General features: G+C 47.8%; 5 protein-coding genes across 12 annotated transcripts; 2 read left to right on the forward strand and 3 right to left on the reverse strand.

The window, feature by feature from the left end:
* Nucleotides 1–1,331: 1,331 nt before the first annotated feature.
* Nucleotides 1,332–11,857, forward strand: XKR8 (XK related 8). Its single transcript, XM_073317494.2, has 3 exons — nt 1,332–1,780; nt 4,161–4,351; nt 5,925–11,857. The coding sequence occupies exons 1-3, from the start codon at nt 1,464–1,466 to the stop codon at nt 6,614–6,616; spliced, it is 1,200 nt and encodes a 399-aa protein (XP_073173595.2). The 5' UTR covers nt 1,332–1,463; the 3' UTR covers nt 6,617–11,857.
* Nucleotides 11,858–14,103: 2,246 nt separating this feature from the next.
* Nucleotides 14,104–155,078, reverse strand: EYA3 (EYA transcriptional coactivator and phosphatase 3). 6 transcript variants are annotated; one of them, XM_073317485.2, is made up of 18 exons: nt 154,843–155,078; nt 96,209–96,306; nt 90,271–90,314; nt 88,543–88,622; nt 79,242–79,308; nt 72,619–72,761; nt 55,280–55,417; nt 47,509–47,594; nt 45,324–45,507; nt 41,076–41,215; nt 38,896–38,979; nt 34,722–34,811; nt 30,856–30,914; nt 27,971–28,131; nt 26,075–26,189; nt 25,041–25,162; nt 23,523–23,623; nt 14,104–18,755 (listed from the first exon to the last, which is right to left on the reverse strand). In XM_073317485.2, the coding sequence occupies exons 2-18, from the start codon at nt 96,239–96,241 to the stop codon at nt 18,675–18,677; spliced, it is 1,728 nt and encodes a 575-aa protein (XP_073173586.2). In that variant the 5' UTR covers nt 96,242–96,306; nt 154,843–155,078; the 3' UTR covers nt 14,104–18,674. The 6 variants fall into 6 exon arrangements, with proteins under 6 accessions (XP_073173586.2, XP_073173587.2, XP_073173589.2 ...); XM_073317486.2 differs by lacking the exon at nt 154,843–155,078 and adding an exon at nt 115,524–116,030; XM_073317488.2 differs by lacking the exon at nt 154,843–155,078 and adding an exon at nt 101,430–101,567.
* Nucleotides 155,079–166,287: 11,209 nt separating this feature from the next.
* On the reverse strand, nt 166,288–200,416 carry PTAFR (platelet activating factor receptor). 2 transcript variants are annotated; one of them, XM_073317787.1, is made up of 2 exons: nt 200,343–200,416; nt 166,288–170,939 (listed from the first exon to the last, which is right to left on the reverse strand). In XM_073317787.1, exon 2 carries the CDS (start codon nt 170,875–170,877, stop codon nt 169,768–169,770), a length of 1,110 nt encoding a protein of 369 aa, XP_073173888.1. In that variant the 5' UTR covers nt 170,878–170,939; nt 200,343–200,416; the 3' UTR covers nt 166,288–169,767. The 2 variants fall into 2 exon arrangements, with proteins under 2 accessions (XP_073173888.1, XP_073173887.1); XM_073317786.1 differs by lacking the exon at nt 200,343–200,416 and adding an exon at nt 179,491–179,583.
* Nucleotides 200,417–216,716: 16,300 nt separating this feature from the next.
* Nucleotides 216,717–235,944, reverse strand: DNAJC8 (DnaJ heat shock protein family (Hsp40) member C8). Of its 2 annotated transcripts, XM_073318099.1 has the most exons (9): nt 235,832–235,944; nt 233,715–233,816; nt 232,200–232,256; nt 231,085–231,151; nt 226,393–226,487; nt 225,614–225,685; nt 222,740–222,831; nt 222,076–222,151; nt 216,717–217,498 (listed from the first exon to the last, which is right to left on the reverse strand). In XM_073318099.1, the coding sequence occupies exons 1-9, from the start codon at nt 235,898–235,900 to the stop codon at nt 217,376–217,378; spliced, it is 753 nt and encodes a 250-aa protein (XP_073174200.1). In that variant the 5' UTR covers nt 235,901–235,944; the 3' UTR covers nt 216,717–217,375. The 2 variants fall into 2 exon arrangements, with proteins under 2 accessions (XP_073174200.1, XP_073174201.1); XM_073318100.1 differs by lacking the exon at nt 232,200–232,256.
* Nucleotides 235,945–260,922: 24,978 nt separating this feature from the next.
* Nucleotides 260,923–262,985, forward strand: ATP5IF1 (ATP synthase inhibitory factor subunit 1). The gene is made up of 3 exons (XM_073317730.2): nt 260,923–261,056; nt 261,188–261,300; nt 262,703–262,985. Exons 1-3 carry the CDS (start codon nt 260,961–260,963, stop codon nt 262,842–262,844), a joined length of 351 nt encoding a protein of 116 aa, XP_073173831.1. The 5' UTR covers nt 260,923–260,960; the 3' UTR covers nt 262,845–262,985.
* Nucleotides 262,986–282,456: the final 19,471 nt, after the last annotated feature.

Genomic DNA, 282,456 nt, shown 5'->3' on the forward strand with positions numbered 1-282,456 from the left:
CACCTTATTTCCAGTCTCTCTAGCTTCAACGTCCAGCCCTTGGACTGGGTTAAGCTTCCTCTGCTAGACCGAAGAGCCTCGGGAGACAGTCCGGTGGGGTTCAGGGGAGCACCCAGCCCGGGGAGGGGTTGTCACCACTTGGGCTCGAGGACCCAGCCGGGGCCACTCGCCCCGGCCGACGAGCGGGGCCGACTGCCTGTGCGGTTCGGCCGCGCTGCTCCGGCGGCTCTGAGCCCAGCTGTGCGGCTAGGGCCCCGCGCCGGCCTCCGTCAGCCTGGGTTACGCTCAGCACGGCGACCCCAACGCCCCCCAGGCCCCACCTTCCCCCAGAGCCGCGGCCCGCACGGGCCAGGCCTCAGCGGGACCCTGGAGCCAAATAATGTGGGGGGCGGGGCCTGTCGGGGGGCGGAGCCCTGGGGGCGGGGCTCGGGGGCCTGGGGGGGTGTTGGAGGTCCGGGGGGCGGGGCCTGTCGGGGGGCTGGGCTGGGGGGGTCCCGGGGGGGCCCCGGGGCCAGGCTGCGGGGTGGGGGGGGGCAGAGCCTTCCCGACCCGGCCTCCGGCCTCCGGCCTCCCAGCGAGGCCGCTTCCCGCGCGCTGGGGGCCGCGGGCCGAGCCGCCGCCTCTGCCCCGCCCCCGGCCGGGAGCGTCTCTCGGGCGGCGCCGCGGGGCCGGGAGCGGTCGGAGCGAGGGGGCAGCCGGAGCCGGGGGAGCCGGGGGAGGGGTCCTCAGGGGCCGGGGGGGAGCCTGGCGTGGGGGGAAGGTTTCAAGGGGCGGGGGTGAGCCCGGGGGGGGAGAGTTTCAAGGGGCAGTCCCGGGGGGGAGGAGGGGTCCCCAGGGGCCGGGGGGGAGCCCGGGGGGGGAGGGTTTCAAGGGGCAGGGGGGAGCCCGGGGGGAGGAGGGGTCCCCAGGGGCCGGGGGGCAGCCCGGGGGGAGGAGGGGTCCCCAGGGGCCGGGGGGAGCCCGGGGGGAGGAGGGGTCCCCAGGGGCCGGGGGGCAGCCCGGGGGGAGGAGGGGTCCCCAGGGGCCGGGGGGAGCCCGGGGGGAGGAGGGGTCCCCAGGGGCGGGGGGGAGGGGGGGAGGGGTCCCCAGGGGCCGGGGGGGAGCCCGGGGGGAGGAGGGGTCCCCAGGGGCCGGGGGGAGCCCGGGGGGGGAGGGGTCCCCAGGGGCAGGGGGGAGCCCGGGGGGGGGAGGGGTCCCCAGGGGCAGGGGGGAGCCCGGGGGGGGAGGGGTCCTCAGGGGCAGGGGGGAGCCCGGGGGGGGAGGGGTCCTCAGGGGCAGGGGGGAGCCCGGGGGGGGAGGGGTCCCCAGGGGCAGGGGGGAGCCCGGGGGGGGGGATTAGCCAGGGCAGGGAGGGTCCCGGGAGGGTTTGGTGGGAGCCGGCCCCTCCGGCACGGGGCACAGCGGGCAGAGAGCAGGGCTGTGCAGGGCGAGCAGGGCGGCGACATCTGTGGCCCCTTTGTGCCATGGCAGGGTCAGGCCATGGCTCTGGTAGCCCCCCCGCCCCATCCCCTCGGTACCGGTACCTGGACCTGCTCTTCGCCCTGCTGGGCACTGCTGCCTTCTTGGTAGACCTGGTCGCTGATCTGTGGGTGGCCGCCAGCTACATGCAGGCTGGGCACTGTCTCTGGGGGGGGCTGGTGCTGGCGCTGTTGGGCCTCTCCTCCCTGGCCATGCAGTGCTTCAGCTGGGCCTGGTACCGGACGGACAACGTCGAACTGGAACTTCCCAGTGGCCGCTGCCTGGCTGCGCTGCACCTCCTCCAGCTGGGCTATCTCTACAGGTAAGGAGGCTGCCCAGTAACTCCCCCTCTGCTGAGATCTTGCAGCCCAGGGCCACCTGTCCTCACCCTGACCTCAGCTGGAGAGGGGTCCAGGAGGTCCCTGCAGGCCCTGCGGCTGAGCGTTATAATTTACAAATAAAAACTACACTACACTGCAGTCAGTAACCGAAGGGTTAAAATATCACAGAGTGGCTGTAATTATCCCCCTACCAGCTGTTACAAACCCAGGAAATTCAGGGTTAAGGTTCAACTGGAATCCAAAGAGCAGGGGTCTGGAAGTGCGCAGTCAAGGCCCCTGTATTCGTGCCGGGAACAGTGAGGCCCCTCAGTCATTCTTAGTGCACGGTCGGGTTGTGCTCCCGGGTCCCAGATGAAGCTGATTTTGAAAGACAATGTAATTTTTTTCATTTCCCCTCCTTGGTGCCCCTCCATTATACAAACAGTAACTTGCTGGCCAGGGACTCATTTGGTGGGCGGCAGGGCTTGGCTGGGGTGGGGCAGCTGCAGTAGGTGACCGCATGAGGAAACGTCAGAACTGTGCAACTCCCTGGTGCTAACGCATACGAAACAGTGCGTGGTTTTGTCTTTGTTCCCAGCGTGCACAAGGAGGCCAGGTCTGCAGTAAGGCTTGGTCTACGCTGCCAACTTATACTGGTATAACGACGTCCCTCAGGGTATGGCTCTCCCGCGCCCGAGAGCGACCTCGCCCTCAGTGTGGCTAGTGCTTTCGAGGGAAGAGCCTCTCCTCTTGCCATAGTCACCGGCTCTGGGACAGGGGGCATTCCTGTGCCAGTGGGGAAAGCTCGCCTCGGTGTCTTCACCCTGCGCTGTTGCAGCACTTAGGTGTAGACAGGCCCATATGCTTCTGCTGGCGTAGCAGCGTCCGTCAGAGGTGGATTTGTTTGCAGCGTTGCTGTCCCGGCAAATCCCCGAGTAGAGACATGGCTGGAAGCGCGTCAGCCAGCATGGGTGACTTCGCTTGTGCAACGGGTCTCAGCAGAAGCTCTACCTCCAGGAGGGGGGTTTGCCCGTCCAGCAGCACCGGTGCAGTTGTATTAGCAAACCTTTTCTGCTGTTACGAGTGTGAGACACGCTCAGCTGCCTCAGGCCTCGCCCGCGCGGCCTCCGGTCTGGGGCTGGCTGCACGGCACAGTCCAGCGGCAAGCACGGAGAGCCATGGGTCAGCTAACCTGGTTGTTGACGCTCTGCTGTTTTCTGGTGCAGAGGAGACCTAAGCTACTGCAGCTGCCTTGTCAGTTCCAGCCATTTCCCCTAAAACGTCCCACCTTTTCCACCTGGGTTTTCCCTGCTGGGAGTAGTAGCACCAGGAAGGCTAGTGTAGACAGGACTCAGAGGCCACCATCCCGTTGCCTAGACCTGCTTAGGTGTTCTGCTGGCAGCCCCCACGCACGCGTTGAGAAAAGGCTGATGCAGACAGCCTCAGTGCTGCGCCGGGCTCACGGGGGCCTGTCCCTCTCCAGCACCGCCTCTGGAAGTGCCCCATGTTCTTCTCGGGGTGGAGGGTTTCATTCATTCTCTGCCCAGGGCACAGAAACAAACTGCTGAAGCTCCCAGGGTTTCCTGCACACTGGGGCTGTGTTTCAGGCTGCCACTGGAAGGTTCAGTATCTTGTGTGTAAAAAGCAATGTCATTTCCTGCATTTGAACCTATGGTTGTTAAAACTGGGCAGACTGTTTGCTGTTCACCACTTGAGCTGATTGCCCGGGGTTGTGCTTTGTTCAGCTCGGACAAGGAAAGTAAGTCACTTTCTCTTTTGGTTCTGGTCTGCTTCTAGTGGATTTCAGGTCAGTCTGTGGAGTGCTCCGTGCTGCAGTGTTTGGGTTGCAAATACTGCAGGGGAATGTTAAACTCAAACCAAAAGTCATTTTTACTGGAACTGGGGGAAAAATGACCCCCTGGATTTCTTTTTTTTTGATGGTGGATTATTAATACAGCCTAAACTTTGGGCGTAAAGTGACTTGACAGGTGAGTGGGAGATCTCAGCCTGTCAAACACAGCCCAAAGCGCCCAAATGAGTGACACTCTGAAGTTATTCATGCAGGAAATGTAACCTGATTTGGGACCCTGGTGTCAGCATACGCTCTGCATCATCCATATGATGAATGCTGACTGGTGACATAGATAGGTGTCCGTGAGAGAAGTCAGGGCAAGGCAGGTACTAGGGATTCACATGAGATCTCCCTTGATGTGAAGGGCATGAATGAGTGTCCCATTCACTTTGACCCGCACGGATTTAGAGCTGTCTTGAGGGGCAGGCTGGCTCTGGAATCCCACGGACAGCCAGAGCTGTATTTGTGGCATAGAGGTGCTGCCCTGGTGTAGAGCAGCCTCTCATGGCAGGGCCGTGATGTCTGCGCAGGTGTCTCCGTGTGCTGAGAGCGGGCTGGCGAGCATGCAGGGTGGAGACTGCACAGGAGCGAGACTACGCTGTCTTCCTGTCCCACGACATCAGCATGCTGCGCCTCTTTGAGACCTTCCTGGAGGGCACCCCCCAGCTCACGCTTGTGCTCTCCATCGTTCTGCATACAAACAAGTTGGAGCCTTTCCAGGGTGAGTGGCACAGCTCCTGGGCGTGGTGGGGGCAGGGCACGGCACGGCACGGGGTATTCCTTATCACAGAGCCACCTGGTGAGGAGTGGGTGAGTGAGATAAGGGAACGATCCCCTGAGCTGCTTCAGCTCCAGCCTCTAAGGGATATGAGAGCTGGGCCTCGTTCTGGAGCCCGTCGGTCAGACTGGGGAGGTGCTGGTTCTCCCTGGTTGACCCCTCCTGCCCACAGTGTCTTGTGGTCCCAGCCCTGGGGGATTTCTCGCTAGCACATTAGCTCAGAGCTGGGGTTGGGCGTTGTGCAGTGCAGGGCTCCAGTTAGAGCTGCCCAGTGTAGCGGGGAGATGAATCCCTAGAGGCTCGGTGCCGTCTGAGTGCACTGGCTCTGCGCCCAGGACACCCTCTGGCCAGACTCTGCAGGGTTGGGATGCGGTATGCTGCAAGGAAGGGGGTTCCGGCTGCTGGGAGACCGGACCGTTGCCTAGTCGCAAGTGTTTCCCCTTTGTGCTGATGTGCCCATCTCAGACGCTGCAAAGCAGCTTGCTGAGAAGAGGGGAGGGGTTGGGATTTTGGTGCCCATGGGGAGGGATCCTCTCTGGGAGGTGGCAGAACACTCTGAACAAGGGGGGGCAAAAGCAAGGCCCTGCATTGAGCCCAGAGCTTGCTTCAGCCGGGAAAGGGATGTGTTGGGACCACAGAGCTGTGTGCTTAGCCAGGTGCAGGCATGGCACTCCCTGCATCTGGGCACGTGGGGTGGGCACCGGGGCAGTGCCCTCGGAGATCGATTGGCTCTCAGAGCTTCCCAGTGGGACACAAAACTGGGCCAACCCTGAGCCCCCCGCTCAGCTGAGGGCCAGATGCTATTCCATTGACTCCAGCGGGTCAGGATTACACCCCCCCCCCCTTTAGTGCTTAGCTGCAGGGGGCGGCACAGACCAGGTTAATGGGAGGAGCTTGGTCCAGTCCCCCCCTCCAGGCTGGGCTGCCTCAGTCAGGAAGTAGCAGGGTGCCTCCGGCCTTAACCTCAGGCCCGGTCCTGTGGCTACACCCCACTCAGTCCTAAATGGCAATGGCTGAGTCACCTCCCAGCCCCACGGTGTCCCGCCTCCCCTGGCTGTTGGCATCCAGGCCAAGGAGGGCTTCCCCTGAGCCCTGCAGTTCTCCTCTGGTGCTGCCCCGTGGGGGTGGGGCACTCCCGTTCCAGGCATCTCACAGGGAGCAGGGCATGGAATAAGGGCTGGCCTGTGGCCAGGCACTTCCTAAGCATTTCTGGGGCTCCCTGAAGCAGGAAGTGGCATGTTTCAGCGCAGGCCTATGGGGTGAGTGAGCGAGGGAGGTGTGCAAGGGAACGTGAGAGCAGCTGTGACACAGAGCCCTCTGGCTGGGGGGCCCTTGAGAGCCGTGGGCTTTGTTCGTTGATCCAGGGTCTGGTTGCAGTGATGCCTCGTTGGGGTGAAGCCGGCACCTCTTCCTGCCGGTCACTGGTGCCCAGGGCCTGAGCTGTTGCCTGATGCACCATGCAGCTGCCCCCACTGCCTGTGGTCCCCGGTGATCCTTTCTCCCGCTGTTGTCATAGGGCTCGGGATTTTCACTGCCTCCCTATGCGTGGCGTGGTCGCTGCTGGATTATCACCAGTCCCTCCGCTGCTTCCTCTTGGACAAGCATGAGCTGGGCCCGCTCTCCTCCACCATCTACTTCCTGTGGAACTTCCTCCTCATCTGCCCCCGCGTCCTGGCAGTCGCGCTCTTCGCCACGCTCTTCCCGTGCTACGTCGGCCTGCACTTCCTGGGCATCTGGGCTGCAATGCTCCTCTGGGTCTGGCTGCAGGGCACTGACTTCATGGAGTGCCCCAGGTGGGAGTGGTTCTACAGGGCCACGGTGGCCGTGATTCTATATTTCTGCTGGTTCAACGTGTCCAAGGGGCAGACGCGGCAGCGCAGCACGATCTATCATGGCTTCATCCTGGTGGACAGCGTGCTCCTCGCTGGCTCCTGGCTCTGGCACAATGCCCCTCTGCATGAGCGCTCTTTTCTGCTCCCTGTGCTTCTCGCTGCCCTGGTCTGCTTCGTGCTCGGGCTGCTGCTGAGAATCGCCTACTACAAATGGTTCCACCCCACGCTGCAGGTCCAGTGCCAGGCAAGCTATGATGAAGTAGACACTGCAGAAGGACTAGCCGGTTTCCGAGCTGGCCCAGTGCCGGCCCCTGTGAACAGACGGATGTACCAGCTGTCCCAGAACCACTTCTTGGTCTCTTTGCAGGCCGGGTGAAACTGGGGGAATGGGGACCTGGACAACGTGCCTCTCTGAGCGCAGCTGTCCCTGCTCCAGGCAGAGGGATTTACACCTCAGGGATCTGTGCTGCGGGATCCCAGGCCGGACCTGGCTCCAGCCATCTCGGTGCCTGCAGTGTGTTCCCAGGGACTGGGCACCACACCTCTGGAATGGGCAGCTGTCGCAGGGAGAGGAGATTGGAGCGAGCTAGGCGGGCTGAGGGCACTGGCATGTAGGGCCCAACAGCTGGCATCCAGCACGGGCAGCTGTGAAGCCTGTTCTGGTCTGGCACTCTTCTAATGGGATAGGCACTGCAGCGAGTGTCATGGGAGAACCCACTGTAAGAGTGCTGGACGCATTAACCCTTTATCGTTGGGCCCCTGGCCCAGGATCCGCTCTATTACAGGAACTTCCCACTTGTTCCTGCTGGTTGCTGTGGCCTCCCGGCTTCTGCTCTGCACATTGCCCTGTTCAGCCCCATCCCCATTTCCCTGCCAGGCTCTCCACTGCTCTGTTTCAACAGAGTTCAATGGGAAACCGTGTGCTCTGTTCTTGGCAGGACCTGCCAGGTTTTCCATTTGTCTGGAATTTCTCTGCACCTGTGTTTTGTTGCTAATTTCAAAGCTTCCCTGTAGTAGTGGGTGACCGACGGCACCACACTGGGCGAGGCTTGGAGCCTCTAGGGATGACTTGGCCACTGCAGGGGGTGTTAGTTTGTTGACGTTTATAAAGGGAAGGGTATAAATATATGGTGTTATAATAATGTGCCTTCGACAGAGACCTAGTCTCTAGCTCCGCACTTTCAGGAGGGAACAGCAGCATGTTCCTGTTGGAGAGATGGGGGTAAGCATGTGAAGAATTCAGGGCGGTGGAGGGGAGGTGAATGGTGTGGAGGATTCAGGAGGGTGGGGGGGCAATGGTGTGGAGCGTTCGGGGGTGGGAGGGAACGGCGTGGAGCAGTGGTTTTCAAACGGCAGGTCGCGGCATGGAAGGCGCTGGGTCGCAGCGGCTCCAGTCAGCACCGCAGCCTGGGCCGTTAGAAGTCTGGTTGGCGGCGCTGCCCGGCTAAGGCAGGCTAGTCCCTGTCTGCTCTGACCCCGCGCTGCGCCCTGGAAGGGGCCAGCAGCAGGTCCTGCTCCGGGTGGGGTCGTCGGGCTCCGCACGCTGCCCCTGCCCTGAGCACCAGCTCCGCACTCCCACTGCCCCAGCCCAGAGCCCCCTCCTACACCCCGAGCCCCGCAGCCCTCTGCCCCGGCCCAGAGCCCCCTCCTACACCCCGAGCCCCGCAGCCCTCTGCCCTGGCCCAGAGCCCCCTCGCACACCCCGCAGCCCTCTGCCCCGGCCCAGAGCCCCCTCCTACACCCCGAGCCCCGCAGCCCTCTGCCCCAGCCCAGAGCCCCCTCCTACACCCCGCAGCCCTCTGCCCCGGCCCGGAGCCCCCTCGCACACCCTGAGCCCCGCAGCCCTCTGCCCTGGCCCGGAGCCCCCTCGCACACCCCGAGCTCCGCAGCCCTCTGCCCCGGCCCGGAGCCCCCTCGCACACCCCGAGCCCCGCAGCCCTCTGCCCCGGCCCGGAGCCCCCTCGCACACCCCGAGCCCCGCAGCCCTCTGCCCCGGCCCGGAGCCCCCTCGCACACCCCGAGCCCCGCAGCCCTCTGCCCCGGCCCGGAGCCCCCTCGCACACCCCGAGCCCCGCAGCCCTCTGCCCCGGCCCGGAGCCCCCTCGCACACCCCGAGCTCCGCAGCCCTCTGCCCCGGCCCGGAGCCCCCTCGCACACCCCGAGCCCCGCAGCCCTCTGCCCCGGCCCGGAGCCCCCTCGCACACCCCGAGCCCCGCAGCCCTCTGCCCCGGCCCGGAGCCCCCTCGCACACCCCGAGCCCCGCAGCCCTCTGCCCCGGCCCGGAGCCCCCTCGCACACCCCGAGCCCCGCAGCCCTCTGCCCCGGCCCGGAGCCCCCTCGCACACCCCGAGCCCCGCAGCCCTCTGCCCCGGCCCGGAGCCCCCTCGCACACCCCGAGCCCCGCAGCCCTCTGCCCCGGCCCGGAGCCCCCTCGCACACCCCGAGCCCCGCAGCCCTCTGCCCCGGCCCGGAGCCCCCTCGCACACCCCGAGCCCCGCAGCCCTCTGCCCCGGCCCGGAGCCCCCTCGCACACCCCGAGCTCCGCAGTCCTCTGCCCCGGCCCGGAGCCCCCTCGCACACCCCGAGCTCCGCAGTCCTCTGCCCCGGCCCGGAGCCCCCTCGCACACCCCGAGCTCCGCAGTCCTCTGCCCCGGCCCGGAGCCCCCTCGCACACCCCGAGCTCCGCAGTCCTCTGCCCCGGCCCGGAGCCCCCTCGCACACCCCGAGCTCCGCAGTCCTCTGCCCCGGCCCGGAGCCCCCTCGCACACCCCGAGCTCCGCAGTCCTCTGCCCCGGCCCGGAGCCCCCTCGCACACCCCGAGCCCCGCAGCCCTCTGCCCCGGCCCGGAGCCCCCTCGCACACCCCGAGCTCCGCAGTCCTCTGCCCCGGCCCGGAGCCCCCTCCTACACCCTGAGCCCCGCAGCCCTCTCAGAGCCCTCTCCCACACCCTGAACTCCGCAGCCCTCTGCCGCAGCCCTCTGCCCCAGCTCTGCTGGGTCATGGGCAACAACAATTTCCTTCAGCTGGGTCTCCAGAAAAAAAGTTTGAGAACCACTGGTGTGGAGAATGGTGGGGTGGGGGGAGGGGAATGGCTTGGAGAATTCGGGGGATGGGGGGTGAATGCTCTGAGCTGAGTAAACCTTTTGCTCTTTTTCAAAACAAAGTTAAAATGTTGAAGTTTTTCCAGTGTTGGTTCTTTGTTGCAAAGATAATTGGTGTGTTCCTGCATGAATCCCAGCCCCGATCGTGGCCCCTTTCCCCCCCCAGCCCTCTGCCCTGGCCCTTTGCTCACCCTCTGCTCATCTTGGTGGGGTAGTGAGGAGTTGCTTTCCCAGCATTAGGAAATAGCTGCTGGAAGTCAAGAGCTTGGTGTGGGAGTTGTCACGCTTGTTTCCTGCAGGGACCCACACACTGGCTGTGGTTGGCCCTGGTGGGAGCGGGGCTGCTGATTGATTGCAGTTTCCAGTGTGGTGTAGCTAAGTTGCTTAGTTTCCAGTTTGTGGGAAGCATCTGAGCCTGGCCTCCTGCCATTTCTTGGCCTGGCTCTTGGGGCTTTAGGCACTTTCCAAGGTGCCCAGCTGGAGAGGTGTGTTTCCGTGTAACAGTCCTAAAGCTGCCCCAGCTGGGCAGGAGAGGGGCTGAGGTTTGTGGCGGGCGAGTATCAGCCCTGGCACTGGGTTTGGCTGGATGGCCAGCTCTGCAGGACCCTGGGCCTCAGTCCACCCCCTCCCTTCCCTCCAGCACCAGGGCAGGAGTCTGGGAGCATGCAGGCCTTGCCTAAGGTCAGGAGCTGCACTGGTTGATTCAGCTTCCAAGATGCTCCAAAATCCCATCACAACTGGCTGCTCTTGGCTTAGCATCAGTCACTCCCTTCCCACTGATGCTGGACTGCTGAGAGCCAGTTAGGTATTGCAGGGGTTAAAGGTGGCAGCTTCAGGAGGCCCAGGCCTGCCTGTGAGAGACAAGAACCCTCCAGCTGCACAGGAAGGGTGTATCCAAGCCTGGCAGGGCCAAGGGGCCCAGCTCTCGCTGACGGGCCCTTCCCATCTCTGTTTCCATGAGCGCCCAGTGTCCTTTAAGAGGGGATTGGGGATGGGCCATGTTCCAGTATTGGCCAGGGTTAGCAAGGCCCTGCAGACACCTCCTCCTGACCTCTCTGAATTTATTGTTAGAAGTTCTCAGCAGAAAGTGTCGGCACTGGGTGGAGTACCCAGCAGCTTGGTAAAGCCCAACTGCACAGGCCCTTGTGTAATTTTCAGAACAAAATAATGACCCCCCCCTCCCCCCCAGGCACCAATAAATCTGCTGCACGGCACCTTCCCATCGGGGCCACGCTGCTGTGTGACTGGAGCTGCTCTTAGTGTGCTCAGAGCCGAGCTGACAGCCGCCCTACGTGCTCTTCAAGCACAGTCTGTTAGACGAATGGCCACTAGGCCAGGCCTAGCGCAGGCCAACACAGGACTGGGCTGGGCCAGGCCACCACTGGGCTTCTTCTGTTTGTACAGCACCAATCGTGATAAAAAGGATTGGGCCCATAATGCTTTGTGCTCCCCAAGCACCCTGGAACACCAGCCAGAATCCAGTAGTGCAGACCCAGGGCTGGCCTGTAAATGCAGACTGGGATCAGGCCCTATGGAAACCTGGCTTCCACAGTGAGGCCATTCACAAGGGAAACGAGTTGCAGTTTCAGGGTGAGGGGACAGTTGTCCTTATCACATCTCACGGGCTGCCGGCTTTGTGTCAGGGCTGTTCTGCACTGAACTTCAGCTTGAAACATCCTTCCCATTGCGGATTTAACAGGCTGCGTAGAGCAGCTCCCAGCAGGATTTGATGCCTTAGAGACTTGGGCTCCTGAACAAGACAGGTGAGCAGGTCCCTGGGGCATGCATCAGCAAGCTGGGAGGGACCCCACATGTGGAGATGGCAGGGTCCCCCAGGGCCATTCCCACACAGCCCGCAGGGAAGGAGAATGCAGTCCCAGCAATTTAGGTGATGGGCCAGGAGCATCAGCGTGTGGGGCTCTGCCTGGCCTCAGCCCATTGGGGAGAGCCCACTGCTGGTGAGTCGGGAAGAGGAATGACAGCTCTGGACTCTGGGGAGGATGTAGGAGGTGGCTGAGTGAGGGAGGGAGTGGTAGGGGAGACCAGGACCTGTCCAGATGTAGTTTAAGGTAACTCCAGCAGAAGGCAGCAGGTGATTTCTCTGCGCCAGCTCTAAGAAAGATACAGCCAACAAACCACTGTTTAGTACCATCTCCCTTGGGCACCAGCCATTCAGTGGCCAGGGCCTCTGCCCTAAACAAGATGCTCCAGGCCTAGCCAGAGCCAAACTCTTTCTGCCCTCTAGCCCTTTCCTCCCAGCCAGGCCTGTGCTGGGGCCAGGGTGGCTCTAGTTCCTGACCCCCCCAGGAGCAGAGAGGATACGTTCTAGGATCTGACTGGGGCCCTGGCTCCTACACCCCTCATGCTCTGCCTAATGTCTCTGCTGTGGTCCCTGCATGTTCATCAAGGCCTTCCACATCCCTGGGATGGAACCTGGGGCAAGGCCCAGAGCTCAGGAACAGCAGCAGAGATGGGACCCTCTCGCTGCTGGAGGGCTTTCCAGCCAGCTGCGAAAGGTCAGCACCAGCTGAAACAATGGGGTGGGAGGGAGCTGGGGGCCAGGATGGTCGACTTATCAGTGCCACCTGCCCCTTATGCCCAAGCACTACAGGATAACCCTGAGCGCCCACCCCTAGTAGCCACCCATCTGGTGACACGGGGGACTGTTGGAAATCAGATCAAAAGCTTTCCCAACAGCCTCAACCCTATCCCCACCCCTGCCAATCTCACACCACCCCAAGAGGTGGGGCATAGAGCTGCGGGCCTACACATGAGATGTGCCTTGTGAGGCAAAGGGAGGGAACCCTTTCCCCCACATGGCCCATACGGGTGAAACATCCCCTCCACCTGGGGGGACTTTCCCCACCCACCCTGCATGGCCCATGGTATTTCCACACCATCCTTCAGGCCCACGTGTGGGAGAGGAGTGGAGGCGTTGCCCTGTTATTCACAGGAGAGATGGGGTGCTGCCTTTGGCTGTGGAGTAATTTGTTTCCTCACCTCCTGTGAGAATGGCTGAGAGTTGCTAAAGCCCTAGAAGGTGGGCAAGAGTCAGGCAGACACACAGAAGGGGTTTTTCCCCAGGCAGCGCTCAAGAGGGCTGGAGCATCTTGTGTCACTGCCAGGTAGCTGCAGCCCAAAGCACATGACTGGGAAAACATCATGAACTGACAGACTAGGCCCCCCCAGCTGGGGATGTGGCACCCTTTTCAGGGGGGTAACTGCACACTAGACTGGGACGAGTACTGCTCCCAGCTGGCCTGTGCAAAGCAGGGTGGATTGATTTAAGTTATTGATTTTAGTCAACTTCTCCATTTGTACTTCTGCACCTTCCTTTAGAAAATGACTGTCTCATTAAGTGAGATGAACATGTTGATTTACAACCACATAGAGCCTTGACACAAGATTTTGAACACTTTTGCTACCTCGGAGAGTTCACTACAACAATATACATTTATGTAAGCAATATACAGCTTAATATTTTCAGATTCTTAACTGTACATTTTTAGTAGATTAGAAAATGGTGAATGATATATTGCTATTTACTAGATAACTTTTTGCTCATTAGGATGGTAACTGGAATTTAAACAAACAAAACAATAAAATTTATTTTTATTAAACAAAGCTACCTTAAAAGTTATGTTTTGATAAGACATGTATGTAAAACACGTTTCACATTTATAACAATGATTTATCAGAGAGAGGGGATTAACTGTGGTCAGTGAATTAAACTGATTATTTCAGATGTTCTGTTAATTAGTCTAAAACTTTGCCGCCTTTGGAATTTACATGGAAAGCAGGTCAAGTTATTTTCAATAAAGAAAGCATGTTATAAACAGGTGCAAGAGAACCAGACAGAGTAAAGCAAAAAGGCCATTCTGATATAATCCAGAACCTGTTGAAATTATGCTAGTTAAAAACAGATTATGGGGCCAGAAGTTAATGTACCAAAATTGGTGTGCCTTGCATCTTTTCGGTGCATTGTTTACATTCAGCACTTGTTCCTTTTTTATCCAGAGGTACAGGAATCTCTCAAAAATATTCCAATAGGGTCTTTTTTATGACCTGCAGCCATGGTGGATATTTCCCTGCCGTTTCCAGGTGTTGAAATTAGCACTAAGGCTGCACTCTGAAGAACGCTGTCCCTTCTTCCCAGTGCCGTTTTGATACTGGTGTTGCTCCTTTCCGGTTGCACAATCTGCTCCTTCTCCCCCTTACATAACTTCCCTGCCTCCCCCCCCCCCAGAAAAAGAAGAACTAACAGCAATCCAAGACTTCTGCTTGTGTAACTCACAGGCCTGTTGCACTGCAGTATTGTACTTGTTTAGAGACAGAGAGGGAGGCAGTTCAAAAGTTAGTGGATGTCTGTGCACACATGCAAGGGGACAGAGCAAGGCCATTTACTGGAACTGCCCAGCCCCAGCCAGAAGCAAGGGCTGGGAGTTACTGGGCAGATCACTTTTTTCATGAGCTCGAGAATAAGTTTCCATGGCAGGTGGAGTCATAAATATTCATAATTTGAGAACTGAGGCCATCAGGGCTCATGTAGGGACAAGCTATAAAATAGGAGTATGAGACCCCCACCCCGAGGTGGGCTCAATGGATGATCCTGACGAGATACATGATGGTGTCTCCTAGCGTCAGAGGCCGGGTCCCAGTGCCTGTGATGACAGTCTTTTGCACCCAATAGCACATCCCCAGGTCCCCCACAGGATGAAACCATTAACGTGGCTCCCGATCGTGCCATTTTTATAAAGCTTAGCCTCAGAAGTTAGAAAGAATCAGAGGGAAACATCTTTCTATAGAAAAACAGCTTTTAACCCAAAGGTTTTGCTAGAGGCTCATGGATTCAGCAGTTATTTTTTATTTAAATGTTTAAGAGATTATAATAAGTTTTGGCCATAACAGATCTTGTATTAAATTCAGATTTAGTTTTAAACAGGTTTATTTTTAAAAATAAAAACTTATAATTTAAACAACACAATCAAAAAACTTCCATGCAAGTCACAGAACTGATCAATGTTTCTCCCCACGGTGCAGCATGAGCTTGTGGTTCTCCGTCCAGCCCACGCAGCAAGCACAAACTACCCCATGTTGGCAGCCACAGCACAGAGGCAAAAGTCTGGCATGAGCCATGAAGAGCATGCTCCTCATTCGCCCTGAGAGATGGCCCTTCCAGGAGAGGGTTCAGAATTTTCCCCTGCCCATAATCAGCTGCAGGGCTGTCGCACTGAATTTTAAAGCCAGCAAGTGGCTTTAGTGCCATTTACACTAAACGTAAGAACGGCCAGGCTGGGTCAGACCAAAGGTCCATCTACCCAGTGTCCTGTCGTCCGACAGTGGCCAATGCCAGGTGCCCCAGAGGGAATGAACAGAACAGATAATGATCAAGTGATCCATTCCCAGCTTCTGGCAAATAGAGGCTAGGGACACCATCCGTGCCAGGGCACAATTGCTGCTGGGCGGAGATGTGACAGGTTTTCAGAGAACAGACCATAGCAATTATTACAGAAAATAGACTTTATTTTTCCAGTTTATAGGACAGTTCCCATCACACAGAACATGACTGGTCACGGAATCCACAGCCATTAATGCCCTCAGTCATATACATACACTGCAACCAACACCTAGTTCTGTGTAAGGCATCTGGCGGGTCCAGGGGGAACCACCTGCTTGCTAATATACTCGAGTACAAAGGGGTAATGCAGCCCTGCCAGGGCACTGGGAACCAGTAAGCGTCAACAGGCTGGTTTTTAAAGTAACAGGGCTACAGCAAAGCTGAGGACACAGACTTTACCGACTCCGCCAGGAGGGCATAGGAATGCTCAGAGGGAGCATTTTAGGGCTGTGCAGCTTTTCCAGCTTTAGAATTTGACAAGTTGCTGGTTAAATTACAATCAAATTGAAAATAATCAAAAAGCAACAAAGCAGCAGGCAGCAGAAATGGTTTTCAAACAATCCTCTTCTGAAGAGAATCCCACGCCTGCCAACTCATTAGAGAAGGGACAAGTCTCACAAATGCAGCCAGCCGAGGAAAGAATAAAACAGCCAGGTTAACCTTTATTAATGTAACACAGAAATGTACCGACAACCTCCTGGTAGAAAAGTATTTTACATACGTTGGAGGGGACATCGTATAAATATCGCTAGGAAAGGTCAATGGCTGCAATAGTTTCACACTCAGCCTAAATTTTGCTGAGGTCTTAAAGGTTCCTTAAAATAATCTGAAGTAAACAAACACAAAGCAAAGCCTGCCAGCTATCTGACTGCTCAGCACCTTGGCTTTTACACTCACTGCAAGCACCGGAGCGTCCCCCCAAGGCAGAGCTCCCCTGCAGTTCTACATTGTACAGTGACTGAAGGGGGGGAGGGGGGGTCCCGAGGTTAAGGCACAGATTTCAATACCCAAATTAAGCTCACTGAAGCATGAGAGACGTGTTCCAAACAGGCTCAGTTTCACAGGACAAAGTGCCTCAAGCATGTTTACAAAAGAGCTTCTGGCTAGTGACCCTCACCAGCAAGAGATGCTTCTGGAAACCAGAACGGATTCTCCTTTGATCATCCAAAGTAGACTTTCTCATCTTCAGACGCACGCAGCATCTGTGTCTTTGGAAACTGCATTTTCACGTGGTTAATTTCCTGCTGGCTGCTCCCCACTCTCAGTGGTTAATGTAGTAGCTAACCCTTCTATGGGCTTTATTTTACAAATAGGTGCTTTAAGGAGCTGAGAACAAGGCAACTCCAGTACTTCCTGTCACATATAGGACATCCCTCGCTGCACTCCTCTAGCGTCTCCAAACACACGGGCACCTCCATATACAGTGCATGCCTTCCCTGCCCCACGTCCTCCTCCCCCAGCACACAACATGTTAGGGAGAGCAGAGACAATGGGGTCTCCTCCCAATGCCAGTGTGTAAACCTCACTGGGGTAATGGCAGCAACATGAGCGAGACACACTGCTGTGTCTGAACACTACATGACCAGGCAGCCTCCCTCCAGCCACCAATGCAGGGAACAGAGCAGCAGTTACAAATACAGATGTAGTTCCAGACATTAGGACAATTCCCATATAATGAGCCATTAAGTAACTACTCACTGTTGAAACTGGCATCACAGATTCTCTACCAGGGAAGTTGCTTCCCAGACTGAATGGTTTCTATGTACATGCCACTAAACACATGGAAGAAGTTTCTTGGGGAGTCAGCTACAAATGCACCCAGCTCTGGAGTATATCAGTTTAAGGTCAGAGTGCAAAACTAGTGCCTAGTGAGTGGATAGAACAAGAAAGGCAGGCTCCTAGTGCCAGGGCTCCCTTTGGCCGTCGGGAGGAGACGACATTCCTTATTTGTTGTTTTATCAAGGAGGTCAAAGATATAAATACACCTGAAATCCAGAGACCCCTATGATTCCCCAGTTCTCACCACTCCGGCTCTGCCTAGATTAGCAAACCCATCCAGCTGTCCCAAGGTTCAGAGCTGACAGTGCTTAGAACAGTGGCAGCAGCCAGCAGGCTCCAGCACTGCCTACACCCATGCAGCTGAGCTGGTGCTAGCCATAACGCCAAATTCTCAGACTGTCTCTGGCACAGACAGGGCTCACTGCCAGTGGATTTCCTTAGAAATGCATGAGCTTGCTGCGATGGGGGAGTAGGTCAGGCACTTTGGTAGCTGTGGCCAAAATATGCAGCAGCTCAATGTCCCTCTCAGTGTGTAGCTCTTTGGAGTGAAGTGCTGAGCTTCCCAGACCATCCCCTCTACAGGTTCCAGATCACAGATCAAGGGCTGTCTCGGGAGCTCAGGATGTCTAAAGATGGGATCCTTCGGGTACATCAAACCTTTCGTAACCCAGCTGAGCACGAACAGCAGAGAGGACGTGCTGCTGCTGGACATGAGAGGCTCCTACACTGTACACAGGAACCTCCCAGTCGACATGTTCAGGTGCTACCATGGCACATGCTTAGGAAAGAGGCAGAAGCGTTTCACATGGGATGGGGAGAGCTATGCACAACAAAGCCCTGCAGCTAACACTGGAACTGCCCTCTGGCAATCTCCAAGGTCTAACACATGGCCAGTACCGAGCAGGGTGGTGCTAAGATACAGGTCTTCTCACTGGGAGCTGCTGTCACTTACGCCCTAGCAGAAAGGCCAATGTAGCTACAATCCATGTCTGGGTGCAGTGGGGGAGGGGGTTGGTGTCTCCACTCATTGCTAGTGGCTCTGGGTCTCAGTTGTCCTAGAAAACAGAATTCCACTGACAAAGGGATTTTTGTTGGGTGTAACGGGGTCTGTAGTGTAGTGGGAAGAGGAATCCAAGCAACTGAACCTGATTCTGCCAACAGGAACTTACTGGACCCAGACAGAACTGGGAGAAACAGCCCAGAAAGCTCATTGACATTTCCTTTCCTAATATAATTTATGAGGATAATTGTGCCTCAAATCACTGGTGGCCAAGTGAAGAACCTCCCATCACATCAGCAGTGCTGAATGAAATACAGCACATGTTCCTATAGTGCCCATCACTCTGTAGTCCAGATCACTGGCCATTGGCGAGGCTAGAATTTGGTAATTCTTAGCTGGGAGATAGGGCCCAGAGGAAGGGGTCTGTGGTGACTGAATAGAGATGCAAGCGTTCACTAGGAAAGCAGACCTTTTCCTATAGGGGGAACTACAAGTCCTGGATACATGCCCTTCTTCCTCGTTACTATGCAGTGAAGCTGTCTTGGAACAAAATCTAAAGAAATGGCACTAAATTAACTTCTCTGAACAGATGGGGCGGGGCTCATTTTCACAGTGACAGAGGTATTTTTAAAAAGAAAAGGAGTACTTGTGGCACCTTTTTGACATTTTCATTAATATTTCAAAATTAACAGACTTTTTGGCCTTGCAAGACGGGGAAAATTCAACCCTGCCCCAGATGCTGGACTCTTTTCTATAAAAATAATGTCTATACATTCACTGTGGGTTCTATAACTAAGTTGGTTAGAATAGGAGAGGGATCTTACAAAATCTGTTGCTATTATATTACCACAAGGATAAGCACAGTGAATCTCTGGCGATTACCAGCTAGAGCTCCTTAGCCCCAGTCATTCCCTTCTTTAGAAAACAGAGAACAATTAAAGACTGCAGCTATACTGTGTCTGCTGCTTTGGGTAAACCCCTTTGTACCTGGCAGTACCCGTGCTCCTGAGGAAGTGACCGGATGTCACCTCCTACTGTACAGTTTGCATTAGCTACATTTCTTCATCAAGGTGAAAAGAAAGCTCCCAGACAGACAAGATTTCTGCCCCTCCTGGAGAGGGGCTTGAAAGGAGCTACATTTGCTCCTCTCAGCTTCTTACAGGAAGTCTAACTCGAGGGCCTGGTGAAGGGACACAAGGTCTGCATGGTTCGTGATCCTCCAGAAGGGCATGTTGTGCTGCAACAGAGAGTTACAAAAACACGGTTACAGAACGGCTATCCATCTCCACATAGTCACATCAAAGTGCATAGGTCGAGTTTGACAATGCAGTCCCAAAGCTGACAGGCCCTAGCATACACTGGGCCACCAGGATTCCGCTGGCCTGTTCATGCCTGTGCTACCCACACCTCTATGTTCAGGATGAACAAGGCTGCAGTCAGCTGAATTACAGAAGGTGCTGACCTCAGGCTGCTGCTCTCAGAGGACAGTTCGCTGCCTAGTTTACAGGAGGAGCATGCTTAGATGAGAAAGCAGCCGCATGGCACATGCATGAGAGTCAAGTCTGCATAAAGACTGTACAGACAGTGACTTAGTGCACTTGGCAGTTAGCAGGATTGGATTGAACAACCCTGAACAGCTTGCTTAACCAAACTGTCAATACCCACTGTTAGTCTAATTTATAAAACTGAGAGGGGATAACCAGGAGCAATCTAGTGATCTAACGACTGTTAGGAATGGAGTCCTCACTCATTTCAGAGACCTTGCACCTCACCAATCAATGTAATACGGTAACATTCTCTGCGATTATCTAATGAGGATGGTATTGTACTAACAGGCTATGAATGCAAGTTAAATGCAACCAAAAAAGGAAGCACCCAAGGGAGACATTAAGGCTGAGAAATCAAGCCCTCAAGAGTCAAGTAATTCTCCAAATTAAAGGATCTCCCACCATGTTAACTCTGTCAGGCTCCACATCATCCTGTACGTACACCCACTGTTAAACAGCATGCCTTGGGGGAGAGGAAAGTAGGGTTACAGTCCCCCCAGCAACTGTGGTTCTTTGAGATGATGTGGTCAGCGTGGATCCCACGGTAGGTTTGCATGCACCGCTGGTGTCAGATTGGGGTCTTTTGAGAAGCATCCATCGAGGCTGTGCATGTGCCCCATGCCTCCTCATGCTCCCATACGAGGGCATAAAAGGAAGGACAGCCATGACCCTCCTTCAGTTCCCTCGTAATTCTCCCTGGATAGCGGGATGAGGAGTCTTGGCTGTATCAGTCAAACAGGAATTGAATTGAAGCACTGCTGTCCCGAACCTGTGAAATGTTTCACAGAGGTCAGTGGGTTGCTCCACGTGGCTGCCCTACAACGGTCAGTGCAGTTCTGCAGCAGGCCAGAGATGTTGCCAGTTCCTGCTGGAGCGAGCCTTGATGTTTGGAGGGGCAGACGCAGCAGCCAACCGATAGCAAGTGGAAACGCACTGTGTGCTCTCCGTCGAGATTTGCAGGAAGGAGATGGCTTGGCCTTTCAACACATCACATGTGGCCACGAAGAGGCAGGGAGGAGGTCTGAGAGGCTTAGCCTTGTTGATGTAACAAAGCAGGCTCTTGGAACAGTCAGAGTATGAAGCTTCGGGAAGAGGACTGGTAATGATAGAGACTGGTTCAGGTGGAGTTCTGAACTCAGGGTGATTTCATCACCACTGCTCCCTGTCGAAGAAGGTACATGGCAGTCCAGCCATGAGAGCTTGTGCTTCAGCGACTCTGTGCTGATGTGATGGCCATGAGAAAGGCAGTCTCAATGGTGAGATGGCACAGTGAGCATTCTGCTAATTATTCTCAGGGGGGCTCCATGAAATAAAGGAGAACCACATGAACCTTCCATGTGAGAGTAGAGTCTCTTACTGGAGGCAGGTCTGGAGAAGGCCCTTGAGAAATCTTGACTCTGTCTGGTGTGAAAAAACAGAGTGTAACTGCGTTGGAGTGTGGCACACTGATACTACTGCCAGATGGCCTTTAAGGGAGCTAAGGCCTAGTCCTTCCTGCTTCAAGGACCAGTATGTAGTCCAGAATTTTTGGTATCAGGGCCTTAGCTGGGTTTACATCATTTTGAGTTGTCTACATGGAAAATCTTTTCCACTTCGAGGAGCAAGTCTTCCCACAGGAGGGTTTCTGACTCTGCAGAAGGGTCTCCTGGACCTGCAGGGAGCAGTCTCCATCAGTCCTGTTGAACCTTCCAACATCCAGGCCATCAGATGCAGCAACTACAGGTCCAGGTGCAATACCAGCCCCTGGTTCTGCAACTGCATGTCCAGGTAGGTGGAAAGGTGTATTAATGGAGATGTCTGCAGGAGACCTGACAGCCAAACTTGCCTCAGCCAGGAAGAGGCTATCATTATGACCATAGCTTGGTCCCATCTGATCTTGGATATGATCCTGGGGATCGACAGAAAGGGAAGTAGTCCTTGAGACCACTGAAGAAGAAAGGTGTCTGTAAGCGAGCGGGACTAAAACCTCCCATGGAGCAGAAGTCCTTGCATGTGGCATTGTTCACCATGCAAACCGGCCTATGGTGGGAATAGCCCACCAGCAAAACACTGGATCTAGGGATGGATTTCCACAGTGACCACTTGTGGTTGGTTGCCACGTTCCTGCTCAGGAAGGTGCTAGGTTGTTGCTAACGCCTGTTCAGTGCAGAGCTAGTGGAGTCACTGTGCGTCAGTGGCACCATTTCCAGAACACAATCGCCTCCAGGCAGGAAGGAGATGATTGAGTACCTCCCTGCCTGTTCATGTAGTGCATCACCAGAGTGTTGTCCATAAGGATCTGCACTGTGGCATTCCAGAGGGCAGATAAGAATGCTATGGAAGCCAGCCTGATGGCTCTTAGTTCCAAGACATTCACATGGAGTTTTAGATCATCCTGAAGCCAGAAAGCTTGCATCTGCAGGTGGTTCAGGTGGACACTCCAGCCTGTGACCAGCATCATCATCAGGGAGGGGATTAAAAAAGGTACCCCTTTTCTTATGTACAGTGGGTCTAGCCACCATTCGAGGTACCACAGGACATGGGGTAGGTCTGAGACTTATTTGGTCATAAGGTGCCTAGATGGGGAATAGACTGTCCTCAGCCAGTGCTGCAGGAGGCTCAGGTGAAGTCTGGTAAGTGGTGTCACATATGTGAGCCCAGACTTAAGGCCAAGGGTCTCAGACATGGACACACTGTGGTTGTTGGCCTTGTCTGTGGGTCACACACTACAACTGCAGGGACTGGAACTTGTCCTCAGTTTGGCAAAAGCTTTCCTCAAAGGAGTTGAGCAGAGCTCCTTTGAACTCTAACATCTGTGCTGGTACAAAAGACAACATCTCATGGTTTACCAGGAGTCCCAAGTGGGAGAACGGAGCGAGGATATGAGCGGCTTTGATCTCCCCTTCGGATCTGCCTCTGACCTGCCAGTTGTCTAGATACGGGGCGACATAGATTCCTTGTTTCCTTAGATGCTCGGCCACCATGGACAGACACTTGGTGAACACTCTTCGCTCCGTAGAGTGTCCAGAGAACAGAACCCTGTACAGATGACAGTCGGGCCCCACTGCAAATGCTTAATACTTCCTGTGGGCCAAGTGGATGGCGATTTGGAAGTATGTATCCTGAAAATCAAGAGCCACAAACCAGTGGAGCTTGGAGTTCATGGAGGCAAATATTACCATCCTGAATCTGAGATGGCATATGTATTTGCTGAGTCTCTTCAGGTCTAGGATAGGTGAAGACCTCTTTTCTTCTTTGGGACAGGGAAATATCAGGTTTAGAAGCCTCTTCTCCTGCACTCCTGAGGTACCTCTTCTATGGTTCCTAGGCAAAGCAATGGGGTCCACTTCTGTTCGTTATAGGCTCTTGTTAAAAAGGTCCCTGAAAAGGGATGGGGTGGGGGTGGGTGGATATCAGGTAGGGAATGGAACTGGATAGAGTCTGCTTTTCTGAAGTCCAGGGTCCGTATTCTGCTGCTCTCCTTTATTCCTTGTCTCAGGATCCTGAATTTGACCATCTCATGGTCACTGCCTCCCACGTTCCCATCCACTTTTGCTTCCCCTACTAATTCTTCCTGCTTTGTGAGCAGCAGGTCAAGAAGAGCTCTGCCCCTAGTTGGTTCCTCCAGCACATATCCATCCATGACAGTACTCCAGTCATGTGAGTTATCCCACCAAGCCTCTGTTATTCCAATCACATCATAATTCCTTGACTGTGCCAGGACTTCCAGTTCTCCCTGCTTGTTTCCCAGCCTTCTTGCATTTGTAGAAGGCATAGAAGGCAGCATGTTTGGAGTCCGCCATTCTAAGTTCCTGTACAGGTGGGCTGTCTCTATGGGCAGGTTGTACAGGGGATCTGCAAGCAGCTGTTGGTTTGACAAGTGCTAAGAACAGAATAGGCCAATAAAAATAAAGAATGAAGGTGGTTCTGAAGAATCTCAGAAGGAGTTTTTTGATAAGTTTAGCTGGAGTGAAAGACTAGATGGTCAGACACCATCTAGGCTCAGTCTCGCTGCCATGGCTGGTAAGAGGGAACTGAGGGAGGGTTGTTGCTGCCTGTCCTTTCTGCCCTGGCAGGGGCCAAAAGGAGACACAGGGCACATGCTCGGTCCTGCCAGGTACTGCAATTCAAAATAATCCAATCTCATGCATGTGAGACACATGCATACCTACAGTGGATCCTCACTGACGTACACAAGGGAGAACACTAGAGGAGCACAATGTGACAGAGTTTATGCTGGCAACGGCACCAGGAGATGAAGAGGCCAAGATGAACAGCTACACAGAGGCAAGAGGGGAAGAGCTGGGATGGAGTGCACGTCACAGGAGGATCGGGGAGGAGCTCCACACCACTGGGGAGCAGCCAGGGAAGAAGAGCCAAGCCCCAGGAGCAGAGTCTGTGGAAAAGAAGAGCAGTGCAAGCTCAGCCCCCCAGTTCGCACCAGCCCCACAACCTGAGCTGCAGTCCCAGACACTCACCTGTTTAGCTGCTATCTCTTCATCGCGCCCATCTCCGATCACCACATAAGTTACTTTCTTTCCAAATCGTGACACAATCCTCTCAAAACAGCTCTCTTTACCTGCCAAAACACACCCCAATGGTGAATGCTTGTGGGAGCAGCACTACTCACCCCAGCACAGGCCCACCCTGCCAGGCCAAGGACAGACTCTCGTTTGGTTCCTTTCACAAGGCTACCATCTCCTCGGCAAGGACAGAACACCTGCTTTGGACTCTACTGGTACAAGCTGTTCCCTTTCACACGAGCAGCTGGAGAGAGCCAGGCAGCAGAGATTTCTCATTTACACAGTGCTCTTATTTCCATCCCAGGATAGAGAGAGGGTCATTTTCAAAGCACACAATACAAATGCTGGCTCCTTCTCTGATGCGGGAGCCCAAGTCCATGTCTTTTTCAAATCCAGTACTGAGCTGTCTAGAAGGATGAGCTCACAGCCACTGCATACTACGGGAGTTGGGCACCAGGGAGAGATTTGTCTGTGCCTGCCACTCCCTTCCCAAGGACTGGCTGGAAACGCTTTGCAACTACAGATCTAGCTCCAGTGACTAGATGGGCCAATGTGCCATATCCAGGCCATTTGAGGGGTGCAAGCCAAGGAGTTCCCCAGCAGGACTGTTAGTCAATTCAGACATCACACAGCAGCTACACCATTCCCGAGAGGGTGCAGTACAGCCCTGCCCCCCTCCACCCAACTGGCTCTGCTGTCCGGTGCTGAGGAGGGTAAAGTCATGGCCCTGCCCTCTCGCTCTGTCAGGCATCTAGCTCCCAGAGGCTTGCCAGCAGGGCCTGTGCTCTCCCTGGAATTCTGGCCAGCACCAGGGCCCTCCCTTCTCCTGCACATCCCAACACAGGGCCTGACCAAAACTGGGCCTTGAGAGGGACAGTGAGACTCTGCCAATTGAGCAACGCCTCTGTCAAGTCCCTTTAGCAATGGCTGTGTCTGCTGCAGGAGGCTGGGTCCCTGCACTGTATGCCAGGTGGCTGCGGACTCTCTATTTCCTGAAGAGATTTTACTGAAGAGGCTTAAATCTCAAATATCTACTGATAAGAATGTGTTAAAACAATTTGAATACTTCAGGAGCTGTACTGAAGCCATATTCAGTATACTCTCTGTGAAGTGCCCGATGACAAGGATGAGGGCAGAAGCCCACAATTGGCAGTCTTGGGCAGTGCTGTTCAAACTTAGCTGTGTTACTGGGGCCTCGTCTACATTAGGGTTTTTTGCACCAGGACAGCTACCCGAGTGCCAAACTGGCATGAATGTTCTGCACCTGTGTTAAGTGGGGTTTATCCCAGGATAAACTGTGAAGGTACAAACCATGCATTATGCCAGTGCAGTCCATCCACACTGGTGATGTAGCAACAGTGCTAAAATCCCTGACATAGTTGAGCTCTGGCTCTCCCTCTAGAGGTCCCAGCCAGTACTCCGAAACAGGCACCCCTGGCAACAACAAAGAGCTATTTGGAGCAATAACCGTACCTATTTTTGTAGCACTATAAATATTTTCAATGGGGAACACTTCTCCCAAGCCGTACAAGAGAACTTTGGCAAGAGCTGGCACCAGCTGCGTCGTCGTGATCAGGACATTCACACAATTTTTTCTAAAGGGTAAAAGAATTAACAATGAAAAACACAGCCATGGCAGAGGGTGCAGGGGCTGGCTCTGGACAGCTGGCTTAGGCAACCATAGCAGGGGCCACATGCTTTGCTGGACACTGCTGTACTTTTCAAAGCAGATTGTAATTTAGCCTCTCTCTTTTTGCCTACTGAAAAAGTCTCCTCCTTGCTCTCCCCCTCATCCTTCTCTTACATTTAGTGCTTTTTGTACATCCCTCCTCTTCTTTAAACTGCATTCAGTGCCTTTAACAGTAGCTGGGCTCTGTCCATCTCTATTGCTTTCTGTTCCAAGTCACTGACATGAGCACGCAAGTCAGTTTGAGTCGGAGCTAAGAACACAGCAATGTGCTGTCATGCAGAAGTCTGTCCCTCACTCCCCTGGGGTGAGGGAAGCAGCACCTTTGGCCACTGGGAAAGGAGCACTCAGTTTCAGTTCTGAGCACTTCCTTTGACTGATGCTTATGTAGACAGTAACAAACACCTGCCGAAGCCAGGCCCAGCCTACTTTAGCCAAACAGAGGGCTGCTGTATCTCAGGTCTCTGGGGGGGAAGAAACACAAAGTGGGAGGGAACAGAGAGAGCCCAAGGGATCCCCTCCAAAAATTATATCAAATGTTCTAAGGAATAGGCAGCTAGAGAAAGTTGTGCACGGGTACTACAAGCATTAGCTGCTTCGAGGGGCTGCTGATCACACAGCCTTTTGCTCTGCTTTTCGGCACAGGTGTGTCATTGTAACGCTGGGCAAGCAGCAGGGTGAGAGGGTCACTCTGCCCCTCCACAAGTTCTGCTGAGTTACTTCCTGTTCTGACAGAGGAATGGGCGCTGCAGCGGGGCCTGGGCAGCTGGTCACGGACAGTTACTGTTGGAGTGACATGTACTTGGCCCCAGTTCCATACCTGGATTGTATGAGAAGTAGGGATTTTAATGCAGTTCCCAGCCAGGAATCCGTTAACACTTCTATATCAGCCCGTAGTCTCTGCAAAGCTTCTCTCTTCTGTGGGCTGAGGAGGCCTACAGGAGGTGCAGACAAACAAAAAGCTCCTTAGAAAACCATATTTCCCCAAGTAGAGGTATTGTCCAGTGCAGAGAACTGCCCCATTCGGGCCTCAAGGTAGCAGCAGTGCTTTCTGGTCTGACTGGCTGGAAAAGGCATGTGAGGAGGGTTGTTTTCAAACCTGGCTATGAGATTAGGAAAACAACAGCTGGTAAATCAGTTTCCAGGCACACAGGTGACATGGTTGGGAAGTCAGGATTGTAACTGGTGTTTGAATTCTAAGGAGTGTGGGGAGAGGGAACAGGGCAGGGCATTTCACGATACTTTGACATGATTGCATAAGACTAGCCCTTAGAGTACTGACAGTATCATCTGTTCCGTTTTGTTCCATTCCAAAGTGCACTGAGTGAAGGGCAAGGAGCTAGGTAGGAACTCCTGGGTTCTATTCCCAGTCTTGACACAGACTTACTGTGTGGCCTTGGGCAAGTCTATAACCTCTCTGTATCTGAACTTCTCCACCTGTAAGAAAGGAAAAATGCTGACCAAACACCCTTGACACTGGGGTGGAGCACACTGAAGCAGTAAAGCACTATATTTATAGATTCATAGGGCCTGAAGGGACAATTCTGATCATCCCGTCTGACCTCCTCCATAGCACAGGCCAGAGAATTCCACCCAGTAAATCCTGAACCAAGCCCAGAATGTAGGTTTGAGAGCTAGAGTACAGATCTTTTAGAAAGAGACTTCCAATTTTAGTTAAAAGACTTAAATACAAGGGGTAGCAGGGCTGTCACCAGTACATTTGCACATCCCACTACTGCTCCTGGGTTAGTGTGGGCAATGCAGAGTTTTGGGGTTGTTAGGAGAACACTTTGTGGGAGGAGGGGAAGAGAAGAAACTGGATAAGGAATTCAAAGAACTTTGCCGACAGATTTTAAAAAAGGCGCATCAGACTGTGGGCCCAGCAGTCTGAAGAGTGCACACAGTGCACATTTCAGGAAAACTCACGGCGGTTAAGGATGAATCCAGTGAACCTAGGGAGATGTAGGTAGCGTGAAAACGTGCAACATTTCACACCCCTCAGCAGCTAACATTGTGCCAATTCACCTCAGTCCTGACCTCCAGCAACTCTAGTCCAGCCCCACACCAACACAAGCTAAACCTGGCCAATGCAAACAAGGCCTAACGCGCTACACTTCCAGTTGTGGGATTCTCCATCTCACATCACAAACCAGTCTCATTCTGCACTCTGTACTGCTGAACAACCTTTTGAATGTCTCTCTTTTTCACACGGGAAACAAATCAAGGTTTGTGAAAATAAATGTTGTGAAGTGCAGAATGGTTTATTTCAAGCGATTTAAGGTGAGCAATATGCAGCTATTTGTACAAAAGCAGCAGCAATGGGACATTTTACATTTAATGGAAAGATTATAACCTGCTAAAGGCACTGGAAACTGATCAATGCAACCTACATAGCTAGCAAATTGCATCAGATTGCCTTTCAGTTCTGGCTAATGCATTTTCAACACATGAAAATGATGCAACATGTCACGGGGGAGTGGCCATGCCCCTGAAGCTAGGAAATGGAAAGAATGGATGGTCTGGGTTCTCCCAAAGGGTGGATCCCATATGCTGCCTTAGGGGGTGGCGGCTTTGCTAATGCCCAAGCACCAGGATGAGTAAAAATTACTGTATGTGGAACAGCTTCCAGCAAGAACCCCGCTTTGTGCATGGTGCTCAAACTTCACCTGTGGTCAAGGTTCCAGCACCTGTGCACACGTGCGTGGCCTGCACTCACCTCCAACATTGCTTTTGTGCTTGTCATAGATCTCTCGCACTTTGCGGTAGCGGAAAGCCAGTTTTCTCATCCAGTCCACTCCTCCCTGTGCCCCCACTGCGGAGCTGTGATTGGCATTGTTTCCTGAGCCACTGAAGCCATCCGTGGAGAAACTGTAGTTACTAGAGCAGAAAAACAAACCTGTTACACAAGCTGCAGCAGCAGGCTGGCTGACATCCTCCTAACTGGTGGTTTTCTAGTTTCACACTCTGCCCATGGCTGATCAAGCCTCTGGGACCACCAGTCCTTCCCCCCATTGCAGACCGGTCCTCTCTACATAATGGGCCTGTTCCTCAGCACCAGTGAAGATGGGAACTGTGTGTGCTCACTGGGCAATTTACCTCAATGCTCAACAGGTCTCACCACTGCACCTGAACCACTGCATTCAAAGTGTGAGACTATTCCTCTTGCACTCCCTCAACTACAGAAACCATCTTCTTCTCCCTTGGCTAACACCTCCCAGTTATATAGCATTATATATAACAGAGCAGAGGGATAGCTCAGTGGTTTGAGCACTGGCCTGCTAAACCTAGGGTTGTGAGTTCAATCCTTGAGGGGGCCATTTCGGGATCTGGGGCAAAAATTGGGGATTGGTCCTGCTTTGAGCAGGGGGTTGGGCTAGATGATCTTCCAACCCTGATATTCTATGATTCCCCTTTAATCACCAGGCCTCAGTAATCAAATGTAATCACTCTCTTTTCATAGGTCTCACCCTTCTCAACCCTCCACTGGGGAGACAGGCAGCACTCCACGCAGCGTCCCCAGTACAGTCTCAACCGGTCAAGAGGGGGCAGTACTATTACCCTCTTTGCTTTACTGGAAATGCCTCTCCACACACACACACTGGCACTTGTGTTTGCACCAAGGCTTTCTAAATAAGTCACTTTCCCTTTTTTCACTGCTGAGCTTGCCACATTTCTTTGAGACATTGGGGTTGTTGTTTTTTAAAGTGAAAAGTTCTAATAAAGTTGTTTAAATTCACAGACATGTATCTAGAACCTAAACTACATAAAAGCTATGTCTGAGAATCCCTCCTGGGTTTAGGGCATCTCACTAACCTCACTTTGCACTTCAGATCATATTGTATTGAGATGCACAAGCCAGAGACTGCCTATAGTAGCCCATTAGCTACCTCCCTCATTTGGTGACTCCCCATTAAGACCTTGCTACCTCTCAGCCAATGTGTTCCAGTTTTCTTTGCAGCTGCTTTCTGACTTCCTTGCTTTCATTGGCTTCAATACAAAAAGGTTTCACTGAAATCTAGTTAAGTTTCATTTACTGTGTTACCGGTCTCCCTCCGGCCAGCAGATTTGTCAACTGCAGTCTAGGTTTACTGAGTCCATGCTGCTTACTACACATAATTCTTTCTTCTAGGTATTTAGACAATTTTTTTCATTATTCAGTCCAAGATTGTCTGGTACTGTTTTACACCCAGACTAACGTGTCAGTAGGGTTCCAAGTCTCCCATTAAATAGACTGTCATTTCTACTGTCAGGTGATAGGGTACAATTTCCAAGGTAAGGACATGCCATTATAAATACCGTCAGTGGTATTCTCTAGCCTGTTTCATGACACTTCACACCTTGTTTGTTTTTTTTGCACCGAGTCGATGCACTCACAGACATGACCACAACCATAGCCTGGTCTCTTTTTCTGAAGGCTTAATTTGGAAGCCAAAGTAGTTCAAATTATTCCTTTCAATGTGCTTTTCCCTGAACTTGTCAATACCGAAGTTCATCTGCCAGCATGTTCCTCAGTCACCTAGTTGTGTTAGGTTGCTCTGAAGTTCCTTGCAGTCTTCTGTGACTGTTTTAACTTAATTATATTGGTGTCACTTATTTAATGGTCCAACTGTAGTTACAGCTCAGACCGACTCCTGTGTGTTACATGAGCCCAGATCACAAAAAGCCTCTCCTCTTGTGTGCTCTACAGCTAGCTACACCCAGAAGCCTTTGTGTAAGGAGTCAAGAGGCTGCTTTGCTAAACTCTATCCCAGCTGACCAGTTTCCATGTGAGTAGCTGAAATTTTAGCAATTTGTCTTTGGTTTCTCTCAGCATTGTGCACTTGCTCTCATTACCCTAAATTTGGGTAAACTGGGAGAGAGGGGGAAAACACTTTCTGAACCCTCTATGGCTGCTTCATCTCTTTGTGGACAGTTTCTTTGGCGTAAATTCAATCAAGACAATTTGCAAAGACCATCATGTATGGAGGGGCAGCAGCCAGCCCAAAACCGGACTGCAGAGTGGCCTGGCGAGAGGAGAGCTGCCTGTATGGGGGGAGATTCAGGCCTAGCAAGTGTGAAGGACACTCCCGCCAGGTAGAAGAAATGAGATGCCAGGCCCCCCCGCCTCCATCCCCCAAGGAGAAGCACAGATATCACCCAGACTGCTGCACCCATCTTGTCTCCTCAATACTGTCCTAATATTGCTTTACTGTGAATCAAGGTGTAGAGTTGGCCCAGGGAAAGCAGGAAGCTTAGATTAGGAGATGGCCCCTCTATGATAAAATGTAAGAACCACCAACAACGGAGTAAGCCTGTGCTGGCCAAAATGATCTAGAAGGTCTTTCTAGCTTGTATCAACCATTCACCCTAGGTCACAGCTGCACGGCATCATGTCAAAGACTCTGGCAGGACTTTCAGAGGGCAAGATCTCAGACTTGGAGCCTGCTCCTCAAGTTTACCCAGTTTCAACCACCAGATAGTACAACAGAGTACACAAGTGGTTATGTTGGATTGTTTGGCTAAGTAGCTTCCCCTTCCCTCACAGCTTTTCTTGTAGTAAATCTCTCATACAGAGAAGCACTAAACCAGTTGCTCACTCCACACACTTCTTGAATATACCACCTTAAGTCTTGTCCATTGTCATCTGATGCAACATCTTCTACATGCACCTGGTCACACTCCTGTTCAAGACAAAAGACCCACAGATTGCTGAAGCTGAGGAATGCACTGATAGAACAGAAATTGGCTGGTTGTATGTGTACAAATCTTAGATTACCCAACAGGATTAGCAAACTGGTTTAGATGAAAGATGAAATCTTCCATCCTGTCTCCCAAAACAAACCTTTTTGAGGTTCAAAGAACTTCAGTTATCTTTGCCTCTCACATTTAAGATTTCATTCCTCAGCATCTCTGCACTTGCAAGTTCTGCCCAAGACTGGAACTTGAAGTACCAGAAATGTCTGGGCAGAGTTTGCTTCCATGACATTTCAGCTCAGGTTTGCGACTCAAAGGTTCAGAACATTTGAACAAATAACTGGAAATTGTTGGAGTTTACCCTAACTGAACTTCTGATGCTCATTTAGAGTGACAAAGTGGGTGAGGTGGAACAAATGTGAGTCCCACGCAGCATGTCCACGCTGCTGTTAGAAACCCACGACTGGCCCATGCCAGCTGACTCAGGCTCATGGGATTCAGGCTGTGGTGCTGTTTAACTGCAGTGTAGACTTCTGGGCTTGGGCCAGAGCACAGGCTCTAGGATCCTGTGAGGTAGGAGGGTCCCAGAGCTTGGGCTGCAGCCTGAGCCTGGAAGTCTACACTGCAATTAAACTCCCCCACAGCACCAGCCCAAGCCAGCTGGCACAGGCCAGCTGCAGGTGTCTGGCTGCAGTGTGGACATACCCACAGAGCTCTTCTTCAGGGTCTGGGAGAGGTACTCCAGCATCATAGCTAAATGCAAGGTGGAACAGATTGTACATATTGTAAGGGATAATTCAAGGTAGAGTGGCCCGTCACACCTCTGCAGTCACAGGACACAAAGAGGGGGTTAGTGGGTTACAGATTGTTATAAACAGCCATAAATCCAGCATCTTTGTTCCGTCCATGATTTTTACTGCCTAGCAGAGTTATGAATTTAAGCTCCAGAGGTGTTAATGTGCCACTCTTCCTTGAATGGTCCCTTAGAGTATGTACTACCTACTTATGCTAAAAAATCTGTTCAACCTTGAATTTAGCTGTGACAGTGGGAGTATCTTTCCCAGACCTGAAGAAGAGCTCTGTGTAAGCTTGAAAGCATGTCTCTCTCACCAACAGAAGTTGGTCCAATAAAAGACATTACCTCTCCCACCTTGTCTCTCTGATATCCTGGGCTGTATCAACATCTGCAGCTATACTGCATGAAGCTCATCTGTGACTTTCACCTTGGCTACCAAATCCACACTGTATTTTACAGTATCTTTGTGCAATGTTGAAACATCATCTGATCAATGATTATCCAAATCCAAATTAATTCCATCCCAATAAACCAGCCATGGAGACATGCCATCAACCTGTAATGTAGTGGCGATATTGCAAACAGCGCAGTGCTCAGTAGAGCAAAGAGCCCGTGCAGAATCATATCCCTAAATGCCCTTTTTCTTGAAAATTTTTCCCTTGCTGCTACCACTGGAGGTGATGGTAAGACCACGAGTATCAAAAAGTTCACTGGCCACTGTTGGCATTTTAACTACCTTGTGTAGACCTGAGCAGGCGAGGTCATGGGGCAGTTAAAACTACAGCTCAGTGCAATTTTTGGGGCAAATAGTAAATTGGCCAATAAATGCATTTTTCGGGGCACCAAACCCATTCGCAAATTTGGGTTGAATTTGGCAAACAGTTTCAGCCAAAAAAAAAGCAACCCCAAACCTGAAAACAAATTTTGAAAATGTCAAAATACATTGATTTGACAAAAAGAAAAGGAGTACTTGTGGCACCTTAGAGACTAACCAATTTATTTGAGCATGAGCTTTCGTGAGCTACAGCTCACTTCATTTGACATTATTTCAAATGAAATGTTGGTTCGAATTGACGTTCAAAACCTTTGATTGAGCCAAATGAAATTTTTTCATTTTTTTTGTTTCGTCAAGTAAAACAGAGAAAATTCAGTTTTGGTTTGAAACTAACCTTTTTATTTTGTGTTTATAATGTTTCTCTTTGGACACCAAAAAAACTAGTCAGTCATTGGCTCGGTCTAATTAAAACACTGGTGGCTGCTTGCAGCCCAGTCTAAACTACTGATCCCAACATCGCTCCCCCATTTGAGCTGAACCAGTCGTAGCAAACATGAGGAATTGGAGGAAAGAGCCTAGTAGAGTCACCACCAGGAACCAGGGGAAATGCTGAATGTAGTGCAGGATACAAACCTAAGTGCAGAGTTCTCGTTGTTGTTGATGGGAATTGGGACCCACGGACCCCTTGGTGCCAACTGGCAGAGCGCACAGGGAGTGCAGGGTTTTACAGGGATCCCCTGGATCAGAGATCTGTACAATAGTTCACCAGAGGGTGGGATGTGAGATCTCTGCCAAGAGCCAGTAGTCCACTATGATTCCTAATAATCATAGTGAAATGTGTGTACAGATAATATTTAAGGCATTATGTATCTATGCTAAAAATTATGTTCTCAAAGTCTTGAAGTTAAGGAAGGTCACCAGGATGTGAGAGAGCTGGGACATGCTACTTTCAGGCAGGAGGTAACAGATCTATCTCCCTGTCTGGCCATTTGAGTATTGTAGGTGAGTTGCTGATTGTTTTTAAGATATGTTTTTTCTGTAATACTTTTGTTCTGAATAAATAATACTTTATTTATTGCTGCTGCTGGGACAACCACAGTGAACTACAGGAGAAATTGCAGCTGAAATCCCCAGTCTAGAGGGAAAGACTCACAGGACTCTGCCCTGAGAAATGTCTCAGACCTTTAGCCATCAGCTAAGTGGGATGCCAGCAAAGAGGCTACAAAAGGGTCAGAAGTGCAGTAACGTCAGAAACTGTGACAGGTGGCAATAGGGAGATTATAGTCAATTCAAAATCCTCACTTCAATGTCTTTAATTAGCCCAAAGTGCATTTCCTACAGTAGTAACATCACAGAACATGTTTACACTTGTATCAAATTCATGTTAATGCAGCCAAGGTTACGCAATCTCTTATAAATGTCAAGGCAAAATCATTTATGTAGCTCTTTCTACCTTGGAACACTGAGTTGTTCCAAGAGAGGCTGTATTTTGGGCTTTACCATCTCAGACCATCCAGACTGAACTGTGCGGAGACCTGACAAGCATTATGAGCTGGAATGGTGACATAACTTGATTGCTTTCTTTGTAAAGCTCAAAGCCAAACAGGGCCAGTAGGAAATTAACAAAAAAATTACATTTTTGAAAACACTAATGAAAATTTTTGGCAGTTTTTCTAATATTTGCATTTTTAAAAGCAATTGTGGAGTACACCGAGATGCTCACACATGTAATAGCTCCTGGTTCCTGATCTAAACCCAGCAGCTATAGTGTTACCTTTTAAAAACAGAACTGTGTACTCAGGGGCAATGTAGACTAGTGTTTACAGTAAGAGACTAAATGTCAGTAAGATCAGATTTCTATTCCCAACCATTTATTTGCATAATCTGAAGTACTTCCATACCTCCTTGGGTAAGCCATATTTATTATATATAATATTCTAATTTATAATGAATTATTATGATTGGCTGGGCGAAGCGAGGCCTTACACACCTCAACAGCATTTCTGTATTTGTCAATTAGAGCAGGCTGATTGACTGAGTGCATTCCATTTTGTATGATCTTGGCTCACACACCAGCTTTGTTCCTGTACAACTTTAGTTCTGGTAGATGCTATTAGATTTTCATATTAAGTTCTGCTTCACACTTGTGTTTGTCATTAGAAATAGTACTCTCATCCAGAAGTTTCTGATGTTTAGGTTCCTGAACAAACAACTGGCACATACCTCTAAGTCATTGAAAAATAAGTGTGTGTCGGCCACTTCGAAAATCATCTCCTCCATTGTCAGACCTGAGCCAATCACTAGAGTTGGGTCCTGGAAAACAGGACAGAGAAAGAAAATTTTGCCCTGGTTCTGTACTAAGTAGAAATAAACCTCTTGCCAAAGAAGTTTCACAGGATTCCCACTGGATCCTAAGGCTAGAATGTGCTAGCATGGGTTTTTTTTCATACCATTCAATTGTATGGATTGTAATATCCAAATATTGTGGGCACTTGAAGAAAAGCCAGATTCTAGTAAAGTATCAAAGCAAAACAAATCAAACTCCAGTGCTGTGCAGTTTGGACAGATACACTTCCAGCAGCACAACAGAAAAATTATTTGTGATTGTTTAGTATGTTTCAGAGAGGCTCTATTTACCTTCACTCTATATTGGAAACACACTGATTCATACTAATGACAGGGACATGTTTTGTTAGTTACAATGAAGTGACCACACAATAAAAAAAGCAAGCTTAATGTGCTTTATATTTTGAAAATTATATAGCAGCTGTAATACTGACGTATTTTTAAAATGTAAAACAAAACAGTTATTTTTAGTTTACATTTAAGCACTTAAAATATTCGACAAATGAAACCTCCAAATGATGAAAGTTATTAAATGATCTCAGTGGAAAGGGGCTGAAATTACAGAGTGCATGATCCTTAACTTCTGCCAACATCTGCACTTCAAAAATACATCAATTCATAGCCTTGTACTTAATTAAAATGAATGTGTTTGCAGTCTTTACCTCCTAGCTCTGTAGGTACTTGATCCAGTATTCTCTTCTTTGAAGTGGTTACCCCTTTGTTCAAATAAAAGGGGAGGTCACTTACCTGTAACTGGAGGTTCTTCAAGATGCGAGGTCCCTATTGTGTATTCCCCTGAGGGTTACGTGCATGTGCCCAGAGCCAGAGCTTTTCAAAATAGTGTTCGTCAGTCTGTGCTCGTGCCTTTGCATTGCCTCGTGGTTTTGCCTGAGGCGACAAAGGGTAGGGTGGACCAACTGCATCTCAAGTTCCTTCTCTACCGCAGAGGGGAAAGAGGGTGGGATTGGAATACAGACAGGAACCATGCATCTCAAAGAACATCCACTTACAGGTACGTAACCTCCACTACTATTACTTCTTCTTGTGACGGTCGTTACTGCATTCCACTGAGGGTGATGAACAAGCAGTTCCTATATAGGAGGAGGGTGCGAGGAAGATGACAGAGAACCGGGGAATGGAGGACTACTGCATTGAATGAGGTGTCCATTGCAGAATCGTGCAGTAAAGCATAATGAGAAGAAAAGGTGTGTTCCAAACTCCATGTGGCCGCCTTACGTATGTCTGCAAGGGGCACATTGTGGAGTATGGAGGTAGTTGATGCTTGCACACTATGGTATGGGCCCATATCCCAGCTGGTGGGGACCGTTCCGATAACTGATAGCAGAGCGTAACACATCCTGAGACCCACTTTGAGATTCTCTGGGTGGAGATGGTCTGGCCTTTAATTGTCTCCACTATGGCAACTAATAGTCTAGGAGACTTCCAGAAGGGCTTCGTTCTCTGTAGGTAAGAGGCCAGGGTCCTATGGACATTGAGGGAGTGAAGCTGCCATTCCTCATTTGAAGTGTGTGGTTTGGGAAGGAAGGTTGGCAAATGTATAGGTTGACTGAAGTGGACGCAGGAAACCACTTTTGGTAGAAATTTAGGATGCAAGCGCAGCAAAACTATATCCTTATGAAAAGTGGTGAAAGAGGGGTTACCATCATGGCTCCCAGTTTGCCAACTCTTCTTGCAGAGGTGATCGCCACCAGGCAAGTGACCTTCATAGAAAGAAGAGAAAGTGGCGGACCATAGGTAGCATACGAATCCTCAGACTCAGAGGAACGGGGATGGGAGGGGGGGATGGAATGGGGAATGTTGTAGGAACATGACCAGAAGGAGGCAGATCTGATGTAGGAGAGGGGGTCCTCTTAGCAGGCGAATGGACCCAGGGGTGAAAGTAAGTTAGAGGACTTACCGGTACGCCAGAGTCCTAAGCAGGGGGCGTGGCCTCAACTGGAAGAGGTGTGGACTTAAATCCCCGGGCCCTTTAAATCTTGATTTAAAGGGCCAGGGCTCCAGCTGCAGTAGTGGCGGCTGGGAGCCCGTGGCCCTTTAAATCACCCCCGAGCTACCAGCTGCAGAGGCAGCTGGGAGCCCCGGGGCTCAGGGGTGATTTAAAGGGCCCAGAGCTCCAGCTGCTGCTACCGCAGCGGAGCCCTGGGCCCTTTAAATCACTGAGGAGCCCTAGGGACTCCCGGCTGCCACTGCTACCCCAGGGCTCTGGGCTCTGGCAGAGCTTTAAAGGGCCTGGGGTTCCGCTGTGGTAGCAGCTGCCGGAGCCCCGAGTCCTTTAAATCCCCGCCTGAGCCCTGCTGCCCGAGCCCCGGGGTAGGGGTGGGGGGGCTCTGGCAGGGATTTAAAGGGCCCCAGGGCTCCAGCCGCCACTACCGCCCTGGCCCTTTAAATCCCCTCTGGAGCCCCACCACCACTACCCCAGGGCTTCGGCAGCAGGGCTCCAGCGGGGATTTAAAGGGCCGGGGCAGTAGCGGTGGCTGGAGCTCCGGGGCTCTTTAAATCCCTGCCAGAGCCCCCCCACCCCTACCTCAGGACTCGGGCAGCAGGGCTCAGGCGGGGATTTAAAGGACTTTGGGTCTCCAGCCGGCGCTACCGCCCCGGCCCTTTAAATCCCCTCCGGAGCCCCACCGCCGCTACCCCAGGGCTCTGGCAGCAGGGCTCAGGCAGGGATTTAAAGGGCCCCGGGAGGGTATCGGTGGCTGGAGCTCCAGGGCCCTTTAAATCCCCGCCTGAGCCCTGCTGCCCGAGCCCCGGGGTAGCGGCGGCGGGGCTCTGGTGGGGATTTAAAGGGCCCTGGGGGGGCAGGGGGTAGCAGCGGCTCGAGCTCCAGGGCCCTTTAAATCCCCGCCACAGCCCTACCGCTGCTACCCCAGGGCTTTAAATTGCCCTCTCAGAAAGTCGGTCCTGGTACGGCGCACTGGCTCTTACCGGTACACCGTACCGGGGCGTACCGGCTTACTTTCACCGCTGAATGGACCAGAACATGCAGAGACCTTATCCATTCTAGGGCACACAGTTTGCGAGGCCCAAGAGCACATCCATTTCTCCCTGGCTTCAACGGCACCTGGTCCATGGACGGAAGCAGGGCCATAAGGTGAAAGGGGGGTTACCATCATGGCTCCCAGTTTGCCAGCTCTTCTTGCAGAGGTGATTGCCACCAGGCAAGTGACCTTCATAGAAAGAAGAGAAAGTGGCGGACCATAGGTAGCATATGAATCCTCAGACTCAGAGGAACATGGGGGTGGTTGGGGGGGAGGTGGTGGTGGTGGATGGAATGGGGAATGTTGTAGGAACATGACCAGAAGGAGGCAGATCTGATGTAGTAGAGGGGGTCCTCTTAGCAGGCGAATGGACCAGAACATGCGGAAACCTTATCCATTCTAGGGCACACAGTTTGTGAAGCCCAAGAGCACATCCAATTCTCCCTGGCTTCAACGGCACCTGGTCCACGGACGGAAGCAGGGCCGTAAGGGGGCCTGCCTCAGTATGGACAATTCACACTGTACCAGCAAAGCCATTGCAGGAGGAAATGCCTGGTTCAGGAACCGGGACTGGTGGATCTGGCGAACGATGCAACTTCTTGTCACTCTTGTGGGCTCCACCATGGCTGGAACTCATGGCAGTGTAGTCTTTTTCTTGGATCTGGAGGAAGACTTACTGCCATGCTTGTGTGTTTCATGGCCAGGCCCCAGCATGGGGTTCATAGTGCTGGTACAGGTGAAACCGGACTGGGACTCTGCAGCAGGGGGTGCACTCCTGGATTGCTCAGGCCGATGTACGGGGGCAAGGGAGGGTCCGACTGCGGTCCCATGGCAACCTCCATGAGGTGCTTCTTAGGGCACAGAGAAGTCTGGCCTTCCTGGGTGCGGGCAGGGAAGGAGAAGCATGCACATAACCCTCAGTGGAATAACAACAGGACCATCACTCCGAGAAGAAGCAGTATGCATTTTCTATTTCTTTCACCTACAATTAATGTATACTTATTGATAACATTTATGATCTTACCTCTGAGAAAGAGGTAAGACAATATTACCTTTCCATATTTCTGGGCGTACGACCCTGTGAGAAGGGAATGGAAAATGATGATGGTCTCATCCAAGTCCCATAGAAAGACTCGCTGGGAAAGGAATTACAAAAGGAGGTTAATCTTGGAATATTCCAAGTGCCATGCTGCAGCAAACAGCAAAATCATAGAAATGTAGGGCTGGAAAGGACCTCAAGAAGTCATCAAGTCCAACCCCCTGCACTGAGGCAGGACCAAGTAAACCAAGACCATCCCTGACAGGTGTTTGTCTGATTTGTTCTTAAAAACCTCCAATGACAGGGATTCCACAACGTCCCTTGGAAGCCTATTCCAGAGCTTAACTACCCTTATAGTTAAAAAGTTTTCCCTAATATCTAACCTAAATCCCCCTTGCTGCAGATTAAGCCCATTACTTCTTGTTCTACCTCCACTGGACATAGAGAATAATTGGTCCTCATCCTTATTACACCAGCTCTTAACATATTTGAAGACTTATCAGTTCTCCCTCAGTCTTCTTCTCTCAAGACTAAACATGTCCAGATTTTCCTCACGGTCAGCTTTTTCATAATTTTTATTGCTCTCCTCTTGGACTCTCTTCAATTTATCCACATCTTCCTTAAAGTGTGGCACCCAGAACTGGACACAGCACTCCAGCTGAGGCCTCACCTGTACCAAGTAGAGCGGGACAATTACTTCCTGTGTCCGATGATATGTCTACACGTAAAAAGCCACATGGCGCAGCTGAGCTGCTGTAGCGCTTCTGTGCGGACACACACTACAGCGAAGTAGTTAATCTACCTCCCTGACAGGCAGTAGCAAGGTTGATGAAAGAATTCTTCTGTTGACCTAGCAGTGTTTACGCCAGGGATTAGGTTGACATAGCTTCATCTCTCAGGGGTGTGGATTTTTCACACCCTTGAAAGTAGCAGCTATGCAGAGGTATGTTTGTAGCGTAGACCAGCCCTGACATATAACACTTTTTTTTAACAGTCCCTAGCATAATACCAACTGCCCCACATTGTTGACTCATATTCAATTTATGATCCACTAAAACTCCTAGATCCTTTTTAGCAGTTATTCCCCATTTTGAGCTGTGCATTTGATTTTTGCTTTCTTACTTTGCACTAGTCTTTACTGAATTTCACCTTGTTGATTTCAGACCAGTTCTGAAATATTGTATTGAATTCTAACCCTGTCCTTTAAAGTGCTTGGAACCCCTCCCAACTTGGCATTGTCAGCAAATTTTATACGCATACTCTCCATTATCCAAGTCATTAATGAAATATTGAACAGTACCACACCCAGGACTGATCCCCGCGGGACCTCACTTGAAACACCCTACCAGTTTTACAGTGAACCACTGATACATACTCTGACTAGTCTTTCAATCATTTGGGCACCCACCTTATAGGAATTTCATCGTGACTACATTTTCTGAGTTTGCTTATGAGAATGTCATGTGGGACTGTGTCAAAAGCTTTACTAAAGATCAAGATATATCTATTGCTTCCTCCTTAATCACGAGACCAGTAACCCTAACAAAGAGAGAAATTAGGTTGGACTGGCATAATTGTTCTTGAAAAATCCATGCTGGCCATTCCTCATAACCTTATTATCCTCTAGGTGCTTACAAAAGGATTGCTTAATAATTTGTTCCAATATTTTCCCGGGTACCAAAGTTAGTCTGACTGGTCTATAATTCACCACATCCTCTTTGCTTCCCTTTTTAAAGTTAGGTACTAAGGTTTGCCCTTCTCCAGTCCTCTGGGACCTCACCTGTCCTCCAGGAGTTCTCAAAGATAATTGAAACAGTTCCAAGATTCACAAAAAGAAAAGGAGTACTTGTGGCACCTTACAGACTAACCAATTTATTCCAAGATTGCTTCAGCTAGTTCCTTAGGTACCTTAGGATGAAGTTCATCAGGCCATGCCTGCTGTGTCACCCACTTTGTGGTTAGGTGGAGTGTCCCCTATAGGAATGGCCCACTGCTCTTTTATCAAGCTCCATCAACAGTGTGTCTTAGTTTTGTGCCTCTGGTTAGAGAGACGCATTTCTGGACTTCCAGTGTTCCTCCCGTTTTTTACCCAATTATCCCAGCCCCTTTCCCCCGCCAGAAAGGGGAAGCGAGACACGCTGGCCTGACTGCTCTTCCAAAGTGACTATTCAGGAAACCAGACTGTTCACTTACTTCCAGTTCACTGTCCTGAGGGGAGGAGGTATCTGCTTTCCTCTTGCCCCTGTTTTTCCCAGCCATGTTTTTCCTAGTCTGCTCATCTAACTCTTTACTGGCTGTTGCTCTTGGCAAAGATGGACTTGTGGATGGATCTCCTAGAAGAAACACACAACACTGTTCCCATCTCATGATCATACAAAACGAGCACCCAGTCCCAACACATCTCTCCTCCTGACAGCTCTTGGCCATATACTAGAGTCAGAAAACAGGAGATGTTATTGCACCTCATTGAGGCACCAGGAGTTGAACACTACATAGAGCAAATGCAAAGTTTCTCTGTCCAGTCATGTCAATACACACCCATCTCCCCAGTCAATTCAGTAGTAAGCCATGATGGGGGTGAAGTCAGACGGTACGTCTACACTGCGGGCCCAGGTCAGGTGTCTCAGGCTTGTGGGGCTTGAGCTATGGGGCTAAAAACTGAATGTAGACACTTGGGCTGGAGCCCAGGCTCTGAGACCTCACAAGGAGAGGGCCTCAGAGCCTGGGCTCCAGTCTGAAAGTCAACACTGCAATTTTTACCCCCACAGCCCAAGCCCTGCAAGCCTGAGCCAATTGCCCTGGACTCTGAGACTCTGTGCTGTAAGTTTTTTATCACAGTGTAGACATACCCAGGAATGAATGCTGCAGGGTGGGTACCAGGTACAAGATCAATGACAGAGTTCCTCCAGCCACTTAAGAATTGTACAAAGAACACAACCCCTCCTCTGCCTTGCTGCTATTAGAGCTACTTCAATTTAAGTTTCATTTTAAAAATTGTAACTCAATATTTTTAGAAGGTTCCTGCAAGAAAGAGTTCTCTCGGAAAGATTCGGACCCATTTTAGAGTACACTTATTATTAAGTTAGTTCATTTAACATCTCGTTTCCCCCAGGTTCCCGGGCTAGTTGGGTGCCTTTCCTAACTGCCCGTCCCCCAGAACCCAGCTGCCACTCAGCAGCGGTTAGTACTTTGTACTACTTTCGATGCAGTGTGAAATAGGAGAGACTCAACAGGGAGTATTAAACCACCACTGTTTAATTAACTGTTGCTGGAGGGCCAACAGACCTTGCTGAAAAGGCAGCAGGTCTAACAGGTGAGGAGCAATGGCAAGCATTAATTTCCCTCTTTAAGGTATTTTAAGCTACTGAACTCGGAGCCCTAAATCTAAAATCAGATTTTTTTAAGCAGCAGCTAGTTAAACTCAGCCCCACAATTGCTCAGCCTTTGCCAAGCAGCCTAGCCAGGCTCTGGCCTAACGCTCCTCCCACAGTGGCACTTCCAAAGGGAAGCCACCACTGCCCTCTCAATCCTTCTGTGAGCGGCTCAGGAAGCAACAGAACCATCTCTACCCCTGTAGGAGAGGGACGTGGGCTTTTTGGTGATGAGGTCCCAGTCATGCACTATTGTGAGTTGAATCATGACATGACATCAGCAGAAAAGGTCATCCAGCCAACAGGAAAACAGCTTTGGACCAACAGTTAAACCCTTCTTGGTTACATTTTCTGCTTCTTTTAACTGACAAAAGCCTGCGGATAATTAACAGGACGCACAAAGACATTTATATATGAAATGCTTTCTGGAAATTCCCTTTTCCTGGTTTCTACCTTAGATCAGTGAGGAAATTTCACCCAATAATTCCAGCATGAAGGCCAATGAGTTGTAGTTAAATTAAGGCATTTCTTTTAGAAGGACATCTGATCTTGATTTAAAGATTCCAAATGATGGAGAATTTACTACATTGCTTGGCAATCTGTTTCAATGGTTAATTACACTCACTGTTAAAAAGAAATGTACATCTTAGTTCCAGTTTGAACTTTGCTGACCAACCCCCCTGCCACTGGATCTTGTTATGCCTTTCAATGTTAGATTAAAGAGCCTGCTACAATCAGAAATCTTGTCCCTGTAAATATTTATAGACAAGTGACAAGATGAACAGGTTGAGCTCCTTCACTCACTAACTGCAAGGCAGGTTTTCTAGGCCTTGAATCATTCTTACAGCTTTTCTCTGTTTTTAAAACATCCTTCCCCTCTTGGTGCCTCATTTTCCCAGCTCTACAATGTGAGTTTTGAAAAGTGCTTTCACATCCTCTGACAAGGCTGCCAATTTCGGTTGGACATATTCCTGAAGGTTTCATCAAATGACAATCTTTAATTAAAGATTGATCTTTAATTCCTGGAGATTCCAGGACAATCTTATCCCTCTGATGAGAGGATTTCTACATATGAAATCTCTGTGTGTGACTATGACACATACTAGGGGATAGGACACTTCATAGCTCATGAAGGCTGAGTCCATTACACCCACCAGGGGCTCACTGTATCCCTCCATCAGCTCCCTGTGGGCCACCCTCCCACCCCCCTCTACTTTAAGGACTCCCAGCAACTCTCCCACACACCCCTCATGCCAGGGGCTCTGTGTGCCCCCATTTCCTCCTCCCTCTATACCAGGGTCCCCCATTAACCCCCAAGTCAGGGGCTGTGTGCACACCCTCCCCCTTCTACCCCACGTCAGGGGCTGTGTGCGCCACCATTTCTTCCTCCCTCCATTCCAGGATCCCCCATTCTGTCTCTTATGTCAGTAGTTTTGCCCTGTGTGTACCCCCATTTTCCTTCATACCAAGGTCCCCCTCCCAGCTGGGGTCCCCCAATCCCAAGGTGTTCACACCCCCCTTACTCCCATACCAATGTCCCCTATTCTTTTCCCCACTGGGATTTTCTGCTATCCCCTTCTTCCCCTCATATCAGGGGCGCTGTGTGTGCCCCCATTCTTCTCATCCCCAACCATGGCTCTGTATAACCCCCCACCTTTCCTCATCATTATTGTTTCTCTTCTTTATGTCTGGGAGCAAAGTCATTCAGGGTGTTAACACATTACACTCTATTGGGAGGGTGGGCAGAGATTAGATGTGGGGTACTGTTATGCTGGAAGATGCTCATCGGTATAATCTGCCAGTTCTTTGATCTACAGACAACTGCACAGGTGCATGAAGCTGTGGCTGTGCTAAACACACGGTAGGGGCTCCATGTATCCCCCATTTTCCCCTTCCCCCCAGCACAACAGGGCACACACTAATACCTAGAACATTTGCTGAAATTTGGAATTAATTGGACAGGGCATTCAGAAGTTATCCCGTGACAGACAGACAGACAAATGCCATCAAATTGAGCATAAGGCCTCAAGCTCAGCCAATAAAAATAAGTGCAAAGTGAGTGTTTCTTTTTTCCTCAGGATCCCTCCTCACAACCTTCCCAGACCCTAGCTTTCACCAGCTCATCCTACCATAGCCAAGGGAAGTGGTCATCATGGGGAAGCTGGGTCTATCAGAGTTAGAGAGAGGCAAAACATCTGCTAATTTAGAAATGAAAATGTCAGCTCCCCTTCCCCTGCAGAGCCTGGTTTAACTTTCATTTCCCTTCACTGAAGGGCCTTAGAAACAACTGATGGGAACACTCTGGGTATCGCTAAGAGCTAGAGGAACTGTCTGACACTTGGTCCACTGGGAAAGGAGTCTCTACTTAGCGCATGTTGGTTTCCCCTCACTAGAAGAAGAAAGTTGCTTCAGAAGCACTGGGAAACAAACGGACGTCACCATGGGGGGAAAAAGGCAACAAGCAGAGCTGCCTTCATCAGTGCCAGTTAATATGACAAAGGGGATTGGAGGAAGGAAAGGGAAGAATTTCATGTGGAATGCTGGGAAATAACTTGTTCTCATGCAGGTGACTTTCAGAGCTAAGGAATCCCAAAGTGCTTTGCACAACAGTGAGTTAGATGCCCGCAGTGCAGTGACACAGCTGCACTAGCCCATACATGAGAGCGGGAATGTTGGCCATCACCCCAAAGTTATCTTTAACTTTTATTTGAAGTGTTCCAAGGGATCTTTAATACCCACCTGACAGCAGCCACCAGAGACAGGCAGAAAGTTCTTTAGTTTAACGCAGATGGCACCTATAACCATATGACCTCCACAGTCTTCCGCATCATACTGAAGGGTGTGTAGTGGGAGAATAGGTTGCAGAATGGGTCAGAAAACCAGATATTTTAGGCCCAAAGGAGAAACAAAATGGCAAACATCCTTCTTTGAAAATGGATGGAGTGTGCTCTGCACACATCAACACACGATGCCCCTCGTTATACTTCTGAATTTCACTCCCCCAGGCCTGCCAGCATGCTGTATAACCGAGGGGGTCTGAAATCCACCCTACTAAAGCTGCAGCACTTACCAGAGAAAAGTCTCTGCTCCGTCCGCGTAGGCACCATGGCATTTGCTTTTTCAATTGGATATGTGGTGGTTGCTAACGTGGGACTCTCCATGCTGCTGTCTGCTGGTGCTATAACCCCGAAGCCAGAACTCGGATAGCATGGCTGGTACTGGCTTTGGCCGAGAATTGTGTAGGTAGGGTATTCCTATTCAAAGAAAGGATCAAATAAGGTAGGAAAAGGCTGTTCCTCAGAAAACACTGAAAACCAAATGGGCTGCTGGCCTAGAATGCCTTTGGGACGGAGACGCGCAAGCAAAAGCTCAGGCTCTCCCCCTTTTTGGCCCCCAGCACCATGAGAGCTCTATGGCAGAAAGAACTGGTCCCCAAAGGGGAAGGAGCAAGTAGGCAGACAGGATCACCCACTCCAGACTTATGGAGGGAGAAGAAACGGTGCTGCCTGCTAATGAATGGCTTTTAAATTCCAGCTATATCAGAAGGGTTCTCTCTCTCTGCTCACCATCTTGTCAGACTCTTTGGATGCATCACCTTCCCCTTTCCTTGCTGAGGGAGACTGAGAAGGGTTTAAAAAGCTGTGTGACTATATTCTTCACTGTAGAAGCTACACTTGAAAATTAGGTTGTCAATTAACTACATTGATCAGGGCTATAAAAAATCCACACCCCTGAGCAAAGTCGTTCAGCTGACCTAAGTCACTGTGTAGACAGAAGAATTCTTCCATCGACCTAGCTACTCCCACTTGGGGAGGTGGATTCCCTACATTACCAGAAGACCTCCTCTCAGTGGTGCAGGTAGCATCTACGCTGAAGCGCTCAAGTGGCATAGCTGTGCTGTTGTAGCGTTATAAGTGTAGACAAGCCATAAGCTAATCATAGTTATGCTACTTACACTTCTGTAATGCCTGCCACACAGGGATTTCAAATTAGAGGATTGGGCCAAAAGAAATCTGATGAGGTTCAACAAGGACAAGTGCAGAGTCCTGAACTTAGAATGGAAGAATCCCATGCACTGCTACAGACCAGGGACCGAATGGCTAGGCAGCAGTTCTGCAGAAAAGGACCTAGGGGTTAGAGTGGACAAGAAGCTGAATATGAGTCATCAATGTGCCCTTGTTGCCAAGAAGGCTAAAGGCATTTTGGGCAGTATAAGTAGGAGCATTGCCAGCAGATCGAGGGACGTGATCATTCCCCTCTACTCGGCACTGGTGAGGCCTCATCTGGAGTACTGCGTCCAATTTTGGGCCCCACACTACAAGAAGGATGTGGAAAAATTGGAAAGAGTCCAGCAGAGGGCAAGAAAAATGATTAGGGGGCTGGAACACATGACTTATGAGGAGAGGCTGAGGGAACTGGGATTGTTTAATCTGCGGAAGAGAAGAATGAGGGGGGATCTGATAGCTGCTTTCAACTACCTGAAAGGGGGTTCCAAAGAGGATGGCTCTAGACTGTTCTCAGTGGTAACAGATGACAGAACAGGGAATAATGGTCACAAGTTGCAGTGGGGGAGGCTTAAGTTGGATAGTAGGAAAAACGTTTTCACAAGGAGGGTGGTGAAGCTCTGGAATGGGTTATCTAGGGAGGTGGTGGAATCTCCTTCCTTTGAGGTTTTTAAGGTCAGGTTTCACAAAGCCCTGGCTGGGATGATTTAGTTGGGGATGATTTAGCTTTGAGCAGGGGGTTGGACTAGAGGACCTCCTGAGGTTCCTCCCAACCCTGATATTCTATGATTTGATCTCCAAGTGCTTTATGGTTACTGACCCTCACTTCTCTTTAAATTGACAGGGTGGGAAACTGAGGTACAGAGAAGTGAAGTGACTTGCTCAAGGTCCCAAAGGAAATCTGTGGTGGTCAGGAGAAGAATAGCTCTACTGACTCCCAGTCCTGTACTTTAACCACAAAACTAATTCTCCACACACAGTGAACTTGCTCTCTGTAAATCCAGTGCCCAAACAACAGAATTTTGAATTTACTTCATGCCCCAACTAGTCCCCATTGGCAAGAAAATGCTGTAGTGAACAAGGTCTGGGGACCATTTAAGGTGGGTTACAAATATTTAGCCTTAAAATACTCAGGAACTCTCAAGAAAATGAATAAATAGTTACACTCCAACTACTATGATGTCAGAATATTTGAAAACAAAAGCTACACCAGATGTGCCCAAGAGAAGAAAAGCTAGCAAGATGTTTTACCTGGTGTGAGATGCTGGCTACAGCTGGTGTTGAAATATTGACAACAGTCGAGGACGTGGAGACTGGGCTAGCACTGGTAGTTGATGCTGTAAAAAGGTAAATAAATCGTATTGTTAATACATTTTAATAATGTAAAAGGGAGAAGACCTATTGTAACCGTGAAGCTGTCACATTTCTAGCCCCAACTACACTCTAACTAACAGCTTCAACAGGGTTTGCCAGGACAATAGGGACGGAGCGTAATGTTTTAAAACTATGTTTTTATAATTCGCTATAGAACACTTTTCAAAAGGCCTTGCCTCCTCCATTCCTGTCACATAAAATAGTTCAAATTAGGTTAACTTGACATGTTTTTCTATTAATTTTTATTTCAAATTTTGGGACAACAAAGACCAGAACACAAGATGTATTTGTCTGTATTTGTTACAACAGATAAAAACAAATATATCTATACTAACAGTAAGAGATCTGAATAGCATTTAAATTAGCTCTGCTAACATTTTTATCCAACATTGTGGATGAGACCTTAAAATATTTGATCCTACTGAATTCAACAACTTCAGGAAATATTAAAACCCATTTAAGTCATTACATATAAAGCTACTTCATACTGAGAAACTGTTGGTATTTAACGTTTGAAATCCGTGTTAAATTATAAGTATTTTCTGGAAGAGGTCCCTTGAGATCACTGTTGACTGCAGCTCTGTGAGACAGACCATGCACTCACAGACACAGATTTACTAGTACGAATATTTTGAGGTGCTTAAGATTCTTAAGTTTTTCCCACAGCAACCAGTGTCCATAGAAGGGTTGCATTTTCAGACAATTTTAGTTCACCTGAATCCCTGGAGTCCCTCTGTGCCTCCCTTTGGGGACAGATGTAAATTAGCAGCACTTATGGTTTTCAAGTAGTAGAATAGTCAGATTAGACTGCGGCCTGCTTTGGGTCTCAGGAGGCCGAAACACAAAATGACAAGCCCAGTGAAATCCAAGTGTACACATTAGGTGCAATCAGAGAATGCTATTATGCCTCCGTCATGCTTGCCCAAACTCCATAAAAAACAAAGGTTCATGGCAGCACAGATTGTAAAGAGATCTTTGTGGAAACTGCACAGTATCACCCATCTTATCTCCTGCCATAAAAAAAATAAGAATTTTCTACAGATACCACCTGTGATGGAATCTCAGCACGAGACCAAAAAACAACCCAGGCTCTTCAATGGTTTGGTGTTTTCCCATCCTTGAGGGAGGCAGCAGAAGGGAAGAGCTCACACCAGGCCCTTCCTGGTCATCGCTTGCTGCCTGGTGAGTCTAGATGCTGCCCTTTGAGGATTCCAGTCAGTTCCTTCAATTTAGTAGGAGGTGAATCTCCCAGAAAGAAAAACTGATCCAAGATGTGCCTCAGAGAAAAAGGAAAACCCCGGTGCAAGAAAAAAATACCCAAGAAAGGAGACTTTCCCTCAGAGAGGTGAGTGAGAACCCTCCAAGATGACATCTCAAGAAACACAGAATGACAGTGAGGTAATTCTCTCTTCTCTAAAGACACCATTGGTGCAGGAATGCCACTCTGAAGAGGAAGCCCCAAGGAAAGAGGTGTTTAGCACATTTAGAAGACACCCTTTCTCAGAACAACGCACACAGCGCAGCTGTCTGGAAATGCTCCTCACCAACCCAGAAGCAGAACTCTGCAATGGATCCTGTGGATGCCTCAGAGGAATTTCATCACCTTGGGATTCCTGTGCCCAGACAGAAACCTTAGCAAGGAAAGGGGAAGATGGGGAACAACTGCACAAGGCGATGTGTTCTTGGAGAAAGAGAACCAACTATTTATAGTGAGCTCCACTCAGGTGGAATCTCTCAATGGAAAACACCTAGTGCCCTACCCTACCTCTGCTACACCCACACTGGCAGAGCCATTGGCCCCTTGCAGAATCCATTAAGACCTACAGAAACTCCTTCAAAAAGTCGGTGGGGAGGAAAATCTGATTCCTGCTCCCAGTATGGAACTAGAAGAAGCCTGAGAGCCTGCGAAGTGGGGGCAGATGGTTGGGGAAGCTGGTCAGGAAACCAGGCAACCAGGACATCTGTAGGATCCTCTGGGGAAACCTGCAAAGCTTAAGAGCTCTGAAGGGCTACAGGAGTCACTAGGGCCAAGGTAAGGCGGAGTCCTTGGGCTGCTGCTGCGCCCCTGCTGTTCACGGGTCCCCATGGGGCACACTGCAAATCCCTCACCTTGGTGAACAGTACAGAACAGGTCTGTAACACTAGGCATACCAGGATGTTCTATCTTTATCTCGAGTCCCAGGACTTGCCCTTGCCTACCTCATGGGATCAAAGAAGCATCTCGGATTTGAGCAAGAAATTGTCTAATGGCCACAGGCCACACACACACTTTCCGAAGTTGAAATAAAGATTTTTGAGGAGTTACAGGGGAGGCCAAGATCAGGCTTACAACGGAAAGCAAGTCTCAGCCTTAACCAGGGACAGGAGGCTGCTGCTCCATTAAAATGGATCAAAGAAACTATAGAAAGGAAAAAAACATATTTGGATTCTGGTAGCAACACAGACAATCTCCCCTTCATGCGTTCTCTTGTTACCCAACACCCTGAGGATATCGCCTGGTCACGGCCCACCTGTTTACACGTTGTAATGTACCAGGTCTCTAAACAGGGTTATACTCAATTGCATCAGCAATACTCTTTCAGCAACCGCCGGACACAGGTTACCCTGAGGGTCAACAACTCTTCTGTGTGTGCCACAAATACAGCAACATCGTTCTGCCATGCTGACGTGCCAAAAGGAACTATCCCCAGGTCCCATGTTTAAATGGAGTCACAGAGGTTTGTGTCTTCCTTTTGTTACCCTTCCCCTCCACCCCCGGTTTTCTTTACTTCTCCCTCCTGTTTCCAGATTGCTTCTCCAGACCCTGAATCTTCACCGTCCCCCTCACTGCTCCATTCACCCCAGAATGCTCTGCTTCAACCATCCTAAAATGCCCTATCCTGCTCTGCTTCACATGCTAGTAACAGAGAGCAGAGCAGGGAAGTGGAATTGACAAATTTTGTAAGTTTGACTTGGCTGCTTTGCTCCTACATGGAGTGAAGCAGTGGGGGAGGCAAGGAGCAGTAATTCCTTCTACATCTGACCACAGTGGTTCGTGCCCACTCTGGCATGCAGGGTAGGAGTTGTGGGTTCCCGGGTTAGATCTAAAGGATACACATTAGCAAAATTAGCTCAAAGAAAATCATCTGCTTTTCAGCTCCAGGGGGAGCTTTTATGTTCACCTGAGTACACTACCCAAGTCTGCGAAGTCAGTAAGTGCACCCGGGCATTCACCAGAGTCCTGAGCCATGGCATTACTTAGGCAGAAGTCTGAAGACCAAAACATACAGAATTTGGACTACAATACATATCAACTGGGCCAATAATACAGCATAACCACATACCACTGAATACATATTCTCCTGTGAGTTCAGTCAGGTTTTTAGGGTTTGTTTTAAAGAACATTTATTCTAAATAAATTATGCTTAAGTAACATTAAGACTCTAGCTGCCACCTTATCTTCCTCAGACCCTTTGACTCTGAAGTCATCAAACAGTCTGTTCTACTAATGTGTTTTCCCATTCCTCCAGCTCTGCCCTTGATCCTTTCCAGTTTGGATTCTGCTCTTTCCACTATATTAACGGCCTCCCCAGGATCACCACTACTGGCTTTCTAATAGCTACATCTACAGGGATCTGCCCTCATCTTTCTTGCTTTCTCTTACTTTTGACACAGCTGATCATGTTCTCTTCCAATCTCATCTATTGTGTCTGTCTGAGATCTCTGGCATCTCCTCTTCCCTGGCTGACTGCATCTTATTCTGCAGCATGTCCTTTAATAGGGTAGGAGCAGCTGTCTCTTAGTGTCCCAAATAGACCTGTTCTCAGCATCTGCCTCTTCTCCTCTCCCAGTGACCGTAACTTCTTGATACTTTCGACAATCATCTCTATGGTGAGGTTACCAAATCTACCGCATTCACTCCAAAAACTGACCTGATCTTTCCTCCTAACCCCACCATTCAGTCTCCCTTCCTTTTCTGTCTACACTGACAACTTCTCCCTCCCTCTCTTCCAGGCTCATATCTCAGTGCTCCCTCCAACTCCCAGCATCCAGTGCCTTGTTAAATTCTAAAGTTTTTCTTCCTAATATCTCCCAAATTCACCCTTCCATCACTGTCCCCAAGGCAAAGACTTTTCTCATCTTTCACTTTAACCATCTCCCGACTAGCCAAATGCTGCTGCTAAAATTGTACCTCCCCTGCTAAGACCACACCAGCCTTTTCATCTCATTCAGACTTCCTGTCCTCATCAACAAGCCCTATCTAAGCTTGCCCTTGGCTAAATCCAGTGTGGCCACTCACACAGTCACAGAACACCAGACATTCCAGTACTTCCGGGAATGATGTGGGCCCACCCGCACTTGTGTGATTCCGCCCCTGCCAGCATGATCTCACAAGCACCATGCCACATGATGGACACCATTTTGAAAAGCATGTTGCCACACCCCCACACAGCATGACCTCACATGCACTATTGTGCAAGATCATGCCAGCGGGCAGGGGACTCTTCAAAATGTCATTCCCCATCCAATATCTGGTGAAACCACATCCAGTTTGGTCTCAGTTCCCGATGGGGGACAAACCTTAGAAAAGCAAGGCTGTCTGGCTTAAAACTAGATGGAGAGCCCGCCTAGCTACATCCCAACTCACTCCTCTCTCCCTTCCCTGTCCTCTTGCCAGCCTATCTCCTTTTGCCCCCTCTAGCTTTGCCCTGTTTATCATGCTGCCCTAAATCCAGAACATTCTCCCTCTCCTCATCAAGTGCCTTCTCTCTCTTTCAGCCTCTCCTCTTAACCTCCTCCTCCCGCAACTCCAGTCACCATGGATGAACTTACCATCCTTCGTGTCACTCAAGCCCATCCCTGGGGGTTATCTTCAACCCAGCCTTCTTCCTAGATACTCACAACGAGGCAGTGCCTAAACCCTGCCAATTTTTCCTGAGTACATCCTTTCCTCTCCATCCACAACTCCCATCTAGATTCCCATCACCTCATGTCTTGACTGCTGCACCCTCCTCCTTTCCAGCCTTGACAAATCCCATCCTGCCCCATTTGTATCCATTCCAAGTGCTGCTGCAGAGATCGTTTTCCTAGCTCATGGCTTCGAGTACGTCACTCCTCTCTGCATCCCTCCACTGGGTCCCCTTCTCCACTGCACCAAACACAAACTACTGTCTTCACTTCCAAGGCCCTCCAAGCCCTACCCCCACCCATCTATTCTCTGTCACGCGATGGCGGTGCTGCTCTGCCCACGATACTGCCCTTCAGTGCCCACTGGGTAACCTTTCAAACACACTTTTGGGCTGTCCCCCCGGCTGCCCCTTACACTTGGGAGGAGCTGCCAGAACCATCCGCAAAGCACCTCAGTATCTTCCTTTCGATCCCTCCTGAAAACTCCCCTTTGCCCTGGTGCTTACAACGGTTAGGCAGGTGGTGACCACTGCCCATCATGGTGAGCTGTGCTGTACGATTGTTTCTTGCTTCTCTCCCATCTGCCTGTTCTATCCACCTGTTCTCTCATCTGAGACTTCAATTAGAAGATCTTTGGGACAGAGACTGTCTTTTTGTTATACATGTACCGTGCCTACCACAATGGGGTCACAATCACTGGCTGAGGCTCCTAGGTGCTACTGCAATACAAATAAATAAATAATCCCTCCTTCCTTCTCCTCACTACTAATCTCCACTTCTCCTTCTCCTGAATTGCCGTCTCATGTCTCATCTTTCTGTCTCATTCTGATGGTGGTGATGTGGGGTGTGACAGAAGAAAGGAATAGCTCTTATTGGAGGTTGCGAAACTCTCTAGAAAACGTCACTATCTCTATATGACGAAATGATCACAGTGACCATGAAAAAAGCTGGACAATTCAAAGGGAAGGCTGACACGTTTTAGAAAGCACAACTATGCTCCGAACGGCGGTTCCATTCACACGATAGCATGGGGCTCCAGATTTATACTCTCTCTGCGTATCAAACGCGTGCAGTTTGTAAGTGAAGAGCCTCCAACTCCAAGGATCTGATGGTCAAGCTGGGTCTCTTCTACCTCTCACATCACCCCGGTGCATCTGTATTCTGCACTTGGAACTTAGCTGGCAATTCAAGTGATGGTGCACGATGCAGGACAGCATCCAGCAACCTCTTCCCTATCTTCTTATTTTTGTGGCAATTTCCAAAGAAGTGAAAATTTATTTTTTTGTCAGCAAAGGTACACACAGAGCAGCTTCACTGAAAGGTGCCATTTCTAGACAGACAGTCACTTTTCCAATTTTAATTCACAACAAATCCTGCATCTTGGCAGGGGGTTAGACTAGATGTTTCCTGCAGTCCCTTCTAACCCTATGATAGGAAATGAGTTCAGGATAAATGTATCCTTGGGCCTTTCCTGCTCACAATGCAGTGAGCTGAGAAAGCATCAGTCGTAATGATGCACTTCATCAGCTGTACAATTTAAGTCATGTTAAAACCCACACAAATGAGAAACTAGCACGTCTTGAAATTCCTTTCTGAAAAGACAGTTCTGGGAGGTTCTCAAAACTCTGAAAAAAGAAAAGGAGTACTTGTGGCACCTTAGAGACTAACCAATTTATTTGAGCATAAGCTTTCGTGAGCTACAGCTCACTTCATCAGATGCATATCGTGGAAACTGCAGCAGACTTTATATATACACAGAGAATATGAAACAATACCTCCTCCCACCCCACTGTCCTGCTGGTAATAGCTTATCTAAAGTGATCATCAGGTGGGCCATTTCTCAGAATCAGGGCCCACCTGATGATCACTTTAGATAAGCTATTACCAGCAGGAGAGTGGGGTGGGAGGAGGTATTGTTTCATATTCTCTGTGTGTATATAAAGTCTGCTGCAGTTTCCACGATATGCATCTGATGAAGTGAGCTGTAGCTCACGAAAGCTTATGCTCAAATAAATTGGTTAGTCTCTAAGGTGCCACAAGTACTCCTTTTCTTTTTGCAAATACAGACTAACACGGCTGTTACTCTGAAACCTGTCAAAACTCTGAGAAATTTGTCAAAGGATGAATTTTCATCAGAAAACATTTTCACTAATAAAATGGCAAAAATCCAACCTGAAACAAGTAACTTTGTAGCACTTTTACTTCCCAATATTAAAATGTGAGTCGCTGGAGGGGGTGGGTGGATATTTGTATCCAGCTCCAGTGTCTACAGCTTCACTTTCTAGCTCACCTTGTATAGTGAAGCAAGCACACACACTGGTACCCAGTGCAGACCATCTCTGCCACCCTAGCTGGCACACAGAAAAGAACACCCTTTGCCTCAAGAAGCAACACTTGAATCTTAGTGCAACTCACGCCCAGGACTGCTAAGAAACAGCTTGAGCTACAAGAGCATTCTGAGGAGCGGCATGCAAGTGAATAACATTCAGTCTCCCCTTTCCCACCGTGCCTTTGCTCTTCACCATGTTAGGATTCATCAGCATGGCATAAGCCAGCTGGGTGCAGGCAGAGCTCTATATAGAGTACAAACCACACACACACACAACACATAGGGTCTGGAGCATACAAGAAGAGAAAAATATGGCTTGCAAGGCACAGAGAAGCATGCACAAACCAAGAGCAAACATGCTGGCCTCTTCATTTGTGGTATCTGGACACGAATAGGTGGAGAGAGATGTATATAAAAACCATGCCAAGTTACCTTGAATAGGATAAGAATAATGTGCTGGGCAGGGCTGGCTTGTGGTTAACCCTGTAGTGCAGGTAAGAACATTGTGCTGACTTGGAGATGGAGTCTGAATTAAACCACTTTCAGGTTTCATACCTGGCCACAGTGCACCTGAATCGGATAAATTGGACCAGTTACAAACAAATACGCTGGGACCAAACAGCATGTTTACTACCCGAGAACAGTTTGTCTGTTTGTCTGTGAGAAAGTCACATATAAAAAACAATATTGCTTTTATTTTGCAATAGCAAATTCCTGATTCTCGGGTTGGATTTGAGCTGCTGAGATAAAGCTAGCTGTAAAAAAACAGCTTAGAGACCAGCAAGGCTAGTTTCTAAACCTTTCAATGGAAAATTCTTTGATCCAACAATAGGAGCTATTGCAATGCTGACACCAAGGAGCCACTCATCACTCTCTGGGACTTGGACTGCTACAAAGTGTTCTCAGTAGCCCAGACTGCTACTCAGTAAGATAATGATCCAGCACTCATTTAGTCAATGGCAGTCCTTCCATTGGCTTCAGTGGACACTTGGTGGCTCCTACAGCATTAAAGGGACATTCAACTTCCTATCTAGTACTTAATTTTTATATTTTTTTTTAAGTAGCATCAGATTCTGCATCTGCCCCTGAATCTCCTGCTGATTCATGTGGTTTTACAATTACACTTGACTATTTGTTTTTAAAAAAATCTTTCCCTTGCTTCTGTGCAAAAACTGACACAAATGGGAAAATGACTGACTGCCTTCAGGGGAAAACAGTGAATTGACTGTATAGGCAGGGCTCACAAATGCCCAAAGTAAACAAACTGCAAACAGAGGAGAATAAGCTTTTCCTCAAATCTCTTACAATTCCAGTGATCTTAAGCAATATCCGTAACAACAGTGGCACACATATAGTATGACTTCTCAATCCATGTGCCCCTTTAAGGCTCTGCCTACTGCACTCAGGCTGGAACTGAATCAGCAAGAGCAACATCTCAACAAGGCAGCCTAGTCTGGAGCAGGGTTCTGCAGACTGGTCAAGCTCCTGATTTCAGCTGCTTTCTGAACTAATTCCAACATCAGCAAAAACAAAAAAATGTGGAAATGGCAGAAGTGCTAAATGACTTTTTTGTTTCACTTTTCACCAAAAAGGTTAGTAGCGACTGGATATCTAACGTAGTGAATGCCAGTGAAAATGAGGTAAGATCAGAAGCTAAAATAGGGAAAGAACAAGTGTAACAATGCTGCCTCTGGCAGGACACTACTGAGAGTATCAATTCAGGACAAATTGCTTAGAGCAGGGCAGTTACAGCCCAAGGCTGGGTTTCCTTTACCATTAAGGCACACCAAACCAGCCAAACAGAGAGGACTTCAGTCTCACCCCCTGGCTAATCATAAGTCATATAAACAATTCCCTTAGACACCCCAGTTTCCCAGTACCACCACCAGTGCCACTCATTATGGGGACAAATGGTTATGAAAACCAATACCCCAGTAAAAGAAAAAAGGTTCTCTCAATCCCAAAGGACCAAGCCCCAGACCCAGGTCAATATACAAGTCAGATCTTACCCACAAATCATGCTGTTGCCAATCCTTTAGAATCTAAAATCTAAAGGTTTATTCATAAAAAGAAAAATATAGATGAGAGCTAAAATTGGTTAAATGGAATCAATTACATACAGGTAATGGCAAAGTTCTTGGTTCAGGCTTCAAGCAGTGATGGAATAAACTTCAGGCTCAAATCAAGTCTCTGGAGTACCTCCACAGCTTGGATGGGTCATTCAGTCCTTTGTTCATAGCTTCAGTTTGTAGCAAGGTTCCTCCAGAGGTAAGAAGCAGGATTGAAGACTAGATGGAGGGGCTCCCAGGGCCTTCTATATTCTCTGCCATATGGAAGGACACCCCTTTGTTCTTACTGTGGAAAATCACAGCAGCAAGCTGGAGTCTGGAATCACATGGGCAAGTCACATGTCCATGCATGACTCAGTTTTCTTACGGGGGGGAACAGCCATTGCTCACATGCTACCTTGAACGTTCCCAGTAAGACTTCTCATGTGGTTTGGAGTCTCCCAAGGTCCATTGTCAGTTAAGTGTTTCTTGATTGGGCACTTAATCTGCAAATTCTGTTCTCAAGAAGCTGACCAAATGCTTCACTAATGCTACTCAAACACATTGAGATACAAATACATAGCCAATATTCATAACTTCAACTACAAAATGATACACATATACAGATAGCATAATCATAACCTTTTTATAGACATCTCACACGACAACCTTTGTACAGTATTTGCTGCAAATATATAACAGTGGTTGCAACAATGATCTATACGGTCACAGTTTATGTCAATAACATCACAAGTAGTTAAAAATTACTTAGACAAGTTAGATGTATTCAGGTCACCAGGGCCTGATGAAATACATCCTAGAATACTCAAGATACCGACTGAGGAGATATCTAAGCCACTAGCAATTATTTTTGAAAAGTTATGGAAAACGGAAGAGATTCCAGAAGACTGGAAAAGGGCAAGCATAATGCCCATCTATAAAAAAGGGAATAAAAACAATCCAGGAAATTACAGACCAGTCAGTTTAACTTCTGTACCCAGAAAGATAATGGAGTAAATAATTAAGCAATCAATTTGCAAACATCTAGAAGATAATAAGGTGATAAGTAACAGGATGGATTTGCACAAGGGCCAAGTGGCTGAGATAGAACTGCTAAAGAGACTCTTCATTTTCTGAAAAAAGAAAAGGAGGACTTGTGGCACCTTAGAGACTAACCAATTTATTAGAGCATAAGCTTTCGTGAGCTACAGCTCACTTCCTCAGAGGAAGTGAGCTGTAGCTCACGAAAGCTTATGCTCTAATAAATTGGTTAGTCTCTAAGGTGCCACAAGTCCTCCTTTTCTTTTTGCGAATACAGACTAACACGGCTGCTACTCTGAAACCTTTCATTTTCTGAGAGCCTCTTCCACATTTTAACTGAGAAATTTTACAAGTAGGATTACTTTTATTTCTTTGTATTTAATTTCCAAGTTCTACTTGAAGGAAGAGGACAGAGGAAAGCAAAATAGTCTCATTTGTCTGGCTCAAGTGCAGATGTCAGCTTCTAGAAGTTTCCTTTACTTTTTTTTTTTTATTAAATAGCCTTCTTGTGCCAATGTTGGTGCATAGGGCAGAAGCCAGCTTTTTCCATTCCTCTATCATTTGCTGCTGCTTCCATTTGTTCTGTGGTGTTCAGATCAACTCTTTGGCCCTCCCTGCTAAGGGTTCTTCTTAAGGTTTCTTTTAGGCACCCTCATTTTCTCACAGCAGTTGGTTTCCACTTGACAGCTTCATGTGGGAGTCTGTGTGTTGGAGTACTGCAGAAAGGGATCGGGAGGTCTTAGTGGATCACAAGCTAAATACGAGTGAACAGTGAAACACTGGTGTAAAAAAAGCTAACGTCATTCTGGGATGTATTAGCAGGAGTGTTATAAGCAAGAAACAAGAAGCAATTCTTCCACTCTACTCCATGCTGATTGGGTGTCAACTGGAGTATTGTGTCCAGTTCTAGGCACCACATTTCAGGAAAGATGTGGACAAATCGGAAAAAGTCCAGAGAAGAGCAACAAAAATGATTAAAGGTCTAAAAATATGACCTATGAGGGAAGACTGAAACAAATGAAAAGGAGTACTTGTATTCAAGAATATAAAAGGATGTTACAAAAAGGAAGGAGAAAAATTGTTCTCTTTAACCTCTAAGGATAGGACAAGAAGTAATAGGTTTAAATTGCAGCAAAGGCGGTTTAGGTTGGACATTAGGAAAAACTTCCTGTCAGGGTGGTTAAGCACTGGAATAAATTGCCTAGGGAGGATGTGAAATCTCCGTCATTGGAGATCTTTAAGAACAGATTAGACAAACACCTGTCCTACAATTCTAGGATTATACATGCCCCAGATATGTCCAGCATTTCCTTCTGATTCTGATGGAAACAAGCTGCTGGCTGATTATTTCTCAGATCTTTTAACTGCTGAAGAAGTCTTTCCAATCAATGTCCAGAATCTTTCATAGGCACTTATTTTTTAAGGTGTCTAATTTTCTGTCTAATGTTTTAATAGACCTCCAGCTTTCGCAGCTGTATGTTCACACCAAAATTATGTTTGAACTGAAAATTCAGAGTTTTGTTCTGGTGACATATATATTTGATTTCCATACATTGTTGAGTTTAGTAAATGTTGTGGATGCCTTTCCTACCCTTGATGTCATTTCCTTCTTGAGGTCTCCATTGGCTAACATGGTGCTGCCCAGGTAGATGAACCGTTCTACTTTCTTGATATTTCTGCCTTTTAATGTGATGTTAATGATTGACGTTTGGGTTTCAAGGATGTTTGTTTTAGCATAACTAACTTTAAGCCCAGCATGGTCTGCTTTTTTTGCCAGGTTGTCTGTCTTTGTAACTTTTCAGGGATGTTGTTCAGTAGCACAATATTATTAAACTTCAGTACTTCTAGGCATTTGCCACCTATTCATGCTGTGCTGGTATTTGTGTTGCTAATACACTTCATTATCCAGTATATGGTAATGCCAATCAAGAGTGCAGATAAAATGCAGCCCTGTTTCATGCCACTGTCCACACCGAACCACTCTGTTGCTCGGTTGTTCATCCTTACAGACCACTTCACATCTTTGTATGTGGCCTTGATGAATTTACGTAATACTGATGGAAACTGCACAGTAATGTGTGCATCCGTGAGAAGTCCATGACAGAACCTTCACAGCTCAGCTGGGTTTGAGTCATCACAGTGAAAGAAACTAGTTTTTAAAAGTAGGAAGTAGTGTATTGTGCCAATTTGATATAATTCAAAGATGGCTGAACAGAACTGGCTCAAATTTGCCAAAGAAAACCCTTCATTTTTGGGCTGAGACCATACATGAAAAGAGGGGTTCAGAAGGAAACTCCTTTTTCAACCCTAACTACAGTACTCACTAAGCACAACTGCTATAAAAATACCTACATATGTTAATGTGATGTAACATATCATCTTACAAAGCCATTCTCATTATTGTTATAGACAGCAGGATAATGCCAAACTCAAAATCATAGACTCATAAAATATCAGTGTTGGAAGGGACCTCAGAAGGTCATCTAGTCCAACCCCCTGCTCAAAGCAGGACCAATCCCCAACTAAATTATCCCAGCCAGGGCTTTGTCAAGCCTGACCTTAAAAACCTCAAAGGAAGGAGATTCCACCACCGCCCCAGGTAAAGCATTCCAGTGCTTCACCACCCTCCTAGTGAAATAGTTTTTCCTAATATCCAACCTAAACCTCCCCCACTGCAATTGGAGACCATTAGTCCTTGTTCTGTCATCTGCCACCACTGAGAACAGTCTAGATCCATCCTCTTTGGAACCCCTGTCATAAATATAAAGAGAAGGATAAACACTTTTAAAATCCCTCCTGGCCAGAGGAAAAATCCTCTCACCTGTAAAGGGTTAAGAAGCTAGGATAACCTCGCTGGCACCTGACCACAATGACCAATGAGACAAGATACTTTAAAAAGCTGGGAGGAGGGAGAAAAACAAAGGGTCTGTGTCTGTCTGTGTGATGCTTTTGCGGGGACAGAACAGGAATGGAGTCTTAGAACTTAGTAAGTAATCTAGCTAGATATGCGTTAGATTATGATTTCTTTAAATGGCTGAGAAATTACGCTGTGCTGAATAGAATGGATATTCCTGTCTGTGTGTCTTTTTGTAACTTAAGGTTTTGCCGAGAGGGATTCTCTATGTTTTGAATCTAATTACCCTGTAAGGTATTTACCATCCTGATTTTACAGAGGTGATTTTTTTTTTTTACTTTTTACTTCTATTAAAATCCTTCTTTTCAGAAACTGAATGCTTTTTCATTGTTCTTAAGATCCAAGGGTTTGGGTCTGTGGTCACCTATGCAAATTGGTGAGGATTTTTACCAAACCTTCCCCAGGAAGTGGGGTGCAAGGGTTGGGAGGATTTTTGGGGGGAAAGATGTTTCCAAACGCTTTCCTAATAAATAAACCCAGATAAACGTTTGGTGGTGGCAGTGGAAGTCCAAGGGCAAAGGGTAAAATAGTTTGTACCTTGGGGAAGTTTTAACCTAAGCTGGTAAAAGTAAGCTTAGGAGGTTTTCATGCAGGTCCCCACATCTGTACCCTAGAGTTCAGAGTGGGGAAGGAACCTTGACATGGTGGCAGAGCGGTGGAATTAACTTGAAATCATTTTGAGATCAATCTGAGATTTTTTGAACCAGAAAAACAGATTTTAAAAGGAAATTTTTAAAATCCTTTGGGCTGCTAGAAAGCAGGTCTCCAACTGGAAATAGTTGCAAGTTTTTTTTGCTTTGCTTTGGGGCCAGAGCAGAGACAAAAGGGAATTATCTTTTGTGAATTGCAATTTTCTCTACCTAAAGGCAGAGTAGTTAACCTCCTGCAGGGAAATTCACAAGTCTTCACAGACCTGAAGGTTTTTGTTTTTTTTTTACACCTAAAAGTAACTAGAGGGGTTTTCTGCCTATTTGCCTGGAGACAAAGGTGTTAGGGTTTTGGGGTTTTTTTTTTAATTTTTTTTATTGTTGTTTGTTGTTGGGTTTTTTTCTTTTTTTGGATTTTTCTGTTGGCTGACAATCACTATCAGAGAATATAGGTATCCTATTACAGCACAACAAAATTTTACAAGCCAAGTTTTGTTTGTTTTATGTCTAACCCTCGGGTGTAAAGTTAGTTAAAAACAGAGAGGTAAAGATGACAGACACCAAGGCACTACACAAATTGGAGTTAGCCAAACTGGAGGCAGTGAAAGAAGCCGAAAAAGCCCTAGAAGCTGCTCACAGGAGAGCAATGGAGGCAAAGGACAAAGAAAGGGAGGCAGTGAAAGAGGCAGAACACCACCAAGTGGCTGCTCACAGAACAGCTATGGAGGCAAAGGCCAAAGAACTGGAGGAGAAGGAAAAAGAGAGAAAGCATGTGGAGGAAGAGAAGGAAAAAGAGAGGAAGCATGAACTGGAGATGGAGAAGGCAAGGGCTCAGCAGAATATACCAACAAACCCTAGCAATCCTTCTCCAGGTACCACTTCCCATCCCAGAAAGTTCCCCACCTACAAGGCAGGCGATGATACCGAGGCCTTCTTAGAAAACTTCGAAAGGGCCTGCCTTGGGTACAGCATCTCTACAGACCAATACATGGTAGAGCGGAGGCCGCAGCTCAGTGGACCCTTAGCTGAGGTGGCGGCTGAAATGCCTAAGGCACAAATGAACCAGTAAGAACTGTTTAAAACCAAGGCGAGAATCAGAATAGGGCTAACACCCGAGCATTCCCATCAGCGATTCAGAGCCCTAAGGTGGAAACCAGACATCTCATTTACCCGACATGCCTACCACACTGTGAAACATTGGGATGCCTGGATATCAGGAGCAAGTGTTGAATCTCCAGTAGATTTGCCCTTCCTAATGCAAGTGGAACAGTTCTTAGAGGGTGTTCCTGAGGAAATAGAAAGATACATCCTAGATGGGAAACCCAAAACTGTAATCGAGGCGGGGGAGATTGGAGCCAAATGGGTGGAGGTGGCAGAGAAGAAAAGAACTGGTCGCAGTTGGAGCAGATACCAGAAGAGACAACCTCAGACCACACCCTATTACCGGGGGCTGCCCAAGGCTCCACCTACCCCCCAAGGAACCCTCCAGCCACCTTATCGTCCCACCACACCGTTCTCCAGCAACCCACCTCGCCCCAGTGACCCGTCAGCTGGACGATGTTTTAAATGTAACGAGCCGGGGCATGTAAAGGCCAACTACCCCAAGAACCCCCCGCGCCCCTTTCAGGTAGTTGAAAGCAGCTATCAAATCCCCCTTCACTCTTCTCTTCCGCAGACTAAACAATCCCAGTTCCCTCAGCCTCTCTTCAAAAGTCATGTGTTACAGTCCCCTAATCATTTTTGTTGCCCTCCCCTGGACGCTTTCCAATTTTTTCACATCCTTCTTGTAGTGTGGGGCCCAAAACTGGACAACATACTCCAGATGAGGCCTCACCAATGTCGAATAGAAGGGAACGATCACGTCCCTCGATCTGCTGGCAATGCCCCTACTTATACAGCCCAAAATGCCATTGGCCTTCTTGGCAACAAGGGCATACTGTTGACTCATATCCAGCTTCTCGTCCACTGTAACCCCTAGGTCCTTTTCCGCAGAACTGCTGCCTAGCCATTCGGTCCCTAGTCTGTAGTGGTGCATGGGATTCTTCCGTCCTAAGTGCAGGACTCTGCACTTGTCCTTGTTGAACCTCATCAGATTTCTTTTGGCTCAATCCTCCAATTTGTCTAGGTCCCTCTGGATCCTATCCCTACCCTCCAGCGTATCTATCTCTCCTCCCAGTTTAGTGTCATCTGCAAACTTGCTGAGGGTGCAATCCACACCATCCTCCAGATCATTAATGAAGATATTGAAGAAAACCGGCACCAGGACCGACCCTTGGGGCACTCCGCTTGATACCGGCTGCCAACTAGACATTAAGCCATTGATCACTACCCGTCGAGCCCGACAATCTAGCCAGTTTTCTATCCACCTTATAGTCCATTCATCCAGCCCATACTTCTTTAACTTGCTGACAAGAATACTGTGGGAGACCACACCAAAAGCTTTGCTAAAGTCAAGGAATAACATGTCCACCGCTTTCCCCTCATCCACAGAGCCAGTTATCTCATCATAGAAGGCAATTAGTTTAGTCAGGCATGACTTGCCCTTGGTGAATCCATGCTGACTGTTCCTGATCACGTTCCTCTCCTCTAAGTGCTTCAGAATTGATTCCTTGAGGACCTGCTCCATGATTTTTCCAGGGACTGAGGTGAGGCTGACTGGCCAGTAATTCCCCGGATCCCCCTCCTTCCCTTTTTTAAAGATGGGCACTACATTTGCCTTTTTCCAGTCATCTGGGACTTCCCCCGATTGCCATGAGTTTTCAAAGATAATGGCCAATAGCTCTGCAATCACATCCGCCAACTGCTTTAGCACTCTCGGATGCAACGCATCCGACCCCATGGACTTGTGCTCATCCAGCTTTTCTAAATAGTCCTGAACCACTTCTTTCTCCACAGAGGGCTGGTCACCTCCTCCCCAAGCTGTGCTGCCCAGTGCAGTAGTCTGGGAGCTGACCATGTTCGTGAAGACAGAGGCAAAAAAAGCATTGAGTACATTAGCTTTTTCCACATCCTCTGTCACTAGGTTGCCTCCCTCATTCAGTAAGGGGCCCACACTTTCCTTGACTTTCTTCTTGTTGCTAACATAGCTGAAGAAACCCTTCCTGTTATTATTAACATCTCTTGCTAGCTGCAACTCCAAGTGTGATTTGGCCTTCCTGATTTCACTCCTGCATGACTGAGCAATATCTTTATACTGCTCCCTGGACATTTGTCCAAGCTTCCACTTCTTGTAAGATTCTTTTTTTGTATTTAAGATGAGCAAGGATTTCACTGTTAAGCTAAGCAGGTCGCCTGCCATATTTACTATTCTACCTACACATCGGGATGGTTTGTCCTTGTAATCTCAATAAGGATTCTTTAAAATACAGCCAGCTGTCCTGGACTCCTTTTCCCCTCATGTTATTCTCCCAGGGGATCCTGCCCATCAGATCCCTGAGGGAGTCAAAGTCTGCTTTTCTGAAGTCCAGGGTCCGTATTCTGCTGCTCTCCTTTCTTCCTTGTCTCAGGATCCTGAACTCGACCATCTCATGGTCACTGCCTCCCAGGTTCCCATCCACTTTAGTTTCCCCTACTAATTCTTCCCGCTTTGTGAGCAGCAGGTCAAGAAGAGCTCTGCCCCTAGTTGGTTCCTCCATCATTTGCACCAGGAAATTGTCCCCTACACTTTCCAAAAACTTCCTGGATTGTCTATGCACCGCTGTATTGCTCTCCCAGCAGATATCAGGGTGATTGAAGTCTCCCATGAGAACCAGGGCCTGCGATCTAGTAACTTCCGTGAGTTGCCGGAAGAAAGCCTCGTCCACCTCATCCCCCTGGTCCGGTGGTCTATAGCAGACTCCCACCACGACATCACCCTTGTTGCTCACACTTCTAAGCTTAATCCAGAGACTCTCAGGTTTTTCTGCAGTTTCACACCAGAGCTCTGAGCAGTCATACTGCTCCCTTATATACAGTGCAACTCCCCCACCTTTTCTGCCCTGCCTGTCCTTCCTGAACAGTTTATATCCATCCATGACAGTACTCCAGTCATGTGAGTTATCCCACCAAGTCTCTGATATTCCAATCACATCATAATTCCTTCACTGTACCAGGACTTCCAGTTCTCCCTGCTTGTTTCCCAGGCTTCTTGCATTTGTGTCTAGACATTCAAGATAACTCACTGATTGTCCTGCTTTCTCAGGATGAGGCAGGAGCCCTCCCCTCTTGCGCGCTCCTGCTCGTGCTTCCTCCCGGTATCCCACTTCCCCACTTACCTGAGGGCTTTGGTCTCCTTCCCCCGGTGAACCTAGTTTAAAGCCCTCCTCACTAGGTTAGCCAGTCTGCATGCGAAGATGCTATTCCCTCTCTTCGTTAGGTGGAGCCCATCTCTGCCTAGCACTCCTCCTTCTTGGAACACCATCCCATGGTCAACGAATCCAAAGCCTTCTCTCTGACACCACCTGCGTAGCCATTCATTGACTTCCACGATTCAACGGTCTCTACCCAGGCCTTTTCCTTCCACGGGGAGGATGGACGAGAAGACCACTTGCGCCTCAAACTCCTTTATCCTTCTTCCCAGAGCCACGTAGTCTACAGTGATCCACACAAGGTCATTCTTGGCAGTATCATTGGTGCCCACGTGGAGAAGTAGGAAGGGGTAGCGATCCGAGGGCTTGATGAGTCTCGGCAGTCTCTCCGTCACATCGTGAATTCTAGCTCCTGGCAAGCAGCAGACTTCTCGGTTTTCCCAGTCGGGGCGGCAGACAGATGGCTCAGTCCCCCTGAGGATGGAGTCCCCAACCACCATCACCCTCCTCCTTCTCTTGGGAGCAGTGGTCGTGGAACTCCCTTCCCTACGACAGTGCATCTCATGCTTTCCAATCGGCGGAGTCTCCTTCTGCTCCCTTCCCTCAGATGTATCATCTAGTCCACTCTCTGCATTCGTACCTGTGGAGAGAACATAAAAACGGTTGCTTACCTGAATCTGCATTGCTCGTACATGGACGTTCTCCTTTCTTCTTCTGGAGGTCACGTGCTGCCAAATTTCTTCACCGTCCTTCTGTCCCCGCTGCGCAGCATGCTCTGAATCTTCAGAATGTTGTGCCAGTAGAAGCAAATCCTGATGTCTGGCCAGGAAATCTTCAGTTTCTCTTATGCAATGCAGGGTCGATACTTGTTTCTCCAGATCTTGAACCTTCTCTTCCAATATGGAAACCAGCTTTCACTTAAACCTCTTGGGCTGAAATTTTCCATGTTGGGTATCTACCTCAGATGGAATTTATTTATTTATGAAAGTTTCAGCAAAAGTGGTTTAGCTGTCCATTATGGGGAAGTACATAGACTCACAGGACTGGAAGGGATCTCGAGATGTCATCTCGTCCAGTCTCCTGCACTCACGGCAGGACTAAATATTATCTAGACCATTCCTGACAGGTATTTGTCTAAACCTGCTCTTAAAAATCTCCAATGATGGAGATTCCACAACCTCCCTAGGCAATTGATTCCAGTGCTTAACCACCCTGACATTTAGGAAGTTTTTCCTAATGTCCAAACTAAACTGCCCTTGCTCCAATTTAAGTCCATTGCTTCTTGTCCTGTCCTTTGGGGTTAAGGAGAACAATTTTTCTCCCTCCTCCTTGTAACAACCTTTTATATACTTGAAACTGTTATCATGTCCCCTCTCAGACTTCTCTTTTCCAGACTAAACAAACCCAATTTTTTCAATCTTCCCTCATAGGTCATGTTTTCTAGACCTCTAATCATTTTTGTTGCTCTTCTCTGGACTTTCTCCAATTTGTCCACATCTTTCCTGAAATGTGGTGCCCAGAACTGGACACAATACTCCAGGTGAGGCCTAATCAGCGCAGAGTAGAGTGGAAGAATTACTTCTCACGTCTTGCTTACAACACTCCTGCTAATACAGCCCAGAATGATGTTTGCTTTTTTTGCAACAGTGTTACACTGTTGACTCATATTTACCTTGTGGTCCACTATGATACCCTTCCTAGGCAGTCATTTCCCATTTTGTGTGTGTGCAACTGATTGTTCCTTCCTAAGTGGAGTACTTTGCATTTGTCCTTGTTGAATTTCATCCTATTTACTTCAGACCATTTCTCCAGTTTGTCCAGATCATTTTGAATTATAATCCTATCCCCCAAAGCACTTGCAACCCCTCCCAGCTTGGTATTGTCCACAAACTTTATCAGTATACTCTCTATGCCATTATCTAAATCACCGATGAAGATATTGAGCAGAACTGGACCCCGAACTGATCCCTGTTGGACCCCACTCATTATGCCCTTCCAGCATGACTCTGAACCACTGATAACTACTCTCTGGGAATGGTATTCCCATCAGTTATGCACTCACCTCTTAGTAGCTCCATCTAGGTGGCATTTCCCTAGTTTGTTTATGAGGTTATGCGAGACAATATCAAAAAGCTTTACTAAAGTCAAGATATACCACATCTACTACTTCCCCCCCATCCACAAGGCTTGTTACCCTGTCAAAGAAAGCGATCAGGCTGGTTTGACACAATTTGTTCTTGACAAATCCATGCTGTTACTTATCACCTTATTATCGTCTAGATGTTTGAAAATTCATTGCTTAATTATTTGCTCCATTATCTTTCTGGGTACAGAAGTTAAGCTGACTGGTCTGTAATTCCCTGTTTTGTCCTTATTTCCCTTTTCATAGATTGGCACTATATTTGCCCTTTTCCGGTCTTCTAGAATCTCTCCCGTCTTCCATGACTTTTCAAAGATAATCGCTAATGGTTGAGATATCTCCTCAGTCAGCTCCTTGAGTATTCTAGGATGCATTTCATCAGACACTGGTGACTTGAAGACATCTAACTTGTCTAAGTAATTTTTAACTTGTTCTTTCCCTATTTTAGCCTCTGATCTTACCTCATTTTCACTGGCACTCAGTATGTTAGACGTTCAACCAGCATCAACCTTTTTGGTGAAAACCAAAACAAAGAAGTCATTAAGCACCTCTGCCATTTCCACATTTTCTGTTATTGTTTCCCCTCCTCCTACAATGCTCTCCTTAAAAAAATGTAATAACCACTTTACTGAGAAGCTCTAGTGCCATCACGCATTTGGGTCAGAAATGTATTTTTTCCCATCTGTCTGAAAATCTGCTCAAATTTAGCCAAGTTTACACATGCTTAGTAGAGTTCTGTTAGAGTCTACCAGAGTTATCCTCCATCCATCCACATGGAGTATGCTCAGTCCCCTAGCTCCTACCTGTTGACCAGACTCAGCATGTGCCATCCCCACAGAGTGAGATCATCCTGGGGCTATTACTAAATTTGTTAAGACAATACATCTTTCAGTGCCGACCTCACATTTGGTTAAGGACAAAATTTTAAAAAATAGGAACCTACCATTAGGCTCCTAAATCCATACTCAGACAACTGGTCAGGTTTTAAATGGTGCTGAGAATACAAAGCTCCTACTAAAGGCTACTCCTGGGGGAATTCTGCACCAAAAAATTAAAAATTCTCTGCATTATATTTTAAAATTCTGCATATTTTGTCAAAATAACAATATAATTAAGCCAGTTTCAATTATTTTGATAATTTATTTCAAAATACCTGTCAGCAAACATGTCTGTAACAATACAGACAAAAAAAAGATTCGGGTATTGTTTTTTTTTTACAAATACATTCCTTACTAGGCACATTAATATAGAACTTTGAATAATTCATTCAAACTGCAAAACAGAAACTTATTTCCTCCACCCATAAGAAGCAATGCAAACGTTTGAGGGAGTTAGTGTTAACAGAGAAACTGAGGGAGAGGAAAGGAGCCTGGAGTGAACCTGGTGGGTTATTGGGTGTGGGTGGGAGAGGTATGGAACAAATTTTTTCGGGGAGGAAGGGAGGGATTGCTAGGGAGTTGGGGAGCCTCCTCCATGCAGACCCTGGTTGACCCCAAGCCTCTCCCATTCAGTCAGGCACATCTGCCCCTATCCCCACATCCCCATGTGGCTCTGCAGCCCTCCTCTCCCATCCCCTTGTGGCCTTGCACCCCCACTCTCATGCAGTCTCTGGCTCAATGCTGTCATCCCACTAGCTCCTGAGCCCATACCCCAGTCTATCCAGCTCACTAGCCATTCTGAACCCCAGGCTGTGGAGACACACACACACACACACACACCCCGCAACCCTGTGCGCCCCACTTTGTCTGTTCTAACCTGGCTCCACGGGCAGGGTGCTGGGATGAACTTCTACTCCTGGGGGAATTCTGTGCCACTGTGCACAATTTTTTTCCCCGCACAGAAAATACATTCTGCCCCAGAAGAGCTGCAGTTCTGTCTTTTGCCCACCCGAGGCTGCTCTGGTGCCAGAACAGCCCGTAACTGGCTGCATGCATGCTGCTGGCGGTTCTGACACCATAGCAGCCTCTGGTGGATGAAAGTCAGAACTGCAGCACTTCTCAGGCAGAATGTATTTTCTGTGGAAAAAAATTCTGTGGCCAGACATGAATTCTGCACATGCCCAGTAGCGCAGAATTCTCCAGAAGCATTAATGGCAATGGGAGCTGCAGGGCTCTTAGTGCTTTGGGAAATCAGACCAATTCTTTAGATGCCTAAATATGGACTTAGATTGAGTGTCTAAGTGCCATTGTTTAAAATCTTGGCCTAAACACTTTCACAAAAACAAACAAAAAAAACCCAACCAAATCCACACACTGTTAGGATAATCAATGAAACACATGTAGGAAGACAAGAGAACACACAGAGCAATGCATATTCTTCATGTTTCCAGTAAATGAACTATCAGTTCACAGGTCATCTATGGTAGCAACTGAATGAACCTCTAAACAAATGCTCAGATTAACACAAAACTATATGTGACTCAAACAACATCCTGAAATCACAGACCAGATACACAGCGAGGCAGACACACATGAACTCAAGACTATAGAGATTGACATTCTTGTTTCATTTTGCTCAGTACAGCGTGATTGTTCTATGTATTCCTACAGCGAACAGAGTGTTCACGAACAGTACATGTGAGTGAAGACCTAGATATCAAGAGAGCTGCAGCACTGTAAGTTTCTCTGTGCTGACCCCCCGCTTCACATGAAAGGAATCACCCCTTTGGGTGAAATGGGAATGCAGTCTCCACCATCCACACAGATCTCAGGATCTAACAAGATGGACACCGGGGGCCAAATGCAATGTAGGTACCCACTAGGGACTCTGCTGACACCACCAATTCAGTTGACCTCTTTCCATGAACATACCCAAAATGGTAATAAATCTTGGTCATTACTGACACAGACTTGGCTGAAAGTGCTGAAGCACAAAGTCCTCAAAGTCACCCAATTCCCCGCCTCCAAAGAGCCAGAATTTCTAACAGACACCCCCACACACATACATCACCGAAGACTCCTAGTTCTATAGCTTTCATCCAGCTAGTGTCATGAATCTGTCACTGCAGGTTTTTAAGAACAGGTTAGACACACACTTGTCAGGGATGAACTAGATAATACTTAGTCCTGCCTGAGCGCAAGGGGCTGGACTGGATGACCTCTCGAGGTCCCTTCTAGTACTACTATTCTATGATTCTATCAAAGGGCAAATATCTGAACACTAGTGCAGAAAAGAAGATGGTACGGAGGAGTCAGACCCTCAATATATAAGTAATTAGAAGAGGAATCATTCCCACTATCTTTTTTTTTTTTTAAACATGCCTATTTTGACCCCAAGAAACACCATCGTTCTCCGATTTCACAAATGAGATAACAAAGCTTGCACCATTTCAGCAGCCAGAGCTGGGGATAGAACCCAGGTCTCTAATAAAATTGAGCCAAATCTCTTCCACTTTGTGAAATTTTCAGAAGCAATATGGCAAATTGGACAGTGTTGCCAACTCTCTCAGGTTTACAGTGAGAGGCGCAATTTTGACCCCTACTGTAGGAGCTCTGGTGAAAGGAAGAGCATGTTACTCTCTGTCGACTAGCCCATACAAGGAGACGTGACATACACACATTTCAGTGGGTTACACAAGTATTGTAAGACAAGAGTGAGATGCTGGGCACCAGAATTGGTTAAACAGCATAGCGTCTCTTGGGGTCATCTGTGGGGACTGATCCCTGGACTGTGGATATAAAATCATGAGCCACTACCACTTAAGATGAAGAACTAGATCTCTTCAAATGGACGCAGCTGCAGAGTATTATGTGGTCCAGCTGCTAACGGGTGATAAAGCCATACTGTTTTCATGTAAGTTACGGAAGCAAACTGCCACCCACACACTAGAGAGGAGGCAGGGGGAGTTCAGAAATTGGAACACAGTCCAAAAGACAGGATTGATTTCTGTTTCTCTCATTACTTTTGCGGCAATCTTACGATTTCTTGGCGTCTGACTCATAATTTTTTTAATTTGGGGGTTCACAATATTAGAAAATGAGAAAATCCAAAGGAAAATTCAGTGGTACAATCACTCATGACACCCTGAAATGGCTAATGCAGAACTTAAATGTTACTGTAATGTAACCATCTGTTTCAGTGGCTTAATACATAACAGGAACTACGGAGCTAAATACTATTATTAGCTAAGTAATCTCAAAGACAGTGTAACAGGCAATCTACATGCAGTGAAATGTGAGGTGAGGCAACAGGTCTTTTAATACAAGCCAATAGGCCAGTACTAATGTACCAGCAAAAAGGAAAGAAAGAGGATACCTAGTGCAGAGATGTTACACTGGGCAACACTGGAGAGGTGCTTTGTCCCATTTCACCTGCTACATAAATCAGCACTGAAGCAGTCAAGTAATAATTTGGGAAAACTGTAATCCCCAAGCATCAAACATCCCTGCAGTCAGCTTGCCAGTCCACCAGAATTAACTGAGAGTACATCAGATTTTTTACAAGATCTATTTAACACGACATTCCCACCACAGAGACAATGCACTTTAAACCTGAACAGCTGTCAACTAAACACATTATTCCCTCATTTCCAACTGTTCTATTATTGAAAGCCAAGCCTGTGGTCTTCTGTAAGTTCTTCCCTCTAAAATGCCTGGGAAGTTTGCTGGAAAAGCAATGGGCATGGGAAGTACAATTATATACATTGTTTGAAGAGAATTTAAAACCTTTAAAACAACTTTTCTGTTGACGTTTTACCAAAAGGAGGTAGTCCATAGGTCTGGGTTGTCTGTGGGTAGATGGCATAAGGTTGAGTCTGCTGTAGAGCTTGATACTGAGTCTGACCAGGATAAGGGGTCATCGTTTCGGATATAGGTACAGAAAGGATATGTGCATATGGCCTATAAAAAAAAGAATTAAAATGTTCATATTATGCAGCTCTCATCATGCACAAGAACATCCTGAAAGGGTGCTTTAGAAACATGTGCTAATTATAAATACAGAGATATTTGCTTTTTAAGGAACTCAGGAGGAGAATATACCAGCTGATAGACGCTCTTAGGCCTCATTTTCCGTGATGCCAAGCACCCACATCTCCAAATGAAGTCTTAAAGAGCTGTGGGTACCCAGCATTTCAGGGAAGTCAGGGTGCTTTCCCACAGTTTTAGTAGTTTCAGAAGAGTCTAAACGAGTTAGTGACAAGCTCCACCAGTTTCAGTAGGATTTGAGCACAGAGTTCCCTTAGAAATCCCAGCCAGTATCATTAATATCAATTAATCAAAGGGATATACAGTTACAAATGTTTAACTGTTAAAAAAGTAAAAAACGTTGCAAGCCAATTAAAGCCATCCCATCTGTTTGGCAACAAAGCAATGCCTTAGGACTTGTCCATACTACAATTTGTAAGTGCTTTAACACATTAACACACAACTGCAGCATGAGGCTCTGAGACTGCATGAAGGCAAATATGGGGAATTAAGATATCTAGAAATTATTGTGCAATGGGAGAAAATACTAAAATCTACAAGTATAGAAGAAGGCTGGGGCATCCTAAGACGAAAATCAAGGTGATGATGGCGATTTGTCTTAAAACAAGATAAAGAACAAGCAGATGACAATGTGGCTTGAAGCTCTGAGCTGAGGTTTAAAAAACTATACTGAAGTGACAGAGCAGGGAGCAACTGAACAAGACTAATCAATCAATAAAGGCATTCCAGTACCACAGTGAAAGGCACAGAATCTGGAAAGAATACCTGATAGGGAAAGAAAATAGCAGAATGAGCTAATAATAGCCAATAAGGTTAACAATATGAGAAGGGTTTTATAATAAAAACAACAAGGAGTCCTTGTGGCACCTTAGAGACTACCCAATTTATTTAGGCATAAGCTTTCGTGGGCTAGAACCCACTTCATCAGATGCATGGAGTGGAAAATACAGGAGCAGGTATCCAGGAAAAATAAACTAACATGAAAGTAAAGCCATTCATAAATGAGGAGGGTGAAATAGCAGTAACATCTCTTAAATGGCTTAATAAATGTTTTTTTAAAATCTAACTTCATCAAGAGAAATAAAGGAGATGTTTGGACAATTAGGAAGTAATGAAGACCTAATATTAATAAGAAGCAGGCAAGGGAACATTTAGGATTTCTGTGAGATCCATTTTTCTACAGTCCGGATGACACACATCCTAAGTTTGTAAGCTTACCAAACCATTATTTATGAAAAGTCATGGAGTACTGGGGAGGTACCAGAGGATGGCTGGCAGGGGAGAGAAGGCGGTATCAATCCTCAAAAAAGGAAAGACAAGTGATCCTAGAAATGACCAACAGGAAACTACATTCAACCGCTAATAAAACGGAACAAAATATGTAAAGTAAATGGTAAACATCTAGGCTGGGGTTTTCAAAGGAGGCTAAAAGGACCTCGAGTCCCAGTGACTAGGATTGGAATACCTAGCTCCCTTTTGAGAAAATGTTAAACAATGTATGAAGAGAACACTGGAGATGTAACATCTGATTATTCCCATTTCCTTTACATTTGATGCTGACAGCTCCTTTTCCCAGGTATGCAAGTGCTTAGATGTCATCAGTGCCTAAATAAAGAGGGACAGTTGACGCTAAATATTGGTGAGATGGAAGGCATGTTGATGGGAAGAGGGAAATATCTGTAGGAAGTAGCAAACACCATAACATCTTCCATCAAGGGCATCTATTCTCAAATCATCGAGATGATATGCAGCATAGTGCCCAGAGCCCCTGACTGAGATCAGGGCCCATTGTGCTAGGTGCTGTACATGTATACAGTAAAAAACAGTTGCTGCCTTGAAGAGCTTCCAATCTTAGACCCAGTCTTACAAACTCATGCAAATGGTTAATTTTACATAAGCGAAACCACAGATTTCAGCAAAATTTCTCACACGGCTAAAGTCAAGCATGTACATGTTTACAGAACAGGGGCTAAACCAACAAGACATACACCAGGTAGAAGAAAGGGAGTATTATCCCCATTTCACAGATGGAGAACTGAGGCAAAGATAAATTGAGTGACTTGCCGAGGGTCACACAGGAAATCTGTGGCAGAGTGAGGAACTGAACCCAGATCTTCTGAGTCCCACAGGGGCCTTCCTAGATACCTCACTGCTACCAGATATCCAGGTAACCACAGCTGGTAAAGATATCTTTTTTCATCTGTGGCAAATCAGATAGAGGAGGACCTGGCATTGAGATCTGTACACTCACCACCTTCAAGCTAGATACTACAATGCACTGCCACCTGGGAATGAAGGCTCAAGACTGAAAAGGCTCATTATGGTTCAGAAGGCAGCAGTTTGCCTGCCCATCAACATAAACTGCCAGGTGTTCTACTTTTGACCCTCACAACTGTCCTTACTTTTTCCTGTTGTCTCCCGTAATTATTTGAGTCCCAGGCTCAGTGGATCCTCGCCATAGGCTGGGGGAGAGCCCTTTAGCCATAGGCGGGCTTGCACCTGCCCACCTCCTAGAAACCAATAGGAGGACACTCTTGCTGGCATGGAGCTGCTACTACTGGGCCCAGAGCACCCGCTTCAGCTTCGTCTGGGCCGGATTCCCGCCCCCCCCAACCTCACCAGCTGGTGCTCTCCCTGGGCTACTGTTGCTCCTTGGGAGACCCTGCTGGCCTGCTCCCCAGAGGGGGAGTGAGGACCTCGCCACTGTTTTGCTACCACCTGTGGGGTCCCTCCTGCCTGTCTGCTGGTTGCTGCTGTCTGAAAGCCTGCTGCTGCCTTGGGGAAGAAGAGGAGGACCTTTGCTGCTGGGAGAGCTCGCAGGACCACTGCAGGACACTGTGGAGGGGGCTTACTGCAGGACTGAGCGACTTTTTCCATCTTTGCTCTTGTGGTGGTGGTAGTTACTGTTGCTGTGGGTGCAGGGGGAGCAGCGCAGAGCCCTCCCCCGGTCCATCTTTCTCCCCTCAATCACCACCACCACTCCTGCCCCCTCTATCACCCCCCCACCTACCACCTGGACCTGTTCCTCACCCACCACCTGGACCTGTTCCTCACCCCTCCGCTCAGCCGCTTGCCTTGCCCCTTTTTTCCACCATTTGGGACTGCAGCAGCACCAAGCAAGGCCAGTGCTATGCAAGTACACGTGGGCACAAATGTCTTTCCCCTCCCTTTGGACTTGCCCTCCCCTCCTCTGCTACTTTCAGCTGGTGCATCTCCCAACCCTCTGCTTTGCCCACCGGCCTTCCCACAGCAGTTTGCCCTCTTTCCCCTTGCTGCCCATATTTGCCCCCACTCCCGCTCAGATCTCACAGCAGTGGTTCTGCTTGTTTGCCTGCCCCGCTCCAGTCCCTGGGAGTTTGCCTGCCCCGCCCTGGCCCCTGCAGTTTTCCTGCCCTGGCCTGCTTCCAGCCCGTTCCTTTCTCCATTGCCCTCCCCTCCCATCCCCTCCCCCATCGTCCAGTCCCCTCGTTAAGTGTGCCCAGGTCCCACCCCTACGGGCTTGTGCCCCTTCCCCTTTTATGTTGAGCTCCTTTGTTCACTGCACCCCCCAATGATATTATAGTCCTTCCCCTTCCCAGTGCAGCAGGAGGCACCGGTATTTCCAACATGTGTTGGTAATTGCGCCCCTTCCCCTCCCCTGCCTTGACTGGTGTCCCTGAGATCCCCCCACCCATCCCCCTTGGCGCCCTCCTCCCCTACTTGCAGCCAATTGTGGAGGAGTAGTTGGCCTTTTCTCCTCCCCTTTTCTCTCCTTTCCCCCCCTCTTTCTGGTGTGCGTCCCTGTCCCTTCTGAGAATGGCATGGGAAATAGCGGATGAGGACCCCGGGTTGACCCTGCTGCCCCCTATCAACCTCTTCCCCCATCCATCCCAAAAATAACAAACTACCAGGAACATATCAACGCAGTGTTCCAGACACAGCACTGTTTCCCCAAACACCCGGTCAAACTCAGAGCCCCAGTCCTGATGTTCACCTCCCTTACTCCAGAGCCCTACACCATGACAATTTCACTCCTCAGGGACAAGGGAACTGTCAAGAATAATTCAGGGTGCTAAAAGGAGCAGAACTAGAAGCAATAGAATAAAATTAAGGGAAGGAACAATAAAGCTGAATATGAGAGGACACATCCAGTTACTGTTAGACTGTGAAACAGACTCCAAAGAGAAGTGGGGGAAGCTCATTCACTTGGAATATTTATGACTAGAGAAAACAAAGCACTGGAGACAACAGGGAACCCTTCCACACTCATCTACGTGAATTAGATCATGGGTACAATTTTCAAAAGGACCTAAGTGACACAGGAGCCTAAATCCCACTGAAAGTCAGTGGGGTTTGGGCTCCTAGATCAGTTAGATTCATTTGGAAATTTTAGCCCTTTCCTTTTTCTCTCTCTCCAGTGTGTCTGGATTTTATACATAAGGAAACGATTTCATTTTCACTCATGTCCAGTTTGTTTATTCACTGACTACCTTGGGCTTGAGTCTATAATACATTATGTTCTCAGTCATTGCTAAGGTATCATGTCACTTAGTAATCACTAAAGGCCCAATCCAACCCCCACTGAAACCAATGGCAGTCTTTCCATTGGCTTCACCGTGTGCTGGTCTGGGTCACATATGCAGCAATGCTAATTTGTTGTCTCTAAATATACCATTCTGCAATGTGAAATGTTCTACTAAATGCAGGTTGAGATGGTAGGAGGGGAAGGTTAATATAAGAATGGACATAGTGGATCAGACCAATGTTCCGTCTAGCCCAGTATCCTGTCTTTCAGCAGTGGCCGACGCCAGATACTTCAGAGGGAATGAACAGAACAGGGCAATTATCGAGTGATTCAACCCTTGTTGTCCACTCCCAGGTTCTGCAATCAGAGACTAAGGACACCCAGAACATGGGATTGCATCCCTGACCATCTTGGCTAATTAATTGCCATTGATGGACCTACACTCCATGAACGTATCTAGTTCCTTTTTGAAACCAGTTATAGTTCTGGCCTTCACAACATTCCCTGGTAGAGAGTACCACAGTTTGACTGTGCATTGTGTGAAGAAATACTTCCCTTTCTTTGTTTTAAACCTTCTGCCTATTAATTTCATTGGGTGACACCTGTTTCTTGTGTTATGAGGAGTAAATAACACTTCCTTATTCACTTTCTCCACACCACTCACAATTTTATAGACCTCTATCATATCCTCCCTTAGTCATTTCTTCTCCAAGCTGAAAGTCCCCATCTTTTTAATCTCTCCTCATATGGAAGCTGTCCCATACCCTTACCATTTTTGTTGCCCTTTTCTGAACCTTTTCCAATTTCTATATATCTTTTTTGAGATGGGGCGACCACATCTGCACACAGTCTTCAAGATGTGGGCGTACCATGGATTTATATAAAGGCATTATTGTAGTTACTGCCTTGTTATCTATCTCTTTCCTAATGGTTCCTAATATTCTGTTAGCTTTTTTGATTGCTACTGCACATTGAGCAAATGTTTCATAGAACTGTCCACAATGACTCCAAGATCTCTTTCTTGAGTGGTAACAGCTAATTTAAACCCCTTCGTTTTGTATGTATAGTTGGGACTGTTTTCCAATGTGCATTACTTTGCAATTATCGACATTGCATTTTATCTGCCATTTTGTTGCCCAGTCACTCAGTTTCGTGAGATCCTTTTGGAACTCCTCACAGTTTGCTTTGGACTTCACTATCCTGAGTATCATCTGAAAACTTTGCCAACTCGCTGTTTACCGCTTTTTCCAGAACATTTATTAATATGTTGGTCCCAGTACAGATCCCTGGGTGACTCTGCTATTTACCTCTCTGCATTCTGAAAACTGATAATTTATTCCTACCCTTTGTTTCCTATCTTTTAACCAGTTACTCATCCATGAGAGGACCTTCCCTCTTATCCCATGACTGCTTACTTTGCTTAAGAGCCTTTGGTGAGGGACCTTGTCAAAGGCTTTCTGTAAGTCCATGCATACTATATCCACTGAATCACTCTTGTTGACATGTTTGTTGACTCCCCTCAAAGAATTTTAATAGATTGGTGAGACATGATTTTCCTTTACAAAACCATGTTGACTCTTCCCCAATAAATCATGTTCATCTATGTGTCTGATCATTCTATTTTTTACTGTAGTTTCAATTTCCCTGGTACTGAAGTCAGTACCAGCTTGTAATTGCTGGGATCGCCTCTGGAGCCTTTTTTTAAAAACTGGTGTCACATTAGCCATCCTCCAGTCATCTGGTGCAGAAGCTGATTAAACTGATAGGTTATGTACCACAGTTAATAGTTCTGCAATTTCATATTTGAATTCTTTCAGAACTAAATCAAAAGTTTTAAGAGTTTAGAGAAAAATGCAGTTATAAAATTTAGAACCAATTGTTCAACTTACTTTGCAGAATATAGCTGTGAGGTATAGTCATTTGGTGACCTTGGGATGTAATCAGTGCATGTCAGAACTGAAAAAGAAACATTTTATACAACAGAATTGTAAAGAAAGGATTTTTTTTAAATTACACAATTTACAAAAAAGTAACAAAACGTAACGAATCACAGTGAAACATTAGCACATCTCACAATGTGTTCTAATCTGACAAACAATGTAAGTTTTTGGAGTGCTTTAGATATGTGGCTTAAAAAATATTTACAAACGTGCTGTTTAAACAGGGTGAAAAATGTAACTTCCTGCCCCTGTAAATAAGTGCAACATTCAAAGCAGCAAGTTGTCCCTTCAGAGATGATAACACCAGAATCTGTGGCTTTCACTGTACACCTTGATTTTGGGAGTGTGACAAATCCCCTGAACATTCTAAAGTTCTGCACATGCACCGATGCCTCACTTCAGCACGCGCTGCACTGAAAACCCCATGGAACCCAGCTGTTACCAGAGCAGCTATGGTGGCTAAGGGATAGAGAGACTGCGAGGTCAAGTTGAGCCAGGCTCTGCCCCCGGACCCCTCTCCTCTGCCCCCAAAATACATGGGCCCAGCAGCCCATCTTCTCCTTCTGGTGGCACTACATTAGGCAGGATCCCCCCAACCCATCTCTTGGGGACAGGACAAGAACTCATGGAGCAGAGAAACAGCCTGGCTGCTGCCAGAACAGCTGTAGCAGCAAGGGAGAGAGTACCAAGCGTTACCACCTGCTCTGGATCCTGCACATGGCCCTGGCAGCCCACTTCACCCTTGGGGATACCACATGAGACAAGAGTTCACCTATCTTCCATGGGCAGCATAACAGGGCCAGTCTGAAAACACGTCCACTTAGCCTCAGCGCCTGTTCAGAAGAGCCTGCCATATCTTGTCCTTGGCTATACTGTCTGTAAAAGGGGGCTACTTAGTCAAGTCATTGCTTCTGTGGTTATCCATCCTCCTCTAGTGGCTTGTTCATATACAGTAACAGCCTTCTGCTTCCAGCTAATGTACTTAGCCCTGTAGCTCAAGTAGTACATCTGAGGTGCAGTTCAAACACTAATAATGTGAAGTTCATTACAGTTGTTCAAGCCAATGTTTTTACTTTTTTCTGTTTAAAAACGCAAATGGAAATTTAAAAAGTTATCCGGGTTGCAAAGGTAAGCACTCAAAAGTGCACGAATGTCATATTTAATGTTGTGCGTGTGCCTTATGATACACTCTATAATTACATGGTCACACACTGTTTTTTCCACAAGACCTCTGCCTCATTCAGTGCACAGGGCAGTCGGTGTTCAGGGAATGAATCAGGGCTGTGCAGTAAATAAGGTCACTCTAGTCTGTGGGCTCTCTGCCTCGTTTGCTCTAGAAGTTGGACGGCACACAGAGAATGAGGAAGGGAACTGCTGGAAGAAAAAGGGTGGTCCTGGGGTAAAGGCATTTAAATGCCACTTAGAACTGGCTTCTAGCCTGGCTCTCCCACACACTTCCCATGCTTCCTCAACCAGTGCTGTGGGCAACTGGCCACTGGCTGCATGTCCCTCACTTGCTGGTTGCCCAATGTGACAACCCAGGGGCTGGATACACAGAAGTGCTGAGTGCTCAGAACAGTGAGGCAAGTCAATGGGAGCTCAGTGGGAGCTCACTCACCACCTCTGGCAGCAAGGCAGTGAGATGTGGAGTTGTAGGCACAGGAGTTGGCAGTCAGGAGGATCTGAGTTCAGATCCTGGCCCTCGCACTGATTCAGCCTGCATCCATAAAGCTCTTTCTTTGTCTCAGTTTTCACGGTTTTGAAATTGGGATGATAAATACTCTCCTACCTCACAGGAAAGTTGTGAATATAAACTCATTAGTGTCTGTGAGGCTTTCATACTATATCAATGAGAGCCACAGAAGAGCCAATGAGCATATTACTAATTCTGTATTCAGCGCAGGGCTTGGATGGGGCACGATAAATAAGGCAAAGGCCACACACTGAATGATGAGCATAAGAGCTGCCTCATTCCCTGAGTGCTGTCTGCCCTGTGCATTGAATGAGGCTGAGGTTCTATGGAAATAATAGGGTGTGATTATGTAATTAAAGAATTGTATGCACTGGGGGGCTAAATTACAGTTGCACAGGCAACCTTCAATTGACATTTTGACTTTGCAACCAAAATAACTTTCTTTTAATTTAGTGTTTTGGGATGTAGTTTAATTATACAATGTAATCCAGTATGATATTAGAATCCTGAAAACATACAGTCTGAACCTTACAGAAGCTGCTTAGTATTAACCATTGCATGTTGTGGGTTATGAGTAGAGATGACAAAGAAAGTCTCAGGGCTTGTCTATACAAAGGGCTAGTGCATGGCAAGATGGGATGTAAATCTACGGCGCACTAGCTTGCCGCATACTAACTAGCCATGTGGGCCCTGCAATTTTAAACTAAATGTTCCCTAATGTGCTTTGCCCTTCTACTGAACAGCAGCAGGTCAAAGTGCACAAGGGGAGAGGAGGTTATTTTCCTGTAATTGGGCATTCTTTGAAATGTGGCCCCTTTCTGTATTACACTGCGGGTTACGCATGCACACCATGCGACTGGAGTCAGAATTTGAAAGTAGAGTCCATTGGTCCTGACTCGCCTTGTGCTGCCGTCCAAGGAGATAAAGGGCAGGGCAGACAGACTGCGTCTCCGGTTCCTTCTCCACTGTGAATCAGACAAATACAAAACACAGGGGAAGGGTGGGTAGTGGAATATAGATAGCGATCACACATCTCGAAGAACCTGCAGTTAAAGGGAAGTAATCTCCTCCTCTTCTTTGAGTGATGGTTCCTATTGTATTCCACTGTGGACGATTGGCAAGCAGTACCTTAGTTGGAGGAGGATGCAAGGATGAGGGTGGAAGGCTCATGCAAAGAACCACCATGCCGAAGGATGCATCTGCCACCGAGTCCTGCACAAAGGTATAGTGTGTTGCAAAGGTGTGGACAGAACCCCATGTGGCTACTTTACAGATCTATGAGAGGCACAACCTGAAATAATGCTGTGGTCATAGCTTGGAGTGAGCCCATACCTCTATTGGGGGAGGTTTGACAGCTGGTAGCAGAGTATAATGCAGCTAGAAATCCATTTGAAAGATTCTCTGGGTGGAGATGGCCTATCCCAAGTCTCTCTGCTACCTCAGTAAATAGACTTTCTGATTGGTTTCATTCTCTGCAGGCAGAAGGCCAGAGCTCATTGAACGTTGAGGGAATGGAGAAGATGTTCTTCTGCAGATGCATGTAGTTTCGGGAAGAAAACAGGTAAGTGAATGGACTGGTTAATGTGAACCCTTAGATAAGAATTTCGGGTATAGGCGTAAGGAAACCTTACTTTTGTGGAAGACTGTAAATGGCGCATCTGCCATTATAGCTCTGAGTTCCTGTATCCTCGCCGAAGTGATAGCAACAAGAAAGGCGACCTTCATGGAGAGGAGGGACATAGAGCAAGATGATATTGTCTCAAAGTGGGGCTTCACTAATACAGAGAGTACCAGATTCAGGTCCCATTGAGATGCAATTGTTTGGAGAGATAGGAAGGTTCTGAGGAGGCCTTTCAAAAATCTATCAGTTAGTGGGTGTGTAAAAATAGAGTAACCTTCCACAGGAGGATGGAATGTGCTGATCACCGGTAGGTGGACTCTCAAAGTGCCAAGAGCAAGGTCCAATGCGTACAAGGACAGAATGTGGTCCAGGATTAGGAAATATCAGTTGCTTCTGGTAAAACTCCTTTATGTTGTGCCCAAGACGAAAACCATCTCTACTTAGCTCAGTAATATTGTCTACTGGAATTTTTCCTGCTGTTTAGAGAGAATGTCTTGTACCACTGAGGAACATGCCTGTTCTATAGTTGATGCCCATCCAAGTATCATGCACTGAGGTGGAGTGGACATGGATTGGGGTGCTTGATCTCACCATTGCACTGTGTCAAAAGGTTGGGAAGTACGAGATGGGGATCGGTGGGTGGGACGACATGAGCAGAAGATTGGGGAAGCAGAACTGTCTGGGTCAGAAGGGGGCAATCAGAATGACTGTTGCCTTGTCTTGATGGATTTTGTGGAGCACTTGAGGTAGGAGCGGTACAGGAAGGAAGGTATAGGTTAGCTGGTGTGACCAGAAGAGAAGAGGGCCAAAAGAGGGCCTCGTCCTGAGAGCAGTAACCGAAGGCTCTCCTGGAGCAGTACGTGATGTTTGTCTAAGAAGCAAATAGGTCCTTGGTTGTGGTCCCCCATTGCGCGAAGATGTCACATAGCACTGCATTGTGAAGTTCCCACTCGTGATTGATCGCAAAATGTCTGCTGAGTGACGTTGTGAGCACATTCCGCATCCCCGGAAGATAGGCTGCGGATAGGCTGATCTGATTGCTGATGAACCAGTTCCAGAATTTGACCACTTTTGTGCATAGAGAGGCGGATCTCACTCCTCCTTGTTTGTTGTGGTAAAAAAAGAGACTGTGGTGGTGTTGTCCAACATGATCAGAACATGATGACAGCAAATGAGTGAAAGAAAGGATTCACATGCTTTTCTTACCGCTCAAAAGTTCTAGGACATTGATGTGCATTCTGAATTCTTGAAGTGTCCATGTCCCTTGTGTGGTATGGTCATCCATATGTGCTCCCTAGCCTAATAGTGACATGTCAGTGATGATAGTTCTGTCCAGGGAAGAGGGAAAAAATGGGGACTCCCATACATATGCAATGTGGGCCTGTCCACCATAGGAGGGATGATAGTATCTTGGGTGGGACTGTCAGCATGAGGTTCATAGACTGAAGGTTCAGTGAGTACACAGACTGAGGCCATATCTGCAGGCAGACAAGGTGAAGTCTAACAAAGGGGGCACGTAGGCACATGAAACCCATAGCCACGTAGAGAGAGGCACATCTTGGCTGGTACAAAAAGGTTGTTCGTGATGCGAGCTATGACAACATTCATTGCTTGAACACTGTCTGTAGGCAGGTATTCCTGTGCCATGATAGAGTTTATGCTAGCTCCAATGAAGTCCAATGACTATGTGGGGTTAAGGATTGACTTCTTGATGTTGATGCTGACTTCTAGTGAAGCAAGGAGGCTGAGTAACATGAAGGTAGATGAGTGGGCTTCTTGGCAGGACCTGGCGGCTAGGAGCCAGTCGTCGAGGTATAGAAAACCAAGGAGACCATAAAGCCTGAGAACTGCTACTACAGAAAATATTTTGGTGAAGACTCAGAACAGTAGCTATCCCAAAAGGCAGTACTCTGTATTGGAAATGGTTGGAGCGCACCATAAATCTGAGAAAATGTCTATGGGCAGGGTGGTTGTTGATGTGGAAGAAGCATCCTTCATAATGGAGAGCTGGGAACCAGATGCCTTTTTCTAAGGATGGAATTATTGTTGCCAACGCCACTACGCGAAACTTCAGTTTGTGGATGAAGCAATTGAGGTGGCAGAGATTGAGGTTTGGTCTCCAGCCACCCCTCTTCTTGGGTATGAGGAAGTAGGTCGAATAGAACCCGTTCCTTGATATGCTAGAGAAACGTGTTTTATTCCTTCTCGTTGTAATAAAGAGTTCACCTTTTGGGTAAGAATACTGTTGTAAGAGTGGTCCCCGAAGGGGGGGTCTTTGAGCATTACAAACTCGATTGTATAGCCACAGCTGATGACATTCAGCACCCACGTGTCCATTGTTATCACACTCAAAGCATGGGAAAAGAGTGCTAAAGGACCCCCAAATGGAGCGGAAGGGTCATGAGTCTCTCAGTGATTATCGGCTCTCAAGCTTGTGTCAAAAATACCTCTTGGCTTGAGGATGGGGGTTGAGACATTGAAGCCTGTGGGGGGGCCTGGATAATTTGGACCTCTGGACCTTTTGTTGCTTTCATGGAAGTTCATATGGTCTCTGTGGGTGATAATGAAGAGACCTGTACCTTTGGGTAGACAACAGGTGGTGGGATTTTCATTTTGAGGCAGGAGTATAGATGCCTAACGAGCGAAGAGTAGCCCTGGAGTCTTTTAGTGTATACAAAGACTCATCTTTCTTCCGATTGAAGAGATTTATCTATGGTATTCTGGACTTCCCTAGGAAAACAAGAAGCATGAAGCCTAGACTTTCTGTGCATCAAAATAGCTGTAGCCATGGCCCCGGAAGAGGTATCAGCCATATCCACTGCAGACTGGAGGGTAGTTTTGGCTATGAGTTTGCCTTCTTCAGTGAGGGCCTGAAAGCAGACATGAACTTGTTGTGGGAGACTATTTGTGAATTCCTTGAATTTAGCGTAATTCAGGAAGTCCTATTTAGCCAACAATGCTTGATAACTGGCTATCCTGAACTGTAAACTAGAGGAAGAGGAAGAGAAGACTTTCCTCTGTAGAAGATCTAGACACTTCCCTTCCTTGTCCACTAATGTGGATTGAGGGTGTTGTTGTTTAGCTCTCTCAGCAGCAGCCTGAACTACCAGTGAGTTTGGAGCTGGGTGGGAAAAGAAGAATTCTGAGCCTTTGACCAGGACACTGTACCATCACTCCTCTCCTTTAGGAGTGGCGGTGCATGTGGCAGCATATGCCACACGGTCTTGGCTGGCTCCAGTATGGTTTCATTGATTCTCAGAGCTATTCTCTCTGGTCCTAAAGACTGAAGAATGTCCAGAATCTTTTCCAGTGGGATTTGGAGTTCCCCTGCAACTCTCTGTAGATCTTGAAATTGTCTGAAGTCATCAAGTGGGGAAGGGGATGATGCAGTCACAGCTTTGTCCAGCGACGAGGATGGGGGTCTAGCCGGTTCTGGAGGGACCATCAGAACCAGGGTATAAAATTCTTCCTCCTCCGCTACTGGATTTGTGGGCCTGCTTGAGGGATCCCTAGTGGGTGAAACAGGTGGCAACACTCTCACAGACCAGGCAAGCTCCGAATGAGGATGCTGCAATATCCTAATGGTCCCCAATATGGCCAGTAAGACAAATGCATAGGAGGTTGTTCCCATTGGTGTGTCAGTCTCCATGATGGTGTATAGGAGCAGTACCATACAGGTGGTTCTGCCCCTGGTTACAATTCACTGGAAGAGAAAAAGGCAGATTCCAGTTCCAATAGTGGTACTGTCAGAACTGATGGAATGGTGTACAAACATATGCAAAGAAGGCGAGAGACCCTGTACCATAAGCATATCCATAGCAGGGACTTACGTTCTCCGGAAGTGGAGGGGCCTAATAGAAATGACAATTCTGCATCCAGCAAGGTGAAGACTTCTTTGGGTGCAGCCATGGCTCCAGATTTACCTGGTGTAAGAAGCACTCTCTCTTTCCTGGTCGCCAGTACCGATGCTGATGTCTGTCCCAGTGCAGGAGGTTCTCTCTTCTTGTGAGGGGCTGGAGATGGCGGTACCGACAGTTCGCCACCTGGAACCATTGGATCCCATTGTTTATGGGTCTTCTTCTCAGGCCAGTGGGACTTAAAATGTGCTGTGGCCCCTGGGGCTGAGCTGTCCAGTTTCCTGAACTTGGAGGAAGACTTAGTCCCAGGCTTATTGGAGTGCTTTCTAATCTCCCAACTAGACCCCATCATGGGGTCTGTGGAGGTGCTTCTGCTGGCATCAGAGTTTGACGTAGCACCAGGAGGTGCACTCCTCACAGAATCAGGCCGATGTACAGTGGGGAGGGAGGGGTGTTCCCTGGCATGTATCTGACTGCAGTCTCATGACCATCTCCATGAGATACTTGTGGAGATGAAGTGCACAGCCCTCTCAGGTACAGTTGGGGAAGGACTACACAAAGCTGTGATGTGAGCTTCTCCCAAGCAGTAGAGGCAGCACTGAATTGGTTGTCACTTACTGAGAGGGATAGTGGTCAAGAGATTCAGAGTTTGAAACCCAAAGTCCTCATCATAGTCTGATATCCGAAGAGGGGTATGAATGGGGGCAGGAAATCCCTGAAGTCTTCACTAAACTGTTAAAACTATTAATTATTAAAACTAGAAATAAAACTAGGTAAACTGCCTTAAAAACCGATAAAGCTATTTACAACTGCAATTAGAACAGCATGAGAGAGGAGGACACAAAGTTCTGACCCAGACCATGTGGTGGTGAGAAGGAACTGGAGATGCAGTCGGTCCACCCCACCCTTTATATCACCTTGGACAGAAGCACGAGGAGAGTCAGGGCACATGCACGGACCAATGGACACTACTTTCAAATTCTCTGAGCGCATGATGTGCATGCATAACCATAGTGGAATACAATAGGGACCATCACTTGAAGAACTTGTAGTGTGGTAGCAAGGTCCACACAGCCAGTTAGTGCACAGCAAGCGGAGTGCACTATAGATTTATACCTCAGCTTGCTATGCACTAATTCTTCATGTACACAAGCCCTCAGTGGATTGTAGACAGTATGCACCATGGAAGTCCTCAAACGGGGACCCTCACAGAGTTCTATTCTGTCACCTCTTGTTCATCTGTATTAAAAGGCACTCGGGGACATTTTTAGGCATTCTGAAAATCCAGGGCTATCAGTATGCTGATGACACTAAGCTCCACATCAAGTACAGAGGATGTACTCCCCTTCCCACCTCTGCCACTGTCTCACTGTGTGACCTTCTGCGAGTTGTTTATTCTGCATCTCAGTTTCCCATCTGCAAAATGAAACTACTTACCCTCACAGTGGTTTTGAGAAACTTTTTCTGTAAAGCTCGGAGAGCTTCAGATTAACTGTGCTTTAGCAGTGCAAATGATTGTAACAGACTCCACTCAGTGTTCGTGTTGAGGTAGTGACAATTTATGAGAGATGGTTCCCACTCATTTGTCATTACCAAACAACAATCCCTGCCCAAAGGAAATCACAATCTAGGATTTAGACAATGCACAAAGAGGAATGAACAGGCAAATAGGGGAATGGGGAAGACACAGTAATGACAGAGGCAGGAATGTTGCATTAGTAGTCACAACCAAGGCCAGGCAGTAGCGATATGTAGGCATCGCAGCAAAGGTGGGTTTTAAAGAGGGATTTAAGAGGTTGCGATAATGGCTTTGTGAATTTTGACGAGGAATTCTTCTCGAGAACAGGGATATGCGTGGGAGAGGTCAGGAAGGTGTCTATGAGAGAAAGTGACAGGAGGGAGATGGAGATTGGCATCATTAGTAGAACAAAAGCAGGGGATGGCCTCTGATAAGTAATTAGATTTGAAAGATAAGGTGAGGTAAACGGTGAAGGACCAAGAAGTTTTTGCTTGGTGAAGAGGACCCTGAGGAACCAATGGACACAAAGAAGGGAGTGAGGGGGTCAGAACGAGCCTTACTTTCACTTGACATGGGAAGGTTTGGGCCAAGGTTTGAAGATTCAGATTTCTGATCACTGACTTCTGTGGTGCTCACTTGACTGAAAGGATAAAAGCACACATTAGCCACCAACATCACCAATCTGTGCACTAACAGCACTGGAAATTTTAAGCAATTGCTTTTGACCTTCCTAGCTAACATTGGCCACAGGCTGCTAGGGAAACATTCTGCATTCTGCACTATTTCACATATACCAACACACAGTAGAATCTGGAAGATATCCTTGCATTTCTTTGTACAAACCTCAAATCCTCACGTCCTTCAGAGTATTAACTCACTAATTTTCTCAAAATAATAAACTTTTAATAGAACACAGAAATCTAATACAACCTTTGTTGCAACGTGTAAATGTTCCCAAAGGGACAAAAACAATCCATGTCACAGCTGGGTCGTGGGTGGCCAAATTTAGTAGTCAGAGCCAGAGTCCACAGTCACAAGATAGGGTTTAGGAGTCAGCTGGGTCAGGATACCAGGAGCTAGGGGTTAAAGTAACGCTAAGGACTTACCGGTACGGAGGGCCGGGGTCCTGAGCAAGGTGGGGTGAGGCCTCGGAAGAAAGGGCCGAGGCCTTTAAATCCCCAGACCCTTTAAATCGCTGCCGGAGCTGGAGGGCTCCCAGCCGCTGCCGCTACCCCAGGGCTCCAGCAGCAGGGCTCTGGCGGCGATTTAAAGGGCCTGGGGCTCCGGCTGCTGCCAGGAGCCCAGGGCCCTTTTAAACTGTCGGCCTAGGGAAGCTGCTCCCTGTCGGTACAGTCGGCTGTTTACCGGCTCTTGCCAGTATACCATACTGGACCATACCGGCTTACTTTCACCTCTGCCAGGAGACAAACTGGGGCTCAGAACAACAAATCAGGAACCAGAGTCAGGCCGGATCAGGACACTGAGAGGTCAGAACCACAAATCAGATGCCACGAAATCAAGCAGCAGGAGCAGGAAGCACAAGGCACGCAGTCCAGAATGGGATGGAGCCCAGTTGTTTGGACAGCTTCCTGTTCCTACTGCTGGCTTAAGTAGGACCAACCAGCAAAGCCTCAAACTGGAGCTGGTCTTCTCTGGTCCCAGGCAGGCAAGCATCAGCAGACTGCCAAATGGAGGGCTGGAGTATGGCTGCTCCTGGAAATCGTGCAGACCCAGGTTTGAGACTCATGGGTCACGACAATCCAATTAAAGACAGAAAAACAATCAGAAAAGACAATGCTGTCCCACTCATTTTCTCATACAATTTGATATGCATAGCACGCTTCTCTCTAAATGTAGTAATAGTGATTAATATTATCAAAGTAAAAGATGTACTTAAAAAGAGCTACTAAGTAAAAATTATGTACCATTGAATTAATTCCAAAATAAAAGATCCTATCAATCAGAGAATTCCTTACACAGTGAATGGTTGTCTCACCTGACTGCTCCAGGGAATGTATTAAATAGAGCACTACAACGCAACATTAAAAGCAAGATGTAAGTTGATGCTATTTGAATTCTATGCAGTCATTCACAGAAAATGCTTTTGGCAAGATTTAGCATTCTTATAAAAGCTCATAGTGTCTCAAAGAATATAAATGAAGATGAATGATAAAAGCCCATGTCTTGTGAAAAATGCACAAAGCAACCTGCTTTCTCAACTGAAGCATACAATGAAAACAAGAACCTGACAATTGGTGAAAACTAACATCAAAATCAGTACTACACACCTTAAATTTTGTTCTCCAGATTCCTGCATCTTGGCCTTTTTCACCTGCAAAGATGAAAATGTTCAAAGACACCATGAGTGAGATCTGTCCTTGACAATCTCTGTACACAAGTGACAGGCTGCAGTTAGAAGCTAATCATTGTTTGCAACACAGTTACTATTAGTAGTTGTTTGAATTCAAGTAGCCTTGTGGTTGAGTCCTGGAGTTAAATAGTGAAACCTGTAGGTTCTCTCATTTAAACAGCTACTGCTACCCCAGAATTTGTTTGCAAGGTTGCTTTTTCCCTGTCTCCCTCCTGCCCCAGCCACTCCCCGCCCACTTTTTTGCACTGGGATACTGAACTCCCAAGGTTTGATAGGGACCTTTCTTTGTAACCCAAGGAACTTCATTAATTCTAAAACAATCCTATTCTGAACAGATCTAGCACTCAGACTGCACCCAGTGCTCAGCTGCCATGAACTAGGATCCCTTACCCTCTCCCTAGCTAAATAATGCTTGAGGCAAGAAGTTTAAATCATTTCTTTGTTCACAACAGTAGCAAATCGGAAGTCCCAACTTGCATTTTTGAGAAAGAGAAATTAAACTAGTATTTAATACTGCATTTGTGGATGGCTCAGTAGTCTAATGGTAGCATGATGTACTATTCTAGGGGGATCAATTTAAACAAAGATTTGGTCAGTCACTTCTGGTCCAAAATGGATTGGGATTCTATCATAGAATATCAGGGTTGGAAGGGACCTCAGGAGATCATCTAGTCCAACCCTCTGCTCAAAGCAGGACCAATCCCCAGTTTTTGCCCCAGATTCCTAAATGGCCCCCTCAAGGATTGAACGCAACTCTTGGGTTTAGCAGGCCAATGCTCAAACCACTGAGATAACCCTCCCCCCAATTGTTTTCAATTTTGAATTTTTATAACTCAGCTTCCAGTCCCCAGATCTTGCAGTACTTCTCAAACAAGCCATTTAAATTCTCTTAATCTTTCTCAGGTGAGAAAACCTGGATTTGTGCTGGAAATGGCCCACCTTGATTTTCATAGACATTGTAAGGAGAGTGGTCACTTTGGATAAGCTATTACCAGCAAGAGAGTGAGTTTGTGTGTGTGGTTTTTGGGGAAAAAAAGGGGGGGGGGTGAGAAAACCTGGATTTGTGCTGGAAATGGCCCACCTTGATTTTCATACACATTGTAAGGAGAGTGGTCACTTTGGATAAGCTACTACCAGCAGGAGAGTGAGTTTGTGTGTGTGGTTTTTGGAGAAAAAAAAAGGGGGGGTGTGTGAGAAAACCTGGATTTGTGCTGGAAATGGCCCAAGTTGATTATCATACACATTGTAAGGAGAGTGATCACTTTAGATAAGCTATTACCAGCAGGAGAGTGGGGTGGGAGGAGGTATTGTTTCATGGTCTCTGTGTATATAAGGACTTCTGCAGTTTCCACAGTATGCATCCGATGAAGTGAGCTGTAGCTCACGAAAGCTTATGCTCAGATAAATTGGTTAGTCTCTAAGGTGCCACAAGTCCTCCTTTTCTTTTTGCGAATACAGACTAACACGGCTGTTACTCTGAAACCTGTCATTTATAAAAAGCAATTCATGTAAAGTTCAAGCAGACATTACAGTTATTCCGTATTTGAATAATACTTACTGAAATAAGAAATAATAAATTGTCTGGAATTACTCCTTTTTCCCCATTCTTCCAAATATTTTGGAAACACATATCACATAAGTAGTCAATAATATGTAACAGATTATCTTTTGTACTAGTAATCAGTAGTTTTGTAATAGATTAGATTTTCAAAGTAACTGTTGCCGTAATTAATCAAAGGGGGGAAAAACTGGGAATCCAGATACATAAAATATCAATCAAGTGCTGATGAGCTAGTAGCATTTTGCAAGGATTAATTCATTCCTTTCCTTATTTTTAAATGTAAACAATAGGTTTCAACAATGCTCTCTCTGTGAAAAATAATGTTAGCTACATTCATTAGTTCCCTTCTTTACTATGTACAGGTGACAAACAAATATTTACAGGCAATACAAATCAGTATTGACCATCAGTGCAGTGGTCAATCTATTCCACTGTTCCATCTCTGACAGTGGTAGGAGACTAAGAGGAAATTGCAAGGAAATTCATAGTGGGTAGTTTTGGAATAACCTGTCCATAGAGTAAGTTTCCTCCTAACTCCTGTCAGAGGCTGGCTTATAACTGAAGCATGAGTAATCACAGACCTATGTTTTCCTTACCTATGGATGCTATTATGGATGTTTTCATGACCTATATAAATGTCTGATCTTCTTTGAATCATACAGAGCTCTGAATCTTAATGGAATCTTCTTGCAGCAGTTTTCATAGAACATCAGGGTTGGAAGGGACCACAGGAGGTCATCTAGTACAACCCCTTGCTCAAAGCAGGACCAATCCCCAATTTTTGCCCCAGATCTCTAAATAGCTCCCTCAAGGATTGAACTCACAACCCTGGTTTAGCAGGCCAATGCTCAAATCACTGAGCTATCCCTCCCCCCACTCATATGTGTTTAGTATAGGAGAGTGGCAAAGAGTCCTGTGGCACCTTATAGACTAACAGATTTATTGGAGCATAAGCTTTCGTGGGTGAATACCCACTTTGTCGGATGCATGTAGTGGAAATTTCCAGAGGCAGGTAGGTATAAATATACAAGCAAGAATCAGGCTAGGGATAACGAGGTTAGTTCAATCAGGGAGGATGAGGCCCTCTTCTAGCAGTTGAGGTGTGAACACCAAGGAAGGAGAAACTGCTTTGGAGTTGGCGAGCCAGTCACAGTCTGTTTAATCCTGAGCGGATGGTGTCAAATTTGCAAATGAACTGAAGCTCAGCAGTTTCTCTTTGAAGTCTGGTCCTGAAGTTTTTTTGCTGCAGGATGGCTACCTTTAAATCTGCTAGTGTGTGTCCAGGGAGATTGAAATGTTCTCCTACAGGTTTTTGTGTATTGCCATTCCTAATATCTGATGTGTGTCCATATATCTGTTTATGTAGGGACTGTCCAGTTTGGCCGATGTATATAGCAGAGGGGCATTGCTGGCACATGATGGTATAGTATAGGAGAGTATTTCTTTGATTAGTTTTAAATTTCCTGCCTTTCACTGAATGTCCCCATGTCAGTTTATCTATTCTTGTGATACATAAAGAGTTACAAAATATTAACTAAAAAGAAAAGGAGTACTTGTGGCACCTTAGAGACTAACCAATTTATTTGAGCATGAGCTTTCGTGAGCTATAGCTCACTTCATCAGATGCATGCCGTGGAAACTGCAGCAGACTTTATATATACACAGAGAATATGAAAAATTACCTCCTCCCACCCCATTGTCCAGCTGGTAATAGCTTATCTAAAGTGATCATCAGGTGGGCCATTTCCAGCACAAATCCAGATTTTCTCACCCTCCACCCCCCCACACAAATTCACTCTCCTGATGGTGATAGCCCATCCAAAGTGACAACTCTTTACACAATGTGCATGATAATAAAGTTGGGCCATTTCCTGCACAAATCCAGGTTCTCTCACCCCCTCACCCCCCTCCCAAAAACCACACACACAAACTCACTATCCTGCTGGTAATAGCTCATCCAAAGTGACCATTCTCCCTACAATGTGCATAATTAAGGTGGGCCATTTCCAGCACAAATCCAGGTTTTCTCACATCCCCCCCAACCCCATACACACACAAACTCACTCTCCTGCTGGTAATAGCTCATCCAAACTGACCACTCTCCAAGTTTAAATCCAAGTTAAACCAGAACATCTGGGGGGGGGGGGGTATCATGTGCCAGCAATGCCCCTCTGCCATGTACATTGGTCAAACTGGACAGTCTCTACGTAAAAGAATAAATGGACACAAATCAGATGTCAAGAATTATAACATTCATAAACCAGTCGGAGAACACTTCAATCTCTCTGGTCACGCAATCACAGACATGAAGGTCGCTATCTTAAAACAAAAAAACTTCAAATCCAGACTCCAGCGAGAAACTGCTGAATTGGAATTCATTTGCAAATTGGATACTATTAATTTAGGCTTAAATAGAGACTGGGAGTGGCTAAGTCATTATGCAAGGTAGCCTATTTCCTCTTGTTTTTTCCTACACCCCCCCCCCCCCAGATGTTCTGGTTTAACTTGGATTTAAACTTGGAGAGTGGTCAGTTTGGATGAGCTATTACCAGCAGGAGAGTGAGTTTGTGTGTGTATGTGGGTGGGGGGGATGTGAGAAAACCTGGATTTGTGCTGGAAATGGCCCACCTTAATTATGCACATTGTAGGGAGAATGGTCACTTTAGATGAGCTATTACCAGCAAGTTAGTGAGTTTGTGTGTGTGGTTTTTGGGAGGGGGGTGAGGGGGTGAGAGAACCTGGATTTGTGCAGGAAATGGCCCAACTTTATTATCATGCACATTGTGTAAAGAGTTGTCACTTTGGATGGGCTATCACCAGCAGGAGAGTGAATTTGTGTGAGGGGGGTGGAGGGTGAGAAAACCTGGATTTGTGCTGGAAATGGCCCACCTGATGATCACTTTAGATAAGCTATTACCAGCTGGACAATGGGGTGGGAGGAGGTAATTTTTCATATTCTCTGTGTATATATAAAGTCTGCTGCAGTTTCCACGGCATGCATCTGATGAAGTGAGCTGTAGCTCACGAAAGCTCATGCTCAAATAAATTGGTTAGTCTCTAAGATGCCACAAGTACTCCTTTTCTTTTTGCGAATACAGACTAACACGGCTGTTACTCTGAAAAATATTAACTAGATTTTTCAGACTAGTTAACTGGAAGAGATGCAGTTCTTCAGTCTGAACATCCCCAAAATATTTCCTATGCCAAGATTATTAAATCTACATTCCTCCCCAAAATATCCCCATGTTTTCTAGTACATTTGATAACTTCAGTATAAAAAGTAGCCACAGCCTACCATAAAAATGAAGTAATGTTTTCTCATTTTGTTTGCATCAAGCTTGACTGAATTCTAAATATAACATTGTCACTCATTTTTTGTCTGTAAAGTAATGTGTTTAATTATTACACTGTTGCATTTACTTTAAAGTTAGATGTAGGACTTTATATCAAATATGCTGACTATTATCCTGCATTCACATTTTCTCTTCCAGAACTGACAACAACATTCCATCTAAGTAATTTAAAAAACAAATATGCACTAACATTTCAAATATCTTTAAGAACTTTGTTGACAAATTTTCTATCAAGAAGAGCATGATCAGTGATAAGAAGCACCTCAGTAATTTTGAAACTGTAAATATAAATAGTAAAAATTAAAATTTCTTGTTTTTGTTACAGTAGTTAAAAATTAGTTATTCACCCTAAAATCTTTATTAGCAGAACTTTGGATTTAGGATGCAGCAAACAGGATTTAAAAACATATATCACTCCAACCATACGTCTTACCTACAGACACAGTTAAATTAAATTAAATTAAACTAAATTAAAGGGGACAATACTGCTCTCCTGCAACAGCTGCTCACAATGTACTAAGGAATAGGGAACTTCTCTAAGCTCTCCAGGGTACCAGAAGAAATTAAAGAGCGTAGAGTTTACAGTAACTATTTTACAAGTGCTATCTTAAGTAGTAATTTTTCAATTTCTATATATGGTTTGAAACCATATATTTCATTGTACAGGTTCTGAACAAAGCAAATATTTATTATCCATGATTTTAATCTAAGATATTAAAAACTTCAAATGTACCTATTTACTTGTTTTATTACTGTAGTTTGTATAACCCCAGTGAGGCTAATGGACAATATATTTTACCAACAGCAAGAATGATCCCCACTTCTAGAAACAATAAATGTAAGACATATTTCCTGTTATCCTTTAGAATAATCACAATTGACTTTTTTTAGACTACTGATTTATTTTCCAATAATTTATAATATTTTACAAATATACTTACTGGTTGTTCTGGTAAGTCTTGTGCCTCTTCCATGAGTATTAATTTTTAAATATTCTTAAATGATTAGAATGGGTGTCTTCATCTGCAGTCTTCAAAGCCTGTTAAAAAAGGTGTTCATAGCTTTATATACTTTGTGAAGTGCTTATCATTTAGGCTATCAGAGAATATTCATTTCTATATTTTCTGCTCTCAAGCTTTCTAAAGTCATGTTGCCATCTCTAAAATAAGAGACCAAACTCACATATGGAGGTTTTCTATAACAAAGATTTATCAGTAAGCCCCAAAGACATAAACAATGGTGGTGGGGGGGGGGGGGGGGGGTTAAACGCACGTGGCACATTTCTACTGCATTTCCCTTGTAACATACTCACTATAGAAGCCAATATATTAAACATTTCAATCATACACGTGTGCTGTGATTGTAAAAAACACTTTAGGATTACCAGAGTTAATTTAAGTGATCAACTGCAGGCTACAATGTCAGTAAACAGAATGATAAAATCTAACCTGTTTTAATTTAGGACATTTACATAACTGTCACACAAAAAATCAGGACAAGACTCACAACTAAATGTTTCTACAAGCAAGACTGATTATTAGCAATTACTGTTTAAATTACACACTTAAGAAAGAGTAGTCTGACCTTTTATTTTGAAAGAAAAAGTTAATTTCAAAGAAAGTAAAGCTTTTAGTACTAAATGCTATCTGTATTAAGGGCCGACGGCAACAAGCAAGAGTCAAGACCCACTGGAATTACCACAGAAAAGTGAGCATTCTGAAGGAGACTACTTTCAGAATTGTTTTACTGATTTCCTATTGTCTGCTACTCAAAAAAATTAAATAAAAACATTACTTCCCCAGTGTTTTTTTCATTTGCTGGCTTTTTGGCATTTAAAAAAATAAAATCCACTAGACTTATGTCAATAAACAGTACCAACAGGACGCAAAATGTAAGTGGTTAAATAGTGACAGCCAACTTTGAATATGAACTATTACAGTTTAAAGTTTAATTTCTCTTCGATCACCTCTTTATCTCCAAACCACTGACGTAAAACCCATCAGCCAAACTCTGCTCACAACGCTGAAATCAATGAGTGTTTCAAGAACTGATTTACCTTCAATATGCATTCAATGGAGTAAGACACTTCTCCCACGATGTACACTAAGTTATAAACAATTTCATACCCTCCCTAGAAATCAGTCTTCCCCACAAAAAGACACATATAGCACACAAAAGAGGTACAAAACCATTTTACAGCTAGGTAAAAGCAACCACAAAAAGCACTGAAAGAATACATAATAAGTTAGGAATACATGAACAACAGCAATGTGCATAATTTACTGACTGTGTTAGACTCTGATCCTGTCACATTGCCATGGGCTTCAATGGAAACAGGATTGGCCCTATATTCATATCATATAGCAGCTGTTCTCTCACCATTTAGGTTCTTATATTTTGCCCATCACTGTGGTATCTGAGTACCTTCCATATAATGAAATCATCCCAATTAAAAATAAATAGGTTGAGAGGTATGACCGTATACAATATATTCAAACTGAGCCCAAAAATCCAGTTCAGTTCAAACCAAAACTAATTTTTTAAAAATTTTCTCAAAAAAAAAAAAATCACTTTGGGTCAAACAAAACCTGTTTGTCCTGAAATTTCTCAGTTCTCCATTTTGGGGTTGTGGGTGGGAGGATTATTGTGTACACACACACACACACACATATACACACACACACACACACACACACACACCTTTTTAATTAGCTAAACTTCAAAGCAAAACACTTTCAAAACAAAAAGACAAAAGGTTTAATTTTGAAATGGCCAAAACAAACCACTTGACTTTTTTGTTTTTTTCCCCATTTTTGTTTCAGTAACCTGAAAAATGCATTTATCTGTGAATTTACTATTCGCTGAAAATTTTTTGCTCAGATCTACTTATAACCACTCTGGTCCTTAACTCATGCTGGTTATTGAAAAGCATCACAGTCTCTGAGCACTGGCAGGAGATCTTGTGTGGCACGTACAATTTCATATTGACACAGGAGCAAAACGCACAAAAGGTTTCTGTTCCCAAATCAGTGGGAAGCACTGCAGGGTCTGTAACAAGGGTGATCTTATACACTGTGGCCAAAATTTTCAAAAGGGCTTAAAAGTCCCATTTTCAAAAGTTACTTTAGGCACTTAGGCTCTTAAGCATCGTCTTTCACTGAGATTAAGACTCTTAAGTGACAGACACTTCTAAAAAATTTACTCTGTATATACTGCACAGCAGATGAAGGAGTGGGCAGTAGTCTGAATTTGTGGTTTGTCTGTTTAAATTCATAGCCTCATTTTACATATAAAAAGTTAATTTCCTTTTTAATTAAATTTTTGTAATTTACTCCTTTTAATAAATAAAGACTAAAAAGAAAAATTGTGGAATTTAAAGATTCTTGAAATAGTTTCAGAACTACAGAGTAAATTCTGTGAAAGTTTAAAGCTGAAACAAAAAAGAAGATGATTACTTTATAAATAAAATTTTGATTCAAATCCTATCTGACATTTTGACCTAATGCTTCCACAACGTTTTTTTATTCAGTTTGGTTTTGCATAGAAAGCAAGAGTGAAAACTACCTTAGTTTTCTGATCTGGATTTATAATTTTTTTTTCAAATGAATCAAAAGGGCAAATTTGTTCTCACAAACACTGGAATTAGCTTTGAACAACTTAAGCCAAACTCACATCTAGTTTATAAACAGAGTTACAATTACAATCAGAAGATCCTCCTTCTCAAACAAATAGGACATCTTGCTACCACGAATGCAGAAAGCCAGGACCAGTGCAATCACTAGGCGAACTCGGCGATCGCCTAGGGCGCCAAGTGGTTGGGGGCGGTGGTGGAGCGGAGGTGAGCTGGGGCAGGGGGGCAAAGGGAGGGCCACCTGCAGCAAGCAACGGGGGCGGGGGGGGCAGCACACAGGGGAACCGCTCCCTGCCCCAGCTCACCTCGGCTCCGCCTCCTCCCCTGAGCCCCGCCCCACTCTGCTTCTCTCCCTCCCAGGCTTGCGCGCCGAACAGCTGATTGGCGCCGCAAGCCTGGGAGGTGGTGGAAGCGGCGGCGTGCTCCGGGAGCAGGCGGAGCAGAGGTGAGCTGGGGCGGGGGGCTCCCCAGGCCTAGGGGAGGGGGCGGCGGGGAGCTGCCGCAGGGAGGGCGGGGGGGGCAGCGCAAGGTGGAAGTTTCGTCTAGGGCGTGAAACCTCCTTGCACCGGCCCTGCAGAAAGCTTCTCCAAATCAAACCATTTATTACACCTGTCATAAATATAAAGGGAAGGGTAAACTCCTTTGAAATCCCTCCTGGCCAGGGGAAAGCTCCTCTCACCTGTAAAGGGTTAAGAAGCTAAAGGTAACCTCGCTGGCACCTGACCAAAATGACCAATGAGGAGACGAGATACTTTCAAAAGCTGGGAGGAGGGAGAGAAACAAAGGGTCTGTGTCTGTCTGTATGCTGTTTTCTGCCAGGGATAGACCAGGAATGGAGTCTTAGAACTTTTATAATGACAGGTTTCAGAGTAACAGCCGTGTTAGTCTGTATTCGCAAAAAGAAAAGGAGGACTTGTGGCACCTTAGAGACTAACCAATTTATTTGAGCATAAGCTTTCGTGAGCTACAGCTCACTTCATCGGATGCATACCGTGGAAACTGCAGCAGACTTTATATATACACAGAGAATATGAAACAATACCTCCTCCCACCCCACTGTCCTGCTGGTAATAGCTTGTGCTGGAAATGGCCCACCTGATGATCACTTTAGATAAGCTATTACCAGCAGGACAGTGGGGTGGGAGGAGGTATTGTTTCATATTCTCTGTGTATATATAAAGTCTGCTGCAGTTTCCACGGTATGCATCCGATGAAGTGAGCTGTAGCTCACGAAAGCTCATGCTCAAATAAATTGGTTAGTCTCTAAGGTGCCACAAGTACTCCTTTTCTTTTTAGAACTTTTAGTAAGTAATCTAGCTAGGTATGTGTTAGATTATGATTTCTTAAAATGGCTGAGAAAAGAATTGTGCTGAATAGAATAACTATTTCTGTCTGTGTATCTTTTTTGTAACTTAAGGTTTTGCCTAGAGGGGTTCTCTATGTTTTTGAATCTAATTACCCTGTAAGATATCTACCATCCTGATTTTACAGGGGGGATTTCTTCATTTCTATTTACTTCTATTTTTATTAAAAGTCTTCTTGTAAGAAACTGAATGCTTTTTTCATTGTTCTCAGATCCAAGGGTTTGGGTCTGTGGTCACCTATGCAAATCGGTGAGGCTTTTTATCCAACATTTCCCAGGAAAAGGGGAGTGCAAGTGTTGGGAGGATTGTTCATTGTTCTTAAGATCCAAGGGTCTGGGTCTGTAGTCACCTAGGCAAATTGGTGAGGCTTTTTACCAAACCTTGTCCAGGAAGTGGGGTGCAAGGTTTTGGGAAGTATTTTGGGGGGAAGGATGCGTCCAAACAGCTCTTCCCCAGTAACCAGTATTAGTTTGGTGGTGGTAGCGGCCAGTCCAAGGACAACGGGTGGAATATTTTGTACCTTGGGGAAGTTTTGACCTAAGCTGGTAAAGATAAGCTTAGGAGGTTTTTCATGCAGGTCCCCACATCTGTACCCTAGAGTTCAGAGTGGGGGAGGAACCTTCACAACACCAAAATCAAAATGGAGAAACTTCTCGTCCAGGTGACAACTGAACTTGAGCCAAGACTGTTTCCCAGAGGAAAGGAGAGTGTGAAACATTTGCTACAATGAATAGCCATTTATACGGAGGACATCCTATAGAGAGCAATCCAAGTTGCAGCTAGAGTTACAGAGAAGCAGACAGAACACAACCAGCAGAAGAGAAAGCATGCCTTACAGATATTGGGATAACTATAGTGCAGTTGGATAGAGGACTAGGAGTTCTCTAAGCAACATAGCTTTTTAGTTTAGAGTGTCTGTTTAATGTTTTATTCACCTTTTGTAAGGACACAAGGTGGGTGGCATATGCCATATTATTTAGCAAACACACGCCTTGGCTGGCAGAAAGTTGTTAAAAAGTTAGAGAAAATGAATTCTAATTTTTATTACAAACTAATTTAAAAAGCAGATTTTTTAACTCATGAAAAATTAAGGTAACCATGCTTTGATTAGTGTATCTACACACTTTCCGCTAGATAATCTTTAAAACCAGTACAATCATATTTTACCAAACACACGCCCAAGCATCCTTAGGTCCCCTACATAGTCTGAACTGTTGTACTCTTTCCTTTAGTCCACATACTTGGGTCTTCAAAACTTCCAAATGATGGCCAACCTTGTAAAAAACATGAAGTCACAGCAAGAGGAAAGTAACTGGTACCCAGGAATATAAACCTGTATACAAAACATGAATAATTCAAAAACCTACAGCAAGCCACTGAATGACAGGAGGCAGTCTGGAGTTTCAAGATTCTGAATAAGACTTGTGAAACAGTACATTTCTTTTTTAATTGTGAAAAATAACTTGCGTCCTTTAATAAAACAGTTCAGTGTTTAACTGCTGAACTGTCTTCAAGAAACAAGACTCTACTAAAAATAAATAGCAATTTTCATCAGCTACAAAATAGAATGACAGAGACCCACTGAAATCTGAATCAAATTAATAAAGTTTTAGTGCTGATATTTTATTTAAACCTGATTTGTAATTTTATTAATTAATTTAAGCTATTTTATTATCATTGCGGGCAAGTAGTTGTTTGCTAGAGTCAGTATTATTAAAAAATAATAAAAAAAAATATTCCAAAAAGACAGATGCTTTACACATCATTTCTTTAGTTTGTTCAATTTACTGAAAAATCATTCTCCTAAACTTCAAAATAAAAGACACAAAAAGCAAGAAGCATGGACTATAACATTTCATATATCAATTTCTCTGGCTTCTGTTCCTATAGCAAAATTCTGACACTGTATCTCCATGCCAAACCTGTGTTAAAAGTATTGACAAGTAAAAAGGAGTCATGTTGCATTAAATCCTATTTTAAAAATCTTAAACAGGCAAGTTTGGAATGTTAAACCTCAGTGAGGATGTAGATAATTCCCTCAGAAACCCAGATTGATATTAGTAGCAAATACTCCTTTTCCGGAACCATCTGCTTTGGCTTTGAGTCTTTAAAATTTCAGCTGGAACTAAGTACGTCTCTCAAATTGCAAATGATTAAAGTTAAAGATACTGTGATATGAATACCAACAAATAATTAAAATATCAGTGAAAAGATACTTTTTTCCCTCAAACTGTATTTGCTTGAATGTATACTTTTCAGATTCTATACAATTTTAAATAATGAAATTAAAGATACTGAATAGAAAACTATAATGAAATATTTCACGATGATACACCTTGAGGTTTTAAAATGTACAATATTTAACACATTTATTTCAATCCCTTATCCACCCAAGGGCCACTAATATATTGTTTCTGCATGTGGTAGCAGTTAATTCTGGAATGAAGGGGTTAAAATAATGCTAAGGTTCTAAGCTACGATGGAAAAAGAGACATTTCATGATGATCTGCCCCATTTCTCTACCCTATAGGCGTATGAAATTAGACATTAGACAGCAGACAGCTCTGTTAGGTCACCTAGTGCATCATCCAACCAATGCAAGATTATGCCTTAAAATATACTTCAACACTTCAAAATGTACGGTATTGCAGATTGCTCGGTGTTCAGAGACTCTGCAGTATCTAGGTACAATGAGATGTGGAAGATCCCCAAGATCACTTTTCTGTATTTAGATTCTGTATTTGATTTCCCTTCGGGTTTCACTGAATTAAAAAATACAGCAGAGGGAGATGAGGACAAGAACACTAAATTAGTATTACGTACTGTATTGTTACCAGGTTGTCTTACACTGACATTGTGGAAGATCCAAAAAGCGAGTGCTAGTTTTACTACTGTAACAATGATTCTGTGCCATACTGTCACTGTGCATAGACACACTAATGCAGTAGTCATAACACGGAGTTAAAGACTCCATATGGGGACCACAAAACAAAAAAGAAACTGTAGTTATTTAAAATTAAGTCCAATTGCGATCCATAGGTTTGTATACAAAGTTTTAAGACATTGTAAAAAAGAAAAGAATTGGAAAGTGACTTATTTATTTATAGTTGATATCAAAAGCTGCTTCTGTGAAATAGCTACTGCCCCCTAATTTTTAGTTTACAGAAAACCACACATTTTAGGGATACTATACAAACTCCACTGATTTCTTTATGATGCATTGGATCTGTTTTATTACTGTCACTTTTGCTCTAGGTGTTTAATTTCCTTCTCTCCATACGATGACTATTGTACAATACATACAGCGCCTACTAGATTAGCATGTCTTTGAGCAGTGATAATATAGCACAGAATCTAGCAAATTATTCAAGCATTTGTGGCCTTCTGGACCATCTACAATGTCAATAAGAAAAATTCTGTTCACATTCACTTTGTACTATACTCAAAAGATCTACTAGAAACACTATTAATATAAAAATTCAATATTCCCACAAGTGCCTTTTTAATACCATAAACCAACAAAGGGGAAAAAAAGACAGAAACTTAATGCAGTAAAGGAACCTTAAAGGGTCTGCCTTTAAAACAAACAATCTAAAGCAAATAAATGTAGAGTGAAGGCTGCTGCTTCCTACAACCCAGGCAATACTGGTGTGCAGTGGGCTGTAGATACTAGGCACAAACAGAATCTGAAGCTGTTAAAATGAAAATTTTCCACATTAATACAGAGGGACAAAATTTCCTATTAAAACACAGGGGGATAAAAAATCCTATTTGCCAAATGGAAAAGGGCTCCCTAGGGGGAAAATGCTGTCAAGATGATAGACTACAAATAAAGTAACCAGGAAAACTTAAAATAAACTGTAAAACACTGAAGCCTTTTAAGCCATTTCTTAGCAAACTCTACCTCTAAAGTCCGTTTACAGTATTTGTACACATTACTCTATCACATCTCCTTTTTGCAGAATGAATATGCCCAGTTTTACAGTGACAATGCTGACTACAGAAAAAACTGTCTAGTGCTATCTATGTTATAGTTAACAGAAAAAAAGTAAATATAATTGAGCTAGTCTAGCCTAATTGGCATTTTGAGATAAGAGGCCAAGGACACTCAACTTCCTCTCTTATCCTAAAAAGAGCTGGACCCTTCAGGACAGGGTTGAGGCAGCTTACTTAGCGAGATTGCACTGTTACAGCCTCACTATGTCTACACAGTATTGGAGGCCCTCACCCTCCAGGACTGTCAATCCAATACCTTTTGTCAGCAGCAAATTCAGTCAAAAATTGTACTGTCATGATGAGAAAAAGCTAATGGAAACTATTCAAACAAGGTCTATGCAAACTGCTTTCAATTTAGTTTGACACTAAAGGATGCAGTGGAGTAGGCTAGACCCAAAAATTCACCTCTGGATTGGTGTATTTTTCAATTCACCACTCTCACACCGTAAAGCAAAGGAACAAGTTTGAATAAGGGTATGTCTACACAGCCGATGTTGAAGCGCTGCTGCGGCAGAGCTTTAAACATGGCTGTGTTTTCGTGGCTCCAGAGCTGGGAGAGAGGTCGCCCAGCGCTGTAAAAAAACCCACCTCCGTGAAGGGAATAGTTACCAGCATTGTAGCACTGTCTACACTGCCAATTTACAGCGCTGAAACTTGCATCGCTCAGGGGTGTTTTTTCACATCCCTGAGCAAGGGAAGTTTCAGCACTGTAAGTGGTAGTGTAGACAAGGAGGTAGTTAAATCATTGTTAAATCATTAAATTGTTAGATCCCAGAAGGTTGATGATTGCACTGAATCTATTGTACAAATACCACAAGGAGGTTTACATGTTTCCGCCCCAACATATATTGTCCTGTAACTTTTTTGTGGAATCAGGAAGTAGAACCACTTAAATAGGTAAAAAGAAAAGGAGGACTTGTGGCACCTTAGAGACTAACCAATTTATTAGAGCATAAGCTTTCGTGAGCTACAGCTCACTTCTTCAGATGCATATCGTGGAAACTGCAGCAGGCTTTATATATACACAGAGAATATGAAACAATACCTATTCCCACCCCACTGTCCTGCTGGTAATAGCTTATCTAAAGTGATTTCCAGCACAAATCCAGGTTTTCTCACCCTCCACCCCCCCACACAAATTCACTCTCCTGCTGGTGATAGCCCATCCAAAGTGATAACTCTTTACACAATGTGCATGACAATTAAGCTGGGCTATTTCCTGCATAAATCCAGGTTCTCACATCCCCCCCACCCCCATACACACACAAACTCACTCTCCTGCTGGTAATAGCTCATCCAAACTGACCACTCTTCAAGTTAAAATCCAAGTTAAACCAGAACATCTGGGGGGGGGGGGGTAGGAAAAAACAAGAGGAAACAGGCTACCTTGCATAATGACTTAGCCACTCCAAGTCTCTATTTAAGCCTAAATTAATAGTATCCAATTTGCAAATGAATTCCAATTCAGCAGTTTCTCGCTGGAGTCTGGATTTGAAGTTTTTTTGTTTTAAGATAGCGACCTTCATGTCTGTGATCGCGTGACCAGAGAGATTGAAGTGTTCTCCGACTGGTTTATGAATGTTATAATTCTTGACATCTGATTTGTGTCCATTTATTCTTTTACGTAGAGACTGTCCAGTTTGACCAATGTACATGGCAGAGGGGCATTGCTGGCACATGATGGCATATATCACATTGGTGGATGTGCAGATGAACGAGCCTCTGATAGTGTGGCTGATGTTATTAGGCCCTGTGATGGTGTCCCCTGAATAGATATGTGGGCACAGTTGGCAACGGGCTTTGTTGCAAGGATAAGTTCCTGGGTTAGTGGTTCTGTTGTGTGGTATGTGGTTGTTGGTGAGTATTTGCTTCAGGTTGCGGGGCTGTCTGTAGGCAAGGACTGGCCTGTCTCCCAAGATTTGTGAGAGTGTTGGGTCATCCTTTAGGATAGGTTGTAGATCCTTAATAATGCGTTGGAGGGGTTTTAGTTGGGGGCTGAAGGTGACGGCTAGTGGCGTTCTGTTATTTTCTTTGTTAGGCCTGTCCTGTAGTAGGTAACTTCTGGGAACTCTTCTGGCTCTATCAATCTGTTTCTTTACTTCTGCAGGTGGGTATTGTAGTTGTAAGAAAGCTTGACAGAGATCTTGTAGGTGTTTGTCTCTGTCTGAGGGGTTGGAGCAAATGCGGTTGTATCGCAGAGCTTGGCTGTAGACGATGGATCGTGTGGTGTGGTCAGGGTGAAAGCTGGAGGCATGCAGGTAGGAATAGCGGTCAGTAGGTTTCCGGTATAGGGTGGTGTTTATGTGACCATTGTTTATTAGCACTGTAGTGTCCAGGAAGTGGATCTCTTGTGTGGACTGGACCAGGCTGAGGTTGGTGGTGGGATGGAAATTGTTGAAATCATGGTGGAATTCCTCAAGGGCTTCTTTTCCATGGGTCCAGATGATGAAGATGTCATCAATATAGCGCAAGTAGAGTAGGGGCTTTAGGGGACGAGAGCTGAGGAAGCGTTGTTCTAAATCAGCCATAAAAATGTTGGCATACTGTGGGGCCATGCGGGTACCCATAGCAGTGCCGCTGATCTGAAGGTATACATTGTCCCCAAATGTGAAGTAGTTATGGGTAAGGACAAAGTCACAAAGTTCAGCCACCAGGTTAGCCGTGACATTATCGGGGATAGTGTTCTTGACGGCTTGTAGTCCATCTTTGTGTGGAATGTTGGTGTCGAGGGCTTCTACATCCATAGCGGCCAAGATGGTGTTATCAGAAAGATCACTGATGGATTGTAGTTTCCTCAGGAAGTCAGTGGTGTCTCGAAGGTAGCTGGGAGTGCTGGTAGCGTAGGGCCTGAGGAGGGAGTCTACATAGCCAGACAATCCTGCTGTCAGGGTGCCAATGCCTGAGATGATGGGGCGCCCAGGATTTCCAGGTTTATGGATCTTGGGTAGTAGATAGAATATCCCAGGTCGGGGTTCAAATCCGCACAGACACACCCCTGGAACCCCGACCTGGGATATTCTATCTACTACCCAAGATCCATAAACCTGGAAATCCTGGGCGCCCCATCATCTCAGGCATTGGCACCCTGACAGCAGGATTGTCTGGCTATGTAGACTCCCTCCTCAGGCCCTACGCTACCAGCACTCCCAGCTACCTTCGAGACACCACTGACTTCCTGAGGAAACTACAATCCATCGGTGATCTTCCTGATAACACCATCCTGGCCACTATGGATGTAGAAGCCCTCTACACCAACATTCCACACAAAGATGGACTACAAGCCGTCAAGAACACTATCCCCGATAATGTCACGGCTAACCTGGTGGCTGAACTTTGTGACTTTGTCCTTACCCATAACTACTTCACATTTGGGGACAATGTATACCTTCAGATCAGCGGCACTGCTATGGGTACCCGCATGGCCCCACAGTATGCCAACATTTTTATGGCTGATTTAGAACAACGCTTCCTCAGCTCTCGTCCCCTAAAGCCCCTACTCTACTTGCGCTATATTGATGACATCTTCATCATCTGGACCCATGGAAAAGAAGCCCTTGAGGAATTCCACCATGATTTCAACAATTTCCATCCCACCACCAACCTCAGCCTGGTCCAGTCCACACAAGAGATCCACTTCCTGGACACTACAGTGCTAATAAACAATGGTCACATAAACACCACCCTATACCGGAAACCTACTGACCGCTATTCCTACCTGCATGCCTCCAGCTTTCACCCTGACCACACCACACGATCCATCGTCTACAGCCAAGCTCTGCGATACAACCGCATTTGCTCCAACCCCTCAGACAGAGACAAACACCTACAAGATCTCTGTCAAGCTTTCTTACAACTACAATACCCACCTGCAGAAGTAAAGAAACAGATTGATAGAGCCAGAAGAGTTCCCAGAAGTCACCTACTACAGGACAGGCCTAACAAAGAAAATAACAGAACGCCACTAGCCGTCACCTTCAGCCCCCAACTAAAACCCCTCCAATGCATTATTAAGGATCTACAACCTATCCTGAAGGATGACCCAACACTCTCTCAAATCTTGGGAGACAGGCCAGTCCTTGCCTACAGACAGCCCCCCAACCTGAAGCAAATACTCACCAACAACCACATACCACACAACAGAACCACTAACCCAGGAACCTATCCTTGCAACAAAGCCCGTTGCCAACTGTGCCCACATATCTATTCAGGGGACACCATCAAAGGGCCTAATAACATCAGCCACACTATCAGAGGCTCGTTCACCTGCACATCCACCAATGTGATATATGCCATCATGTGCCAGCAATGCCCCTCTGCCATGTACATTGGTCAAACTGGACAGTCTCTACGTAAAAGAATAAATGAACACAAATCAGATGTCAAGAATTATAACATTCATAAACCAGTCGGAGAACACTTCAGTCTCTCTGGTCACGCAATCACAGACATGAAGGTCGCTATCTTAAAACAAAAAAACTTCAAATCCAGACTCCAGCGAGAAACTGCTGAATTGGAATTCATTTGCAAATTGGATACTATTAATTTAGGCTTAAATAGAGACTGGGAGTGGCTAAGTCATTATGCAAGGTAGCCTATTTCCCCTTGTTTTTTTCGACCTCCCCCCCCGACGTTCTGGTTAAACTTGGATTTATGCTGGAAATGGCCCACCTTGATTATCATACACATTGTAAGGAGAGTGGTCGCTTTGGATGAGCTATCACCAGCAGGAGAGTGAGTTTGTGGGGGAGGGGGGAGCGTGAGAAAACCTGGATTTGTGCTGGAAATGGCCCAACTTGATGATCACTTTAGATAAGCTATTACCAGCAGGAGAGTGGGGTGGAAGGAGGTATTGTTTCATGGTCTCTGTGTATATATAATGTCTTCTGCAGTTTCCACAGTATGCATCCGATGAAGTGACCTGTAGCTCACGAAAGCTCATGCTCAAATAAATTGGTTAGTCTCTAAGGTGCCACAAGTACTCCTTTTCTTTTTGCGAATACAGACTAACACGGCTGTTGCTCTGAAACTCTAGAAAAGGTAGTGTTTTTTAATAGAACCATAATTGCAGAGGACTCCTTAAGAGTTCTAGAAAAGTCTTTTAATTAAAATTAGTCCTTTTATATTAAAAGAAGCCATCTCTGCCCTCTAAATTAGCATTTTTAGATTTTATCAGAAGATTAACTTTTCTTCACAATAGCTTTTTTGGGGAATTGTGTCGATCTTTATCTGTTATTAAAACTTCAAAGTTATGGAATCTATGTTTTACTATTTCACATGAAATTTTAGTTCTGTTCTAGTATGAAAATCATTTTATTCTGAAGGCAGAAAAACACAAAGTAAAATGCATCTCTTGGTAAGTCTGGAATATTTCTGATTCCTTAGGAACATCTATAAAGATTTGTCAATATTCATAAGATCTCGTACACTGCCCGGTAAATAACCAAAGAAATGCTTATGGCTTTTCAGTATTTTGGAGCAATATAGCCAATATAATATGATTTAGTTGGTGTTGGTCCTGCTGTGAGCAGGGGGTTGGACAAGATGACTTCCTGAGGTCTCTTCCAGCCCTAATCTTCTATGATTCTATAATCCAGGTCAGCTGAAGTGTAGCTTCGCTGAATCACTGGTTTTTATTAAGAAACCCCTGAAAGTAAATAATCTAAATTCTCAAAGCATTTAAAATGAAATAGACTGTAGTTCCCCTTAAGCATTAAATATAAAAATAACCCCTAACCTGAATGAAGCATTATTTTAAAATGGTTTATGAAAATAAGTTACAAGCTAGGAGGAGACATGAATGAGTGAGCAGACATTAGTAGCACTACTGGTAAGGGCAATCTTGTTTTCTTATGTTTACACATTATGTTAAGAAGGAAAACAGTATCTACCTGCAACATTATGGCACAAACAAAAATGATTAAGTCATATTAGGATATAGGGTTAACCTAAAAGAGTAATATGTAAACAGCAGTTATCACAGCAGCTTTAAGTCTTTACATCCTAAACTTTATTCTAATACGAAAAGCTTCCTACTGTCTGAAAAAAATCTGAGACACTACAAACCTAACAGCCTGCAGCTTTCCTATGAGAAGTGAATTATTCGCCATTCTTCATAACATGAGGGGGAAAGGAGTCCAGGAGAGCTGGCTGTATTTCAAAGAATCCCTATTGAGGTTACAGGGACAAACCATCCCGACGTGTCGAAAGAATAGTAAATATGGCAGGCGACCAGCTTGGCATTGGAAGAATCCAATGCACCGCTACAGACTAGGGACCGAATGGCTAGACAGCAGTTCTGCGGAAAAGGACCTAGGGGTAACAGTGGACGAGAAGCTGGATATGAGTCAACAGTGTGCTCTTGTTGCCAAGAAGGCCAGTGGCATTTTGGGATGTATAAGTAGGGGCATAGCCAGCAGATCGAGGGACGTGATCGTTCCCCTCTATTCAACATTGGTGAGGCCTCATCTCGAGTACCGTGTCCAGTTTTGGGCCCCACACTACAAGAAGGATGTGGAAAAATTGGAGAGAGTCCAGCGAAGGGCAACAAAAATGATTAGGGGTCTGGAATACATGACTTATGAGGAGAGGCTGAGGGAACTGGGATTGTTTAGTCTGCAGAAGAGAAGAATGAGGGGGGATTTGATTGCTGCTTTCAACTACCTGAAAGGGGGTTCCAAAGAGGATGGTTCTAGACTATTCTCAGTGGTAGAAGATGACAGGACAAGGAGTAATGGTCTCAAGTTGCTGTGGGGGAGGTTTAGGTTGGATATTAGGAAAAACTTTTTCACTAGGAGGGTAGTGAAACACTGGAATGTGTTACCTAGGGAGGTGGTAGAATCTCCTTCCTTAGAAGTTTTTAAGGTCAGGCTTGACAAAGCCCTGGCTGGGATGATTTAATTGGGGATTGGTCCTGCTTTGAGCAGGGGGTTGGACTAGATGACCTCCTGAGGTCCCTTCCAACCCTGATATTCTATGATTCTTACTCCAACTCGTTTCTTAAATTTAAGTACATGAGAAATTCCATAAACATGTAGCCCAGCAATGCAGATTGAGTCAAAGATCATGAAAAATGCTATTTGGCAGCCCCAGACAATTATGAAGGACATGAAACAACCAGACCATAAAGCAGCTCAATGGGCTAACAAAATTTGAGGGCATTAAATTACGTGTTATTTAATGTGCCTTCCTACACTTACATAGATGTGTCCGGGAAGAATGTCTCTGATGAGAAAAAAAAAAACATTGGACGCCCAGCTGGGAGGTAAATTTAACTCTTGTTTATGATTTAGTACGAACTGGAGAACCACAATACGTTATGTATTAATTTGACTAATATTATTTTTAAAAGACAAAAAAGAACAAAGATACCAGGGCAATAGCAGAGCTTTCTTGAGGGCTGTTTCAAGACTGGAATGAATTCTCTGAGGAACTAAGGACCATCATAAATCTTATCACCTTCCACTCCAAGAACAAATGTGACACATGTTAATACAACTAAGCAATGTGACTATTTAGAATGTGTATTACCATAACACCTAGCACTAGTGGAAGGCACTCAGATACTGTGGTGATGAGCACGGTATACTAATCTATACAGAACAGACACCAGGCAGGAAATAAACCAAGCTACAAACAAACCAAAAGGCTGCGTATGCCAAGATCTTTTTTTTTTTTTTAAGTAGTACAATTGACTAAGTCAGCTCAGGGGAAAACACACACTAATCTTTCACTTCTTCATGCACAGAAGTGCTCTGTAACAATGTTCCTGAGCCCCATTCATGAATAAATCCACTCAATTTGCTTTATTAAAAATATAATTTAAAAATTTCCACACACAGAGTCCCTCCACCCACCTTTAATTCCCTGAGCACTTAGGACTGGGGTCGGCAACCTGTGGCTCCAGAGCCACTTGCGGGCAGCTGTTTTTTGAGGGGGTACGAAGTGCAGGCTTTGGCCAGGAGGCGATTACCACAGGCGGCTTCCAGCCGGCAGTGCAGCAGGGCTCTGGCCCCACATCACTCCCGGAAGCGGTGGCTGCTGGCACATCTCCGCGCACTGCCCCCATCCTCACAGCTCCCATTGGCTGGTAACCGGCCAATGGGAGCTGCAGTGGCGGTGCTTGCGGGGGCGGGCAGCGCACAGAGACCCGCTGTTCCTCCCTCCCCGCAAGGGGCGTTCAAAGACTTGCCAGTAGGCAGCCGCTTCTGGGAGCAGCATGGGGCCACAGGATGCAGCTCGCCTGAGCCCTGCTGGCTGGGAGCCGCCTGTGATAAGCGCCTCCCGGCCAGAGACTGCACTTCACATCCCCTCCTGCACCCCAACCCCCTGCCCCAGGTCAGAACCCGTCCTGCACCCGCACCCCCTCCTGCACCCCAATCCCCTGCCCCCTCCTGTTTATATTCAAATTCAAATGGCAGAAGTCGCATTAAAAGTATTGATGAGTAGTAATAACTTTAATATGTTCAATTATTATTAGTTGATAAATTCTAATTCAACAAGTAGCTTTGCATGTAGCTTTGCTCCCAAAATATTTTGGTCAAAGATAAAAAACAAAAAAATGGCTCTTCTTCTTTGAAAGTCTGCACACCTCCAGCTGAGGAGAGCGAGCTCTCCACAGCCAGTTAAATACCCCTCGTAGGTTGCACAAAGGTTGTTTGAATAAAACATACAGCTAATGAAGCTAAGGGCTACACTGACTTGCCTGATAGCATTCCCAGACAAGGAATAAAGAATCAAGTTTGAGACGCAAACTCTGATCTCCTTAATTGCTCCTTAAAATAGCAGTCATGTTATATGCACCATCTATTTTATTTCGGAAAGGAAAATTACCCAGGCTGAAAACCCTACAGGGCTATAATGGAATTATGGATTACAAATATTAAAGCATTTAGTTCGCACACTTGTGTAAAAATGTAAAGAAAGAATGAAATCCTTTGTAGAATTTTTTACTAGAAGAAAGCTATTTAAATAATAGAATCATAGAACTGGAAGGGACCTTGAGACGTCATCTAGTCCAGTCCCCTGCACAAAAGTCAGGGTTCAAAACTTTACTGCTAGTTAACATATCCATCACGTCCCAAGAATTAACTTCAGATGAAATATACTGTAGCAGAGGTCTGATTGCAGGTCAAGAATTCCTGATTATTAACCCCATCTGACACTACCAACCTCTGTTAGCAAGTCATTTAACCTCTCTGACTCAACTCAGTCTGTTACACAGGTACAATAGATAGCTACCTCACAAGGATGTTGTGAAAAGCAAAGTAATTTGAAGATGAAGTTCATTATACCTATAATAAACTAGTCACATTGTTAAAAGATGGAACATAGGCTAGATATTTTTGGCAGATAGTTTAGTGCAAAGAGAAATGAAGATTATGGAAGATATGTAAATGTAAGCAAAAATCAATCACTTTATTTGGAAACCTTAAAGAGCAGTTTGACATGTGGACACATTACCGGATAGCATCACATCAACAAATGGTTTCATTAGGTGGACAAATTGAATCACAAGATCAGTATTTTAAAGTGATCATTTTAAAATTTCAATTCACTTATCACAACAAATACTTTCCAGTGTACACTTAGCTGGAACAAAGAATATGTTGGTCAGTTTTGTTGTTTTTAGTTCTCTTCCACTCATACAGTGCTCTAATGTTTGGATTGCAAACACAGCTGGGAAATTTTAAATAGAAAATCTTGTTTTCACTGGAATTTCAAAAACATAATAAGTGAAAGCAAATCCATTTTCATCTTAAGTTATGTAAAATATTTTTTCTTTAAACAAAACATTACATTTTGAGCCTAACACATCCCAAATATCCCTTCAAACTAATCTAGAGAGAACAGAAGTAGATCACAAACATAAAATGATCTACTCTTACAACATTTTCATTTTAGCTACCTGATAGAATGCTCTTGATCACAGAAACATAACATAGTAAGTGACAGCGAGATTTCCTGTTTTGGTAACAACTGAATTTACACCTTGATCAAAAACATACTTTCTAAATTCACAATCCAGTTACAACTATGCTGAATAAATCGGATGACCAGCGTATAATTGTTTTCAGTCAACATGCAATGATGGGGTCCTTAAACACTGCCCTGCGAAACTAAATTATGCACATGTGCTATACACATATCTACTCATGCAAGCAAGCCATGTCTCTGTGGTTTGCATGTACTTTTATACATACACAGAAAATCTATACAATTGCTAGAATTGCACCTTCTGAGGAAAAATCTACCCTAAATAAAGTTTACAATACTCTTCTAAATGCATTTTTAAAAACCACCACCACCACCCTCTACAGGCCACTGCTAAACTTTTCTTGTAGCTAACCTTCTTCACAGACTATTAAAACACAATAGGTAAACAGCTTTCCAGAAAAAAAGCCTCACACAGCCACAGCATATTAATCACCAAGAGTGACCTGTATTTATTTACCTTAGGCTGCCCTCAATTTTATTTTCAACAAGAATCAATAAATATTTTGCAAATGCATGTCTTGACTTCATATGTTGACTATTAAAGGGCTGCCAGGATCCAGCACATTTGAAGATTAATCTCTAAATAGATCTTTCATCATTTCCCCAAATCTGTTTAAGTGCTCAGCCATAAGCCACACCCATATTTAAAACACTGTAACTATGGCAAACAATGATTTCTCATTATTATTTTGCTTTAGGAGTGGCCATGATACTTATCATGGTGCAAGCAGTTCTAGGACATCTGTAGCAATTTGCATCTTAGCAACCATAGATTGCCAAAGTAACCCACTCAAAAATTTAAAGAAGGAATGAATTCTTGGGTAGTTTAGTATTTTTACTAAAAGAAAATTGTTTCAACATCAAATTTCAAAGCTTTGCTGCCAGTTAACACATCCATCATGTTCCCAAAATTTACTTCAGAAGAAAGATACTATGGAAGTAGTGGTCTGACCACAGGACTAGAGGGCAAGGCCTCATTAGTACTAGTGCCATCCGACACTATCTCCCTCTGTTAGTATGTCGCTTAACCTCTCTAACTCACTCAATCTGTTAAACAGGTGTAATATTTAGCCACCTCACAAGGATGTTGCAGAAAGCATAGTCATTTGAAAATTAAGCACAAGTTATGTGTAAGTATAATTACACAAAAAAGTACTTTAAAAGAACATTAGTGAGGTTGCAAAGCTAAGCACTCCATAGTTAGGAATTCCAGAATTAAGGTTGTCTATGCATATACATAATGATACAGTCTTTAATTATGTGATCACATACTGTTTTTTCCATAGTTGCCCTTCCGTCCTTCAGTGCACAAGATTGATGGTGCTCAGAGAATGAATCAGTGTTGTGTTGGGAAGGAGACTGTTGGACCTGGCCTCATTTGTTGCAGAAGCTGGAAGGAGTGTGTGATGGTCTATACTGTTATGTTCACCACTTTTACAAGACGATGATAAATTTGGTACAAAGCGTGCCTTGTGAGGTATCACTTGAAATGTCAATCTGCTGAATATAATTATCCTGTTGGAATATGTATAGCAACACTATATGTGTAGTTATAATACTCTATTGTATGATTGTTACAAAAATATGCTGTAATTCTGGGTAACACACACAGACCAGTTTTTCAGTGACAAGGATACACTGGTCCCAGCGAGGTGTTAAAGAGCTTAAGGTGCCATTCTGCAGGGGAAAGGTATAAACAAGAAATTTTCATTTCATCATGGAGACAGTCCAGACCTTATGTCAACAAGAGACTGCTTGTCACCTGCACCCCAGCTGTGGGTAATCCTCAAAGAGGGGAGAGTGGTATAAGAATGAGAGACTGTGGCCTCCAATTTACCTCTCTCCTCCTTTATCTCTGCTCATGACATCGACTCCCAAAAAACTGAACCCAGGCTGAAAGGAAACTGAGCCTGTGAAATTTTCTGCAGAATATGGTAAGACAAAACCTTTTGTTTTTCATAGAATATCAGGGTTGGAAGGGACCTCAGGAGGTCATCTAGTCCAACCCTCTGCTCAAAGTAGGACCAATCCCCAATTTTTGCCCCAGACCCCTATATGGCCCCCTTAAGGATTGAACTCACAACTCTGGGTTTAGCAGGCCAATGCTCAAACTACTGAGCTATCCTTACCCCAAAGTTTTTAAGTTCACTTAGCTTGTTACATTAGGTATTAGCTTGCGTTTTACCCTTTTATTTTCTTTTGTAACCAGACTTGACTTTTATGTATCAGTTGCAATCATTTAAAACTATCTTTCTGTAGTTAATAAATTTATCTTAGTGTTTTAACTTAAACACTATGTTTGGATTAGTGTGTGTGGGAAACTCCAGTTGGGATAACAAGGCTGGTGCGTTATTATTTCCCTTTGATGAAATGAGACTGTCTATGAGCCTGTACTGTTCAGAAGGGTACTGAGCAGTACAAGATGCACATTACTGGGTAATATCAGAGTGCAGTGAATGAGGAGGCGGGGTGAAAGTAACTTAAAGGACTTACTGGTACACAGGGCCAGGGTCCTGAGCAGGGGGATGGGGCCCCACCAGAAGGGGGCGGGTCCTCAACTGTAAGAGGCGGGGCCTTTAAATCACGCTTTAAAGGGCCCGGGGCTCCAGCAGCAGCGGCTGGGAGCCCCGGGCCCTTTAAATCGCCACCAGAATCCCAGGGCTCCAGCAGTGGGGCTCTGGTGGGGATTTAAAGGGCCCAGGGCTCCCGGCAAGCAGCCAAAACCCCAGCCCTTTTAAATTGCTGGCCTGGGGAAGCTGCCCCCTGCTGGTATGGTTGGCTGTGTACCGGCTTACTTTCACCACTGCGAGGTCTAATAATTAAGGCACTTGAAAGCTGTCCTAGAGAATTGGATTCTGTACATTGTCTCTGCCCCATCGTTCCCGTATGATGCTGGGCAAGCCATTTAAAACAAACTTTTCACAGCTGGCCATTAATTTTATGTTCCTCATTTTCTCGTTGCCTGACTTGAGATAGTTGGTCTGCTTTGCAGACATGCTGAACACTCACAGCTGCAACTGAATTCAGCGGGAGCTGTGATCTGAACATACAGAGTGCTATATAATCAAGGTTACAAGAAAACCATGCGCTCCAATTTTATTGCAGAAACCACACTTCTAACACATACCACAACATTCTGTGACTACTGCAAATTTGAATGGCATTGTGACCCTATGTGCCAGTTTGCCACACCACTCCCTCACAATGTCACAACACCGTTCACTCAAATTTGAACCAGCTTCCCCTTCCACCATGATAGAAGGGCAGCCAGGCCAAATTTCAGTGACTGGTATTGTGACCTGGTGCCCTCAAATTTGTCCTCACACCAAAACCACAACTTTAACCAACTACGGTCACAACTTTTGAAACAAACAAATCACAACTTTCTTATAGCCTTAAATAACATGTTAAATATTCTGAAAAATCAGGCCCTAGGTTTCTCAAATTGTGTTCCAAATATTATTGGATACTTTCAACCATAACATCAGGTGCCCATCTATAAAATAGGAATTATAGCACCCGGGGATGGGGGACACTCAACTCTCGTGAGCACCTCCTGTTGGCCAGGTGTGAACCTGCACTCACTCTCTCTTTTCGCAGTACCCCGTTGGCCATTGCCTCATCAGGCAGGTCTTCACTGGCTCAGCCCTCCAACTAAGTCACACAGTTAATATTCATGAATGAACAAACCCCTTCCAGGGTAACAAAGTCCAACAAATGGCTGGTCCTCTGCAGGGTCTTCAGCCCCATCTCTGGGCCTGTTTAAATTCTAGCCCCATTCTCAGGCTCCAAAATGAAATGTATCCCCTTCTCGAGGCTTTGGCCACTCTGCTAGCGGGGGGGACCCAGGCCTGCCCACTACTCTATGTCCCAACACAGGGACACCCAACATGCTGCTTTCTTTACTAGTTGCTATTGCTGCATTCCCTCAGCTGCTTCCCACTCTGTCCCATCACTTTCTTGGGCTCTCCATCTGTTGTTCCCTGTTTAAGAGGGGTCTCTCTACCAGGCCTCCAAATTGTTTCTTAATCTCTGTCTGATTTCTCAGACTCTTCTCTCATACCTCTTTGCCTGGAGAGCTTGTAACCGTCTCTGCCACCATTTAGTTAGGATTTTCTCTCCCAGGCCTCTGCACCTGGAGAGCTTCACAGTCCTATCCCAACTTGAGCAGGGTTTATCCCCAGTCTCTTTATCTGTGGAGTCTCTCAGCCTTCCACTCCTTCCTCACCCTTCCGGTCCCAGCTAGCAACTGACCCTGCTCAGGCCCTGCAGCTCCTTTTAACTGAGCCGGCTGGGAAATGATTGGCTGCTTCCCGTAACCTTTCTAGGTAGGCCTGGAGGAACCCACCTTCACTGCTCCTTTCTGGGTTGGGTCAGGGTGTGGTAGGATCAGGGGGCCTCAAAGAGCCCAGAACAGCCCATCACACACCCATTTACCTCAGGGGCATTCTGAAAATAAACTCATTAATATTTGTGAAGCATTCAGATATTGTAGTGATGAGCATCAGTGAAAACCCTGTGAGGAAATTAATAATTCTGCCTTCAGAGCAGGGTTTGAATAGTGTGGAGTAAATAATGCCTGGGGCCGCACATTAAACAATAAGAAGAAAACAAAATTTTGAATAGCTGCTCATTCAGTGAACCCTGTCCATTCTGTGCTCTGAAAGAGGTAGGGATCCTGAGGGAAAAATGGTATGTGACTGTGTAATTGAAGACTGTACCATATGCATATGCACAAGCGAGCTGAATTAAGGTTGCACAAGTAACTTTAATTCTAGCAATTCCTAACTTTGGAATGCTTGACTTTGCAATCTTAACAGTGTTCTTTTAATGTAATTGTGTGTGGGAGCTCTTCTAGGTTTTTAAAAAAGCAAACTGAAAAAAAAAATTGAAATTCCATCACGCAGCATTATACTGACCCCCACATGATTCATCAAAAGGGTTGGAACCACACAGACTTCTGTCACTTGAGCTAACGGAGTAAATGATAGCAAGAGTAAGTTGCTACCCTCTGTGTACACCAGCACTAGTAAGGCCTGGGACACTTTGCCAATGGGTTTCACAGATATTTGCTGACAGCAGAGGAATAGTGAGACTCAGGGATCTTGGGTTCCATCCCAGGCTTTGGAGGGGACTGTGTTTAGTGGGCACAGACCCTTCTGCCCATTTCTCCCAAGCTTGACCTCGCCCCATTCCCTGCAACCTGTCCCCTTTCTTCCCCACCACTAGTTCCTCATCCCAGTCTCCACTCCTCAGGCTTCTGACCCCAGTCTGCCTTCTGCAGAAGCCTTCCTCTCACCCCTTTAGTCTCCCCATCCCAGTCCTCCTGCCCAACCCTTCCCAGTCCCCACTTCAAACTCCCCAGCCTCCTTGCACTTCCCTTCCCTGATCCGTTTCCCCACCCCCATCTCCTCATCCAATCTCAGTGCCCTCTCCTTACCTGGCTCCTTGTCTCTGTGCAGCCAGTGCCAGTTCTTCCTCCACACCCTGCCTTCCTGTCAGTTCTGTCTCCCCCCACCCACATTGGTTCCTAGTTCCAGTATCCCTCTCGGCTCCTCATTCAATCTCAGTTCCTCCCCCACCTACTGGTTCCCTGTGCCCCTTCCTGGCTCCCAGACATCGCCTCCTTGCCCAGCCAGTGCCAGCCTCCACCCCCCAGGCTCTCCATCCCAATCTACCCCCTGATCCTCCCCAGGAATGCTCCAGGTCCAGCTCTTGTCCTTTCTGCATTTAAATCAGACAGCTTCTTCCTTCCTCCTATACACAGCCTGGGTGGAAGCAGGAGCATCATTGAGAGCACAAGAGAGCCAGGCTCCCTGCTCTCAGTTCCCGTGCCCAACCCCACCTCAACCCCTATCAGCCATTACCTGCACAATCCAGCTTCACCCTTGTAGCCTGGGGCTAGAGGGAATATGCTCAGTCACTCTGCAGGGATAGCGCATGCAGAGTCTGATCAGCACTAGATGCAAAGCGAGGCTTGACTTGAGCATGCTCAGTGAGGACAACAGAAAAGTTACCTACCTTTACAGTAACTGGAGTTCTTTGAGATGTGTTTTCCATAAAAATTGTATGGAAAAAAAAATGTCATACAACTCTTGACATGCATGCACCCCTTGCACTCGAGATCAGAATATTTTAGCCAGCAGTGTCCACTAGGACGGTATGATCTCATACCAAGAGCACAAAGGGTGCTGCATGACCAACCACTGCTCAGTTTCTCGTTCATAACCCTTCCCCGCAGAATCCAATCCAACAGAACTCCAAAACTAAGGGGAGACAGGAGGTTGGTACCACTGAGGCAGTGGGCCTGCATGCTGGTGGAATGTGGAGCTCTACCAATAGCAAAGGAGATTCAGATTCTTCCATAATCTACAGGTTTCAGAGTAGCAGCCGTGTTAGTCTGTATTCGCAGAAAGAAAAGGAGTACTTGTGGCACCTTAGAGACTAACCAATTTATTTGAGCATAAGCTTTTGTGAGCTACAGCTCACTTCACTGGATGCATGTAGTGGAAAATACAGTGGGGAGATTTATATACATAGAGAACATGAAACAATGGGTGTTACCATACACACTGTAACGAGAGTGATCACTTAAGGTGAGCTCTTACCAGTAGGAGAGCTGGGGGCGGGGGGGTGTAGTAAGGACCCTTTTGTAGTGATAATCAAGGTGGGCCATTTCCAGCACTTGACAAGAACGTCTGAGGAACAGTGGGGGGTGGGAAGAATAAACATGGGGAAATAGTTTTACTTTGTGTAATGACCCATCCACTCCCAGTCTTTATTCAACCCTAAGTTAATGGTGTCCAGTTTGCAAATTAATCCCAATTCAGCAGTCTCTCGTTGGAGTCTGTTTTTGAAGTTTTTTTTGTTGAAGAATTGCAACTTTTAGGTCTGTAATCGAGTGTACAAAGAGATTGAAGCGTTCTCCAACTGGTTTATGAATGTTATAATTCTTGACATCTGATTTGTGTCCATTTATTCTTTTACGTAGAGACTGTCCAGTTTGACCAATGTACATGGCAGAGGGGCATTGCTGGCACATGACGGCATATATCACATTGGTAGGTGTGCAGGTAAACGAGCCTCTGATAGGGTGGCTGACATGATTAGGCCCTATGATGGTGTCCCTTGAATAGATATGTGGACACAGCTGTCAACGGGCTTTGTTGCAAGGATAGGTTCCTGGGTTAGTGGTTCTGTTGTGTGGTGTGTGGTTGCTGGTGAGTATTTGCTTCAGGTTGGGGGGCTGTCCGTAAGCAAGGACTGGCCTGTCTCCCAAGATCTGTGAGACTGATGGGTCGTCCCTCAGGATAGGTTGTAGATCCTTGATGATGTGTTGGAGAGGTTTTAGTTGGGGGCTGAAGGTGATGGCTAGTGGCGTTCTGTTATTTTCTTTGTTGGGCCTGTCCTGTAGTAGGTGACTTCTGGGTACTCTTCTGGCTCTGTCAATCGGTTTCTTCAGTTCAGCAGGTGGGTATTGTAGTTGTAAGAATGCTTGATAGAGATCTTAGAATCATAGAATATCAGGGTTGGAAGGGACCTCAGGAGGTCATTTAGTCCAACCCCCTGCTCAAAGCAGGACCAATCCCCAACTAAATCATCCCAGCCAGGGATGTCAAGCCTGACCTTAAAAACCTCTAAGGAAGGAGATTCCACCACCTCCCTAGGTAACGCATTCCAGTGTTTCACCACCCTCATTGTGAAAAAGTTTTTCCTAATATTCAACCTAAACCTCCCCCACTGCAACTTGAGACCATTACTCCTTGTTCTGTCATCAGCTACCACTGAGAACAGTCTAGATCCATCTTCTTTGGAAGCCCCTTTCAGGTAGTTGAAAGCAGCTATCAAATCCCCCCTCATTCTTCTCTTCCGCAGACTAAACAATCCCAGTTCCCTCAGCCTCTCCTCATAAGTCATGTGTTCCAGTCCCCTATTCATTTTTGTTGCCCTCCGCTGGATTCTTTCCAATTTTTCCACATCCTTCTTGTAGTATGGGGCCCAAAACTGGATGCAGTACTCCAGATGAGGCCTCACCAATGTTGAATAGAGGGGAACGATCACGTCCCTCGATCTGCTGGCAATGCCCCTTCTTACACATCCCAAAATGCCACTGGCCTTCTTGGCAACAAGGGCACACTGTTGACTCACATCCAGCTTCTCGTCCACTGTAACCCCTAGGTCCTTTTCTGCAGAACTGCTGCTGAGCCATTCGGTCCCTAGTCTGTAGCGGTGCATGGGATTCTTCCTTCCTAAGTGCAGGACTCTGCACTTGTCCTCGTTGAACCTCATCAGATTTCTTTTGGCCCAATCCTCCAATTTGTCTAGGGCCCTCTGTATCCTATCTCTACCCTCCAGCGTATCTACCTCTCCTCCCAGTTTAGTGTCATCTGCAAACTTGCTGAGGGTGCAATCCACACCATCCTCCAGATCATTTATGAAGATATTGAACAAAACCGGCCACAGGACTGACCCTTGGGGCACTCCACTTGATACCGGTTGCCAACTAGACATGGAGCCATTGATCACTACCCATTGAGCCCGACAATCTAGCCAACTTTCTATCCACCTTATAGTCCATTCATCCAGCCCATACTTCTTTAACTTGCTGGCAAGAGCAACAGGGGACTGATCACTTGATGATTACCTGTTCTGTTCATTCCCTCTGAGGCACATGGCACTGGTCACTGTCAGAAGGCAGGATACTGGGCTAGATGGACCTTTGGTCTGACCCAGTAGGGCCATTCATAGAATCACAGAATTCTATGGGAGGTCATCTAGTCCAACTCCCTGCTCAAAGCAGGAAAACATTCTTATGTTCTTATTCTTATGTTCTTACTTTAGCTGGCTGGAAACCCTGAAGAACAATTTGAGATGTGGACATGTTACCCGATGTCCTCCTAATGAAGCCCTCTGTTGATGTGAAGCTAAATTGAATCACAAGATCAGTTTTACCTCAGCTCCTCCATTACCTCCTCTTCACAGGACCTCGGCACTTGCACCTTAGTTGTGATATAAAACTCTGTTCTCAAAGTATTTACCAGCAGTAATTAGGAACCTAAATCAACACTAAACAAGTGAAAGAAATAAGTTTTTCTTTCTTTCCCACAATAACTTTTGCAGGTCTACAGGCTGTTGAAATGAAAAGTCACAGAAAAGGATATGCAGTATGTGTCCAACAAAACCCAACAGGACAGAAACACTTCAGACACTTCTGCATAGGTCAAACATGTGAAAAATAAACAGAAAAATATTCCAAACCCAAGTCTCTGAGACTTAGATCTCCACTATAATAAAAGGACAAAAGCAATCAAAGAGGAAAACAATTCTATAGACAGACCAGTCAATTTTTACCTGGACCAATTTTAGAAAGGAAATTGTAAAACCTTCCAGGAATGATGGACGCTTGAATTTTAAAAAATGTTCCATGCACAAATGAAAGAATTAATTTTGCGCTCTGACTTTTCATCAGCAGTTTCCTGTTAAACTCTGATCAGGAAAAACGAAATGTACTTATGTGATGGCTATGGTGCTGCTCGGGTGTGCACCTGGATTCCCAGAAATCTAAAGAGCAAGTTTTCAGATAGTGGTGAAATTGTCTCTGAGCTAGAACTTTCCAATATCTTGTTACCTAATTTGTAGGCAGGGTGACTTTAGGTTCCCCACCCCCTTATTAAATAGTGTTATGTCATAAGAGAAATACATTATTATATATTAAATATATTAGTAATTTTATGTTAGGTGATTCACCTCAGAGCATTAGAATTATTACCACACTATTATGATAAAAGGTCTAGAAAACTTCACCTGTGAGGAAAGGTTAAAAAACTGGGCATGTTTAGTCTTGAGAAAAGACGACTGAGGGGGAACCTGATAACAGTCTTCAAATATGTTAATGGCTGTTATAAAAAGGATGGTGCTTAATTGTTTTCCATGTCCACTGAAGGAAGGACAAGTAGTAATCTGCACCAACAGAGATTTAGGTAGATATTAGGAAAAACTTTAACTATAAAAGGACAAAAAGAAAAGGAGTACTTGTGGCACCTTAGAGACTAACAGTTTTTCCACTGAATGCATCCGATGAAGTGAGCTGTAACTCACGAAAGCTTATGATCAAATAAATTTGTTAGTCTCTAAGGTGCCACAAGTCCTCCTTTTCTTTTTGTGAATACAGACTAACACGGCTGCTACTCTGAAACCTATAAAAGGACAGTTATGCACTGGAACAGGTTACCAAGGGATGTGGTGAAATCCCCATCACTGGAGGCTTTTTCAGAACAGGGTAGACAAACATCTGTGAGGGTTGGTCTAGGTATACTTGGTCCTGCCTCAGCATGGAGGCAATGGACCAGCTAACCTCTCAAGGTTCTTTCCAAACATACATTTCTATGATTTTTGTCTGAATGTTGGCCTTTTGTCCCTAGAGATTTAACTTAAATTATATAACCAGTATTACAAATATTTTCTTGGAGAAGTCGGATTTTCTCTCTTTGCAGTGATACTGAAGCCTAAAGTAGTACTTTATTATAGACGGGAAAACGTTCTATTGATCATTGTTATATTTAATGATACATGGATTTTTTTTATATATTTTAGCCTTTGAAATTAGAAATAGGAAGAAAATTACAGTAAGAAGAAAAGGCAACCCAAGGTTTTAACTTCAAAACAAGTAATCTCAAAACAACTGGGATTCTAACACTAACAATTACTGAATCTCCTCCTCATTCAAAATGCCTCACAAGAAATTTATGAAGGCTTCTTTGCAAAGTCCCATATTATTAACATTATCATGCACACTATATATAAACGTTGATAGGTGCAAAGCAATGTACACTGTAAAAAATAATCCCAATTATTCATATAAAATGATGGGTTCTAAATTAGTTGTTATCAATCAAGAAAGATCATGAAGTTATCGTGGATAGTGCTCTGAAAATATCTGCTCAATGTGCAACAGCAGTCAAAAAAGCTAACAATGTTAGGAACCACTAGGAAAGGGATAGATGATAAAACAGAAAATATCATAACGCCACAATATAAATCTATTGGACACCCACACCTTGAATATTCTGAGCAGTTCTGATCACTCCATCTCAGAAAAGACACATTAGAATTGGAAAAGGTACAGAGACAAAAATGATTATGATGGTTATGGAATAGCTTCCAAAGAAAATAGACTGGGACTATTCAGCTCAGAAACGAAATAACTAAAGAGGGATACGATAGAGGCCTATAAAATCATGAATGGCAGGGAGAAAGAGAATAGGGAAGTGTTATTTACGCCTTCACATAATGCAAGAACCAGCACGTCACCATATGAAACTAATAGGCAGCAGGCTTAAAACAAACAAAAGGAAGTACTTCTTCACACAATGCACAGTCAACCATCAACCTGTGCAACTTATTGCCAGGGGATGTTGTAAAGGCCAAAAGCGTAAGTGGCTTCAAAAAGGAATTAGATAAATTCATGGAGGATAGGTCCGTCAATGGTTATTATTAACCAAGATGGTCAAGGATGCAACCCTATGCTCTGGGATGCCTTAAACCTCTGACTGCCAGAAGCCTGGACAAGATGACAGGGGATGGATCACTCAATAAGTTGTCCTGTTACGTTCATTGGTCAGTTTTGTTGTTTTTAGTTCTTTTCCACTCATACAGTGCTCTAATAGTTGGATTGCAAACACTGGAGAATTTTAAATAGAAAATCTTGTTTTCACCGGAATTTCAAAAACATAACATGTGAAAGCAAAAATTCTATTTTTATCTTAAGTTACGTAAAATAATTTTTTCTTTAACCAAAACCTTGGGATGTTTTAGGCTCAAAATGTAAGTGTCCCTTCAAACCAATCTAGAGTGAACAAAATTAGATCATAAACATAAAATGATCTACCTTTATAACATTTTCATTTTTAGCTTCCTGATAGAAGACTTGATCACTGAAACATAACATCATAAACAACAGCGAGATTAATTATTTCCTGTTTTGGTGGTAACTGAATTTACACCTTGATCAAAAACATACTTTCTAAATTCACAATCCAGTTACACTTGTGCTGAATAAATTGGATGTCCAGAGTATAATTGTTGTTTTCAGTCAACATGCAATGATGGGGTCCTTAAACACTGCCCTGTGAAACTAAATTATGCACATGTGCTATACACATATCTATGCATGCAAGCAAGCTATGTCTCTGTGGTTTGCTTGTACTTTTATATATCACATTATGACAATTGCTAGAACTGCACCTTCTTAGGGAAAATCTATCCTAAATAAAGTTTACAATACTCTTTTAAGTACATTTTAAAAAACACCACCACCCTCTACAGGCCACTGCTAAACTTTTCCTGTAGCTAACCTACACAGACTGCAGTGCATGTTAAAACACAATAGGTAAGTAACCTTCCAGAACACTGGGTAGACTCAAGCCTCTTCAGCACTCAAGCAGGTCAGCTTACACAGCCACAGCACATCAGTCACTAAGAGCGACCTGTATTTATTTACCTCAGGCTGCCCTCAATTTTATTTTCAACATGAAGTGATAAATATGTTGCAAATGCATGTCTTGACTTCATATATTGACTATTAAAGGCTGCCAGGATCCAGCATATTTGAAGATTAATCTCTAAATAGATCTTTCATCATTTCCCCAAATCTGTTTCCATGCTCAGCAGTAAGCCACGACTGTAGATAAAATGTTGTATCTGTGACCAATTTAGTGATATATTATTTCTCTTTAGAATCAGCCATGATATTATCATGGTGCAAGCAGTTTTAGGCATCTGTTGCAATTTGTGTCTTAGCAACAACAGGCTGCCACAGTAACCGGTTCCAAAATCTTTTTTTTAATGAAGGTTCCTCTGAACTAGGTGAGCCTTTACCCCACCCCACCCCTCAATGCTCCATGAGCAGTAATGCTCATTTTCATTTCACTTTTTATGATAAAAACTAAACGGGTACATTAAATAGCTCCTAATTTACATGTGTGGACTTGAAATAAAAACGGTGAGCGTAAGTGGTCCCAGAACCACAAACTTCTAAACACAATTTGGGAAGCTTCCCTTGACAAATGGGGGCGGAGCTACTCGAATATGTTCTGCAGAACATAAGATTCCACTTTTTTCTTTAAATTAAGTTGTTGCCCTTATGGCTGCAAAAAAACAAATTTTTTTTATGTCCAACAAGTAACTAAAAGTTTTGTCTCCATGAGTCTGCAGACAGACAGCTCCAACATGCCTGCTGAGGCTCACTGAGGCTGTTTGAAAAAGCAGAACAAAATTAACATAACTCTTATCAGTTTTATTGATGCTGTTCAGGAGCTGGTGAGTAGGATTTAAACCCAAGTATCATGTTAGTTTATTACCTCTTCTACTTCGCAAGGCTATGAACTGCATTGGAAAAAGGACCTAAAGCTATTCACAAGGTAAGACCATCTCTCCCTCTCTATCTCACACACACCCCCCACCGACCCCCAAGAGGGATCTCTCTCCCCCTATTCAGGATCCACAACACTGGGAAAAGCATATAGTAGGAATCCCTGCCTCCCCTGCAGCCAGGAAACTCTAGGATGGAGAAGAATCAGAAAACTCCTCCCTACCAGCACATGGGGAAGGGGAGTAGCTGTAGATTTATTAGACACCATTGAGACAGACTAATGCAAAAAGGTAGAGACTCCAATCAGGGTCTAGCGACAGCACCCTAAGACAATCCTGAGCTCCCTCATCCTTCTCAGCCACTATTGGCAGGTAAACCCAAGCTTCTCACCCGGACCTTACAGACTGAGGCCCCCATCCCCATATCTTTTGTATCTTCCCCTCAGACAAGCAGCTGTCTGAGAAATTTTTTAAGCCCTGCCTAAAGGGGCTTCCGGGTTCACTGGGGAAGAAGAATAAACTTAAAACTCCTATTTTTCTCCATCCCTCTCTCCACAGCTAGCCCAACTGCCTTTCTGGCAGAGAGCTGGGATCTTTTCAAGTATTAATCATAGTTAGGCTTGGAAGGCTTAGATTTTTTTCAACAAATGTCAATGAACGTTGATTTCACCAGACACACAAACCGGTGAAAACTGATATTTCCATTGATAATAATGGAAATTTACAGAGAGGCAAAGAAAGAAAAGTACTGCTTGAGAATTTATTAGAGTAATTTAAGACTATTTACTTCATATATTTTGACATGTGATGTTGAAAAATTAGGCTTTAATTGTTTTAAAGATTTAACTTTTTTAATTTCAACATCTACTGTCATTAAAAAATTATTCTCTGATCCCCCTCCATGATTTCCCACAATTTTGAAAATTTAAATAAAAAATAAAAATACAATGCTTAAAATTGAACATATTTATTGTCCATTGCAATTATAAAAAAGTAAAAATTGAATTCTGGCAAGCCTAACCATAGTTAGCATAAAGTTGTTACTGCTGACAGTCTCAGACGTAACCCGGAGACTTTTCTGAATATAAAGTCCAGAGCAGGTTAGTACCACTTCAACCAAACAGAAATAGAGGGATATGGTTCTTTATTGAGAGTGCATCAAGTTCACTTACTGTCCTGGCTAAGATAATCAGTATCAAAAAGGTTACCTTGACGCATAAAATAATGGCAAGGCATCTACAAGGATTCAAGAGGTTTAGTGAGGTCTTGCAGCTATGGTAACCAGATTTTCACAGTGAACAACAGACACCTATTTCTCCTCTCTCTCTTTCCCCTTGTCCTTCAGTCTACTCCCCCCATTTCTTTTTCCTTGTCCTTCAATTCTATTATTTATTTTAATTATTTAAGTGCCATCTGGCTACTTTATAAAACAAACAGTTTTTCAAAAAGAACCATTTCTAAAAGCTTACATCACACGCAGTCTATTCAATTGCTGCATGAACAAGAGATTAACCCCTTAGATAATAAGAAAAGGAGTACTTGTGGCACCTTAGAGACTAACCAATTTATTTGAGCATGAGCTTTCGTGAGCTACAGCTCACTTCATCGGATGCATACCATGGAAACTGCAGCAGACTTTATATACACACAGAGAATATGAAACAATACCTCCTCCCACCCCACTGTCCTGCTGGTAATAGCTTATCTAAAGTGATCATCAGGTTGGGCCATTTCCAGCACAAATCCAGGTTTTCTCACCCTCCACCCCCCACACAAATTCACTCTCCTGCTGGTGATAGCCCATCCAAAGTGACAACTCTTTACACAATGTGCATGATAATCAAGTTGGGCCATTTCCTGCACAAATCCAGGTTCTCTCACCCCCGGTGAGAGAAATGGCCCAACTTGATTATCATGCACATTGTGTAAAGTGTTGTCACTTTGGATGGGCTATCACCAGCAGGAGAGTGAATTTGTGTGGGGGGTGGAGGGTGAGAAAACCTGGATTTGTGCTGGAAATGGCCCAACCTGATGATCACTTTAGATAAGCTATTACCAGCAGGACAGTGGGGTGGGAGGAGGTATTGTTTCATATTCTCTGTGTGTATATAAAGTCTGCTGCAGTTTCCACGGTATGCATCCGATGAAGTGAGCTGTAGCTCACGAAAGCTCATGCTCAAATAAATTGGTTAGTCTCTAAGGTGCCACAAGTACTCCTTTTCTTTTTGCGAATACAGACTAACACGGCTGTTACTCTGAACCCTTAGATAATAAACACCTTCCACAACTCATTTTGTTCACATAAAGAACAGGAGGACTTGTGGCACCTTAGAGACTAACCAATTTATTTGAGCTTAAGCTTTCTTGAGCTACAGCTCACTTCATCGGATGCATTCAGTGGAAAATACAGTGGGGAGATTTATATACACAGAGAACATGAAACAATGGGTGTTACCATACACACTGTAACAGAGAGTGATCAGGTAAGGTGAGCTATTATCAGCAGGAGGGGGCGGGGGGAGAAAACCTTTTGTAGTGATAATCAAGGTGGGCCATTTCCAGCAGTTAACAAGAACGTCTGACAAACAGTGGGGGGGGGGGGATAAACAAGGGGAAATAGTCTTACTTTGTGTAATGACTCAACCACTCCCAGTCTCTATTCAAGCCTAAGTTAATTGTATCCAATTTGCAAATTAATTTCAATTCAGCAGTCTCTCATTGGAGTCTGTTTTTGAAGGTTTTTTTGGTTGAAGAATAGCCACTTTTAGGTCAGAAATCGAGTGACCAGAGAGATTGAAGTGTTCTCCGACTGGTTTATGAATGTTAAAATTCTTGACATCTGATTTGTGTCCATTTATTCTTTTACGTAGAGACTGTCCAGTTTGACCAATGTACATGGCAGAGGAGCATTGCTGGCACATGACGGCATATATCACATTGGTAGATGTGCCGGTGAACGAGCCTCTGATAGTGTGGCAAATGTGATTAGGCCCTATGATGGTGTCCCCTGAACAGATATGTGGACACAGTTGGCAACGGGCTTTGTTGCAAGGATAGGTTCCTGGGTTAGTGGTTCTATTGTGTGGAGTGTGGCTGCTGGAGAGTATTTGCTTCAGGTTGGCGGGCTGTCTGTAGGCAAGGACTGGCCTGTCTCCCAAGATTTGTGAGAGCCGTCAGGAACACTATCCCCGATAATGTCATGGCAAACCTGGTGGCTAAACTTTGGGACTTTGTCCTCACCCATAACTATTTCACATTTGGGGACAATGTATACCTTCAAGTCAGCGGCACTGCTATGGGTACCCGCATGGCCCCACAGTATGCCAACATTTTTATGGCTGACTTAGAACAACGCTTCCTCAACTCTCGTTCCCTAATGCCGCTACTCTACTTGCACTATATTGATGACATCTTCATCATCTGCACCCATGGAAAAGAAGACCTTGAGGAATTCCACCAGGATTTCAACAATTTCCATCCCACCATCAACCTCAGCCTGGTCCAGTCTACACAAGAGATCCACTTCCTGGACACGACGGTGCTAATAAGCGATGGTCACATAAACACCACCCTATACCGGAAACCTACTGACCGCTATTCCTACCTACATGCCTCCAGCTTTCATCCAGACCACACCACATGATCCATTGTCTACAGCCAAGCTCTACGATACAACCGCATTTGCTCCAACCCCTCAGACAGAGACAAACACCTACAAGATCTCTATCAAGCATTCTTACAACTACAATACCCACCTGCTGAAGTGAAGAAACAGATTGACAAAGCCAGAAGAGTACCCAGAAGTCACCCACTACAGGACAGGCCCAACAAAGAAAATAACAGAACGCCACTAGCCGTCACCTTCAACCCCCAACTAAAACCTCTCCAACACATCATCAAGGATCTACAACCTATGCTGAAGGACGAGCCATCGCTCTCACAAATCTTGGGAGACAGGCCAGTCCTTGCATACAGACAGCCCCCCAACCTGAAGCAAATACTCACCAGCAACCACACACCACACAACAGAACCACTAACCCAGGAACCTATCCTTGCAACAAAGCCCGTTGCCAACTGTGTCCACATATCTATTCAGGGGACACCATCATAGGGCCTAATCACATCAGCCACACTATCAGAGGCTCGTTCACCGGCACATCTACCAATGTGATATATGCCGTCATGTGCCAGCAATGCCCCTCTGCCATTTACATTGGGCAAACTGGACAGTCTCTACGTAAAAGAATAAATGGACACAAATCAGATGTCAAGAATTTTAACATTCATAAACCAGTCGGAGAACACTTCAATCTCTCTGGTCACTCGATTTCTGACCTAAAAGTGGCTATTCTTCAACCAAAAAAACCTTCAAAAACAGACTCCAACGAGAGACTGCTGAATTGAAATTAATTTGCAAATTGGATACAATTAACTTAGGCTTGAATAGAGACTGGGAGTGGTTGAGTCATTACACAAAGTAAAACTATTTCCCCTTGTTTAGTTCTCCCCTCCCCCCCCCACTGTTCGTCAGACGTTCTTGTTAACTGCTGGAAATGGCCCACCTTGATTATCACTACAAAAGGTTTCCCTCCCCCGCCCCCACTCTCCTGCTGGTAATAGCTCATCTTAAGTGATGGTTAGTCTCTAAGGTGCCACAAGTCCTCCTTTTCTTTTTACTCTCCTTACAGTGTGCATGATAAACACCCATTTTTTCTTGTTCTGTGTGTATATAAATCTCCTCACTGTATTTTCCACTGAATGCGTTCGATGAAATGAGCTGCAGCTCACGAAAGCTTATGCTCAAATAAATTGGTTAGTCTCTAAGGTGCCACAAGTACTCCTTTTCTTTTTGCAAAGACAGACTAACACGGCTGTTACTCTGAAATTTGTTCACATAAATGCCTCTTCTCCAAATGCCAGAGGAGACAAAAATGGACTTTACAGAACTTCTTTTGGCCACACATCTGCTCTTAGTCCTTTGCTCTCCCTTCTCCTGCATTCCACAGACAGATACCCTTTTGTCTCCCCAGACCTGACACCCACAATCCCTTCCCCCACCAAGAGCAGAGCCACAGGACACCCCCCACCCCAAACACAAGCCCCTCCCCCACCCTCGCCACAGAGCCCAGCTGTGTAGCACCCCCCAGAAACCAGCCAACACTCCCGACAGAGTCCAGCTGCAGGGCAGCCCCTCAGACACCAATCCCTACTCCCTACAAAGCCCAGTGGCAGGGAAGCCCCACAGACACCAGCCCCCACCAGACCCATGCGGTGGGGCAGCCCCCAGCGCCCCGCCTCCCCACAGAGCCCAGCCGTTGGGCAGCTCTCTGACACCAGCCCACCCTCCACAAAGACCCCAGCCAAGCGGCAGACACCAGACACCCCATGCCCTGAGAACCCAGCCCCAGGGCAGCCCCCAGACATCAGCCCACCCAACTCCCCACAGAGCCCAGTTGTGGGGCAACCCCCTGACACAAGCTCCCCTTCCCCAAAGCCCAGCAGGAGGTCAGTCCCTTGACTCCAGCCCCACCTCCCCGCAGAGCCCAGCCCCGGGGCAGCCCCTGGCCCAAACACCTGCACCCCTAGATCCCAGCCGCGGGGCAGCCCCTGGCCCAAACACCTGCACCCCCAGAGCCCAGCCGCCCTCCCTCCCCCGCCTGCAGAGGCCAGTCATGGGGCCGCCCCCAGACTCCAGTGCCCCCTCCCCCCAAAGCCCAGCAGCAGGGCAGCCCCCAGACACACACACCCCCATGGAGCACAGCCACAGGGCATCCCCCTCACACCAGACCCCCTTCCCCACAGAGCCCAGCCCCCTGAAAAGCCCAGCAGTGGGGCAGCCCCCAGACACCAGCCCCACCTCCCCACAGAGCCCAGCCACAGGACAGCCCCTTGACACCAGCCCCTGCCAGGCCCAGCCATGGGGCACCTCATGACAGCAGCCCCCGCTCCCCGCAGAGCCCAGCCGCGGGACAGCCCCCTTACACCAGGCCCCCCTTTCCCCACAGAGCCCAGCTACAGGGCAGCTCCCTGACACCAGCCCCTGCATAGCCCAGCCATGGGGTAGCCCCTGGCCCAGACGCCACCACCCCCAGAGCCCAGCCGCGGGGCAGCCCCCTGACACCAGCTCCCCCTACCCCCAGAGCCCAGCCGCGGGGCAGCCCCCTGACACCAGCTCCCCCTACCCCCAGAGCCCAGCCGCGGGGCAGCCCCCTGACACCAGCTCCCCCTACCCCCAGAGCCCAGCCGCGGGGCAGCCCCCTGACACCAGCTCCCCCTACCCCCAGAGCCCAGCCGCGGGGCAGCCCCCTACCCCCAGAGCCCAGCCGCGGGGCAGCCCCCTACCCCCAGAGCCCAGCCGCGGGGCAGCCCCCTACCCACAGAGCCCAGCCGCGGGGCAGCCCCCTACCCACAGAGCCCAGCCGCGGGGCAGCCCCCTACCCACAGAGCCCAGCCGCGGGGCAGCCCCCTACCCACAGAGCCCAGCCGCGGGGCAGCCCCCTACCCACAGAGCCCAGCCGCGGGGCAGCCCCCTACCCACAGAGCCCAGCCGCGGGGCAGCCCCCTACCCACAGAGCCCAGCCGCGGGGCAGCCCCCTACCCACAGAGCCCAGCCGCGGGGCAGCCCCCTACCCACAGAGCCCAGCCGCGGGGCAGCCCCCTGACACCAGCTCCCCCTACTCACAGAGCCCAGCCGCGGGGCAGCCCCCTGACACCAGCTCCCCTACCCACAGAGCCCAGCTGCGGGGCAGCCCCCTGACACCAGCTCCCCCTACTCACAGAGCCCAGCCGCGGGGCAGCCCCCTGACACCAGCTCCCCCTACTCACAGAGCCCAGCCGCGGGGCAGCCCCCTGACACCAGCTTCCCCTACTCACAGAGCCCAGCCACAGAGCAGTCCCTTGCCCAGATGCCAGCCCCCACTGCCCACAAAGCCCAACTGCGGGGCAGACAGGGCCCTGCACCCCCAACTTCCTGCGATTCACCGTGACTCTCAGCCAGCCAGTAAAACAGAAGGTTTATTAGACGACAGGAACACAGTCCAAAACAGAGCTTGTAGTTATAGAAAACAGGACCCCTCAGTCAGGTCCATCTTGGGCACCAGGGAGGCCAGACCCCGGTTCTGGGCCTTCCACTCTGAAACCCCCTCCAGCAATCTCACCCAGCCACACACCCTGGCTCCTCCTCCAGCCTTTGTCCAGTTTCCCGGGCAGAAGGTGTCACCTGGCCCCAACCCCCTCCCGGGCTCAGGTTATGTGCTCAGGTATCATCGCTCAAGAGAAGTCACACCCTGATATCCCACCACCATCCAGCACCAATGCAGACAGTACCAGTAAAACGCCCATGCAATATTCCCAGGTCAAAACTCCCCATTGCCTACACTCCATCACACTCCCTCCCCACAGAGCTGAGCTGTGGGGCAGCCTCAGACACCAGTCCCCAATCCCCACAGAGCCCAGCCGGGGGGCAGCCTCTGGCCAGACACCAACACCCCCAGAGCATTTACTACCCCCACCCCAACTTCTTCACTGTCCCGCCGGGAGAATGAGGATCAAAGAACATGCAACCTCCAGCCACGCCAGGCTGGGCGCTCCGCTCATTGTGAACTGGGCTCTGCAGTGCCCAGCGGCCCCTAGTGCAGCCAGAAATTCTGCAGGGGAAACAGGGAATTCTGCAAAATTCTGCATTCCGCAGTATTGCAGAATTCCCCCAGTAGTAACTTCAGAAGTGCAGCCAGTAGCCTGGGTTGGGTCAGCTGCTGCCTTCAGATGGCAGCAGTGGAGTTGATCGGCCTCAAGGCTCACCACTAACCCCAGTCAGTGAGTCTCCAAATCCAAGTTAATCTGAGTCTATGCACAGGGAAGAGAGACAGCTGAAGGATTTATGCAAGAGCGTGTGGGGGCTTTCTGAGAGGACAGCAGTAAAGAAAGTAGAGTGGAGAGGATTTCAGTTGTAGTCACATGACAGGTAGGGCATGGGCTAGTCCCTGACTATGCTTCAGCCGGACTGCCAATTTTACTGGCATAGCTAGCCAGTGTGCAGGGTTTACAAAGTGGGACAAAATACTGTTTTTGTAAAGCTGATGGGGGCAATATGACAAGCCCTGACAGCCACACTTGCAGAACTAATGCTCTAATAAATTGGTTAGTCTCTAAGGTGCCACAAGTCCTCCTTTTCTTTTTACGGATACAGACTAACACAGCTGCTACTCTGAGAACTAAGTTTGTGTCCCAGTGGGTTTTTTTGACCTAACATTTTCCCCAAGCTACAACTTTTAAAGAAGTGAGAAACACGTGAGCGGAAAAGACTGGAGTTTGGCCAGGTGTACCGGAAAAGCCCCAGGAACTTTTGACCCAATAGCCAGAGTCAATACAGTGGTCCTTGAGTTCAGGGCACCTTAGATCAGTGACCAGAGTGAATACAGTAGCCCGAATTCAGGGCAGCGTGGCCTAGTGGCCAGTGTCAATACTGCCGCCCTTGAGTGCCGGGTAGCGTTGCCTAATGGCTAGAGTCAATATGGCAGTCCTCAGATATGAGGCAGGGTAGCATAGCAGCCCTCAGGTACAGGGCAGTGATGCCTAATGGCCAAGACCTGAGAGCCCACCTCCAGGGGGGCAGCCCGGGTAGGGGGTCCTGGGCCCACCTGACTCTACTGGGCCCCAACAGTGGTGGAGTGGTCTGCCACTGGGTCAGCGGAGAATCCCACCAAAACACACTGACCTCACACACGTGGGAGATAACACTTGCTCACCCTCTCTAGGTCACTTCCTATCACACTTTGTGAAGCTGCAGTCCATGGGGAATCAGGGTCTCTGGGCTCCTCAGCACAGGTAATTCCCTGGGGCTCCGTTGGCCACAGATCTCCAATCCAGATCTCGGCATCTCCGGCTCCCGGAAGCAAGGGCTGTGACAGCTCCTCAGCTGGAGCCTCCACCAAAGGTCCTTTCTCTCCGAAAGTCAGCCCAGACTGAGCTGGGCTGCTCCCTTTTATATTAGCATAGCACCTGGTGCATGCCCAGTAGAGCGTGGGGTATGCACACCCCATCACACAGACCTAATTCTCAATTGCTCAGTAACAGGTCTCTGTGACTGTGCCAATTAGCTCGAAGGTTCATTTTGCCCTGTATGTAGGTAGCTTTCATCAACAGGCCTTGACCAGCAGGGATAAGATCCTGATGGCTACTTCAGTTCAGGACCTGCTCTTATTCCTCCATGCCAGTCTATGTAAGCCCTTTTTGTTTGTCACTGTCATGAATCTGTATGTGGTAGTGTGCTCCCCTGTAATGACAGCTACCAGCACAGTATCTGTGATTTAGTATTTTCCATAGTCTGGAAGCTACCAGATATACTCCACTTCAGATCTCATGAAAGGTTACTGGCAAAAACGATTGATGCCAGAATCCAGGAAGACAACTCCACCTAACTCACCGTGGTCTGTGACTGGAGAAAAGGGGTTTCCCAACAAATAATACCATAAGGAGTAAACAGCCCATTTTACTGCGAGTGCTTTCTTCTCTATGATGGACTATATCTTTTCTCGAGGGAAAAGCTTCTGGCTTATATAAAGTAATGGGTGTTCTTCTCCCTCAATCTCCTTCAAAAGGACTGCCCTTAGGACACGTCTGAAGCATCAGTTTGCAGGATAAATCCTTTTGAAAAGCCTGGATTAAAAAGGACCAGCTCCTGCAATGTCTTGAAAGCCTTATTATCAGACCACTCGAACCTTCCTTTCTTTATGAGGTCTGGGAGGGAGGCTGCAATTGTGGGAAATCCTGGCATAAAGTGCAAATAGTATCCGCCAGACCCACTAAGCACTGGATTTGTTTTTTTGTGTGGGCACTGGACAGCTGTCAACACTTGGATGTTACTAACTAATGGCTGCAGACAGCCCCCTCCCATGGTGTACCCCAAAGAGGTGACTTTGTGGTTCCCTATTTTACGTTTTTCTTGGGTAGTTTTTAGGCCACCATGTGCGAGGGCCTGAAGCACTGCTCTGAACTGCTTTATGTGGCTGTCCCACTCTGGACTATAAAGGATGATGTCATCCAGGTGAGTGGCTGCATACTGCCCATTCCAGCTGTAGTACTGAGTCCATTAGCCACTGGTGTGTCTCCTGTGTGATATACAAGTAGCTGAGGACGGTGGCCTTAATTCTGGGGTAATCCTGAGTAGTCACCAGGTTGATCTCCTAGTAGGCCATCTGGGAACATTTGGTCAGATGAGGGGGGCCAACAAGATGACCCACTACTCTGGGGCCACTATGTTGCTACCACCACGCACTCTAATGTCATAAGGAATGCCTCAGGGTCATCACCAGGGCCCATTTTCATACACTTCACCAGGATCGATGCAGTCGATGTGGTTGGGTTTCAGGTCCCTGCTGTTGGATTCCCTGTTGCCCCCGCAGACTGGAAAAAGAACAGCATTTATTGCACTAGGCATTGCTGCGGATGCTGTTGCTGGGCCACTAGATCACTAATCAATTGTTGCTGCTATTGTGCCATCTGCTGTTGCTGCTGAGTGGCCAACTGTTGCAGCAACTGCTGCTGTTCCCGCTGGGCAAGCTGAGGGTTCTCCACAACCCATGTTAATAATCTGTCCATTATTTTTTAAGCAACATCGTTTTCCCTTATCCCAAGGGCTATCAACATGCCCATATTCTCCACCAACTGTCACGAATGTGAACATGATAGAGGTTCCCCTTTAGGAAATACATGCGGTATGCACACATGTGAGAGTCTAATTACTCCCATCCCAGCGGGTGCCGCAGAGTGGGTCTCTCTAGACAGCCAGTGCTCAAACCTTCAGCCGAAGCCTCTTGGCTGTTTCAGCCCCTCTCTCAGGGTCTCAGGTGAAACAACAAACAATCTACAGTCAATAAACAAAGTTAAACCAAAGAATGAAAAAGAAACACCTGTAGACAGCTCCTTTCAGGGATACGGGCCCCTCTTCTTTCAAAGGGCCCTGGGAATTTCACAGCATACTCCAAAGTTCACTGGGGCTCTAGTTTACATCTCTCTTTTTTCCTCCTTTTTGTTAGGGGAATCTGCTCCCATGTTCTGTGAGAGCAGGGGCTCTGCAGGCTGCCAGCCCTCTCTTCAGGGTTGAAGAACTTTACAGCCTGTTCTCTTCCCAGGGTTGTCCTCATCTGAGCAGAGTTTCCTCCTGTTAACTCCTTTAGACCTGGCCTGATCCATAGATGCACAGGGGCAGGGCCACTCCAGCTCAAAACAGCTCCTTAACCTCATCCATGCTAGCGCGGAGTGTGTATGCCCCATCACAGACACGTTTGATATGCCAGGCTGAGACACTGTGGAATTCCGTGAAGTAAGGACTCTACACTATTTACGACCATCATTAGTTCCAACAAACTGATATTGTGATGAGTTTCCCCAACAGGATCATTTTTCTTGATTTTGACTCTACTCCAAACAGAAGAGTCGGCCAGGAATTTTCCCTGAGCTGGTTCACTTTTTATTTCCACCATTGCTGGGAGAAACAGTATGAGACATATTGGTCCTGAAAGTTCCAATGTTTAAAAAGGCACATTTGCAGGGATCCCCAAAAGGTGTGAGACCTATATTATGGCATTCACACAAAATCCCCTCATGCTGGTCGGGGCAGACACAGCAGGGCCAATACAATTAGAGATTGGATCAATGGGTTGAGCATATTAAGGATCTTGATTAACTTCTCTTGAGAAAACAGGAGTCTTCTATGTCTTAGAGAACTATCAGATTAATAACATTTTTCAAAAAGGAACAAGGGAACTCTTTTGCAGGTCGATAATGAAATCATGACATAATCACTAAGGACTCATCCTGACTGTGTGGAATACTGCACAACAGTACCTTTATCTTTACCTTTGCTGGCTCAAACAGATCATTGGAATGACCACTAGATTTGATCACAGCAGAGACGACAGACAAAACAGTACTGCTAATCTTGTAACCACGTGAAACACAGGCCGAATCAATTGTGCTGATCCTTTTACTTCAAAATGGAGGAAGTGTTGGTGTCATTGTCATAAGAGCACATGGAAACAGGCTTCCTTCAGGTCAGCTGTGGTTCAGGGCAATTACTTTCTGGACCAGAACCAGTTTTTCCCATATCCAACTAGGCCTTCATCACCAATAGGGTTAGTGTGGATAGGTCAAGCATTAAGGAGAAACCTCAATGTCTTTTGGATACTATAGAAAACTGGAGTAAAACCTTTAGAATCTCTTTTTTGGACCTACCAGAATTAAAGGCCCCCCCCACAAGTGCAGAAGTACTGCATCCACTATTACCTTTATATCTTTTACATTATCTAGGAAGGCTTGGCTTATTCCCCGCCCAGATCGTGTGGGGAGCAGAAGTTTGAGAAGCTAGGAAAATCAAGGTAAGGGGCTCCTGAAATTTTAAGAACTCCTATAATTTCAAGAGCTCACATATTAGATGTTGTGCCAGAAATTAAAAAAAAAAAATCAATCTCAGCCTTCTCCTTAAATCCTTGAAGTTCCTGGGGTAACAACAATTCTTTGTTTGGGAGTGTTCTCCCAAGAGCTACTCAGGGAGAGCTGTGCTGACTTGAACTAGGGAAGTAATTTTTGGTAAATTTTAGTGAAAGAACTGGTGATTAAGTCTAGGTCAAAAGCTTATGCTGCTTTGGAGCAGTGGTTCCCAAACTTGTTCCATTGCTTGCGCAGAGAAAGCCCCTGGCAGGCTGGGCCGGTTTGTTTACCTGCCGCGTCTGCAGGTTCGGCCGATCGCAACTCCCAGTGGCCGCGGTTCCCTACTCCAGGCCAATGGGAGCTGCTGGAAGCGGCGCGGGCCAAGGGACGTACTGGGGAAGGGAAGGTCATGCCTGACTAATCTAATCGAGATTCACCAAGGGAAGGTCATGCCTGACTAATCTAATCGCCTTCTATGATGAGATTACTGGTTCTGTGGATGAAGGGAAAGCAGTGGATGTATTGTTTCTTGACTTTAGCAAAGCTTTTGACACGGTCTCCCACAGTATTCTTGTCAGCAAGTTAAGGACGTATGGGCTGGATGAATGCACTATAAGGTGGGGAGAAAGCTGGCTAGATTGTCGGGCTCAACGGGTAGTGATCAATGGCTCCATGTCTAGTTGGCAGCCGGTGTCAAGTGGAGTGCCCCAGGGGTCGGTCCTGGGGCCGGTTTTGTTCAATATCTTCATAAATGATCTGGAGGATGGTGTAGATTGCACTCTCAGCAAATTTGCGGATGATACTAAACTGGGAGGAGTGGTAGATACGCTGGAGGGGAGGGATAAGATACAGAAGGACCTAGACAAATTGGAGGATTGGGCCAAAAGAAATCTGATGAGGTTCAATAAGGATAAGTGCAGGGTCCTGCACTTAGGACGGAAGAACCCAATGCACAGCTACAGACTAGGGGCCGAATGGCTAGGCAGCAGTTCTGCGGACAAGGACCTAGGGGTGACAGTGGACGAGAAGCTGGATATGAGTCAGCATCGTGCCCTTGTTGCCAAGAAGGCCAATGGCATTTTGGGATGTATAAGTAGGGGCATAGCGAGCAGATCGAGGGACGTGATCGTTCCCCTCTATTCGACATTGGTGAGGCCTCATCTGGAGTACTGTGTCCAGTTTTGGGCCCCACACTACAAGAAGGATGTGGATAAATTGGAGAGAGTCCAGCGAAGGGCAACAAAAATGATTAGGGGTCTAGAACACATGACTTATGAGGAGAGGCTGAGGGAGCTGGGATTGTTTAGTCTGCAGAAGAGAAGAATGAGGGGGGATTTGATAGCTGCTTTCAACTACCTGAAAGGGGGTTCCAAAGAGGATGGATCTAGACTGTTCTCAATGGTAGCAGATGACAGAACGAGGAGTAATGGTCTCAAGTTGCAGTGGGGGAGGTTTAGATTGGATATTAGGAAAACCTTTTTCACTAAGAGGGTGGTGAAACACTGGAATGCGTTACCTAGGGAGGTGGTAGAATCTCCTTCCTTAGAGGTTTTTAAGGTCAGGCTTGACAAAGCCCTGGCTGGGATGATTTAACTGGGAATTGGTCCTGCTTCGAGCAGGGGGTTGGACTACATGACCTTCTGGGGTCCCTTCCAACCCTGATATTCTATGATTCTATGATCCCACTTGGTTAAGGAGGAGAGTGTCTCAATCTCTCTCAAGCAGATTAAGTCAGCAGTGAAAAGACCAGTATAATCCAACTCAGATGATTATACTGGAGAATTTTCAGAGAGGAATTCCTTGTGATGATATGGCATCTAGACTGATAAGAATGATCTTCTAAGGACAAAGCGGTACTGAGTTTTGACCTGATTTTGTGTTTCAGATTATGGTTCTTGAAGGAGAAAGATCTGTGATAGCCTCAGGTATGAGGAACACTGATTCAAGACTTGGCAAGGGGCGGCTTTTGGAAAGTAAATATAGCCGCCTAGCCAAAGAGCAATTTGAGAGCTGTAGTTTACAGCTCCAAGGGTATGGAGAGGCCATCTTCTGTACCCATGTGTTATATCTAGTTTGGGACATCCCCAAGAAAGGATGTAGGCCTGTGCACAATCATTCAAGTCTTCTTTTGAGTTAAAGTTTAAACTATTGAGGTAAAAGATGATGGCTGATCTGAGAAATGGAAAGCCATAATACCGGGTAACCTTTTGGATGTACAGCCTGTAGCTTAGTTACATGGCCGAGCCAGAGAGGCTGATGAGTGAAGACCTTGAGGAGAAGACAAGAGAGCTGGGGAATGAGAACAGGAGTGGAGCACAGCAACTAGACCTCACCCATATTAGCAGTTTGTTACGGCATTGGTGGACATTTTCTTCCCACAGCAGTAACCTTGGCATCAGTCTTGAGTGACAAACTAGTAGGTCTGTGAGTAAGCAATCTGCCGAGTTTGTACAAGTAGCACTGCTTCATGAAGACCTTTCAGCACCTACATTTGGAACAAGGAGATAGATCAGCCACTCAAGGTACCAGAATGGTAAAATGGCATCCCTCTGAAATACTACTGAGATGTACTTCAAAGAAAGGAGCTGCTGGAAGAAGCAAAGACTCCCCTGGCTGCCTCCTAATAAATTAGACCATAACTCCTCCAATAAATTACAAAAAGGGAGAGAGAATTCACAGCAAGACGGAAAGAAAGTGAAAAAAAGGCTCTCCTTAACCTCCTAGTCATAGGGCCCACCAGCAAATGCTATAGATAATGCTCTGGTAAGAAGACCAGTCCTCACTTGCAGCTGCTCAGATTCTTGTCAGAGTGCTGTTCCTGAACATTGCTGGGAAGGTCACTTTTATATATAGGTCTCTAGCTAGTTGGCTTCTGATAATGTCGCTTTTCAAACTTGAATAACACAGGTAATGCATCCGATGAAGTGAGCTGTAGCTCACAAAAGCTTATGCTCAAATAAATTTGTTAGTCTCTTAGGTGCCACAAGTCCTCCTTTTCTTTTTGCGAATACAGACTAACACGACTGCTACTCTGAAACAGGTTTTTAGAAGACCTAATCACTGGATGGGTGTAGCACATGGTATGTACCAGCCTGCCAAGTCTCAGTTTTAACTAAAATTCAGTTTGTTTTTTAGTTGAAAGTAGCAAAGAGGATCACTGAGCTTTAAAAAAAATATTGTTTCTGTCAACTAAAAAAAGACATTTAAGGTGACTTAGGCCTGGTCTACACTAAAAAGTTTTACTGGTAAAACATGCTTTTATTTGGCACATCCTTGTGAGCATCCACACTCAATTTTGAGTCCTACCAGTAAAACCATGACTTTCTGATCAAAGTAAGCCACCTCCCCAAATGACAAAAGCCACCTACCTACCAGCGCTGTTCCACCAATAAAATGCCTGTGTCGACACCGCACTCGTAAAAACAGACTTCCAGCCCTGTCCCACAGTGCCCCTGCCCCACAACAGTGACTGTTCTGGACACAGTTCTGTTCTTTGCTGCTCACTGACTGGAAGCCTTTGCAAATCCCAGTGTTTTTTTAAAATCTTTCTCTTCCTGATAGCCCACCTGGCTCCAACTGAAGATGCAGGAAAGCCGTGTGCTGCTGCCTAATCCAGGAAAGAAATCTTGGTTTCTGTCTGCCTGTGGGGAGAAGAGGCAGTACAAGCCCAGCTGAGGAATACCCTAAGAAATAATCTGGACATTGCAGAGATGATGTCGCAGTTGGGATACAAGAGGGAAAAGCAGTGTGACAGACTGAAAATTTCCTGCAATATCCTGAATGAACTTTATTGAATTAAATTAATCCTTACTGAATTTGTTTTAAACATCTTGGAAGTTCACTGTATTCAAATACAGTTCTGTATGCATTATTGTATGTACTTCCATGTGACAAGTAAATAGGAGAACAACAGGGGCATTTCATTTCAGAAAGGGGAACTACACAAAAATGAGGAAGCTAGTTAAACAGAAATTAAAAGGTACAGTCCCAAAAATGAAATGTATGCAAGCTGCATGGAAACTTTTTAAAAACACCATAACAGAAGCTCAAATTAAATGTATACCCCTTAAAAACATAGTAAGAGGACTAAAAAAGTGCCACCATGGTTAAACCACAAAGTAAAGGAAGCAGTTAGAGGTAAAAGGGCTTCTTTCCTACTGAGGAAAATAGAAAGGAGTATAAACTCTGGCAAGTCAAGTGTAAAGAACAATTAGGTAGGCCACATACAGCAACTAGCCAAAGACTCAAAAAATAACAACAAATTTTTTTTTTTAAATACATCAGAAGCAGGAAGCTTGCTAAACAATCTGTGGGGCCACTGGATGATTGAGGTGCTTAAGGAGCACTCAAGGAAGATAAAGCCACTATGGAGAAATTAAATGAATTATTTGCATCAGTATTCACTGCAGAAGATGGGAGGGAGATTCCTACACCTGAGCCACTCTTTTTAGGTGACAAATCTGAGGAACTGTCCCAGATTGAGTTGTCATTAGGAGGCAGTGTTGGAACAAATTGATAAACAAAACAGTAATAAATCACCAGGACCAGAAGGTATTCATCCAAGAGTTATGAAGGAACTCAAATATGAAATTGTACAACTACTCAATGTGGTATGTAATCTATCATTTAAATCAGCTTCTGTACCAGATGACTGGAGGATAGAATGTGACACCAATTTTTAAAATAACTCTAAAGGCAATCCTGGGAATTACAGGTTGGTAAACCTAATTTCAGTATCAGGCAAATTGGTTGCAACTATAGTAAAGAACAGAATTATCAGAGACACAGATGAACACAATTTGTCAGAGAAGAGTCAACATAGCTATTGTAAAGGGAAATCATGCCTGAGGGTGTCTTTGAGGGTGTCAGTAAACATGTGGACAAGGGTGCTCCAGTGGATATAGCGTACTTGGACTTTCAGAAAGCCTTTGACAGGGTCCCTCACCAAAGGCTCTTAAGCAAAATAAGCAGTCATGGGATAAGAGGGAAGGTCCTCTCCTGGATCAGTAACTGGTTAAAAGATAGAAAACAAAGGGTAGGAATAAATAGCCTGTTTCCAGAAAGGAGAGAGGTAAACAGTGGTGTCCCCCAGGGGTCTGTACTGGTACCAGTGCTGTTCAACATATTCAAAAACAAACAAGATAAATTAATGGAGGACAGGTCCTTCAATGGCTATTAGCCAGGATGGACAGGGATGGTGTCCCTAGTCTCTGTTTGCCAGAAGCTGGGAATGGGCAACAGGGGATGGATCACTTGGTGATTACCAGTTCTGTTCATTCCCTCTGGGGCACCTGGCTTTGGCCACTGTCGGAAGACAGGATACTGAGCTAGATGGACCTTTGGTCTGACCCAGTATGGCCATTCTTATATTCTTATAAACAGTGAGGAAGCAAAGGTTGCAGATGACACAAAATTACTCACGATAGTTAAATCCAAAGCAGAATGCGAAGAGTTACAACGGAATCTCACAAAATTGGATGACTGGGCAACACAATGGCAGATATAATTTAATGCTGATAAATGCAAAACAATGCACATTGAAAAACATAATCCCAAATAGACATACAAAATGATAGAGTCTAAATTAGCTATTACTACTCAAGAAAGAGATCTTGGAATCACTGTGAATAGTTCTCTGAAAACATCTGCTCAATGAGCAGCAGCAGCTAAAAAAGCTAACAGAATGTAAGAAACCATTAGGAAAGGGATAGATAATAACAGGGTGGATAAAAATCAATTATCTTAAAAAAAAATTAAAAATCGGATTTTTTTTAATTTAAATTGGATTTTTTTGATAAAATGCTTGTAGAGGAAAGAACCTATCTAAAAGATAGTTTTAATTAAGATACATTATAGCTCAAAGATCTCATCATGGAATAGGGATGATAAATTCTAATTCTATAGTATGAGACAATATATTCATGTAATGTTTGAGAAAAGTTTTGTAGATGAATTCCAATAGTTCATGGATTAAGGATCGAATCTTATGGGGTTCCAGGGGCTTCTGTATAGATTATTTAGGTTAATCTTTCTATCTACCCAATGGGACTCAGTGCTAAGTTTGGAACAGGGGTGGGCAAACCTTTTGGCCAGAGGGCCACATCTGAGTGGGGAAATTGCATGCAGGGCTATGCATGCAGGGCTGGAGCAGGGGGCTGGGGTGCGGGAGGGAGTGCAGAGGGTGGGAGGGGGTGTGGTGTGCAGGAAGGGGCTCAGGGCAGGGGGTTGAGGTGCAGGAAGGGTGCGGAGTGCGGGAGGGGGCTCAGGGCAGAGGCGCGGGGAGGAGTACCGGTTTGGCCAATGTACATGGCAGAGGGGCATTGGTGGCATATATAACATTAGTAGACATACAGGTGAATGAGCCTCTGATGGTGTGGCTTGTGTGGCTGGTTCTCTGGTAGTGTCACTAGAGTACATATGGGGACAGAGTAGGCAACAACGTTTGCTACAGGGATTGGTTCCTGGGTTAGTGTTTCTGTGGTGTGGTGTGTACTTGCTGGTGAGTATTTGCTTCAGGTTGGGGGGCTGTCTGTCTACTAATGTGATATATGCCATCATGTGCCAGCAATGCCCCACTGCCATGTACATTGGCCAAACTGGACAGTCCCTACCTCAAAGAATAAATGGACACAAATCGGACATCAGGAATGGTAACATACAAAAGCCAGTGGGAGAAAAACTTCAATCTTCCTGGACATTCTATAACAGATTTGAAAGTAGCTATCCTTGAACAAAAAAACTTCAGAAACAGACTTCAAAGAGAAACCGCAAAACTAAAATTCATTTGCAAATTTAACACCATTAATTTGGGCTTGAATAGGGACTGGGAGTGGTTGGCTCATTACAGAAGCAGCTTTGCCTCTCCTGGAATTGACACCGCCTCATCTACATCCACCCTGATCAAATTGGCCCTGTCAACACTGGTTCTCCACTTGTGAAGTAACTCCCTTCTCTTCATGTGTCAGTATATTTACGTCTTGCATCTGTAACTTTCACTCCATGCATGTGAAGAAGTGAGGGTTTTACCCTCAAAAACTTATGCTCAAATAAATCTGTTAGTCTTTAAGGTGCCACCGGACTCCTTGTTGTTTTTGTGGATACAGACTAATATGGCTACCCCCTGATACTTGACAATATGCTGTAAGTTTCTGTATTAAAAATGGATTGCTGCATTGTAGGTGGTGTCAGGAGGTGGATGGAAAAGAAGTTTACGTAAGGATAATGCAGTAGTCAAACTGGCCATCACCTCCTTGTGCAGTCTCCTTGCCTCTAGACTCTCCAAACCATCAAAATGCTACTGTTAAAAAAAGAGAGAGGAAAAAAAAGGTACCTTGCCTGATGCTCTGACCAGATCTCGTATATCTAGCTCTGGCTTCCCCATGCCTTTATATCTTTTAAATTTGAGCTCCTGACCTGACCTTTATCTTCAAAGCCCCTCACAATTCAGCACTTCCCACTCAACTGATTTTACCCCTCAAAGCACACAATGAGCCACCTTCCCAGGGTCATCTCCTGGCCTTTTTCCTTGCTGCTGTTCACACCCAGATCACCATGCCTCATCTTCTTTCTCAAGACTCTCCTGCTTAAAACAAACCCCTTCAGTGAGGTCTATAAAACCTTACTCTTGCTCTTATAGTAGAAGTATCCAAGTTACAAACCCCACGAGGAACATGTATGTCTTACTAGCAAAAGTAGATCTTGCTGTAATATTTGTCCTCTTTTTTTCCCCCATCTCCTTATTTATCACCATAATGCATCATCACATTATGTAGTAACCTGGATCGTGATACTACAAGCTGATCTCTAGTGATAGATCTTTATGCTCATTTAGAGCCCCACTGACCTCATCCATCCACATGGACACATGAGTCTGTATGGATTAGCTAGTGGGATCAGGGCTTCAGACTGTTAGTTCCTTGGGCAGGAACATTGTCATTTGTCCAGACGTGCACTAACCACAGTGGTACTAAATAAAAATTAGCAGTCTCTGCCACTAACCCTAGAGTTTATGGGCTTAGGAGAAGAGAGTTCCCTTAAGCAGTCTCTCCCCACCATAAAGATCTGTTATAGCAAAGCTTGACACTATCTCAAACCATCTCATGTATCTCTGACTTCCTAATATTGTAACCTTACACCCTGATTTGGGATATTAAAGAGGCAGTCATCTTAAGTATCATTTTTACAAGTTTGCAAAGATTAAAACTGAAAATGTTAAAAATCTAATTAGCTTTACACCTTTAATGTCATTTACTTTTTCCATTTCTCTCAGGTGGGAGACTGAAAGTAGTTTTTAGTCAATTTCACATTCAAATTCTCCTGCACTAGCCTAGCACTGCAAAGCATGGGGAAAAAAATCTATTGGTATCAGGTTGAATTTTTCCAAATATTAATTCAGGGGCAATTTTGACTTGCCAATATCTATGTACTGTATACATTTCTAGCACACCTCAATACCCAAGGAGAACAACATTTTGGGACCACTTTATTTTAATGATTAGATTTGTCTACCAAATGAAAACCTTCCAATCTGCTTTACCCAGCCTTCTTGTCTGTCTTTGGATCCTGACCCAGATCAAGCTCACCATAAATCCAGGACAGTCATCAGCTGTTTGTGGGGCCCGCTATTTACACCAACAAGCTCAGTCTGTGGCACATGAAAGCTAATAAACAGTATGTTAGCTTATCATGGAGATCCTTCCACAAATCCTATTAACACACATTCTGTAAAATACGGATACTTTTTTATATACAGCCCAATTCAAAGTTATCCTATAATTAGACACTTAAAGGTTTAAAATGCTTACAAATGGTAAATGAATGAGGACTGAGAATTATGGTCAGCCAATATCTAGGACTTGCTACAGTCAGTACCACAAAGTGCAAAACAGACAATTCTAGGCTGATGGGCCAGTGACCACTTCGAAGTCCAATTTCACATAAAGTTTAAACCATCTAAGCCACAAATGAGTGCTCACTCCTAAGATTTTAAGTGATAAGAAGCATTAAAGTTTAATTAAAAATTTGTGAAAATATACTAAGCAATCAGACTCACATCACAAGTAGCACAACGGGTATTCACAATTACATGATTTTAAGGAAAGGAAAGGCCACAGCTACATGATGTCAGCAGAACAGCAAACTTTTCTCCCCTAGCCAAAATTAGGATTCCTGTGCAGCTACAGAAAGAAGTCACCACCCTAAACCTGGAAATCCTGGGCGGCCCATCATTTCAGGCGTTGGCACCCTGACATCAGGATTCTCTGGCTATGTAGACTCCCTCCTCAGGCCCTACGCTACCAGCACTCCCAGCTATCTTCGAGACACAACTGACTTCCTGAGGAAACTACAATCCATCAGTGATCTTCCTGATAACACCATCCTGGCCACTATGGATGTAGAAGCCCTCTACACCAACATTCCACACAAAGATGGACTACAAGCCATCAAGAACACTATCCCCGATAATATCCCCGATAATCAGTAGGTTATCTCAAGTGCTTATATACAAATGCACAAAGCCTTGGAAACAAGCAGGGAGAACTGGAGGTCCCGGTGATGTCAAGGAATTATGACGTGATTGGAATAACAGAGACTTGGTGGGATAACTCACATGACTGGAGTACAGTCATGGATGGTTATAAACTGTTCAGGAAGGACAGGTAGGGCAGAAAAGGTGGGGGAGTAGCACTGTATGTAAGGGAGCAGTATGACTGCTCAGAGCTCTGGTAAGAAACTGCAGAAAAACCTGAGTGTCTCTGGATTAAGTTTAGAAGTGTGAGCAACAGGAGTGATGTAGTGGTGGGAGTCTGCTATAGACCACTGGACCAGGGGGATGAGTGGATGAGGCTTTCTTCCGGCAACTCGCAGAAGCTACTAAATCGCACGCCCTGGTTCTCATGGGTGACTTTAATTTTCCTGATATCTGCTGGGAGAGCAATACAGCGGTGCATAGACAATCAAGGAAGTTTTTGGAAAACGTAGGGGACAATTTCCTGGTGCAAGTGCTAGAGGAGCCAACTAGGGGGGGAACTTTTCTTGACCTGCTGCTCACAAACCGGGAAGAATTAGTGGGGGAAGCAAACGTGGATGGGAATTTGGGAGGCAGTGACCATGAGTTGGCTGAGTTCAGGATCCTGACACAGGGAAGAAAGGTAAGCAGCAGGACACGGACCATGGACTTCAGGAAAGCAGACTTCGACTCCCTCAGGGAACAGATGGGTAGGATCCCCTGGGGGACTAACATGAAGGGGAAAGGAGTCCGGGAGAGCTGGCTGTATTTCAAGGAATCCCTGTTGAGGTTACAGGGACAAACCATCCCGATGTGTCGAAAGAATAGTAAATATGGCAGGCGACCAGCTTGGCTTAACGGTGAAATCCTAGCGGATCTTAAACATAAAAAAGAAGCTTACAAGAAGTGGAAGGTTGGACATATGACCAGGGAAGAGTATAAAAATATTGCTCAGGCATGTAGGAATGAAATCAGGAGGGCCAAATCGCACCTGGAGCTGCAGCTAGCAAGAGATGTCAAGAGTAACAAGAAGGGTTTCTTCAGGTATGTTGGCAACAAGAAGAAAGTCAAGGAAAGTGTGGGCCCCTTACTGAATGAGGGAGGCAACCTCGTGACAGAGGATGTGGAAAAAGCTAATGTACTCAATGCTTTTTTTGCCTCTGTCTTCACTAACAAGGTCAGCTCCCAGACTGCTGCGCTGGGCATCACAGCATGGGGAGTAGATGGCCAGCCCTCTGTGGAGAAAGAGGTGGTTAGGGACTATTTAGAAAAGCTGGACGTGCACAAGTCCATGGGGCCGGACAAGTTGCATCCGAGAGTGCTAAAGGAATTGGCGGTTGTGACTGCAGAGCCATTGGCCATTATCTTTGAAAACTCGTGGCGAATGGGGGAAGTCCCAGATGACTGGAAAAAGGCTAATGTAGTGCCAATCTTTAAAAAAGGGAAGGAGGAGGATCCTGGGAACTACAGGCCAGTCAGCCTCACTTCAGTCCCCGGAAACATCATGGAGCAGGTCCTCAAAGAATCAATCCTGAAGCACTTACATGAGAGGAAAGTGATCAGGAACAGTCAGCATGGATTCACCAAGGGAAGGTCATGCCTGACTAATCTAATCGCCTTCTATGATGAGATTACTGGTTCTGTGGATGAAGGGAAAGCAGTGGATGTATTGTTTCTTGACTTTAGCAAAGCTTTTGACACGGTCTCCCACAGTATTCTTGTCAGCAAGTTAAAGAAGTATGGGCTGGATGAATGCACTATAAGGTGGGGAGAAAGTTGGCTAGATTGTCGGGCTCAACGGGTAGTGATCAATGGCTCCACGTCTAGTTGGCAGCCGGTGTCAAGTGGAGTGCCCCAGGGGTCGGTCCTGGGGCCGGTTTTGTTCAATATCTTCATAAATGATCTGGAGGATGGTGTGGATTGCACTCTCAGCAAATTTGCGGATGATACTAAACTAGGAGGAGTGGTAGATACGCTGGAGGGGAGGGATAAGATACAGAAGGACCTAGACAAATTGGAGGATTGGGCCAAAAGAAATCTGATGAGGTTCAATAAGGATAAGTGCAGAGTCCTGCACTTAAGATGGAAGAACCCAATGCACCGCTACAGACTAGGGACCGAATGGCTAGGCAGCAGTTCTGCAGAAAAGGACCTAGGGGTTACAGTGGACAAGAAGCTGGATATGAGTCAACAGCGTGCCCTTGTTGACAAGAAGGCCAATGGCATTTTGGGATGTATAAGTAGGGGCATAGCTAGCAGATCAAGGGACGTGATCGTCCCCCTCTATTCGACATTGGTGAGGCCTCATCTACAGTACTGTGTCCAGTTTTGGGCCCCACATTATAAGAAGGATGTGGATAAATTGGAGAGAGTCCAGCAAAGGGCAACAAAAATGATTAGGGGTCTGGAACACATGACTTATGAGGAGAGGCTGAGGGAACTGGGATTGTTTAGTCTGCAGAAGAGAAGAATGAGGGGGGATTTGATAGCTGCTTTCAACTACCTGAGAGGTGGTTCCAGAGAGGATGGTTCTAGACTATTCTCAGTGGTAGAAGAGGACAGGACAAGGAGTAATGGTCTCAAGTTGCAGTGGGGGAGGTTTAGGTTGGATATTAGGAAAAACTTTTTCACTAGGAGGGTGGTAAAACACTGGAATGTGTTACCTAGGTAGGTGGTAGAATCTCCTTCCTTAGAAGTTTTTAAGGTCAGGCTTGACAAAGCCCTGGCTGGGATGATTTAATTGGGGATTGGTCCTGCTTTGAGCAGGGGGGTTGGACTAAATGACCTCCTGAGGTCCCTTCCAACCCTGATATTCTATGATTCTATGAATGTCACGGCTAACCTGGTGCCTGAACTTTGTCCTTACCCATAACTATTTTACATTTGGGGACAATGTATAGCTTCAAATCAGCGGCACTGCTATGGGTACCCACATGGCCCCACAGTATGCCAACATTTTTATGGCTGACTTAGAACAACGCTTCCTCAGCTCTCGTCCCCTAACGCCCCTACTCTACTTGCACTATATTGATGACATCTTCATCATCTGCACCCATGGAAAAGAAGACGTCGAGGAATTCCACCATGATTTCAGCAATTTCCATCCCACCATCAACCTCAGCCTGGTCCAGTCCACACAAGAGATCCACTTCCTGGACATTACAGTGCTAATAAACGATGGTCACATAAACACCACCCTATACCGGAAACATACTGACCGCTATTCCTACCTACATGCCTCCAGCTTTCACCCTGACCACACCACACGATCCATCGTCTACAGCCAACCTCTGCGATACAACCGCATTTGCTCCAACCCCTCAGACAGAGACACCTACAAGATCTCTATCAAGCACTCTTACAACTACAATACCCACCTGTGGAAGTGAAGAAACAGATTGATAGAGCCAGAAGAGTTTCCAGAAGCCACTTACTACAGGACAGGCCCAACAAAGAAAATAACAGAACGCCACTAGCCGTCACCTTAGCCCCCAACTAAAACCCCTCCAACGCATTATTAAGGATCTACAACTTATCTTGAAGGATGACACAACACTCTCTCAAATCTTGGGAGACAGGCCAGTCTTTGCCTACAGACAGCCCCCCAACCTGAAGCAAATGCTTCCCAGCAAGCACACACCACACAACAGAACCACTAACCCAGGAACTTATCCTTGCAACAAAGACCGTTGCCAACTGTGCCCACATATCTATTCAGGGGACACCATCACAAGGCCTAATAACATCAGCCACACTATCAGAGGCTCGTTCACCTGCACATCCACCAATGTGATATATGCCATCATGTGCCAGCAATGCCCCTCTGCCATGTACATTGGTCAAACTGGACAGTCTCTACGTAAAAGAATAAATGGACATAAATCAGCTGTCAAGAATTATAACATTCATAAACCAGTCGAAGAACACTTCAGTCTCTCTGGTCACGCGATTACAGACATGAAAGTTGCGATATTACAACAGAAAAACCTCAAATCCAGACTCCAGCGAGAGACTGTTGAATTGGAATTCATTTGCAAATTGGATACTATTAACTTAGGCTTGAATAGAGACTGGGAGTTTCTAACTCATTATGAATGGCAACCTATTTCCCCTTGTTTTTTCCTACCCGCCCCCCCCCCCGCCCCAGACGTTCTTCTTAAACCCTGGATTTGTGCTGGAAATGGCCCGCCTTGATTATCATACACATTGTAAGGAGAGTGATCACTTTAAATAAGCTATTACCAACAGGAGAGTGGGTTTGTGGGGGGAGAGAAAACCTTTTGTAGTGGTAAACACCCATTTTTTCATGGTTTGTGTATAAAAAGATCTTCAGTACTTTCCACAGGATGCATCCAATGAAGTGAGCTGTAGCTCACGAAAGCTCATGCTCAAATAAATTGGTTAGTCTCTAAGGTGCCACAAGTACTCCTTTTCTTTTTGCAAAGACAGACTAACACAGCTGTTACTCTGAAACCTGTCATAATGGGAGGTGGTGGAATCTCCTTCCTTAGAAGTTTTTAAGATCAGGCTTGACAAAGCCCTGGCTGGGATGATTTAATTGGGGATGGGTCCTGCTTTTGAGCAGGGGGTTGGACTAGATGACCTCCTGAGGTCCCTTCCAACCCTGATATTCTATGATTCAGAAGAGAAGAGTGAATTAAAACCCCTCTAATTTTACAACATTCTTTTTGAGGCGGCCTGGCCAGCACAGCACAGCGAAGGTGCAGCTCTCATTTGTATCATAGCATTGCGCTTTGTCTTGAGGACTCCCTCCCATTCTTATGTGCCCGAACATCTCGCTGTTCCTTTCTCCGCTCGCTGCACACAGAGAAGAGGGGCTCGCTGAGCGGCCCCCCAGGACGCGCTGTCTTGCTCGGAACCACCGGGAACGGGCTCTGCGCGGAGCCCCGACCACGCGTCGCCCCACGGCTCACGCTCGGCAGCCTTCCACGCGGCAGGAGCCGCGCTCGCCGCTCGGGCGCAAGCGAGGTCGCGGTTTCCAGAGGCGACTGGGGCTGGGCGGAAGGACTCAGCAGGGAGACGGCTCGGCCGCCCGGCGCGCTCGGGGGCTGCGCCCTCCCCAGCCAGCCCTGAGGCAGCCCAGGGGCCGCAAGCCCGCAGCCGCCACGCCCGCCCCGGCGCGGCCCCAGGAGCCCCACCCCCGGGCCCCGCAGCCGAGGCCGGGCGGGGCCCCGCGGGGGGGCCGGGCGCGCGTGGGCCTCTCCCGGCGGGGCCCTGGGTCTCGCGGGAAGGCGCTTGCAGGGGCCAGCGGAGCAGCCTCTCACCGTGGGGCGGCAGCTCGGGAGCCGGCAGCGGCAGCGCGTCCCGCGGGGGGCATGGCAGCGGCAGCGGGTCGAGACAAGCCGCCCTCAGCTCGGAGCCCAGTCAGGGCGGCGTGACCCGGAAGCAGAACCCCGATCGGCCGGAAGTGACGCTGGGGCGGCCGGCTCGGCTGTCCCGCTGGTTCGCTCCTCGTCCTGGGCTCGGGCGCGGGCCGGGCCCGGCCCCTGCGTTCCCCTCGGCGGCGCCGGGCGCTGGGGAGCGCGGGCAGCCGGGTCGGTTGAGCCCCGCCCGCCGCAGGTGCCGCCCGGCCACGAGGGGTCACCCGGGAGCTGCTCGGCCCCGGCTCTCGCTGCCAGGGCCCGGCCGGGGGCCCCGCCTGGGACAGACCGTGCCGCGGGGGGTCGCTCTGGGCTGGGGCCTGGGCCGCGGCTCCGGGGTGCAGGCCCCAGGCGGCGCTTACCTCAGGTGGCTGCCGGGAGCCGCGGCATGTCCCTTACAGCGAGCCGGAGAAGGGGCCCCAGGCACTGCCCCTGGAGCTCCCATTGGCTGCGGGTGCCGGCCAATGGGGCGCCGCTTGTGGTGGGGGCAGTGTGCAGCGCGGAGCCCCCTGGTTGTCCCTCCACGTAGGAGCCGGACGGGGACCACGTTGCTGCTCCCAGGAGCGCTTGGAGCGGCCCCGGCCCTGTTCCCCAGGCGCAATGCCAGAGCCGGGCAAGGCCCAGACCCTGCTCCGCAGCAGGAGACTGAGGCAGGGGTGAAATAGCTGGCGGGCCGAATGCGGCCCGCGGGCTGTAGTCTGCCCACCCCTGCTCTGGCGTGTCCTGAAGTGCAGTGAAACAGCCAGGACGCGTGGAGGAGGCCTGCGATTGCCAAGGTGGCGAGCACCGCGGCTGCCTGACGCGAAGGTTCGCTTACTCTACTGGTAGCTGAGCACCCAAGCTAGGCATGACACAGGAACAAGTGAAGGTGTGACCCATGCCTGCGGGAGTTTACAGGGTGAGATCCTGATCGTGCAATGGGATCGCCAAGGGCTGGTGTTCGACTTTCTGGGGTCAGCAGCCGAAGCCCAAGACCAAGCCTCACCGTCTGGAGCTGAAGACTGTGCCCCATTGTATGAGGCCAAAGCTGAGGCCTGAGTCTCACCAGACGGGTCCGAAACCTAAGGACTTCATCCCTTAGTGGCAGGGCTCAGGTCACAGGCCCCCTGCCGGGGGCTGAAAGCCCTTTGGCTTTGGTTCCCCCGCCCAGAGCAGTGGAGCTTGGGCTTTGCTGCCGCCGCCACCCCCACCAGCACCACCCCCGTTTTGTCAGAAAGGGGTCAGGTGAAGGGGTAGAGTTTGAGAATCCCTGAACTAGAGTAATAAAAAGGAGTTTGCAGTGCTGTTGTTGCTATGTTGGTCCCAGGGTAAGAGAAACAAGGTGAGAGAGGAAATATATTTTATTGGACCAGCTTCTGTTGGTGGAAGGGACAGGCCTTCAAACAACACAGAGCTGCACTGACCTGAGGAAGAGCTGTGTGTAGCTTGAAAGCTTCTTCCCACCAACAGAAGTTGGTCCAATAAAAGATCACCCACCTTGTCTCTAATTAAAAAGGGGGTGGCAGAGGGAGAGAAGGGAAAATAGGTAGGACAATGGTTGCAGTAATAAGATCATACAGGTACTCTGCTATTTTACCTTTTTTTTTTCTTTTTTTTTTAAACTTGTACTCTCAAGCCAAAGTGAATGTTAGGAGGGATGTGAAGGAAGGGGAGAGAGATGGCATGGCAGTTAGGTTTGGAAACTAATTACAGGTGTAATGAGCAGCATATAAGAAAGTCCAGAGGAGGGGAAGGAGGAAATTAAACGAAGATGAGAAATTCTCCATTTATTTTTCATATTGCTCCTGAATGCATTGCTATATTTTCAGCTTTTGATTATCATCCAAAAAAGTTCTGCATATAATTAAACTTTCTAAATAATTTTCTCTGCTTCAAAAAAGCAAAACATATCTCAGAAGTGTTGTGAGGCCTGTTTATAAAACACTTTGAGAACCATGGATGGAAGGCACCATAGAAGAGTAGAGTATTTTATTTTCATGATGTGTGGCATTCAAGTGGACTTTGTTAGAAATTAGAGAACATACTTGATAGCCTTAATACTTGTCAGGCTTTTTTTAAATTTCACATTACAATATTCACTGTGTTTATATTGCATTTAGGAACCCTTCAAATTTTTTAATACCTGTACATTCCCTTTGACTTGACTATATAACCAAGTTGCAAGTCTCTAAAGCATACTAGATTTTGCAGACTGTTCAACTTTTTAAGACTATTCAGGTTGCCTGTTCTACTGAGTGAAAGTATCCACAGATCTTAAGGGAAGGTGCACTGAGTTGGGAACTTTACAGACTGCTGTTTGTATTTCTGTGCACTTCATAGCCCAGATGACAGACCAAGACTTCAATCCTAGAAGGTAGTCAAGTGGTAGCCACCCCATTTTACAAATCGCCAGAGAGGTTGCAGTTGGGAATAGAACTCTAGGAATAGGTTTCTAACATGATAGACCCTATCTTTATCTGCTGATCTACACTGCCTGTCAGACTAAATGTGCCAAACCTATGTGTTTTCTTTATCCTATTGCTAGCGACTAGATCACACTTCCTTCCCAGAGCCAGGGATAGAACTGCAGTTCTAACTGCCAATATTCTGCCTAGCAAATAGGTCTGTGAATTACTCTCTGTATGTGTCAAGACTCCCTCTACGGCAGGGGTTCCCAAATGGTGGTACGTGTACTCCTGGGAGTATGTGAGACATATCTGGGGGCTATGTGGGAGAAATTGTGTAATGGTGGATTTTATTTATTAATTTTATTTATTGTATTTTCATAATAAACTACACAGATGAAACTTTAAAACTCCATGGGAATTTGTTATATAAATATGGTAGCTAATTTACTTCAAGCTTTACCAATGAGATTATAGAGATGCTGAGGTACAGAGCCATTGCCTCCAGTCACTGTACAGCACGGATTCAATTGTCCAGCAACTGTCCAGTCTAACTGAGCTCAGAAACAGGGTTTTTTTTTCTCAGTTGTGTACATTGCACTATAACTATATCTGTACGTAACAGTGAAATATGGACAGATGGCTAAAGACAGGTAGTGTTAAGAAGAACACACAAAGTCTCAGTGATGAGGCAGGCAGCTGAATGTGGAAGGGGGTACATGGGGAGCTGGTAGATCTCAAAGGGAGTACGCAATAAGAAAAGTTTGGGAACCTCTCCTCTAGAGTCCGGTCCACAGAAAAGGTAGTAATGTTCCTATGGCTCAAATACTTCAGATCTGTGCTAGGAATCTGAAGTTGCTGGGTGGAGGGGTCTTTATGAAAAGGGAAATAAGGACAACCCGGGGAATTACAGACAGTCAGTTTAACTTCTGTACCCAGAAAGATAATGGAGCAAATAAATAAGCAATCTATTTGCAGACACCTAGAAGATAATAAGGTGATAAGTAACAGTCAGCATGGATTTGTCAAGAACAAATTGTGTCAAACCAACCGGATAGCTTTCTTTGACAGGGGGTAACAAGCCTTGTGGATGGGGGGAAGTGGAAAATGTAGTATATCTTGACTTTACTAAGGCTTTTGATACTGTTTCACATGACCTTCTTATAAACAAACTAGGGAAATACAACCTAGATGGAGCTGCTATAAGGTGGATGCATAACTGGTTGCAAAATCATTCCCAGAGAGTAGTTATCAGTGGTTCACAGTCATACGGGAAGGGAATAACGAGTGGGGTCCTGCAGGGATCGGTTCGGGGTCCAGTTCTGTTCAATATCTTCATAAATGATTTAGATAAATGGCAAACTTATAAAGTTTGTGGACATTACCAAGCTGGGAGGGGTTGCAAGTGCTTTGGAGGATAGGATTAAAATTAAAAATGATCTGGACAAACTGGAGAAATGGGCTGAAGTAAATAGGATGAAGTTCAGTAAGGACAAATACAAAGTACTCCACTTAGGAGGGAACAATCACTTGCATACATACAAAATGGGAAATGTCTACCTAGGAAGGAGTACTGCGGAAAGGGATCTGGGGGTCATAGTGGATCACAATCTAAATATGAGTCAACAGTGTAATGCTGTTGCAAAAAAAGCAAACATCATTCTGGGATGTATTAGCAGGAGTATTGTAAGCAAGACACGAGACGTAATTCTTCCGCTCTACTCCGCACTGATTGGATCTCACCTGGAGTATTGTGTCCAGTTCTGGGCACCACATTTCAGGAAAGATGTGGACAAATTGGAGAAAGTCCAGAGAAGAGCAACAAAAATGATTAAAGGTCTGGAAAACATGACCTATGAGGGAAGATTGAAAAATTGGGTTTGTTTAGTCTGGAGAAGAGATGACTGAGAGGGGACATGATAACAGTTTTCAAGTACATAAAAGGTTGTTACAAGGAGGAGGGAGAAAAATTGTTCTTCTTAACCTCTGCGGATAGGACAAGAAGCAATGGGCTTAAATTGCAGTAAGGGCGGTTTAGTTTGGACTTTAGGAAAAACATTCTAACTGTCAGGGTGTTTAAGCACTGGAATAAATTGCCTAGGGAGGTTGTGGAATCTTCATCATTGGGGATTTTTAAGAGCAGGTTGGACAAACTCCTGTCAGGATGGTCTAGATAATACTTAGTCCTGCCTTGAGTGCAGGGGACTGGACTAGATGACCCTTCGAGGTCCCTTCCAGTTCTATGATTCTATGATTGCCTAGGAGATTATTTGGAATTTTTTTGTTTTTTGTTTTTTTAATGATATTCACACAATGAGAACACAGCCTTTAAAATGGTTAAACATAGTCTGTCAGTTATGGTTTTAGAGAGACACCGTGGATGAGATAATATCTTTTATTGAACCAACTTCTACAGTAGAAGCTCAGAGTTACAAACAACTTGTGAATGGGATGAACGGACATTTTTGTAACTCTGAACAAAACTTTCAAAAGTTTAACGTGCAGCAGCAGAAAACAAACTAACACCCCCACCCTCCATTTCTCTGAGATGATCGCTTTACCCCTCCCCCCACCGCGTGGCTGGTATCAGGGAAGATCCCTGCTAGCCAAACGCAAACAGCTCAGCGCCGATGCTCCCACCCCGCCACTGCGTGGCTAACTGCGGGGAGGATTTCTTTTCAGCCACAGGCAAACAGCCCAGTAGGAATGGCCACCTCTGAATGTCCCCTTAATTAAATTCCCCTATTTCAACCAGGTTGCCATGAACCATATCACTCTCCTGAGGATAACACAGAGAGATAAAGAACGGATGTTGCTTGAATGCCAGCAAACACCGAGACCATACGCTGTCAGGCTTTGTCATGCAATGATAGCAGATTACTTGCTACTAGCATGGTGTGGTAAAGTGTCCTACCATGGAGGACGGAATAAGGTTGCTCTCCCCAGAAACCTTCTGCAAAGGCTTTTAGAGTACCTCCAGGAGAGCTTCATGGAGATGTCCCTGGAGGATTTCAGCTCCATCCCCAGATATGTTAACCGAATTTTCCAGTAGCTGTACTGGCCACGAATGCATCACAAGTCCTCGGGGCTACTTAATCATTAAAAAACGCTTGCTTTTATAACATATATTTTAAAAGGTACACTCACCAGAGGTCCCTTCTCCGGCTTCATTGGGTTGGGAGGGTATTTCAGTCAGGGTGATAAAAAGATCCTGGCTGTCAGGGAGAATGGTGTGTTGTGTGCTCTCCTCAAGCTCGTCATGCTCCTCCTCCTCATCTTCCCCATCCGCAAAATCCTCAGGCATGGCGGAGAGTATCCCATCCTCGGAGTCCATGGACAGGAGTGGGGTAGTGGTGGCGGCCCCCCCTAGAATTGCATGCAGCTCAGCGTAGAAGCAGCATGTCTGGGGCTCTGTCCCGGAGCGTCCGTTTGAGTCTTTGGTTTTCTGGTACTCTTTTCTGAGCTTAAATTTCACACAGCACTGTGTTGTGTCCCTGCTATAGCCTCTGTCCCTCATGGCCTTGGAGATTTTTTGAAATGTTTTGGCATTTCGTCTTTTGGAACGTAGTTCTGATAGTATGGATTCCTCTCCCCATACAGTGATCAGATCCAGTACCGCCCATTCGGTCCATGCTGGAGCTGTTTTTTGATTCTGGGACTGCATGGTCACCTGTGCTGATGAGCTCGCCTGTCCAAACAGGAAATGAGATTCAAAAGTTCCCGGGGCTTTTCCTGTACACGTGGCCAGTGAATCCGAGTTCAGAGTGCTGTCCAGAGTGGTAACAATGGTGCACTGTGGGATAGCTCCCAGAGGCCAATACCTTTGAATTGTGTCTACACTAACCCTAATTCAAAATCGCGATGTCAATTTCAGGGCTAATCCCCTCATTGGGGAGGAGTACAGAAATCTGTTTTAAGAGCCCTTTATATCGAAAAAAATGGCTTCGTTTTGTGGACGGGTGCAGGGTTAATTCGATTTAACTACGAATCGTATTAATCGTAATAATTAACTACGAATTATTACCTGCTGCTAAATCCAACATAAACTCGTAGTGTAGACCAGGCCTTGGAGTTATTTGGAGAAGGATTGGATAATACCGGTACATTCCTTGGTAAATTGTGATATGGGGTCTTCTTTGAATTCTTTATAGTAGGTGGTGTCAGAGAGTTGTCAGTTGGCTTTGTTAACGTAGTCGTCACGGTTGAGGACTACAATGGCACCCCCTTTGTCTACTGATTTAATCACTATTTGGTGTTTGCACTTCAGGGACTGTATTGCTGTCCTTTCAGCGGTGAAGAGATTGTGCTGATGTGATGTGATAAGGATTTCGCAGTAATAGAATCATAGAATATCAGGGTTGGAAGGGACCTCAGGAGGTCATCTAGTCCAACCCCCTGCTCGAAGCAGGACCAATCCCCAATTAAATCATCCCAGCCAGGGCTTTGTCAAGCCTGACCTTAAAAACTTCTAAGAAAGGAGATTCTACCACCTCTCTAGGTAACGCATTCCAGTGTTTCACCACCCTCCTAGTGAAAAAGTTTTTCCTAATATCCAACCTAAACCTCCCCCACTGCAACTTGAGACCATTACTCCTTGTCCTGTCATCTTCTACCACTGAGAATAGTCTAGAACCATCCTCTTTGGAACCATCTCTCAGGTAGTTGAAAGCAGCTATCAAATCCCCCCTCATTCTCCTCTTCTGCAGACTAAACAATCCCAGTTCCCTCAGCCTCTCCTCATAAATCATGTGTTCCAGACCCCTAATCATTTTTGTTGCCCTTCGCTGGACTCTCTCCAATTTTTCCACATCCTTCTTGTAGAGTGGGGGCCAAAGCTGGACACAGTACTCCAGATGAGGCCTCACCAATGTCGAATAGAGGGGAATGATCACGTCCCTCGATCTGCTGGCTATGCCCCTACTTATACATCCCAAAATGCCATTGGCCTTCTTGTCAACAAGGGCATACTGTTGACTCATATCCAGCTTCTCGTCCTCTGTAACCCCTAGGTCCTTTTCCGCAGAACTGCTGCCTAGCCATTCGGTCCCTAGTCTGTAGCGGTGCATTGGATTCTTCCATCCTAAGTGCAGGACTCTGCACTTGTCCTTGTTGAACCTCATCAGATTTCTTTTGGCCCAATCGTCCAATTTGTCTAGGTCCCTCCGTATCCTATCCCTACCTGCCACCGTATCTACCACTCCTCCTAGTTTAGTATCATCCACAAATTTGTGGAGAGTGCAATCCACACCATCCTCCAGATCATTTATGAAGATATTGACCAAAACCGGCCCCAGGACTGACCTTGGGGCACTCCACTTGGGACCAGCTGCCATCTAGACATGGAGCCATTGATCACTACCCATTGAGCCCGACAATCTAGCCAACTTTCTCCCCACCTTATAGTGCATTCATCCAGCCCATACTTCTTTAACTTGCTGACAAGAATACTGTGGGAGACCGTGTCGAAAGCTTTGCTAGAGTCAAGAATCAACACGTCCACTGCTTTCCCTTCATCCACAGAACCAGTAATCTCATCACAGAAGGCGATTAGATTAGTCTGGCATGACCTTCCCTTGGTGAATCCATGCTGACTGTTCTTGATCGCTTTCCTCAATTTTTTCCTGAGACAATCAATGTAATTATTAAGATTGTGGTTTCAACCATTGTGGCTGTCCAGTCAGATGATTATTTTTTCTTATGACCGTATATGAGGACGTGGTAACTGTGGGTGGTGTTATCATTCTTGTGCAAGAATTCTTTGAGGCGGAGTTTGTGGAAGAATTCTTCTAATTCTCCACATTAGTGTGGTATCAGGTATGATGCTGTATGGAATATGCGGGTCACTTTACAAGAGTGTTGATACCAATATTGGTAAAATAGCATATCTGGTCAGATTCCTTGCAATGTAAGGTATAGGTATCTGAAAATGTTATGATTTGAAGAGTATGATAATCTTGTTTATATGTTTGTATCACGTTTATATTACAGATATATTGCTGAACTTGTGCTGTGTTTCTGGCTGACACCTCCTGACAAAATGGCATCAGCACTAAGCCTGCCTGATGGCCCATTAAGGGACATCAACTGTACAATGAACTGATTGAAAGGGCCAGCGACTACATCTTATGACTTAGCAAGGCATCCCTAAGGCCTTTCAATGCCATGTCCTATGAGTTTGTGTTTGGAACAAAGGAAGTACCAGCCACATGTCAAAAGGACTATGAAGTGCAGCTGCATCATCTCCATTTTCTCTTTATTCCTGCTTCTTACCCATGAAGGAACTTTGCTACAAGCTGAAGCTCTGAACAAAGGACTGAATGACCCATCCAAGCTGTGGATATATTTCAGAGGGACTTTCAAGCCAGCAAACTGACCATTACCGCTAAAAACCTGATACTTGGACTTTGAATCTTTGTATGTATGTGACCACTTTACCATTTAACAACGGTCTTCTTGTTCTTTCTTTTTGCTTTATAATAAACCTTTCATTTTAGATGCTAAAGGATTCGCTGGCAATGTGGTATTTTGGGTAAGATCCAACCTAATACTGACCTGGCAATGTGGGGCTTTGGGGTCAGAAGAACATTTTGTATAGCGAGCAGAGTTTTAAAATAACTTCTCACTGTACTGGACCTAGATGCTGACTGGGAGCCAGAGAACTGGAATGCACTAAGGGGGCTGTGTGATTCCTTTTCTGTTGCTTCTTGATAACCAGTGTAGGGATCAGAAGCACAGTTTGTGACTGGTTGGGGAGTTTAACTTCAGTGTTACTCACAAGACTGGTGGGTATCTGCTCTTCCTTTTGCAGCCTGCCCTGACTTTGGCATTTCTAGTAAGGGTTGCCCCAGGCACACTGGGTCACATCGGGTTTTGTGGTGTAGCAGAAGTTCAGTCCTTTGGGGAGTACAAATAATTCAGCTCCAATTACCAGTAGTTATGACATTCCCCAGGGTATAAGCTGGACTGTTGGACAGCTGTGTCTCCTCAACTCTCCAACTGGGGTGCCTTTTACAGTGCTTCGCTGTGAGAACCACTCCTAGTCTGTATACACACAGCCTCTAGTATGCAAAATCACTCCCAGCTGAATTATGAGTGCTTTTAGCCATCCACTCCTGAATTATATTGCAGTGACACCAGCAAATTTCCAGTTCCAGATATGCCCTGCCCAGCTCTTGCCTTCTGTGCAGTGCAAGCTCATAGAAAGTCTGTCACTTCGTTATAAAAAATCATATGCACAAACCCTGTGATCTTAAACAGAGGTTCCAGACGCTTCAATCCAAACACACCCTGGTTTAGATTAAAAAAAATAAAAGGAGTTTACTAATTACAGAAAGATCGCTTTTAAGTGATTAGAAGTAATGAGGCATAAAAGTCAGAATTGGTTACAAAGAAATAAAAGGTAAAAAATATCTAAACTAACAAGCTGAGTGAACTTAAAGCAAAAAGGTTTTTCTCACCACATCACCACAGCAGCCTGGCTGGATTTTGTCCATGTGGTGGGTCCTGGTACTACACGTAACAACACAGGTGTTCCACATTTTGGTCTTTAGTCACACCTTATCTTCCACTGCATGCATCCCATGCAGTGAGCTGCAGCTCAGGAAAGCTTCTGCTCAAATAAATGGGTTAGTCTCTAAGGTGCCACAAGTCCTCCTTTTCTTTTTGCGGATACAGACTAACACGGCTGCTACTCTGAAACCTGACCTTTTGAATGATTGTGTCACCCTGGCAGGTTTGAAGGTTGAGAGGTATACTTAGTAAACCAGTGTTTGCTTTATTTTTAAAACCCAGTTTTGTACTACTAATAGTAATTTTTACTAACATTTACGGCCATCAGTGTAATTATCGATTGCTTACCAAAAGACTCTGTTGAAAGAAAGTGAAGCAAAATCAAGCACTCAGAAATTAGGAAATGCCAGAATTACTGTTGCCCTGGCAACCCTAATTCACCTGCCCAATGCATATCCATGTGATAGTCTTTAAATACATAATCACATTTTATTTTTCTCCAGGACCCCTGCCTCATTCTGTGCCGAGACTGGATGATGCTCAGGGAATGGTTACTTAGGTCTTTTTCCTTAACTTAATTCAGTGTGTGGTCTCTGGCCTTATTCACTGCACTCCACCCAAACCTTGCACTGAATACAGAATGGGCTTTTTTATAGATGATATCTCATGGTAGTGAGTTCCACAAGCTAATTGTGCAGTGTGAACAAATATTTCCTTTGATCAGTTTTAAATGTGCCCTTGTTCTTGATATCAGGGAGGAAACAATCTAGTTACTCATTGCTGATTTGGGGTTTTTCCCCTAAGCAGCTTGCAGTATCCTAACACTAAAAGAAGTGTGGTCCATTCCTACAATTAACTTCCTGTGAGTAAATCCCACTGTAAAACAAGGATAATAATACTTCCTAACACAGAGGAGTGCTGTGAGACTTAACGCATTGTTTGGAAAGTGCTTTGGGATTCCCACATGGAATGACTGGTAGTTTGAGTATCACAGTTACTGACTTTGCTGAGGTCATACAGTCACCTTTAACAGAAATGGGCCCAAACTTGAAAACCAGAGTTTTGGTTCAGGTTAATCTTTAAAACTCTTTGCCAGTAAAGAGGAGGGGAACTTGAATTGTCCCTGATGTTAAGTCTCAACCTGTTGCCTGGGAATGGCTAGCGATACAGGAATTTGGGCACAATGTAATGGATCATGTGATGAAGATGTGTGGATGAACATACTCTTTAATTCCATCCTCCATATCCTTGCAAGCAGCCCAAAGAATAAATGCAAGATAAACTTTGCCAATCTGGCACATCTTTTTGACTACATGTAGAATTCCTTGGCATTGGGAAACCAGCACCTCCCTAGCTAAATGCAACTGGAGAAAGGACAAGCACATCCAAACCAAAATTCCTCTAGTAAAAAACTGTCACTCAGCTGAGAAATGAAAACCAGGTTGAATGAGTGTGAAAGTGGTTTATTGAGAATGCTACTTGTTTAATAATTATAACATGTTCAGTGCAATACGAGACAACTAAAAAGAGAGTCCTGGCCCCTAGTATTTTATAATCTGGCCCTCAAGCTGATACTCTTAACACTGATTTGTACATTATCTCTCATATAATCCCATTGGTTTCAGTAGGACTACTCAATGTGAATGGGGTATGGCAGTCGGCCCTGAGAGAGAATATTTATGCTCATGGAATACAGCTACCATCAATCCTCTCAGCAGGCAAGATGGTGATTCGGTCTTGACTTCACCTACCAGAAATCACAATGTAAAATTTAATCTGAAAAAAAAAAAAAATTGAAATGCTCTTCACCATACTGATTCTTCGTATGACTGTTAGTCACTTTATGGGTCTCCACAACCATTTGTCCTCTGTACTGTCCACTACCTTCACTTCATTATTGTAATGGATGGAACCACCTTTTCTTCTCTCTGTTTTGTTCTGTTACAGAAAGTTTCTGAAAATAATTGGTTTTTGGCCATTTAAATCATTTCAGTCTGACTGTTCAAGCCCATCATATTTCATGCCCACCTTTCTAAGCAAAGTCCAAAGCTCTTCCCTTTCCCAGTCTTTTGGAAAGTGCTCCTTGTTATTGGCCTATTACTGGCTACTGGCTCAAGCCAATGTTTCAGAAGTTCGTTTCCGACTGAAACCTCATTTCTTTCCCTTTTTTCTTAACTGGGTTAGATTGTGTTTTATTCTTCTCTTTCATCGTCCCGGCTGGCCTACTTGCTGTGGTTTAAAAAAAGAAAAATCGCTGCCAGTGAACACATGGCAACCTGGCTTTGGAGGGCTGTAGACCTTAGTTGTACTTTCCTCTGCACCAGAGGAAATAAATGAAGGTTAAATTCAATATCAGTTGCCTTTGAATTCTACCCCAACTTCTATTCATTATTATAGAAATATTCCTCTGGAGTTTTCTCACCTTCTGTTGCAACGTGGGCATTGGTTTAAATTAGAATAAATGGTGGATTTTCTGTCTTTAAATCATTGTTTGAGGACTTCAGTAACTCAGCCAGAGGTTATGGATCTATTGCAAGAGTGAGTAGGTGAGGTTCTGTGGCCTGCAATTGTGCAGGAGATCAGACTGGATGATCATGATTGTCCATTCTGGTCTTTATGTCTGAGTCCTCATCCCCTGATTCTGTTCATCATTACAGATGTTATGCTTAAAAATATGTAACTTGATTCACCACAAGCATCCAGCTTGGCTTGATTTATGAATTTCTACCCTTTGGGCTGAGTGAGAACGTCACTTTTTTCTCCCCCATTTCTCTTCACTTCCCCTTTCAGCCCCCCATTTATTGGTGAATGTAGAAAAAAATATCAGAGGATTGAGCACAAGGGGGAAAAGTTTTAAATTTATTTAAGACTCTTCTGGAGGATCCATTTTGCTAAGTCAGGTCAGGTCATCCTTGTCCTGCATGCAGTTTAACAATTTCCCATTAGTATAATCCTGTTCCTCCTCTAAAATTTAAACGATCATCCCAGAAGCAGAAGTGAAAAATCTCAGCAATATTTTTAAACAGATATATTTTAAGTGATTTGGTTAAGTTTAAAAAAAAAAAATCCAGTTGGAGTGCATTGTCTGTCCTGTGCAAATATCTTTGTCTTTGCCCTTTGATAATAAATGCAAACATCTAACATCAACATGGTTTGCTCTAATAACCAAGTGGATGCCATATCTGCACTAGAAGAAGCCCCTGCGTAGTCTTTGTGGGCAGCCCTCAGCAGAGACCATTGCAGTAGTCTAGCCTACAGGAGGCAAAGGCACATGCAGTTCTGATTGGGTTCTTATCCATGTCCTGCACTGTAGCATCTGAATGCATAGGTGACCATTGTGAGGTCCACAGTAGAAAGGAAAAGTGAACTTTTTGCCCACTCACAGATATCAAAGTTTCAGTGGTCCACCAGTGATGTCTGGGGATTGAAGAGTTGGGAATCCTCTCAGTGAAATATGGGCATAATATAATACCATTGTTGGTCGGATGATTGGAGAGGTTTGAAGTTTGCCACACAAACAATCCTAGCAGTTCTCTGGCTGGAATCACCAGGCTGCTGCTAACTGGTATAAATAACCTTTTCCAATGTTGACAAATAAACATTTGTTTATTTGTCAACATTTGCTCAAATAAATTGGTTAGTCTCTAAGGTGCCACAAGTACTCCTTTTCTTTTTGCGAATACAGACTAACACGGCTGTTCCTCTGAAACCTGAATGTTGACATGGTAGATGAGTTTTTCCAATCACTAGCTGGGAAATTTTTCTAGAAGAGTTTAGGAACCAAAAACTCATGTAAGTAAGTTCCCCACCCTGTTCCACTTCCTGTGCTTGAAGGAAGTTTAATATTGAGCAACTCAGGGTTAGACAAGGAGCCTTAAGTGTCTTCTGATCCGTAATCAAGCCTAGCACCCTCAGGATAACCAGCTTTCTGTGGGCCCATATTGTCTGCAGCCAGCACTGTTTAGAGCAGGGTCCCTTTCACCCTGGACTGAATGCCTGAGCTTAAAACCCTTGATATTTTTGCACTGGACTTAACATGACAGTAGCAGTTGAGTGGCTTGGAGGTTGCCCTGGGGTGTGGCCACAACCTGTTAGTTTTTTAATGATAAAATATTAGAAAACAGTCTTCAAATAAGCAACCAGCTACATTTCTTTGTTTCCAGCAGTACAAGTACAAGCAGGGATAATAGCCACTCCCTCTTAAAAATCCCCATCTATAATAAATAAAAGCAATGAGAATGAAGCATTAAAAACCCATTCATTTGCTATCTTAACTCCTATGCTGGCAATCACCTTCTGTCACTTGGAGCTTTCAGTTTATATTTGGTCTCTTTCTGAAAGATATGTGCTAGCTCAACCAGAAGTTATTGGCCTGGGTCCAGGAATAGGTGACATTCTCTAGCTGGTGATGTGCAGGAGGTCAGGCTAGATAATGGTCCCTGGTGACCTTAAAAATCTATACATACAGATCCCAGAGATTGGGAGATCTATGGCAGAGATTTCCAGCACATCACCAATACCCATCAACTTTCACAGACCACCCCCTTATCCCCAGGCTGGTTACTTGGATCAGATCCCATAGAATCTCTGTCATTCATAAGGGTGAGCTCTCTGCATGGCAATCCCTTGCCCTCCCATGTTAAAGTGCTGACAGATCACATAAGGAGATAGGAGGAGTGGGAAGGGCACAAGGTCAACAGAAAAGAAAACCAACTGAGCTGTGATTAGTGTCCCATGAAGCATCAGTATGTGGCAGAAGTTGCTCCTTTGCAGCCCCTGCAGGGTCCCTATTCCTCTGGTTGCATTTGTGGGTATGGGGATTGAATGCTCATATTTCCTCTTCCTGATGGAAATGCAGAGATCTGGCCCACTGATGTGTCCCTCTCGGGCCTGGCTTAGTGAGAGGAAGCTGATGACACAAGTGGCCCAGCCCTGCTCAGTAGGAGACAGGGCTGTATTCGTTTCTCATGGGGTTGGTGGGGAGGTCATTGATGGGCACCATGCCCTCAGTCACTGTTTCAGTGGTTGGCCTGGAACACTTGCGACTCCCTTTCATGTTTTTAAGATTCTCTGAAAGGTGCTTCCTGAACTTCTTGGTTAGGAAGCAGTAGATGACAGGGTCCAGCATGCAGTTGGTGCTCAAGAGGCATAGAGTAACCTGATGGGCATCGTTGATCTGCCGGCGCAACAGACAGTTTTCTTTCTGCCACCACTCTAGGACTGTTAGGGTCCAGGGGAGGTCAATGAAATGGTGAGGTACAAAGCATATGATGAATACAGCCAGGACAGTACACACCATCCTGAGTGCCCTCTGCTTGACATGGGTGCTCTTCTGCAGCTGTACTGGCTTGGTCAGCAGTGTCCTGATAATGAACAAGTTACACACCAGTATAAACAGGAAAATTAAGACAAAAATGACAAATATGACAACATGGGTGGCGAGGATGTGCACAGTGTTGCCAGAGGTGTCATAGCGCTCAAAACACCGCATGACGGTGCCTTGGTTAATCTTCTCCTCATTAGTGCCATCGCCAATGAGGTAGTACAAAGCACTGCTCACTATCACCACCCAAATAGCTGCGGAGAGGAAGATACCCCTTCTCCGGGTGGGGAACTGAGCGGCTGTGATGGGCTTGGTCACTGCCTGGAATCGGTTGTATGTAATGACTGTCAAGAAGGCTATGGAGCAGTAGGTGTTAACGAAGAACAAGTAGCCGGCGACGTTACACAGGAATGTAGGCATAATCCAGTCTCCTTGGTGGTGATAGTAAACAATCCACAGGGGCAGCGTGATCAGGAACAGCAGGTCAGCCACTATCAGGTTCACCATGAATATCTTGATTTCGTTTAGTTTCCTCCAAGCATAAACCTGGCAGAAAATCCACAGCACATAGCAATTGGCAATGAAGCCCAGAATGAAGATGAAGCTGTACAAGATGGTGAAAAGGGGGTATCTGAACTCAGAGTCCACCCTGCATGAGGTGTTAGTGGGCAGGGTGGAGACACTCAGAGGTGAAAGAGTGCTATCTCCCCACTTCGTGGACATTGTGTCACTGACCCGACTCTTCCAAGGCAGAAAATTTTCTGTCCACTTCTTTTCTTCTTATTCTAAGAACACAAAACATATGAACTAGGATTACAGGGTGTAGGGTCACTGCCAAGCCCCAAAGCCACCTGTCTGTTCTCAAAAAAGGAAAGGAGGACTTGTGGCACCTTAGAGACTAAAAAAATTTATTTGAGCATAAGCTTTCGTGAGCAACAGCTCACTTCATCAAATGCATCCGATGAAGTGAGCTGTAGCTCACGAAAGCTCATGCTCAGATAAATTTGTTAGTCTCTAAGGTACCACAAGTCCTCCTTTTCTTTTTGTGGATACAGACTAACAGGGCCGCTACTCTGAAACTTATCTGTTCTCAGTTCATATCCCCTCTGACTGCATAGCCCGCATTCCTCTGTGCCCACTCACCCCTCTGAGCGCTCCTCTCACTCTCCAACCTCCGACACCCACCCTGCTGTCTGCCCCCCACCCACTCTGCTCCTTCCTCTTCTCAGTATTACTCCAGTTTCATACCCACCTACATCCTATGCCCGCTTGCTCTGTGGTCCAGCCTCCCTTACTTCTCTAGTTCCACAGCCAGCTACTCCCCACCCATTCTACCACTTTCCCTACCCTGCCTCTCCAGGGATTTGAAGGAGCCAACTGTAAAGTATGGGACAGAGCTCATCCTGAAATTGTTTTACTCGCGATACAAAGTCTGTGTTGGTATCACAGGGCCTGAGCATTTCCATGGTTATAACTGGAAAGCTGATGTGCTTCCTAATGTCTACTTCTTGGACACTGGTCATATCACAGGGCATTAGGCACCACATAAGCCATGTTCTTTAAAATACAGAATGGCCAGTCACCCTACAAGCTCATATCTGCCTACGCCGCCTGCCCCTCCAATCTCAGCCTCTTTCCCGGAGTTGTGTGGTGGGGAAGTTGCTCTTTAATTGCTGCTGGCCCGTCTGACTTGCACTGAACATAAGAACGGCCCTATCAGGTCAGGCCGAAGGTCCAGCTAGCCCCGTGTCCTGCCTCCCAACAGTGGCCAGAGCCAGGTGCCGCAGAGGGAATGAACAGAGCAGGGAATCAAGTGATCCATCCCCTGTTGCTCATTCCCAGCTTCTGGCAAACAGAGGCTAGGGACACCATTCCTGCCCATCCTGGCTAATAGCCATTGATGGACCTATCCTCCATGAATTTATCTAGTTCTTTCTTTGAACCCTGTTATGGTCTTGGCCTTCACAACATCCCCTGACAAAGAGTTCCAAAGGTTAATTGTGCCTCACTGTCCCTTCTCACATAGGTTACTGCCTCTCTTTTCTCCTTTACTGTTGACCAAGCAACAACCTATTGCCACATAAACACAGAGAAACCAGAATCATTAGTTAACCCCATAGAGTATATGGGGCAGCAGGCCCAGTGAGCTCTGTTAGCTCCACCTCTAAGAGCTCACCCATTTCTTTGAGGGCGGGATGTGTTTGTATAGGGATAGATGCTGAGTTTCTTGTAACATGACTTTACTGTATAAATATATCCCCCATGCTGTGAGCTACAATGCCTGCTGAAGCAACCAATGCATAATCAAAGCCCCTGGTGGTGGTGCCCAGCCCTTCCCCTCCCTTTGGTCCCCCCAGGGTGCAGTGTGGTGTGCATGCATGCCCCATGAAATAGATCCATTCCATTGGAGGTTTACAAACAAGCAGCCCTTGGCAGTGGGTGTGTTCAGAGACTTTCTACAGCAGCACTTGGAGTTTGGGCACAGTCACACTCTGGAAAGGCCCCATGGAGTCTCTGCTGACTTATCAGTGGAAGAGAACATACAGGAAACTAATCCGCCCCTAACACCCTGCCAGGAGTTGAGTAGAAAACACAAACACATGCCCCTGTTTTCCTCACTAGGTCACCTTGCGCATAGAGCACCTCTTGAGAGCAACTTGCCTGTCTTCGAGAGAAGAGCCCTGGCCAGGGAGCAGGAGTGCCCCAAAAGGGAAAGAGGTAATTCTTAGTCGTGCAAGTTGAGGAAGAGAGTCTGTAGGCTGGGAGACTGGGACCTGCTGAGGGAACGGCAGAGAGAAGCTCTTGCTCAGTCAGGCTGCTCACTCAGCAGCATCACTGAAGCAGCCCGTATATTGACTGCTGTGAGAAGATACTGCCCTGGCTGCATCACCCCCAGCAGCACAGAGGGGAGTGTTGCTAAGAGAGAGCTAGAGGTTTGCTCCAAATTCACCGGTTGCTACCTGTGGGGTCCATCAGCTTTGACAGCCAGCACAGTGTTCCTGCCCTGGCATGTGCAGAGGGCTCTGGATTGAGGTGATGCTGTTCAATGGTGGTTAACCTCTGAGCCTGGTCCTCCCCACCCTGTTCAGTAAAGAAGTCTTTTTGTGGCTTTGTTCCAATCCAACCTGTCTGCTGTACCTGGAGATTCACTCATGTGGCTGCTACACTATATTTAGTAGCCTGGAGATGTCCAGACAGAGCCTCCATGTGCTAATTTAGATCAGATCCAGGAATCATTCCAAGCAAGGCCACCTCCTGGCCGGCCTTCCTTCCTCAGTGCAGTGGGGTAGGAGTCACTATTCAAGCAAGGGGCAAGAGTCGTCGTCTGGAATTTGCACTTTGGGGAAATACAATCAAATTTCTGCACCAACCAGGGGCTTTGAAGGTGCTTCTCTCTGTCCGTCCATCCATCCATCCAACCTGGGATTGGATTGTGGAGACTGAATTGTACTCTCTCCTGGAATGGTGACAGGTTTCAGAATGGTAGCTGTGTTAGGCTGTATCAGCAAAAGGAACAAGGAGTTATGCCCAAATAAAATTTGTTAGTCTCTAAAGTGCCACAAGTACTCTTCATTCTCTTTCGTGGAAGTTGTTAGGAGATAGATATTCAGGCCTGTCTGTAAAGGCCTATACTCTAAGAATTTAGGTGTATTCTTATCACTTGGCTAGTTCTAGAGGTATAAAAGAAAGAATCAAAATCACTGTCTGCCACTGTAAGGGCCTTCTCTCACTGTGACAGTCTGAGGCCCTGTGCTTAGGTTAAGGCCTTTGGCTAAGCAGCAGAGGCAGCCATAAGCTGGGAAGCGACCGGTCACATCCTCACATTCCAAACTAGTCACATTGAAATAAGGTGCTATGGGGCTGTTAGGAATACAATCCTGTCCAGATAATGCCTATCGCCTCCAGAGAAAGGGAAGTGCCTCGAAGATGTAAAAGGAAACTTAGTTTAGTAGCATCCTGTCTGGCAAGTTTCAGGGTAACAGCCGTGTTAGTCTGTATTCGCAAAAAGAAAAGGAGTACTTGTGGCACCTTAGAGACTAACCAATTTATTTGAGCATGAGCTTTCGTGAGCTACAGCTCACTTCATCGGATGCATACCGTGGAAACTGCAGCAAGGACTCACTTATCAATAGCTGGGATGTGAAATCCTCACTTCTGTGTTGTTTTGTCATTATAGTTCCCACTTTGCTATTGTTTGTCTGTATAATCTTGGTCTGGTTCCGTGATTGTTCCTGTCTGCTGTATAATTAATTTTGCTGGGTGTAAACTAATTAAGGTGGTGGGATATAATTGATTACATAATCATGTTACAATATGTTAGGAATGGTTAGTTAAATTTCAGGAAAATGATTGGTTAAGGTACAGCTAAGCAGAACTCAAGTTTTACTATATAGTCTGCAGTCAATCAGAAAGTGGGTGGGTATGTGGGGGGATAGGAACAGGGAATGGGGGTGGGGAAATTGGAATCCTGTTTGGCTAAGGGCAGGAATAGGAACAGGGACACAGGTAAGGCTCTGTGGTGTCAGAGCTGGGAAGGGGGACACTAAGGAAGGAAACTGGAATCATGCTTGCTGGAAGTTCACCCCAATAAACTATCAAATTGTTTGCACCTTTGGACTTTGGGTATTGTTGCTCTCTGTTCATGTGAGAAGGACCAGGGAAGTAAGTGGGTGAAGGAATAAGCCCCCTAACAGAAGTGACCCCTCTAGGTCAGTGTGTGCATGAAGCTACCCATGCTGTGCCTGAGAGAGGGGACTTTAGGCTCCTGGCTGTCAAACCAGCAACATCTTCCCAATTAACAGTGAATGGAGGCTGATGCTGAATGTACAACAAACCCTTTGTATTAATTATACACAGTGCCAGGGAAGCCAGCTTTATGCACTGAAGTACAGAATATATAGCAGAGGACAGCCAACAAAGGAATTCAGTTACCAAGTTGCTAGAGGCTTCCTGCTCCTAGTGCGTCACACTTGCCCTAACAGAAAGGATTTCTCTGCCTATTTAATGCAATAACCATGTTGCCGGCACCCAGTGCCGAGAGGCTGAACAACAGCTTGAGTTGGTTCGTTACCCGGTGTGCTACACCCAATAATCACAAAGGGGTAGAGAAGCAGAAAAGTTTATTTGCCGCTGCAAAAAGGTACAGGGAGAATAAAATCTCAAATCCTGCACCCAGAGCAGGAAGTTATACAGGCTTTTATACATCCTTTTTCCCAGCATACTTATCCAATAGCAAGCTGCCCCAAGTATCCATATAGCCAGCCAATCCAGTTCCCAGCTAGTTCCCTGATTCTCTGTATCATTTGTTAAACTATACATAAAGCTGCTTTATTCAGCATTGTTCTTCCATATCTCCCCTGTTTGGCCTTGCTTAGTTTCAGGCAGTCTGACTCTGCAACAATATGTTGCAGATTCTCAGCATAACTGCTGGGTGTGCCTCCAGGTGGGCCCCCCCCCCCCCAAGGACACTTGGCCCCAGTACGCAGAGCTGCTGCGAGTGCCTCCAGGCGGGAGGGAGGGCCAAAGACACCTGGACCTAGTGCGAGGGGGCTTCATCGACACTCGTGGTCTTCCAGCCCCTTGGGTTACCTAGTGGCCATGCCCCAGTGTCCCCAACAACCATGTTCCCGTCTCCCCCCACATCCTGTAGGTCTAGCCCAGGGAGTGAGCATTGCAGCCCAGTGAGTGCCGCACATTCAGGATATCCTGGCACACCAAGTGTGCATCCCAGCACAAATGGAAAGATCCTCGGTTGCAACCAAGGCATTTAGTTCACCTTAGGAAGTCAGGTTAAGAAAGTAGCTTTAAATTATCTTTGTGTTCCCCTTATCCAGGAGCCATCCTGGTCCCAGTCCCAACTTGAGCCTGAAGGCTGCTCTAAGTTAGAACAGCTGCCACTATCTCCAATATTGCCCAGCAGTCAGGGATCCAGTTGGGCAAGAGGGAACCCTGGGGATACACCCTTTGCCAGGAGGGGTTTGTGCCATTGTAACCTTTGCACCAGCATGACACAGAGCTGTCATAGGGCACTGGACGGTCTGGCCACATCAGGCTGGGTCCCAGATTGACCAGGTGTATCCAGCTCATCACATGCCTGTCTCCACTCAGTAGGATCTAGACTTGGATTGGGCACCAGGGTGGGAGTGGAAACTGGGGTTCCATTCCCAGCTCTGCCCTGACTCACTGTGTGATGCAGGAAAAGTCACTGCATCTCTGTCTGTTAGTTTCCCCATCCATAAAGCATGGAGAGTGCTACACATACTTGTGTCCTGGGGAAATAAGCCTCACGTATTCCAGCCCCAGGAGTACCTGCCTGATGGAACTTGTCCAGCACTCCCATCCCAACGATAGCTGGGCCAGGGGATCTCAGCCTGGGTGTGTGTCCTGGCTCAGTGAAGAGGTGTCCCAGCACAATGTGTCCAGTGCATCCCAGCTGCATACTCATTGCTCAGCACAACGTGTTCTGCAGGTCCTGGTACAATGTGCTGAAAGTGACCCAGCTGAGGTACACATCGTCCACTCAGTCCCTCTGGCCTGCTGAGCAGAGCTGGGAAGGGGTGACAGTACCCAGAGGTCAGACTTGTCTGTCTGCACCCATGGCAGAGGATGGTGTTAGGAGCACTCTTCTGCTGAGGGCCTGATGTTAGAATGAGATGTAACATGAAGCACTAATTGCTTCTGATCATTAAAGATCCCATGGTACTTTTCAATCGGGGTCTGAATTCCAGTGTTGTGGTGAAGCTGAGAAATTGCCAGCCAGAACAGCAGGGGTTAAGGAGAGCCCTTGGGCCCAGCTAGCCCTGCCCTGCTATTCCTGCAGACAGTGCCAGGCCTGGAGAGGGGAGGAAAGGACAGAGCCTGGCCCAGTTCAGGGCTGACTGGCGGAAAGGCAGGAGCTAGCTGCCTTCCTACCCATAGGCACCGACTCCGTAGGCGTTCAGCCCTGGAGCTCGCACGGGGAAAAATCATCAGCTGCTTATCACTGGCTGACAGCCTGCTCCCCCTTCCCTCCCAGTGCCTCGCAGCCAGGTGCTCAGTTGTTCCATGGCATACAGGAGGCACGGTGGGAGGGGGACAAGTGGGGGGAGGGTGTGCTTGGGGCACCTCTGTCCCTAGGAGGAGGGGAAGAAGTGCTAGCCTACTAGCCAAGGCTGCCACCTGGGGACATGGTCTTCCCAGCCAAGGGGACCTACGTACCCAGCACCCCAAGAAACTGAGGGAACGGCCCCACAGATGTTGTGGGGCTTGCCCTAACCACCTTGTGGCTGGCCCCCCAAGGAGTTGCCCAGGACCCAAGAGAGGTCAGCAAGCTGCCAAGCAAACTGGACTAGGGGGCCACACCCCAGTCTGGTAGGACATGCCAAGGTCAGTATGTTTTGATGCCCTGCTTGGGGCCACCCTTCCCTCCCTCTGTCCGTCCATCTCCCCATCCCTCAGTTCAGAGCTTGACTTGCACAGGGCTCTGGGCTGGGCCCTGGTGGAGAGGGAGGGCTTGGGTCCCCCTTACCCCACTGGCTTTAAAGACTCAGGCTCCTAAACCAAGTAGGAGGCTGAGAGCTCTGACCACTAGGCTACCCAACTCTCCAAGCCACCTGTTACAGATGTCTTGGCTAGATTCCAACCTGGGTACTCTGTTCTGTTTACCAAGAACTCCCCCAGCAGCTTTAGTGGGGTACATTGTTCTCTCTGCTTCTTCTTGTAAACTCTTAAGTAATGCTGATGCTAAGGGCTCAGGTCAGAGGTGACTGCATTTCAGCAATAGATTAAGTGATTCCTGTGGATGTGGTTTATAAAATGCTCTGGGATCCAGTGGGATGAAAGGTGCTCTGGCAGGCTCCCCCTGCCCATCGGCTACAGATTGATAGAGCCAGAAGAGTTCCCAGAAGTCACCTATTACAGGAAAGGCCTAACAAAAAAAAAAAAAAAAAAAAACACAGAACACCACTAGCCATCACCTTCAGCCCCCAACTAAAACCTCTCCAATGCATCATCAAGAATCTACAACCTATCCTGAAGGACGACCCATCACTCACAAATCTTGGGAGACAGGCCAGTACTTGTATACAGACAGCCCCCCCAAGCTGAAGCGAATACTCGCCAGCAACCACATACCACACAACAGAACCACTAACCCAGGAACCTATCCTTGCAACAAAGCCTGTTGTGAACTGTGCCCACATATCTATTCAGGGGACACCATCACAGGGCCTAATAACATCAGTCACACTATCAAAGGCTCGTTCACCTGCACATCCACCAATGTGGTATATACCATCATTTGCCAGCAATGCCCCTCTGCCATGTACATTGGGCAAACTGGACAGTCTCTACGTAAAAGACTAAACGGACACAAATCAGATGTCAAGAATGATAACGTTCTCCGACTGGTTTTTGAATACTTCAATCTCTCTGGTCACTCTATTTCTGATCTCAAAGTGACTATCCTTCAACAAAAAAAACTTCGAAAACAGACTCCAACGAGAGACTGCTGAATTGGAATTAATTTGCAAATTGGATACAATTAGCTTAGGCTTGAATAGAGACTGGGAATGGTTGCGTCTTTATAAAAAGAAATCTATTTTCCCCTTGTTTATTCCTCTCCCCCCCCCCCCGCCCACTGTTCCTCAGACATTCTTGTTAAACCCTGGATTTGTGCTGGAAGTGGCCCACCTTGGTTATCATACACATTGTAAGGAGAGTGATCACTTTAGATAAGCTATTACCAGCAGGAGAGTAGGGTGGGGGAAGAGAAAACCTTCTGTAGTGATAACACCCATTTTTTCATGGTTTGTGTATAAAAACCATCTTCTGTATTTTCCACAGTATGCATCCGATGAAGTGAGCTGTAGCTCACGAAAGCTTATGCTCAAATAAATTGGTTAGTCTCCAAGGTGCCACAAGTACTCCTTTTCAATATGGGAAGGGTCACCACTTCATCAGTATGTTATACTCTGAAATCAGAAAGTCCATGGCCAAAGCCAGGAATGAAGGCAATACACACTGTCTCCAAGATAAAGATACTTCATGTTCATCCAGCGAGCTCCAATCACTTGAAAAACAAGGGTGAGCATCATTAGTTCCATTTTATACTAGGGGAACTTAGAGACAGCAGGGAAGTCGCTTGCCCAATATCAGCCAGTGAGGCTGTGGCAAAGCTAGGAACAGAGCCCCGGTCCCTTGATTCCCAGTCCACTGGGCCATGTTGTCCCAATACATGACAGACAACAGCATCGCAGCTTGGCACAGCAATCCAACGCAGATAAACCATTCTAAGACATTCAGGATAGAATGTGAATTCCATATGACTAGCACTAGTGGAAGCTAGTCCCTGCTTACCAGAGTCACATGGATGCAGAGTGATCTCTCCAATGCCAGCCTTCGAAGAGCAGCGGCGTATTCAGCTTGCTGGGTCTGCTTCCAGGTCCTGTCCCTCCCAGCTTGTGGCTACAGCCTTCCCTCCACCCACAGTTCTATTGATCAGAATTGCAGAACTGAAAGGATTGCAAAAGCTTCCTGCCAAGTCATTAGAGAAGAGGAAATGTCATGTGATAGCAGGGTGAAGGAAAAGAGAAATAAACTAAGACATGGGGGGAAAACCAAATTGACAGCAAAGACTGGGTGTCCCTGAAAAGCCATTAGCAGTAGCATTTCAAAGGAACTCTACTTCTAATGGCTGTGTTCCTGAAAGAGATAGAGACAGGGACATCACAATTAGCCTTTGGAGGCCAAGGAGGAATCCGGTCCCTTGCCTGTGGTGAGGTCAGGAAGGAAACTGCACTTGAATGGCATCTTTCCCAGCAGCAGGGCTGGCCTGTGCACAGAGTACTTTTTCCTTTACAAATCCAAGAAAATTAATTGCTTGAGATCAGGCCACTCCACAGAGGCTGGGATTTTTGATGCACAAAAGCCACAGGAGCAGATTCTCCAGTAAATAGTCAGCTCTGCATCTTTACGCCAGAACTAAACAGACTTAAACCCAGGGAATCCAGCCACACTAGGACTCCTGTTTTGCAAGGGGATCCTCAGGGATTGCTGAGCCACCTAGTAGTTCCTACCCTCCCCTCTACCAGGCACTGGTGCAGGGGTTAAGACTGGAAGAAAGAAGACATGGCCTGGGGTATCCTTGTGCCTGAATCCCTAGCTCCCAGAACAGCCCAGGGGGCATTGGCTGCTGGTGCAACTTAAAGCAGCATTGGGCCACTGTGTTGCTCCTGAGAACTGGCTTAGTGCTTGACAGCCCCAAGATCAGGGCACCAAAGATGATTTACGGAACAGCCCAGGATCTGGGCCAGCAAATGCAAAGTTCTGGTTCCCACAGCCATTGTAACTGGGCAGCAATCATAGGGTTAGAAGGCACCACAAAGGTCATGTAGTGAGTCTAAGCTCCCTGACAAGATGCAGGATTTGTTGTGTCTAAACCATCCAAGACAGATGGCTCCAGCCTCTGTTTGAAAACCTCCAGTGAAGGAGGTTCTACAGCCTCCCGAGGCGTCTGTTCCATTGTCCTACTGTTCTTGCAGTTAGGAAGTTTATCCTGAGATTTAATCTGCTATGCTGTAGTTTGAACCGACTGCCTCTTGTCCTGCACTCTGTGGACAGAGAACACATGACTTATGAGGAGAGGTTGAGGGAACTGGGATTGTTTAGTCTGTGGAAGAGAAGAATGAGGGGGGATTTGATAGCTGCTTTCAACTACCTGAGAGGGGGTTCCAAAGAGGATGGTTCTAGACTGTTCTCAGTGGTAGAAGAGGACAGGACAAGGAGTAATGGTCTCAAGTTGCAGTGGGGGAGGTTTAGGTTGGATATTAGGAAAAACTTTTTTACTAGGAGGGTGGTGAAACACTGGAATGCGTTACCTAGCGAGGTGGTAGAATCTCCTTCCTTAGAAGTTTTTAAGGTCAGGCTTGACAAAGCCCTGGCTGGGATGATTTAATTGGGGATTGGTCCTGCTTTGAGCAGGGGGTTGGACTAGATGACCTCCTGGGAAGGGACCTCAAGAGGTCATCTAGTCCAACCCCCTGCTCAAAGCAGGACCAGTCCCCAATTTTTGCCCCAGATCCCTAAATGGCCCCCTCAAGGATTGAACTCACAACCCTGGTTTAGCAGGCTAATGTCCAAACCACTGAGCTATCCCTCCCCAAGTCAACTGAGCAAATGCTGAAGGAACTGGTATGTTTAGTTTGCTATCATGTGCCTCTTCAGTCTTTCAAGTATTTGAAAGACTGCCATGAAAAAGATGGAGAATGGTTGTTAGAATCATAGAATATCAGGGTTGGAAGGGACCTGAGATGTTGGTCATCTAGTCCAACCCCCTGATCAATGCAGGACCAATTTTCCAGGGACTGAGGTGAAGCTGACTGGCCTGTAGTTCCCAGGATCCTCCTTCTTCCCTTTTCGAAAGATTGGCACTACATTAGCCTTTTTCCAGTCATCCAGGACTTCCCCTGTTCGCCACGAATTTTCAAAGATCCTTCTCAGCAGTGCTGCTGCTGCCGCCAAGCCAGTTTCCCCCCATTCTGTATTTGTGCATTTGGTTTCTCTTCCCTAAGGGTAGCAGCTTCCATTTGTCTTTGCTGAATTTCATTGTGTCATCTACAGTCCAGTTCTCCAGTTTATCAAGAGCCCTTTGAATTTTAGCTCTATCCTCCAAAGTGTTGGCAACCTCCTGCCCAGTGTCATCTGCAAAGGTGATCAGTGTTCTCTCTACTCCCACATCCAGGTCATTAACAGATATTTTTAACAATACTGGACCCAGAACAGATCCCTGGGGAACCCCCCTGAGTCCTCCCTCCAATCTGACATTGTTCCATTAATAGTTACTCTTTGTTTGTGGTTGTTTAACCAATTGTGTCCACTTAATTGTGGTTCTGTCTGTAGTAGAAAGAGCCGGAGACAGAAGGCCTTGTATCAGAGACCCGGCCTGTGGCCTGAACTAAAGTAGTGGTCAAGCCTTGCTAATAAGAAGGAAAGTTAGCAAGAGACAGGCTGTGAGCAGAGTCAGGCTCTGCCTGCATGCAGGCTCACAGAACCTGGCAAGAACAGGGCTGGTATTGCAAACACACACACGCTCCTGAGAAGTGCTGGGCACAGGACACTCACGCAGACACATGCCAGAAGGATGGTACCGGAACACCCTAATATCAAGTGTGGTACAAACACATGCCCTATGGATGATACAAAAATACACTGACCCCCTTTCTGAGGGGGGTCAGGCTGACAGTGGGATGGATAGGTACTTTTTGATTGAACTAACATGTACAAGGTAATGGGTGGTAACTAACCTCAAAAGAGGGTGGAAATGGACCATGTCAGAGGGGTAATACAGAACTTGTTTGTATCAGTGTATAAAATGGAGTCTCAGACGAGGAGTGTCTTTGGCTGGCCAGGGGGCAGTGGAAAGTCCTGCTACTGATTGGGCTGGTCCATTGTGATGGGCATACTGGTGTCCATGATCCTGTGGACTGTGGATACTAGGACCATGCTTTGTTAACAATAAATCTGGCCGGATGCCTTTGCTGCTAAACAGGTCTGTAGTTATTGGGCAGTTTGATAGGAACCTGCTGTATAGGCTATCTGGCCAGAGCCAGTGCAGCACGCAGAGACACACACAGCCAACATCTGTTGACACTGTTTAAGCCCACATTTCTCCAGCTTACTTATCAGCCTGTCAAGTGAGACAGTTTCAAAAGCTTTCCTGAAATCCAGTATATTATGTCCACGGTGTTTCCCCTTAGCCTCCAAACCAATTACCCTGTGAAAGAAGGTAATCAAGGGATGCGATTGTTCCCCTCTATTTGGCATTGGTGAGGCCTCATCTGGAGTACTGTGTCCAGTTTTGGGCCCCACACTACAAGAAGGATGTCCAGCGGAGGGCAGCAAAAATGATTAGGGGACTGGAACACATGATTTATGAGGAGAGACTGAGGGGACTGGGATTATTTAGTCGGCAGAAGAGAAGAATGAGGGGGGATTTGATAGCTGCTTTCAACTACCTGAAAGGGGGTTCCAAAGAGGATGGCTCTAGACTGTTCTCAATGGTAGCAGATGACAGAACGAGGAGTAATGGTCTCAAGTTGCAGTGGGGGAGGTTTAGGCTGGATATTAGGAAAAACTTTCACTAGGAGGGTGGTGAAGCACTGGAATGGGTTACATAGGGAGGTGGTGGAATCTCCTTCCTTAGAGGTTTTTTAGGTCAGGATTGACCAAGCCCTGGCTGGGATGATTTAGTTGGGGATTGGTCCTGCTTTGAGCAGGGGGTTGGACTAGATGACCTCCTGAGGTCCCTTCCAACCTTGAGATTCTATGATTGTTCTTGGTAAATCCAGGCTGGCTGCTAGTGATCACCCCTTCATCCTCCTGGCACTTGCCAGTTCCCAAGCAAACTCTGTGTTTGCTTCTCCTCTGTTCACTGCTGTAATGCATACACACAATGTGGTGTTAAAGTCTCCTCTAGAGGACAGTGGGCCAACTCATTGCCCAAGAGCTCACTGTGACTAAAGGTCACTATGGGTATGTTTACACAGCATTTTGGAGCAAGCCTCCCACCTTGAGTCAGACTTGAGCTTGCAAGGCTCATGCTAGTACTCTAAAAATAGTAGATAGACAGCACCCCCCATCCCCCACACACGCTCCCTTGGCTTTAGGGTCTGAGCACCAGCCCGAGGCCCAACTTCAAAGAGCTGCCTAGACAGGTATTTTTAGAGTGTTATTGCGAGCCCTGCGAGTGCAAATCTGCATGTACCTGCTGGCTTTTCCCCCAGGAGAATCACAGAGACAGCAGCCTGCCAACAGGGGGGCACAGTGAGAACAGCCAGCTTCAGCAGATTATACTGAGCGTGCTCAGTAACAGACAAGCAGCAAATCTGGGGGAGGGCATATTACCCTGTGTGCCCTCCCACTAGGGTTGCCAGGTGTTCAGTTTTCAACTGAGATGTGCACAGGGACCCTGGTGGCTCCAGTCAGCATCCCTGACCAGGCCTTTAAGAGTTCAGTTGTGGCACAGCGGGGCTGGCAGGCTCCCTGCCAGGCTCCATGCAGCTCCCTGTCTCTGCAGCTCCTAGGCAGAGGGACAGCCAGGGTGGCAGGGGCAGTGCGTGGAGCTTCAAGTACTGGCTCCGCAGCTCCCATTAGCCAGGAACTGCGGCCAGTGGGAGTTGCAGGGGTGGCAGTGCATGGAGCCTCCTTAATCGTCCCTCTGCCTAGGAGCCACGTGGAGGGACATGCCGGCTGCCTCCCAAGAGCTGCCGGAGGTAAGCGCTCACCCTGAACCTCCTCCCACACCTGCACCAGCCCCTTCCCACATCCTGAACCCCTCATTTCTGTCCCCACCTTGGTGCCTGCACCCCCAGCCCAGAGCCCATACCTCATTCCCCTGCCTTAGCCCAGAGCCCCCTCCCACACTCTGAACCCCTTGGTCCCACCCCCCTGCTTGGAGCCCTCTCCTGTACCCCAAACCCCTCATTCCTGGCCCCAGTCCAGAGCCCGCCCCCACAGCTGAAGTCCTCACCCCCTCCTGCACCCCAACCCCCTGCCCCAGCCCAGTGAAAGTGAGCAAGCGAGCAAGGGTGGGGGATAGCGAGTGACAGAGGGAGAGGGGATGGAGTGAGTGGGGGCAGGGCCCCAAAGAAGCAGGGTTGGGGGAGGCCTCGGGGAAGGGGCGGGACAGGGTGTTCGGTTGTCCGCAATTAGAAAGTTGGCAACCCTAACGTCCCCTCTGGTCAGAATCAGCCTGCAGGGGGCGCTTGGGGCTGCTGCGGGGAGAGGCTGTACTGGAAAGAACGAAAAGCCTGCAGGGGGCAGGGCTGTGGGGAAGGGGACCTCTGCAGGTTCGAGAGCGTTCTCTGATCATCAGTGTCCAAATGTCTGTCTGGCCGGCCGCTTAGCGGAGCTGGGAGCAGTGGCGTAGCTGGGGGGAGCGGGGCAGCAGCTGCTCCCCCACTGAGCGCAAGTGGCTCCTTGTCACTGTTCCCCCGTTGAGGGAAGAGGGGGAGCGATCCCAAAGACAGGCACCACCCAGGGTGGCACTCCTACACCCCCAGGGCGCTCCGGGTCTTTGGCGGCGGGGCCTTCACCCGCTCCGGGTCTTCGGCAGCGGGGCCTTGGCAGCGGGGCCTTCAGTGCCACCGAAGACCAGAGCGGGTGAAGGTCCTGCCGCCGAAGACCCGGAGCGGGTGAAGGCCGGATGCTGGAGCGCTGCCAGGTGAGTAAAAGTGCTGCAGCGGGTGGCACCTTCCTTTGGGCTCGCGCCCCCTGTTCCCTCCACCTGGCTACGCGGCTGGCTGGGAGTCCCTGAGCCTCTTCTCCACTATCAAGGAGAGAGGCTCAGCTGCCTGCTCCGGCCATGGCTGCACAAACAAAAGCAGCAATCTTGGGGAACCTGAGTGCTGGGCCCTATTGGTGGGCTCAGGAAAAGGCCAGAAAATGCCAAGACCATCTGCCCCACAACCATGGAATATCAGGGTTGGAAGGGACCTCAGGAGGTCATCTAGTCCAACCCCCTGCTCAAAGCAGGACCAATCCCCAACTAATTCATCCCAGCCAGGGCTTTGTCAAGCTGGGCCTTAAAAACCTCAAAGGAAGGAGATTCCACCACCTCCCTAGGTAACGCATTCAGTGCTTCACCACCCTCCTAGTGGAAAAGTTTTTCCTAATATCCAAACTAAACCTCCCCCACTGCCACTTGAGACCATTACTCCTTGTTCTGTCATCTGCCACCACTGAGAACAGTCTAGAGCCATCCTCTTTGGAACCCCCTTTCAGGTAGTTGAAAGCAGCTATCAAATCCCCCCTCATTCTTCTCTTCTGCAGGCTAAACAATCCCAGCTCCCTCAGCCTCTCCTCATAAGTCATGTGTTCCAGACCCCTAATCATTTTTGTTGCCCTCCGCTGGACTCTCCAATTTTTCCACATCCTTCTTGTAGTGTGGAGCCCAAAACTGGACACTGTACTCCAGATGAGGCCTCACCAATGTTGAATAGAGGGGAACGATCACGTCCCTTGATCTGCTGGCAATGCTCCTACTTATACAGCCCAAAATGCCATTGGCCTTCTTGGCAAGAAGGGCACACTGTTGACTCATATCCAGCTTCTCGTCCACTGTCACCCCCTAGGTCCTTTTCTGCAGAACTGCTGCCGAGCCATTCGGTCCCTAGTCTGTAGCAGGGCATGGGATTCTTCTGTCCTAAGTGGCCCAACTTGATGATCACTTTAGATAAGCTATTACCAGCAGGACAGTGGGGTGGGAGGAGGTATTGTTTCATGGTCTCTGTGCGTATATAATGTCTTCTGCAGTTTCCAGGGTATGCATCCGATGAAGTGAGCTGTAGCTCACGAAAGCTCATGCTCAAATAAATTGGTTAGTCTCTAAGGTGCCACAAGTACTCCTTTTCTTTTTGCAAAGACAGACTAACACGGCTGTTACTCTGAAACCTGCCATTTTAGGAAGCATTAGGCAAGGGATTTTCAGTAGAGACAGCAAAGATACCATTACAGAAGGCACTGGTGAGACCTCATCTGGAATACTGTGTGCAGTTCTAGTCTCCCATGTTCAAGAAAGATGAATTCAGACAGGAACAGGTGCAGAGAAGGGCTATGAGGATGATCAGAAGAATGGAAAACCTACCTTTCAAGAGGAGACTTAAGGAGCTTGCCTGCTTTAGCCTAATCAAACAAAGGCTGAGGGGAGATATGATTGCTCTCTATAAATAGACCAGAGGGATAAATACCAGCATAGGCCCCGACTCTGTGGGTGCTCCACAGCTGGACCACCCATGGGAAAAAGTTAGTGGGTGCTCTGCACCCACTGGCAGCCAAGCTCCCTTCTCCTCACCTCCTTCTTCCCAGCCCCAAGCGTACCATGTCCCCGCTCCTCCCCCTCCCAGCGCTTCCCATCCCCCCAGTTATCTAACAGCTGTTTGGCAGCGCTTAGGACTTTCTGGGAGGGAGGGGGAGGAGCAGGGACATGGAGCGCTCAGGCGAGGAGGCAGAGACGAGGCGGAGCAGGGGCAGGGACTTGGGGGAAAGGGTGCAATGGGGGTGGGGCCAGGGTGGGAAGAGGCAGGGCCAGGGGGATCAAGCACCCACCAGGCAGAGGGGAAGTTGGCGCCTATGAATACTGGGGAAGGGAAGTTGAATTTCCATACCAGTAGTGCACAAGAACAAATGGATAGAAACTGGCCATCAATAAATTTTGGCTTGAAGTTAGACAAAGGAGTCTAACCATCAGAGGAGTGAAGTTCTGAAGCAGCCTTCCAAGGGGAGCAGTGGGACCACAAAAAAAAAAAAACTAACTGGCTTCAAGACTGAGCTTGATAAGTCTATGGAGGGGATGTTACGCTGAGACAGTAGCATGTGGCCTATCTGCCACTGCTGGTAGCAAGTGTCTCCAGCCGTCAGTGGAAGAGCTGGGGTAGGAGTGGTCTTTGGGCTTGCAGGTCATTATCCCTTCCCCTTGGTGCCAGGGCACTGTTTCTCATTTGGCTTCCCAGTCTCGTGTGCAGTATTGTGAGCATGCCTGCAGCAAGGGCCAAAAATCATGTTATGATAAATTTGCAAGAGTGAGTAAACTGTTGTTCCTCTAGGCCAGCAGTTCTCAAACTGTGGGTTGGGACCCTAAAGTGGGTCATGACCCTATTTTAATGTCATTGCCAGGGCTGGCATTAGACTTGCTGGGGCCTGGGGTGGAAGCTGAAGTCAGAGATCTTCAGTCCTTGGTGGCTGGGCTCAGGTTACAGGCCCCCTGCCCAGGGCTGAAGCCCGTGGGCTTCACCTTTGGCCGGCTTGCCCACCTGGGCTGGTTGGGCTTGGGCCCACATGCTTGGGTGGACTCAAGCTTCAGTAACTCCTCCTTGGGTCACAGTTATTTTTGTTACCTGAAGAGGGTTGCGGTGCAATGAAGTTTGAGAACTGCTGCTCTAGGCCATGCTGCCTTAGCATATGATCCAAGGGCCACAGATTAGTTGGGCAGTCACATCCAGAGATAGAAGAGACAAGACAACACATCACATGCACTGACCAACAGAGCACATAGGATTCCAAAGCCACCCCCTTGGAGCTGGGGCTGGGAATGCCTGTGTGTCCCTGACTCCCTTGCGTCACTGCCTCAGTGGTCAGTTTCTGTTAGAGAGACAGACACAGAGCACCAAATGTTCATGTTATTTTGTGGGGAGGAGGATTATTTGCTGGCAATGAAGGGACAATTTCTCATTTTTGCTGAATAGTGATTTATACTGAGACAATTCAAGACATAGAAACAGTCCAAAGTGTTTAATTCTTTAAAAGAACCAAATCATTTCCAGAGCCCAGCCAGACATTCCATGCACAGGAAATGAGGTCAGTTCTCACTATAAGCAGAAAGCAAGTGATTTCACAAAACCACTGCTTCATTAGTTTCACCTTCATTAATTAACAGAGAATTGGAGGAGCTGCCAGAAGTGGCTCAGACTAGGGGCCCTCTAGCTCAGAATCCTGTCTCGGATAATGGCCATCGCCAGCTGCTCTGGAGGAAGGAGCCAGGGGCCTGCAGTAGCAGTTACATAGAATATCAGGGTTGGAAGGGACCCCAGAAAGTCATCTAGTCCAACCCCCTGCTCGAAGCAGGGCCAATTCCCAGTTAAATCATCCCAGCCAGGGCTTTGTCAAGCCCGACCTTAAAAACCTCTAAGGAAGGAGATTCTACCACCTCCCTAGGTAACGCATTCCAGTGTTTCACCACCCTCTTAGTGAAAAAGTTTTTCCTAATATCCAATCTAAACCTCCCCCACTGCAACTTGAGACGATTACTCCTCGTTCTGTCATCTGCTACCATTGAGCACAGTCTAGAGCCATCCTCTTTGGAACCCCCTTTCAGGTAGTTGAAAGCAGCTATCAAATCCCCCCTCATTCTTCTCTTCTGCAGGCTAAACAATCCCAGCTCCCTCAGCCTCTCCTCATAACTCATGTGTTCCAGTCCCCTAATCATTTTTGTTGCCCTTCGCTGGACTCTCCCCAATTTATCCACATCCTTCTTGAAGTGGGACCCAAAACTGGACACAGTACTCCAGATGAGGCCTCACCAATGTCGAATAGAGGGGAACGATCACGTCCCTCGATCTGCTCGCTATGCCCCTACTTATACATCCCAAAATGCCATTGGCCTTCTTGGCAAGAAGGGCACACTGCTGACTCATATCCAGCTTCTCGTCCACTGTCACCCCAGGTCCTTTTCCGCAGAACTGCTGCCTAGCCATTCGGTCCCTAGTCTGTAGCTGTGCATTGGGTTCTTCCGTCCTAAGTGCAGGACCCTGCACTTATCCTTATTGAACCTCATCAGATTTCTTTTGGCCCAATCCTCCAATTTGTCTAGGTCCTTCTGTATCCTATCCCTCCCCTCCAGCGTATCTACCACTCCTCCCAGTTTAGTATCATCCGCAAATTTGCTGAGAGTGCAATCCACACCATCCTCCAGATCATTTATGAAGATATTGAACAAAACCGGCCCCAGGACCGACCCTTGGGGCACTCCACTTGATACCAGCTGCCAACTAGACATGGAGCCATTGATCACTACCCGTTGAGCCCGACAATCTAGCCAGCTTTCTACCCACCTTCTAGTGCATTCATCCAGCCCATACTTCCTTAACTTGCTGACAAGAATACTGTGGGAGACTGTGTCAAAAGCTTTGCTAAAGTCAAGAAACAATACATCCACTGCTTTCCCTTCATCCACAGAACCAGTAATCTCATCATAAAAGGCGATTAGATTAGTCAGGCATGACCTTCCCTTGGTGAATCCATGCTGGCTGTTCCTGATCACTTTCCTCTCATGCAAGTGCTTCAGGATTGATTCTTTGAGGACCTGCTCCATGATTTTTCCAGGGACTGAGGGGAGGTTGACTGGCCTGTAGTTCCCAGGATCCTCCTTCTTCCCTTTTTTAAAAATTGGCACTACATTAGCCTTGGCTCATGGCTCATTACAGGCTCATGCGGTTTCTTTTACTTAGAGGTTGGCCCAGAACAATCTCAAACCAAGATCTATTGACACAGTGCAGCGAAGAGGATCTGAGCACAATCATTGCCAGGAGGCGTTGGAGATGGATCGGTCATGTGATTCCATCACCAGAGTAGCAATAAGATGGACACCTGAAGGCAAGTGAAAATGAGGCCGAAAACATGGTGAAGAGCTGTGGAAGCCAAGCTGAGAAACCTGGGGCACAGCTGGGGAACCCGAAACACTCGCCAGAAACAGACAGGAGTGGAGGAGCTTTGTCACTGCCCTAAACCCCAGAGGCGTAATAGGAACATGATGAGGACAATAAATGGTGATTGCCAGATGCTAGCTTTGCAGATGCTATTTTCTTGTATGAATCAGGCAGCAAAAAACAATATTCTAAAAGAAAGTCCAGAGAGCTGTCAATGAGCACAAATAATTTTAATGCATTTATTTGAGAATAATGCAATGCTTCCTCAGCTCTCGTCCCCTAATGCCCTTACTCTACTTGTACTATATTGATGACATCATCTGGACCCATGGGAAAGAAGCCCTTGAGGAATTCCACCAGGATTTCAGCAATTTCTACCCCACCCTCAACCTCAGCCTAGACCAGTCCACCCAAGAGATCTACTTCCTGGGCACTATAGTTCAAATAAGTGATGGTCACATAAACACCACCCTATACCGGAAACCTACTGACCACTATACTTACCTGCATGCCTCCAGCTTTCATCCAGACCACACCACACGATCCACTGTCTACAGCCAAGCTCTAAGATACAACCAAATTTGCTCCAATCCCTCAGACAGAGACAAACACCTACAAGATCTCTATTAAGCATTCTTAAAACTATAATACCCACCTGCTGAAGTGAAGAAACAGATTGACAGAGCCAGAAAAGTACCCAGAAGTCACCTACTACAGGACAGGCCCAACAAAGAAAACAACAGAACACCACTAGCCATCACCTTCAGTCCCCAACTAAAACCTCTCCAACACATCATCAAGGATCTACATCCTATCCTGAAGGACAACCCATCAATCTCACAGATCTTGGGAGACAGGCCAGTCCTTGCCTACAGACAGCCCCCCAACCTGAAGCAAATGCTTACCAGCAAGCACACACCACACAACAGAACCACTAACCCAGGAACTTATCCTTGCAACAAAGCCTGTTGCCAACTGTGGCCACATATCTATTCAGGGGACACCATCATAGGGCCTAATCACATCAGCCAGCCTATCAGAGGCTCATTCACCTGCACATCTACCAATGTGATAATGCCATCATGTGCCAGCAATGCCCCTCTGCTAGGTACATTGGCCAAACTGGACAGTCTCTACATAAAAGACTAAATGGACACAAATCAGACATCAAGAACTATATCATTCAAAAACCAGTCAGAACACTTCAATCTCTTTGGTCACTCGATTACAGACCTAAAAGTTGCAATTCTTCAACAACAACAAAAAACTTTAAAAACAGACTCCAGTGAGACTGCTGAATTGGAATTAATTTGCAAACTGGATACAATTAACTTAGACTTGAATAGAGACTAGGAGTGGATGGGTCACTACAAAAACTAATTTCCCCATACTAATTTCCCCCTACTGTTTCTCACACCTTCTTGTCAACTGTTTGAAATGGGCCACCCTGATTACCACTACAAAAATGATTTTTCCCTCCTGTTGATAATAGCGCACTTTAATTGAATTGTCTCATTAGACCTGACCCTCCATGTGATAAGGCAACTCCAATCTTTTCATGTACATATACATCTTCCTACTGTATTTTCCATTCCATGCATGTGATAAAGTGGGTTTTAGCCCACAAAAGCTTATGCCCAAATAAATTTCTCAGTCTCTAGAATGCCACAAGGACTCCTCTGTTTTTGCTGACACAGACTAACATGGCTGCTACTCTGAAATAAAGAATGAGGCAGGCAGATTCTGTACTCCTGCCTGTAGTCAGACATGTGGTTATTAATTAGGAGTGTCTGACATGCATTGCCATCATGCCCAGAGGGACCAGTCAGGATCAGGATGTTGCTGTACTGGGCACTGCATAAACACACAGGTAGTGCTGGTCACTGTCCCAGCAAGGTATAATGACAAGTCTGTTACAGTTTTACTGACTAGCAGCTGTGGCAGAGCTCTAACCTTGTCCCCATAGGTCCTGTGCTTCCAGGCAGTTTATGCTAGCCTCAGAGGCTCACTGCGACCCTCCACATAGCCCTTCTCTCTCTAGGGCCAGGGAAGGGTCTCCTGAGCCCTTTTTATCATAAGCCAGCAAGGAGTTTGGTTAGAGAACTCCCACAGTCTCTGTTGTCCCTACAGGCTTATTCAAGAACAGTTTAGCCTCCTGTCCTGACAGGGGCCTGTCTTCCCCTCCCAGGAGGTGTTTCTGTAGTGTTGGGGGAACCCAGGTCCACCCTCTACTCTTGGTTCCAGCCCAGGGACCCTAATAGCAGCAGCTGACCTTTCATTGCCAGAGTTGCTACATTTCCCTGGGCCACTTCCCCACAGCTCCCCCGCTTCTCTCTCTTAATGCCTTCTTCACCCTTACCTTAGGACTCCCTTTCCAGTGGTTTGAAGGCATCTTCAGTACCCAGACCATCAGCCACACTTCCTCAGCCTGATGGGAGTGAGCCCTTTTATAGTATCAGAGGGGCCTTAATTAGAGTCAGGTGTTCTCATTAGCCTGACAGCTTCAACTGACTCTTTGCAGGCTAATTGGAGTCAGGTGTCCACCCTAGCCTGGCGCAGCCCCTGCTGTGGTCACTCAGGGAACAGAAAACTGCTTATCCAGTGGCCAGTATATCTGCCTTCGACTACTCTGCTGTACCCTGGATTCCCAATAGGACTACTCTGCTGTACCCAACTGGCCTGGATCTAGCACACAGCTAATGAGTCAATGCGAAATGCTGTGGTCTGTGTATTTCCATTAAGCAGCTGCTGAATGTTAAGGGCACTCATTTCTGAAACCCGAGGAATTCAGCATTCTCACAGGAAAGGCAGAAATTAAGGGCCTGGCTCTGCCTGGTGCTTTCACTTAGGGCTGTGCAGAGTGGTTGTAATGCACTATCCTGCTGTTTGGTAGCAGATGAGACCCCGTTGCACAGGTGCAAATAGCAACATCAGATACAAGACATTAGGAATCAGGACCTCATTCTGGACCACATATAACTCGGGGACATGTAGTTATGTAGCTGTTATGGTTTTGTGTACCGTACCTTTATGTGTCTAGGCGTCTTCAGGCTGCAGAGACAGCTGCCATTTCATGCCGCAGAGTAGCTGCAGCATGTTACAGAGGAGGCACACGCTGTCATCTTGAAAGTCATTGTCACTAAAAGTATCCTGCTGCTTTTTCTGTTGGGAAAGAGACATGAAGACAGCCCCTGACTGTGCTATCGTTCTGCTCTGGCCACAGCAGTACTGGAAAGTCTCTCAGAGACCTCCCTGTCATTCCAATAACAGCAGGATCTGGGGTCAGGACAGACCTGTACTTCCACCACTCAGTAGCGACTGAGCCGGGGGACGTGTGACTCAGCCACATAAGATGCTCATTCTAAATCGACTGCACTTGGCAATAACAGAGAGCGATTCTCTGAACTCTTGGCCTTACAATTCCAGGGGTGCCCCAGACACACAGCTCATGTGCAGCCCGGCCACATTTCGTCTATTTTGTTATTTTAATTCATGGTCACACAGATACTGGCACTGTCCAACCTGATTGCTTCAGCAGTGCAGCGTGGGGTCTCCTGCAGCAGAGCACGAGGGACAGCTCAAAGCACTGCTCTGTGAGCTGCTGCATAATCTGGTTTCTTGGGGCTCAGGTGGGAGGCAACACAGCTCAGTGTTTCTGCCTTTGCTAGAAGCGTCAGTGCTGAGTTAGATTCTCAAAGCATACCACAGTGGGGAGCAGTCCTGAGATGGGCCTTGATGTGAACTCATTTGCCTGGTTAATTTCGCCAATGGCTTGAGTATGTCAACTCCCATCTCAGCCACATTCCAGGGAGCAGGAGTCAGCAAAGTGGCTCAAGCTTCCATGGCCCTAAGCAGTATTTTCTTTTACTCATTCCAGTAAAAAAATATTAAATCAGCACCTGTAGCTTTCCACCTTGTTAGCACTCCATAGACTAGCAGGAAACAGGCTTGCCTTGCTGGCCATTTCCAAACCAGAGGGTTTCAAATACACAGCAGGAAGTTATGCAACACGAAATGAAATGTGTACCGTGTAAAGCTCTGTGAAGCAGAGTAATAGCCGCTCAAATGAAATGTTACCTGTGACCCCAAATTTAACTACATAGTGAGAGGGCCAAAAAAGCGTCCCCGTGGCTAAACAACAGAGTAAAAAGAGTCAGAGGCAAAAAGGCAGCCTTTACAAATTGGAAGTCAAATCCTGCTGAGGAAAAGAGAAAGGTGCATGAGCTCAGAGCCAGTGGAATGTGCTCCCAGGCTGATATAGCAGCATTTCACATCCATTTTCTCTCATCTGGGTTCTTGCACTGGGCCCATCACTGCAGTATCTGAGCATCTCCCAGCAGAAAATAATGGCATCCAGGGCCTCTCTGTCTTTCTTCCCTGCTTGCCGTAGGCAGGCTCCAGCTGCTCCTGAATGCAGAAGAGCAGGAGTGTGGTGCTGGCCATAGTGATGGGGTTTGCATTAGCTTTAAAGGCAGCCAGGCTGCCCATCCTGGTTTCCTCTGCCAGCGAGCTGCGTCGTCTGGGTCTGGTTCCCATGAGGACTCTGTCAAACCCGATTGTTGGTCTCCCCCTCAGTTAGCAGCTGTTGTGGGAAGTCATGGCGGAGGGGGAAGAAAGCCGGTATCTCAGGCAGGTGGAGCCAGTGTCAGGCAAAGCTTTGAAACCGAGGGCAAGGAGCCTAAACGCGGTGTTCAGTGGGGAGCCAGAGCAAAGAGCAAAGACCCGGGCAACGTGTCCCTGGGAGCCCGTAGGGCTGGGCAGACGCTGCCGCACTGTGAACCACGTGGCGCATTCTCAGAGCTTGAGCCTCCATTTCCTGAAGACAGGAAACTGCAGCAGCCTTATCAGGGCCTTTACCTAACTCGTGGCCAGCTCAGCAGGTGATAAGATCAGCTGTGACCTGCTGGCCGGATGCAGACAGATGGGAGGGTGTTCTGCTGGGGGAGTGTGCAGGAGCAGGGCAGAATCAGTCTGGCCTGCGCAGAGGCAGACGGTTCAGCTAAACGGGATGCCTAGTGGTGATGCAGGTATTTTGCTGCAGGTCTGTGTGGATGGTCTGACTCTGGAACAAACCTGGCTCAGGGTGGAGTCAGTGATGGCTGGTAACAAACCCAATTTAGCTAACTCTGTTCTAGCCACGTTGCTTCCCAGAGAGGAGTGTCCACACAGCCTGGCACAGGAATACCCGCTCCAGGTAAGCCAGCATAGGAGGTGCCCAAGGCCAGGGGCCCCTCGAGCTGTCTAGGGCCAAGGGAAGGGGTTGCTCTGGCAGAGTTCTCCAGAGTACTCCCCTCTCACTGCCAGAATCAGCTCCGCCTCGTGTGGGGTGGCTACTGCCGCTCCTCTCACCCCACTGCTGATGTTGGCCAGGTAGCGAGAGGCCTAGGAGACAGGGCAGGTAACATTGGCCATGAAGCCAGAGCAAAGCTAGGTGTGGTCTGTGCCCTGCTGGTTCCTCAGCCTGGGTATCTTGGCAGCTCACCTGTTGGTTTTCTGCAGCTGATGAATAGGGAGGGCGGGGGATGAGCCCCAGGAGATGGGAGTCCTGGAGGTTGAGGAGTCGTTGCCCAGAATGACCTTGGGCTTCAGTCAGAGATGAAAGGCCGGAGCCATTTCAGGGCCTTGCTTGTCCTCCTTTGCAGGCAAGTAGCACAGCACAGTGGCAAACGCTGCAGAGACCTGCCACAGGAGCAGAGCGGCCGCACCCCTAGCCTGTGGGCAGGAGCCCATCGCTCAGAGCCCAAGTGCTGGAGCCTGGTAGGGACAGGGCAGGAGCTGCTTGCAAAGTGGGGAAGCATTCAGTTTGCACAGGTGGAAGGAGCAGACCTGCTCTCAGGTGCAGGGCTGGGTCCATGTCTTAAGTCACCAGGATTCACAGTAACTTTTCACTCCAGAGACTCTAGCCAGCTGGAGGGGGCTGAGCAACATCTCCCAAGGCTGGCTTGCTAGGCCTGGAGTATGTTCACAGCCTTCAACCTGGGCTGGGCTGGGGTGGCTGTGAGGCAAGTGCCTAGTCCCTTGTCCTGTGGTGTGGCACCTCTGGGCGCTGGCTGCACAGGGGAAGCCATATTATCTGGAAGGAGGAGGACGTTCCAAACTGTGCATGTGGCTTTTGTATGAAAAGCTCCCACAGCGGTTGTCTCTGGTGCTTTCCCCACAAGAGCCAATGGAGGACCATCCCTGGGATGCAGCAGGACACTGTGTTTGAGTGCTGGCTGGCTGGTCACTGGTCCAGCCTGAAGAGGCAGCGAAGTCCAGTGGGCAGAGCACTAGCCTGGGCTCTGTGCCTCCTAGGGGTAGAAGGGCACTGTGGAGGGGCTACGTATTGCAATGGGCATGAAGGCTTCGAATAGACTTCTGGGCTCAGTGCCTCTGCAGCATTATTCAACTGAACCCAGAAAACAGGAAGGAGCCATTTGTGCACAAGGCAAATCCTCTGGGAGTCCCCTTCACCCCCTGCTGCTGCATCCCCAGAGATTTGGGGCTAGCTCCTCCCAGCTCCATGCTGTATTCTTCCCTCCCTCCGCCAAACTCAGGCCTGCCTGCCTGTCAGCAACACCCCCAAAATGATGTCCTTGGACCTAACACCTGGAAGCAGTGGGTCCCTGCACCCTCCTGCTGGCTGGGGTGATTATCAGCACAAGGGGAGTTCCCTGTCCCCCAGAGCTGAGGTTGGAGAAAGCAGCTGCTCCTCTTTCCTTCCCAGAAGCCATGCTGTCCCCTCCTCCCTAACCCTTCAGGTAGCACATCTCCATCAGGCAGAGACTTTTTGTCTTACGGCCCAGCTGGCATTCCCTCAGCTGGTGACCACTGACTCCTGATGCTAAACCCGCATTGCTGCCCATCCCTGTGGTGTCGGTTGCTCACCTGCCCGTTGTGTCAGTCCTAGACTGTGGGTGCTCTGCAGCAGGGACACACACTCTTTGCAGTGTTTGCAGAACGCCCCGTATAATTGGGTGCTGCTCCCTATCTGGGGTCCTATGGCACGACTGCCGCAGCAAAAATAAATAACCCAGGCAGTGGCCTGCTTCCCTGCCATTTCCTGGAGTCTTGATTCTCTCCAGCCTATTCCCAGCCGCACACTTAGCACCCCTGCTCTGCCCTGCTCACAGTTCAGACACCGCAGCCTTGGGGAGGCTCTGCTGGGCGGCTCCAGCGTGTGACGAAACCAAGAGCCTTGGCGTGCTCAGGCTGTGTGCACAGCCAGTTCCTCCTGTCTCTGTGGACAGACTCAGGGTGCGGGGAGAACGGGCTCATTTCCTAGGGAGCTTCTAAGCAAAATCAGAACTACTGACTGCAAGAGACTGGGGATGGGCCAGTGATACCTCTCAACCCTAGGTCATGGGTTCCAGTCCCACCACGAGGAGCTGTGGATAAGACAGTCCCACCTGGTGGCTGGGCAGGGAAGGGCACATCAAATAAAAATGTGAGGCTGCACATTTAAAACTGAGCAAAGCAAATACATTCTGGACAATGCACATTAACCTATGGAACTCACTGCCACAAAGTATCACGGAGGCCAAGAGCTTAACTGAATTAAAAACTAGATTGGCCGTTTGTATGGAGAACAAGAATGTGCAGAGATATGATAGTAGAGATTATTATTAAACCTAAGCAAGAGTTTTTGAAGGGACACAAATCTTCCTGTTTCAGAGGAGGAGCCAACCCTTATCTAAAGGGGTCAAAGGGGTCAGGAGGTGCCTTCCCCCAGGGCAGGTTATCCTGTAACTGCTGCTGCAGGGCTCCTTCCACCTTCCTCTGCAGCAGCTGGTGCTGGCATTGTCAGAGACAGGATCCTGGGCACTCCGCTCTGATCTACTCTGGCAGCTTCTCTGTTAATTAATGAAGGCGAAACTAACAAAGTGATGGTGCTGTGAAATCATTAGCTTTCTAATTGTAGCAAGAATTGTGAAATCATTTCCTGCACAGGGAACGTTCAGCTGGGGTGTGGAACTGATTCAGACTGGATGCCGTGTCCCAAAGAGCAGGCAGTGGGTCCACGGGCATCTCTGCTCCTTGTCCGTCCTGCTGCCTCTGACTGGTGCAGACACCTCCAGCAGGTAGGCGCAGGAGTGGCGAGAGTAGTGGTGGGCGTGGGGAATTCAGGGGCTGTGAGCTGAGTACCACACTCTGGCCCCCGCAGTTCAATCCTTGGCCACCCAAGAATGGGATTTTCCTGGCTCTCTGTGTCCATCCCCCCCCTCCCCGCACCGTGTGCAGGTCTCTCCCTGGGAAATTCCTGGCGCTGCTGGAGCGAGCACCAGTGGCTTCTGGTGAGAATGTAGCACTATGGACCTGCTGCAGGAGAGAGCAGCACAGAACATCCTGTTTGGAGAACAGTGGCCTGGCCTGCTCGCTCCTCAGATCTCTGCTTACTCCCAGCTTGATATTCCCTGGCCAAGTGAAATGGTGCCAAACCTCTCCTGGCCTGTGACTGGCTAGAGCAGCCCCCAAAGCGCCAGCACCTCTGGGCACCTTTGCCCCATGTCTCAAACAAAGCAGCAGCTGGCAGAAAACAGCTGACCAGAAATGACCAGCCACCTGTGACATGGCAGCCCCGGGCCGGTGCTCCCCAAAGGCCTGGGAATGGAGATGGGCCCTGCCAGGCACCCTGGGGGTTCCCATACTGGGACTCCTGGGGGACCCAGGGGCAGTAAATCCCATGGCCCTTTTATCCCAGGTGGCTCCAGAGCCAGTGCCTCTTCTCACCGCAGCCATGGCAGTGTGACCTGGGGAGAGACAGCCCCCAGACAGGCTGCGCCCAGTCCAGATAGGACTCTACAGCTCAAAGCCAGGCCCCCTCAATTCAACCCAGAACCCCAGAGGCCACCAGGGGGTCCTCAGCACAGTGCACTGCTCCTGACACAGGCTGAACCCTGCTGCCCATTGCAGGGTGCCTTCAGGTGCCAAAGCACACACACTGCACTAGTCTGGAAGGGACAAAGGCCCAGATAAGGGGTGCTGAAAGGACCAGTGGTTAGGTTGCTAGCCTGGGTCCTGGGGTCAATTCCCTGCTCTGCCATGGACTCCCTGTGACACCTTGGACCAGTCACCTCCACTCTCTGCCTCAGTTTCCCTGCAAAATGGGAGACTAGCTCCGCTGTGGGGTGGGAGGGTGGGTGGCTAAACCTAGTACAGAGTTAGGCTGAGAAGGGGTCCCGGGTGGTGAATCTGGCCACCGACCCCGCTCCTCAAATGCCGCACGCTTCAAGAGCCCTCCCCCTGGACACCAGCTGCTTGTACCTCTCTCTGCCAGAGCCAGGCAGTTCCTGAGTGCTCCTCCCACTTCAGCAGCCCCTGCTTTTCCCACCATCCTCGAGCGGATCAGAGGCCGATTGCGGACGGTTACTCAGGTAACTGGACTTTTGGTGTCCAGTCAGTAGTGCTGACTAGACACTGCCAGGTCCCCTTTCTGACAGGACTTCCCAGTCGAAAACTGGACACCCGGCAACCCTATAGAATGCAGGTGCAGATACGACTGCAGCTGGATCCCACCGAGACACCAGACACCCTTAGCGGCAGGAGGAAATGTTGCTTTTTTCTGCACTGAGCTTTAGCAGGAACTCTCTTCCTGCCACCCTGATGAGGCTGGGTGTGATGAGCTAAAGATAGCTCATCACCAGCATGAGGAAGGTAGCCCCCATGTAGCCCCCATCTTCCCACTGGCCCCCTGTCCCGGAACCACAATGGAGCACAGGCAGAAGCCTTCTGAGCCCCGTGAGTGATTGGGTGGGGGGGGGGACTGCAGACATCCATTCATTCTCACGTGCCCTTGGATGCTCTCCTGGAGGCTCAGACAGGGAGCCATAGGGAGCGCTGATTGCACCAAAAACAAGTGCTGGGCACAGCCCAGGGACGGGCAGAGGCCCCAGCTCAGATAGGGATGCACAGGACGGTTTCTGGCCCAGGCAGGTGGAGGAAGCAGAGGGGTTTTGGAGGCAGCCAAGGGATCAGCCCAGTGATGGGGGAGAGAGATTCCCCCAGGAGAACGACAGGAAAGGACCTTCTTACCTTCGGGACATGAAGCAGCAGAGCACTGGGAACTGGAGCCACCAGGAGCCTTTGCAAAGGCCAAGCTCTGAGGGATCCCTGAGAATGGAGCCTGTTTCCTGTATGCTCAGAAGACTCTGCCCCAGAGTAATGAGCAAGAAGGGGAGGTGTGGAAGGGGAGGGGTGCATGGGTTCGCAGGTGAGTCATCTTCCTCTTGGCAGCTGCAGTACTCCCCAGACTTGCTGCTCCTCTCAGGGTGTGGCCTGGACCAGGCACTGGGAATCCCACCCACTGACTCACACAGCGTTTAGCAGCTTTTCTGGCAACTGGGCTGCTGCTGAGAAGTTGAACGGCAGGTCCCCTCCCAGGGAGGAGGCTGTGGGAGGCACGAGGCCGTGCATAGCCCCTTGTAAATCAGGACTGTTGGTGGTGTTATTCAGCAGTTCTCAAACTGTGGGTCAGGACTCCAAAGTGGGTTGCCACGGCTAGTGTTGGATTTGCTGGGGCCAAAGCCAAAGCTCAAGGGCTTCAGCCCTGGATGGCGGGGCTCAGGATACAGGCCCCCCACCTTGAGCTTCACCTTTGGCCCCCCCCACCCTGAGCACCGGCTCCGTACTCCAGTTGGCCAGGCACTGTGGCCAATGGGAGCTGGGGGAAGGGGTGGTGGTGCCTGCAGGCAAGAGCAGCGCATGGAGCCTCCTGGTCCCCCCGCCTAGGAGCTGGACCAACAGGCCACTTCTGGGGCACAGTATGGAGCCAGGACAGGCAGGGAACCTGCCTTAGCCCTGCTGCGCCACTGACCGGGAGCTGCCCGAGGTAAGCCCACACACCAACCCTGAGCCTCAACCCCCTGCCCCTAGCCCTGAGCTCCCCCAAACCCAGAGCCCCCTCCTGCACCCTGAACCCTTCATTTCTGGCCCCACCCCAGAGCCCGCACCCCCAGCCAGAGCCCTCACCCCCTCCCACACCCCAGCTCCCTGCCCCAGCCCAGTGAAAGTGAATGAGGATGGTGGGGGGCAGTGAGCCACCGAGGGAGGGTGAATGTAGTAAGCAGGGAAGGGACAGGGCTAGGGTGTTCATTTTTGTGCGATTAGAAAGTTGGCAACCCTACCCAGCATGGGACCATGGGCAAGTCACTCCTTTGGGCCCGCTTTCCCCCTCAGAACTTCCCTCCCACACAGGGTAGGGCTGTCAGGCATCTGGTTTTTGAGTGGGACACCCAGTTGAAAAGGGACCTTGGCAACTCCAGTCGGCATCACTGACTGGGCTGTTAAAAGTCTGGTCGACGGCACAGCGGGGGCCTGGGGCTAAGGCAAGCTCCCTGCCTGCCCTAGTTCTCTGCGGCTCCCGGAAGCAGCCACCAGGTCCTTGCAGCCCAATGACACATGGGCAGCCAGGGAGGCTCTGTGCACTGCCCACGCCCCGAGGGCTGGCTCCACAGATCCCATTGGCTGGGAACCACGACCATTGGGAGCTCTGGGGGTGGCACCTGTGGGCACGAGGGCAGCGCACAGAGCCTCCCTGGCCGCCCATGCAACTAAGGCAGGGGTTCTCAAACTGGGGGTCAGGACCCCTCAAGGGGTTGCTAGGTTATTACCTGGGGGGCCACGAGCTGTCAGCCTCCACCCCAAACCCCATTTTGCCTCCAGCATTTATAATGGTGTTAAATAGATAAAAACGTATTTTTAATTTATTAGGGGGGGATTGCACTCAGCGGTGTGCTATGTGAAAGGGGTCACCAGTGCACAAGTTTGAGAACCACTGATCTAAGGGCTGTAGGGACCTGGCGGCCACTTCCCATAAGTGCCGCCGAGACCTAGGGTGACCAGACCGCAAGTGTGAAAAATCAGGACGGGGTGGTGGGGGAATAGGTGCCTCTATCAGACAAAGCCCCAAATATCGGGACTGTCCCTATAAAATTGGGACATCTGGTCACCCTACCGAGACCCCACACCCCAACCCCCTGCCCCAACCCAGAGTCCCTTCCTGCACCCAAACTCTCTTCTGGAGCCCACACCCCCCAGCCTCCTGCCACAGCCCTGAGACCCCTCCTGCACCCCAAACACCTTATCCCAAGCCCCACCCCAGAGCCTGCACCCCCAGGTGGACTCCTCACCCCCGCTCCGCACTCCAACCCCCTGCTCCAGCCTGGTGAAAGTGAGTGAGGGTGGGGGAGATCAAGCAACAGAGGGAGGGGGATGGAGTGAGCGGGGGCGGGGCCTTGGAGAAGGGGTAGGACAGGGTGGGGCCTCAGGGAAGGGATGGAGCCAGGACAGGCAACACACTGGTGCCTCAGGCAACACACTAGTGTTAATAGAACAAGAGGACTTGTGGCACCTTAGAGACTAACCCATTTATTTGAGCATGAGCTTTCGTGAGCTACAGCCCACTTCATCAGATGCATGCAGTGGAAAATACAGTGGGGAGATTTTATATACGTGTTCTCTGTGTATATAAAATCTCCCCACTGTACTTTCCACTACATGCAACCTATGAAGTGAGCTGTAGCTCACGAAAGCTCATGCTCAAATAAATGGGTTAGTCTCTAAGGTGCCACAAGTCCTCCTTTTCTTTCTGCGAATACAGACTAACACGGCTGCTACTCTGAAAACTGGTGTTAATGGAGCTTTGGAGCCGGCCTCCTGCGACACGAGCAGCCTAGGTGACTGGCCCAATCCTGGTTACTTTTCTTGGGTTGTTGTCCCCAGTACAAGTGAAGGCATAAGCCCTGCCCACCCTCACTGTGCTGCTCATGCCTTAGCAACTAAACAAGGGATCTTCCTCACCAGCACCATGGCAGGTCTGCCTTTCTTAGGCACTGGCATACGCTGCTCTGGGAGCACTGCACTCAGATGTGACAGGCTGTTTCCTCATATGCTTATAAAGATTGCAGATTGTGGCACTGCTGAATCATGGGAAGACTGTCCAGCTCTGAGACTCTGATGTAACAACAGCTCACATGTGCACTCACTCACAGGACTTGCCCAATGTAGGTGGGAAGAGAGCATTGCAGGGGAATTTTTTGTGTGCTATTTTGCAATTACACTGGTTTCGAAAGGAGAGAAAAATTCCAGTTTGTGAGAACAAAGTCACAGGCCCCAGCTAAGGGCCACACGTTCACAAGTGTTAGATGCACAAATGTGTGCCCCACACGTGTCTATTGGTGCATGCAATCCCTGCAGTTGGGGGAGGAAACTGACCATTTGCATACTTCACCATCCTATTAGAGTGCACTAGCGAGGTGTGATGCTCTGTGCCTCGGGGGAACACCCTACACGCCCGTGTTCATCCTTGTAAAATGACTGTGGGGTAACCAATGCAAAGTTTGTCATGTTGGGTGTCTTTGGAAGGCTCATGATGCACTGAGCATGGTTGTTACAGTAATGTTACAGGTTGTAATTTCATGTATGTAGTTATGAGGCTGAAAATGTATCCTCATGGCTTAAAATAAGCCCAGGCAAAAACTCTCCAAGAGCAGAGAGGCAGTTCACACCTCATTAGGGCAGGTATGAGACAAACCCAGCCCAGCCTCACCGGAACAAAGGATGCTGGCCTAGGCAGCAACAAAAGAATCTGTTAGACTCTGGAGGGAATCACCTCCCTCTTTGGTCAGTATGGAACTGCAATGAGGTAATGCTCACCTGACTCTGAAGCTGGGGGGCAAAGCCAGGAGGGAAGAAAGGACATGATAAAAGGGAGAGACATTTGCCATGCTCTTCCTCTCTCTTCCACCTACATCTACAGACACCACACGAAGTGACTGAAGTGCTGATCAAAGGGGAGAGCCTGGCTGAAGAGCAACCAGCTGGCCTGTGGTGAGAATTATCTAGGTTTATAACAGCATTGAAAGTGTTAAGATCAGCTTAGAATGCATTTTGCTTTTATTTCATTTGATCAAATCTGACTTGTTATGCTTTGACTTATAATCACTTAAAATCTATCTTTGTAGTTAATAAACCTGTTTGTTTATTCTACCTGAAGCAGTGTGTTTGGTTTGAAGCATAACAGAGACTCCCCTTGGGATAACATATCAATTTCTTTGTTAAATTGGCAAACTCATATAAGCTAGCAGCATCCAGCAGGTATAACTGGACGCTGCAAGACGGAGGTTCCTAGGGTTATGTCTGGGGCCAGAGATATTGGCTAGTGTCATTCAGTTGCACAATCCAAGGAGCAGCTTACATGCCAGAGGCTGTGCGGGAACAGCCCAGGAGTGGGGGTTCTCACAACAGAGCAGGCTAAGGCTGGCTCCCTGAGTCAAAGATTGGAGTGACCTAGCAGATCACCGGTCTGGATAACACCAGAGGGGAACGTCACACAAGATTACTGAATATGCAGCTTAGACACACAATTTAATTCCTAATATTTATGGAAATAGTCCCCTAAATCTCCCCAGAGAACAGCACTACAGATTTATGATGGCCCTACATACAAAGCTGCTACAGGTGCAATTTTAAACCATGTTAGTTAAACCACAGCGAGAGAGAGAGAGAGAGAGAGAGAGGGAGAGTGTACACACTTGTCCAGCAGTTTAAACCTGCCTTCTGGTAGGGCAGCTTCCCCTGTCATTTACAGATGCTAACTAAACCAGGCTGAGGCCAGCGGCATAGCTAGGTGGAGGGAAGCAGCCATCCAAGTAGTCAAGTGAACTCTAAGCCCCCAAGGAGGAGGAACGCAGGCATGTTTAAAGAAAAGGAGTACTTGTGGCACCTTAGAGACTAACCAATTTATTTGAGCATAAGCTTTCGTGAGCTACAGCTCACTTCATCAGATGCATACCGTGGAAACTGCAGCAGACATTATATATACACAGAGAATATGAAAAAATACCTCCTCCCACCCCATTGTCCAGCTGGTAATAGCTTATCTAAAGTGATCATCAGGTGGGCCATTTCCAGCACAAATCCAGGTTTTCTCACCCTCCACCCCCCCCCCCACAAATTCACTCTCCTGCTGGTGATAGCCCATCCAAAGTGACAACTCTTTACACAATGTGCATGATAATCAAGTTGGGCCATTTCCTGCACAAATCCAGGTTCTCTCACCCCCTCACCCCCCTCCCAAAAACCACACACACAAACTCACTATCCTGCTGGTAATAGCTCATCCAAAGTGACCATTCTCCCTACAATGTGCATAATTAAGGTGGGCCATTTCCAGCACAAATCCAGGTTTTCTCACATCCCATCTCAAAAATGGATACTCTCATAAAAAAACAACCTTCCACACAAACTTCCTCGTGGCTGGATTTTACTAAAACTAGACAAGCCATTTACAACGCACACTTTGCTTCTCTACAAAAGAAAAAGGACACTAAACTTTCTAAACTACTACATGCTACAAGGGGCCACAGCAATGGTTCCCTCAACCCACCTAGCAATATTGTTAACCTATCCAACTATACTCTCAGCCCAGCAGAAGCAGCTGTTCTATCTCGGGGCCTTTCCTTCTGCCCCTCCACCCCCACGAACATGATACAGTTCTGTGGTGACCTAGAATCCTATTTTCGACGTCTCCGACTCAAGGAATATTTCCAAAATACCTCTGAACAACATACTAATCCACAGAGACCTCCCTACCAACACTACAGAAAGAGGGATTCTAGGTGGACTCCTCCTGAAGGTTGAAACAGCAGACTGGACTTCTACATAGAGTGCTTCCGCCGACGTGCACGGGCTGAAATTGTGGAAAAGCAGCATCACTTGCCCCATAACCTCAGCCGTGCAGAACACAATGCCATCCACAGCCTCAGAAACAACTCTGACATCATAATCAAAAAGGCTGACAAAGCAGGTGCTGTTGTCATCATGAATAGGTCGGAATATGAACAAGAGGCTGCTCGGCAGCTCTCCAACACGAGTTTCTACAAGCCATTACTCTATGATCCCACTGAGAGTTACCAAAAGCAACTACAGCATTTGCTCAAGAAACTTCCTGAAAAAGCACAAGATCAAATCCGCACAGACACACCCCTGGAACCCCGACCTGGGATATTCTATCTACTACCCAAGATCCATAAACCTGGAAATCCTGGGTGCCCCATCATCTCAGGCATTGGCACCCTGACAGCAGGATTGTCTGGCTATGTAGACTCCCTCCTCAGGCCCTACGCTACCAGCACTCCCAGCTACCTTCGAGACACCACTGACTTCCTGAGGAAACTACAATCCATCGGTGATCTTCCTGATAACACCATCCTGGCCACTATGGATGTAGAAGCCCTCTACACCAACATTCCACACAAAGATGGACTACAAGCCGTCAGGAACACTATCCCCGATAATGTCACGGCTAACCTGGTGGCTGAACTTTGTGACTTTGTCCTTACCCATAACTACTTCACATTTGGGGACAATGTATACCTTCAGATCAGCGGCACTGCTATGGGTACCCGCATGGCCCCACAGTATGCCAACATTTTTATGGCTGATTTAGAACAACGCTTCCTCAGCTCTCGTCCCCTAAAGCCCCTACTTTACTTGCGCTATACTGATGACATCTTCATCATCTGGACCCATGGAAAAGAAGCCCTTGAGGAATTCCACCAGGATTTCAACAATTTCCATCCCACCACCAACCTCAGCCTGGTCCAGTCCACACAAGAGATCCACTTCCTGGACACTACAGTGCTAATAAACAATGGTCACATAAACACCACCCTATACCGGAAACCTACTGACCGCTATTCCTACCTGCATGCCTCCAGCTTTCACCCTGACCACACCACACGATCCATCGTCTATAGCCAAGCTCTACGATACAACCGCATTTGCTCCAACCCCTCAGACAGAGACAAACACCTACAAGATCTCTGTCAAGCTTTCTTACAACTACAATACCCACCTGCAGAAGTAAAGAAACAGATTGATAGAGCCAGAAGAGTTCCCAGAAGTTACCTACTACAGGACAGGCCTAACAAAGAAAATAACAGAACGCCACTAGCCGTCACCTTCAGCCCCCAACTAAAACCCCTCCAACGCATTATTAAGGATCTACAACCTATCCTAAAGGATGACCCAACACTCTCACAAATCTTGGGAGACAGGCCAGTCCTTGCCTACAGACAGCCCCGCAACCTGAAGCAAATACTCACCAACAACCACATACCACACAACAGAACCACTAACCCAGGAACCTATCCTTGCAACAAAGCCCGTTGCCAATTGTGCCCACATATCTATTCAGGGGACACCATCACAGGGCCTAATAACATCAGCCACACTATCAGAGGCTCGTATACCTGCACATCCACCAATGTGATATATGCCATCATGTGCCAGCAATGCCCCTCTGCCATGTACATTGGTCAAACTGGACAGTCTCTACGTAAAAGAATAAATGGACACAAATCAGATGTCAAGAATTATAACATTCATAAACCAGTCGGAGAACACTTCAATCTCTCTGGTCACGCAATCACAGACATGAAGGTCGCTATCTTAAAACAAAAAAACTTCAAATCCAGACTCCAGCGAGAAACTGCTGAATTGGAATTCATTTGCAAATTGGATACTATTAATTTAGACTTAAATAGAGACTGGGAGTGGCTAAGTCATTATGCAAGGTAGCCTATTTCCTCTTGTTTTTTCCTCCCCCCCCCCCCCCTCCAGATGTTCTGGTTTAACTTGGATTTAAACTTGGAGAGTGGTCAGTTTGGATGAGCTATTACCAGCAGGAGAGTGAGTTTGTGTGTGTATGGGGGTGGGGGGGATGTGAGAAAACCTGGATTTGTGCTGGAAATGGCCCACCTTAATTATGCACATTGTAGGGAGAAGTTTCAGAGGAACAGCCGTGTTAGTCTGTATTCGCAAAAAGAAAAGGAGTACTTGTGGCACCTAAGGTGCCACAAGTACTCCTTTTCTTTTTGTAGGGAGAATGGTCACTTTGGATGAGCTATTACCAGCAGGATAGTGAGTTTGTGTGTGTGGTTTTTGGGAGGGGGGTGAGGGGGTGAGAGAACCTGGATTTGTGCAGGAAATGGCCCAACTTGATTATCATGCACATTGTGTAAAGAGTTGTCACTTTGGATGGGCTATCACCAGCAGGAGAGTGAATTTGTGGGGGGGGGTGGAGGGTGAGAAAACCTGGATTTGTGCTGGAAATGGCCCACCTGATGATCACTTTAGATAAGCTATTACCAGCTGGACAATGGGGTGGGAGGAGGTATTTTTTCATATTCTCTGTGTATATATAAAGTCTGCTGCAGTTTCCACGGTATGCATCCGATGAAGTGAGCTGTAGCTCACGAAAGCTCATGCTCAAATAAATTGGTTAGTCTCTAAGGTGCCACAAGTACTCCTTTTCTTTTTGCGAATACAGACTAACACGGCTGTTACTCTGAAACCAGGCATGTTTAACACTTTCAATAGAGTCTGATCTACTCGGAGAGATGTTGTGATGTGATTGCCTGCACTCTACTGCTCTCCCCAGGAGAGACAGCACTGGGGAGCTCCTGGGTTCTAATTCAATGAGAAGGTGAATGCTCTCTTAGCATCCAAGCTTCCCTGAGCAAGAGTGCGGCCTAGGGGAAAACATTGGCAAGTTTATGGACTAGTTAAGATAGAATTCTGTAACCACCTTGTGGAGAAAATTTGGATCTGGCTTCATCTTTGTAAGAGACTGTAGAAGGGGGGTGAGTCATGAGAGCATGCAGCTCACTCACCCTTTATAGCTATAGTAAAGGCTGTCTGAACTGATAGGTGAAACAGAGACCATTCTCCCATAGGCTGAATGCAGGGTTCATGAGCTGATTACTCAGCTTCACACTGAGGTCCCACACCAGTGGAGGGTTGCTAACTAGAGGGCAGATGTTCATTAACCCCTTCAGGTCTGTTTACTATTGCCTGGCTAAACAGCCTCTTGCTAGACTAAGCTGCAATGAGCTGACCTAGCTGTGAGATGTACGTTTACAGAGGAGCTGGAGTGTCCCAAGTGTTTTAAATGAAGCTGGCACTGCGGGATGGGTGGAACAGCAACTGCAGCAGCGATTGTGTTACTGATGCTTGCGCACAAAGAGAATCATTTCCACTTATGATCATAACAGTGGTGAACTGATTGCTCCCCGGAGTTTAGCAGAATCTCCTGTGCCTTTTCCAAAGGACAGTTCCAGATCTCTGAAAGTCCTACAGTTGATGTTGCCAAGCGGAGAGAGTCTGGCGCCAGATGGCAAATCCAACCTTTCTGCTGGCTCACTAGGTTTGGAATTGCAGGGGGGGAAAACAGATAAATCAGTTGTGATAGCTGCAGTAGATCATAGAAGAAACGGTTCACACCCTCTCCGTAGCAGTCGTTCTGCATGATGTGTTGCACACGTCCATTCCACTGTAGGCGTATGCGTGCTCCAGTGCACAGCTGCCAGAGACTTTCCCTTAGTGGTACCTGTTGGGGCGGCGTGAGCATGCCCGGCTGCCTCACACAGGCATATAGAGAGGAGCAGTCCCCAGCACACCTCTACAGTGGAACAGATATGTGCAATCACTCAAAGAACCACCCCTGTTGTCTTGCTCAGGCCAGGCCAATAGGGATAGCCATTGCTCCATCGTGTTTGATTTTCCCGAGAACTCCCTGAATTGGAGGAATTGAGAAAACACAAAGAGGAGACCTACTCCCCAGTCTAGAAAAAATTCATCCAGATGGACAGGTTGTCTGCTCCTGTTCTGGAGCACATTTGGAGTTGTACCTTATTGCAAACAGGTCTCTCTCTAGATAATCCCAGAGAGAGAAGACATTGCTTGCTTCCGAGCCCTTGAGTGACTGCTCAGGCTCATCACAGGTCTCTGCTCAGCAGATTGGCCTGTATGCTCTCCTTGCCTGCAAAGCAGAGAACTATAGAATAAATTCAGTGTATGATTCATAGATTCCAAGGCCACACAGGACCATTGTGATCAACTTCCCATATAACACAGCCCAGAGAACCTCCCCAAAACAATTCCTATGGCAGATCCTTTTAGAAAAGCATCCCATCTTGATTTAAGTGATGGAGAATCCACCGCGACCCTTGGTAAGTTGGTTCCAATGGTTAATTACCCTTACTGTCAAAAAGTACACTTTATTTCCAGTCTGAATTTGTTTAGTTTCAACTTCCAGCCATTGGATTGTGTTAGACCTTTCTCTGTTAGACTGAAGAGCCTATTATCAAATATTTGTTCCCCATGTAGGTATATACAGACTATAACTAAGTCACCCTTAACCTTCTCTTTGATAGACTAAATAGAGTGAGCTCCTTCAGTCAGTCACTATAAGGCAGGTTTTCTAATCCTTTAATCATTCTCATGGCTCTTCTCTGAACCTGCTCCATAGAATCATAGAATATCAGAGTTGGAAGGGACCTCAGGAGATCATCTAGTCCAACCCCCTACTCAAAGCAGGACCAATCTCCAATTTGTTTTTTGCCCCAGATCCCTAACTGGCCCCCTCAAGGATTGAACTCACAACCCTGGGTTTAGCAGGCCAATGCTCAAACCACTGAACTATCCCTCCCCCCCCACAATTTTTCAACATCCTTCTTGAATTGTGGGCACCAGAACTGGGCACAGGATTCGAGCAGCAGTCATACCACTGCCAAATATAGAAGTAAAATAACCTCTGTACTCCTAGTCAAGATTCCCTTTTATGCATCCCAGGATCATATTAGCTCTTTTGGCCACAGCATCACACTGGGAGCCTATGTTCAGCTGACTGTCCCCCACAATCTTCCCCTCCCCCCCCCGCCCCAAATAAATCTTTTTCAGAGTCACTGCTTCCCAGGATAGATTTCTCCATCCTGCAGTTATGGCTAAAATAGTTGCTTCTAGATGTATACATTTACCTCAGATACACAAATTTATATTTATGCACCACTCCCACAGAGCTCTGGCCTCTTCGTACAGCTGGCTGGAATTGCGCACCCGCTTGCTCATATAGAACGGTGCTGTTGGCTGGGGAGGAAAGGACGTGAGAACCTTATAAATTGCTCTTAATTCTAGAATGTTGCTGTTAGGTTTTTCTTGCAGAAATTCCAGTGATGGTGCCTTGGCAGCGTCTTGTAATGAGCTTCCTAGCCCTGCCTGGAAATACTGGAAGTGATTGTGGCCGAGAGAGCTGAAGGGTTGAAGACAACTCTGTTGAGATTTTGCAAAGTTGAGTCCATCATGAAGGACAGGAACACATCTCTGGGCAGTGCCAATCTTATAAACATGCTGTCTGAATTTGGTATACAGTATTTTGCTAGCCAATGTAGAGGCTTCATCTTTGGATGAGCGTACAGAGCTGTGCATGCCCCTGAAGGCCTCTCAGCTTGAGGAAGGACATCACTGTTTGACACAAGTTCCAAAAAGGGAAAACAGTGAGAAGGTTGAAGGGGTCTCGTGCTTCCTGCTGAAGCTGAAAGGCTGGGGCAGCGGAAGATGATATGGCAGATCTCCTCTCTTGGGGGTTTTAGGACTTATACTTCTGTCACTGCTGAGCAGGGAACTGTTGTCAGCATTGCTTCCTTTGAACAGAAAGGGAAGTATAAGTTGGGTTTAATGTCTCTGATAACAAAACAACAGCACCCTGAATCTCTTTAGAGGGGGGTTGAGATGTCCCCAGAGCCCTTGCAATAGGATTGGTCTCTTTCAGTTTCTCTAGAACCTCTTCTGTTCTGCAGCAACAGCCCTCCACCATCCAATGGGAAGTCTCCTCCCCAGTCTAAGTAAACAGCCACGAATGGTGGCTTGGGGCAACTGCATATGGTACAGCTCTAGATCTCATATCAGAAGCGATGGTGGATGCCCTCAGGCCATGCTTAACTATCAGCTGAGTGTCAGGGATTAGGGCTTTGGCCAGTTTTCTCTGTTCTTCCAGCAGTGACTGAGCAAACAGTGCTATTTTCTCCCAGAAGGGATACTGGTATTGGGACATCAGCGCTTGAGAGTTCACTACTCTAATGCCTAGTGTGGCAGAGGAGCATCTAGCTTCTTACCTTCACTGTCTGAAGGGCTAGAATGGACTCAATCTCCTACAGCCCTTTGACTGGCAACCACCACTACCAACAAATCTGGGGCTGGGAAAGCAAGAAGCCCTCATGAGGCAGATAGTACAACTTGTCTGCAGATTTAGAAAGTGCCTGCCCAGCAGCTGGGTTTATTCAGGTGTTCTTTGTTGGCTACAGTAGGTCACCTAGGCCTGGCAAGGTAATCTGACTCCTAGATGGTGAACCCAGGATATTGAAAGCTAGGTATGTCATTTCCTCCTAGGTCACTGAAGGGACGTGTAAGGTAGTAGCCTCCTTCTCTGTGCTCATGAAGTTATAGCATATCCTCTGGGGGAGAGGATGCAACTATGGTCATCTAGCAGAGTCTGAAGGTCCAGATCTGTACATCTGTCTTGTGAGTTCAATAGGACTTTCCATCTCATCCCCAGCCACTACATGCAGGATTAGTGAAGTAGACTGTTCCTTTGGTAGCAGCAAGAGTAACAAACGCAAGCAGGACAAAGCCAGTGTAGGGCCCTCTCTTTGAGCCCTTACGTGAAAAGGCTCCTTTTGCAGCTGCCCTTGCTCAGTCCTTTTGATTTTGGGGAAGTACCAGAGGGAAGGGTTTTATGGCCACATTTCCCATTGTGGTACCTTCCAGCCCTGCCACTACCCAGCAGGGAATTAATTCCTAATTTCGAGGGATGTGATCGTTCCCCTCTAGTCGACACTGGTGAGGCCTCATCTGGAGTACTGTGTCCAGTTTTGGGCCCCACACTACAAGAAGGATGTGGAAAAATTGGAAAGAGTCCAGCGGAGAGCAACAAAAATGATTAGGGGACTGGAACACATGACTTACGAGGAGAGGCTGAGGGAACTGGGGATGTTTAGTCTACGGAAGAGAAGAATGAGGGGGGATTTGATAGCTGCTTTCAACTACCTGAAAGGGGGTTCCAAAGAGGATGGCTCTAGACTGTTCTCAATGGTAGCAGATGACAGGACAAGGAGTAATAGTCTCAAGTTGCAGTGGGGGAGGTTTAGGTTGGATATTAGGAAAAACTTTTTCACTAGGAGGGTGGTGAAACACTGGAATGCGTTACCTAGGGAGGTGGTAGAATCTCCTTCCTTAGAAGTTTTTAAGGTCAGGCTTGACAAAGCCCTGGCTGGGATGATTTAATTGGGGATCGGTTCTGCTTTGAGCAGGGGGTTGGACTAGATGACCTCCTGAGGTCCCTTCCAACCCTAATATTCTATGATTCTATGAACATATACCTGGATGAAAAAGGGTGATCTCATGGTATGAAGGGCTGGAGCCAAGAGCCTTGGTAATGCTCTCTAGGTTTCCTAGGAGGGGAAGGATAAGGAAGGTGTCAAGTCAGTCAGTCTCTTTCCAGAGTAGAGCGTAGATTCAGAGGTTTCCAAAGATGATAATTGTTTTAATAAATGCGAAGCTGGGAAGAGTCAGATATTGCCCTGGAAAACCAGCAAGAGTCCTAAGGGGCGGTTACTGTTTCTGGGAGGTTTGCATAACTGGGGAAACTAGCTTAGCTCTGTACAATTTTCTCCCTTTCCCCCAGAGGAGGAACCATCCCTACTACCTTACATTCCCCCCCCCCCCCAAACTGTCTTTTTGCACTGCGAATAAAGTATCCAGTGCCACTGAGGGGCGCCTGATCTAAGGGTGGATCCTCACAAGGGAATCTCAGGGGCTTGATGAGATGAACCTATGTCACTACGGTAACTATGGATCCTGTAGGAACTGATGGCTCTGAAAGGGCGTCAGGCACCTTATCAGGCTTATCATGAGCATAAGACTGGCACTGTAGCCCTAGGTCCAGCACAGAGAATGAATCCATATTAGAGCCTTGGCCCTCAGTTGCATCCGATGAAGTGAGCTGTAGCTCACGAAAGCTCATGCTCAAATAAATTGGTTAGTCGCTAAGGTGCCACAAGTACTCCTTTTCTTTTTGCGAATACAGACTAACACGGCTGTTACTCTGAAACCAGACTTTATTTTGACTCTGGCTTTGGTGGCTGGAGCCTTGAGGGGACACTTTTACACATCAGTGCACAGTACCAGAAGAGCAGGATCCTGAGGGGAAAACCCTTGAGGGCAGGCTGTCAGCAGACGCAGACACCTCTAAGGCCGAGCATTTTTTAGGACTGGCTCCAGTCTAGGAGCTTGACAAGACTTTGCCAGGCTTTTTAGGCACCTCACAGGACTGCTGCATCTTGCAGCCAGAAGGAGGAGCTACTAATTCCTCCTGCAATGGCACAGCCCAGAGATGCTGCTTTCTAGCCCTGGGGGTGGAGCAGCGAGGGGAATTACCACCCACCCACCCCGGGCAAGCCAAATGGACTTGTGCCTGAAGCAGGAAAAACAGCAGGGCAAGTGACCCAACTCTTGAACCCTGGTTTCTCAATCTTTGGTTCTAACATCTGGCAACTGGGGGAGGGGGGCTCTACAGCAGGGTGCCGAGGGTGGGGATGGGATGCTCTGCATTAGTGTCAGTGCTGGGGTGGGGAGGGCTCTGCAGCCGGTGCGGAGATCCTGGGAGAAAAGAAAGGCAACGCAAGACATTTTTAAATGATAAAAATTGGCCAGCTAAGGTAGCGGAAGTGGTAATGATCTATTCCCATGAGTCTGGGTCAGACTGACCCTGTATGGCTCCTGGTCCATCTACTACAGAGTCTGGAAGGAACTGAAGTTGCTGGTGTGCCATGCCCCCGAGAGCCCCACCTTTGACTGTTCAGTGCTGTGGGGAGGGGCCCGGGGTGCACAAGCCCTCCAAGAGGGACAGCCACTAGCTGCACCCATGGTACATCCTCAGCAGCAGGAATGGGCAGAGACCATTCAAAGAAGAGACCACTGATTTAGCTTAAGAAAGAAGGAAAAAGGGGTAACGAGTATAGTCGATAGGTGGCACATGGGCAACCGCTATTTAATAATGGGCTCTTCAGTCTAACAGAAAGATATAACATGATCCAATGGCTGGAAGTTAAAACTGAAATAAAGCATAAGTTTTTACCAGTGCAAGTAATTAACCATTGGAACAATTTACCAAGGGTTGTGGTAGATTCTCCATCCCTGACAATTTTTAAATCGAGATAGGATGTTTTTTAAAAGCTCTGCTCTAGGAATTGTTTTGGGGATGTTCTCTGTGCTGCTTTACACAGGAGGTCAGACTACGTAATCACAGTGGTCACTTCTGTCCTTGGAATCTATAAAAGCCACCTTGTTTTACAAACTGAACATGGGACCCAAACCAACCCAGCAGCATCTTTTCAAGGGGCTGGAGAAGTCTTTATCTAGCAATGGCACGGTGCTTGGGCCTCTACATGCCACAGACAGACAGCTCCAGTGCCCAAGGGCATCCAGCCTCCTGGCCAGAGTAGACAGGACACAGGCAGGAGTCTGGAGGAGGAAATTACCACAATTATGAAGCCTGCACAGACAGCAAGAGCCATTGCTAGATTTTTTGAGCTATCATGGCAAAGCCAAGCAGACCTTTTCTCACAGCCAATCAACAGGCAGCTGCTCCAATACAGCTCCAATTTGCTAAAAAACTAGTTCTGCTGTGGTATGAGCCTGCAAAAGCAATCCTGCAAGCAAGAAGAGCTTTGTGGGAAACGTGGCCTCATGGAAAGGAGATTCGACCTTGAAAATGGAGTCATTGCTGTGACTAATTCACAGTGAATAGAGTGCCCATGAGGCAGGCTGACAAATTATCTCCCCGTCAGGAAGTAGGGGCAATTTCTACCAACACTGGACTCAACAGCTTTTACCAGCCATGAGGGAATGAACCCACTTGGCAGGTCACATGTCAAAGCTCCACCAGCATCTCCAGAACCAGACTGAGCAGGATGGATGGAAACTTCTCTGGCAAACATCCTAGTCATGCTCCAGACAGCCAGTTCGCCACAACCAACTGATCCCACCTCCAGAGAGAATCCAGCAACACTTGTTAATTCCTCTCAGGAACAAGAGCATGGAAACAGTCACCTCCCTGCAGGAACCAGCAGCACTCCACCTGAGCTCACACCCAGTCCACGCCCTCAGACGGACGGCAGAGAATGGCAGGAGGCTTTCCAGCATGTACAGGAAGTGCAGCCCCTGCAACTGGAGACGATAGAGTGAAGTGGATTCATGGAACAGCAGCAAACTGCGTTCGCTCAGCTCTTCACCAGTCTGACTCTGTACTCGGCACATTAACGCCCATTGCATCTGCTTATGGAATGAAGTGCCAAAGTAGTGACTTGGAGAAGGGATCTCCACGCTCTAGAGTCAAGTCATAGCAATTTCTATAGTGACCATCTAATGAGTTTGCAAGCAGGTGCTGGAGCAGGAGCTGGCCTGAGGAAGCATTCACACCAAGCAAAGAAGTGCCAAGTACCAGAAGCTCATGTTCTCCCTCAACAGCTCAAATTTGCATCTTTGGAATAATTCTGAGCAAGAATCAAATAACCTGGGTAAAAATTTATTTTACATACAGAACAGAGAGTTTTTTCTTTACAGAAGGTGACTAGCAAGTCTGAGATTCCCAGAGCTCTGAACTGGAGAGCCAGGAGATTGCAGTTTAGGAATCACACACAGGGGGTGGCTTTCAGCACCACGCACTTTGGTGGGGAACTGCAGAAGACTTAACTGCACAACTCCAAGTCAGGCTCAAGCTCCCCACCCGTGTCGGGCTGGCAAATGACCCCTGGCTGGTAGAGATCTTTCCGAAGTTTGACTTGCTGAGAAGGACGAGGCCCGGGAAGGTGCCGGGCACCATTTCAAGCATCTTGTTTAATTCGACTCTCACAAAACTATACATGAAGGTGGTGGAACAACACAATCTCTGAAGTACAAAACATTAAATTACAGGGCTGCAAACAAACAGGACAGTAACAACAGCGGGACCCTCCTAAGCCAGTTATTTTACGAGCAGCTGGTTCATGACTGATTTTATACCACGATCCTAATTCAAATGTACAGAGTACAAAAAATACTTTGACCAATATTCAGTTGTACTGGAACCAAGCAATCTACTAAAAAGCAAGTATTATTCTAGAGGCCAATAAGTCCTTAAAAGCAGGGAGGGGCTGAGGAGACTTGCTCGTGCATAGCTGCTGCTGGACTCATTCGCGCTGCTCCATTTTTACTTTGGGGGGTCTCAGGAAGGTCCTGTTTTTCTTTTCTTTCTTCCCTTTTGTATTTGCCTGGAAGTTTCTCCAGCTGTCCACACGGCCATCCCGACTCTCCTGAACAGGACAAAGGAGGAGGAAGGGTTAACAAGAGACAAGAATGGGTCACGTCCTACCAACTCTAGCAGATTGCTGGCATTTTCCTCTTCACCCAGCAGAGGGGACTCCCCACAGAGATCCCCTAGTACAGTGGTCCCCAAACTGTGGGGTGCATCCCCCTCCCAAAGGCGGCACGGAGGAATGTTCAAAGGGCACCGGGGGGGTCCTCGGCCAGCCCCCACAGGGAGTGGGGAGGGAGCACCACCTGGCCCTGCTCTCAGCCCCGGCTCCTGACCACAGCTTTTAAGTGGGGTGCAGACCAGGTGGGGGGTGGGGGGGAGCCAAAACTGAAAAAGTTTGGGGACTACTGCCCTATCAAGAGTGCAGATGACTGCCAGCTGCTTGAAGGCCATTGGACAGCAGACAGGGACTGAGAAGAGCAGATGAACAAGAATATGAACAAGAGTAGCTGCTGGCAGGTTTCCAACCTCCCAGTGCAAGAGAAGTATGTTGGTGTCTTGCTCTAGCAAAGACCAGCCAGGGGTTTGCAGCAGTAATTGGGGCCATCAAATCCTCATTAGCACAAAGCGAACAAGAAACCTCACTTCCCATCTCTGCCTTAAATCACTGATTAATCATCCAAGAACCAAGCCCCTGTTGAGTCCTTGGTCACAGCTCTCAGCCTTTCCCCACCCTCCACCCCACATCCCAGTAGAGCCTCAGCATTAACCTCCACCCCAGACACCACTTTTTCAGTCTCTCCCTTCCTCCTTTCTTCACACCACCCCCTTCCCAAGCCATCCCCATTACAGAGGTGTGGTGGAGGAAGGGCTCTTGGCAGTATGTTTTACTCTCCTCCTCTGCTAGCTCTAGGACATGACTGGAAGGTGGGTAAGCAAGACCAGCCTCAAGCGGGGCCAAGAGCACACCCCACAGACCTTGCTCCTATTAGCCAACAGGCTGAAGGCCCAGACAGTGGGACAGAACAAGGAGTGTCCTGGTGGGTGGGTGTTTCCTTCACATCATCTGAGCAGCATGCAGCAAGCAGAGCAAGCACTGAGTCTGCCTCAGTGTACTGATTATGGCCTCTGGGCCCTCCTGAACTTAGGCAGGTCTAGACAGATTTTGTACCAATTTAAATATTTCAATTCAGGGATGACTTTTTAACCACAACAGTTAAATCAGAGCAACCCCCTAGGGTGCCAGTTATGCACCCCCTAGGGTTTCCTGGTATGAAAAGACTTAAGCCAGTATTACTCATTTCCACCCATTAGGGGAAATGAGCTATACCAGAGTGGGGCACCTCCATACCTGAATAACTGCAGCCACCCTAGGAGGTTGGCCTGATTTAACTAGAATAGTTTCTACACAGATGGTTAAACTAGTACCGAAAGCGGGCATGGACGAATGCGGACGCGTTGGGCCTCAGGCTGAAAACCCTGCGCATCCTCGCAGAGCAGCAGCCCCAGCTCCCTGCCTGGAGAAAGCTGCACAACTGCTTCCAATCTAGGCCCCTGATTCACATACTCCCAACTGCGGGAAACTTTCCAGGCTTGGAATCGGTGTGAATGAGAATTTTCAGAGTCTGCATGAGCATGGTGGGATGTTCTGACCTGCTTGTTCTTCATAATGATCACTGTAAACGGCTAAACTCTCAAGCCAGGCCTAAATAGCCCCCACTGAGCCACACGCTCCAACTTTAACTAGAATTGTTGTAAAATAAAGCTGTGAGCATTTGGAAATGCAGGAGGGGGCATATCGTAGAAAGCCCCTTGGGGTGGAAATAGACAATACAGCTGATCCAGACCAACTCAGAAGACAAGGAGGAGCACAGAAAGGGACAAAAGTACCAGAAAATAGACATTAGGGAAAGGGCCACAAGTACCAAGCTGGCAATTCCACAGCCGCACCCCCCAGTCTCGGTTAGGGATGGTGACCTGCACAGAATGGGCGACCGCGCCTGTTGTTGCTAATATCCAAAAAGGATTCGGAGCTTTTTAAAAGCATTTTTTCCTCTTGCTTTTAATCCTACCAATATCCAGAATCTCTAGACTTGCTTCCCAGTTTGGGCTGGGGACTCTGCTGGCCCATAATTGAATAGGTAAAGAGCTGAATCTTGAGCAAAGAGCTTTTCTCACAAGTGTCTGCAGGCTGTCTGAATTAAATGGTTTAAACAAAACCAGAGTTTTCAACTGTCTGAATAAAAATCCCTTCTTTCAATTATTCAGTTGCATTTCTGTTATATTGATGATGTCAGAGCCCTCTCAGTTCTTCAGGTGCCCATAGAACAAAATTCACATGACAGAATCTGAATTTTTTACATAAAAACACAGCAGGAAAAGTTGAGAGAACTTTCAGGCCAGCCAAAGAGACAACTCTCCAGGGCTCCTCCTTTGCAGGTCACCTCAAAATGTCTTGGCCAAACCCTGCCAAATGCCCTGTAGGATGTAGTAAGATGAGGTCCTGAAACATAAGCCTTGTATCAGAGGCCCAGCATTAGCCTGAGGCCTGAACCAAAGGAATGGTCAAGACTTTGCTAACATAAAGCAAAGTTAAGCTGCGAGCCAGAGGCAGGCCCTGCTCACAAAAGTTGGCAAGAAGAAGGCTGCTAATTGGACGTATACACATATCTAAAGAGGATCAAGCACTAATAGGATAAACAGGTGCCAGGATGGCACCAGAACAGTCTGGTACAAACACATTCCACAGAAATAACGAGGACCAGGCTGACCCATCCTAAAAGACAGGGTCAAAAGGATAATATGATGGATAGACTCATTTGTTCAAATCAACATGTACCAGGAGAGAGGCAGCACCCCAACACGCAGAGGGGTTGTACCTCGATGCCTCAGGAGTGATGTGTAACTTGTTTGTACCTGTGTACAAGAATGCACCCCTGAGGGGATGTCTTTGTCTGGCCTAGGGGGCAGTGGAGAGTCTCACCGCTGACTGAGCCGGTCCGTTGTCAGGGGGCACATATTCGTAGTATGTTCTGTAGAGTCTGCGGGAAACTATTACTGTGCTTCGTTTGACAATAAACCTGGCCGGGTGCCACTCGTCTGTGGTCATTGGGGGTTCTCTCGGGGTCTACTGTGTCAGCTATCTGCGCAGAGCCGGGGCAGCACACAGAGGGAACGCACGCACGCAGCCGACTGTTATCAACATTGAACAGAGCAGAGCACCACATTGGTGGCATCTGACAACATAGGAAACCATCTCTCACTGTCCAGGGACAGACAAGGCACTAACCGATCCTTTCCTTTCCTGACTCCTGGAATTCCAGGAAGCAGACTCAGACAGAACCATGAGGCAGCAGAGAGGAAAGCAAGACATACATGAACAAACACTAACGAGTCAAATGGAGATGCAGCAGGAGTGAATCCATTCTAAAATACAAACCTGGGTCAAGTTTACATATAAAGTGCAGTTATTGTCTGGAATGCAATTGAATAAACGCAGTTCTTCCTGTTCTGTAGACCTGCTCCCTATGTGAAGCTGTCAGAGATACTGGCTTCAGTAACACAAAATGAGGTTAAATTGCCCTGCAGAGCCTCACAGCTCTGGGAGGGAAGCTGGATTCCCCTCTGGCTCTCAGGCCAGAATGGTTCACTACATTCTGATTGCCAGACCTTTGTTGCTGGTGTTAATGCACATGCCAGAAAGAGCCTCAAGTGACCAGCAGGAGCATATACCACTGGCTGCCAGGAAGAGCTTTTTATTTGTGAACTCAGTGGGTTTGAAATGGATTCAGAGAAACATGGAATTTTAGGGTGCCATTTTCAGGGTCACTTTCCGGGTCCCAATCTCATTTAAAGCAAAAACATTTGTCTTGCAGCACTGAGAACTCAAAGGAGAATCTCTCCTAGAAACAAGAAACCTGAAACAACCTCAGCAAGGGTCTCCACTCCAATCACACACACATGCTCTGACCAAGAATTCACATGCTCTTCTGTCTCTAAACCTTCTCTCCCAGCTAGAGGGAGGTGTGGGGGTGTGTCAATCACTCCAGTTCCCAACATTAGCATACCCAGAGGGGAGCTCCACCTCTGCCCCCATTTGGTCTTTGATACTATGCGTCTCTGTCAATCTCAGCAAATTGAGATGGCAATTTTTGTGATGTGAACACCTAACCACCTGAAACTAGCCTGGGACCCACCGACTAATTCCAATTCCACACTGGTTGTTGAACAGCCATCAGAGGTTAACTCTTATTGGTCACCAATGACCTGGGCTCAGAGGCAACCCAATCTCCTGACTTGGGGTAGGTATCAGTCGGTGACCTGGAGGTGAAAGACACTGGACTGCAATTCACCAGACATCTACTCTCAGAAGGAGCAGGGATCACATCCTTTCCCTTGGCTGTGAGACACCCTTCAGTACTCATGAGACACGCAAGGGGGTAGTTCCTGCCCATCAATAAGGCAGTAAACAGGTTCCTGTAGGATCCTTCACTAAAACGTGCCTACTTGGAGTGCCTCGTGTCTTCAACAAAATGGGATGACCTTCCTTGTTCTTCATGTACATGCTCTGCAGCCTACCCAAGAGCAGATATGACTCCCTAAATGCAGGTGGCAACTGGTTATGCTGCAGATTACCTCAAAGTTCTTCTGCCATTCTCGCTCTCGCTTGGCTTTCTCTTGAGCCTCAATTTCCTCCTCTCTCTGTCGCTTCCTGTACAAGAGGTCATAAAGCAATAGTTATGGACCAACCAGCATCTACATTAAAAAGACACACAAAACCCCTCACCACAGAGACATCTGAGACATCTGTTCTGACTGCAAAGGGGAGACTAACTTTTTATCAGAACAGATGGAAGAAATACTCACTTCTAAGCATCTAGTAGAAGAAAAGTGCAACTGAAGGTAGCATTATTGACACAAGACCTACTTGCAAACCATACAGATGAAAACGGCAGAACATATATATACTAGACCATATAAAACACTGACTGGTGAGCCACCAGGACATGGATGTCACCAAATGACACCACACAACACCCAAAAGATTTCAGGCACATAATTAACATTAGGAATTTAGCCCTTTGCACACTACTTGCATACAAACATATGCGCCAATTTATTTAATTGTTCCTCTGGGAAATGCCAGCATCCTCAGTTTAAAATAACATTGTCTTTACGAACCAAGTCTCCACACCATAAATTTACAGACAGAATTCTGCAGTCATGACACATTGTTTCTTCTCAGTAAACTTGAAAAAAGATCCTCATTCACACAGATGGAACTCCAATGTTGTCATACCTTTCATGCATCTCTTTAGCTTCTCTCTCTTTCCTTTTAATTTCCAGTTCAGCAAAGAGCTTCATTGTCTGTTTGTACACAGCCTGTTTGAACTGTAAGCAACAGAACTTTATTTCAACAACATAATGCATCGTAATGTGGTTACGTAAGCCTCTGTTTTACACTAGCCCTTCAGTTCTACAGTCTAGCATCCATGGGTTATTAGGGACAAGAAGCTCCATATGAGACCCATAGTTAAGAGGCGTTAATCAATGTGGTGTGGCACAAAAGCTCAACTCTTGGCATCCAAGTTAATACATTTCCATTGACTTCCACAGGAGCTGACAGGTCAGCAGGCCACTCCAGCCTTCCCTTGCTAGGGGGACAATTACCCTTTACATCAGGATCCCTGTTGCCAGCAGCTGCAGAGCCAGGGGAATGGGATAATGCTGCACAGAAACACTCTGGTAACACAGCCTATTGGGTAAGGTTGGCTGGAGTGAAGAAGTGCACCCCACTTCAGTTCCATCGTTGGTGGGAAAGAGAGGGGAAAGCATGCAGGGGCTGGGTATTGCCCCACAAAGCCACTCTGCCCAACATCCCTACCCAGCACCTCCTCCCACAGCAAGAGAGCCAAGTATCACCCAAGGTCAGAATCATGTACCTTCTGGAGGCCCACAGGATAGAATTTTAATGCTCAAAAAATTGTAACGCTCTCTTATTTTCAAGGCAGCCCACCTTAATAGCAACCCAACCTAATGGGGACAGGGAGGAGTCATCTCACATTATGGCCTGCATCAGAAAAGAGCTCTTTGTTAGCCTGACATGGTCTTTTTTCCCCCCACTTGCTATTACTAAAGCAGAGTCAGAATCAAAGCTCTCACTCACAAGCCCTGCTACCCTTCTGTTGAGTCCTGCAATGTAGTCTTGACTGCTGCTATGGAAAGAACATGAGGTCACTACCCCGGTATTATGGACTTCACTGCAAAATCATTCTACACTAAAAAAAACAAAACATGCTGAAAAATGGGAAACCTGGATTTAAATAAAAGAACCTTTAATAACAAGCATACATAGCAAGGAACTTCTAGAAACAAATGGAAAGTAAACAGTGGCACTTCACTAAGGGCTCTTTATTAGCTGTCAACAGAAAGTCCCTTTGTAAGAACAAAAAACTGAAACTGTAGAATATCCTTTAGTTTCCAAATACCTATTGAAACAGACTTCTTTGTGAGCTCACTGACTGAGCATCCCCCAAAGCCCTGTTAGAGCCATGAACACCTCTGGCTTTCACTTTGTAAAAATCTAGTGATGAAGAAGGAACTTACATCGAGTATTTTTTGCTATCATGTAATGCCATTGTTTACAGCAGTGATACTCAGACTGGCTCTCGAGCTGCACGTGGCTCTTTAACCTGTCTCCTGTGGCTCTTTGCAGCACATATTAAAACATTGTGTGATTCAATTATTAACCAATCTGAGTTATTAACCAATTAAGGTATCAACTTGCACTAAGCTATTAACTTATTTGCTGTGCGAATACTATGTGTGTATATAAACTAAACATTTCCCCCGTCATTCACACTAGCGTGACTCTGTTGGGTAATGCTGATCTCACTGATTTGGCTCCTGAACCCCCGAGGTCTGAGTATTACTGAAATAGCAGCTGAGGACACATTTGGTTTGGAAGAGGCTATCCAAGCCAAAAATTTATTGTAGCCCATAGTGTTAGCAAGGGCTCCGAGTCCCCCCAAAGCTTTACATATTTCTGCTGACATCAAGGATGTCACTATTCTAGTGCACAAAGTACAGTGACACAGAGCTATTCAGTACTAGAAACACAGTGAAATGAGATATTGGCCAAACAATAAAGGCCTAAATGAGTGAAGCATTCAGACCTCTAACAGGGTATTAATGCTGGAGATAAAGATACTAAACCTACACAATTAATTGCATTCCTTTTAGAGAGGAGCTTACATGCCCAGCAAGAGCCATCATGGTTATATAGCATACTCTCTAATCAGTCTCTCTGTAATGCTGTACACTCTTCAAAGTCACAGACAAATGTTTCTGTATCATTGTAGAAATAAAATAATAGTCTCAGATTTCAAAGTCAGAAGGAACCACTGCGATCACCTAGTTGACCTCTAGCCTGGAGTCATTGTGGATAGTTCTCTGAAAACATCCACTTAATGTGCAGCGGCAGTCAAAAAAGCTAACAATGTTAGGAACCATTAGGACAGAGATAGATAATAATAAGACAGAAAACATCATAACACCAATATATAAATCCATGGTATGCCCACACCTTGAATACTGAATGGCGTTCTTGTCGCCCCATCTCAAAGAAGAGATATTAGAATTGGAAAAGGTATAGAGACAAAAATGATTAGAAGAACAGCTTCCATACAAAGAGAGATTAAAGAGCCTGGGGCTGTTCAGTTTAGAAAAGAAACAACTAAGGGCTGATATGACAGAGTCTTCAAAATCATGAATGGTAAGGAGAAAGTGAATGGGGATGGGTTACTTATCCCTTCACATAACACAAGAACTAGGGTCACCTGATAAAACAACCAACAGGTTTAAAACTAACAAAATGAAGTACTTCTTCACACAATGCACAGTTGCCATGGGATTTTGTGAAGGCCAAAGTGTAACTGGGTTAAAAAAATAATTAGATAAGTTCGTGGAGGATAGGTCCATCTATGGCTATTAGCCAAGATGGTCACAGATGCAACCCCTGCTCCAGGTGTCCCTAAACCTCCAACTACCAGAAACTGGCATGGGACGACTGGGAAAGGATCACTCAAAACTACATTGGGCCAAGAACAGATTCCTCTTTGACTTTCAGCCCCTTTAAACAGTCCCAAAAAATATCTGCTTTCATGCAACTTACTAATTCTGGATCATCCTCCTCTACGTTGGTTGGCTTTCCTTCCTTCTTTAACGACTTCTTTTTCTCTTTCACCTAAAGAGCAACAAACATCAGAACAGAAAGAGCATTTTATTGGTGTTCGGTTAGTGGTGTCCAGCTAATTCTGCAACCCCGACACACCCATGGAACTAGGTGTTTTGCAGAGAACTTAACCTGGATTTGTGTTTTACATTATACCCAAGTGCGTGGCTCTAGATAGATATAGATACACACACACTTTGTTCCAGTCTACTGAGAAGTTTGCCACAATCGCTAGCAGAACAGATGAGAGTTTCTTGGTTTAGAGAGCCCCTGAGTTTCCCCTTATCAGCCTGTTTCTCAAGTTTAGTGTGTGTATAACTAAGCCTACCTTTCAGCTCCCTCCCTCACTTTACAGGGCTTCTTCCCAAAACCCACCTGCCCCACTACCCAGTTCTAACCACCTTCTGCCTCCCTGTGTTTGTTCAGTATCATTCATTCTTAGAGTTTAAGGCCAAATGGGAACATCAGACCATCTAGTCTGACCTAGAGTATATCGCAGGCCATTACATTTCACCTAGTTACCCCTGTATTGAGCCCAATTACTTGTGTTTAACTAAAGTTCGTTCTTGTTCATGCACCTGGACAGTAGCTCCTTGGGGCACAGATCTGTTCTGGGTTTTGGACAGCTCACCTGTTCTGCCTTTAGCATACATTGTGCTGTACAACTAAATGACAACAATTCTCTAAGCACCAAGGGCTGTCACACATGGAGTACTTACAGTATGTTCCACATATTCTTTCCCTGCCTGTATCACATCCAAGGCCCTCTTCTTTTGCTCCTGGTCCAGCAGCAACTTGTATGCTTTGTCCACAGCTAACAAGAACATAAGAACATAAGAGTGGCCAGACCGAAGGTCCATCTAGCTGAGTATCCTGTCTTCCAACAGTGACCAATGCCAGGTGCCCCAGAGGGAATGACCAGAATAGGCAATCATCAAGTGATCCATCCCGTCACCCATTCCCATCTTCTGGCAAACAGGCTAGGGACACCATCCCTGCCCATCCTGGCTAATAGCCATTGATGGATCTATCCTCCATGAACTTATCTAGTTGTTTTTTGTTGTTGTTGTTGTTTTAACTCTGTTATAGTCTTGGTCTTCACAACGTCCTCTGGCAAAGAGTTCCACACGTTGACTGTGTGCTGTATGAAAAAAATCTTCCTTTTGTTTTAAACCTGCTGCCTATTAATTTCATTTGGTGACCCCTAGTTCTGAGAAGGAATGTTATGAGAAGGAATATATAACACTTCCATATTTACTTCCTCCACACCAGTCATGATTTTATAGATCTCAATCATATCCTCCTTTAGTCATCTCTTTTCCAAGCTGAAAAGTCCCAGTCTTATTAATCTCTTCTCATTATTAATCTATGGCAGCCATTCCATACCCCTTATCATTTTATTGCCCTTTTCTGAACCTTTTCCAATTCCAATATATCTTTTTTGAGATGGGGCGACCACATCAGCACGCAGTATTCAAGATGTGGGCGTACCATTGATTTATATAGAGGCAATATGATATTTTCTGTCTTATCTGTCCCTTTCTTAATGTTTCCCAACATTCTGTTCACTTTTTTGACTGCTGCTGCACATTGAGTGGATATTTTCAGAGAACTATCAACAATGACTCCAAGATCACTTTCTTGAGTGGCAACATCATTTTATATGTATAGTTGGGATTATGTTTTCCTATGTGCAATACTTTGCATTTATCAACATTGAATGTCATCTGCCATTTTGTTGCCCAGTCACCCAGTTTTGAGTGATCCTTTTGTAGCTCTTCGCAGTCTGCCTGGGACTTAACTATCTTGAGTAGTTTTGTATTATCTGCAAATTTTGCCACCTCACTGTTTACCCCTTTTGCCAGATCATTTATGAATATGTTGACTAGGACTGGGCCCAGTACAGACTCCTGGGGGACACCACTATTTACCTCTCTCCATTCTGAAAACCGACCATTTATTCCTACCCTTTGTTTCCTATCTTTTAACCAGTTACCAATCCAGGAGAGGACCTTCCCTCTTATCCCATGACTGCTTACTTTGCTTAAGAGCCTTTGGTGAGGGACCCTGTCAAAAGCTTTCTGAAAATCTAAGTACACTATATCCACTGGATCCCCCTTGTCCACATGCTCGTTGAACCCCTCAAAGAATTCTAGTAGATTGGTGAGGCATGATTTCCCTTTACAAAAAACACGTTGACTCTTCCCCAACAAATTATGTTCATCTACGTGTCTGACAATTTTGTTCTTTATTATAGTTTCAACCAGTTTCCTGATACTGAAGTCAGGCCTACCAGCGTTTAATTGCCGGGATCATCTCTGGAGCCCTTTTTAAAAATAGGCATCGCATTGGCTATCCTCCACTCATTTGGTACAGGAGCTGATTTAAATGATAGGTTACAGACTACAGTTAGTAATTCTGCAACTTCACATTTGAGTTCCTTCAGAACTCCTGGGTGAATACCATCTGGTCCTGGTGACTTATTACTGTTTAGTTTATCAATTTGTTCCAAAACCTCCTCTAATGACACCTCAGTCTGGGACAGTTCCTCAGCTTTGTCACCTAAAAAGAGTGGCTCAGGTTTGGGAATCTCCCTCACATCCTCAACCATGAAGACAGATGAAAGAATTCATTTAGTTTCTCCACAATGGACTTATCATCCTTGAGTGCTTCTTTAGCCTCTTGATCGTCCAGTGGCCTCACTGGTTGTTTAGAAGGCTTCCTGCTTCTGATGTACTTAAAAAAAAAAATTGTTATTACTTTTTAGGTCTTTGGCTAGCCGTTCTTCACATTCCTTTTTGGCCTTCCTAATTATATTTTACACTTCATTTGCCAGAGTTTATGCTCCTTTCTATCTTCCTCACTAGGATTTAAATTCCACTTTTTAAAGGATGTCTTTTTGCCTCTAACTGCTTCTTTTACTTTGTTGTTTAGCCACAGTGACACTTTTTTGGTTCTCTTCCCATGTTTTTTAATTTGCGGTATACATTTAAGTTGACCCTCTATCATGGTGTCTTTAAAAAGTTTCCATGCAGCTTGCAGGGATTTCACTTTTTACACTGTACCTTTTAATTTCTGTTTCACTAACTTCCTTATTTTTGTGCAGTCTCCCTACAGTGTTGGGATGCTGTGGCGTTTTCCGTGACACAGGGATGTTAAGTTTAATTATATTATGGTCATGATTACCAAGCGGTCCAGCTATATTCACCTCTTGGACCAGATCCTGTGCTCCACTTAGGACTATATCAAGAATTGCCTCTCCCCTTGTGGGTTCCAGGACTAACTGCTCCAAGAAAAAGTCATTTAAGGTGTCAAAAAACTATCTCTGCGTCCCGTCCTGAGGTGACATGTACCCAGTCAATGTGGGGATAGCTGAAATCCCCATTATTATTGAGTTTTTTATTTTAATAGCCTCTCTAATCTCCCTGAGCATTTCAAAGTCACTATCACCATCCTGGTCAGTAATATATCCCTATTTCTCTATTCTTATTATTAGAGCACGGAATTACTATCCATTGAGATTCTATGGTACAGTTTGGTTCATTTAAGATTTTTACTTCATTTGATTCTGTGCTCTCACATACAGTGCCACTCCCACACCAGCATGACCTGTTCTGTCCTTCCGATATATTCGGTACCCTGGTATTACTGTGTCCCGTTGATTACCCTCATTCCACCAAGTTTCTGTGATGCCTATTATATCAATATCCTCCTTTAATATGAGAGACTCTTGTTCACCCATCTTATTATTTAGACTTCTAGCATTTGTATACAAGCACTTTAAAAACTTGTCACTTTTTAGTTGTCTGCCATTACATGATGTAATTGAATGGGACTTTTTTTTCCATTTGATAAAAAACATTCACAAAACACTACTAGTCTAAGCTACTACGTGACTTTTGTAGACTGTTTCCAGGGATCTCCTAAGTCAGTCACAACTTGACTAGCTAGAAGAAATATCAATACAGATTCCAATGGCAAAGACCTTCCTTGGGCCACAATTAGGATTCATTAAGCTTGAAATTGTCAGTCCCAGTAAGTAGTGGGGTTTTAGAGCATTAGGCAGTTAGTTTTATGCTGCATGACTCCTCCTGGCTTTAGTGCAAAGTGTGTGACTAAAACCCACACAACACTGCCCTACACACAGTCCACATATTTTTCTACTCCAGTTAGAGAAGTCCCACTAGATCTATAAGCCACTTGAGTTTCAATTTGTCTATTATCACAGTGGTTTTCAAACTGCGGGTCACGACCCAGTACTGGGTTGCAGAGACTCTGGTCAGCACCACCGACTGGGCCATTAAAAGTCCCAACAGCAGTGCTGCCCAGCTATGGTAAGCTAGTTCCTACCTGTTCTGACACCGTACTGCACCCTGGAAGTGGCCAGCAGCAGGTCGGACTCCTAGGCTGGGGGGGCGGGGGGGGTCAGCGCCACGGGGCTCCATGCACTGTCCCCGCCCAGAGCAAAGGCTCCGAACTCCCATTGGCTGGGAACCAGCCAATAGGAGCTGTGGGGGTTGGTATCTGCAGGAGAGAGCCACATGGAGCTGTTTGCGCGCTTCCGCCTAGGAGCCAGACCTGCTGCTGGCTGCTTCCGGGGGGCAGTGTGGGCCGCGGCGCCAGGACAGGTAGGAAGCCTGCCTTAGCACCCTCGCTGTGCCACTTACTGGGAGCCTCCCAAGGAAAGCCAGCACCCCAACCCCCTGCCCCAGTCCTGAGCCCCCTCCAACCCCAAGCCCCCTGCTGCATCCCAAACGCCTCATCCCCAGCCCTACCCCCCAGCCCAGAGCCCTGATCCCCTCCAGCACCCAACCCCCTGCCCCCGCCCTGAGGCCCCTCCCACACCCCAAATCCCTCTGCCCCAGCTCCATTGGGTCGCAGGCATTACCAATTTTCTTCAACTGGGTTGCCAGAAAAAAAAAAAAGTTTGAAAACCACCGTATTATCAGACTGTAACAAAGCAACTGCTGCCACCTAGAGGAATTCTGCAGCTATAAGCGAAAGTAACCATACTGAATAGAAAAGGAGGACTTGTGGCACCTTAGAGACTAACCAATTTATTTGAGCATAAGCTTTCGTGAGCTACAGCTCACTTCATCGGATGCATACTGAATAGGTTTCAGACTAGCAGCCGTGTTAATCTGTATTCGCAAAAAGAAAAGGAGTACTTGTGGCACCTTAGAGACTAACAAATTTATTTGAGCATAAGCTTTCGTGAGCTACAGCTCACTTCGCTATATTTCTCTCTCTCTCTCTCCAAATACATCTGCACTCAAGGCCCAGTTTGCAGCCCCTCACCACCCAGGGAAGAGAACAAGCTCTCTCCTGATCTAATAAACTAAAGCATCAAAACCAGCTAAGGAGAAACACCAGTACAATAGCACCATATGTGACATTGTCAGGGGTATTACCTTCAAAGGCCTTCTGGGCTCTTTCAGCATCATCTTGATTTTTGTCAGGATGCACCAATATGGATAACTACAAAGGATGAAGAAGTATTGCAAGATTATAATCATTTTTACAGATAATGGATATTTCATAGATGCCTCCATGGAAACAAAGGACCCTTTCTGAGGTAAACGACATCCGACAGGAGAAAAGCATCAGCTAAAAAGGCATCACACTGCTTATATAGCACAGGATTCTCTCCTAGTGAAGAGAAAATTGACTCACTGGAGCTTCCACCACTCAGTGTAGTATCAGTAAAGATCTGAAGGGGACATTCTAACCAGTGGCAGCTTTAGGGCTAAATTTGAGGTGGGCATCATGATTCTGCAGATCCACAAGAGCTCAATAAAAGGAATTCTAACAGAATGCTCAGTCCTTAGCTTGTGCTGATCAGATTGTAGAACAAACACCCTTCCTTAAGTCCCGCTGCTCCAGAGGCCTCTGTTCACTGGGCTTAGCTCAAAACTCTGCTGCACACAGATATGCCCTGCTCCTCAGTGAGGTTATTTCTAGGGCATGGGATATTTCAGCTGAGAGGCCTGAACACCCTCTCTATGCAAGGGATGCAAAGTGCAGAGAATTAAGGCCAGCAAGTCACAGACATTGAGAAATAACTCAGGGCTTCCTGACTCCCAGCCCCACGCTCATTTCCTCAGGCCACAGGGGTACTTGGGGGAGATGCAATGCAACAGTTGGAGTAGAATCCCCTTCACCACATCCTGTTCTCCCACAATACTGGGAAGTCAAGTGCTCACTGGAGTCCTTAGCTACACATACAATCCATCATGCGGGGCAGGGTCATGGACTTTGCAAACATAAATACGCACTGGGCACTTCAACGCTCTCTTGGTCAAACCAAGACCAGTTTCTTCGCAGACCTGGCCACACACTGCTCTGCAGCAAAGTATTTCCCCGGCAACTTGCAGCCTTCACACCCCGGCCACTATAAATAGCAAGAGCTGCTAATGGGCATTCTCCTTATGGTCACACACAGCTGACCCAGCTTTGCTCAAGTTCTCAAGGTCCCTCCAGAGGCATTCGGCACTACCATAGCTAGACCAACAAAATGGTCACATACCTGCCGGAACCTCTTCTTTATTTCTTCATCTGTGACATCAGGATCCATCTGTAGTACCTAGAAGTACCCACAGCAGAGAGAGTTTCATGACAGGCACCAATTGTCAGGTTCCCTGCGGCCCAGCCCTGTAACACCTGTTTCACTGGCATACAGGGACAAAAAGTCAGTCAGAGGGGGCGTGGCTGGACATGTTGCTGTTCCAGTCTCCACCTGGCCCCAGTATCTCAGTGATGCAAAGGTGCCAGGAAGCCACCTTTAGCTGCTAACTCCAGTTTCAGCCCTGCAGTACAGCTCAACTTGTCTGGAATAGAAAATCAGAGCTGGTAGTATTCAGTGAGATACTGGCAGGTTAAGTCATTTTTAACAATCTGTTTCCTGCCCAAAATTACTAACATCACTTTTGATCTGATCAAACATCTATGTCAGGCTTTACCATTTACACGGTTTGTTTAACTTATGCATTTTTCTCATCTTGAAATGAAAACAGACTGGTGAGTTTCACTGCCTGGTTCTTGAGTGACAGCCTAGCAGTCCAGAGGTTGGAAGTTTGTCCAAGGAAGTGCCCATTAGGCTGCATTTGAATTTAGGAAATCTCTCTTATGAACTGGTCTTCTGAATGAAAGATCTGGGAAATGAACTTCTGTGCGAGCTCAACTCTTGAGTCTATAGGCACTGCAGAGGATTATGTTAATTAAATAAATTGGAAATTAACTTTAATTCCATGGAGAAAACCCCTGTACAGCTGTTGGATTTCACAGGGTTTTCAGAAAAAATGTGTCCACTTTCTAACCAAGTGTCAGGATTCTGTGTAGAACTATTCTGCAGATTCACCCTGGCAGACTGAGCAACTGGGCTTCTTTTTAGCTCAAACTCAGGAACATAAAAGGCTGAGAGTTTCTCAGGCTAGAGACAGGAACAGGAGATCTTGCACAAAGGCACGCTCAGAAGAGCCAGCTCAGGCTAATGCTTGTTATATGTACAGTACAGCTTCAAGGCTTTGTTACAGCATGAATGCATGATGCACTGAGAGCTAGGGGGCACACCCCAATTTCTCACACCTTGATGATCCTCTAAAGTGCCATAGGTAACTGACTTGAATTTACTTACTGCCCTGCAAATTGCTCCAGGGAACAAAGTTTTATGTAATCTGTTCTAAAGCTTTGCTTCAGATGTCCAAACTAATATGCACAAACAGTAAATACCAATGGAGTCGAGAGTCTGATAAGACCAGAAGTTGGTGAGACAGTCGTGTTACACCCTCACCCAAAAGATGCCAGCCATAAACCTGCCAAGTCTGTCAGTGACACAGTATACCAGTGAAACCTGCCAACAGGAGGTGCATGTATAGCTTGTGCCTCCTCTTGGCTGAGCAGGGAGCGTGAGGACACAGTCCATCTGGTGAACCCTTGCTATATGGGACTATGCCTAGATGTATTTTTCTATGGTAATTAAATATCCAGTAGGTACACAAGGATCTAAGTAGGAGTCAATGAGAAGGAGAGGGCTCAGACTTACTTCAAACGGATTCAGGTTGAAATAGGAAGATCCAGGTCGAGTCAGTCTCTCAATCTGGTTTTTTGGCGTTAAAACAGAGTCACGCTTTTCGATCTGCTTCACCTGGAGAGGACACTTGATTAACTGAATGATCACCACATAATTAGCTGCATTCTCATATGGCCACCATGACAGAGGGTTTCATTCAAAGGCAACTTACGCAACATCCCACCCAGACTCAGGTCTGCAGCCATCAGTTCAGTGGAGACCTTTCCTTGCTCAGGTATTTGCTCAGCTCACTTTATTCTTTTACTGCATAATGCTATAGAACTATGCTCTCTCTTTACCTTCTCTATCCCCTCGCAGCCACAACAGTCCAGATACTGCTTTTGCTTCTTCCTGCACTAACCTGTTCAGCAGCTGTGCCCTAAACCCTGTATCACCTGATTCCTGACACCCTAACAATGCTGCTCAGCTTCAGCCTTCACCATTCTCTAAGCTACATAAACTGCCCCTTAAGGTCTTATCTACACACAAACCTTCACAGGTTTAACTAGAGGTGTGGTTTTAAACTGATTTAATTAAGCTGGCACAAATGCATGTGCAAATTTATTTAAGAGTGGACTAATTTTGGTCCATCTTACTATTTTTTTCTTCTCCACAGGATTAAACTAAACCGAAATAAGAGCGTCCACATGCCTACAAAAAGAGAAGGAGGACTTGTGGCACCTTAGAGACTAACAAATTTATTTGAGCATAAGTTTTCGTGAGCTACAGCTCACTTCTGCTACTCTGAAACCTGTCACATATATACATTGGTTCAAATGAACCAGTTTAAAAATCAATTTAAGTTAAACCAGCACAACGTAAGAACGGCCATACTGGGTCAGACCAAAGGTCCATCTAGCCCAGTATCCTCTCTTCTGACCATGGTCGATGCCAGGTGCTTCAGAGGGAATGAACAGAACAGGTAATCAAGTGATCCATCCCCTGTTGCCCATTACCAGCTTCTGGCAAACAGTGGCTCATGTTAAACTGGTACAAGTTTATGTGAAGATAAAGCTTAACGGGGGAGGGAGAAGGAAATCATCTTCACCTGAGTGGGATGGCAAATGGTCTAAGAGGCCAAGTGGTGACGTGGAGCAGGCTCAGCAATGGTGCAGTGCTTGGCGTGCACACACAGAGCCACTTTCAGCGCAGGTATAGTGAAAAGGGGGAGCTGTCTGAAGTGTACAATTCCCACGGAGTGTGATCCTCAAAATACAGTGTACTGCATGTACAACGAAAATATTGCACATTAGGGTCCCCGTCCTTTGCAACAAGGGTAGTGAGATGAGCCCCCTCTTGACAAGGAAGGGAAAGACCCCTCTCACCAGCAGCTTGGTTAAGTCTGAAAACTTTTAGGCCACCTTGAGCGCTCGGGACAGAGACTCAGCACCCTGCATCTGTCCTCATGATTTACACTCTTCACTCTGCTGCCCTGTAACACGCATTCTTCCGGTGTATCTCCTACTTTGTGACAGTGGCCAGCACACCCTGGAATCTAATAAATGCCGAATACAGTATCGTGTGACTCTGACACAGGGAACTGGTTAGTTACCATCTGGTGGGCTGGGCTGGGGTGGGGGCCCGCGGGGTGGAGCACAAGGATGCAGTCCACTTTAAAAAGAAACGTTTCCCGGGCCAGGAAAAAGCAAGCGGCGCATCCGGGCTGCAGCGTGGCCTCTCTCGCTGAGTCACCGGAGATCCCGGGGTCCGCGGACACCCGCCGCCGCTCGCCCCGTGCTCCTCGCGCCCGGGCCTGGCTGCGTGGCCGAGGCCGGGAGGCGGCGGCGGGAGGCCCCCGCCGGGGCGCCGCCTCACCCGCCGCAGGGCCCGCGCTGGCCCGGAACCGGACACGCAGCTTTTCGGGACGCAGGAGCCGCAGCCAGAGGCCCAGGCCCGGCCCCGGGCCGGCAGCGGGGGCGGGGCCGGCGGGAACCAGGAGCCCCGCGCGGCGCCGGGAGGGCGCGGCCGAGCCCCTCGCGGGCCAGCTGCCAACGGCCCCGGCGGCCTGGCGGGGCCCGGCTCCGGGCGAGGGGCCGCCCCGGGCCCCAGCGCGGCCGCCCCCGAGCCCGCGACGGCCCGCGCGCAGCTACCTCGCTGTAGAAGGTGAGAAACGCCTCCTCGGCGGCGCCCCCCGCCCCGCGCTCCCCGGGAGCCGCCATCGCCCGCGCCACGTGACCCGCTGACCCACGTGACCCGGACACCGTGCCCGACAGCGGCCGGCACCCGCCACGTGATCCGAGTCCCTTCTACGCGCCCGGGCCGGGCCCCGCCTCCTGCTCGCTGCGGGGGGAGGGCGGAAGGCCCCGCCCCCGCTGGCCCCGCCCCGCCTCCTCCCTCGAGCCTGGCCGACAGCGCCCCGCCCGTGCGTAGGGCCATTGGCGGCCACGCGCAGGCAGAGCCCTGCGCGGCCCCGGGCTCGCCCCCGCGCCCATCCGCGCGGCCCCGGGCTCCGCCCACAGGACGCGGCGCTGAGCCGCGCGCGGCCCCTGGCTCGGGGAAACGCCGCTACCCGCGCCGCCGCACGCGCGCCCCCGAGCGGCCCCAAGGCGCGGCTCGTCCCCGCGGCCCCCAGCCGGCCCGGCCGCCCCGTTCCCGTCACCGGCCCCCGCCACCGCCCGACGGCCCCGGCCCCGGCCCCCGCCACCGCCCGACGGCCCCGGCCCCGGCCACCGCCCGACGGCCCCGTTCCCGGCCCCGGCCCCCGCCACCGCCCGACGGCCCCGTTCCCGTCACCGGCCCCCGCCACCGCCCGATGGCCCCGTTCCCGGCCCCGGCCCCGGCCCCCGCCACCGCCCGATGGCCCCGGCCCCCGCCACCGCCCGATGGCCCCGTTCCCGGCCCCGGCCCCGGCCCCGGCCACCGCCCGACGGCCCCGTTCCCGTCACCGGCCCCCGCCACCGCCCGACGGCCCCGGCCCCCGCCACCGCCCGACGGCCCCGTTCCCGGCCCCCGCCACCGCCCGACGGCCCCGTTCCCGGCCCCCGCCACCGCCCGATGGCCCCGTTCCCGGCCCCCGCCACCGCCCGACGGCCCCGGCCCCCGCCACCGGCCCCCGCCACCGCCCGACGGCCCCGGCCCCCGCCACCGCCCGACGGCCCCCGCCACCGCCCGACGGCCCCGTTCCTGGCCCCCGCCACCGCCCGACGGCCCCGTTCCTGGCCCCCGGCCCCCGCCCGACGGCCCCGGCCCCCGCCACCGCCCGACGGCCCCCGCCACCGCCCGACGGCCCCGTTCCCGGCCCCCGCCACCGCCCGACGGCCCCGTTCCTGGCCCCCGGCCCCCGCCCGACGGCCCCGGCCCCCGGCCGACGGCCCCGTTCCCGTCACCGGCCCCCGGCCACCGCCCGACGGCCCCGTTCCCGTCACCGGCCCCGGCCCCCGCCCGACGGCCCCGTTCCCGTCACCGGCCCCGGCCCCCGCCCGACGGCCCCGTTCCCGTCACCGGCCCCGGCCACCGCCCGACGGCCCCGGCCCCCGCCACCGCCCGACGGCCCCGTTCCCGGCCCCGGCCCCCGCCACCGCCCGACGGCCCCGGCCCCGGCCCCCGCCCGACGGCCCCGGCCCCCGCCACCGCCCGGCGGCCCCGTTCCCGGCCCCCGCCCGACGGCCCCGTTCCCGGCCCCCGCCCGACGGCCCCGTTCCCGGCCCCTGCCCGACGGCCCCGTCCCCCGCCACCGCCCGACGGCCCCGTCCCCCGCCACCGCCCGACGGCCCCGGCCCCCGCCACCGCCCGACGGCCCCGGCCCCCGCCCGACGGCCCCGGCCCCCGCCACCGCCCGACGGCCCCGGCCCCCGCCACCGCCCGACGGCCCCGGCCCCCGCCACCGCCCGACAGCCCCGTTCCCGCCACCGCCCGACGGCCCCGTTCCCGGCCCCGGCCCCCGCCACCGCCCGACGGCCCCGTTCCCGGCCCCGGCCCCCGCCACCGCCCGACGGCCCCGTTCCCGGCCCCATCCCCCGCCACCGCCCGACGGCCCCGTTCCCGTCACCGGCCCCCGCCACCGCCCGGCGGCCCCGTTCCTGGCCCCCGGCCCCCGCCCGACGGCCCCGTTCCTGGCCCCCGGCCCCCGCCCGACGGCCCCGTTCCCGGCCCCCGCCCGACGGCCCCGTTCCCGGCCCCCGCCCGACGGCCCCGTTCCCGGCCCCCGCCCGACGGCCCCGGCCCCCGCCACCGCCCGGCGGCCCCGTTCCTGGCCCCGGCCCCCGCCCGACGGCCCCGGCCCCGGCCCCCGCCCGACGGCCCCGGCCCCCGCCACCGCCCGACGGCCCCGTTCCCGGCCCCGGCCCCCGCCCGACGGCCCCGTCCCCTGCCACCGCCCGATGGCCCCGGCCCCCGCCACCGCCCGGCGGCCCCGTTCCCGTCACCGGCCCCCGCCACCGCCCGGCGGCCCCGTTCCTGGCCCCGGCCCCCGCCACCGCCCGGCGGCCCCGTTCCTGGCCCCGGCCCCCGCCACCGCCCGACGGCCCCGTTCCTGGCCCCCGCCGTCACCACCCAATGGCCCTGTACCCGGCCCCGACCCCGTCCCGCGCCCGACGGCCCCAGCCCCTGCCTGATGGCCCCGGTCCTCCGCCACCGCCCGACGGCCCCGTTCCTGGCCCCGGCCCCCGCCACCCCCCGCCACCGCCCGACGGCCCCGTTCCCGGCCCCCGCCACCGCCCGACGGCCCCGTTCCCGGCCCCCGCCACCGCCCGACGGCCCCGTTCCCGGCCCCCGCCACCGCCCGACGGCCCCGTTCCCGGCCCCCGCCACCGCCCGACGGCCCCGTTCCTGGCCCCGGCCCCCGCCCGACGGCCCCCGCTCCCGCCACCGCCCGACAGCCCCGTCCCCCGCCACCACCCAACAGCCCCGTTCCCGGCCCCCGCCACCGCTCGACGGCCCCGGCCCTGTCCCCCGCCACCGCCCAACGGTCAACGGCCCCCGTCACCACCCAACGGCCCCGTTCCCGGCCCCCGCCGTCACCACCCAATGGCCCTGTACCCGGCCCCGACCCCGTCCCGCGCCCGACGGCCCCAGCCCCTGCCTGATGGCCCCGGTCCTCTGCCACCGCCCAACAGCCCCGTTCCTGGCCCCCGCCACCGCTCGACGGCCCCGGCCCTGTCCCCCGCCACCGCCCAACGGTCAACGGCCCCCGCCACCGCCCAACGGCCCCGTTCCCGGCCCCCGCCGTCACCACCCAATGGCCCTGTACCCGGCCCCGACCCCGTCCCGCGCCCGACGGCCCCAGCCCCTGCCTGATGGCCCCGGTCCTCCGCCACCGCCCAACGGCCCCGTTCCCGGCCCCCGCCGTCACCACCCAATGGCCCTGTACCGGGCCCCGACCCCGTCCCGCGCCCGACGGCCCCAGCCCCTGCCTGATGGCCCCGGTCCTCCGCCACCGCCCAACGGCCCCGTTCCCGGCCCCCGCCGTCACCGCCCGACGGCCCCGTCCCCCGCCGCCGCCCGACGGCCCCATCCCCCGCCCGACAGTCCCGTACCCGTCCCCCGCCGCCGCCCGACGGCCCCGGCCCCCGCCGCCGCCCGACGGCCCCGGCCCCCGCCGCCGCCCGACGGCCCCGGCCCCCGCCGCCGCCCGACGGCCCCGGCCCCCGCCGCCGCCCGACGGCCCCGGCCCCCGCCGCCGCCCGACGGCCCCGGCCCCCGCCGCCGCCCGACGGCCCCGGCCCCCGCCGCCGCCCGACGGCCCCGGCCCCCGCCGCCGCCCGACGGCCCCGGCCCCCGCCGCCGCCCGACGGCCCCGGCCCCTGCCACCGCCCGACGGCCCCGGCCACTGCCACCGACAGCCCCAGCCCCGTCCCCGTTCCCCGCCACCGCCCGACGGCCCCGTCCCCCACCGCCCAACGTCCCCGTCCCCCGCCGCCGTCCGACGGCCCCGTCCCCCGCCACCGGCCAACGGCCCCCGCCAACGGCCACAGCCCCTGCTACCGCCCGACGGCCCCATCCCCCGACGGCTCCGTACCCATCCCCTGCCGCTGCCCGACGGCGCCGTCCCCGGTATCCGGCCCCTGCCGCTGCCCGACAGCCCCGTCCCCGGTATCCGGCCTCTGCCGTTGCCCGACAGCCCCATCCCCAGTATCCGGCCCCCGCTGCTGGCTGACTGCCCCATCCCCGGTATATCGCCACCGGTGCCTCCTGCCCGTGGCCTTTGGGAGGAGGCGGCAGAATCCAGCACCGTTTCTGTGACTGTGTCGCGACCTGGAGACTCCGTGCCTGGCGCCTGCAGGGCCCCGTCTCAAGGCTGCAGCAGTACCTCGCCTCTCTGTGCCCCAGCCAGGGGTAATGGATGCCCCCGTAGCCTGCCCAGAGCTGCTGCTGCTGCTCCTGCTTTTCTCCTTCCTTTTTTTTAAAGGTATTTCCAGATAACCGGTCAAAAAACTTGGAGTGTATCCGAAGGCACGGGAGCATGCCAACACCACTCCGGCCCCAGTGGGGAAGTATTGCAGCTGTTATTATTTATGCATGTGTAGTACACTAGCACCTATGGGTTCCCACTGAGATCAGGGCCCTATTGTTAGGGTGACAAGACAGCAAGTGTGACAAATCAGTACGGGGTGGGCGGTAATGGGCGCCTATATAAGAAAAAAACCCAAAAATCGGGACTGTCCCTATAAAATCAGAACATCTCATCACCCTACCTATTGTGCAGGGTGCTGTACACTCTCATGGAGATAGTTCCTCGCCCTACAGAGACTACAATCTAAACAGACAAGATAAACAAAGGAAGGATTGCTATCAGCATTCTACAGATAAGAATTTGAGGCCCAGAGAGAGTAAGTGATTTACCCAAGGTGGCATTCTGTCTCCTCCAAACCAGAACCAGCCCATAAGCAGCCAGAGAATTACGCTACCATGGGCACTGCATTGTGCCATCATAGGCAGACCTACACTGTCCCCACTGCATACTCCAGCTGTGGGAGGCAGGAAGTCTAGGGCAGAGAATTGAACACAAAGCTCCTACTGCTGTACCCCCAGGACCATCCTTCATCTCCGTGTAAAAACTCTTACCAGAAATAAGTATGAACTTCTAAGACATGACAATAAGTAAACTGAAAGACAGTAAAGCTGTTTGACCCATTCTTAAAGCCTACAGCTAAAAGAACCCCAACACACTACATTTGTGGCATACAATTTTGCACACATAATCATTTGCATATGCAAAAATCTGAAAAGGAAGCCAAACTGAGGTTCCTTTAAAAATATGGCCCTCTATGTTTAAATTTAGTGAACACATAATATTATGTTGCCGAAAAGTTAGAGCAGCATACTGGTTTCTATATTTGTCTGTGCCACTGATTCATTGGGTTTTCCTTAGGCAAGTCATTTAATCTTCCTGAGCTAAATTCATTGTGACATTGTGTTCCAGCTAATCCCCATACCTCTGCCAATTTCCCACCCAAACATGAAGGAAAATCCTAACTAAAAGTCTGGCTGAAACAAACAGAGTACTAAGATATGAGAGAGAGAGGGTCCCAACATTAACCAGTGACCTAAATTATGATTAAATTTACCTACTGTGCACTCATGGGCTTTATCAACCCACAGCTGTGGATGTATAAAAATTCTCACAATAATCCCCCAAGGCTTGTATGTCCATCTTTGACATGTTACTCATGCACCAGTTGAAGCTCTTTTTGGAGCATTACATTCTTATTAATAGATTCCAAGGCCAGAAGAGACCATTGTGATCATCTAGTGAGTCTGACCTCCTGCATAACACAGGCCACGGAACTTCCCCAAAATAATTCCCACTGCAGATCTTGTAGATCTTGATTTAAAAATGGTCAGTGATGGAGCACCCACCAGGATTATTATTAGTGAACATAAATAAATCCTCTGGTGAGACTCCATCCCTGTTCCATTTACAACAGTCCCAACAGCAACACATCCCCACCCACAACTACCAGCCTCATTCTCTGATCATCCCGTCACCCCCAAACCATCTCCAAATACCAGAGATAATCCCCTAATGAGATCAACCACATGGCCCCAAAGAACAGCCACAATCCCCAAATTAAAATAGCTTCAAACACCCCTCCCCTACCAGCCCAGTGCTGTCACCGAAATACCATCCCCTCCCCCTTCCCAGAGGCACCCTTCCCTTCTCCTCCCTGGAGGACCCCAGACAAAGCCATTCCCTGAGTCTGATCTTGAGTCTGCCCCCCAGCAGTCCTGTGCCCAGCTCTGCCCCTCCCCGCTCGGCTCCTTCCCCACAGCTGTCCCTGCCTACCTCTGACCCCGCCCCCAGCTCTTTTCCTTTCCCGGCCTGGCTCCCCCCAGCCATCCCCAGCCCAGTTCCTCCACACCCCCGCTCCCCAAAGTCTCTACCCCCTCAAGCTCGTCTCTACCCCGAGCTCAGCTCCCCTACTCTGTTTCCCCTCACCTCCCCCCCCCCCCCCCCGCTCCATGGATGCAGAAAGTTTCACTCCTGGATACAAAGTTGCAGTGATTGTTGATGCAGCTGGGCTGGCTCCTCCCCCCTGGCTGCTGCCCCGACTCACCCTCCGGCTGCCCAGGGCCCCATCTGCCCTGGCACTGTCCGGCGAGGTGCACGGAGCCTTGTGGACTGGACCGGCAGAGCCACTCGGCAGCCTGCAGTGAGCACTGGGACTCGGCAGCACGCACCTAGGAGCCCTGTGGCCCCCGCAGACAATTTAAAAAGGTCCGGAGCTCCTGGCTGCTGCTACCACAGCAGCGGCCAGGGGGCCCCAGGCCCTTTAAAATCACCCGGGCACCTAAGCAATTGCCCCCTTTGCCGCCCCCATCAGCGGGCCTGGCAGGTACACAAAAGGGCTGGGCCAGTACAAGTAGTGTAGACATAGCTTGAGTAACTGATAGCAATAGAAGGTTCTTGTTTAATAAAAGGGGCGGACAAAGGAGGTGCTGTAGTCATAATGAACAGGTCGGATTATGAACAGGAGGCTGCCAGGCAACTCTCCAACACCACATTCTACAGGCCACTATCCTCTGATCCCACTGAGGAGTACCAAAAGAAACTACACCATCTGCTCAAGAAACTCCCTGCTACAGCAGCACGGGAACAAATCTACACAGACACACCCTTAGAGCTCCGACCAGGGGTATTCTATCTGCTACCCAAGATCCATAAATCTGGTAACCCTGGAAGCCCCATCATCTCAGGCATCGGCACTCTTACAGCAGGATTATCTGGCTATTTGGACTCTCTCCTCAGACCCTACGCTACCAGCACTCCTAGCTATCTTCGAGACACCACCGACTTCCTGAGGAAACTACAATGCATTGGTGTTCTTCCTGAAAACACCATCCTGGCCACCATGGATGTAGAAGCTCTTTACACATGAGGATGGACTACAAGCTGTTAAGAATAGTATCCCTGATGAGGCCACGGCACACCTGGTGGCTGAGCTTTGTGACTTTGTCCTCGCCCACAACCATTTCAGATTTGAGGATGATTTATACCTTCAAGTCAGTGGCACTGCTATGGGTACCCGCATGGTCCCACATTTTTATGGCTGACTTAGAACAACACTTCTTTAGCCCTCGTCCCCTAGCGCCCCTCCTCTACTTGCACTACATTGATGACATCTTCATCCTATAGACCCACGGGAAGGAAGCCCTTGAAGAATTCCACCTGGATTTCAACAATTTCCACCCCACCATCAACCTCAGCCTGAACCAGTCCACACAAGAGATCCACTTCCTGAACACTACAGTGCAAATAAGTGATGGTCACATAAACACCACCCTATACCGGAAACCTAGTGACTGCTATACTTACCTACATGCCTCCATCCAGGACACATCACATAATCCATTGTCTACAGCCAAGCCCTAAGATACAACCGCATTTGCTCCAATCCCTCAGACAGAGACAAACACCTACAAGATCTTTATCAGGCATTCTTAAAACTACAATACACACCTGGGGAAGTGAGGAAACAGATTGACAGAGCGAGACAGGTACCCAGAAATCACCTACTACAGGACAAGCACAACAAGGAAAATAACATAAATATTTCCATTTCGGCTGACATATTTTTTAGCAATAAAGTGCCTCACTTTATCAAAGAGCCAAGACTCTGTGTTTTGTTTGGCTAATACAGAAGTCCAGGGAAGGCTACCCTCCTAACCCTAGACGGGAGGGGAACCCTTTTTCCCTAACAAGGAAACAGATTGACAGAGCGAGACGGGTACCCAGAAATCACCTACTACAGGACAAGCCCAACAAGGAAAATAACAGAACACCACTGGCCATCAAGTACAGCCCCAAACTAAAACCTCTCCAGCACATTATCGACGATCTACAACCTATCCTGGAAAATGATCCCTCATTTTCACAGACCTTGGGAGACAGGCCAGTCCTCGCGTACAGATAGCCCCCAACCTGAGGCAAATACTTACCAGCAACTACACACCACACCAAGAAACACTAACCCAGGAACCAATCCCTGTAGCAAACCTCATCGCCCACTCTGTCCCCATATCTACTCTAGCGACACCATTAGAGGACCCAACCACCTCAGCCACCCTATCAGAGGCTCGTTCACCTGCACCTCTACCTATGTGATATGTGCCAGCAATGCCCCTCTGCCATGTACACAGGCCAAACTGGACAGTCCCTACGTAAAAGAATAAATGGACACAGTCAACAGTGTGCCCTTGTTGCCAAGAAGGCCAATAGTATTTTGGGGTGTATAAGTAGGGGCATTGCCAGCAGATCGAGGGACGTGATCGTTCCCCTCTATTCGACATTGGTGTGGCCTCATCTGGAGTACTGTGTCCAGTTTTGGGCCCCACACTACAAGAAGAATGTGGAGAAATTGGAGAGAGTCCAGCGAAGGGCAACAAAAATGATTAGGGGACTGGAACACATGACTTATGAGGAGAGGCTGAGGGAACTGGGATTGTTTAGTCTACGGAAGAGAAGAATGAGGGGGGATTTGATAGCTGCTTTTAACTACCTGAAAGGTGGATCCAAAGAGGATGGTTCTAGACTATTCTCAGTGGTGGAAGAGGACAGGACAAGGAGTAATGGTCTCAAGTTGCAGTGGGGGAGGTTTAGGTTGGATATTAGGAAAAACTTTTTCACTAGGAGGGTGGTGAAACACTGGAATGCATTACCTAGGGAGGTGGTGGAATCTCCTTCCTTAGAAGTTTTTAAGGTCAGGCTTGACAAAGCCCTGGCTGGGATGATTTAGTTGGGATTGGTCCTGCTCTGGACAGGGGGTTGGACTAGATGACCTCCAGAGGTCCCTTCCAGCCCTGATATTCTGTGATTCTATGACACAGATCGGACATCAGGAATGGTAACATACAAAAGCCAGTAGGAGAACACTTCAGTCTCCCTGGACATTCTGCAACAGATTTGGAAGTAGCTGTCCTTGAACAAAAAAACTTCAGAAACAGACTTCAAAGAGAAACAGCAGAACTAAAATTCATTTGCAAATTTAACACCATTAATTTTGGCTTGAATAAGGACTGGAAGTGGCTGGCTCATTACAAAAGCAGCTTTGTCTCTCCTGGAATTGACACCTCCTCATCTGAAACCTGTCATCTATTATTGGGAGTGGACTACATCCACCCTGATCGAATTGGCCCTGTCAGCCCTGCAGAACTGGAATTAATTTGCAAACTGGACACCATCAGATTTGGCCTGAATAAATACTGCAGTGGATGGTTCACTACAAAAAGTAATTTTCCCTCTGCTGATACTTACACCTTCTTGTCAACTGTTAGGAATGGACAACGTCCACCTTAATTGCATTGGCCTCTTTAGCACTACAAAAGTAATTTTCCCTCTGATATTCACCCCTTCTTGTCAACTGTTGAGAATAGGCCACTTCCACCTTAATTGAATTGGCCTCATTAGTGATGACCCCCTCCACTTGGTAAGGCAACTCCCATCTTTTCATGTGCTGTAAAATATATATACTGCTTGCTGTATTTTTCACTCCATGAATCTGATGAAGTGGGTTTTAGCCCATGAAAGCTTATGCCCAAATAAATTTCTTAGTCTCTAAGGTGCCACAAGAACTCCTCCATCTTTATTTGTCTCCTTCATGTGATTGTTGCTGCTGGTAGTAATACACAGTGGCAGGATGATCATTTGCTGACTACAAATCTTCGTCAGCAATCATCACAATTTTCATGCAAGGCGGCAAGTTAACGAAGCATGGCAGAATGCTGTATAGAAAGACACATTACTGGGGCTCGTTATTAAAATGTTGCTTCAAAGCCTCCCTGATTCAAAAGACAGGGAGGGGTTAAGGGGGTTCCCTAGCTCGTGGTTTTCTGTCATGTTAGATTGTGATTCCTACGGCGGACAGCTTGCTTACTCACCAGATCAGTGGTTGGGGTCACCAGTGTGGTCAGACACCACTGGTGTGGTGCTCTGCTCTGTTCAGTGATGATAACAGTCGACCGCATGTGTGTGTTCCCTCTGCATGCTGCCCTGGCTCTGCGCAGGTAGCTGACACGGCAGACCCCGAGAGAACCCCCAATGACCACAGACTCTGATAAGGTACGAAGGCACCCAACCAGGTTTATTGCCAAACAAAACACAGTCCCTAGCTCCCTGAATCAGATGTCTACAGTTCTGCTAGTACATATGTACTCCCTAACAATGGACCGGCTCTGTCAGTGGCGGGATTCTCCACTGCCCTCCAGGCTGGACAAAGACATCCACTCAGGGGTGCATTCTTGTACACAGGTACAAACAAGTTACACATCACTCCTGACATATCGAGGTACAACCCCTCTGCATGTTGGGGTGCTGCCTCTTTCCTGGTACATGTTGGTTCGAACAAACAAGTCTGTCCATCATATTATCCTTTTGACCCTGTCTTTTAGAATGGGTCAGCCTGTTCCTCAGTATCTCTGTGGAATGTGTTTGTATCAGACTATTCTGGTGCCATCCTGACACCTATTTTACCTATTAGTGCTTCATACCCTTTAGATATGTGTATACATCAATTAGCAGCCTCCTTCTTGCCAACTTCTGTGAGCAGGGCCTGCTTCTTGCTCACAGCTTAACTTTGCTTTATGTTAGCAAAGTCTTGACCATTCCTTAGGTTCAGGTCTCAGGCCTCATACCAGGCCGCTGATACAAGGCTTATGTGTCAGGGCTTCATCTTACTGTTGGAATCGTGTTGATGCAAGTGTGTAGGGCCATTAATCGCATCTTGCTCAGAAGAACCGTGACTCTGGGTAACGTGTGTGACATTGTGGATGGCTTTGCACAAATGGGTTTCCCTAACTGTGGAGGAGCAATAGATGGCACGCATATTCCAATTCTAGCACCAGACCACCTATCTTCCGAGTACATAAATTGCAAGGGGTATTTCTTGATGGTTCTCCAGGCACTTGTGGATCACCGTGGGCGTTTCCAGGCTGGTCTGGAAAGGTGCATGACACACACATCTTTCAGAACACTGGCCGGTTCAGGAAGCTGCAAGCCCAGACCAGAAGATCTCCGACAGGGAAGTCAGAATACCCATTGTGATCTTTGGACACCCCGCCTAACCTTTAATGCCATGGCTCATGAAACCATAGCCAGAGAGCCTTGACAGCAGCAAGGAGCAGTTCAACAACAGGCTGAGTTGGTGCAGAATGGCTGTTGAGCATGCTTTTGGCCGTTTAAAGGCCCACTGGTGCTGTCTGTAGGGGAAACTGGATCTGGCCACTGACAACATCTCTACAGTTATAGCTGCGTGCTATACCCTCCATAACATTTGTGAAGGGAAGGGTGAAAGCTTCACTCAGGCATGGACCGCTGAGATTCAACGCCTGGAGGCTGAATTTGAACAGCCAGAGACTAGGGCTATAGAGGGGCCCAGTGCAGGGCTATAATGATTAGGGATGCCTTGAGGCAGCAATTTGATGCTGAAAGCCACTGGTAATGTTTGGTGCCCTGCAGGGGAGTGAAATGCAGTGGTTCCAATGCTAGTAGGCATCTGTGTTTGCTACGTACGATGCACTGATTTGCAGTGCCTGTTGCTTTCCTGGGCTATGCTATCTTTTACTTAATGCAATAAAGAATTTTTCCAAAACCAAAATAATTGTTTATTGAAAAGAAACACAACTGCTGGAGAAACACACATGGCATGACACATCTGTGCTGTGTAGGAGGAGGGAAGGGTGGGGAACGGAAAAATCACAGATTTGTGTATGTCCTGTTATCATATTTAGCCTTCCTGTCTGGAGTGCCATACAATGAGTGCTGTACTTGAGGCTGGCTAAAGTGCATGGTGATGGGGGTGGAGTGCAGTGGGTAAGGGTTGTAGTTTGCAGGGTTGGGCGGTGAAGGTAAAGGTGCTGGAGGCAGCTGGTGGTGATAAGAAACTGGCTGTTGGGGGGGAAGTGGGTTCGCAGTGACATGGGGCACAAGGGAAAGAGTTTTGGGAGAAGGGCTGCAGGTGGGTGCGGGTGCAGATCTGCTCCATATGCAGTGCTATGAGCGCCTGCATTGAGTTCACTTGGCACTCTATTATGCTTAGGAGCCATTCTGTGGTTTGTTGCCGGCAATCCACATTCTCCTGGCAGACCTGCCTTTTGGTCTCCCACCACTCCTGTACTTTTTGATTTTTCAGTAAGGGACTGCTGCATGACTTCATGCAGAGGGTCCTCCTTGCTTCTTCACGGCCACTTCCTGAGGCTGTGCAGCCTTTCGGCTGTTGATAACAAGGATGGCTGGGATCTCAAGACTGCATCTGTAAAGCCAAAATGCAACGTTTTACAGAGGCAGCATTGTTAACACTAGACAAAGCAATGATTTGGCCGAACTGAAAGACAAGCACAGTGCACACAATAGCACAAACTGTGTGTCCCAAGGCAAGCGCACATAACCCACAAGAGCTCTGAAATGGTGAGTAACCACAGGGGCAGGGGGGATTGATTGTTCCAGAGCCATACTGTCCTCTGGGGTCCTGTGTCTTGGGGACCCAAAGCTGCACGGGGCCCCTGTACTCAACACTGTCCCCGCATTTTTAACAGGATGGGTTCGTCCTGGAAGATCTCACTGCTGAGGGTGACCTGGGAAGCAAGGGAGGGTCTTCTGCAACAATGTGGCTTCTGCCCTGGCCCTTATGCAGCTTGCCTGTGTGCAGCAATGGTCCCCCTGCCCCTCGCGGCACAGTGGCATGGATGTGTTAGCCTTACTGGGACAAGGAGCACAGTAGCTCTGCCAAGGAACCCACGTAAGCAAATTGCCCAGCTTCTGTATGAGACCTTTGATGAGATCACTGAGGCCGATTACCACGATGTGAGAGAGTACATGAATGCCCTATTCCGGAACTAGGCATGCACGCAGCCCTAACCTTTTTTTCTGCAACCCACCTCACCCCAGCAGCCCACACCCAACGCTCCCTTCTCAAAATAAAAGCTGCTTACCAAGCACCTCCTCTGCTATTTGTTCTTCCCCAAGCACAGTCCGCTGCGACTGGCTACCTTCCTCCTGGCTTGAAAACAGCTCCTGGCTGCGTGCACCTATGGATGCTGGGCTGTCCTCTGGGTCTGGGCCGCACTCCTCCTCAGCACCCTTGCTCCCGCTTTCCTCCTCCTGCCTTGTTGCACTCTGGGCTGCCACAGCCTCTGAAGTGTCCATGGTGCTCTTCGGAGCGGAGGTGGGGTCGCCCCCAAGTATCTCGTCCAGCTCTTTGTAGAACCGGCAGGTCGTGGGGGAAGCACCGGAGCGGCAGTTTGCCTCCCGTGCTTTGTGGTAGGCATTCTGCAGCTCCTTCACTTTAACCCTGCACTGGCCTTGATATCTGCCCGTAAGTACTGTAATTCCTAGGGCTGGAGCGCAGCTGGGCCTGGACAGCTTCCTTCCCTGAAACACTGATGAGGTCCAGCACCTCGCCATTGGTCCATACTGGGGATCGCCTGGCGCGTGGAGGCATGGTCACCTGGAAAGATTCGCTGAGAGCACTCCACGCTTTGCTGAGCAGACAGGAAGGGGGCTTTCAAAATTCCCAGAGAATTTAAGGGGCAGGTCTGGCGGTTGGTCAGAGCAGGGCAGCAGAGTTCAAAGTGATGACCAGAGTGGCTAGAACAGGCATTGTGGGACACTTCCTGGAGGCCAATCAGAGCGCATTAAGAGACCAGGGCGTCCACACTGGCACTGCGGTGCTCCAGCCGGGGCGCAGAAAGCTCTGTGCTTTTCGTGGAGGGGGATTTCCAGGGGCGCTCCAGCTGCAGAGTTCAGGCACTCTACGTGCCTTGCCAGTGTGGACACCTTCGGAGTTAGGGCGCCCAGGGCTGATTTAATCTGCTGCAACTCGCAAGTGTAGCCAAGGCCTCAGTCAATATTCCTAACTTCAGGTACAGAAATTATACATGCATACAAATAGGATAATCACATTCAGTAAGTCATAACCTCTCCAATGAGATCTCACATGACCCATCTTGCATAAAACATATCTTAGTTATGCCATATTCATATCATAACAATATCTCTATGAAGAATATGGGGCATAGTGTCACAGTAGGCTCCAGACCCATGGCAGGGCTGCATAAACAAACAGTCCATAGCCCCTGAGCCTCTGGGCTGGGATTGACAACCACAACTGGAGTTCTTGTTCTCTGGGCAGAGCAAAATAGCAATTAGTCTGTAGCCCCTGGGCAGGGCAGAATAAACAAACAGTCATTGGCCTCTAAGCCTCTGGGCTAGGACATAGAGCTGACAGCAGCCTCGCCTGGTGGGGTGTGGTAGGGGAACCTGGCCTGGCCTCTCCACCGGGTTCCAGCCCAGGGCCCTATGAAGCCAGGGAACTCCCCAATAGGGGTTCAGGCATCGGCTTCTACTGCCTTCCCTGGGTCACTTCCTACCACAAGTTTTATCCTGGGCATCTCCTCAGCTGGCGGCGGCTTGGCTTCCCCAGCAGTCTCCGCAGTCAGCAAGTCATCCGCAGTGTAGTCCGGGTCTGTGGGCTCTACCACCTGGAGCATCACAGGCATCCTTACAGGAACCTGCAGTACATGTCCTTCCTCTACCACAGCCAGCCCCAACTGAGCTGGGTGGCCTCCTTTTATCTGCCTTTTCCACCTGGAGCATGCGCAGCAGGGGAAAGGGGGTGTGGCCTCCTGGGCCCACAGGGATTGGTCCATCCCCGTTGGCCCAGTGCTGGGTTGGTACACCCTGTCACACACCCGTCCCCTCAAGTCAGGACCGGATGGGGGTCCTCCATCATCCTTTCCCCTCCTACCCAGGTTGGGCACTAACTCAGCCCCAAACTGCTCCAGGAGGAACTGCCCCATCTCAGTAGGGGGCATTCCAGAAGGCTCTAAGCCCAGTTGCTTGGCACTGCCCATCACCTCAACAGGCTTGGCAGCTGCAACTTGGGTGCCATCCACAGCGGGCAGGTGGAAAAGGCAGGGATGCACCAGAAATGAGAGCAGGGACAGTATCCTGGGCAGTGGGTGGGGGAAGGAGGAGGAGGAGATGCTGCAATGGGCATGGTGCCCATGGGGACTGAGGCCCACTGGCAAAGGGTTGCCCTCCCTCTGTGTTACAGGGGTCAGACTCAGGGCCTTAATCTCCTCCACAATCACTTGGAGTCCCCTGCCCACCAAAATGGGGTGCTCCCCATCAGCAACCAAGGTAAGTTCCACCTTGGTGCTGATGGGGGAACAAATGGTAGAAGGGGAAGGCTCCTTCTGAGGTCTCCTCCATGATGGACTCTGGAAGATGGGCAGCATTGCCCCACCACCACCACCAGGACCTCCTTGGCCAGCTCCATCCCCTGAATTTTCTCAGGAGGTGCGTAAGCAGGCCTACCAGCAGCCTCCCTAGATATCAGGCAGGAGGCTTCCTTCCCTTCCTTGAGAGGCAGGTGCTGGGCCCACAACTTGGTTTGCCATGCTTTGCCACCATTACTAGTAACCAGCCCCCTGTGGTGGTGTCTTTGGAGAGCTGGCCAGTGGGGGTGGGACCAGGGGGTACGGGCAATGGGATTGGGGCTTGGGGGGGATGGAGAGGGGTCAACGGGGGAGGGGTGGTCTCCATCTGAGATAGGCCCTTTCCCAGGCTGCCAGATGTACAGGGACCGAGGGGTTTGTGCTGTTCAGGAAAGACAGAAGTCAAGGTAAAGGTGGTGCAATATCTTTGTGTGTTAATAATGAGGAAACTAGAAGTGATGGAATGGATAAAACAGAGTGTGTTTGGGTCAAAATCATGTTGGGGAAGAAAGCTACCAGAGGTTCCCCTAGGATAGCGCTTGGGGCGTGCTACAGACCCCTGGATCCGATTTGGATATGGATAGAGACCTCTTTAATGGCTTTTAATTAAATAGTTCTACTGGGAATTGTGTGGTGATGGGAGACTTTAACTTCCTAGATTCAGATTGGAGGATAAATGCTACTAATAATGGTAGGGCCCAGATTTTCCTGGACGTGATAGCTGACAGATTTCTTCACCAAACAGTCGCTGAACCAACAAGAGAGGATGCCATTTTAGATTTGGTATTGGTGAGTAGCGAGGAGCTCATAGAAGAACTGGTTGTAGGGGATAACCTTGGTTCGAGTGATCATGAGCTAATTCAGTTTAAACTAAATGGAAGGACAAACAAAAATAGATCTGCAACTAGGGTCCTTGATTTAAAAAGGGCAAACTTTAAAAAATATAAGGGAAATATTTAGGGCAGTTACTGGACTGAAGAACTCAAGGATCTGAATGTGGAGGTGGCTTGGAATTACTTTAAGTCAAAGTTGCAGAAACTATCTGAAGCCTGCATCCCAACCAAGGGAGAAAAATTCATTGGGAAGAGTTTCAGACCAAGCTGGATGAGTAAGCATCTCAAACAGGCTATTAAGGAAAGATGGGCTTGATCAGCAAGGAACGCTACCTCTTGGAAGTCAAAAAGTGTAGGGAAAAAGTGAGAACTGTCAAAAACCAAGCAGAGTTGGACCTTGCAAAGGAAATTAAAACCAATAGTAAAAGGTTCTATAGCCATATAAATAAAAACAAGGAAAGAAGTAGAATTACTAATCACTGAAGATGGGGTGGAGATTAAAAATAACTAGGCATGGCCCACACCTAAACAAATATTTTCTTTGGTTGGGGAGGGCTCTGAGTTACTACAGATAATTCCTTCTTAGGTGTCTGACTGCAGGGTCTTGCTGAAATGCTCAGGGTCTAACTGATCACCCTATCTGTGGTTAGGAAGGAATTTTCCCCCACATCAGATTGAAAGACACTGGGGGGGGGGGCATTCATCTTCCTCTGCAGCAGGGGGCACAGGTCACTTGCAGGTTTAAACTAGTTTAAAGAGTGGATTCTCTGTAACTTGAAGTCTCTAAATGATGATTTGAGGATTTAATTAACTCAGCCAGAGGTTAGGGGTCAGTGAGGTTTTGTGGCCTGCAATATGCAGATCAGACTAGATGATCATAATAGTCCCATCTGGCCTTAAAGTCTATGACTAAGCAGAGGTGGGGCAATGACAGTAACTGGGGGTTGCCCTCCGTCAGTCTCCAGCCCCCTTCCCCTCACGGGTGAAGCTGCCAGAGTGGAAGCCTCGCATGGCCAAGCTGGGGTCTGCCATCGAGTGCAGGTGATGGGAACGGCCACCAGAGGGAAGAGTAGGGGTAGGGAAAAGGAAGCGAACCACTCCGCCCCACTAGGCTGCCTGCGAGGGAGGAGGTGCAAACATAAACTGGAGGGGTTAACAACAAAATCAAGGAGGGTATGGGGCAGAACAGGCTGTAAAAGTGAGGGGGTGCGGTGAGTGGGGGAATCCAATGAAATGGGGGGATCACAAGTGCAGGAAATATGCAAGTGCATGGGCTGGGAGGGGCAGAAGGGGCCTGGCTAGGGGACAAACAGCAAAGGGCAGGCTAAGGAAAACAGGTAAGCAAACACCCAGGGGGGCTGGGTGGGGCAGGTAGGAGGGGGAAGAGGAAAACTGCCAGGATGGAGCTGGTGGGCAGGCCGGGTGAGGAGGAGGTGGCCCACCAGCCCAATGCTAACTGGGGTGAAGAGAGGGGAGGGGTAAGTCCAAGGGGGTGACGTACACCCATGTGTGCTGTGAAGGAGTCTCTGCAGCAGCAGTAGTCCCAGGGTAGGAGGGAGGCTAGAAGCAGGCAGGTAGTGCAGCAAAAAGACCAGCAGATGGTCTTCAGCAGCAGGAGGAGCAGCTGCAGAGAAGTAGATGGACTGGGGGGAGGGCTCCAGGCTGCTTCCCCCACCCCAGCAGCAGCTACAGCAAAACAAAAGCAGCTGTCACAGGAGCAGTTGCAGTAGCCTTAGCAGCCTCCTCTTCCAGTGACAGCCACTGCAGCAGTGACAAGGCCTCATCCGCAGTCACAGGTGTGCAGGGAGTGAGGTGGGGGATTGCAGGAACAGAAAGGAGTCTCCTGGTTAAAGCAGATGAATGCCGTCCTGGAGAATTAGATTCCATCCCTGCTTCTGTCACAGAGTTCCTATGTGATGCTGGCAAATCGCTTAAAACAAGCTGTCATAAATAGAAAGGGAAGGGTAATCACCTTTCTGCCTACAGAACTATAAAATCCCTCCTGGCCAGAGGCAAAACCCTTTCACCTGTAAAGGGTTAAGAAGCTAGGATAACCTCGCTGGCACCTGACCAAAATGACCAATGAGGAGACAAGATACTTTCAAAGCTGGAAGGGGGTGGGAAAAAAGGGTCTGCCTGTCTGTGTGATGCTTTTGCCGGGACCAGGTCAGGAATGCTTTTCAGAACTTCTGTTAAGTTAGTAAGTAATCTACCTAGAAATGCATTAGATTTCCTTTTGTTTAAATGGCTGGTAAATAAGCTGTGCTGGAGGGAATATATATTCTTGTTTTTGTGTCTTTTTGTAACTTAAGGTTTTGCCTAGAGGGATTCTCTGTGTTTTGAATCTGATTACCCTGTAAGGTATTTACCATCCTGATTTTACAGAGGTGATTCTTTTACTTTTTCTTTAATTAAAATTCTTCTTTTAAGATCCTGATTGCTTTTTCATGGTTCTTAAGATCCAAGGGTTTGGGTCTGTGTTCACCTATGCAAATTGGTGAGGATTTTTATCAAGCCTTCCCCAGGAAAGGGAGTGTAGGGCTTGGGGGGATATTTTGGGGGAAGACATCTCCAAGTGGGCTCTTTCCCTGTTCTTTGTTTAACACGCTTGGTGGTGGCAGCATAGGGTTCAAGGACAAAGCAAAGTTTGTACCTTGAGGAAGTTTTTAACCTAAGCTGGTAAGAATAAGCTTAGGGGGTCTTTCATGCAGGTCCCCACATCTGTACCCTAGAGTTCAGAGTGGGGAAGGAACCTTGACACAAGCTTTCACAGGGGGTCACTAAGGCCTGGTCTACACTACAAAGTTAGGTCAATGTAAGCTGCCTTGCTTGACCTATTTATGTGTGTGTCTACACTCAACTTTGTCTCCCTCCGATATAATCACCTTGTTACTGCAACACAGTAACGCCTCCTCCCTGAACAGCATTGAGCCAGGGTCAATGTACTGTGGTTGATGCAGTGCAAGTGCGGACACTGTGTGGCCTGTGTTGACCCTAACAGTCCTCCAGCAGCTTTCCCACAATGTCTGACGGTGGCCACTCTGCTTACATTGTAAATGCCACTGCCCAGTGGTCACAGAGACCAGAAAACAACCCCACCACCACCACCTCTTTAGAAACCCAGCATAGTTTTGAAATGCTTTTTCCTAATTGCCCAGCCTGGGAGCTCACCTGGCAGCTCTCCACTGTTGTGTGCAACTGTCCAACCTACTCTGCTATCTACATGCTCTAGACATGCTCCTGCCTGGAGCAGACAGGAAGAATTGGATCTCCTGGCCTATGGGGAGAAGAGGCACAGCTAATGAGCAAATATAGAAACGTCAACATCTACATGCAGATTGCACAGGGGATGAAGGAGAAGGACTACAATAGGGGCAAGAGCAGTGCCCTGTGAAAGTGAAGGAACCATGGTAGGCATAGCAGAAGGCCAGGGGTGCCATCAGTTGATCCAGTGCTAAGCCACCCACCTGCCACTTTTACAAGGAGTTGCATGCCATACTTGGTGGAGATCCCACCTGCACCCCACAGAGCACAATGGATACTCCTGAGAAGCCTGAGACACAGACCCATACCATGAACAGTGAGGAGGAGGATGGGGGTCTTGTGACCTAGGGATCCAGCTATGCCATGAGCCAGGACTGTTTAAAACTCTACCACAGTCTAGGCAGTCCCATTGGGCTCACCCTAGCATGGGTGAGCCTGATGCAGGTCAAGGAACCTCAGGTTAAGTGTGTGAATTCATTTTCCATTACAATGTTTAACAGTACAGATGGTGTCACACCCCAATATAGAAGGACACTGGTATCACATTTTCATTAATTTATTCATCTAAGTAGAGGCAGTGGTTCGGCAAACATCAGTAGAGTTATCTGCATTTCATTTCCCCTATAGGGCTAGATAGGGGTGGGCGGCCAAAGAATCACAGAAGTGTCGGACTGAAAGGGACATCAGAAGATCATCTGGTCCAGTCCCCTTCACTCAAGGCATGCAGAGCAATTTATGTACGCAGGGATGTCCTTTGACTCCTCCTGAGAGGTCTCGATGAAACTTTGCAGAGTACTTCCATGAATCCTCTCCCAAAGGTTTCTAGTGATTGCAGGCTTATTTTTTCGTCCAGGGTAGGACACTTTCCCACCCCAGTGCACAATGACTTTGGCGGGCACCATTGCAATATACAGACAAGCAGCATAAGGGCCCAGGTGGCTTTGGGACGCCAGCAATTATGCTCAGGAGTGAGTGTCATGGATCCAGAGGATTGGTGCTGTGGCTCCAGCTTTGGAATGGTCTCTAGGAGGAAAAGCTTTAGTGTGCCAGACCCCCTAAGGGTCTCGCTCTTCTTCCATAGTAAGCTATGCAGCTTTCGCTGCCTCCTTAGACTGGGCCTCTGGGCCTGCAGCCCTCCAGCTTCACACCATGAGCTCCTTTCAGCAACTTCAACTGAGAAAGACCCCAATGGAGACCTGTACACCCTTCAGGGATTAATGCACCTCACCAAGCATTTGCAATGACGCTCACACAGCGTTGTCAAAACAGTTGGGTTTATTCATTAACTGGACACAGCATAGGAAGTCCTAGAATAGTCTAGAGAAATAACGGTTAAATCATAGTCCATTCTGGTTAGCCCAGACAAGCTGTAGTGAACCCCTTGGTTCAAGCTCTGTCTGTCTCTCCATCTGACCTCTTTCAGCAGACTCCAGGTGAGAGCCCTTACTCCTTCCAGCAGCCAACTCTTATCCCTCACCTCACACTGTCCCAGTCCTTTGTTCTGCAGCTGGGGAAATGCCGCTCAGCTTCCTGCAGAGAGGTGGGCAATCTATGGCCATTGGTTGGTAGATTTCAGTGTCCTGATGATGGACACTGTCTTCATAGATTCTCCACTGATATGGGGTCAGCCTCAGTCAGTCCTTTTTCAATGACCCAATTAGTCCCAGACGGAGGCACCATTCACACCTGTGTCTTACCATGCCCCAAGAACAAACAGTCCTTTTCCAACCATACAGCATAGAGAGGAAACTGAGGCACACACAGGTGTCATAAAAATATTACAAAAAATCCCACTTCATCACAGTGAGATATCGGCTAAAATCACCACTGCCTATGGACTATAGCACCAGTATTCAGTACCACTGCCCATTGCCAACATTTTACTGTTTCATGCAACTGAACAATTACGTCCTCATTTCATCTCTCCACCCACTATTCACCGTGACTGGGACTGGAGAGCAGCCCTGTGCACTTCGAAGATGAAATGTCAGTCAGCATGTCTTGTTTAAAACTGTAGAGGAAAAAAAGAAGGGAGTTCTGAAACTTAACTTTTGCTTTCTATTGTGACTGTTTGTTTTATCTGTAGCTGCTGCCCCTGCAGCCTTGAGGGGTCCCTTCCTCCACACCTGCAGAACATTTGACCATAAGGAGGAGAAAGAGGACTTGGGAGGACATGTTAGCTGAGATCCTGCAAGCCAGTGCTGCATCAGATCATGAACAGAAGACCTAGGGGGTGAATATTTCAGACAGGTGGAGAAGGAAAGAGCAGAAAGGAGAAGGACCCAGGAGTCCCAGCAGGAAAAGAAGGGAGATGCACCAGGACATAATGGGGCTTCTCCGGCAGCGAACACAGATGCTGCAAACTCTAGTTGACCTACAGGTTCAATAAGCATGGGCTCACCTTTGCAGTCAATGTAGAACTCCATTTTAGCACCTCCCTACATCCCCCTCCAACATTCAGCATGGCTTCAGGAATCACATCCATACCCCAACAGCGGGAGGAAATAAAGACAATCACAACTGCAAATACATTGACTTGCAAGAGCTACGGTTGGTATATGTGTATCCTAAATGGACTGATGTGGACATGAATGTTCTTTCCCCTTGTTAAATTCTGTTCTGTTCATTTATTTCAGAAGTTTTTATTGTATTTGTTTTTAATTTGCACATAGGATTTTTTGCACTGGTTTGGGTACACAGTAAAATTTTTATTTTTTTGGAAAATAATTCCTCTTTATTTCTTCACACCATATGCTGCCAAATACCTAGCACTACTGAAAACACCCATTACATGTTATTATTCATGGTGACAAAACTCATAGGATCAATGACAAACACAATGTACGGTTTCAGAGTAACAGCCGTGTTAGTCTGTATTCGCAAAAAGAAAAGGAGTACTTGTGGCACCTGCACAAATCCAGGTTCTCTCACCCCCTCACCCCCCTCCCAAAAACCACACACACAAACTCACTATCCTGCAGGAAATGGCCCAACTTGATTATCATGCACATTGTGTAAAGAGTTGTCACTTTGGATGGGCTATCACCAGCAGGAGAGTGAATTTGTGTGGGGGGGTGGAGGGTGAGAAAACCTGGATTTGTGCTGGAAATGGCTCAACCTGATGATCACTTTAGATAAGCTATTACCAGCAGGACAGTGGGGTGGGAGGAGGTATTGTTTCATATTCTCTGTGTGTATATAAAGTCTGCTGCAGTTTCCATGGTATGCATCCGATGAAGTGAGCTGTAGCTCACGAAAGCTCATGCTCAAATAAATTGGTTAGTCTCTAAGGTGCCACAAGTACTCCTTATCTTTTATCTGTGTGGCTCAAAAGCATGTCTTTCTCACCAACAGAAACTGGTCCAATAACAGATAATCCTTCCCCCACCTTGTCTCTCTAATATCCTGGGACCAACAAGGCTACAGCTACCTGAATGCAGCTTTCTGAACAGTCGTGTTCTCAAAGATGAACTTATAATGTGCACTATCCCTGAGCTGCCAACATTGATGTCGGTGAAGTATTCTTGGTGCAGGCGTGCCATTTAGGGGGGTAGGGGACGGCTCTAGCCCCCGAGTTTCTAGGGAAGGTCTACTTACGCTAGCCCCAGACAGTGCTCTTAACTGCAACAGCTTGAGTGTGAGACGTGATGAGTTCAAAAGCTGGGAGCAGCACAACCTTTGCAGCAGGGAGTTTGTTTATAAACAGGGTGATAAAGATAACAAAAGGCTTCTCATTACAGTAAATTAAGGATCCTTAGATGATTCTGAAAGTACTGCCACACATATCAGTTACAAGATAGGAAACAAAGGGCAGGAATAAAAGGTGAGCCTGGAGAGAGATAAATTGTGGTGTCCCTCAAGGGTCTGTACGGGGGCCCACTCCTATTCAACATATTCATAAATGATCTGGAAAAAGGGGTAAACAGTGAGGTGGTAAAATTAGCAGATAGTACAAAATTACTCAAGATAGTTAAGTCCAAAGCAGACTGCAAAGAGTTACAAAGGGATCTCACAAAACTGGGTGACTGGACAACACAATGGCAGGAGAAATTCAATGTTGATAAATGCAAAGTAATGCACTTGGCAAACTATAATCCCAACTATACATATAAAATGATGGGGTCTAAATTAGCTGAACCCTATAAAGAGATCTTGGCGTCATTGTGGAGAGTTCTCTATCAACATCTGCACAATGTGCATTGGCAATTAAAAAAGCTAACAGAAGATTGGGTAATCATTAGGAAAGGGATAGATAATAAGAGAAAATTATCATATTGCCTCTATATAAATCCATGGTATGCCCACATCTTGAATAGTTCATGCAGATTTGGTCACCCCATCTCAAGAAAGACATATTGGATTTGGAAAAGGTGCAGAGAAGGGCACAGAAACGATGAGGGGTATAGAACGGCTGCTGTATGAGGACAGATTAAAAAGACTGGGACTTTTCAGCTTGGAAAAGCGATGACTAAGGGGGGATCTGATAGAGGTCTATAAATTCATGACTGGGGTGGAAAACATGGGCCCCGCACCCTGCTGAGCTCCGCAGCGGCCCCGGCCCGTGCCCGCCGCCCGGCCCGCCACTGGGCCCCGCCCCGCCCGGCCCGGCCCGCCACTGGGCCCCGCCCCCTGCTGAGCGCCGCGCTGGGACCCGGCCCGCCACTGGGCCCCGCCCCGCCCGGCCCGCCACTGGGCCCCGCCCCGCCCCCTGCTGAGCGCCGCGCTGGGACCCGGCCCGCGGGACGTGCCCGCCACTGGGCCCCGCCCCGCCCGGCCCGCCACTGGGCCCCGCCCCCTGCTGAGCGCCGCGCTGGGACCCGGCCCGCCACTGGGCCCCGCCCCGCCCCGCCCGGCCCGCCACTGGGCCCCGCCCCGCCCCGCCCGGCCCGCCACTGGGCCCCGCCCCCTGCTGAGCTCCGCAGCGGCCCCGGCCCGCGGGACGTGCCCGCCACTGGGCCCCGCCCCGCCCCGCCCGGCCCGCCACTGGGCCCCGCCCCCTGCTGAGCGCCGCGCTGGGCCCCGGCCCGCCACTGGGCCCCGCCCCGCCCCGCCCGGCCCGCCACTGGGCCCCGCCCCCTGCTGAGCGCCGCAGCGGCCCCGCACGCTCGGCTGCAGCCCGCACTGGGGACCCCCGCGAATGGCTTCCCACCGACCAGCAGCAAAGCCGCCCCGCGAGCCCCCGGACTGAGCCGGCCCCTCCCCGCTGACGGCCCCGCAGCGACAGGCCCAGGCGGCGCCCGGCGCACAGACCCGGCCCCTACCCGCCCCGGCCGCGCGAGCTCCCAGCCTGCGCGCGCAGCCCGCGCTCTCCCAGGGGCCGGGCTTCTCGGCCCCGCCCACGCTCCCGGCACGGATTGGCGCGGAGCCGGCCCCGCCCCCCCGCCGCGGCTCGTGGGCGGTGCTGGCTGCGCGCGCCGTCGTCAGGCGGGGCCGCGGCGCCTCAGAGTGCGACCGCGCCAAGGGCAGGCGGGCGATGGCGGCGGCGATGGCGGCGGGGCTGCGCGGGGGCCTGCGCGGGGCCTTGGCGCTGCAGCAGCGGGGATGGAGCTCGGGCTCCGGCTCCGACCAGGTACCGCGGCCCGGCCGCCGGGCGTGACTCTGTCCCGGCCGCGGAGGGGCGCCGGGAGGGGCGAGGCGCCGCGCCGCGCCGCGGGGGCAGGCGGGGCCTGGGGCTTCCCTGACGTGTGTCTCTCCCCGCAGCTGGGCGAGCTGGGGAGCGGGGCTGGGAAGGGCGGCGGCGGCGGCGGCTCGATCCGTGAGGCCGGAGGGGCCTTCGGGAAGAGGCAGGCGGCCCACGAGGAGCGGTACTTCAGGTGAGTCTCGTGCGCCGCCCGGACTCCTGGGTTCCGAGCTGCGCGGCCCCCGCCCGCGTGGGAGAGCGGGGAGCCTGGCTGCCCCTGCCCGGGTCCGGCCCGCCGCCGGCTGCAGCCCGCGTAACCTCCTGGGGGCCCTGGCAGCGCGTCTGACCCTCGGGGGCTGCCCGGGAGCAGGGGGTCGCCCGCTCGCTGCCGTAGGCTGCGCCCCGTGCCCGGCGCCTGGTGCCCTCGGGCCGGTGCTCGGCTGCTCGGGCCGCTTGCGGGCTCGCTCCTCCTGTAGCGACTGCCCTGTGAGGCTGGCTCGCCGTGAGAAGCCCCACGCCTCTCGCCGGCGGCTGCACGGGCCCTGGCGCGCCCAGTCCGCTCGAGACTGAGAGCGGAGTCTCGCTGCCGGCATGAGGCGAGGGGCGGGTGAAAGACCCTGAATGTCCCAGCTGAGACCTCAGATCCTCCTAGATGTTAAGGCAATATCAATAGCTGCGGTTGCTCTCTCTCTGTTAGAAGAGCTGTCTGCTATCATGCCCATCTCTGTAGTATCCCAGCACCCTATGTAGTGACCTGTGTGCAAAAAGAAAAGGAGGACTTGTGGCACGTTAGAGACTAACCAATTTATTTGAGCATGAGCTTTCGTGAGCTACAGCTCACTTCATCGGATGGGAAACTGCAGTAGACATTGTATACATACAGAGACCATGAAACAATACCCCCTCCCACCCCACTGTCCAGATAAGCTATTACCAGCAGGACAGTGGGGTGGGAGGGGGTATTGTTTCATGGTCTCTGTGTGTATACAATGTCTACTGCAGTTTCCCATCCGATGAAGTGAGCTGTAGCTCACGAAAGCTCATGCTCAAATAAATTGGTTAGTCTCTAAGGTGCCACAAGTACTCCTTTTCTTTTTGCAAAGACAGACTAACACGGCTGTTACTCTGTGACCTGTGTGTGTTGCACCCTACCCTTTTCATCCATTTACAACCTGATTTCTCTTCATAAAATTGGGGTACGACCTGGTAAACTCTAGCCTTTTCGTTTTGGGGCACTGCTGCTAGATAGGGTCAGGTTTGGTAAATGTTAACAGCAGCGCAGTCCTGATTGCCGCCCTCCCAGGAGAACATACCTGCTTGATGGGGATTGTCGGTGTAGCTCAGCAACCTAGGCTTTGTGTCCAGTGGTGCCAATCAGTCTATAGAATCCTGTGTTCCTGTCTAGTTGGAAACATTGTCTGCTGTTGTCCTGAAATGAAGGTGATCCAATTAGCTATGTAAGCTTTGAAACCCTTCTGTGTCTCGGGACACTTGTGGGTGGGTGGGAGTTTGATTTAGACAGTCTACTTAAACCAAGTCAATCTCAAACTCCCAAATAACTTGGTTTGTCTGAACTGGTGATGTGCACTGTGCAGGGAGAAGGAGGCGGAACAGCTGGCTTCTTTGAGGAAACATCATGAAGAAGAAATCGATCATCACAAGAAAGAAATAGAGCGGCTGCAGAAAGAAATCGAACGCCATAAGTACAAGATCAAGAAACTTAAAAATGATGATTAAGCTGCTGTTGGTTTTTTCTTGTACGGCCGGTGCTTCTCAGTGTAATCGTTGCATTGGAGACTGTATGCTTTAGCCAACATAATCTAAATTTTCTCTGTTAAAGGATGTACTACAAAAGTCAAATAAAATTCTATCTCCTGCTCTGTTTAGTGATGGTCTTATTTAAAATAACATTTTTCTTTTTCAGCTAAACCCTTGTTGGAGTTTCATATAGAGTTGAAATGCTTTTTATACCTTTTTGTAGACCACATCTAAATAAATCAAATTTAAGGTATTTAGAAGATCATCAGCTGAACTCCCACATGAGGTTATGGGCTAGAGAGTTATCCGCTAAAAACTAGCACCAATATTACTCAATGTTACACTTCCTTTGTTGAACAATTTAAACTTGTTTTCATTGCCTCAAACAAACCTTCACCCTAGTTAAAGGGGGGTTGGAACAGATAGGTGAAATAAATATGGGGTTGTAAGGGGTTTTTAATCAATGTGCAATTTATTATACACCTTGTTAAAGAAGAACCCACCCCACATACAGTGGAGTATTAGTGGATATGGAAAGTCAACCTGTTTGATTTCCTTGTTAAAATGATCCCTTATTCAAAAGATTTAACCTATCAAGTGCTGGCTTTCAGTCTTTCTGGGTGAGTGTGTAAGTCCCCTTTCATAGGGTGGGTTTTGTTAGACTTGACATTTTACTGTTAGTGGTTTTATTTTGATGGTCAACAGATTTTCTCCACATCTCAACTACCAGCAAACAACCTACTCAGCTTGTATGTAGCTTTCTGCAAGTAGGGAGCTAAAAGAAGATGAGGAGAAGGAGGCAGACGGACAGCAAGAGTTACCACTCCTGCTCTACTCTCTCCATCTGCCAACCTATGAGTTAGGGGCAAATTCCCTAACAAACTATTTCTAAGTAGTCCCACCTTGTGCAGACTAGTGTACTTAGCTATCACACAACTAAGTAGTGCAGTGCAGTTGGTTGGATCTCAGGATTATGTGGCTGGAAGAGATGCTTCTGACCAACTGGTGGGCAGCTCACAGAGGCTTTGATACAGAAAATGTTTTGACTAGAGTACAGTTTCCACAGACTGAATGAGAATAGAGTAATTGTTTTTCTTTAAGAGTGCATAAATCAAATAGCAAGTAGAAATAATCGATTTCTGCATCAGTATTTTTTTCTCCTTTCACCTGAGAAATTGTGCAACTGCCATGTGTTGGGTTTTGTTAGTGCTGGTAAATATTTTCATTATGAGCAGGGGCATAGTGCCATATGGTGCTGGATGCTCTGCAGACAGAAAAGAATCCCTGTCCTGACAAGCTTATTTTTACTACATCTGCATTAAACCTGATAAATCAACTGTGGAGGAAAGAAACTGCCTTGCAGAATATTTCATGCCCACCCTACTTGTGGGGGTGGTTGCAGGGTGTTCCCAGAATGCCTGTCCTATGTCTGAATTCATTCTCTGAATTTTAAGCATTTTATTATTTTAAAGGAAAGTCTTCTCTTCACACACAAGTTACGGTAATTTAAATTGGTTTGAAAGCTAGTTAAACCAGAACAAACTCCTATGTAGACATTAGTTTAAGAGGATTATTTTGCTTTCGTTTAAACTGAATCCTGACTTAAGATAAACAAATGAGTGTCTACTTGGCCTTTTATACGTGTTAGTATCTGCAAAGCCCAGCCTAGTATGGTATGAGAGGTGTGAACTACCCCACAGTCATCTCAGTGGGTATTAAATATGCTCATTTAAATGTCAGTGTTAACTATTTCTCTTCTGCCAAAGTATGTATTTAAAAAAAAAAAAAAGGGAGGATCATATATGAATTGTGCTTCATTTTGGTACCATAAGTATATGATATTGGAAGGCACCACCATTTCTTCTATCTCAGGTTCACCAGTAGAGTAAAAAAGGCCTGAGAGGAGGGATGGAGTGAAAGATGCACCTGTGTCCCCAAAGAGCCTGTCCCTCTAAGACCAGTGGGTCATCTAAGGCTTGCAGCCAGTCAGTCCCACTCTCCTCTCAGACTAGCAGAGGCAAGGGCTGCTCTGATGGATGTGGCTTAGGCAGCTTTTTCCTGGAGTCAAATGACTGATGCTCCACCAAGGGGAGGAGCCCAGCGGTGTCTATCTGATCATATTTTAACGTGGCACAATCTGCTATGGGAGGCATTTTCAGTAGGTAGAGCTTGGCTTGAGGGCAGACCTTTGGGTGAGTACTTTTCATTCTTTTTTTTTTTTAAAACAGCCCTGCAATAGCATGTTTTCTTCACCCACACCTGCCAGCTGTGAGAGAGTCTAAGTAGGGGCTGAGTCCTTGCTCCCAGGGAGCAGAAATGGGGGAAAAAAGGCAGGCAAAAGACATAACATTTGCCATAAAAGAGCTAACGGCATCAACAGCAGCACAATGTGATGTTCACAGCCCTGAGAATGAAGCAACATTACTAATCCATGCTCTGATGGAGTTGATGTCATTGGGGGTACGGATTTCAAGGCATCTAAGGTACTTTGATTGCAGGATACATATACATACATCATCTGTATACAGCTGAGGTAGCTTTGCAGGCAGTATATGGTAAGGCAGCTTGAACCTCCAATAGAGAAAATGTATTTGTTTTGAAATGGATGTCCATACAATATGATATACCTCAGAAAGTGCTGCTGGACAAAGCTTCGGTCGTTCACCTGGGAAATTCCTCTTCTGATAAACAAGTAAGCAATGGTGCTGGGGTGGAGGGAGAGGAATAGTTCACGTTCCTCATTGGATGAACGTTAAACTATTCCAATAACGTGGGTGGGTGGAGAACATTTCTCCTTAATGCTGGGAACAGAAGTGAAGAGGTAGGGGATACAAAATACAGGTACTATCAGCATTAACAATTGCTTTTCTCCACTGAAATTGATTTAATTAGATTTTTTAAAAATAATATTTAGAAATAATTTATTTTAAAATGTTACTTTAAATACATTAATTTCAATGTTCAGTGAGTGCACCTATGCCTTGGTCTTACACAACCACTCAACCTGGCAAATTTGCTGTCAGTTACACTGGCATCATTTTGGAGTGTAATTCTACTGACCCCAGTGGACTTACAGTTTAGCTCAGATCGAGCCAGGATTCTCTAGTTTCCATGGCTGCTTACCCACTGCCCTGGGAGGTGGGTATAATAGGCCAGGGAGGCCTCACCTCTTCCCCAAGGCCCTACCAATTGTTGCATCCCTCCTCTCCCCCTCCCCTGTTAGACCCCCCTGCCTGCTGCTCGGCATGTCCCTTTTTGCCCCCCAGCCCTTATGGGGGTGGGGGATGTAGGAGAGGGGGGACATGGAGAGTGTGAGTGGTGGGGGCCTTGGAGGGAGGGGATGGAGGAGAGGAGGGACACAGCAGGCATGGGGGGGCTATACAGGGGAGGAGGGTGGAGGAGAGGAGGGATGTGGTGGGCAGAGGAGGGCCTAGGGCAGAGCCAGGGTGCAGTGTGGGTGGAAGAGGCAGGGCAAGGAGCTAGCCTCCCCAAGGAGAAGTTTCACCTGCCGCCCGTGCACCCTCCAGGCTGTACATGGAATTAGGTAGGGTCATGTGGAAATAATAGTTTGTGATTGTGTAATTAAGGACTGTAGCAGAATAGACAAGCACAAATGTTGAGGTTTCTCTTTGAGAATAACACCCACCAACTCTTGTCTCCTTCATTTTTCTGTTTCTCCCATTATGTTTGCCACAGCCCAATGGCATCATAACTTCCTGGCAGAAGATTCCTCTTCCCAGGCCCCTTGATTGAGACTGGGAAGGGGGCAAAGGTTCCAGACACCCTTCACTCATCAGCATTTCCCCATAGAGGTTACACGTCCTCTTTTCCATGGAGATGTCTGCATGAAATTACTCAGACAACAGTAACCTCGAAAAAGGAGAAGAAACAAAGGAAGATGTATTGAGAAGAGAAAATGGAATTTAAACAAAAGAAATAAATTGTTAGTTTATCAGACATGTCAATCTAGATATACTGTGCTAGATATGGCCTTGTCAGCTTAGCTATAGTGACAAAAGGAATGTGAAGCTCAATCCCCTTGAATCAAATCCAATCTCTCTCTGTGATCATGTTGGTCTGCTAACAGTCTTGTACCCCACGTTCACCCATTTTACAAGACTATGATAAATTTTGTACAAAGTATGCTTTGTGAGGTATCATTTGAAAATTCATAATTTGCTGATTGATATTGTCCTGGTAAAATATGTGTGGCAACATTGTATGTAAAGTTATAAAATAAACTAAGAGATGGGGGAAAGCCAATTGCTGCAGAGGAGCACGTGGATCGGACAGAGACTTCTCTTAAAGGAGAGTCTGTTGATAGAGATTATCTAGGTTTTAGTCAGGAGGAGAGGATAGAAGAGGATAAAGGAGGATATTGATATAATAGGCATCACAAAAATCTGGTGGAGTGAGGACAATCAATGGGACACAATCATTCCGGGGTACAAAATATATCGTAAGGACAGAACAGGTTTTGCAGGGGTGTGTTGGGGAAGTGGCACTATATGTGAATCAAACGAAGTAAAAATCTTAAATGAATTCACATGTTCCATAGAATCTCTATGGATAGTAATTCCATGCTCTAATAAGAATATAACAGTAGGGATCTATTATTGATCACCTGACCAGGACCGTGACAGTGACTATGAAATGTTAAGGGAGATTAGAGAGGCTATCAAAATAAAGAACTCAATAATAGTAGGGGATTTCAATTATCCCTGTATTTGACTGGGTACATGTCATTTCAGGATGAAATGCAGAGACAAAATTACTCAATACTTTAAATGACTGCTTCTTGGAGCAGCTGGACAGGAACCCACAAGGGGAGAGGCAATTCTTGATCTAGTCCTGAGTGGAGCGCAGGATCTGGTCCAAGAGGTAACTATAAGAGGACCACTTGGAAATAGTGACCATAATATAATAACATTTAACATTCTTACGGTGGGAAGAACACCTCAGCAGCCCAGCACTGTGGCATTTAATTTCAGAAAGGGGAACTATGCAAAAATGAGGAGGTACTTTTAATTTCTGTTTAACTTTCAGAGGGGTAGCCATGTTAGTCTGGATCTGTAAAAGCGGCAAAGAGTCCTGTGGCACCTTATAGACTAACAGACGTACTGGAGCATAAGCTTTTGTGGGTGAATACCCACTTCGTCGGATGCATGCAGTGGAAATTTCCAGAGGCAGGTATAAATATGCAAGCAAGAATCAGGCTCGGGAATAGCGAGGTTAGTTCAATCAGGGAGGATGAGGCCCTCTTCTAGCAGTTGAGGTGTGAGCACCAAGGGAGAGAAACTGCTTTTGTAGTTGGCGAGCCAGTCACAGTCTGTTTAATCCTGAGCTGCTGGTGTCAAATTTGCAAACTGAAGCTCAGCAGTTTCTCTTTGAAGTCTGGTCCTGAAGTTTTTTTGCTGCAGGATGGCTACCTTTAAATCTGCTATTGTGTGTCCAGGGAGGCTAAAGTGTTCTCCTACAGGTTTTTGTATATTGCCATTCCTAATATCTGATTTGTGTCCATTTATCCACAAATCAGATATTAGGAATGGCAATATACATTAGTTTAGTCTTTTCTCAAGACTAAACATGCCTAATTTTTTAACCTCTCCTCACAGGGCAGGTTTTCTAAACCTTTTATCATTTTTGTTGCTGTCCTATGGACTCTCTCCAATTTGTCCACATCTCTCCTAAATTATGGTGCCCAGAGTTGGACACAGCGCTCCAGCTGGGGCCTTGCCAGTGCTGAGTAGAGCGGGAAAATTACCTCCTGTGTCTTAGATAAGGCCGAGGTGAAAGTGAGCCGGTACGGGCCGGTACTGCGTACCGGTAAGAACTCGCACCGGCTCATACCTAGCCCACAGTAAAGTGCTGCCATGGCATCTGGAGCCCTGGGCCCTTTAAATCAACATGGGAGCCCTGAACAGCGTGGGCCAGCCAGACTGGAAAGGCTGGCTGGGGGATGCTGACCCCCCAGCCCCGCCCCTTCCACCTGAGGCTCCGCCCCTTCCCGGGGCTGGAGCTGCCCCGCCCTTCCTGGTAAGTGGCCTCAGTTACTTTCACCCCTGCATATGACACTCCTGTTCATTCACCCCAGAATCATATTAGCCTTTTTTGCAGCTGCATCACATTGATGACTCACTCACTTTGTGGTCCACTATAACCCTCAGATTCTTTTCAGCAATACTACTGCCTAAAATTGAATTCGCTTTTTTTGCAACAGCATCGTATTGCATTAGTTTTTTCTTCCCCATGGGCGGCACATGAACTGCCCATTTGGGGAGGCTAGCCCTGGGCTCTGCCCCTTCTGCCCGAGGCTCTGCCCTTCCCGTCCTCAGCCGACCGGGCCCCAAGCCCTCCCCCCTCCCCCCAGTGCCCCCTGCCTGGAGTGCCAGGTGGGTGCCCTCAGCCCTGGGCTGCAGGCTGGCCTGCCTTAGCCCAAGCCGGGAAAGAGGAGTAGCCTGGGCTAGGGCCATGGGGGAAGAGTGGGAAGCAGGAGGCGGGGCTCAGGGTGGAGCATGGGTGAAGCCACGCCTGGCTGTTTGGGAATGCTCAGCCTCTCCTGGCCTCCGATGCTCACCGCCCATGTTCTTCCCAAAGTGTAGCATCTTACATTTGTCTTTGTTAAAATTCATTTTGTTGTCTGTAGCCCACTTCTCCAATTTCTCAAGATGTCTCTGAATTTTAGCTCAGCCCTCCAAAGTATTGGCAACCCTCTTAGTTTTGTGTCATCTGCAAATTTGATCAGCATGCTCTCTCTTCTTACATCCAGGTCATTGATAAAGATGTTAAACAACACCGGACCCAGAATAACAGATCCCTGTGGAACCCCACTTGAGACCGCCCTCCAATCTGGCATCATTCCATTAATAGTTACTCTTTGTTTCCACGTACTGTAGTTCTACCAAGCCCACATTTCTCCATCTTATTTATGAGAATGTCATGTGGGATTGTGTTAAAAGCCTTGCTGAAGTCCAGGTATATTATGTCCACTGCATTCCCCCATCCACCAAACCAGTTACCCTGTCAAAGAAGGAAATCAAGCTGGTTTGGTATAATTTGTTCTGAGTAAATCCAGGCTGGCTGCTAGTGATCACCCCTTCATCCTCCAGGTATTTGCAAATTGAATGTTATATACATTGCTCTAGTAGGGTTCCATGTATTGAAGTCAGGCTGACTGGTCTATACTTCCACAGTTCCTCCTTTCCCCCCTTTTTAAAGATGGGCACTACACTAGCCCTACTCCAGTCTTCTATTATCCATTAATTTGTAAATGTTATTGCCAGCGGCTCTGAGTTTTCTTCAGCTAATTCCTTCAGCACACTGGGATGAATAGCATCAGGCCCCACTGACTTGAATTCATTCAAAGATCTCTGATGTGTTCTTTTCTTCTCCCAATCTGCATCCCTTCCCTTTTATTGTCTGTGGTAACTTTGCTGGTAGTCCGGTCACATGTTACTTTTTGTGAGAAGGCTGAAGCAAAGTCGGCAGTGAGCAGCTCACCTTCTCCATTGAGCAGCAGACCCACACCATCCCTGATCTTTCTTTTTTTTTTCGCTGACATATTTGTAGAACCCCTTCCTGTTGTCTCGAAAATTTCTTGCCAGTTGTGACTCATTCTTAGCCGTGGCTTTCCTGGTTTTTGTCCCTACATGCTTGTCCTATTCCCATGTATACTTCCTTGGTGACATGCCCCTCCTTCCATTCCCTGTATGTAACCCTTTTGGTTTTTAGATATCAGTACAGAGTTCTGCAACTCAGAATTTCAACTGCACCAAGAGAATTCACCACATGCTTGGCAGTCATGGCAGTTCACCTGAAGAATCTGTGAAACACAGGCTCCCATTCTAAGCAACAATCAGCCCAAAACAGCTGTCCTCCAATGGGGCCCCTTTTAGGGACAGCACTGCAAACCCAGCCATTGAGGCCAATTCTCAAGGTGCTGCATTTCAGTACCGAGGGGATATTGGTCGCTAAAAGGGATATCCTCCTTCTCTTAACTACAAACCTTGAAGCACACATAATCTTGCTTTCGGAGATGCACTCAATCACCAATATGCAACTTCCTGTTCCATGCAGTGCTGTCACAAACTATATGGGATGGCATCTTATGTTAGAGAAGGGCTGTCTGCTGCCTCAATATTGGCATCTGGTCCAAATGACATCATAGAATGGCAGGCGATAAGGGTGAATGGGCTTACTCTGATCAATGTCTACAAGCCTCCATCAGTTAACTGGCCATCTCCCACTGTGTCCAGCTTTTCAGGTCCTTCTACCTACTGTGGAGACTTCAATTCTCGCATGTCAATTGGGGATATTCTGACAGCAGCACAAATGGAGAAAGTCTAATGGAATGGGCAACAGGTGCTGACCTACAACTCCTCTACAACCCAAAGCAAATGCTAAGCTTTCACAGTAGCAGATGGACAACAGGCTCTTCACCCAACATTGCATTTTCATCTTCTAGGCAACTGCCACCCAGTGGTCATAGAGTGAAAGCTGCTTGAAACTTTCCTAAAGTCTCATCATTAGCCATCTTTGAACACCATGGGCCTGCAGATATCAACAACTTTCAGAAGTCCCTGTGGAATTTTTGGAAAGCTTAGTGGGAGGTCTTTCAAGCAGAACTAGAGAAATATGTCAGCGAACTGGCTGAATTGGACTTGATATGTCCAGCCAACATAAATGACTCCGACCGAATTTTCTGTGAATTAGTTCAGGCAACTGCTAAGAAATTGATCCTTAGAGGCTATTTTGGACCATATATCCCTGGGTGGTTGTCAGAGGCAATTAAGTTCTATCAGAAATTCAAATATGCTGGTAGTGAACAGGAGGTCTGTAATAAAGGCCTTGGTGAGTTAGGTGGCCTATTGGTTAGCGCACCTAATAACTCCTTCTCAGTGGGTTGGTTTTACAGTCCTGGCCTCCTTTAATCAGAGGTGTGGTGAGGTGGACAGATGGTTTGATTCCCTCCTTTTGTGGGGGCAGTGGTAGGGCAGCCTAGGCCCATGCACTCCACTGGGCTCAACCCATGGCCCTAGAAGGATCAACAGTGTCTGGCCTCCAAAGGCGCCCTCTGAGTTACCCTCCCTGGGTCACTTTTCTCTCCCCACTTTGCTGCTTTTCTCTCCCCACTTTGGGTCCTGGATAAGATGAAAAGAAGAAGAAAAGGAAACCACGCTGTCAGCCCCACCGGGCTCAGCATACTGTCTTACTCCCTCAGGGAGGCTTCTCTGATGCCCTTGTCAGGAATCTGCAGAGTAGGTCTATCCTCCTTCCCAGCCTCCCCCTTCTGAGCTGGGTTGATCCATTTTCAACCCGTTTTTCAGTTGGAGCATGCTCTGCAGGGCTGCCAGGGTCCAGTTCTGTCCTTTAAGCCCTTCCGGCTGTTAGCCGACGGCCAAGGATGTTTGGTGAGGTGCCAGCTATGCCCGTTTATACCATCCGTGACTTTAACCGCTAGGACGCACTGTCACTTCGCGGCGGGCAGCCCGGGCTAGGCTGACAGATGCCCCAAGGTCCTAACCACCCGTGACTTTAACTGCTAGAGCTCAGAGCTCCTTCGCAGCGGGCAGTCAATACTGACTGACAGGTGCCCCAATGGCAGCACTAAGAGCCTCTCCACACCCGTGACTTTAACTGCTAGAGTTCAGAGCTCCTTCGCAGCGGGCAGCCAGGATTGACTGACAGGTGCCCCAAGAGTTTGCCCCGTGGAGGCGGCACAACTCAACGCTAGGCTCTTAGTACTCTCACCTAATGGCCAGGCTTTAGAGCCAAAACGGCTGAGGTTCTTTAATTGTGTCGGCTGCTTTACAGTAAACCAGAGAAAACAAGTCAGGCTTATGCATAAATGGTTACCAAAATTTATTAAGCTAGATTCTAATCAAATGGTTACAAAATTGCTAGTGCCTACTTATTTAAATGTAGAGATGTTACACACACAAACAAGTTACAAAACTGAAGCCACAATCCCAAAGAAAGAAAACAAAGTATAGAGCTCTATTTCAAAATATGTGTACACTAAAGATAGGAGATCAGGTGTGGGTGCTTCTTACCCTCCTTGCATCTCTCGATTCCAGCGGTGCCAAGCCAGGATCGGTCACTCAATTCCGCGGAAAGACGAATGAGGGACAAGGCGTAGGGACCCTCTTAGCTGCAGAAGCCTTGGGAGGCTGTCACTTATCTGATCAGCAGATAGATAGTGAAAAGCACTCAAAAATCATGGTGCTGTAGGTCCCCTACTTATACCTCTGTACTCCTTTATTCTCTTTCTCCTTTCTTATGCCAAATTGAGGCTGGTCTGTCGGGGTGACGCCAGCTTTCACAAGAGTAGTTTACACTTGCAAGGGAGAGAAACAATAAGTTTCGACTACTGGACATTTCTTTTATCAGGGTAAATATTTTCCCACCTAGGATGTTGGTGTGTGTGCATCACGCTATTTAGTAGGGGCTAAGAGCCATGTCTGTCACAGGGCCTCTGCCTGCTGTGAGCTTAATCGTTGTATCTGTTCCCAGAGGCACATTGTAGCAGCACACCTGTGCTTTCACAGCTTCAAAGGCTGTGCTGGAATATATGTTAAGTGCCCTGTTCCGGCTTCCTCCTGTGTTTCCAGCAATGCTGGTCTGAGGGGGGGGCAGGCTGGCTGTCTGGCTACACCGGCCCAGTATGGGGTTTCTATACCCCATCATTAATAAGAGCAAGGAACTCATTCAACTCCTGGATCAAACCAGGTTCGATTGATGCAGAGAGACAGTAACAAACATGGACTTTACTTATGCTAGCTAGAAAGACTGGCATATCATCAGAAGACTTTCTGGAGTGTCCAGCCTCAGCAAAAAGGAGTTTCCAGTCTCCGCAAATGCTATTACATTCCAGTTAATGGCTCATGGTTGTACACAGAACTTGGCTTAGTCTTTCAGCCATGAGATCAAAACTGAGGTTACAGAGAAGTGGCAGGTAGAACCCTGTGTGGGACTATTTTAAAATCCCACTCCCACCCACTTCCAGTCCTGCAAGATCCGTGGAAGCCCAGCTCCGCTGCAGGGCTCTACACTAGTCCTGCACAGGGTTCTACTGGCAGGCTCCTAGTGTGGATTCAAACCTGATGGCTCCTTTTTTCAAAGAGCTGGACCAGGCCATAAGTTTATGACAACAGGAAAGGTTCTAGGCCTCGATTACATCCACATGGAGTTCCTTCTTCACTTAAACCCAAAAGCTTGGCCGCTTTGGGTTCTCAAACAATGTTTCCAGGACAACTGCATCCCAAAAATCTGGTGCAGGGCAAAGGTCATCGCTATTCTGAAACCAAGAAAACTGCTGGAAGATCCCAAGAGTATGGACCCATCTCTCGCCTTTGTGCCACATACAAAGCTTATGGAGAGACTGGTTCTGATGCGCATCAACGAGGTTATTGAACCACAACTGCTGTCTGTTGTGGCTGGCTGCAGATGAGGCCAGTGTACCCAAGAGAAGTCACTTGCCTAACACAAGACATCGAAGATGCCTTTGAGAAGGACAAGAAAATTGGAGCCATTCTGGTGGATCTGTCAGCTGCATAAGACCCTGTTGCAGACTATTCTCTGTAAGCCTCTGATGCAGTCCATCACAGAAATAACAAATCAGAGCTTCATCTTACAAGCTGGAGACAAAGTCATCTAGCTTAGGTGTCACAGTAACAGAGTCCCCTAAAGATCTGTTCTAGCTCCTCTTCCTTTCAGTGTATAGACTTGTGACCTACCAACAACTAAGGCTGCTAAGTATGTATATGAAGATGACTTCTGTCTCGCTAATGTGGGTAGCGATCGATACAATATCGCAGGGTCACTCAGCCAGGACACAAATGCTCTCTCCGCTTATCTTTCAGTGGAGACTTACATTAAATGAATTTAAGATGGCGGCCACAATCTTCCATCTGAACAATGACCTGACCTTTCAGTCTTCGTTGAGGACAATCTATTCCATTTCCAGCCAGTTGTCACTTACTTAGGAGTCAACCTGGACTGTTGTCTAACATACCAGTCCCCTCTAGAACGCTTAAAGAAAAAGATGACCCCCCCCCACTGTGATGCAGAGGCAAATGTTTTAAAGACCTCAGTACTAGTGGTGGTATTCCTTCCCATGGACTATTTTGCAGCAGTTTGGGGCAGGAGTTTGCTCATGTTACCTGAAATTGGGCCAGCTCGTTAGCTTAGGGAGGACTAATGACCCACTAGAGTTTGGCAGAAAGCAGCACTTTTATTATACTGATAGCTAAGCTCAAAAGAAAGGAGGGGGCCACACTCACACTTGCATACTCATGCTCACAGGAGACAGGCATGGCACTGGAGATGTCAGGATCCTTCAAGGTAAGTGTCCCACAGTGCAGCGATGGGTGGGGCGATGAAGGTCATTCTTCCCAAGGCACGATGGAATGCAATGTGGCGAAGCACTGGCCAGGCGGTCTGGGCGAAGGGCGTTCACGGGAGGTACAATCTTGTGAGTGCACTGCCGAGCACATGGCCTCTTCCCCTTTTAAGGACCCGCTCCTCATGGCCTGCGACTAGAGATGACTTGGCCACGTCTGGTTGGTCACACTCCACCCAGGCAGTGTCCATGCATTGAGTGTATGATCGCTGCTTAATCAGAGTCCCAGACACCTTGTCTACCTGGGAGCTCTTCTGATCTTCCAGCTGCTCAAGCAACCCATTCATTCAACAAGCATTCCAGGAGGGAGGGGGAGGGGGAAAGCCACTTCACAATATTCAAAGAGGGAGAGGAGACAAAGGGCGGGGAAGGTGTTACAGCCTTTTGAATATAAAGGTTATACAGAGCATACAGATCACTGCTGCTCCTACAACAACTCATGCATCTTGTTGATTCAGAGCTGAATACAGCTACCTGTATCATTAGTGATCGACTTAGCCACACATTAACGTCTAACTGATATGTGCTGGCTCATATAGCTTCCCCAAACTTCAATGAGATGCCATCACCTTTAAAAATGCACAGAGGGCTGCACACAAAGCTGACAATGGTTTCAATAGGTGTAAATAAGCAACATACCTCGCCACAACCAACTTTGTAACATCCTTTTGTGGTGGCCATTCCTACATTGATGTTCAGTGCTGCATATCAGAGCTGACAGCTATATCCTTGCAGAGTAGCAGCAACTAAGGGATAGAGAGACAGGCATACTGATGAACTTCTGAAGTCCTAACTTACACCCACCTGTTTGCAATCTGGGATGCAGATCCTGGTTTAACAGGCTGCTGACTGGAACAGCGAGTGTGGCTGCCACAATGCAAAAATTTTGGCTTAGCCCAATCTTCACAGTGTGACTGAGGGGCAGCAAAGCAGACAGTCAAACACGTGGTGGAAGAGCGAACAATGAAAAGATTAGAGGGTGAACTGCAATACCTCCTAGAGGATGCAGCACTTAGATGGCTCAACGATTTAGATATTGATTTGTGCTAAATATGAAAGAAGACTTGAAGAGACAAGGGATCCAGGCGTATCCATACCTGGACAATTTGGCTCATTTGAGGAACATCAGATGAATGACTCCATTCACCTGATCCTACATCTTTCAACACGCTGGGCCTCAGGATCAACAAAGAAAAGTTGTTACTGCTTAAGGACAGTGCTAGATTCCACAGCAGCAAGGGCCTGTCTGCCATGAAACAGGTTCAACACCACAGTAGATCTCATCAACCAGCTACAAGCTCACTTTCAAACATGAGTTTACCTCAGACTTCTGGGTTGTATGGCCTCTTTTACGTATGTCGCACAGCATGACAGACTTCATCTGTGCTCCATGCAAGGATTGCTGAAATCTGTGTATCTCCCAAACAGACATCTCACAAAAATAAAGGTCCCCTGAGAAGTCCTTGCATCCCGAGAATGGTGGAAGACACCCTCTACAGGTAAGCAAAGGGTTATCATTTTCTCCTTACCTAATTAGTGGAGCTGCATGGGTGTGGCTCCACTAATTAGGTGCCTGGACCCTAGAGAGGAGGACCCACATGTAAGCTGGTGGTGTGGGGGGAATTGACAGTAGTGGGGGGGGGCAGTGGGGTGAGGAGATTGGTGCGTGAAGGGCTTTAGCGGCTGGGGAGCTCGGCTGACCCCCTCCCCTGGCCAGGTCGCCGCAGCCAGGGAGAGATGCGCCTCTTCTCTCCCAGCCCCGGCTGGGCTGCGGTGGTTGGGAAGAGGTGCCTCTGGGAGACAATGGAGAACAAAGTAGTGAGCTCACAGTGGCTGGCAGTTGTATTCTGCATAAGCTGGTGTCTCTGTTGCTCGAATGTTTAGCCCCAAGTACAGTGACAGTAATCAAGTCTGAAGGTGACAAGCACATGGATTATTGGGGCTAGATCTCCAAGAAAGTAGGAGTAGAGGATTTTAGCAGCTGAAGGTGGAAGAAGGTGGTGTTGTATTCGTATGGTTCTGGTTTTTTGTTTTTGTTTTTTTGCCACAGACCATTTTATGGTTATAGGGGACCCCCCCCGGCCACTGACACTGCCTGGTTATTTAGGGGATGGTGGGTGTCTCCCAGACAAACTAACTCTCCCAGTGCTAATGGGAGTACTTGATCTTCACTGGTGTTCACCAGTGACCAGGGGCACACCACAGCTTTCAAATGTTTCCAAGGGCTTCCAGCACTTTACTGTGCAGGAGTTAGGGCCAACTCTTGTTCAGCCCTCTCCCCAAACAAATTTTAAAACTTAATGGAAATCACTTGTCTAGATTGCAGACAAGTGATCTCCATTAAGGTTTAGAATTTGTTTGGGGAAAGGTATTAGAAACCATTAAGGCCAGATCTTTGCTATCTGCTATAGTTCTCAGAGTGGCAGCTGTGTTAGTCTGTATCAGCAAAAACAACGAGGAGTCCTTGTGGCACCTTAGAGACTAACAAATTTATTTGGGCATAAGCTTCTGATGAAGTGGGTTCTAGTCCACAAAAGCTTACGCTCAAATAATTTTGTTTGTCTCTAAGCTGCCACAAGGACTCCTCCTTGTTTATGTTATAGTTCTGGCTTTTCAGAGTACTCCCATTGACTCATAAGTAGCAAGCACTAGGTTTGGTGCTAGGTGTTTTGTAGGATAAAGACTTTATTTGCAAGCTCTTTGAAGCAGAGATCTGTCTGCAAACTCCGCAGCCATTTGTCAATGTGCTCTGTTTACTTAAGGGGCTTGTAAAAACTTAATGAGCCTACTCTGAGTTTTTAAATTGGTGACACAAACAATGTGAAACCAGAAGTTTAACTTTGTCTGTTTCTACAGGGTTCTGTTGTACTTGTACAGTGTGGGTCCTAAACACTCATTTAAAATACACAGAACCAACCACTTGATGTTTTACTTCCCTTCATATTTTCAGTGTTGCCACTTGTTTGTTTGTGGCTTTGTTTTCTGTCTGTGTTGCTTTATTACTTATTTTTACTGTTCTATGTGTGTGAAGTATTAATCAAATTAAGAATTGACATCCCATAGAAATTGCGTAAGCCTGAGTGAATGCCTTTTACTCTCCTTTCCAGTATCAGAAAATATTGTATTAATATTTGCGATGAGAGCATGACAATTTCCATAGAATCATAGAATGAGGGGGGATTTGATAGCTGCTTTCAACTACCTGAAAGGGGGTTCCAAAGAGGATGGCTCTAGACTGTTCTCAATGGTAGCAGATGACAGAACGAGGAGTAATGGTCTCAAGTTGCAGTGGGGGAGGTTTAGATTGGATATTAGGAAAAACTTTTTCACTAAGAGGGTGGTGAAACACTGGAATGCGTTACCTAGGGAGGTGGTAGAATCTCCTTCCTTAGAGGTTTTTAAGGTCAGGCTTGACAAAGCCCTGGCTGGGATGATTTAACTGGGAATTGGTCCTGCTTCGAGCAGGGGGTTGGACTAGATGACCTTCTGGGGTCCCTTCCAACCCTGATATTCTATGATTCTATTTTGGAAGGGACCTCAGGAGGTCATCTAGTCCAAGCCCCTGCTCAAAGCAGGACCAATCCCCAACTAAATCATCTGAGCCAGGGCTTTGTCAAGCCTGACCTTAAAAACTTCTAAGGAAGGAGATTCCACCACCTCTCTAGGAAATGCATTCCAGTGCTTCACCACCCTCCTGATGAAAAAGTTTTTCCTAATATCCAACCTAAACCTTCCCCACTACAACTTGGGACCATTACTCCTTGTTCTGTCATCAGCTAACACTGAGAACAGTCTAGATCCATCCTCTTTGGAACCCCCTTTCAGGTAGTTGAAAGCAGCTATCAAATCCCGCTCATTCTTCTCTTCTGCAGACTAAACAATCCCAGTTCCCTCATCCTCTCCTCATAAGTCATGTGTTCCAGTCCCCTAATCTTTTTGTTGTCCTCCACTGGACGCTTTCCAATTTTTCCACATCCTTCTTGTAGTGTGGGTGTGGGGCCCAAAACTGGACACAGTACTCCAGATGAGGCCTCACCAATGTTGAATAGAGGGGAACGATCACTTTCCTCGATCTGTTGGCAATGCCCCTACTTATACAGCCCAAAATGCCATTGGCCTTCTTGGCAAAAAGGGCACGCTGTTGACTCATATCCAGCTTCTCGTCCACTGTAACCCCTAGGTCCTTTTCTGCCGAACTTCTTCCTAGCCATTCGGTCCCTAGTCTGTAGCGGTGCATGGGATTCTTCCGTCCTAAGTGCAGAACTCTGCACTTGTCCTTGTTGAACCTCATCAGATTTCTTTTGGTCCAATCCTCTAATTTGACCTCTAATTTGTCAAGGTCCCTCTGGATCCTATATCTACCCTCCAGCATATCTACCTCTCCTCCCAGTTTAGTGTCATCTGCAAACTTGCTGAGGGTGCAATCCACGCCATCCTCCAGATCATCAATGAAGATATTGAACAAAACTGTCCCCAGGACTGACCCTTGGGGCACTCCACTTGATACTGGCTGCCAACTAGACATGGAGCCATTGATCACTACCCGTTGAGCTCAACAATCTAGCCAGCTTTCTATCCACCTTATAGTCCATTCATCCAGCCCATACTTCTTTAATCTGCTGGCAAGAATACTGTGGGAGACCGTGTCAAAAGCTTTGCTAAAGTCAGGAATAACATGTCTACTGCTTTCCCCTCATCCACAGAGCCAGTTATCTCATCATAGAAGGCAATTAGATTAGTCAGGCATGACTTGCCCTTGGTGAATCCATGCTGACTGTTCCCGATCACTTTCCTCTCCTCTAAGTGCTTCAGAATTGATTCCTTGAGGACCTGCTCCATAATTTTTCCAGGGACTGAGGTGGGGCTGACTGGCCTGTAGTTCCCCGGGTCCTCCTTCTTCCCTTTTTTAAAGATGGGCACTACATTAGCCTTTTTCCAATCATCCGGGACTTCCCCAGATCGCCATGAGTTTTCAAAGATAAGGGCCAATGGCTCTGCAATCACAACCGCCAACTCCTTTAGCACTCTCGGATGCAGCGCATCTGGCCCTATGGACTTGTGCTCGTCCAGCTTTTCTGAATAGTCCTGAACCACTTCTTTCTCCACAGAGGACTGGTCACCTCCTCCCCATGCTGTGCTGCTCCCCATGTTTAGCATATTAAAGCCGAGCTGTGTATGCAGGTAATATTCATGCAAGAGGGATAGTTCTGTGAACTGCAAAAGTCTGTAGCATGCTGGTGTTTTGGCAGATGCTTCATTTTTTGAGAGCAGCTTTCCCTGAAAAGTTATGGTCTACGGTAGGAGTAGGTTATTAAATTGGGCCTCTGGTGCATATTTTTAATGCTTTCACTTAATGGCCATGTCTTTGTTTTATTTATATAGCAGTTTTCAGTATGCTACATTTTGGTGTGTTTACTAGCTTGAGTTGTTAGAAAGGATGATAAAATACATGTACTTCAAGGGCAGTGTTAATTTTCTTTTTATCTGATTTCATATTAAATAAACATCTTAAGCAATGCACCTTATTAATTATCCTTTGTTTTAATATTCCTTTCTTCTTCTTCCATACCTATGAACTTTAAAAAAATTTTTTTTTTAATCTAGGGGTCTTTTTTGTACTGGTGGTGCACGTCTACCCATTACCTTGACATTGGTGCTGCACATAACAAAATTCATTCCGCACATGGATGAAAAAATTAGAGGGAACATTGGCTGGCCAGGGGCCAGTGGGGCTTGAGCCAGCTCTGCATGGTGGGATCCGTGGAGGGAGTGTTACCTCCAACCCCGACTCACCCCAGCAGGCGACCCAGCCTGTGTGGGTTGCAGGTGGGAGGGGAACAAAAATTATAACTCAAAGGTAGGGGGCTCAGCTCAAAAAGTTTGAAAGCAGCTCAGGGTGCAGGGAGGGGATACCTAAGGGCTGTGTGCAGGCAGGGGGCTAGCTCAGGGTGCAGGGAGGGGGTAGCGAGAGGCTGTGTGAGGGCAGAGGGGTAGCTTAGGGTGCAGGGAGGGGGGTAGCTAGGGGCTGTGTGTGGGGATGGGGGTAGCTAGGGGCTGTGTGCCGGGAGGGCTCCCCTGTGGTCCCTGTTCCCTGAGGGCTCAGCCAGCCATGGAGCCAGGTTCCCAACCCGTGGCTCTTACTGGCTGCCTGAACAAAGGGGACGGGGTGCTGAGGAGTAGCTTCAACCCCCTGCACCAGCAGGAGACAAGGGAACGCCACGGCACCAGCCAGAGCAGCAACTGTCCTGCACTGCCCGGCTCTGGCTTCCCACCTCCGACCTGACCAGGGGGCGGGGAGAGAAGGAAGTGGAGTGGGGTGCGTGGAGCTGCCCCGGGACTGCTCTGCTCTTGCAGTGTAGTTTCCAGGGTGGGGGCAACACCCCTGTGTCTCCCAACTCTGCCCATGGGCTCAGGGCTTCTACCTCTTTGGGGGTGGAGAGACCATCTCTTGAGCCAGCTGAAGACAAAATGGAGAGGCTTCCAGGGCCTTTTATATTCTCTCTCTTGTGGGCAGAAACCCCTTTGTTCTCCTGTGCAGAATCACAGCAACAAGATGAGGCTGTAGCCACCTGGGCAAGTCCCACATCTATGAATGATTCAGCTTTTTGCAGGCTGACGCCATTGTTTACATGTTAGTTTGAACATTCCCAGGAAAGCTCAGATGCAGATTGGCATCTCTCAAAGTCCATTGCTAGTTAAGTACTCCCAATTACTTGAATAACCCCTTTCACACTATGTTGACTAAATCTGCCTTATGTGCTTCCTACAGCAAACACTTTAAATACAAGAATAGAGCCAATGCTCATAACTTCAGATATAAAAGTGATACATGCATACAAATAAGAAGAATATATTCAGTAGATCATAACTTTTGCAAAGATATGTTACATAGCATAGCTAGCATACAATATATTCCAGTTATGTCATATTTACACTCATAAGCATATTTCTGTAAAGCATTATGGGGTGCAGTGTCACACTATACACTTCAAAACAGTTCTGTAAGGCCCCACACTTTCCCTAGAAGGGAAGCAAGCATTTTACAGACAGCGGTTGCACAAGGTAATATCTGCCCTAGCTGAGAAGAGAATGCAGGTATCTAATATGACAAACCAAAGTCTCAGCCATTTACTTACACTGTTTCTCAAAAAGAAACTGGAAAAACTATGCACGCTATATATGCTGCCTGTA

This window comes from Lepidochelys kempii, chromosome 19, assembly GCF_965140285.1.
Source record: "Lepidochelys kempii isolate rLepKem1 chromosome 19, rLepKem1.hap1, whole genome shotgun sequence".
Lineage (NCBI taxonomy): Eukaryota > Metazoa > Chordata > Testudines > Cheloniidae > Lepidochelys > Lepidochelys kempii.

What these genes read in the sequence shown, in the direction of transcription:
- EYA3 (XM_073317485.2), bottom strand. Translation starts at nt 96,241, where the DNA reads ATGGAAGAGGCACAAGACTTACCAGAACAACCA. An exon ending in ACGCCCAGAAATATGGAAAG is followed by an intron (nt 34,812 to 38,895) that starts GTAATATTGTCT and finishes CCTGTTTTCCAG; the next exon opens with GACCCAACTCTAGTGATTGG. An exon ending in AAGAGATAGCAGCTAAACAG is followed by an intron (nt 18,756 to 23,522) that starts GTGAGTGTCTGG and finishes TCTCTGTTGCAG; the next exon opens with CACAACATGCCCTTCTGGAG.
- ATP5IF1 (XM_073317730.2), top strand. Translation starts at nt 260,961, where the DNA reads ATGGCGGCGGCGATGGCGGCGGGGCTGCGCGGGGGCCTGCGCGGGGCC. An exon ending in CGGGCTCCGGCTCCGACCAG is followed by an intron (nt 261,057 to 261,187) that starts GTACCGCGGCCC and finishes CTCTCCCCGCAG; the next exon opens with CTGGGCGAGCTGGGGAGCGG. An exon ending in CACGAGGAGCGGTACTTCAG is followed by an intron (nt 261,301 to 262,702) that starts GTGAGTCTCGTG and finishes TGCACTGTGCAG; the next exon opens with GGAGAAGGAGGCGGAACAGC.
- DNAJC8 (XM_073318099.1), bottom strand. Translation starts at nt 235,900, where the DNA reads ATGGCGGCTCCCGGGGAGCGCGGGGCGGGGGGCGCCGCCGAGGAGGCG. An exon ending in AGCCCAGAAGGCCTTTGAAG is followed by an intron (nt 226,488 to 231,084) that starts GTAATACCCCTG and finishes TGTTCTTGTTAG; the next exon opens with CTGTGGACAAAGCATACAAG. An exon ending in AAGAATATGTGGAACATACT is followed by an intron (nt 225,686 to 226,392) that starts GTAAGTACTCCA and finishes GTTGCTCTTTAG; the next exon opens with GTGAAAGAGAAAAAGAAGTC.
- PTAFR (XM_073317787.1), bottom strand. Translation starts at nt 170,877, where the DNA reads ATGTCCACGAAGTGGGGAGATAGCACTCTTTCACCTCTGAGTGTCTCC.
- XKR8 (XM_073317494.2), top strand. Translation starts at nt 1,464, where the DNA reads ATGGCAGGGTCAGGCCATGGCTCTGGTAGCCCCCCCGCCCCATCCCCT. An exon ending in CAGCTGGGCTATCTCTACAG is followed by an intron (nt 1,781 to 4,160) that starts GTAAGGAGGCTG and finishes ATGTCTGCGCAG; the next exon opens with GTGTCTCCGTGTGCTGAGAG. An exon ending in CAAGTTGGAGCCTTTCCAGG is followed by an intron (nt 4,352 to 5,924) that starts GTGAGTGGCACA and finishes CTGTTGTCATAG; the next exon opens with GGCTCGGGATTTTCACTGCC.